This window comes from Ruditapes philippinarum, unplaced genomic scaffold (genome assembly GCF_026571515.1).
Source record: "Ruditapes philippinarum isolate M1 unplaced genomic scaffold, ASM2657151v2 ctg353_1_1_1_1, whole genome shotgun sequence".
Lineage (NCBI taxonomy): Eukaryota > Metazoa > Mollusca > Bivalvia > Venerida > Veneridae > Ruditapes > Ruditapes philippinarum.
In genome coordinates, this window is record NW_026856948.1 from 1 (window position 1) to 285,102 (window position 285,102).

Here is a 285,102-nt window from a genome sequence, read left to right on the forward strand (position 1 = left end):
CTTTAAACTGCCTACAACTGCTTTAACAATAGTATAATATGCATAGAAGCAATTATTAAGGATATATCAGAGAAGATAACGGCTTGTGATTGACGAGATAAGATAGAAAACATCAATACAGACTTTGAACAATTGATAACAATTCATTTATGCAAAGAAATACAATCTAGTTGATCCTTACTGATACCGAATTTACAACCACATGTAAATATTTGAAGTTAAAAGTAAAAAAAACAATAGTCAAATGGATGACTAATAACGTTAAAAGGAAACTTTTCTTCTTCTTTTTGTTTTGTCAATAATGCCTCTAGAGAAATCAGAGTGTACAAAATTTTAAAAAAATGTACAAAAGAACTGCTTGAGATATTATTGCAATAAATTGTCACTTGTTACCATTAGTAACTTATAACAGACATGTTCTAGGAGCTGCTTGATTTTAACTATTTTAGGGGAACTTAGTATGATTCAATAATACAAATAAATCCTTCCCTTAAACATGCGTAAATATTTCAAGAAATGAAAAAAAAAGAAAAAATAGAAACCAAATGACAATTAACAAATGTCTGTGTCAACTTAAAAAGTTGCTGTTATTTCATAATATAAGTTTAACAATGAATCATTTAGCATTGCAACTTTCGTTGAGTGTCAGTATCTTTATACTGCTTCTATCCGCAGATCATGAAAACCGGTGAGCAGTACCTGAACATACAGTTTATCTTATCACTATTATCATTATAGCGCTGTTTTCATGAACTACTGAACCATCAAAATTGCTTTCAATAATACTTAGTTGGTAGTAAACACAAATCGTTCTCAGATATTAAAGAAACAGAACATATTATCATAGTGCTTGAATTATTTTCAATAAAGTAAATTACTGTTATAGTTCTGAAGATGTAACGTGATCAAAATAGTGTTTTATGAACAGACTTTATAAAACAACCAATGCCGCAGGTTATCCTAAACTGACGAAAAGAGGCCTCCAAATCGTCGGTACATTTGACCAAAAGTTTTAAAAACTGGTCATCATATTTGGAAGTCTTTCACACATGTCACCTAACATCCAGACATCTTATAATCACCCATTTGATTTTGAATGAATTAAAAGCCACGGTCAGTTGTCTGAATTAGAGTGATCAAATTAAAATTGAACACATAAATGTATATTTTGTCGGTTAAGATATAGCATTATTCACTTAAAATGGCAGGTTTATGTTATTATACAATATCATACACTATATGTAAAGATAGAAGAAAGGACACCATAAAAGAGCCATGAAAAACAATACATGTATAAATAAAAGTAGACTAGTTGAACAAAACCAAAGCAAACCAATTTTAAATTTATCTTGGTGAGAAAAGTATGAACTTAAAAATCAGCAAGACAAATGAATTACCATATCAAATTTTACAAAATTCTAGACGCGTTATTATCAATATTTGTAATATTCTGTTTCTGTGAAAAGTAGACAGATACAGCAATATATGCAATCATTTATATTACAAGCATGGAATTGCAATAAGTTTTCCTGAATTATCTACAATCAATGTAGATGAGATACATATGCCACCGTGATAGAAATTAGATTTGAAGGATAATGAAGGCATGTCAACATCGCAATCTAATTGAATTATCTTTGCAAAAACAATGTTTAATAATATGATAAAATACTTTTTCATTACAGACGTACTTTTATCATTGATAAAAACACGTTATCTATATGGAAACTCATTCATTATCTGGGCTGTAAAATATTCACATTGTACCTCCCAGATAGAGGTAAGATGCAACATAAAATATGAATAACAAGATAAACCAGGAAGGGAATGGAATCATTCAATGAACGCATCACCAACACACCCATCAACACAGGACTATCGATAAGGAACCTAACAGGACACCAAACCAAAACAGGACACGGCACAAGTCAAAGCATGTACGGTGTGTTAATCTAAAAGACAGATATGTGTTGCAAAATGATAATGTAATTAAAGTTTTCGCTGCACAAGTCTCCATTATATAGTAAGCCCAGATACCAATTCCAAAATCATCCAAATGAACACTAAATTTGACATTAACTTCATTTTATATGGCCTAAGTTTGGCTTACATGTTATATTAAATGTGAGGGGCAGTGAATACTTAACCACAAACAATATTGCTTAATAGTTACTTATTTCGTACTGTCTAAATGATAAAATGAAAGATAAAAGAAGCTGTTTATACACAAAAGTCACAAGAGTCATATAACAGAAGAGAATATATTAAGAATTGAGGTCACAAAACAAGAGACAATCTATAAAAAATCATTTACCCGTTTATCTGTTGATTTTTTTAAATCATCCAAAAACAGTATAGAGTCTGGTCAAAATGCATGGATGTGCAGCTGACTTGGCTCTATACTGGTGACAAAGGCTTATCTCTTTTGTTCTTGCAGCATAACATTGTGTATGACTTATTATACAGTATTCATCATCATATATCTTCTGCGAGGCTAACGCAGTAAGAGCTAGTTTTCCATGTTCTGGTATATTTCTTTACTTTTCCATGTTCTGATATATTTTTGATATTTTTTGTAAATTTTAATAGCCACTTGCAAGGTTTAATTAATATACTAACTTTGTTCACCTGACAATATTTTACTTTTAAATTTATCTAAAAAACGTTCATGAAATTTAGCATGTCTCTTATGCATGGTAGGATTTAAATTTTTACTTTAAGAAAAAAATGGTGTTTCACATCAAAAAGAAAATATTTCATTACAAATATATCAAAATATTAATAAACATATCTTAAAATATAAATGTGTAATTGTTTGAATGATTTATTAGATCTACATACAGTCCACTCCGGTTATAACGAACTCAATAGGATATTAAAATATCGTTCGTTATATCCAAAGTTCGCTAAAAGCGAAGTAGCAGCAACTTGCTGACTTGTTTGGATTGGAAAATTTGCCGTGAAAAAGCCATACTCTTCACTGGTTACCGATGTATACCCGGTATTTTACTTCAGCGGTTATTTAATGCGGGGCATTTTATTGAGCAATATATCATGTACATGGTACAAATATTTATTCATGTATTAATTGTCTATAAAGTTCTTACCCTTTGTTTTCTTTGTTTATTATCGTTTGGTTAATATTGCAAACAAACAAAAATCGATTATTTGGCAATTATCGGGTATTTATAGCAATCAACTGAGGGTGTGAAATACAAATTTTCCGTAACAAGTAGGAAATTATATTGTGAGAACATCTTATCAAAATCTTTATTCCTTGAAACCATAACTAACTTGTGCAATCATTCGATTGTTTAATTATCGGATAGCGTTATTCATGTACTGATCCTAATCGAGCGCATCCCGATATTTCAAGTATAACAGTTTGTTATAACCGAGGAAATTTAAATGTTTTCCGTCATTTGGGGCTTGAAAAAATGGTTCGTTATAGCCGAAAATTCGTTATAAGCGAGTACGTATTAAGCGATGTGATTTAATATAAAATAAAGAAGGAATCGGCCGGGGATGTCAGATTTAGTTCGCTATTAACGATAATTCGTTATAAACGAGTTCGTTATAAGTGGAGTCGACTGTATATCGACCTTTAATCCTTGAAATAAGCCTGATGTGAAATTAAAACTTTTTTCCCAAAATTTTTCGTAAAAACTAAAATCAGTAATGTATTCATATATATATCATAAGTCTCTGTAAAATAAACTGTCATCTTTGATAACCATACTTGTAACTAATCATCTATCTATTCATTACAAATATCAAATATACGAGATAACACAAATATTAAATATTGTATAAAATATGATAAACAAGATCAACAAGGAAATGCGGCGTTCAATTAACGAAACCCCCACACGACCTAGCAACAAGATCCTGTGAGAAGACTGGACATGGAGGGAGACACCAACACTGAAAGCCAAACAACCCAAGTCAAGCAGACAATTATCTGGATAATTTTAATCATGTATTATATAAATTGTTTAGTTTCTACGAAATTGTTTTAGTTTGAGTGGCTTGCAAGCCATATATAAGCTTATTGAAACACTCTCCAATCCGTTCCTGGAACCACTCAGTACTAAGCAATGAATGTAAAAAATGTGCTATAGGAAAACAACGGCTTGATCCTGACGAGGTTTAATACCACGCGGCCAGCAATCCTTAGATCACTAGCTATATTGTTTGAGCATTTTACTTTTACGTTACAGACAGAAAATGTTTATTTTGTAGGAATCAAAATCCATACACTTATCAAACTTAATGCACCATAGTAAAATTATAGGAATCTGTTTTTCTTTTTCAGTGCAGTTGTTCCGATTCATAATTAGAATCATAGATAGGATAAGTAGATGACTGTTTAGTTATATATTTAAGGTTTATCAACACTGAATACTATGCTTTTGTAAATTGAGCATATTATAAAGCTTATAAAGCTTAATTAATTTTCGTCATAACAATAAATAGAGTGATTTTAATAAGACACCCAAAAGTAATTTGCTTTATTAACAGTCTTAAACATAAACTTTTTCGTTATGAAATTACCACGATTAACTATATATGATTTATATGTATCTAAAAGGTTTCAATTACTTACTAACAATATTGTTTTTATGCCTATGGAATACCTACTTCATATCAAATAAAGGCAATTTAGAACGAAATTGGCTATAATTTTCATATAAATCAAGTCCTTTCATTTCCTTGTACGGTGGCTATGCAATTAAGGTTTTGAATTATAAACAGGGAAATATGATTTTACCATAAATTGCAAAAGAAAAAACAAAACAAAAAATGATTATCTCTACCTGTTATCAAGATATAATTTGTTTTGCTTCTGAAATAGGCTTTATGGTAATGTTGTTTTAATTATCTGCTTGAAAAAGATGCGTTAAAATCCAAGTGTACAGTCCTTTAAACCCTTATTCTCATTGTTAATAAAATGTGGCTAAGAGAGTTAGGGGGTACATGTACATACATTAAACAGAATAGAATAAATCAGTTTTATTGACAATAAGAAAACTTAAATATGACATAATGCTCATTTTTTTAAATCAAATTCAGCAGAATTAATGGTACTTTTCAAAAGATTGACTTTGATTGTGGTGATCGCGCTTTAATCTATAATGAGAAATGTTTAGGATTATAGGATAATTGTCATAGTTTATCAGTTTTTTATAGTTCATCAGTTTATTATAGTTTCTGTTCTTATCATTTTCAGATCTTGATTATTGTGTAATACAGTTGAATAAAGATACTTACAAATAGATAGAACTCTTATTTATGGTCAAGATACAGTGACGCAAGAACAATGCCTGTAGTACATGTTTCTCATTTTTTGTCAAATCCCTTAAAGATCAAGGTATTTTTTATTTGATCGAGGAATGCCTAGATCAAAACGAATTCAAATATATCATTTAATATGACCTTAATTGATGTTTTCATGAACTTTAGGATTTTTATTCTTAAAATAATTCATATTTTGATCTATTAAATATTTGATTACCATTAATGTTTCCAAAGCATTAGGCAAAAAAGGAGTTTTTCAAACATGTCAAAGAAAATATCAATCTTGAGGCTATTGTGAATGTTTGTGATAGTGCAGCGTGTTCAGATCGGAGAGCAGAAATTAAAAAATAATTAAAAATCTAAAAGGACTTTAGTATGCATAGATAAAAACGCTTCTTTATTTCTTAAGTATTAAATGTGTTAAAATTCTCATTGTTTTTGCCCACTTGAGGAACTATGCATTTGCAAAACATTGCAAAGTAAAACATATGAAGGTTTGGTTTTTTTGTGCCTTCAACATTTGGAACAGAAGATGTTTGAATTGAACATCAATTTGTAACACGAAAGTTATCTAAACTGATAAGAAATAAAATGGCTTTTAGGCAGACCATTCATTCAGGGGTCCCGTTTCACCACGTTATATTTTAATTTACTTTTGCATTTAAACAGGTAACTATGTCATAAAAACAGATTGAATGCAAAATACATGTGTCAGTTAATTGGTCATTATAGAGTCGCCATTTTGTAAATCATGGCAAAAATGTTTTTTTTTTTGTTTATCAATTGTACAAAAACTAGATGCAAAATCATTTATTAGTTAAGAGTATTCTGTATAAACAGACATTTTAAAATTTTAAATTACAAAATGTAACTAATGCTTTCAGCATTTTGGTCTTATATTCGATGAAACACTACAATCATTAAAAACGCATGTATTTAATTTACAGCGCACAAAGTTAAGAATAATAAAGATTTAGATTTAATAATGTATATTGTAGATTATACAGAATGATCCATATTAAATGAATCATTCACATTAATAAATTCATAACTATATGTTTCATCTGAAATCACATTATGGTAAATCAAGAAAAGAAATTCATAGAATATTGATATTGTTTTTTTTTATTTAAACCTTATAGGATGAAATCAAGGGACTTTGAACCACGCGATGTTTTAATATAAATCATTATTGGGCCACCCAATCTTATCAATATATACTCGTTATCATTTCCAGAGTCAAAAGAATCCATATCAAATCTATATCCCACATCAAAATGCCGACTCGTCTTCATTAATAGACTCCAAAACATCTTTATTAAATACATATCATACTTCATCTAGCCTTGTTTTCATTTTTGAAATTCCAAAAGTCGATATCAAATCTTTATTGTAATTTAAGTAACAAAGATCTGTCAAAATGTCAAAAATTGATGGCAATCTAGCTCCTCGTCCAGTAAAGTTTTGACAACTGTGTACTCGTCCAGCAGAAGTTAATATTGTCCTCAACAATGTATAATGACCTCAAAATGTCGGTTTTAATGAAAGCCTTTTTGAGTATATAATGATGTTGCCAGGCATTGACTAATACTAATACTTCAAGGAGATCTTTAGTTCAATGATATGATGCATATTGAAATACATTCAAATGAATATAAATAATATTAACATAAATCTTGCTACACTTTACTAAATTGTATTGATATTACTAGTATACAATACTAGTCGAGTAATATATATTATTAGGAATTGTAAGTTGTGTTGTCTTGTGATATATCATAATGGTAAAAAGCTTTACAGAAAAACAATCTAGTTGATCCTTACTGATACCGAATGTCTTATCACATGTAAATATTTGAATTCAAAAGTAATAAAAACAATATTTAGCCGGACGACAAATTACGTTAAAAGGAAACTTTTCTTCTTCTTTTTGTTTTGTTAATAATGCCTCTAGAGAAATCAGAGTGTACAAATTTTAAATTTTTTTTACAATACAACCTGCTTGATTTATTGATGCAATAAACTGTCACTTGTGACAATTAGTTACATATACTTATAAAAGCCATGTTCTTGAAGCCGTTTGAATTTAACTGTTTTCACAGATTTTTGTTAGATTTAAAGACACAAATAAATCTTTCCTCTTACACGAGTCAATTATAGTATGCAAGAACAGGAATAAATGTATCAAGAAATTGAGAAAAATAAACCAAAATTTAAGGTAAAGAACCCAATTTGCTGTTTTTTAAATAAAGTTTTAAATGAAAATTTAGCTTTCCGTTTTGTAGTGTCAGTATTATATACTGTTTTTATGCAGATAGGAAACGGTTAGCAGTAATGAAAATCGGTTTATTTTTCTATTAATTATAGGCTGTTTTATAAATACCCACCAAAAAATTTCTTTCAATAAAATAAGTGACTGTAAAAACAAAACGTTTAGATAAAAGAAAACAAAACATATTTTAAGTGCACATTTTTTCAAAAAGAAATAATCTAAATCGTCCCGGGTAAAGTGTAAAATACTGCTTAAAAGGGCAGACTTTATAAAACAACCCTGTGCCCGATTATACTTACTGAGAAAAGAAGGGGCCCAAATCGTTGTCATGAATTTTTAGAACAGGCACAAATTTGGAAATTTTCCAAAAAAAAATAAAATTTTGACATTAGAATTTACCCATGCACATTTTGAATAAATGAAAAGTCACTGTTAATTGTTCGATACGTGTGATCAAATTGTGTTTGAACACACATATGCATATTTTGTCGGTTAAGCATTATTCACTTAAAATGGCACATTTGTTTATACAATGTCGTACTGTATGTAAAGATTGAAGAAAGTACAGCATTAAAGAGCAATAAAAAAACAATACATGTATTAAAAAAGTAGACTAGTTGTACGAAACCAAAAGCAAACCAATTTTAAATTTATCTTGGTGAGAAAAGTATCAACCTAAAAATCAGCAAGACAAGGGAATTACCATATCAAATTTTACAACATTCTAGACGCGTTATTATCAAAATTTGTAATATTCTGTTTCTGTGAAAAGTAGACAGATACAGCAATATTTGCAGGCATATATATTACAAGCATGGAAATGCAATAAGTTTTGATGAATTATCTACAATCAAATGAATGTAGATGTGATACGTGTGCCACCGTGATTGAAATTAGATTTGAAGGACGATGAAGGCATGTTAACATCGCAACCTAATTGCGTTATCTTTGCAAAAACAATGTTTACCAATATGTTAAATTGCTTTTTCATTACAGACTTATTTTTATCTTTGATAAAAACACATTATCTATATGAAAACTCATTCATTATCTGTGCTGTACAATATTCACATTGTACCTCCCAGATAGAGGAAAGGTGCAACACAAAATATGAATAACAAGATCAACAAAGAAGGAAATCATTTAATGAACCACACGACCCATCAACACAGGACTACCGACAAGGAGCCCAGCAGGACACCAAACCAAAACAGGACAGGGCACAGGTCAAAGCATGGACTGGGTGGTAATTTAAAAGACAGATTAGTGTTGCAAAATGATTATTGTAGTTTTCACTTCACAAGTATCCACTTTATAGTTAGCCCAAGTGCCAATTCCAAAATCATCCAAATGAACACTAAATTTGACATTAACTTCATTTTATATGACCTAAGTTTGGCTTACATGTTATATTAAATGTGAGTGGCAGTGAATACTTAACCACAAACAATATTACTTAATAGTTACTTATTTCGTACTGTCTAAATGATAAAATGAAAGATAAAAGAAGCTGTTTATACACAAGAGTCACAAGAGTCATATAACAGAAGAGAATATATTAAGAATTAAGGTCACATAACAAGAGACAATCTATAAAGAATCATTTACCCGTTTATCTGTTGAATTTTTTAAATCATCCAATAACAGTATAGAGTCTGGTCAAAATGCATGGATGTGCAGCTGACTTGGCTCTGTACTGGTGACAAAGGCTTATCTCTTTTGTTCTTGCAGCATAACATTGTGTATGACTTATTATACAGTATTCATCATCATATCTCTTCTGCGAGGCTAACGCAGTAAGGGCGACTTTTCCATGTTCTGGTATAGTTCTTTACTTTTCCATGTTCTGATATATTTTTGATATTTTTTGTAAATTTTAATAGCCACTTGGAAGGTTTAATTTACTCACTTTGTTCACCTGACAATATTTTACTTTTAAATTTATCTAAAAAAACGTTCATGAAATTTAGCATGTCTCTTATGCATGGTAGGATTTAAATTTTAACTTTAAGAAAAAAATTGGTGTTTCACATCAAAAAGAAAATATTTCATTACAAATATAATTATCAAAATATTATGAAACATATCTTACAATATCAATGTGAAATTGTTTGAATGATTTGTTACATCTACATATATCGACCGTTAATCCTCGAGACAAACCTGGTGTGAAATTAAAACTTTTTTCCCAAAAATATTCGTAAAACTAAAGTTAGTAATGTATTTACATAAATAAGTCTCTGTTAACGAAACTGTCATCTTTGATAACCAAACTTGTAACTAATCATCTATCTATTTATTACAAATATCAAATATACGAGATAACACACATATTAAATATTGTATAAAATATAATAAACGAGATCAACAAGGAAAGGCGGCGTTCAAACCCAACACGACCTAGCAACAAGAACCAGTGAGAAGATTGGATATGGATGGGGACATCAACACTGAACGCCGAACAATCCCAAGTCAAGCAGACAATTATCTGGATAATTTTCATCATGTATAATATAAATTGTTTAGTTTCTACGAAATTGTTTTAGTTCAATTGGGTTGCAAGCTATACACATGTATTAGCTTATTGAAACACTCTCCAATCCAATCCTGGAACTACTCAGTACTATGTAATGAATGTAAAATTTCTTGATAACGGAAAACAACGACTTGACCCTGACGAGGTTTAAAAACAACGCGGCCAGCAATCCTTAGATTACTAGTCCGAGGTTTAAACCATTCGGGCATGCCAACATTACATATATTGTTTGAGCATTTTTACTTTTGACATTTAAAAACGAAAATGCTTATTTTGTAGGAATCGAAATCTGTACGCTTATCAAACTTAAGGCACCACAATCAAATTGCTGGAATGTTGGTTTTTTTGTTTGTTTTTCAGTGCAGATGTTTCGATAGTTTACAAGGATCATATATAGATGGAATAAGTGGATGGCTATTAAGTTATACATTTAAGGTTTAACATCAATGAATACTATGCTTTTGTAAATTGTGCTTATTATAATGCTTATAAAGCTTATTTACTTTTCATAATATCAATAAATAGAGTGATTTTAATAAGGCGTCCAAAAGTAATTTGCTTTGGTAACAGTATTAAACATAAACATTTTCGTTATAAAATTAACAATTTGTATTCCCCATGATAAACTATATGTGATTTATATGTATCTAAAAGGTTTCAATTACTTACTTACAATATTGTTATAATGCCACTGGAATAACTACTTCATTTCAAATAAAGGCAATTTGGAACGAAATTGGCTATAGTTTTCATATAGCACAGGCCTTTTCATTTCCTTGTAAAACAACGATGGCTATGTAATTAAGATTTGAATTAGAAACAAGGAAAGATGTTTTTTACCATAAATTGCAAAAGAAAGAACTGAAAATTATTATGTTTACCTTTCATCAAGATATATATTGTTCATGATCATGGATTTAGATTTGTAAAGGATATTTTAAATCAAGATGGAGAATTTTTAGACTTAAGTTAAATAGAACAAATTACATGTAAACCAATTAATTTTATACAGTATCATAGTTTGAAATTGGCAATAAAAAGATACACACAAAACCTTAATATTTGTATTCAAAATGACTTACTGTATGTTCAGTATCCTATTATAAGTTGTTACATCAAACCTATTATAGTTGTCAATAGCAATCATAAATATGTTTATGAAACCATGGTAAAAAACTATAGAGGTACCAACATGCCAAGAAAAATGGATATCTTACTTTGGAGACATTTCCCTAAATTGGCAGTTTATATATGGTTATGTATTTAAATGTACCAAAGATTCATACCTACAATGGTTTCAGACAAGAATTATTCACAGAATATTGGCAACAAACTCTCTTTTATTTAAAATGAAAATAGTTAATTCTAAAATGTGCACTTTTTGTGTAGTCAAGAAGAAACACTGATACATCTATTTTGGGAATGCAAAAAGATTCAGCCAATATTTCAGTTTCTGAAAGAAAATATACATAATTTTGATACCTTTTTTAATTGTAAATCTTTTATTCTTGGCTGTGAAATAAATGACTATAGATATGATATTTTATTTTTAGAATTAAAAAGATATATATATATATTTGTCTAAGCGAAAAAAATTGTTACCTACTTGTACTGGTTTTAAAAATAGCTTGAAATTAGCTTGGAATATTTATAAAAATATAAATTTGACAACAGAAGAAATCAAAAGATGGGCAATTGTTAAATCTCTTATTGTGTAACTGAAATAACTACATCAAAATTTGGTTATTCCACTAATATAAAAGAAAACAACTTCAATGCAAACAAGATATTTCTTTCAGATGTTAATTTTGCTTTTTTTTTCTTTGTTTTATAAACTAAATAAATGATATAGATATTAATCTTATTAATTACATGTATATGTGTTAACTGTTTAATCATTATGCAATGTGATATAATGACATAATGTATATGATTTGTTTGATATATATGTTGAGATGTTTGTATAATTATATGACTTGATTGATATATACATTATGATTGAATTATATTTGCAATACATGTAAGGTATGATGGGGATGCCCTCGACCCCTTCAGACCTATTACGAGGAAAATAAACGAGGTTACCCAGTTGGGGCCTCAAAAAAAAAAAAAAAAAAGATATAAATTGTTTTGCTTCTTAAATAGTTTTTATGGTAATATTGTTTTAATCATCTGCTTGAAAAAGATACGTTAAATCCAAGTGTACAGTGCTCGATACCCTTATTCTCATTGTCAATAATATGTAGCTAAGAGAGTTAGGGTGCACATGTACATATATTAATCAGAACAGAATAAATTACATTTATCGACCATAAGAAAACTTTAAACTGAGATATTAAATAATATGCTCATTTATTTTTCACTATCAATTTCAGCTGAATTAGTAGTATATTTCAAAAGATTGACTTTTATTGTAGTGATTGATCAAAAATTGATGATGAGAAATGTTTAGGATAAAATATAAAAACTACCTAAATTATAAAAATGGCTGTCCCGACTCTTTTAATAAATTTAATGCTACCGATAATTTCCGTATGATTCTTATGAAAATGCCTGTGGGTCACGTTGATTATTAATTATTTTTGCATAGTTTATTACAGAATGGAACACAATTATGGCAAAATATAAAGTACTTTTGAGTTTTACCTGTACACTCACCATTTACACTTTGATGGGTATAATGTCACTTTAATATTAATGAAAAATGGAATTGAACTTCATGGACATTTGAAATATTTTACAAGATAAAAATTAAGATCTCTTTTTAGATAAATCATATAACATAATCTGATAAAACATGTACATATGGCATAGTATATTTCATATTGTGCTGGAAATAAAACATAACAAGTTAAGTAAATGAAATGAAAGTCTAACAAAATGTCGTACTAAATTATTTAAATATGTAATGTTGTTTTGTTGGCCGTAGATGGACTAAAGTTAAATACATCTTTAGATTTAAGTAAATATAAATTGATTTTTATAACATACCATCTTCTAAAGATTGTCCCATCGTCTTACATTTTCTCATTTATTCTCAATGTTATTTTTCACTAAACTGTTGAAACCACAAGATGTAAATAACAACTTAATAGCTGCAACTTTTTGTTTTATTATACCAGCAATATAGATTTTATATCTCACAGTAAAGGATTGAATTTGACATGCGATTCGAGAATATTCGGAAACTGTTGGAAGAAACCTCTGTACTGGTATAATAATGTTACTATTGCTTGTACCATTGGAATTTAAAACATATGAATGGATACATTAGAATGTCACATTTCAGCAAGACGTTCAAGGGAATCTATTCAGCATTTTAATTTACATTTCGGTTTATTTTGCAATTTTGTCAGGATAAACATTCCAAAATAAATGTTATATAGGTATATAAAAAATTAAATCAGTTTGTGAAAGTGGTAAAAGAATAACTTAAACTATAAAAAAATGTTGTACGAAATTGACATGACGAATCAGTCTTTTTATCATTTTATGCATACAGGAATTAAAGGTGTGCTAATTATATAAGAAACCACGCATACTCAACAAATTACATAAATCACATATACATGTATATAGTTTGATATTTACTTATATAATAATTTATAAGGCTATAATCTCACTAGCAAAATGAACTCTTAGTAAGAGGTTAAGAGTAATTCGTTAGATTTATTTATGTATGCATTGAATATGAGCGTTTTAATTATATTCCTTCCAAACAATGGCTATGTTAAATCTATGCATCTTTAGAAAAGAATGAAAATGAATAATGAACCAGCATTTACTCAATAGCTGCAAATATTACATTGTTGACAAATGATGTAAATGCAATAGAAAACTTTAATTCCCCAACCCACTTATTAAATTGTGTCTTATGAATCTTTACATTTCTGTATTAGATCTACGTTATAGAAATTAATCTAAAAACAGTAGTCATATTTAATTCCTTAGAAGACATATTTGAAGTCTGACTATTTTTTGTCCTTGAAATTTCAAATAATTATTATTCGTCGGAATTCATGACCTTAAAAGTAGTTTAGTCTACCGGATCCGAAGAATACTATCGTTCAAACTTATGTTGTGAAATAAAGGTAAAAAAATTAAAACAGCTTTTAAATAGCTAGAAAAAAGATATGACAAAATAGGATGATGAATGTATTTATCCTATATGTATGATGAAACATGCTTTAACTAACAGAGAATTGAGAAGTATGTATCTACATAATTATTATAAGCTTATTTACGTCTAACAACATGCGAGGATATCCTAATCGCATTGGCTCAGGAGCTTTGTAGCAAAAGACCAAGTTAATTTACGTTAAGATATTCTAATGGAAGACTGTAAGAGTCTCCTTGATAACAAATCCAAATATTACCTTCAAGGCAAGGATCATTTGTATTGTAATAAACTCGTAAGAGACACGTTCGATCATTCCCGTCACAAATATCTAATTGTATACATACGGTACATTTTGTATATATGACTATCTATTACTGCTTTAACACTCGTTAACAATTACAACTACGCGTTGAACTGTAATAATTAAGAAAGTATTTGTACTTGTATACAAATTTGTTACATATAAACAAACGTTAACAAGACTAATAGTGAAAAGGTTATCTTTGAGGAGTAAGAATAAATTAAAAAGTTCAAGTATCTCAGCAAATGTGTTTATGCCTGGGCTAGACTAGGCGATAAGTGATTGAGATTTGTAATCTCGACATTGTGGGTTCGGTTCCCGGGTAGGCCAACAAAAAATACAAAAACAGTTTTTTTTCTGATGAAACTTTAAATCGAGTTCCCATGTATGAGTGCCTAAACACTTTGCACATTAAAGAACCACGCAGAAGCTTCTGGAATTGGGACATCTTCCAGTATCTGTATCTTGCACCGTCCTCCAAAATCTAAAATTACTAACCAATGTACTCTCCAGAACGACTCATCCATATGGGCAACCGCTGGCGAGTATAGATACACATTTTTAAGGAGATAATATTCACACAGACACATGCAGTTATACACAGACATAAACGCATGCTCCAAGAGTAAGAGATGTATACGTGTAGAGAGCACAAGTACACATTTTTGCAATATGTTATATATGTTATGCCAGTTTTTACATTTAGGATCTATCCAAATAATAATATGTAAATGCATTACAAATAGCAGGCCCTTGGGTTGTGGGACTCAAAAAAGCCCTTAAAATTCAAATATGTTATTCATTTTCCAATCCAATGATATAAACTTACCATATATATAAATTATAAATATAAAACGAAATATACGCTGTTTGAAAAAAAAAATCATGTTTCAGCTTTGTGCTCATTAAAGTCGTGTGCTTATTAAATGTAAATGCATGCATATTCCGGACTAAGTCACATTTTTTCATTATTGTAAAATAATGAGATACAAAAATACCAAACATAGGAGGAAATGATTTAAGCTAATACCCTGTATAATATTATATAATATTTGTATACTTTGACAATTTGAAGATGCGATATTAAAGGGTAATTTAGCAGAGTGAAAGATAAGACTTTTTGCTGCCTACATTTAATACGGAAAATAACGGGGAGGAACTCCAGACTAAGTTAAAGTTCAAGATTTCAAGATTTATTCAACACTGTTATATGGTTCATAAGCATAAGAGCATGTGACATAAACTACACAATCGTGAACATGTAAACCAGATAACAGAAAAATATCAGAAAAACAGGAGAATGAGTGACAAGAAAATGAAAAAAAATATGACTCGGTTCTTAATAATAACCGAAATTTACCCTTCATTAACAAAATTTTCTAGGAGACTAATGATACAATATTAAACTTATTGTTTGCATGTTGTTATTATTTCTTTAAAAACAAAGCAAGGTATTTTAATTGTGATTTCTTTTTACTTTACATAAGATCTTAAAACTTCAATGTATTAGGATACCTATAATAATATGGCTTAAGAAATTTACGTATATAACAAAATGTGATCAATAAAAGAGATCTAGTGAAATTCGTCACTCAGTTGGTTTAACTCACATAAAATACATTTAAGTTTTTCTCTATATCTAGGAATCTACCTTTCTCAATTGGCAATTTAAGATTCTTTAAACACAACAAACACAAATCTAATTGTTAACAAAGCTGAAGGTAGTTGCCATGAAGTATGTTAAAATGATCATCGAAAACAAACTCTGATTTAAATAAACGGTCGTTTAAACATTTGCTTTAAGATCGGATCACTGTTCCAACTTTTGGATGAACTGATCTCGAAGTTTGAACCTAAATTAAGCGGACTAGGTACGACAAAGTCAGATTGACTAACCAATAATTCTGCAAATTATATTGTGCAAAGGTGTTTCGTATCCTTTTCGGTAGTTGATTTACTTTGGGTTATTGTACTTGATTCAAAATGGCTGCGCCCATGGGAAACGTGTGTGACTTGCTATTTAAAACGTTATTTCATGATTATTCATCAAAACAAATAACAAGTATTTCACTTAAAGATGTCCTTAATTTATTTGGGACGAATCAAATCATTTTTTCTGTGGAAAGTATAGCAAGAAATTATTATACTGGTCAATGTGTTAACCTGGTTTTAAAATTTTGCATAATTTACTCTCTTCAGGCTATAGTTTATTTATTTATACTTTGAATGATCGATACCTGAAAGAAATGGCATGCTATAACGTAAATGCTTGAAATACATGTAGGTCTGTTATGTTTACAATTCAAAGCCTGGTATCTCCAGGAAATTGTTCTTGATAATGATTCAGGGCTGAGTTAGTAGGTACAGGGCAGGGCCAGGGGTCTACACTTCAGGTGTCTGTGGATTCAATATTTTCCTAGCGCACAATTTTATTGGGGACCTCCTTTGCATTACTAAATAGAATGACAGCTCAAATTTATTTCATTCAAAAAGTTTCTAAATCATAATGCTGTCAAAAATTTGATTGTTTCTTTTGGAAATGTCAATTACGCTCACTTGTTGAAGAACTAACCTCGAACCTACATGAGACCTCTATAAGACGTAATTTGTGCAAATCGCAAGGATGGTGCATACATGTAAACTCTCCCGCTTTTAGCGGGATACTCCCACTTTCTGCAGCCATATTTTCAAAGATTTTTCTTAAAATAATTAAGGCGTATTTTCACAAATTTAAGAAATCTCCCTGTTTTTGATGTCAGAACTTCCTTCTTTGTTTATTGCAAATTCTAAAATCTCCCTCTTTTTGAAAAAAAATCTTCTACTAAGTAGCCTACTTGATCATCGAAAAAAGTTCACATGAATGATGGGGCAGTCTGGCACAAAAATAATATACTTGAATAATTTAATGCACTGAAAGTTTCTTGATAAGTCAGGTCATTAATGATTATTAAATAAGATGGTTATAACGTGATACTTGAACTCTGATGTGAAATAGTAAAAAAATATTACCATAATCTTAATCAGGATTTATAAGCTCTACAAACTGTGATAACAATATTAATGTATTAAACTGTGTGTTTTACTACAAAAATAGCTATTGTTCTTTTTAAACAGGAAGGAGGAGGCAATTTGCAGGAATTGGCAAGTTACATCAACAGTTGTCTTGGAAGCAGCAAAAAATAGGTATAAAGGAATGATGAATTAGTTGACCCAGTAATATTTCTTTTTTTGCAACGATTTTTAAGGCTGCCATGGTTGAAGATGTCAAGAACATATATTTCTTATCACAGTATCAGTATGTAGAAAAAAGACAGTCAGAATATGACATTTCTTTAGTTTCATAAAAGACTGTAACTGTGCAGTTCCCATGTAGTACTGAACACACTTATACATAAAGAGAATTACTCTTAAAAGTATATATGACACAAATGTATCCATGTTTTAAAATTAATTTGGTGAACGCTAGTATAATTCATTGGAGAAGACATTTTTGGTATGAGATAACCTTCAAAGTCCTGAATTATTGAGTAAAAGTGCTTAACTCTCTTGGATTTTGATAATATCTAAATTTCCTAAATGTCTCCACAGTTTGTTTTCCATATAACACATTTTCTACCTCTAATTCTAGGGTTGAAGGACTGTTGTTACTAAATGTTATAGTTAAGCAGTGCATCACTGATGTATTCCGGGCAGCAGAATACCAGTACATGGATCAAACTTCTTATACACACTCTACAGGTACATGGGAATGGGGTTGGGAAAGTCGAAGGGGACTGTTCCGTGGGCAAGTGATTAAAGTAGCTGGCTTTAAACCACATCAGAGACTTTGGATTACTTCATGTTTGGAAGCTGTACTGTTCGCTTACAGTGCTGAATGTTAGGGGGTCTACTCTGGATCCTGAAATAATGCTGAAAAGGACAACATATCAGTGTGGCTGGAAAGTTACTCTATGACCTTTTTAGCGTTGAGAAGATCATGTTTAAATGTAATAAATATTTCAGCCTAGATTCGCATGATAAGAGAGGTAGATTATGTTTGAGAATATCAGTATTTGCATAAAATATGTATGATAATTTGCAATCTACATAAAGGGTTTAAAAATTATGAGTTAAAATAAAAACAAAATAATAATTCACACTGCAGTGGCGTAGCTACCTATATGCCAATTACCACGTGCGAACAATTTATTTTGGGAGGTAAAAAAATAATAATTGACCTAGAGTCATGAAACCTTACAAGAATGTTGCTCAGCATGTGTAGTTGTGCAATTGGGTATTTTCGTGTGGATATTTCTTAGTATTTTTAGAGTTATTGCCCTTGACTTAGTAAAAATTTCCAATTTTCAACTTGTGTCGCACGTAACTCAAAAAATATTTGACCTAGAGTCATGAAACCTTACAGGAATGTTAATCAGCATGTGTAGTTGTGCACCTGGGTATTTTTTTGTGGATATATTTACTATTTTTAGAGTTATTGCCCTTGAATAAGTAAAAAAATTTCAATTTTTAACTTGTGTCGCACATAACTAAAAAAGTATTTGACCTAGTCATGAAACCTTACAGGAATGTTGCTCAGCATGTGTAGTTGTGCACCTGGGTATTTTTGTGTGGATATTTTTAGTATTTTTAGAGTTATTGCCATTGACTTAATAAATATTTACAAAATTTTATGACCTGTAGGCCTGAAAGTTTACAAGAATGTTGGTCAGCATGTGTACTTATGCACCTTGAGGTTTTCTTGTGGATTTATTCAGTATTTGTAGTATTGGCCTTTAACTTAATAAAATATTTTTAGTTTTCAATTTGGGCACATGTAATCTTTTATTAGTTTTCAAATTTGACACATGTAGCCAAAAAAAAATTGACGTAGAGACATAAGATTGACAAATCGGTGGAGTGTGGGGGCATCCGTGTCCTATGGACACATTTCTAGTTTATGTAGATATAGGTTCCTCTGTTTCGATTTTAAAATTGATCAACTTTTGTATTAAACTCGCCTGAATTGTAGCTTGAATGCGAGCTCTTTCCGTAAAATATTACGAAAAAATACATTAGCCCCCTTGACCTCCTGCGTGTACATTTGTGCGTATATTTAAAATTGCCCTAGCTACACCCCTGCACTGTAACTATTATTTCTGACATATTGTTAAAACCAAACTTGACTGAAAACAAATTGGACTGTTTAACTTGTAACACCTGAAAACAAATTAAGTATAAAAACAGTAAAATTGAGATTTCTGTAAAGAACAGGTAGGTTGTTGCAAGTTTCTACCACAATCATTTTGCTTTAAGATTTCATTTTGATAATTGATATTCACTTCTATGTTAATAATGGCTTTATATCATGTTGTATATTTTGTCATTAGCTCATCAGAAATGAGTACATTGCTTTCTACTTAAGAAAGGGCAAACATGTCAAAAATGGGTTTATATCATGTTGTATATTTTGTCGTTAAATAATCAGCAATGAGACCATTGTTTTCTTCTCTGGAAAGGGCAAACATGTCAAAAATGGGTTTAGATCATGTTGTATATTTTGTCGTTAGCTCATCAGCAATGAGTAATTTGTTTTCTTCTCTAGAAAGGGCAAACATGTCAAAAATGGGTTTAGATCATGTTGTATATTTTGTCGTTAGCTCATCAGCAATGAGTACATTGTTTCCTTCTTAAGAAAGGGCAAACATGCCAATAATGGGTTTAGAGCATGATATCGATTATCCCGACGATTGTTGTGTGTAATGATATGCCCCAGGTGAACTTACATACAGAGATGTTTATCACTTTCATTGTAGTAAATTACAAATTTAAATGCAGTAGAAGTAAAAGATGATTCAGCTGTGTGATAAATTAGTTATTTTTGGAATATAACAGGGCAGCAAAAAATAAAATGATTTAACGGAGTGAACGTTGTATCATTTTTGGGTTTCATGTGACTACTTTAAAAAAGTGATTTAATATCTCTTTGGCTGATGTTATTGTAATTCAAACTATATAAGTAATACATAATATTATATAAACATAGATTGGCATGGTCATCATTAGATATATTATTTATATTTATATTAGTAAAAGTAAACAAATTCTGTCAATTTTATAGGCTTTAAATAGAAATTCAAATGCAGTGGTACATATAAACTTGCTTGCTTTGTATTAGAAAAACAATCATATCATGTTTATTTTAGCTTGTTGTGTATTTTTTTAATCTTTGTATATATAATCCGTCTCTTCCACATCGGTCTTATAATAAATAAATACTGGGATCTTTTAATGTTGTCAGAAAATGACAGTGTAAAACATTTGCATAATCATAAACCAATCTTAGCATACATTTGTCCTAAAAGTCTTCAAGATTCCCTCACCCATTCAACTCTAAATAAACAGAATATGAACGGTAAAACTAATTAGTGTAATAGAAAAAGATGTACTCACTGTCAAAATATCGAAGAAAATAGTATATTCACAAGAACAAATACTGGAGAAACATTTGAAATGCATTGTGATGGAACTTGTTCTTCTAGTGACGTGATTTACTTAATTTCTTGTAAAATAAAAATGTAAAATACAATATTTCGGCCAGACCCACCAACAGGTATCAAAAACAATGAATAACCATAAATTTGATATAAGAAGTATTTGTCATCCCAATTTTTCTTCTAATGTTGCAAATCAGTTTATTTCCGAAGATCATTCATTCGATGACATTTCCTTTTTGCTGATTGATAAAGTTCATAATAATAAGGAGATACTTTTGGAGGAGACATGCTAGATCCCTAAGTTAGAAACATTTTGTCCGAAGGGTTTGAATGCAAAATTTTAAAGTGCTTTACAAATTATAAAATCGTTTTTCAAGTATATATACTTGCATCCTTTTACTAACTCATCAATATCTTTTTCAATACATATCGGCATAAAAGACTGTTCTATTTGAGTAGTCATTTACTGTATCTAGAAATGTTTATTGATTTATTTTAATCTATACAAATGCATTATTTATGTCAATGATATAAGTATTTAATTACCTCCCTTTATTCACGCATGTTTTTGATTTTTATAATTATATACTTCATTATTCATAATGTGTTCATTTGATTTTTTTCAAATGACATTAATTTATTTTGAGCATAATGCCATAATTTGAATAGATAATAGATATATAATTTTCATTTTATTTTATAAGCTTTATAAGATAGAATGTTGATAGCGATGTTTTTAAAGTATTATCTCCCTTTTTACAATTTCAACATGTGATTAAAGCAAGTTTTCTTTCGAAATAAATAAATGTTATTTTCAATCTTGTTGTAATTATTGACTAGCATAGTTTCTCTATGAAAATATATGTATCTTGTGATCCAGTTATTTTATATATTAATTATTTTCGAAAATTATATATGCAATGCAAAATGATAATGTTTAGACATACATATGCACATATTTTATTTATCTTATAGTAATATTATAACGTTTCATTTACGTGCCAAATGAAGCGTCCATTGACGTAGATGTCTGTTCTGTACGTTTACGTCATGTCCTTTATGTATCAACTGACGAATCTAATAAAGCGAAACATGTATTGATATCTAAATTTGTGTTGGTTTTGATCTATTTGTCCTATTTAATCTTTGTATGCAATTTCTTCTTTCAAAAACAATTTGATTTTTCTCAATTTTAGTGATTCAGGAGGATGTGTGTTTCAAATATTTAACTGTATCATTATGTACATATAATTTCATAATTTCATGATAATTAAATGGCATATAAGTTTTGAATAAGTTGAATAAGTTTTGAATAGAAACTAGCTATATAATTTACATGCATAATATTTTGTTGAGGTTATTTCAACCTTTATTGATTTCTTATTGATAATTAAAATGTCTACTTCAGTCGATTTCATTATGGAATGCAATCAATCATTTATTACATTTTTGTCAGTGAATTACAACAAACTCTACAATGGTCAATATCTATATAAAAGAATAAAAAAATGATATGAATATTTGTATAACGCTAAACATGTATATCAGAAGCGTGTAGTTCACAAAATTATTGTTTAAATTTTGAAAAAGAGTAATTGCAAACTACCTGCGTATTTGAAACCATGATAATAAATGTGATAAAACATAGTTTAAAGCTGCACGCCTCCAGATGAGCAAAAATATTTCGATAAAATCAAACCTGGAAAAAATGCAATAAGATCTTAGGAAAGGTACAAAGATTAAAGATTCTAGTAAAAATTTACATGTTACATGCGATTAATGACTGAATTTTTCAGTATGTATAACTATATTTCTATTGCGTTACTAACGCAGCAAAGGGCTATTTTTGCATATTTGACCTCCTCATAGTAATTTACCTAGGTTGTAAGTGCCATTAATAATGTGTAAATTGCATTCTTTTAGTTACTTTACAATAATATACTGTTGAATACCCGGTACATTTTCAAATTTTCAAGAAAATTAACATGAATCTGGAGGTGTGCTGCTTTAAATGACATACTATAGATTCAGGTTCTGCTCTAAATATGCAAAAGAACAAGCTTGTGATATGCTATATTCTTACCTCTAAGGTTATGAGTTTGTAGACTGTATAAGATTAATTTCAGGTTGAGAAAAAATAATTAACAATATTTACAAGAATTGAAATAAAACACGAATAAAAAAGAATGGCATTTTTATTGTATAGTACGTATATGACGACAAATTATCAAATTTATAAATTTGATGTTTTTGGAATGTTTTTACCACTCATAATTGACAGGGTGACCCAGGTTCGAAAGGAGACCAGACTTGATGTACACATATTTTTTTGCTTTAATCTCATTACCATTGGTGTAAACTAAACCCACACAAAGTATAAAACAAACGCAAGGCAAATGCATACAATTGTGTTCAACGGTCCAAATATAACGGCATATGAAATCGAATTGAGATCTCCCAAGCATATAGATAAAAAAAACTTAACCCGAGCAATAATGGGCAATAACGCAACACAAAACAGAAATTGCCAAGTACTAAGAACAAAAGCAAATGACGCACAACTCTAGTCTAAGCACGTGTAGATAGGAAAACAGTATGACACTCTTCCCAAATTAATTTCGAAGTGCTTAAGAAAATGTATTTATTGAAAAATAATAAGTTAAAAATAATAAGTTCATGTTAGCTGCTGCATAATGTATACTGAGCTCTAGTAATACCTGTAATAGAAAAGGAATAAACTTCTGTACTTATACATTGTATATTAATTCTTTGCAGTCGATGACTTGCTGGAAAGGTTTTATTCTGAATACAACAAATAAAATATAATGCCGTCTTTTATGTTATCCATACTTTTGTTTTTGTTTCGTTTAAAATAAAAAGTAATATATAAATCTGACCTTTTGGCTTGCCATTGCACTTTCTAGATTGTTGTCTCTGTCTAAAAAATGCATTAAATGGTATGAAGTAAATTTCAAACTGAATTAAAAGTGTCTCTTAATATGTGACTTTGGTACTTAGTAACTTATAAAAATTAAAGCAAAACAGAATGCTGCTGCATTGTAGTAATTGGAAATTAAGGTAATGAAGCACATTGATGCCAAAATGTATGATTAGTTTGCTATTGTTATCCTCTTGAGAGAAAGTGAAATTTTTGACAACATACATATTGCTCTATCACATTATGGAATCCGATTCCAAACATGTTATTGAAAACAAAAACCTAGCAGGTGTACACGCATAACGTTATCGCATAGTGCAATGGAAAATTCTAATGGTTTACATGTAACTATACTCAACATTTATCAGATCTGTTTTCTATATATTTTTGATATGTGATGGTAGAGATTTTATTTATAATAACAAAGACTAACTTTGAGTGTTAAGGTATACTTGATAATTGAGTTCAAAAACATGTTGAGAAATCCTTAATTTGTCCACATTTTACAAAAAATTAGGCCTTTGAACCTGAATAAACTGTAAATGGCTTTCTTATCTAACATGTTGTCATGTTAAGATGTCGTCTATTGTTGAAACTCAATGTTAAGTATATTTGATTTTTATATGTTGTGTTAAAAGTCACACCGAAACCGAATCTGTAATGGTATTATCACGACTTTCCGGTTTTACTAGTGAAGAAAAAGGTCACATGGTGCTCTGTGCTTTAATGATAACAGACACCTCACAAAAGGACCGTAAGCTAGTTTGATAGCTCCGCCATATGAAAGAATATTATCTTCAAAACCTCAAGAAGGATAAAAATTGTGTTAACCAAGCAACGTATGATAACATTTATGTATATCAATATCCAAACCAGCGAACCAACGCAGTTAATACATTTTAAACTGGTAACATCTATAAACGAAGCAATTTTCTTATTTACGGTGTTTTATGTGTTTTGCGGCGGTCCAGATTTAAAAATCGACGTGAGGAACGGATAAAATTTTCATAGGGTTGTACATGTGTTAGTTATTTACCGAATATAACAAGGGCCATTTTTAGCGGCGCAAACCAATAATTGATAGCAAACAGTGCAAGGTACTTTTCCGTACATCTTAAATTAGAAATATTGATATTGATGTAAAATCTTAATAAAAGGTTCTTCACTTTGATTTCAAAGAGCCTAATTTTATAATTTATAAGGTATTGAAAGCTAAATAATATTGTTATAAAGGGTTTTAAATATTATAAGCCTGTGATAATAATGTTTACAGAATGAAAACAATGCAATTAGTTGTAAGAGGAAAACAAGTATTGTAAATACATAACAACAATTTGATAACAGAAGTATCACAAATTTGAAGGCACACATTTTATATTGTAAATTGTATTGTATGAAATAATTGTACATTGTCTAGTCTTAAAAACGAAAAAAAAACAAAAACAACCCCAAAAAACCGGAACAAATATGATTAACTTTTTCTTATAAAGCTAATGGGACTACGAAAAAAAGATGTTGTTTCAATAAAAGTTATTTCATGCCCAATATCGTTAATTTATATCAGGAAATTGTCTTACGAATAAGTTTAAAGATCATAACATACTACAAGAGGGCCATGATGACCATTATATCGCTCACCTGAATTTAAAGGCTCAATCCTTTTTTTATCTTTAAAACAACCTTTCTTACCAATTTCCAGAGTTTCGTTCCCAGTTGACCCATATTTGAGATTGACCTATACATCTTTAAAATTTCCAATTTCCTGACCAATTTCCAGGATATTCAAACTGCAAGGTTTTCCATATACGGGTTATGTGACCTTGTTTCTGAACCCAAGTGATCCATATTCTAACTTGACCTTAAATCACCATACCAAACTTTCTTACCAATATCCAGGATATTTGGATAAGAAAGTAACATCTAGAGTGTAAATAAGGATTTTTCGATGTTAGGGCTATGTTACCTAGTTTTTTTTAACCCAAGTGACCCATATTCAAACTTTACCTAAAAATCATCATAACAATCTTTCTGACAAATTTCAAGGTTATTTGAACTGGAACACTAGCCCCTAGAATGTTAACAATGTTATTCCAAAATAAGGGCTGCGTCACCTAGTACACAAGTGACCTATATTCGAATTTGATCTACACATCACTATTACAACATTTTTTACCAATTTCCAGGATATTTTCTTAAAACAGTAACCTCTAGAGTGTTAACAAGGTTTTTCTATATGTGAGCTGTGTGATCTAGTTTTAATCCTAGATGACCCATATTTGAATTTGTCATTAAAATCCAGAGATTATTAGATCAAAACAGTATCCTCTAGTGTTATAAAGGTGTTTGACCCGTATTTTGGCTGAATAACCTAGATTTTTACCCTTGGTGACCAATATTTGAAATTGACATAGAAACTATCAAAACAAACTTTCAGAATAATTTCCAGGATATATGGTTCAATGCAGTAGCCACCAGAATGTTAACAAGATTTTTCTATTTTTAGCGCATGTGACCTCCTTTTTCAATCGAGATGACCCATTTTTTGAACTCATCCGAACAAGTGTTCTGTATAATTTTGTGTGTTCTTTAGGGAGTCTTTAATACTCTCTATTTTAGAATATTAAAAAACATCAAAGACGTTCATAAACTTTACTTTTAAAAGAACAGAAAAAACATTTTTAATTTTTTTGCATCTATGTGGTTATAGAAAACAAGTTTATACTTAATTGTACAGTATTACGATATACATGTAACATTAAAGGTTAATGTAAGTATAGAGCATTACTCTGATTAAATGGAAATTATGAACTACCGTCAAATGCATAACTTTTAATAATAGTGCAAGTTTATAATGTCGCTGGATAATCGTTACGTTTATTAAGAGGTTAATACTTGGTTGCTGCTCGCCATTATGCGATAATGGCCCAAAGATGTGCATAATGGCCAAAGGTCCATTATCGCATAATGGCGAGCAGCAACCAAGTATTAACGTCTTTAATACCTATGTTCGAAATACGGCGTTTAGACATCGCCGCTAATCTTGGTCTTTCTTAGAAACGGACAGTTGTCAATGTTAATTTAACAAATATCTGTCATACACTTTAACCTTCCGATTAACTTAGAAAACATGACAACACAAAATAAATATAAAAAATGTTGTTGTAATGGTGTTTTTTTACGATAAATAGAATACCCTACTCTTAACATTTTTGTGAGAATTGAATTTAGATCTTGTGCTAGTTTTTTTTATGATGTTTTGTGCTTTCAAGAACGGTTTCTAAGACTGATGTCTAGGTCTAAATGCCACCGATTTTATCTCTTTTCTACCGTCAATTTGAAATCATTTTTGGAATTTTTGTCTTGAGTTTACAAATCTTTAATGTTATAATTTGCTGATTGTGATAATGTCATTTTGAACTTTCAAATATTTTGTGTGAAAGTGACTACAGTTCATTCAACGTCACCAGCCATGTTGAAAGTCACTGAGAGTTTATTACGTCATTCTGAACGTGCGCTCATTCACTCGCTCATTATGGAAAAATAATGCCGAGAAGCAAGGCGGCCAAAATTGCATAATGACCTAGATCATGTTATAATGGCCCTGAAATAACCTAGATTTTGTTACTGTATATAGTATCATAGGTATTAAATAGTTTTATATACAAGGCTACTGTCGATATATGAAGAAATCACACTTTTTCTCTAAATAAATGTTTGGTGTATTATAATTTCTATTGCCGTATTAAAACGGTTGTTTGCATTATTTCTAATCAACCGTTTATATAGGATCATCTAACCTGTGAAAAGTCTTATGACTAATAACATAACCTGCAGCAATGGTCGTTTACTTTATAGTTTGATTTCTTTTCGGGATTAAGTTTTTCTACATTTTAGGATTTTCTCAGATTTTGTGACTTCCCAATGTTTTGAATTACATTAAAAACAGGAGCAATAAGTACAACTTAATTTAACTGATTAAAACATCACCGATCATTTATGTCAAGGACGGCATGCGCTTAAGTTTAAAACGTCCGCTTTTAGAAGTAAAATTTCGTCTGCTTACACAATCTTATAAAAACTGATTTGGCTAGGACCGCCTTATCAATCCATGACATACGTTATAACAGCTTATCAAAAGTCAAAACTAAGCGGTCGCTTGCATAAGAAAGATTGAAGCTCGCTTTCATTTTACCTACAACAAATAAGGTACCTATTATTTCTTTGGTAAATATTCAGATACATATAAATAAAGTAAAATGATTTGTATAATATCTTTGTGATCATAAAATATAAAAAGAATTTTATATGAATGTTACAACAGCTATATTATAACAAATTATGACGATGATCTTCACTCTAAATAATTTAATTGATGTCGCTTTCTATTTATATGAATAAATTGTAATATATACGTATATAAGAGATAGTTATAATCACATACTATTTTCTAATTTTCAGATACACGTAATTGTCTTTCAAAGGGGGTAAAGCTCGTGTTCTAAAATGAGAAATATTTTACTTGTGAGTAGACATTCACTTATTATAAAATAAACATTTCCTTTCAAATATGTCATTTTGTATTGTTGATAACTAATTATTGTATTCAACTCAATTGAAGCATTTTTCCTCTCAAGCCTGATTTCCGCAAACCCCCTTTCTAAATTTATAAGGATTCAATTTGTTTCTTATGCTAGCTACCAAAAAGGGTCACAGTTTATTGAAACGCAGACATATAGATTTATTTGTATAAGAATGCATATAATAACAACCTGTGGTTCAAATAAAAAATATTTAAAATATGATGACTGTAATACACCTTTATAAAGTAAAACATGATTTTAATTACATTCATTTGTATTTTGTAATATGAGTGATAGTGTTAAAATGTCTCAAAACGTGTTGGTGTTTTTTTTTTTCATTATAAGATATAAATAGTTCAATTATATAATATAAAAGTCATGTTGAATTAGAAAAACATTCGTGTTGGTTTTTGTCATTTAAATATGGAAGGGTATTTAAAGACAAATTCCATTCATGTAAATAATTTCTTATTTTTTCTTGTAAATTAAAATCCATTCATGTAAATTACTTATTCTTATATTGTAAAGTTTTAAAATTGCATCAATGGATTTAACTTGCAATTATAAGTAATTTATATGAACCGAATTTTTACTTAAATAGCCTTCAATATCTAATGGTCCTAGAATATCTAAATACATTGTAATTAAATAACTTTAATGAATTTCAGAATCAGATTTTATTGATTACTGCCTTCCTGGGGTTATCCTCGGCGTTTCTTATCGTTGACAGCTGTCCAGTGTCATCACCTTGCACGTGTTCTGTTAGTTCCGGAATCGACGGCAACATTAATTGTGGAAGTAAAAGTTTAACTAACATTCCTAATATTAAACAGTCTAGTTCTCATGTGAGCAATTTATATGTGTATTTTAATTCAAACAAAATAACCGTTATTCAAAATAATGCTTTTAGAAATCTGAACTCAATCAACGCTTCATATATAGATTTGCTATTGTATAGTAACATGATACACGCAATTGAAAGCAATGCTTTTAATGGAATCACTAATACCTACATAAGTCTTAACCTGGATGAAAATAATTTATCAGTTTTACCATCGGCAATCCTTAATCTGCATAATCTTAGAAATCTTGACATTCTGCAAAATCCTTTGCATTCACTTGATGCATCATTTATGTCTAATATAGGTAGACATCTGACTTCATTTAGTTTAGATTTAAAACTTTTTACGGAATGGCCAGGTGAACTTCATTACCTTCGAGTGTTGCAGACATTGACCGTAAAAAACATACAGTTTCCGCATTTAGACATAAATGCTTTCCATGGATTTGAAAATACGCTCACAAACCTTACTCTTGTTTCCTCTAAACTCGAGAAAGTGCCTTATGCTGTATGTCATCTCAGTCACCTTTCGTCATTGACATTTAGATATGATAATAACCTTCAGGAAAACAAGTCGTCTATTTTCGAGCCATGTGGTAAGAAATTGTCTTCTTTGACAAGCTTAAACTTAGATTCAAATAACCTCCATATGTTTCCAAATGTTTTCACCTTATTCCCATCAATAACATCATTATCTCTTTATAATAATAAGCTTCAATACATAGATATCACTAAAATTCCCTTTCACTCAAAACTTAATTACTATGAATTTACGGTCTAATCTTTTCGTAGGGATACCATACGCATTGAACAGGTTTAAATCCTTGCAATCACTGTATCTTCACAACAATAAGATATTGACAATTGAAACACCTGATCTAGCAGGATTGAGTTCTTTAGTTACCTTAAGTATTCAAAGTAATCCCATTACGTATATAGAACCAAACGCATTTAAGCATAATGTTAATTTAAATGATCTAAATCTAGATAATACGCATCTTGATCATGTACCTGTTGCAGTAACAAACTTGACAAAACTTTCGTTTTTTTATCTGAGTGGAAGGGAAATTGACTGCAGTTGTGACATGTCATATTTGAAATCCTGGAATGTATCAGCTATTTCGCTATTTTCAACAAAGTGTGCATCGTCATCTGAAACTATCAAACACTTTATCATGACTTCTCTACAAACATGTCCATAGACCCTAAATTTTATTCGGATTACTTCGAATTTCCATTTAAGTAACGTCAAGAAAGAGTTTTAATCTCTTGTCTGATTATATTTTTGCTAATAAAAATAAAACACCCTAAAAATGAAATAACAATAACATTAAAATCGCCGGTTTCAAATTTTCAAAGTGTATACAGGTATTATTAAACTTTTGTTTTAAATTCAGATTTGCTTTACAGCTTTGCAAATTACACTTATCCTAAGTAAGTGTTACGATGTAAACACTTGTTTTTTTTTTTTAATTCTTAATGATTCTTGAACGGATCTGTTTTATTGATTCATTATACATTATTAATTATCATAAAAATTAAAGTTAAGTGCACTTTGTGGAGGATTTTACTTTTAACATAATATTTATATATACATTGATAGATATTAACATTTGAACAGAATTGTTGTTATACATTATGTAACATTATCAGTTATTCAACTCCTAAACAAATTTTCTAATATTGTCAATTAAATATGCACCAGTAAAATATAAGTTCGATGATATGACATTTGAATATTGTTCAATCTAATGGTATTTGAATATATTTCGATATTATGGCATTATAAAGGGTTTTAAACAAATCTTAGGAAATGCGAATGAGGTAAAATATCACGATGTTTATGTTGATGATTAACACAGAATCTAAAATAGATACTGATACAAAACGAATCTATTTATGTGTATTAAAACGAATTTTAAGAGGGGCATTCCCATTCTAGATTGAGTTTGTTTTATGTGTATATGACATGGTAAGATTATCATATGGAAGCGTCTAATACACTGTTTAGCTGATCGTTTTTATATGAAATATTTACTGTAAATTGTAGTACGTAATAATTCAATAACTTTGAAATAAGCAACATCATGTGATTAATTTGTGTCCAGTATGTATACACATATCAAAAGTTTTCATGGTTAAATACATGTTGAAATATTTGCTATTGTCCTTGTTTTGAAAAACACACACTTATGTAGTGGTTTTGTTCAGTATTTATTTTAGAATTATTATAATTTTATGTATAAAATATTGTTTTCTGTTAAAGTGAATTGGTTTATTACTTATGTACTTAGTATGATATGTGACAATATACCATAAACAAATGATATATTAGTATTGTTGGAGAAAGTAAGATATATACTCGGATATTACATTGTTTATATAGCAGATAAGCAATTGTTCGAGAAAAAAAATATTTTTCATTATTTAACTGCTCATACGAAATTGTGATCTCTATTATATGGTGGCTGAGTTTTACCATGTCGTAATTTTGCTCCGTGGGGCCAGATGAAAAATGAAAATACGTTTGTTGTATTTTCATGTTTTCATCTTTAGCTACTTCGGGCGCCTGACGAAGGCAGAAAATATGACAAAATGACAAATTGACGCACTTTCGCGTTGCGGGGCCACATTCGAAAACACGAAAATCAGACAAAATTATAATTATAGACAAAAAGACTACAGAGCCCAAATCAGCCACCATATTTTTAACATTTTGTGCTTTTAAATATTTATAAAAATATCCTTATGATACATTTCTGTTTTCTTGCATATTAGACATAGTCATCTACCGTTTTACAATGATGCTAGAAAAAAATACGCCCCCATATGTAAGACAACCCGCGTAGTTCAAATGTCGTCATTCCCACGCGCCATGTTTAAATAAATTACATTCTTTGAATGAAATTATTTTGCCGTTATGAATGAAGTTGTAAATTCATACGCTTCTATAAGAAAAAAAGTGCTAAACAAAATATTAGTTTAAATTATATCTTTCTGAATAATGATTAATGTGTTATATGCAAGAAAAAAGCAAAGAACCAAACACTGGTTGTCGTCACAGACAAGAATCTCTAGCTCTTATGTTACTGCCAGCGGAAACTCGGATACCCTCGAGCTAGATGTTCCAGTCTATACCAGCAGCCGGTGTAAAAATTTTATATTTGTTATCAGTATTTGAAATTTATATGAAAAAATGTACCCATTTTATATCATCCAAATTTGGAAATTGTACCTAATTTACAAACTTTGTATATGCTATACATTGTTTCCTGTATTATAAACTTATCTTTGATAATTGTATCATTATGTTTAAAAAATATGATAAGAAAATAAATGAAAACTTACAATGATTATTACACGTGTCTGTTGTACTGAAGTATTAGCGTGTTTTCAAACTGCGTTAAGACAACTGATGTTTTTATAGTGTTGGCCTTTTGTCGAGCATAACTTACATAAAACAACGTTTGAAAGGAGAGCTACTACTTGGTATTCTTTATGAAAATTTAAGCCCTCAAAAAGATTTACAACTTCAACAAAAAACGTATCTATTATCACGATGGAAAAAAAACAAGCAATTAAAAGCTCAAGTACATCAAAGCATTTGATGAACATTTTATTCTTTTACAACATGGAAATTGGGAAATACGTTTTTAATGAAAATCGGAACTTAATAATAATTCATAATTTTAAGGAAAATTGACTTATTTATTCATACTGTGCTCGTTTTATGCTTTGAATGCCCATTAAAATTTGGGGCTTATTGAGAGCGGAGTGGGGAAGTTTAACGACACACCAACATTTTAAACGTCGTTGATTCTACTCAGATGTCCCTCCGGCAAGACATATCTATGGTGGAATTCTAACCCACAACGGTTGATAACAACAGACGCCCTCCAATGAAAGTTGTGATCTGAAAGTAATTCTCTGTGTGTGTGTGTGTGTGTGTGTGTGTGTGTGTGTGCATGTGCGTGTGCGTGTGTGTGTTGGTGCGTGTGCGTGTGTGTTATATCCGGAAGCTTTCAGCCCTTAAAAATCCGATTTCATTATTTCCGTACGAAAATCTTTAAACCACATTATAATTAGATATTGAACGAATTATAAAAATGTGATGAACATTCATTTCTTTTACACCGTTGGTTCTTTAATTAATAGTCCTTATGAATAGTTTATTACAAATCGTTTTATTTTTATCAAATAACTAATAGAAATAATTCATAATAAATTCTTTTTAAATAGTAGGCAATCTAACGATTAGATCCTTACAATATGATCTGCCAAATTCATAAAAAACTTTAAGTATAAAGCAATTGGTAAAAAAATAACGTTTTAAAACAGCGTATGCAATTTTGTTAATTATTATCTTGTAAAGTATATATACTCGTATATACATATAAATTGCTTAATACTGCAAACTAATTAATGTAAAAATTTTGAAATGCTATTTCAAAAAACACAGTCCATGAGTTCACTTATTTAATTATTTGCCAACCGGTTTCTCTTATGATCATCAGGGCAAATGTATATATATCTTATTTGACCGGGGGATACAAACCTTAATCAAAAATTAGGATGTACATTTTCAATGACATGTGTTTCAACAGAATAGTATCCAAAGAATTTTAACAAGAAAATTATTTATTCTGTGCAGACATTATAAGAGCGTTAGAAAAACTTTTAATGGACACTTTACTGCAAAAATATGATTAACTCTGACAAAGAGTGTCAATTAAATTGACCATTGGTATATTGCTTTTGTAATTTTTTTCGTAAGCTTTTTCCTTACAGAAACATATCTGTTTTAAATCTAAACTACCAGTAAACTCAATGTTCATTATGAGATATGAATATTGTCCGATTATGTCTTGTACTGACACACATTAACGTGTAACCTTATGAAAGATAGCAGACACTTAAAAGGATTTGACATTTGATATGAACAATCACCCTCTGTGAAAATTGGCATAAGGTTTCTGAATATTTGACGTATATTTAGCGTACTGCAATGACTTATTAAGGTTAAAATGTTCGTAAATGCGATAAGTAATCAATTTATATATGAGAATTGTCATATGTATGGAACAACAATTCAGATTCATTGAAAAACAATTTAATTTTCAAATGCCCTAGATTTGAAAGGTCAAACGGCACAACTAATCTTGTTATGGTTCCAAAGTAATGTTGCAGTTTTTGCTATGTAAATAAATATACGAAATAAAAATATTCTTTTCAGAAAACACCTTGTTTGATTAACGTTCTTTAAAATACACTAAAATCGCAAATACCTGGTTAACGAGAAGCTTTTTATTTTATTTTTTATGATTAAATGTTGTGTGTTATATATACTTGTGTCAAGGATCTTTGTTATCTATTCTTGAAACATATAACATCATTTTTATCAAATCACGCCAACGATATGGGTCATCATCCCAATCTGTATCTCTTTCACAAGCAGGAACAAGATCAAATGAATATGTAATGTTACACTGTAAACAAAAACTACAGAGTTTGAAATTCAATTTTTAAATAACCGCTAATGAATTATACTGGTCAGATAATTGTCTTTGATTAAGCTGTGGAAATGTTGGGCACAGAAGTAGGAGAAACAAAATGTATACATATACACTTGAATTAAAGCATACATACTAGTTTATCGTATTTACATGTGAAACAATACTATATATAGTTTTTACATTTACTTCGGAAATTTTTTTTTCAGTTATTATGTGTTCAAATCAGACGCTGTATTTAATTTCCTGGACCGCAGGACTTTCACTGAGCTTAATGAACTTTAGATTGTAACCTATGTCCTTTTGCCGCGTATATGATTGGAAGAAATATTATTTCAATACAAGCTTAATTTTCAGTCTGATTCATAATATTATGTTATTTTTACATTTTACCATCACAAATCGTGAGTACTGTTTTCTTTTAAGCCAAGCGCATGAACGGAGAAGTAGTACAATGCGTCTCGACAGCATCGAATATTGTAAGCTCGAAAATTATATTTATATTCTGTCAAACTGTGTACAAATGGATTTCGACAATGCACATGCATTCAATTGCGTTATTTCCAAGTATTTATTAATATAATATAACCAGAACACAATATACAGTTATGTTACATAGTATATTTTCTTTGCTACTCTGCACATTTCAACACATGCAAAACTGACATTGCCATATAGAACCGTTTTGTTAGACGCCAATATCTTTTATCAATCAAAACGGAGTTAAAAGACAACGACTGATTGGTATTCCGATTATTATACTCAATGTGGTTCTAAAGGAAAAATGAAAAAAGTAACTTATGCATAGCTTTGTCATTCCCTTTAAAAATAGACATAAACTAAAAAATTGCGTTTACTTAAGAAACTTGATGTAAAGGAGAAAGTGTTCTCATCATCTATTCTCCTAACCTGACATATACTTTTCCTAGTGTTTATGTTTGATTCAAATATTGAAGTACATACGAGTATGCACTAGCTTAAAAGATTGACCATGTATCAAACTACATATGATAGTTAAAGATATACTTTGCTCAAATTTGATATCAGAAATTATTGATAATAGCTGCTACACAGTCTCTTTATAAAAATGAAATAAACATGTTTGACTTCAGACATGTTTAAAAGTCTACACACTACAGGTGGTCACAATATATATATATTATCGAAAATACCATGATCTTTATTTGTCCTGTTATAGCTATGGAACGCGGCTAACAATACATAGTTTAATCATTTTTTTATTCAAATAAGTTATCTTCAGTAAGCATTTCATAGATCTGGATAAATTTCTATGATTAAAATATTTTTCTCAAGAATGAGCATAGTATATCTTTCAAGTGTAATCTGAAAACAGGAAAACGTGGTTTTAATTCATTTATATGAAATATATGTACATCAACGTCATGATAGATAAGTTTGAATTGAAATTAAGTCAAGCTTTAAGGAGGAAGTACTAATACCTTACTAGGACAATCCCTTATCAAAGAGTGTTAACTTAACACAACAACAACAACAGAACAGAGAACCTCTGATGAATTAATTAGGTCTTTCATTTCTTTATCTAAATAAACGTATTTTGAGATATTGAGATAATTTGGTTACACATTAACAATAACATGGTCATACATATGTCATTTTCCTCATCAAATCCTGAAGCCAAATGTTATTTTGCAAACGTCAATCACAACTTTTCATATTTATTTTTAAATCTGATGCTATTAAATGCAACTGAGTTCTGCTGACAAATATGGGCTGATGATGCCACTGACATGTGCTGTTAAATTCTGGAGGATGATTCTTGCGTCGTTATTTTAAGATACTTAAACACACGCACGCACACGGCATCCCTTAAGAACGCCCAAAACGACAGAATTGAAAAATATTGCTGGCTTGATGTTTCTGGACCGGTTCAAGGCGGATACCAAAAAGTGCAAGTTACCGTCCAATCCCCCTATCACTGGCTCATATAAACCTATACTGTATTCCTAGTAACATTCGTTTCGAAAATTTTGATTTTAAACAATATAAAGCAGTTTGAATTTAAATTAAAATAAACTTAATTGCTCATCCTGATGGTGATGAAAGTAATTGCAGTCTAGTCTAATGAAGTCTATGGCGGCGTGGCCGAGTGGTTAACACGTCGCAATCTAGACGTAATATTATTTATATTATTTCAAAAAGCTGTATTGATAATCATATTATAAAGAAAATTTACAAATAGTTTTAATGGCCTGATATGGCCAAATTTACTTTAGTTCATAGGTGGTTGTTCTTTGGGAAGACAGAATTTCCCAATGTATTGTAGTAAGAATTAGTATTAAAAGTTTAGATATCAATAATATATAAAGGCTAATTTTGATATTTTCATATCCTTAAAATATAAACTTGTTAATGCAATAATCACCAGCACATTTAGTGTGGGGCAGCTTATCTATTTAAAATGAGGTGTAATCGATTGAATCGATTCTTTAGATTCTTGTTAATTAAGAAAAGAAAAATATAACAAAGATTACCTCGTTCAGTCAAACCAAAAATTCACCATATGGCATTAATGCGGGCTTTATTATATAGGACAATAAAAACAAGCAAAAAGATCAACCAAAACAACAAAAAGTACAAAAAATATTAACAAAAACAATATTGAAGAGACAAACGGAATCCCACAAGAACGCACAAAAATGCAAAATTAAAAATGTTGCAATCTCGGTTTGATTGAGCCTATTCATAGACAGAAGTGGTGGTAATTGCAAAACACCAACTAACATTGCAATTGATGAACTCCAATATTTTTATTTTCTGACAGTTTATATTTGACAATAATTTAAGACTGAATGAAGAATAAATTGAATACAATACATCTTGGTAGGTATGGTTTTCTTTACTTTACAGTTGAATGCAAGTCATGTAACTGTGTATTCTCTTTGTTGATAAAATTCCAATGGTTGGATGAAAACATACAGACCCTTATATCGGTAAGAAAGTCTTAATGGGTCTTAAAAAATACTTAAACGTTGCCCCTTGCATTCTATCAAGAGGACGTTATATTTTCGATCCTTATACATCTTTTAGTACGACATTATATTTGTGTTTGTCGTATTTTAAGTCAATTCTAGTTGATCTTTTTCTAGTTATGTGTTTAAAGTATTCCTAAACGAGTATTGTATAATTAAGCTTAGGATATGTTTATATGTTTTTGTAACCGACTATAAATAAAGATTATCTTATATTATCTTATCTTTCGCATGCTTTTAAAAACTACCTTTTGACGTCTTATCTGTGATGCAGGCTCCATAACCCCTAACCCCCTTCAAAATTCCATCTTGTTTGTTTCTGCCAGTTATTTTCTTCTTTAGGGCACACTCATTCTTTTACTTGTGAGACTATACGCCACTTTTCATGGAATAGCACGAACGTGTCACATTGTACAAACACATCTGCGAAAGTTCTATTTCTTTGTTTTCTTTCTCAAAGTGAAAAATTCACCATTATATGTTTAAATGTTATATGTTTAAATGTTGATTAATGCTTAAGCTGGTGCTAAGGTGTGCTAAATCAAACCGAGCCTACAATTATTTTCAATTTTGCAGTTTTTGGACGTTCTTAAGGAGTTTAGTTTTTCTCTATTTTAGACAGGCAGGCACAAGTTCGTACATGCACGGAGTTAGCTCTCTTGACATGGTTTAGTATGATCCGAAAACCTTTTTGTTAACAAGTATATGATTTACACAGTAGATAAATAGTATCTTGAGCATTCCTCATGGAAAAGTCATATGATGAAAAACAAAATCGTATCATGTGACATAAATTATTACTTAATATACACCTTCTGCAACGGTTATTGCCATTTTGACCATATCCATCGATTTAGATTTCTCATTCCTAGTTGATTTGCCTTTTTTTAAATAACTGTACTAAAGTAAAAACGATTATATAATGTATGTAAAGATGTATATTTCCTTATAATTAGCAATGCTTTTCCATTCACCTAGTTAAGTATTATATGAAATATCAATCATTCATCTCAGTCCTACTTTTGCCAAGGACGTTGCAATTTTCATATATCGGTCATCAGACTGATAACCAACGTTACCTATTTAGAATTACACATTGACATTGTCAAATATCTGTCTTAGCTGGGATCGTCTTATCATCTAAACACAATATATATAACAGTTTAAATAAAGTTTGTCCAGAGCTTGGCAATCGCTTGCATTTTGAAGACTTTCCCTCTCTTTTGTTTCATCTATAATAGCTAATAAGGTAAGGTTCACTTCAAAAAATTATGATCGGATCATATGACATGTAGTTCCTTAACTGTTTAAATACTTTAAGAGAAATGTTATATGTTTCATATCTACATTTAAACATGTAACATTCTGTTTCAATTTACTACAAATGACTTTTTGTGTGTTTTTATTTTTGTGAAAAAATTGCTATATTTTAAATGCATGTCATCTTTTAATTCCAGGTGCTGGATACTAGAGGTAAACATATATGACCATAGGTGCAATCAAAATGAGGAAAACCATAATTGTAAGTAGGACCGAGACCTTCATATACGGTTATATTTATTATCTGATGCGTGGATTTGCATGTTGCCCAGATTCAATGCGGAAAAAACGTGAAAAACTATATACTGTGCTCTTATAAGCAATCTGACGCTGACGCAGCTCAGCAGATGATTATCAATTTCTGATTTTAGTCCTAATTGACACCTACGGTCATGTTAAAAAAGGTAAAAACTGTGAAAAAGTACCACAATGTTTTGTGATCGTTTGTACACAAGTATCTATGAAATATGTAAGAGGTAACAAAAAAACCCACGCAAAAAAAAACAAGAAAAAAACCCCAAAAAACAACAACAACAAAGATGTGAAGATGTGATAGTGATAGTTAACTGATCATGGAATGTTAACAATATTATATAGTAAATAATTTGTTATTATGAAAATTTAAGCTATAAGAAATTGACTGTGCCGATTATTTCAAAAGACAATTTGTGAATGCCTCTATAAGTAGATGGCTTGATATCAAAATTGAACTCTTCAGAGAGGTGATACTTTAATTAGGAGAAAATTTAACATAATTAACATACTAGTAATGTTATAATATATAAATATAATTAATGTAGTTATGACGTTGGAGCATGGGCCGCATTGCGTCGCGAGATAGTTTCATATTTTGTTCTGTGTAGTCAAATTTAAATACGTATAATGTGCTATAATATTATATGTTTACACCGCAATTGCAAAGCAAATATCGTAAAAGTTTTGTAGAAGCCCTTTAAGTATTTTGTATTCAAACGATATTGTCCATGACTTAATGGGACAACCGCCTTCGTGGTCGAGGGGTTAGAGTCGATGACTTCTAATCCAGTTACCTCTCTGGCGTGGGTTCGATCCCCAGGAGATGCTTTGGTAGTTTAGAGCGGAGGAAGGTAGTCTAGTACTGGTGTAACTCTCCAGGAACGATGGTTAGGAAACTACCCGCCTATATGACTGAAATACTGTTGGAAAAAGGCGTAAAAGGAAACAAACAAACTTAATGGGACAGCCATCGTAATGCTACAATTGTATAACACAAGAGTCCGATTAAAACGATGTATTTCCCGCCATTGACCTACGTAACAGGGCTAATGTGTAGGGATATATATATATATATATATATATATATATATATATATATATATATATATATATATATAGAGAGAGAGAGAGAGAGAGAGAGAGAGAGAGAGAGAGATACTATGTAATATCGAGTCTGAATGGTTAAATATTTTCATATGATGATGCTAATTAAAATATTTGTATAAGTTACATTTGGGTGCATTTCGCATCAATTTAAAAAATAATATTAATGTTAGTAGCAAAATAAGATGATAATTAAATGGTCATTATGCCCATCCAAAAGTTAGTAGTCAGTGATCATTTTAAAATCAAAGTAACGTGATATTTTGCCATAATTGTGTTCAAGGTTATATTTTACTTTAGAAACATAATTTATAATCCACATGACCAACGAAAATTTCTGGATATCATCAAGAAAATTTTAATTTCAGAGAGATTGGGGCAGTTTTTAAAGTTGTCTATTGTATCATAATGTATCATTAACATGATTCATCATAAATCATTGATCAATCGCTGTTATGGTCTTTTGAAATGTATTACTTAGTTAACTCAACTTAACAGCGAATAAAAAATATAACCTCACTTTCGATCAACATTGTCTTCCTTTGTACATGACAATAATTGTGATATTTTTCAGATTTCGATCATATTGCTTGCAGCATTTCTTGAGTCACCTTCAGCGTTTCTTCTCGTCGATAATTGTCCAGTGTCGTCACCTTGCACGTGTTCTGGAAGTTCTGGAAGCAGCTACATAAGGTGTGACAGTAAAAGTTTAACGAGCATCCCTGCTATTAAACAATCTAGTTATCATGTTAATAAGTTATATCTGTATTTTTATACAAATAAGTTGAGCATTATTTTCAATAATGCATTTAGAAATTTTAGTTCAGTCAACGCATCAGAAATAGATTTACGACTTGATGGTAATAAGATAAAGACAATTGAAACAAATGCATTTAGTGGGATTGAAAATACAACAAATCTTCAGCTGCAAAGCAACAATCTTACAACTTTACCTTTGGCAATAGGAAATCTTTTCAAACTAAGAAGTCTTAATATTCTTGATAACCCTTTGCATTCACTTGATGAATCAGTTATGTCAAATATAGGCAGAAGTTTAATTTCACTTAGCATTGACTTCAATCATTTTACAGAATGGCCACATGAACTTCATTTCCTTCGAGTGTTGCATTCATTGTCTGTAAATCACATACCCTTTTCGCATTTAGACATTCATGCCTTTCATGGCTTTGAGCAGACATTGACATACCTTTCCGTTAAGGAATCTAAACTTGGAAAGGTGCCCTTTGCAATATGTTATCTCAGTCATCTATCGTCGTTTGAGTTTAGTTATAATAGCAACCTACAGGAGAATAAATCCTCAATTTTAGAGCCGTGTAGTAGAAAACTGACTTCTGTAACTACCTTAAAATTAGATTCGAATAACCTCCATATATTTCCAGACATGTTTTCTTTGTTTCCATCACTAACGTCAGTATCTCTATATAATAATAAACTTCAATATATAGAAAACAGTAAAGTCCCAAGTGACTCAAAACTTACCTTCTTAAGTTTGCAACTTAACCATTTTGAAAGAATACCCTATGCATTGAACAAGTTAAAATCATTACGAACAATTTACATTTTGGAAAATCATATAACGACAATTGAAACACCAGATTTAGCAGGATTGACTTCTTTAATGATTTTAAATATTAACAGAAATCCTATCACATATATATCGCCTAATGCATTCAGGCATAATCCTTATCTTAGTTATATAGCTTTAGAACATACGCATCTTGACCATGTACCTGTTGCAGTGACAAACGTCACGTCATTGGCCTATTTTTATCTCAGCGGAGTGCCTATTGATTGTACTTGTGACGGTATGTCATATTTAAAACAATGGAATGTGTCGACTATTTCGACGTTTAAAGCAAATTGCGCATCTTCCTCTGAAACTATTAAAACATATATCATGAATGCTCTACAGGCATGTCCATAACACTCGTATCTTTCATCATGCAAATGCCATATATTTAGTATCTAACAAAAAAGAAAGTTATTGCATGTGAAATAATGTAATCATTAATTAAAATAATTATTATTAAAGTCTTGATATATTGATAAACATTTAAAAAACAATTTTAAAGGAGCTCCACTGAGATCAAAATGCCTAAAATTTGAAGTTCTTACATAAGTCAATTCATGTACCTTAAATGTAAACAATTAGCAAAGAATAATGTAGAAATGTATTTATAATTAAATAAATATGGATTTTCTTTGCGATTATTAGCCCGGTTAAGTGAAAAGCCTTGTATTACTTCTATTTTTTGTCACACAAAAAGATTAGTCTGAAAAAAGGATAACGGAATGACCTCAAAATTTGCACACAAGTGATTGGTCAAGAACTACAACAAATTGTTCACAAATCTTGGGGCAGGGGGTTCCAGTCCCGTCATGTAAAAGCTTCAGTGGAGTCTCTAAAAAGGTCATTATATAAGAAGTAAGGTAGTTCATCTAGTTAATATTTTCGTATTTTCTGTAACGTGGTAACCTTTATTAACATAAAACCCGTTTTATTAATAATATGTGTCATTTTACACACAACACAATCGAAGGTATAGAAACGAAACTATTCTTATCAGCGTATAAGAAATCAACTCACTGGAGTCTATATTAAGAAAAACAGAAGCTACGGCTTTTCTATTTGTCAACAGCTAGTCTTTGTTTATATTATACACTATAAATAAGATTGTAAATAAAGTCGATTAAGCAAACAAAAGTTTATTTCATGATAAGGTACATTTACATGTTCAAAGTTAAACAGGGTGGGGTCACATGTTTCGATTTTTTGTTAATACTGGTGTCAAAATGACATAATGGCTTTTTTCGGGATTTTGTGATAATTGCATTGCATTGTATAGTTATATTAACTACTTTACCATGTTAGATAGTCAAGAAAAAAAACAGTAGTATAATCGCATAATAGAATAAACACAAATAGAATATAGATAATTTACCTGAAAAATGCTTTTGATTTTATCAAAAGACAGCGTCAGTTATTTACATTTTTTTTGATGAATAATATTTTATTTATCTTTATATATAAAGACATTCAGGCCAATATATTGTTTTAAGATATTGAAAAAAGGTGTATTTGAAAAGACAGAGTAAGACTTGCGAAGTTAAGTTATCACTCAGTAAAGTGTCAAAAATAAGGGCCATTTGTTTAGCAGATAAAAACGTGTGAAATGAGATAGCAAAGCATATTTATATAGGGCATTGAATTTATAAGTATGTGTGTCATACCATATCCTAAATATTTGTTTGAACATAAAGAAACAAAGGGACACATTTATCCTTATCAAACCAAAGGGATATTTGATAATATATACTATAAGAATGTATAAAAATCAAATGTGATCATTTCATGATTCCAAGTACACCATCAGAAACATACATGCAGATGATATTATCAATTGAAACGAGAACATTTGCTATCTCAAATACGAACACTGGAATGATATATAACTTGAAAAAACATAAAATAAATGAGCATTGCGGAATCATTTTTCGTGCAATTTCACACAACTGAAGTGATTTCCTTGCTATAACTTAATGTCTTCAGTCTCTTAAATCATTTTACGTAATCCGTATTTCTTTAACATTCTAGTTTTTCATGCTTCACTGTTTCATATGCTTTTGCATATTGCCTGATTTCTATTGGCTTTAACTATGTGTGAGGTTTTATTTGTTAAATTATTAAAAAAAATGAATGTCAGTCTTTCTGGTACTTTACAAAAAAAGGATTGTTATCCAATCCAGTTTGCATACTTTTGATTACTTTTAAATTTCTGTATTTGAGCAAATCTCTTTTGTACAGATTGCACATGTATATTTAGTATGTATCTGTGATACAAGTATGTTCATATCGCCAATACTTTTAAACGTGTAGGGCGAGTATATTATTTGTTTACACATGAGCTCATTTCAATTGCAATCAAGTGGTAACGCTTTTTTAAGAGGTTACGAATATCATGTTCCTTACCAGACCTTCATTATTTATTTATAGACATATTATTACAGTTTTAATTCATAAGAATATTTCTTTTATTTCTTTGCTATATGAAGTAGATTTTGTTGACATTTGTATGAATAAAGAATGGTACATTAAGGTTTGAAATAGGAATACTGTCATCACATCAAGAATAAAGTGTTTTGAGAAAGATGATTGTTAAAATTTAGGTATTTATGGATTGGTATTTTTTGTCATAGTCAATGATTGTAAATATGTATTTACGGATTAATTGTTCTCTGATTATAAGCTATGTTATAAGTATGTATTAACAAAATTAGATTGGTCAGAGGCGCGAATACGTACTTATAAATGTTAACCAGCTTAGTATTTTAAATTATTTTTATAAACAGCCGATTTATTAGACTGATTAACAGTTTGCTGATTTACTAAAGTAAATGTGTTACGATTCTTTTGAAATACTGCGATCATATTGGACAAAAAATAATTTCAAACACTAAGTTTTCTTTTTACTTTGCACACATTTTTTTGTTATGCTTCCTTTAGATAATATTTTGTGTTTCACCGCAAACGTTATGGATATTCGTTGACTATGATAACATACTTGGCTTCAGAATTAGTTGTAATAAAAAAGTAAAATTACAATCATTTGTAGTTATTTAGTTTGTATGTATGTATTTTGCCATTAAAATAAATGACAATTATCTATTTAATCTTTCTTACTTAACAAGCATATGTCTCTGGAACATTTAGTTAAATAATTAAATATGTACCTCTGGATTCTAGTTAAATCATGTGAATCAAGTAAAATATAAGAAGAAATTGTATTGGTTAAAATATAATCTTTTCAGATATGTTTTTGTTGTTGTAACTATGGTTCTTTCTTGCAACTTAATGTGAAATTAAGATGAAATAAGAATTCTTCCTTAACAGATAAAACATAATTGATATATTTATACCTGACACAGATATCATCATTTATCAAAAACAATATAGTGATAAAAACATGATATAATGGTGTAGATAACATTTGTATCATTGTCATTAATACATCTATTCATATTAAATGGAAATGTTTTAAAAAGCCATCAATCATTCGGCAAACATGTTAATCAATTGTTAGCATAAAACATGTATTTTTTTGTGAATATTTTCTGGAGGCAATAAATAACAATTATTTACTGCGAAAAGTCTTAGTTTTTCTTTGTTTCTTTAAACCAAATTAAAGAAATTTACACGTGTAGCAACTTCAAAAATATTCCTTTCCAATCAAAATATTTACCACAGCCCAAATACTTATTAGAAGGAATTTAAACATGTTTGAATTTTCATATGACTTACTAAATTTGGGACAATGGATAAAATCTAAAAAAAATGCGCAGATTTCTCCCAAAAGATATATATTGATCTTTTCTTTTTATCTTGTAAATTGTATTTCTGTCTTGTCAATCAATGGTCCTTATCTTCTCTGATATATCTTTGTCAGTAATATCTAGGAATTTCCCATCAATTTATTGTTGTTTTTAGGTAGAGATTGCAAAGATTTAAATATATTTTTGTTGTTTTACACATTCTAGCTATAACTTAAATGTTATTCTCTTTATAAAAATGTGTTTGTATATGCTTTCTGTATATATTTATGTTGTATAAATTGAAATAAATTGTTTAAACTAACAAGTAGCTTGTATCACTTGGCCCTTAGAATGTAAGGTTTCAAATCACTATTTCATTTCTTTCTGCTTTAAAATCACATACACATTCAAATACACGCCAGCAACATAGATATCGGCATCTCAAAAACAATAGTGGGTTTTAAGTTAGACTGTTTCCTAAATAATCCTCGGGAAAATGATGGAGTAGATTTTAATGTAAGAAGTATCACCGTCTTTAAATGCATTGCCCTGACTGTGAACGGTAATCTTACAATCGAAATTTCCTTAAGATATTGAAACGGAGATATTTCTAACCTGCATGAGTGATCTCAATAATAATCATTTATTATTAAAGTGTTTGCTTGCGATTAAAATTTTTAAAAAGTACATTAGCTCTGTATGTACCTACCCTAAACACGCACTTTTTTATTTTGAATTTCAAGTTAAATGTTCAATTACAAAAATTATATGCTATAAATGATACAGATAATGTTTTCCTTGGTGGATACAATCAACTTAAAATGTTGAAAAAAATATCCGCAGTGCTTTAAAGATAAAGTACTTTTGGTTTCATCTTATCTTTGATCTTTCAAAGGAATGAAAGTTAAATATTAAAATACACTTTTGAATGTTTATTTACAGATCATCTTTAACTAAATGAAAAATGCATATTTTGGGGAAAAGTGCTTCAAAATACATAGTGTATATCCCAAAGTTTGTCTATATATATATTTAATTAAGTATAATGTAAAGAACACACAGTTCAATAGATTAAATTCTGTTTGATGTAAAACATCAATGTTAGTTCTGACTGATAAATCTAATATCGTACAATGAATTAACTTCTTCAAAATAATTCATAATCAACGGAAAATGAATATCAGATATAAGTTTAATGTATTTGATTCTAATTACTTGCACACAGAATGATTTTACAAAATCTCTAGAAAAACATAGATGTAGTGAATACTGTAAACGCAGAACAAATTAATGTATGTGATGTTGACGACACTGGCAATATTTTACTTTATATATAAATAAAGAAATCATGTAACTGTGTAGTCACTAAGGTCTCCTGACATTTCTTCTAAGAACTATATTACATAATTGCTGTAACATTGATAATTGAGAGTTTCTATGTACCCGAGACACTCTTTTAAATTATATACACTTTCGTAGTAACAGACAAGTATTCGAAATTATAAATAAAGTAATTACTTCTAATTACTTCCATTTTGCTACAGATTTCTAAGGATAATGGATATGGCATAATGATATTTTTTTTGTATTATGTTTAACCCTGATTATTACTGAGTTTTATTTTATGCTTTTCAGTGGATTACTGATTTATCCGTGAAAATTATATTTGATAATTTCACAGTGAAAATTATCAAAATATAATTTCACTTTTTTCAATGACGAAACTACTTTTTTAAGATTTTCCCCATGTGGTACCTCAATTTTATTTTTACTGACAATTCTGACAATATCAGGCTGTTAAAAAACTAGCAAAGCTGAAATAGATAAATAACTTAAATGTCAAAAGTAATAAAGAGAGAAAACTTACTTCTATTCCTTCAAATTCCAATCACTAAATTTCGTCTCTTAATTTTTTTGTTTCGTTTTTACAGTCTGAAAAACACATTCCTTCCCCATGCTAAACTGCTCTTGATGACATTTGGGCATATTAAAGTATCCTACGAGCAATAACTGCCGTATGCTTTATGAAAAATTGAAAAGCATTGACAGCCATCACTCGTAAAATAAGTAAATCAACCCAGCGTTCCTTACAAAGCCTTAGCAAGCTTCCAAGTTTTCCATTTTCCTAGCTCCTTTTCTGAATGTTTTCACTTCTGTCAACACTTATTTTTTGTCTGTTACAATCCTCAAATAAGTTTTCTTTCTTTTAAAAAGGTGTATGACTAACAAATCCAAATTATACCCTTCTGAATCTTACACAATTATTTTCCTCCCATGAAATACACAACTTTAAAAAATGGCTGCCGCTTACATTTTACAAAGCCAGGTCTAATATAAATTCGCAGTAAGTAACAGAAATATGGATGGATGGTTGGACTTTTTCTCCTAAAAGAATTGTTTGTTTTTATTATTAAAACAAGCAATAATTCATATTTTTTTAATAAAATGAATAAATATCACCGTCATTCAACCTTGATTAGCGGACTTATTTTTCAGCTCAAGACTTCTTGTTTTTAATGAGAAATTCCCTCTAAATGGGGCTCTCAATGGGGAAAACAGATTTTAATATTAACGTTAAAATTATGGAAATTTCGTTTTAACTTGTTTTAAAGCATAAAATAAAAAGAAAATTTGTCTGTTTGTTGTGTAAGATGTAATTTTATTTCATCTCGTGAGCTTTAAAAACAGTATTCTCACTCGTGGCTACGCCACTCGTGAGAATACTGTTTTTAAAGCCCACTCGATGAAATAAAATTTCATCTTACACACAAACAAACAAATATCCTCTATGTAATTATAATGCATTGTATAGCATTGATAAACATTCTTTAATAATAATATTGTATACATAAATAACTATTTTACATTAGGATGTTTAGTACATATTAACTTATAAATAAATCCTTTAAATCTAATTTCAATCCTCATTGCCGGTGACAAAATATATCAAAATTCTAACTATCTTGAATTTAAACCTACTGCAGCCCATGCTCCTTTATTAAATGCTTATAAATTGTTGCATCTGTTTCACTGATAAACGTATTGATAAACGTTTTGATAAACGTATTGCAAAACCTGATAATAGCACAAGTATCTAAAACTATTTAAGATGATATTAAACGAAAATATATAGGATATTGAAGATCTTTTAAAATTTCATATGACAAGGGCATTATGTTTCTGATGTTTTAAGTTGAAATTCCCACAAAGATTCTAAATGTTTTACTCTTACATTGATTGCTATATCTTTACATCTTCAAAAAGATGAAACTATATTTTAAAGAACATTAGCATTATAATCTAAGCGTACATTAATATGTTATATTTATTTTAAATCTGAGAAAGTTTTGTGTTTATATCTCACAAAGTCTTCTGATAAGTAATTTTGGAAGTGAAGTTAAGTACGAACAGACGGTTAATATATAATAAAGTTATCAAATAGTATAAGGTGGATATTTGATGATAAGGTACAAAAAGAGGAAAGATACACAAGGATCAACCCGCCTCCTATTCTTGTACTGATTATGAGTTGATGTATTTACAGACAGAATATGATATAAGTAATTCAATTTCAATGCTGTATCTTGAAGAAGAGCATCATTTTATGTAGAAGCAGCCACTTTTCAATTACAATATGCTTTCATTTTTCATTTTTAATGTGTTTATTTATCTAATTACATAATAATATTTGAGTTATGTTAGCTGTTTTGATCCAGTAATAGTATCAAATTTAAAAGTGATAATTGAATAAGACGGTTTTTATTACAACTCTCAGGTTAGTGGCCAATTGAGACGAATAACAATTCATTGGATGGAACATATGAAGTCGGTTTGTAACTGTGTAAATATGCCATTCTCTGTCTATTTATGGTAAATACAACCTGTATTTCTTCAGTAATTTCCTTTTTGTACAGATAAAGTCACATCAAATACAATTTATAATCATCCGCTGGTAATTAGCACTTATCACTGCTTATTTGAAAAAAAATTGTATTTGATAGAAAATTTGGAAAAGATAGAATCAGATAAATTGCATAGCTTTGCATTAATGAATTGTTCTGAATTCTCGTAAGTCAGTATTGATATTTTCCTGTTATCTTGTAAATTGTATTTTATATCATCAATCACAGGCCGTATCTTTTCTGATATATCCTTGATAATAGTTTCTATGCATTTTTATAGTACATTAAAAGCAAAATCAGAACGAAAGAAACACAACAATATGTGTTTGTTTTCCTCTCTATCAGGCATGCTATTACTTGATACACATTTTTCATTATGCATTTAATTTAATGGATAAAAGTTTATGATAGAACCATCATAATGGTACAAATTAAAAGCAACGAGTACTCCGTAAAAATTTTCTGTCTTAAATTACAAGATTGCATTGAGACTGAGTATAACACATCTATTCTGTTGAAACTACAAATTAATTTATTCGCAATGAAAAAGGTTTTTAACTTCACAATCTGTTAATAAGCCACTAGTGTGAATTATAAGGTTAAAGCAGTGTTTAGTTGTGCTAAGAAGCGTCTATGCTAACATACACAAACTATCTTATCATCACTGTCTTATGTGTTCCTTCCGTTCCTCCATGTTTTCTCTCAATTATCGAAATCACAAGATCCCATAATAATCAAATGGAGTGTGTTGTTTTTTTTCTAATTATACCAGTCAAATAGGGATTTATATCTGACCGCAAAGGATTGAGGTTGAATTTGTTAGGAAGTGCCTCTTTCAATGGCATGGAAAAGCAAGACTAACACATTCTTGTTAGGTGCTTTCTGGATGCATTTAATTTGATATTTAGCTCGTTTTATTGTAACTACTAATTTCTATCATTTCGCGGCAGCCAGACTTTGAAAATGAGTTTCTCACCTTCGATTAGTATTTGTGCAGATACCAAGTATAGACCGGGGCCATGTACATGTATGTTCTTATAAGATAAATGGCATAGAATATCTTATATTTACAGTGATCAATGGCTTTAACTGTATACCATTAGAACTACCATGCCAAATATCTGTACAAACTAGAAATCTTATATAAATCAAAGATTATTCTGCAGCCACAAAGGCCCCGTTTGTAAGCAAACGTCAATTTCACTGAGAACTGCTTAAGCTAAATGGCTGTATTTATGATAATTGAAAGCGTTTATATGATTATGTATCTTAGACGTTCTTTTTTAAGTTATGTCAGTTATAAACATTCGTAGAATTAAACCCGTAATTAAATATGATTAAAGCTTATTTTGGCTTACTTTTTGGCAAGAAATTAATATATAGAATATTTATCCGATCAAGTAATTTATTTACTGAATATAATTTGATATAAATCATTTTAAAAATATCAAATTTATAAAGATATAAATGTGGAACTGAATTAAAGAATTAATTATACTAATAAATTTAATTAACTGTTTTGTTTTGATTTGGGTATTACGTCCGAATAACACTGTATAGGTCAAATGGTGACTTCCCAGCTTTACAGGCGGAGGAAGACCTGGCGGGATTCCAACAGACATTGGTGAGGGGCAAGTAGTTTGAAGTCAACGATCTTAACCACTCGGCCACGGACGCCCCTTACATCAACATGATTAGCCTGTTCATTAGCAACAGTACAAAAATACAATAGATATCAAAGGAATTCAAACTATATGAAATTATTTCGTCTGATAGATTTAAATGTTATACAACATTTATTTGAAATGTTTGAGTAAGTATTGACAACATTCAAAAAGATGTTTTAAAGTGGTTCATTAGTCCACAGCAAGGATTTGGTATCTTTATTTACCACAAACATGAAAATTCACAGGAATTTAGAAAAAGTAATAATATACATACTTTTGGAAGTAAAATCCAATTATATTCATCCGTGTGCCGGTAAACGTTTACATGCTAAAATAAGTATATAGATTTGTCTACACTCAAAATTCCACAAAACAAAGGCGAACGAGTGTTTCATTTGGATTTTATATCTATAGACCCTTTGTATATTTCTTGACAGCTTATGTCCTCTAAACTATATGGATGTATTCTTTGCTTATTTAAAATATAATTTCATTCAATTATTTGGACATTAACACGAAGCTAAGTATCATTTATTTTATTTAAAGGCACATTATGCCTCAAAAATTCATATTTATTATATTCTTTAGAAAAACCTAACATGTGTTAAATAATGTTTTAATAATAGATTTAGAGTATGTTAGATGTTTATCAGTTGAATGTGCAATAATGTGTCGTAAAGGTAGCAACATGTAAACAAAGTAGTATTTTCACTTCCATATAAATACTTATTCACTATAATTATACCAATTGCCAACATAGCAAAAGAAGCAAAGATAGATTATCCATATGGCAAATGAGTATTGTTTTGGAACCAAAAAAAAAATAGAATGTTTTTGAGAAATGAAAATGATATCATTTCTGAGACATAATGGACCTTTAACATTCTTTCATATTAAACGTTATAAAAATAGGGGTAGATCTAAAGCTGTCAATATCACATTTGAATTATATTTTATTGTTTTGAATGATTGATTTAATGTCCAGATTGCCATGACTGTCTATTCCTGCAGTCAAAAATACATTTATAACTACCATTTTGCAGCCAATATCTTACAATTTGTTGTTATCAGGTAAGCAACAACATAAATACATTACGTATTTTTATCATTTAAAGTATTTACTTTACCGAAGATAGAAGTGTTATGCAGTTTTTTCTTTCATAATTTAATTTTAATCAAATGACATGAAGATTTTTAATACCTTTCTCTACTGATCAATTTTATTTCGATTTTATAAGTAACATTTGGTTAAATTAATGTTACGCAAAAATATGGAAACTATTCATCAGCAAGGCAGCTGACATGTTTATTGTAATTAATTTGTCTGACACTTTTATTATGATCAGATAAAGCCAGACGACGTTTACGTAAACTTCGTATCTATGTGCGTCAAATTATATTTGAAGTTTATTATATTTATTTGAAGGTTATTTATTAGATTAACTGTGTAACTTTCATAATCCCGCAGCTTTCTGGGTAAATTGAATTATTCTGATTGGTTACTAATGATGACACTTTTATCCACGTGATTCATTTGTTAAAGTTGGTCAACTTACTCGGATATAAGCATGCATTGCCTATTTTCTATTGATACATTAGCAAAAATAAGTATAATCAAATCATTAATAAAACATTAACGTTCAAGTTTACAGCAGTTGTGTTGCAGTTTTTTGATGTACATTTGTATTTATACATATGTAGATAAACATGTTACATGCATAAGTTCTTCAAAACTATTTGTTAGAACTGCCATTTTGTAACAAAAAGAAATATAAATTATTCAGACAAAAAGATTTTGTGCATTTACGTTATATGTTATTAAATAAGTAAATACAGAATAGAAATCTTGCATTAATGATAATTATAATGTGAGCTGCAACATTTTTTACAATAAAGATACAACACAGAATGATTAGACAGAAAAATACACATATCCTTATTTCTTTTGTTAAACAAATAAGTATCGTCCTCATTTGGTCAAAATCATTCAAATGTTCGAACAAGTAAATTGTTAATGTTACTTTAACACTATTAGATCATGTGATATCTTAGTAGTCTTTGGCTTTGTGAAAAACTAGAAAGCGGGAAGAAATATTTCAACGATTTGAAGCTCTCTAAAGTGATAAGCTGACACGCTGGTTGCATTAAGTGTCATATGTTACATCTTCCAAAAATAAATAAATAGATATATGTATAAAAAGGTAAACATATTTTAAAAATCATTTTTAAATTATCATTTAACTTAGTGTGGGATTAATATGTCTTGTTTCTTTTATATCTGAGAATGTCTCGTATCTGTAACATTTAAATTATTCATTATTCTGTATAATAATTTATATGGAATGTTCGGTAGAGTATGTAAAGAATGTCATAATGAAAATATTTGATAAATTATGAACTATCAGAAAAAAGGTAGAAAAAACAAAGGCCAACCTTCCCTCCTAGTATCTATTATTGGTTTGATTTAAACATTTTATATAAGAAAGGAAATTTGGAAATTAACAGAGTCAGATTCAGATCAATTGCATAGCTTTGCATTTATGAATTGTTCTGAATTCTCGTAAGTCAGTATTGATATTTTCCTGTTATCTTGTAAATTGTATTTTATATCCTCAATCACAAGCCGTATCTTTTCTGATATATCCTCGATAATAGTTTCAATGCATTTTCTTAGTACATTAAAAGCAAAGTCAGGAAAAAAACGTTTACAACATAATGTTCTGTTTTTATTTCTATTCATCAGCCATGTTCTTGTCTGATGCTCATTTCCAAACTTTAAAGACATGATTGCAAGAAATCATTGTGATTAAAAAAACAACAACAAAAAAAACCTTTAAAACATGCATATTCATTGCTTCTAACTTTAAACAATTTTAAATTTAAATTTTTTATAAAAGAGTTACAATAAAGTCATAATAATTGTACAAATGAAAAGAAAATATTTATCAACGAGGACTCCGTGATGACAATTTAAATTTACTACATGTAATATTCCATTTCTTGATTCCATTTCGTTTCTTGAAAAAGATTAGCAGTAACAAAATTTTGTAATTTCCGTTTAAATAGGTATTCATATTATTATTTAATGTCCATATAAACAAAAATATCTCATCATTGAGTAATGATGTAAATACGAGGGGTTATCCAAAAATTCGTGGACTTTTTAAATATCTCTTGAATGTCAACGTGTATTGTAATGATATTTTGTCAGCATACATTGCAGAATATTATCAACACATTTTGAAAGGAACAGTTAATTGTGCCAATAAATAATGATTTTACATTGCTTTTAAATAAGCACATACATGACATCCGGCGCACGGTAGAAAAGTGCAGTTATTCATCGTATATTTTTTGCTATAAAACTAATAATTAACGTAGAAAACCCGCAGAACATAACATGTTTCTTCTATGATGTCATTTAAGTAATTCTTTAAAATTGTGGACGTCACTTCCGTTAACTTTTGTTGAAATCGCTAGAAACGCTAGACGCCAATATTGTTTACAACGGGAAAATGACGGACATGCAGAAAATAGAAAATTGCGCGATCATTAAATTTTGTGGGAATTTGGGAATGACACCTGCAAAAACATTTTAAAAAATCATCATACGGACAAAGAAAATAAAATATTACGATCATGAGTGTTTAAGTGGCATAAACAAATTAGTGATGGTCGTAACTTTGAGAAGCAGTAACGGTCATTGACTGCGTAACGTTGAAGCACAAATTGTATACGTTATTATGACGTTGACGTTAATAAATTTTTAGAGTGTGCTGCTGTAGCCGACACGTGTTTATGTAAAATTAAATATTGTTGTAATATAAGAAGCTACTGACATGAATTTTTCTGTGTTTATTTATTATGTCTTATTCTAAGCATTGTAAGAATTTCAAATCAATATCTCAAGTATATTTTACACAACAAAGAAAGTCCACGAATTTTTGGATAACCTCTCGTATTTTTGTGAAAAATAAACAACAAAATAAAACAAAAACTAAATAATGTAATATTCCCTACTAATTGTAAAAATGTCATTTCAAAAGAAAAAATAAGTGCAGCAATAGTTTGTCAACGGTTAAAACTTAGGTGTACAAAATGTTTATCTATTGGCTATTGTTTATCTATTTTCTATTTTATTTGTTTTTTTGTTATATCATATTTCATCAAAATGATTTTTATCAATAGACTGGTAATAGTGTTATAAGAAATTTACTCAAAACATTTTCAATTTTTTACATAACTTCAGTAATGCTGAATTCATTACGACGTTGGGTACATGCCATTTGTAACGAACAAAAGGTTAAAAAAGATGACTACATTAGCTTAAGTTTTGAACTATCCCCGAAAAATATGTCTTTTAAGTTATAAAAAAGAAATATCTGTAAAAAGATACTTTGCCGAAGCAAACCTGGTTAACTTGAATATGTTATTTCTAAATTTTCGATACATATATTTATTTATTTGACAGAATAAGGATTATTTATCTCTCGAAAAATGGAAGACTGTGAGATGTATGTGTTCCTAAATAAATATGTCGCGTTTCAGTAAGTAAACTCAGTTTCTAACACCAACATCTATGTAGAATTGTTTTGTGGGAGGAAGTATGTTAAAACAAAACTTAAATATTTCAGGAATTTAGCTAGAAAGTTAAAGAACTATACCCTACATTTAATTTTAGAACTATCCTTCACATTTAATTTCATATGATATTGACAAGTACTATCCTTTATATTTTATTTCAGAATGACAAGAGCTATCTTTTACATTTTATTTACAAAATGGCCAATGGAATTCTCAGAATTCAGTTGTAGTTTTGAAATGACCAATGAAAATTATTCTTATATTCAGTACTTCCCTGTTAATTTTACAGGAATTCAAACTCATTTTAGATGGCCTTCGGGCAAATAAAAAAAATACCAATTAGACATCATCCTATCATTTTGTGTAGTTTATAAACAAGAAAACATTCATTTTTTCTGTTATAAATTTCAAAAGGGCGATGCGACATTCAGTCTAATTATCAGACGCACATTCTTTTCTCTTTACTCAGTTGTGTTTTTTGTGATTAAGTTTTCTGTTTTAATTAAAAGGACATTTAGTCACGAAGTAGTGAAACAGGGACCTCAAAAAAAAATTGAGCTTGTGTGAAACACTGAAAGGTCATTTGAGTAAGAATTAAGTTTACAATTAATACAATTTCTTTTCAAAATGTATTTTGATACCATGAACAGTAACCTATAATTCACTTATTTACTTATTTGTTCATACTTTAAAAGGTTTAAACTACATTGTTTATCGAGTAATGACTACATTTTGAACTTTAAGACGTGTATAAATTGGCCAAGCTTGACCAAATTACCACGAGCCAAATTTCAAAGATAACGCAATGTATATTCTAATATACAAAAAAGGAAACGCCTTAAACTAAAATATCAAAACTGATGCATGCTTGGTTTGATAATCCTGTTCGTGGAAAGTTAATAAATCTACCAACCATCCCCTCTCCCCAATAAAACCCATCTTAGCAGAATTCAACATGTTAACATGAACGAGGTATTTACAAATCCATAGATCTGTTAAACACGAGTTTTTCTATCATTCATACCATTCCCTGTTTCCTCTTAATTATAAAAATACGAGATCTCATAATAATCAAACGGCTTATGTATGTTTTTTTCTAATTATATGAGTCAAATAGGGATTTATATCTTGCAGCAAAGGATTGGTTTTAAAATGAGAATAAACGTTTTTCTGGATTTTTTTCAGGCCAATTTATATTCAATGTCACTCTAGAAACCATGTATCATTGAAATGAAGAACAACCTAATGTTAATGATATCGACCAACCATAATTTGGTTACAAATGTGAATAGAATTGCATTCTTTGATAGTATACGTATCGTTTTTGTTCTGTTCATAAATGAGCTAATAATATAAAGCATGTTGCTTTATCTGTGCAAAGGCTTTGCATTTAGCATTGTTTTGATATATGGATCACAATCTAAAACTATAAACCTGATAATTATATTATTTTGTATACAGTGTTTCTCATTTTTTGTCAAATCCCTTAAAGATTTATGGATTCATCAAGGTATTTTTTATTTGATCGAGGAATGCCTAGATCAAAAAGAATTCAAATATATCATTTAATATGACCTAAATTGATGTTTTCATGAACTTTATGATTTTTATTCTTAAAATAATTTATATTTTGATCTATTAATTATTTGATTACCATTAATGTTTCCAAAGCATTAGGCAAAAAAGGAGTTTTTCAAACATGTCAAAGAAAATATCAATCTTGAGGCTATTGTGAATGTTTGTGATAGTGCAGCGTGTTCAGATCGGAGAGCAGAAATTAAAAAATAATTAAAAATCTAAAAGGACTTTAGTATGCATAGATAGAAACGCTTCTTTATTTCTTAAGTATTAAATGTGTTAAAATTCTCATTGTATTGCCCACTTGAGGAACTATGCATTTGCAAAACATTGCAAAGTAAACATATGAAGGTTTGGTTATTTTTGTGCCTTCAACATTTGGAACAGAAGATGTTTGAATTGAACATCAATTTGTAACACGAAAGTTATCTAAACTGATAAGAAATAAAATGGCTTTTAGGCAGACCATTCATTCAGGGGCCCCGTTTCACCACGTTATAATTTAATTTACTTTTGCATTTTAACAGGTAACTATATCATAAAAACAGATATGAATGCAAAATACATGTGTCAGTTAATTGGTCATTATAGAGTCGCCATTTTGTAAATCATGGCAAAAATGTTTTTTTTTTTGTTTATCAATTGTACAAAAACTAGATGCAAAATCATTAATTAGTTAAGAGTATTCTGTATAAACAGACATTTTAAAATTAAATTACAAAATGTAACTAATGCTTTCAGCATTTTGGTCTTATATTCGATGAACACTACAATCATTAAAAACGCATGTATTTAATTTACAGCGCACAAAGTTAAGAATAATAAAGATTTAGATTTAATAATGTATATTGTAGATTATACAGAATGATCCATATTAAATGAATCATTCACATTAATAAATTCATAACTATATGTTTCATCTGAAATCACATTATGGTAAATCAAGAAAAGAAATTCATAGAATATTGATATTGTTTTTTTTATTCAAACCTTATAGGATGTAATCAAGGCACTTTGAACCACGCGATGTTTTAATATAAATCATTATTGGGCCACCCAATCTTATCAATTTAGACTCGTTATCATTTCCAGAGTCAAAAGAATCCATATCAAATCTATATCCCACACCAAAATGCCGACTCGTCTTCATTAATAGACTCCAAAATATCTTTATTAAATACATATCATACTTCATCTAGCCTTGTTTTCATTTTTGAAATTCCAAAAGTCGATATCAAATCTTTATTGTAATTTAAGTAACAAAGATCTGTCAAAATGTCAAAAATTGATGGCAATCTAGCTCCTCGTCCAGTAAAGTTTTGACAACTGTGTACTTGTCCAGCAGAAGTTAATATTGTACTCAACAGTGTATAATGACCTCATAATGTCAGTTTTAATGAAGGCCTTATTGAGTATATAATGAGGTTGCCAGGCAATGACTTATACTAATACTTCAAGGAGATCTTTAGTTCTATGTTATGATGCATATTGAAATACAAATGAATATAAAAATATTAACATAAATCTTGCTACACTGTACTAAATTGTATTGATATTACTAGTATACAATACTGGTCGAGTAATATATATTATTAGGCATTGTAAGTTGTGTTGTCTTGTGATATATCTTAAAGGGTAAAAAGCTACATCTGATGAAATATTTAAAAAAAAATTAAAAACAGTGAAGCTATGTAGTTGTTTTATGTTATTTAACAGACATGGATATTGTAACAAAAGAGAATAAATTGTTCTTGAACAAAATAATATGCTGCTATTTCAAGCAAGGTTTTTACCGTTTAGCAATGGATTTGTGCACGCGCCATTCTCTTTAAGGAAATATACTAATATAATTCTTTCATACATGCATTTTGAAAGTATTCTTTTTCAAAAATCAAACAATAATTTTGTTTCAGCAGATATATAACTTGATATCATTTCACATTTTTGTTTAATATCCCAACATGTTTTGTCCAAAACTTAACATATAACAATTACAACAACTAACGAACTGATAAGATATTATGTTAGTTATCACATTTCCAGAAAACATTACATTTGAAAGGTATATGGAAAAAAACGTGGTATCAATTAAAATGTCATAACGGAATCTTTGTTAATCATGACTTTCAATTTATACAGTTTAGATAACTTTATTTTATAACACTTTTGTTTGAGTCTATTCGTGTTTGAATTTGATTGAATAAATTATAATGATATCATTAAATTATGAACCACCCTTAAACACATGATGACGTACGTTTTACATAGATCCTTCATAGCATCAGATGACTATGAGAAGCAGTACGGATTTTAAGAAGACAAATCACACACAATATACCGGTATCGTTAAGGTTTTTATGCCTTAAACTGCCTACAACTGCTTTAACAATAGTATAATATGCATAGAAGCAATTATTAAGGATATATCAGAGAAGATAACGGCTTGTGATTGACGAGATAAGATAGAAAACATCAATACAGACTTTGAACAATTGATAACAATTCATTTATGCAAAGAAATACAATCTAGTTGATCCTTACTGATACCGAATTTACAACCACATGTAAATATTTGAAGTTAAAAGTAAAAAAAAAAACAATAGTTAAAAGGAAACTTTTCTTCTTATTTTTGTTTTGTCAATAATGCCTCTAGAGAAATCAGAGTGTACAAAATTTTAAAAAAATTTACAAAAGAATTGCTTGAGTTATAATTGCAATAAATTGTCACTTGTTACCATTAGTTACTTATAACAGACATGTTATAGGAGCTGCTTGATTTTAACTATTTTAGGGGAAATAAGTTCGATTCAATAATATTAATAAATCTTTCCCTTAAACATGCGTAAATATTTCAAGAAATGAAAAAAAAAAATAAAAACCAAATGACAATTAACAAATGTCTGTGTCAACTTAAAAGGTTGCTGTTATTTCATAATATAAGTTTAACAATGAACCATTTAGCATTGCCACTTTCGTTGAGTGTCAGTATCTATAGGGGGCAATACACAGTTTTCAAGGCTTCTCGGCAAACAACTGACTGCGCCACAATCAAAACCTCACACACAAGTCTGTAATCACACACCTGAAATAAATGCATTTTATATTTAACATATACAATGTATATATGTATCTCACAGCAAACAATTAAAAATACATGGTCCACCTTTTCTAAAAAAGTTTTTTCTGGCACACAGCCCTGTGTTTTTTCATTGTTTTGGTCGCGAAAATCAACGACAAAATAAGCGGATTATCCTATTCGCAAAATACAACAATATATTAACGTCAAAAACTTAAATCACAAGCTATAGTGTTTCTTCCTTCTTAAAACATGCACAATCTGAAAATAACATCCAAACGGGTGCCATCCACCTACTTTTTTTCACTATTCTAAGTCTTCAGCATACCCTCTAAATTGAAGAGCTGATTCACCGCCCGCTAGCTCCAGAAACCACACGTTCGCATCCGACAGGTACTCTCTCATAAAAACAAGGGTCAACGCCACTAAATTCAATTTTACTAAATAACTGAAACACAATACTAGTCATTGAAACTTGAAATATAGTAACTATAAACATTTAGAACCTCAAATATCCACTTCAATTTCAAAACTGTCTCTTATTTGTAAATTTCACCCTGGCCAATTCGAAACTAAACAGCCGAAACTGTGTACTGCCTCCATATACTGCTTCTATCCGCAGATCATGAAAACCGGTTAGCAGTACCTGAACATACAGTTTATCTTATCACTATTATCATTATAGCGCTGTTTTCATAAACTACTGAACCATCAAAATTGCTTTCAATAATACTTAGTTAGCAGTAAACACAAATCGTTCTCAGATATTAAAGAAACAGAACATATTATCATAGTGCTTGAATTATTTTCAATAAAGTAAATTACTGTTATAGTTCTGAAGATGTAACGTGATCAAAATAGTGTTTTATGAACAGACTTTATAAAACAACCAATGCCGCAGGTTATCCTAAACTGACGAAAAGAGGCCTCCAAATCGTCGGTACATTGGACCAAAAGTTTTAAAAACTGGTCATCATATTTGGAAGTCTTTCACACATGTCACCTAACATCCAGACATCTAATAATCACCCATTTGATTTTGAATGAATTAAAAGCCACGGTCAGTTGTCTGAATTAGAGTGATCAAATTAAAATTGAACACATAAATGTATATTTTGTCGGTTAAGATATAGCATTATTCACTTAAAATGGCAGGTTTATGTTATTATACAATGTCATACACTGTATGTAAAGATAGAAGAAAGGACACCATAAAAGAGCCATGAAAAACAATACATGTATAAATAAAAGTAGACTAGTTGAACAAAACCAAAAGCAAACCAATTTTAAATTTATCTTGGTGAGAAAAGTATGAACTTAAAAATCAGCAAGACAAATTAATTACCATATCAAATTTTACAAAATTCTAGACGCGTTATTATCAATATTTGTAATATTCTGTTTCTGTGAAAAGTAGACAGATACAGCAATATATGCAATCATTTATATTACAAGCATGGAAATGCAATAAGTTTTCCTGAATTATTAAATAAAGTGATGGATAAATCCCACCGTGTGAAATTAGTTTTGAAGGTAATGAAGGATGTAAAACATCGCAATCTAATTTAAATTTCTATGCAAAAACAAGTTTTAAAATATAAAAAATATTTTTTTTATTACGGACTATTTTCATTGATAAAAACACGTATCTAATGGAAACCATTCATTACTGGGCTGTAAAATTTTAGATTGTACCCCCAAATAAGAAAATGCAACATAAAATATAAAATAACAAAAAAACCCGGGGGGGGAAAGGAATCACAATGAACGCCCACCAACCCCCGACACAGGATATCAAAAGGGAACTTAACAGGCACCAAACCAAAAAGGAAAAGCACAAGTAAAGCAGTACGGGTTTTAAAATTTAAAAAAAAAAATTAGTGTTGCAAAAATGATTATTGTAGTTTTCACTTCACAAGTATCCACTTTATAGTTAGCCCAGGTAGCAATTCCAAAATCATCCAAATGAACACTAAATTTGACATTAACTTCATTTTATATGACCTAAGTTTGGCTTACATGTTATATTAAATGTGAGTGGCAGTGAATACTTAACCACAAACAATATTACTTAATAGTTACTTATTTCGTACTGTCTAAATGATAAAATGAAAGATTAAAGAAACTGTTTATACACAAGAGTCACAAAGAGTCATATAACAGAAGAGAATATATTAAGAATTGAGGTCGCATTACAAGAGACAATCTATAAAGAATCATTTACCCTTTTATCTGTTGAATTTTTAAATCATCCAATAACAGTATAGAGTCTGGTCAAAATGCATGGATGTGCAGCTGACTTGGCTCTGTACTGGTGACAAAGGCTTATCTCTTTTGTTCTTGCAGCATAACATTGTGTATGACTTATTATACAGTATTCATCATCATATCTCTCTTGCAAGCCATATATAAGCTTATTGAAACACTCTCCAATCCGTTCCTGGAACCACTCAGTACTAAGCAATGAATGCAAAAAATTGCTATAGGAAAACAACGGCTTGATCCTGACGAGGTTTGATACCACGCGGCCAGCAATCCTTAGATTACTAGGTACATTGTTTGAGCATTTTACTTTTACATTACAGACAGAAAATGTTTATTTTATTTTGTAGGAATCAAAATCCATACACTTAAATCCGTCAAACTTAATGCACCATAGTTAAATTATAGGAATCTGTTTTTCTTTTTCAGTGCAGTTGTTTCGATTCATAATTAGAATCATAGATGGGATAAGTGGATGACTGTTTAGTTATATATTTAAGGTTTATCAACACTGAATACTATGCCTTTGTAAATTGAGCATATTGTAAAGCTTATAAAGCTTATTTACATTTCATCATAACAATAAATAGAGTGATTTTAATAAGACATCCAAAAGTAATTTGCTTTATTAACAGACTTAAACATAAACTTTTTCGTTATGAAATTACCACGATTAACTATGTATGATTTATATGTATCTAAAAGGTTTCAATTACTTACTAACAATATTGTTTTTATGCCTATGGAATACCTACTTCATATCAAATAAAGGCAATTTGGAACAAAATTGGCTAAAGTTTTCATATAAATCAAGTCCTTTCATTTCCTTGTACAACAACGGTGGCTATGCAATTAAGGTTTGAATTATAAACAGGGAAATATATTTTTACCATAAATTGCAAAAGAAAAAACAAAACAAAAAATGATTATCTCTACCTGTTATCAAGATATAATTTGTTTTGCTTCTGAAATAGGCTTTATGGTAATGTTGTTTTAATTATCTTCTTGAAAAAGATGCGTTAAAATCCAAGTGTACAGTCCTTTAAACCCTTATTCTCATTGTTAATAAAATGTGGCTAAGAGAGTTAGGGGGTACATGTACATACATTAAACAGAATAGAATAAATCAGTTTTATTGACAATAAGAAAACTTAAAAATGACATAATGCTCATTTTTTGAAATCAAATTCAGCTGAATTAATAGTACTTTTCAAAAGATTGACTTTGATTGTGGTGATCGCGCTTTAATCTATAATGAGAAATGTTTAGGATTATAGGATAAGTGTCATAGTTTATCAGTTTATTATAGTTCATCGGTTTATTATAGTTTCTGTTCTTATCATTTTCAGATCTTGAACATTGTGTAATACAGTTGAATAAAGATACTTACAAATAGATAGAACTCTTATTTATGGTCAAGATACAGTGACGCAAGAACAATGCCTGCAGTACAGTGTCCGTTTCCCGACTGTGACTAAAGCACCGCTGACCTAGATGCAGCGATTGTCGCGGCCCTCATCACAGCCCACAGTGCCGTACACACAACTGCACCTGTTCTGACTGGAAAAGTGGAGAAAGTCAAGCGACCTACCGTGACCGCCGCTGGAACCAGCGAGGACTGGGCCTACTTTCTATCACGCTGGACAGACTATGTGGCCGCAACCAAACTGAATGGCAAGGACAAAGTCATTCAGTTGCTTGAGTGTTGTGACGAACCCCTACGCAGAGACCTGACTCGAACAACAGGTGGCAAATTACCTGAAAAGGCAGTAGACGATGTATTAGCCGCCATTCGAAAACTTGCTGTTCGTGAAGAGAACACAATGGTAGCTCGTGTGACATTACATAACATGAGACAAGACCATGATGAGTCAGTCAGAAACTTTGGTGCACGTCTCAGAGGGCAAGCTGACATTTGCAAATTCGTGATTGACTGCCCTGACTGTAGTGCCAAAATCAACTACACAGATGCCATCATGCGCGACGTCCTCACACGAAGTGTTGTTGACCCTGACATTCAGGAAAACGTTCAGCTTCAAGGCTTTTAGATTCTCATTCGGTTGAGGCAACCAGCTCCTACAAAAGGTCCAAGCAAGCCCTCAGCAAGGACAGTCAAGACCTGTGTTCTTATTGTGGGAAACGTGGTCATGGGAAGAAAAGTGTGGCACAACTGCGTAAGACTCAGTGTCCTGCATATGGCCACAGGTGTGAACTTTGTCATCGAGATCACCATTTCGAGAATATCTGCCGCAGCAAGGACATCCCAAAACGCCAAACACAGTCTAGCCAATACAATCTTTACAAAGAAAGTGCTGTGTTTAACACCTTGTGTACACTGAATTCCCTTCAATCACAGCATGACAATCTAAACACTATTCAAACCGGACAACGGCCAAGTATTTCACTAGATCATCACATCTACGACAGCATGACAGACTCGTGGTTTCGCAGAAACTCAAAGCCTCAGCCATTTATGAACAATACTGTGCGATCTCTTCCTGAAGATTACTCAGCCTTTGGAGTCGACCTGCCAACACCGTCAGCGCCCACCATTATTCCTGCTATGGCTGACACCGGTTGTCAGAGCTGCCCTGCCGGTCTTAAAGTTATTCATCGCATAGGACTATCTAAATCTGACCTTATCCCGGTGACAATGCGCATGCACACAGCTAACAATGACGGTATCAAGATTCTCGGAGCCTCTTTACTACGGTTCTCAAGCAAAGACAGTAGTGGTAGACTTGTTGAAACGAGGCAGATGACATATGTTACAGACTCTTCAGACAAAGACAAACTGTTTCTGAGCAGAGAGGCATGTGTACAGCTAGGTATCATCAGCAATAGGTTTCCAGAGATACAGCCCTTACAAACCGGTACCGCAGCTGTCCATGGAGAGAACACTGTGCCATGTTGATGTCCTGAGCGCCAATCTCCACCTCCACTGCCAGTGTTCTGTCATTTTCACCTACAAAAGAAAACCGCTCAAAACTACAAGAGTATCTTCTTGATTACTACAGGTCCAGCACATTCAACACATGTAAACACCAGCCTCTGCCTCTAATGGATGTCCCACCTATGAAGCTTATGGTGGATCCAAACGCTGAACCAGTGGCCTATCACACACCGGTACCCGTTCCAATACACTGGCGAGCTGCAGTAAAAGAAGGCATTGATCAAGAATGTACGGTTGGGCGTGCTGGAACCAGTCCCCATCGGAGAACCTGTCACATGGTGCCATCGGAAATGGTCATATGTGCTAAGAAAAATGGACAGCTCAGACGAACAGTTTGACTTCCGGGCTCTCAATGTGTTTGATGCCTGGAACGGCTATCATAGCTGTTCCCACTATATGAAGAACACCGACATCTTACAACATTCATCACGCCATGGGGACGATACCGATACAAAACCGCCCCACAAGGCTACATTGTCTCAGGTGATGGTTACACAAGACGCTATGATGAGGTAGTTACAGACATTCCAAACAAAACCAAGTGTATTGATGACGCCTTACTCTGGGCAAATGACCTAGAAGAAAGTTTCTTCCAGGCAGTGCGTTGGCTTGACGTCTGTGGAAGGAACGGTATAACACTCAACCCAGAAAAGTTCGGAGCAGATGAGGTCGAGTTTGCCGGCTTTGAAATCACTCGTGATGAAGTCAGACCCTGTCAGAGATACCTGCAAGCTATCATGGACTTTCCAACACCAAAAGACATCACAGACGTGCGTTCATGGTTTGGCCTTGTAAATCAGGTGTCATATGTTTTCAGTATGGCAGAGCGCATGTTACTATTTCGGGATCTCTTGAAGCAAGGCACTGTTTTCCAGTGGAATGAACATCTTAAGACATTATTTGAGGAGTCAAAGGCACAGATTGTAAAAGAAATAAAAGAAGGCGTTCGCATCTTTGACCCTGACAGACCCAAAATTTTTTGAAAACCCTGACTGGCCCTTAAATCAGGAAATCTTTTTCGGGGCTTTTTTCCAAAAAACCACTGAAAAATGTGATAAGACAAAAATTTTTTTGGGTTTGTCCATCTGGAGGGAAAAAGATACACTTTTTTTGGCTTTAGATTCACTCTTTCAGCAGCTCTCGCTATGCCCCTTTCGAGGGTGAGGCATTTAAGGTTGCAGTTTCCCCCTGGAAAAGGGCCCAGAAACTTTGTTTTAGGTTTTCCCACCATTGCGTTTGCCAATAAACCACCCCCCTTAAAAAGATTTTTCAGTGACCGATTTTTTTGGGGAAAACTTTTCCCCAAAAATTTCGCCCTTGAAAAATTTGAAAGGGGGGAAACCCACTAAGAAAACCCAAATTCTTTAATGGTCCACACCCCTTTGCCTTTCAAAACATCGGTGCTGCAGACTGCCCTTTCAGGGCCATCCTATTAGTGATGCAGAAAAACTTATCTTACCTGATGATGTTGCGCAAGTGACCAATCACAGAACTCCAAAAGAGCTTCCATCTGGAAAATTCAAATACTCAATACATTCAAAGAAGTAGCAGAGACGGAAACATGATTTCAACTGCTGTTGTATCATCGAACACCATTGGCCTGAAGTCGGTGACCTGGGATAGAGTTCGTATAGCTACAGCTAGTGACCAGGATATGCTTCTACTGAGTGAGATCATAGAAGGTGGAATGCCACAGCACCGTCATGAAGTACCAGAATCTCTACGACAGTATTTCCAGTACCGTGAAGGCTTGTCGACCACTGATGGGGTTACTCTGTACAAGGACCGCAATCACTCAGGAAGGAAGTTCTAGATGCCTTACATTCAGCTCACCAAGGTGTAACATCCATGATAGCTCGAGCTGAGACATCCGTGTTTTGGCCAGGAATCACGCCTGACATAAACATTCTTCGTGCAAGATACCAACAATGCAACCGTAATGCACCGTCCAACCCGAGTGCTCCACCAGTTCCACCAATGAGCCCTGAGTATCCTTTCCAGTGCATCTGTGCTGATTACTTTACTTACAAAGGTACCCATTACTTGGTGGTTGTGGACCACTACTCAAACTGGCCCATCGTAGAGCAGTCAGCCGTTGGAGCTCAAGGATGAAGCTCTCCCCAGCCATATGCATATTTGGTCGACCAATCAGAGATTTCATCCCAATTCCACCTGGAAAATACATGCCTCACCCAACATGGCAAAACACATCCCTTGCCCGTGAAAAGGCATTGCGCAACAGACATATGCAATGTGCAGAAAGACTGTTGGAACATACACAAAGACTTCCACCTCTTTCTGTTGGAGACCACGTTCGGATGCAGAACCAAATTGGCTCATTCCCTCGCAAGTGGGATAAGACAGGAGTAGTCATTGAGGTGCGCCAGTTTGACCAGTACGTTGTGCGCATTGATGGTTCTAGATGTGTCACTCTGCGGAACAGGAAATTTCTTCGCAAATATGTTTCAGTTCAGTTGCCGCCAAAGCGGCTTACTATAGACACTGACACTACGCTACATCAATCATCGTTTTCTTTGCTGAAGCCTGTCACTTCCCCTACTGTAACTACGGACACAACAGTGAAGCCTGGATTAACAACTCCGATGAAAACAGTTACCGTGCCGGAACAGTTACCCGGGCCTGCATGCCTGCCTGCCATGGAAGCCTCACACGAGACACCTACTTGCACCCAGGTACAAAGCCCATGTCGTCAGCTCACATACTCTGACTCAAGATGCCATCTCACCGCCAGATGTTGCCACAGGCCCACCTTGTGCTAAAGCAACGGTTGTTCCATCGCCAACGGTTGAGTCTACCTCCACCCCGCCACGACGGTCCAGCCGTATTAGGCATGCCCCAGAATGGCAAAAAGACTTTGTTTGCGAATAAATGCACACACCATGAACACAATCAGTGTATAAAGTGAATAAATGAAGACTTTCAACAGTCAATATTCTATAAGACAATGATTAATCATTAGCTTTTAATATTATCATGTGTTTCTTTACTGTCAAGTTAAATATCTTTTTCATTCAGTTCATTATGTTCATACACTAAATAGATACTGCCTGCCAAAAGACTTGGGGGGAGATTTAGGATAATTGTCATAGTTTATCAATTTATTATAATTCATCAGTTTATTATAGTTTCTGTTCTTATCATTTTCAGATCTTGATCATTGTGTAATACAGTTGAATAAAGATACTTACAAATAGATAGAACTCTTATTTAAGGATAAAGTATAAAAACTACCTAAATTATAAAAATGGCAGCCCAGACTCTTTTAATAAATTGAAGCTACCGATAATTTTCGAATGATTCTTATGAAAATGCCTGTGGGTTACGTTGATTATGGGTTATTTTACATAGATTAATATTGAATGGAAAACAAGTTTAACCATGGCAAAATGTAAAGTAACTTTTTACATGCCTCATATCGACAAAATTTTTACTTGAAATCATAATATCAATAAAAAGGGCATTGAACTTCGTGGACATTTGAAATATTTTAAAAGATAAATATTTCCATGCATCTCTTTTTTTGTTAAAACATCATTTAATAATTTTACAAATGGCATAGTATATTATATTGTATAGCAAAACATACTCTTTTAACTCTAATGAATTCTAACAGATCGTCAAATAAAATCATTAAACTATACATGTATATGTTGTATTGTTGGCCGCAGAAATACAAGTTTATATTGATTGTATATAGTAATTGTTCAAAGTTGATTTTGATAACAATACCATTTTCTATAGGCTGTCCCATCGTCTTACATTTCCCCATTTATTTTCCATGTTATTTTTCACTAAACTGTTGAAATCACGAGATGTAAAATAAAAATGTAATAGCTTCTTCAGTTTTAGTGTATATCTCACAGTAAAGGATTGAATTTGACATGCGATTCAAGAATATTCGGAAACTGTTTGAACAAACCTCTGTACTGGTATAAGAACGTTAGCTATTGCTTGTACAATTGGAATTTAAACATTTCAACAAGACGTTCAAGGGAATCTATTCAGCATTTTAGTTTACATTTCGGTTTATTTTGCAATTTTGTCAGGGTAAACACTCAGTTTGTGAAAATGGCAAAACACATTTACAAAGAATAACTTAAACAATAAAAAACGTTACACGAAATTGATGAGTCATTCTTTTTATCATTTTATGCATAAAGAACTAAAGATGTGCTAAGAAAACATGCATTCTTCACAAATTACATGAAACATATATACAAAATGTACATGTATATAGTTTATTTATTTATATAATAACTTATAAGGCTATAATCTCTTTAGCAAATGAACTCTCAGTATTTAATTGTCGTAAATTCGTTAGATTTATTTCTATATGTATTGAATATGAGCGTTTTAATTATATTCCTTCCAAACAATGGCTATGTTAAATCTATGCATCTTTAGAAAAGAATGAAAATGAATAATGAACCAGCATTTACTCACTAGCTGCAAATATTACATTGTTGCGAAATGATGTAAATGCAATAGAAAACTTTAATTCCCCAACCCACTTATTGAATTGTGTCTTATGAATCTTTACATTTCTGTATTAGATCTACGTTATAGAAATTAATCTAAAAACAGTAGTCATATTTAATTCCTTAGAAGGCATATTTGAAGTCTGACTATTTTTTGTCCTCGAAATTTCAAATAATTATTATTCGTCGGAATTCGTGACCTTAAAAGTTGTTTAGTCTACCGGATCCGAAGAATACTATAGTTCAAACTTCTGTTGTGAAATAAAGGTAAAAAAAATTAAAACAGCTTTTAAATAGCTAGAAAAAAGAGATGACAAAATAGAATGATGAATGTATTTATCCTATATGTATGATGAAACATGCTTTAACTAACGAGAATTGAGAAGTATGTATCTACATAATTATTATAAGGTTATTTACGTCTAACAACATGCGAGGATATCCTAATCGCATTGGCTCAGGAGCTTTGTAGCAAAAGGCCAAGTTAATTTACGTTAAGATATTCTAATGGAAGACTGTAAGCTAGAGTCTCCTTGATAACAAATCCAAATATTACTGTCAAGGCATGGATCATTTGTATTGTAATAAACTCGTAAGAGACACGTTCAATCATTCGCGTCACAAATATCTAAATGTACATGTATACATTTGTATATATGACTATCTATTACTGCTTTAACACTCGTTAACAACTACAACTACGCGTTGGCAATGAACTGTGATAAGAAAGTATTTGTACTTGTATACAAATTTATTACATATAAACAAACGTTAACAAGACTAATAGTGAAAAGATAATCTATGAGGATTAAGAATAAATTAAAAAGATCAAGTATCTCAGCCAATGTGTTTATGCTTGGGCTTGACTGGGCTAGAATGAGTGAGATTTTTAACTTCGACATTGTGGGTTCGGTTTCCGGGTAGGCCAGCAAAAATTACTAAAACATTTTTTTTTTCTGATAAGACTCTAAATCGAGGTCCCGTGAATGAGTGTCTAAACACTTTGCACATTAAAGAACCATGCAGAAGCTTCTGGAATAGTGACATCTTCCAGTATCTATATCTTGCACCGTCCTCCAAAATCTAAAACTACTAACCACGCAATGTACTCTCCAAAACGAATCGTCCATATGGGCAACCGCTGGCGAGTATAGATACACGTTGTTAAGGATATAATATTCACACAGACACATGCAGTTATACACAGACAAAAACACATGCTCAAAGAGTAAGAGATGTAAACGTGTAGAGAGCACAAGTACACATTTTTTACAATATGTTATATGTTATGCCAGTTTTAACATTTAGGATCTATCCAAATAATAATATGTAAATGCATTACAAATAGCAGGCCATTGGGTTGTGGGACTCAAAAAAAGCCCTTAAAATTCAAATATGTTATTCATTTTCCAATCCAATGATATAAACTTACCATATATATAAATTATAAGTATAAAACGAAATATACGCTGTTTAAAAAATATCATGTTCCAGCTTTTTGCTCATCAAAGTCGTGTGCTTATTAAATGTTAATGCATGCATATTTCGGACTTAGTCTCATATTTACATTATTGTAAAATAATGAGATACAAAACACCAAACATAAGAGGAAATAATTTTAGCTAATACCCTGTATAATATTATATAATAGTTGTATACTTTGACAATGTGAAGATGCGATATTAAAGGGTGGTTTAGCAGAGTGAAAGAAAAGACTGGTTCGCTGCTTACCTTTGATACGGAAAGTAAGGGGGAGGAACTCCAGACTGTGTTAAAGTTCAAGATTTCAAGATTTATTCAACGCTGTCATGGTTCATAAGCATAAGAACATGTGACATAAAATACAAAATTGTGAACATGTAACAACCAGAACGCAGAAAAATATACATAAAAACAGGAGAATGAGTGACAAGTAAAATGAAATAAAGATATGTCTAGGTCTTAATAATAACTGAAATTTACCCTTCATTAACAAAATTTTCTAGGAGACTAATGATACAATATAAAACTTATTGTTTGCATGTTGTAATTATTTCTTTGAAAACAAAGCAATGTATTTTAATTGTGATTTCATTTTACTTTACACAAGACCTTCAAATTTCAATGTATTAGGATACCTATAATAATATGGCTTAAGAAATTTACGTCTATAACAAATGTGATCAATAAATAAGATAGTGAAATTCGTCACTCAGTTGCTTTAACTCACATAACATACATATAAGTTTTTCTCTATATCTAGAAATCCACAGACGCTTGGGGTCAGATCCTGCCCCCCAACGTGATACGCCCCTATAAACACTCTATCAAAACTATTTTAATATTTAAACACGAATGGGACATCTATTACAACGATAAAAATGGTTTTCAAACAATTTTAACATATATGAAAAAATACCGTATACCATCAAGTCTCAATAAAGTATTAAGAGTGTTTATAGGGGCGTATCACGTTGGGGGCAGGATCTGACCCCCAAGCGTCTGTGTAGAAATCTACCTTTCTCAATTGGCAATTTATGATTCATAAAACACAACAAACACTAATCTAAATTTTAACAAAGCTGAAGGTAGTTGCCAGGAAGTTAAAACACGGATTTATGTACGTGGTTAAAATAATCATCGAAAACGGTTAAAATAATCATCGAAAACAAACTCTGATTTAAATAAACGGTCGTTTAAACATTTGCTTAAAGATTGTATCACTGTTTCAACTTTTGAAGTTTGAACTTAAATTAAGCGGACTAGGTACAGATAAAGTCAGATTGACTAACCAATACAATAAAAAAAATAATAATAATAATAAACCTTGATATAAGAAAAAACATACTACATGTATATGTATACCGGCTCAATAATGACAAAGTTATATATTGTACAAAACTTTTGCATTCATACCATTAGGAGATAATGTGTTAAGCTTATGAATCCAGTATGATTCTTGTAATAAGCGTTCCATATCATCGGTGACAATCTCTATAGGCATAAATCCTTAATTAATACAATGATTGGTTTTATTAAAGTGTGTAGCGACATTGGTCGGAAATAACGGATCGGAAAAATTGTTGATATCAAACCTATGGCTATTCATGCGTTTAGACACTTGTTGCTTCGTTTGACCAACATATTGCTCTTTACATTTATCACAAGTGACAAGATATATAACATTTTTCGTAGAACAATCAGTATTGTTATTTACATGATAATTCTTACCAGGAATATTAGTACTACTAAATATAGTGCTTTCAATAATGGAGCTGCAATGTGTACATCTACTTCTATTACATTTGGATGAACTTTTTGCATTTTTGTTATTGGACCTAATATTAGAATTAACGAGAATGTCTTATAGATTTTTAGGTCTTTTAAATGCAACCAAAGGTTTACTTTCATGAAGCTTTTGCACAGAACATTTACTTGAAAGTTTAAGTAAATCCCAATACTTTTTAATTATATTACTAATATTAGGTAAAGTTGGGTTATACTCAACAACAAAGGGAATAACACTGCCATCACTTTTTTGTTGTTAGTAAACGTCGAAAGCTTAAGAAAAGCGTTTGTTTTTATTGAACTGATTATATAACCAATACAATGTAATTCTGCAAATTATATTGTGCAAAGGTTTTTCGTGTCCTTTTCGGTAGTTGATTTACTTTGGGTTATTGTACTTGATTCAAAATGGCTGCGCCCATGGAAAACGCCGAAAACGTGTGTGACTTGCTATTTAAAACGTTATTTCATGATTATTCATCAAAACAAATAACAAGTATTTCACTTAAAGATGTCCTCAATTTATTTGGGACGAATCAAATCATTTCTTCCGTGGTAAGTTTAGCAAGAATTATACCAAATTATGTGTTAACCCACAGGGGGAAGACGCTGTGATCTGACATTATCCCGGGCCCCCTCCCCCCTAAGGCCCTGCTACAACCCATAAAAAATATCAATGCAAGTTGATTTGCACAATAAACATTCATAAAAACAATATTCTGACACGTTTCGACGATTTTCATTATACTTGTTTTAACTTTTAATTTGCAAAATTATAGGCCTAGATCTACATGTATTCTCCAGGCTATCCTATAGTTTATTTATTTATAAGAATAATTACCTGATTACTTTGAATGATTGACACCAGGAAGAAATTGCATGCTATAACATAAATGCTTGAAATACATGTAGGTCAGTTATGTTTACAATTCAAAGTCTGGTATCTCCAGGAAATTGTTCTTGATTCAGGGCTGAGTAGGTACAGGTCTACACTTCAGGTGTCTGTGGATTCAATATTTTCCTAGCGCACAATTTTATTGGGGACCTCCTTTGCATTACTAAATAGAATGACAGCTCAAATTTAATTTATTCACAAAGTTACTAAATAATAATGCTGTCAAAAATTTGATTGTTTCTTTTGGAAATGTCAATTTATTACGCTCACTTGTTGGAAGAACTATCCTCGAACCTACATGAGACCTCTATTATCTATAAGACATAATTTGTGCAAGTCGCAAGGATGGTGCATACATGTAAACAGGTAAACTCTCTTGCTTTTAGCAGGATAATCCAACTTTCTGCAGCCATATTTTCAAAGATTTTTCTTAAAAATAAGGCGTATTTTCACAAATTAAAGAAATCTCCCTATTTTTGATGTCAGAACTTCCTTCTTTGTTTATTGCAAATTCTAAAATCTCCCTCTTTTTGAAGAAAAATCCCCTACTTGATCATCGAAAAAAGTTCACATGAATAATGCTGCAGTCTTGCACAAAAAGAACAAGAATAATTTAATTTTAATGCACTGGGAGAAAATTTGCTGCAGTTTCTTGATAAGTCAGGTCCTTAATGATTATTAAATTAGATGGTAACATGATACTTAACATGATACTCTGATGGGAAAAAGTAAAAAAAATACTATCATAATCTTACTCAGGATTTATAAGTTCTACAAACTGTGAATGGTTTATATGCTAACAATATTAATGCATAAAGCTGTGTTTGTTTTACTACATTACAAAACTAGCCATTGTTCTATTTAAACAGGAAGGAGGAGGCAATTTGCAGGAAATGGCAAGTTACATCAACAGTTGTCTTGGAAGCAGCAAAAATAGGTATAAAGGAATGATGCTCAGGAGGGAAGATTTAGTTAATAATATTTCTTTTTTGCAAAGATCTTAAAGGCTCCCATGGTTAAAGATGTTACAGTCACTTACATATATTCAGTGTCTATTCTAGGACGCGCGATTGCGCGATTCACGCTAGTATTTCACAGATCGCGCACAATTCAAAATCATGTGCGTGAAAATCGCGCATCTATAAAAAAAGTTAATAAAATCGTAAAACTTCCATCCCGCATTATATTTGGTTGTTTTGTTTACATTTACATCGGAAACCGAAGGGAGTTAACTGTTAGCTAATTATAGTAATTTAGTACCGTATGGTACTGGTTATGTGAGTTGACGGAAATTAACAGAATGTTCCGTACCAACCGGAACTAGTGTGCTCGGTCTGACAGTTGGGCGCCATTTTAGTGTAGTAAATAATCAAGAAAAACGAGGCAATTCCTAGCTTGGCTACGATCTAGACGTGAAAGATAGGTCGATTGTTTGTATTGTCAATCCCTTTATAATCAATCGCGGCAGTTCTGTAATAATCTGTTTTCGTTTAAAAATTAAGGGGGGACAACTTCTGATGCCTTAAATAAATAACGCCTCAGTGTAAACTTAATGCAGACGATTTAACATTGGCAGTTTATTTTGGCACCCCTTGATTTTGAAAATCGCCCTCTTTTTTGAAATAGAGGGGGGAAAATCACCCCTATTTTTCAATTCCTAGAATAAACACTGTATATTTGAATTTCTTATCACAGTATCGGCAGTGTCTATTCTAGGACGCGCGATTGCGCGATTCACGCTAGTATTTCACAGATCGCGCACAATTCAAAATCATGTGCGTGAAAATCGCGCATCTATAAAAAAAGTTAATAAAATTGTAAAACTTCCATCCCGCATTATATTTGGTTGTTTTGTTTACATTTACATCGGAAACCGAAGGGAGTTAACTGTAAGCTAATTATAGTAATTTAGTACCGTATGGTACTGGTTACGTGAGTTGACGGAAATTAACAGAATGTTCCGTACCAACCGGAACTAGTGTGCTCGGTCTGACAGTTGGGCGCCATTTTAGTGTAGTAAATAATCAAGAAAAACGAGGCAATTCCTAGCTTGGCTACGATCTAGACGTGAAAGATAGGTCGATTGTTTGTATTGTCAATCCCTTTATAATCAATCGCGGCAGTTCTGTAATAATCTGTTTTCGTTTAAAAATTAAGGGGGGACAACTTCTGATGCCTTAAATAAATAACGCCTCAGTGTAAACTTAATGCAGACGATTTAACATTGGCAGTTTATTTTGGCACCCCTTGATTTTGAAAATCGCCCTCTTTTTTGAAATAGAGGGGGGAAAATCACCCCTATTTTTCAATTCCTAGAATAAACACTGTATCGGTATGTAGAAAGAAGACATTTAAGCTTCATGAAAGACTGTAACTTTGCAGTTTCCATGTAGTACTGTACACACTGTAATGTAAGATCTAAATTTCATAAATGTCTCCCAGGTTTGTTTTTCTTATAACACATTTCTACTTCTAATTCTAGGGTTGAAGGGCTGTTGTTACTGAATGTTATAGTTAAGCAGTGCACCACTGATGTATTTCAGCAGAATGCCAGTACATGGATCAAACTTCTTATACAGACTCTACAGGTACATGGGATGGGAATGGGAAAGTCGAAGGGGACTGCTCAGTGGGCAAGGGATTAAAATAGCTGGCTTCAAATCACATTAAAGACTTGTGATTATTTCATGTTTGGAAGCTGTACTGCTCGCTTACAGTACTGAATGCTAGTGGTTCTAGTCAGGATCCTGAAATAATGCTCAAAAGGACAACATACCAGTGTAGCTGGAAAGTTACTGACCATTTTAGTGTTGGGAAGATTATGTTTAAATGCAATTAACATTTCAGTCTGGTTTTTAATATTCATAAATCTAGATTTTGTGTGAATATCAGTATTTGCATAAAATATGTATGAAAATTTGCAATTTACAAAATGGGTTAAGATATGTACAAAATATTAATTCTCTCTGTAAGATTATTATTTCTTGCATATTGTTAACCAAACTTGGCCGAAAACCAATTATTGGCCTGTTTAACTTGTAACACCTGAAAATAAATTATGTATAAACAGTAAAAAGGAGATAACTGTAAAGAACAGGTAGGTTGTTGCAAGTTTCTACCACAATCATTTTTCTAACTAGTCCTTAAAATTTCAAATAGATATTCACTACTCTTTATGGCAAACAGAGGAAGTTACGTAGATTCCAACCAAATATTTGTCTTGAGCTGGTAGAGTTGCATTAGGCCCAAGTATGCTTTATAAGAGTACAGATATCTAATTAACAAAACCACACCACCGTTATACTTGATTTATTTTTATACTCTAGATTGATAAAACAAATACAACAAAGTTACTTGTTTGATTGAAATGGTAAAAAATACATGATGTACTACATTGTTTTCATACCTCTTGAATAGTATCTACATTAGGTGACCTGTTTCATTTTCATTATCAAATTATGATATTTGTTTTGTAGGGTCATTGTGCAGCATCTGTTTATAGTGCCACATGCCATGTTTTAAAGGAGATCATACAATATTCAAAATCATTTTCTGATATGTCAAGGGAGATAACTACAACAGTCATACCCCAACTGTTGCCAATACTGATTACTTCCCCTGAAGAGGTAGGTTGACAGTTAATACAAATATTTGCCTATCATGGCCATGAAAGATAATTATCAAGTTATTTTCTGCCAATTTTTTTTTTTGAAAAATTAAAAGTTTTTTTAATACAAATGTCCCTTTGTTCTGTAATGGAGTCAGTTTTAATATGTTTGACACAACACAAAATTGGAAGGAAAATTCAAATTCAAGTTTTCAAAGTTTTACGTATCCTTTTCGGTAGTTGATTTACATGACTGTATGCTGCAAACATGCTTTTCATTAGGAACAGGCTGTAGTCTCAAACGCATTTAACAGGCCTCAAAGCTTAGAAAATACTCTTTTATTGTATGATGTGTAACAAATTTATAACAAACCATCTTAGAATAAACTTAATGACAACCCTGTACAAACATTTTGTGTTATCGGTTTTAATGAGAATAATGTAAAGTGTAACTGTAGAAATGTCTATATTTCAGGTGACAGAGTCTGCTGTTTCATGCATTAATGCATGCATCAAGAATTATCCAGGACCTGTAGGCCCATTCAAGAATAAACTGGACAGTTTTATACTTCAAAATCTAGACAGTAATACAAACTGTAAGGTAAGGACCTTTTTGTTTTTATATTGGCTTAATTAGTGTTTCAAACGAAAGGGCCCAAATAGACTTAAATGCTATCTTCTGATGTAAGGCTAATTGTTTCAAACAAAGAGGCCCATATCGTCTAAACGCTATCCTTGTATATATTAGATTTAAAACCATTGAAAATTACACTCTGCCAAGAAGGATGCAGTGAGACTACAATCATGTTTACTATAGTCACAAACTTTCAACCAATGAAAATCAAGTTTAAACGGCTCATGACATAATGAAGTGCATTAAGAGTACATAATTATAGTTAGAGTTTATCACAGTCAATTAAATTTGGTTTCTAAGAGTTGGAATGTTTGCATAGAAATTTCAATTTGGTCTGAAAGATAGGGTTATTTAGTACAGAATAGATTTAATATATGGTCTAAAACTTCTAGACATATCAAGAGTGGCATATTTGGACAGCAATTTGAATATCGTCTCTTAGAGTTTGAAGTTTAAGCACAGTAAATTTGAAAATGAGTTAGCTGCTAGATTAATACATATTTCTCAGTAACTTAACTTGTTTATCAAGTTATAAATAGATGTTTGAATTATTTTTTCAGGCAGTATACAGATGCTATGCCTTACTGTCCCAATGTGGACCAGGTGGTACTGCCGGTATCAAACATACAGAGGCTTGGGCTTATCAGTGCCAGAGATTAATGGGCAGTTTACATTCAACTGTGGCAGAATTATATGATGGCTTAGAACCTGGTATTTTTCAATTGTTAAATAATTAAGCTAAATTTACAGGTTTACCTAAACAAAGTTATTGCACATGAAATTTAGTTTTGAAATTCCAAGAAAAAATTTATTTTAATGGAATTTGGTTATGTTTCTTGTTAATTCTAGGGATTTTTTAGATATTACACTGCAGAACAAAAAAATGACTGCTATTTATTTTGAAGTTGGGCATCTTTTGGAGATGTAATTAATAATCAAAATTTAACATAGTTTGAAAATTTGTAAAGCTTGAAAATATTCCTGGGATATTGTTAGACAGAAGTGTCTGGTTATTATGAATATATGCCAGTGAATTTTATATGTTTATCTTTAGAATTCATGCAGAAAGGAATAGAAAATTCTGGTTTAGACCTGTCACCTATAGGCCTCGACCAGATAGACAGAGTTACTGCCCTTGTTCATAGATGGCATACCTTGACAAGTTGCATGGGGTACATGTTAAAGTAGGTGTTATAATGAATTTTGTTTATTTATCAAATAGATATGGTTAGATAATTATGAAACTTGACATATGCGCTAAAACAAATGATTGGGATAACACATGTTGTTATAACCCTTATATAAGTGAAAATGTTTTAAGTCTATTTTTATTGATCATGATGTTTTTTATGCATTCATTTATAACTACAGGTAGTATTAAAAAATCTGATAGGAACTTTTCTCTCCCAGTATACCTTTATATAATAACATGAATTTTCACATTTCATTTTGTACATTCCATATGACTTCTTCCTTAAAAAAACAACATTAGTTGTGATTCTTAAATGTCCAACTTGTGGCTATAATATTTTATGGACTGACAGTTATGGATTTGCAATGTAGTATCATTATGACCTCAAACTCTAAAACTAAAAAAAAAACAACAAACAAACAAAAAAACAAAAAACAATTACAATATGTAAATATGTATGATATATGTAGTTCTGTACAGGAAAAAGTGTTACTGAAAGAGAAACATATTATTCTTCTCAAATTTGGTGTTATTTTCCTTTTTTTCTCTCAACAATTTTTTTTTAAATAATAACTTGTCATGTTATTTGCTTTATATTATGTTAAAATTTTATAATTTGGATAATGATACTGATATACTGTATGTGTATTTAAATTCGCGGAAGCAAATTTTCGCGGAAAGGTCCATTTTGGGGGTATATACAAATATTCGCGCTATTTTGAATTCGCGGAGGTGACTGCCGAAAATCATAAATTCGCGTACACCCATCAGGTTAAAAAATAAGGGAAATTACTCTCACACGATTAGGCAATGGTTTTCGCAAGCAGCCTTTTTTCATTTTACATACTTAATCATTTAAGGATTTCACAGTTATTTGCCACACCTGGTGTCAAACAATACGCTATTGTACAGAACAAAGACATTCAATTCTAGCGGACAGATTATGGCAAACAAAAGAATGTCCGTTAACGTGCGTGATTTTTCACAGTTTTAAACAGCACTGAATGAGACCATAATCTTTTCACCGATTTTGTTAAAATGCTGACTGAGTAATTGTGTTTTGTTTTCCACGTTTTCATCAGTTAAAATCGTAAGTGTTTGTGTTGTTTCTATTGTTTTGTTTAGAAAAACAAAATATAATCTGATCAGATGTCAAGACGTTTATGACTCAAACAATAATCCACTAGCAAACTAATTTATATACAGAGCTGAATGTTACATGTACAGTTTATACGACAGTAAAATCACTCTTTGAAAGCGCCACGTATACAAGACTTATAGCAGCCATGAACACACTGACATACATTCTCCTACAGATGCGCGAAAATATGACAATTAAGAAATTATTGGTGTAGAAATATTCGCGCTGAACATGAATTCGCGGATCGAATGTCACCGTGAAGATCGCGAAAATTTGAAGCCCGCGAATATTTCTACACATACAGTATTTTGTGTATATTTTCAGTGAAGAGATGTTATCTGTAGTGAAAGTTCCAGCAGATGGTATTCTACAGTTGATCTTCAGATGTCTCTCTATAAATGCAACCATTCTGGTATTTTATTTACATAAATTTCAAAATGAGATTTACATTAACTTCAACTTTATAATGTATCGATATATTACTCATTACTGTGTATTAGGATTATGTTGCTAAATAAGTAAATTATGGAATATCAATGGTTCTACCCCGTATTGTGCCTAAGATAATGCAATTGTAATTAAGGACACTTGTGACTGCAGAAGGTGTTGAGACCTTAGACCCCAACATGAGCATTATAACAGGGTTTCAGTGTATCAACAAAAATCAAGATTCGGTGTACTTTATATAAATATTCAAAATTGCTCAATGGAGAAATTGTTTCACAAGTACAAAAAAAAATCAACCTGTTTGCTACTTAATACTATGCCCCATAAAGTATATAAACCTTTTTTTATTTCATACAGTTGCAAAGACCAACACAGGAAAGATGTTTACTGGCTGGTTTTATACCAGACATACATATAGATGCACTTGGTATACTCCATCATTTGATTCTCTTGTAAGTTATATTACATTATTTATATACTCTTTTCGTGACTCTATTTCTATTGTGTCAGATTTGCACAAGGGAGCATCAATTTATGACATTGAATGTGATCAAGCCAATTGTGTGATAGTGAAAATCATGGTGCATAATATACTGTGGCTGATTATCTTGTAATGTAACTACGCATGTACTATACTGATGAGAATTATGGAGTTAGTCTAATAATTTCTACATGTGAATAAATTTCTGAGTTGGACACTTATGGGGGGAGTCTGTGGCCCAGTGGTTGAGGTCATTGACTTCAAGCCACTTGCCCCCCACCGCTGTTGGTTCGAATCCCGACAGGGACTTTGGATTCTTTCATGTGATAATGCTATTCAACTAACTTATGGAACATTGGTGGTTCTACTTGGATTTCCGATCGTGCCTGAAATAATGCACTGAAGGGCATTTGAGGTCTTACTACACCAATAAAGCTTGAAAGTGCCCATATGACCTATACTGTGTAGGTGTAACGTAAATCCCGATCAAACAAACAACACTTATGAGGTATCGGCATCTCATATAACAGGGATCCTCACTTATAGAGATTACGAATTCCGACACGATTCCTAATGTCAGAATTAAAACATATAATTTTGTGTTTTAACAGTCAAATATTCAATTTAAAAGGAATAATTTTATTTCAAAGAGATCCCTGAATATGAGGAAAGGTCTGCAGAATATTAGGGGAAAAAACGAGTCCAACAGAACCCTGAAATTGATATTAAACCTGAATGTAGTAGTAGAAGGGTTTATTTTACCATCCTTTCTCTTTTTAGATGTAGAAGGAATCTAGTACCACATTGTATGAATATTGTCAGTGTATTATGCCAAGAACTTGTATGGACACAGACTGGGAACAATGGTTACAGTAAACAATATGGGTATGTGTAAATGTTCATTATTTATTATTCTAACACGACTCACATTTTTCCCTATTGAACATAGAAGGACCGAAAGTGTGTGTTATTATGTCTTAAAAGCTGTATGCACCAATTTATTTCTTTCCTTCTTATTTACTATAAGATAAATTGACCCGTCGACTTACCTATTTACTCATTTCGATGACACAATAGCACAATTTAGTGTAACTTTTGCTTACATACAATTCCAGTGTTGTTTTCTTATCCCTTCATTATGGGATATACATGATGGATCAAGAATAAAAACATATTGTTTATACTAGTAAGCAACATGCTTTCTCTACAATCAATTTCAGATAAATATTGTTTAAACTAAACTATTTTTAGCTCACCTGTCACAAAGTGATATTGGGCTTTTTAAAAGAAGCACAAAGTGACAGGGTGAGCTTTTGTGATCGCTTTTCCTCCGGCCGTCTGTCGTCCGTCCGTAAACTTTTACTTTAAATGACATCTCCTCATAAATTGGCCCCGCCCCGGGGGGTCATTGATTTTCCCTATATGCATATAGTAAAAACTTAAAAAATCTTCTTTTAAAGAACTCAAAGAGCTATGGCTAAGATATTTAGCAAGAAACATGTTCTAATAAGTGTGTACCAAGTTTGTTCAAATAAAAGCCCTGGGGTCAAAATTGGCCCCGCCCCGGGGGGTCATTAATTTTCCCTATATGCATATAGTAAAAACTTAAAAAATCTTCTTTTAAAGAACTCAAAGAGCTATGGCTAAGATATTAAGCATGAAACATGTTCTAATAGGTGTCTACCAAGTTTGTTCAAATAAAAGCCCTGGGGTCAAAATTGGCACCGCCCCGGGGGTCATTGATTTTCCTTATATGTGTATAGCAAAAACTTAAAAAGTCTTCTTTGAAAAAACCCAAATAGCTAGAGTTAAGATATCAAGCATGAAACATCTTTTAGTGAGTGTCTACAAAGTTTGTTCAAATAAAAGACCAGGGGTCAAAATTGGCCCCGCCCCGGGGGTCATTGATTTTCTTTATGTGTATAGCAAAAACTTAAAATCTTCTTTGGAAAAACCCAAATAGCTAGAGTTTAGATATTAAGCATGAAACATCTTCTAGTAAGTGTCTACAAAGTTTGTTCAAATAAAAGCCCTGGGGTCAAAACTGGCCCGGCCCCAGGGGTGTCATTGTTTTTAACTATATGTGTATAGTAAAAACTTTAAAAAAATCTTCTTTTAAAAAGCCCAATGAGCTAGAGCTTAGATGTTTAGCATGAAACATCTTCTTATGGGTGTCTACCAAGTTTGTGCAAATAAAAGCCCTTGGGTTAAATTGGCCCTGCAACGTTTGGGGTTGGGGGGGGGGGGGGGGGGGCTATATACAGGTGAGCGACCTCAGGGCCATCATGGCCCTCTTGTTTGATATGCAAACCTATTTTGCAGTGATTTAAGGTTATTATCTTACAGAGTCTTGAGACAGAAAGTGTATGAAGTATTTAGTACCTGGTTGAAAGCTCTTGATGGTTGTTCTGGTATCCTGTTAGAGGAAACAACTCTCGTTAAACATTTACTTCAGGATTGTGCCCCATTTACAGACACACTCCAGGTAAAGATTAATTTGTTATGGATATAAAAGTAACAAATTTCCCTTTAATAAAGTTAGTGTTATATATATCACTTAGCAGTACATATGCCTGCTTAGCTTAGATTTATAATCTAGGGGTTTCTGGTATGATCCATGGGCTAAATTTCCTCGTGGCAATTTATCTCGGTCATTGAGTCTTGTAGTCAGCTATGTCCAAAATGATGTAGTCTGGCACTTGCAAAAACTCATTAAATATTCAGCCAGCTTAAGTTGATTAGGTGGAGCAAATGCTGAGGTATGAGTTAAAATGTGTTAAAATCAGTGAATAAAAAAAACCCAAGACAAACAAACAAACCTAGCTATTAAATGTATTTTTTCTTTTTGACAGATGACATCTGAGAAGGGTACTGTGGGAGATGGTCCTTCAAAGAAGAAGAAGAGAAAAGGTTACCAGGAGATAAGTCAGGGTATTAGTACACAGAGAAAAGTTCACCCATTAGCCAACAGTGACCTGGTTACAGCAGCACTAGATAGTAAGGATTTACATTAAATTCATTTGAGCCGAGCCATGACAAAACCAACATAATGCATTTGCGATCAGCATGGATCCAGACCAGCCTGCGCAAACGTGGATACTCTATAACAAGTAGCGAAACTGATAGCGTAGAGCATGGATCCTGATCAGTCTGCGAATGTGCAGGCTGGTCTGGATTCATGCTGGTCGCAAACGCACTATGTTGGTTTTGTCATGGGGCTGCTCAATTTTCTTCTTTTCAAAATGTTAACTTTTTTTAATTCAGAAGCCACAGTGACTTACCTGTCAAAAGTTAGTGCCTTGACATTTGTTAAAGCTGCATGCCACCAGACCAGCCAAACGATTTCACGATTTATCAAATTTTAGAAAAGTAAAAAAGATTCAAGATTCAGGTGATAAATTACATGTTATGTGTAATTATTGACTGATTCTGTAGTTTTTTTTTTTTCACCATGTAAACTTGTGGAAAGTACATGTAACTGATCTTACTTTGATACCTGTATGTGCCCAAATCCAGGACAGTTTTGAATAACTGCTTGACAAAAAACACTGTAAAAATTCATAGAGCTAACAGTGTCAAAAGTTGATTAAATACAAGTAATTCTTATAAGTTGATCATATATCAAAAGAGAAAGGGTGAAAATACCTTTGGTGTGAAGTTTGTATGTTTCGAATGTATTCATTAATTAATTACCTCCTGAGCCATTGTGTAATTGGCAACATAACCTTTTTTAGCTCGACTATTCGATAAGAATAAGTAGAGCTATTGCAGTCACCCGAGCGTCGGCGTCAGCGTAACCACTTATGTTAAAGTTTTTGTAATAGTTCAAATATTTTCAAAGTCCATAGACATATGGCTTTGAAACTTTGCACACTTGTTCACCATCATGACCCCAACCTGTAGACAGGAGGAGGCAACTCTATCAAGCATTTTGACAGAATTATGCCCCTTTTTCAACTTAGAATTTACGTTAAAGTTTTTGTAATAGTTCAAATATTTTCAAAGTCCATTGACATATGGCTTTGAAACTTTACACACTTGTTCACCATCATGACCCCAACCTGGAAACAGGAGGAGGTAACCCTATCAAGCATTTTGACAGAATTATGCCCCTTTTTCGACTTAGAATTTACGTTAAAGTTTTTGTAATAGTTCAAATATTTTCAAAGTCCATTGACATATGGCTTTGAAACTTTGCACACTTGTTCACCATCATGACCCCAACCTGTAAACAGGAGGAGGTAAGTCTATCAAGCTTTTTTTTTACTATCAAGCACTAAGAATAGTCGAGCGTTGCTGTCCTACCGACAGCTCTTGTTGTTTAGGTTATAAACTTCAATACTAACAATGCTATCGCAATTAAACAGGCTTACATGTGGATATACCTAAATTAACAGATTGTGTTTTTATTGTTTTTTATTTGTTTTTCCAAAGTATATCCATGACAACCAGTTGAAAATTAAAGTTTATATTGTTTTCAGCATTATACTGGTTCATTACCACATCAGGAAGTGAGATGACAGGCAAAAAATTGCAAGAGATTGTGGAGTTTGTAATTCATACTTTGTTCTTGGTTCAGCAGAGTCGGGATTCCCCTATCCCGTACACTAGTATCTATTGCAGGAAGGGTCTATACTCTGTCCTGCAGGCTTTAGTTTTAGCACCAAACCCAAAGGTCCCTTCCCCGGTACAGTGTGCGTTACAGCTGTTCAACACTGGTTTACTGGATAAATGCTTGGAGGTAAGATTTTTTTTAAACATTCTAACACGACCCGCATTTTTCTGTATTGAACATAGAAGAACTGAAAGTGTGTGTTATGCAATAAAATCACTGTTGACATTCTATATTTAGACATGTGACTTAATCATTATATACATGTGAATAGCCGCTAAAAATGTGACGAGCTGAAATAAGTATGGAAACAAATCCGGGCAATTTAGCTTAATATCAGGTATGGCAGCATTAATTTGTTAATGTTGTGTTAGAATCAAAATAATATATTGAAATCGGTGTTTTTATCGCTTGATAAAATCACTGTTTTTCTTTCGGATGCTCATCATTATATAATTCCAGGCTTTCGAACGACAAACGTTGATTTTATTGAGCAATGAAATCACAGTGTTGGATATATTATTTCTTAATAAGATCATTCATTTACCATGACATGCAAGAATAAAATACAATAGAACTTTGGTAAGTCAAAGTTGAAGGGACTTATGTAAAAACTTTGACACATCGGGACTTCGACTTGTGAATCGGTCTCAATTTAATGACAAAATGTCAAGCATTTGATGTGTACAAGCGAGTTACAATAAAATTTTGACTCATGTATAGGCTTTTATCAAGAATATATAGGAGAAATATTCTGGACTTTTGTTTTACTTCGACACATCAAGAAAATCGACTTATCGAAGTTTGACTCATAAAAGTTCTATTGTTAAAAGCGGTGTATAGTACATTCTTTTATCTCATATAATGACTAAATAAGTAGATAAATCAGGAGCTTGCCAGTCTTTTTGACCTGTATATTTGGCTGTCTTTATGTCACATTTTGTCTATCCTGGGACAATATTAACTTTGGCCAAAACATCCAAAACTATTAGCACAACTCTCATACTTGGAAAAAACAAAGCTCAGAACAAAACATTGATTATGACATATCAAAAAATAACCTTGACCCTTTTATATGACCTTGACTTACATGGTAAATATTTCAAACTTTCACTAGAGATAACCTTTTTTATGTTAGATGCATAATTATGTAACCTGTAAATATATGATTAGTTTCTGATGATCATTTATTTTTGATACACTCAGAATTGATAAACCAATTTCTGTTGAACCATCCTATTGAACAACATCCTTCAGTGACTATACTTTGTTATTATAACTACAACAAAAACAATATATTGTAGTTACAGTTTTTTTTTCTGATGAAGAGTTAGAAATATTGCTCATAAATCATGATGCAACTGAAACAGATTTGAAATTTGTCCTATCTAATTCCAGGTATCGTCTTACTGTGTAGAAGCAATGAGAGTTTGTGAGAGTTTAATACATGCCAGAGTTCCATGTTTGAATGGTCCAATTGTGTGTGATAACCTTATACATATTGGAGGAGATTTTTCACACTCTGCCAAAGGTATTCTTATGATAATAGTATTTTGGCGTCAACGGCGGAATTGTTAATGTCATTGACTTGAAACCACATGCCCCATACTGCTGTATGATTGAATCCTACCAGGGGCTTTGGATTATTGATTTTGACGAAGCTATTTAGCTAGCTTAAGGAATGTTGGTGGTTGTACTGGGATTCACTCATGCCTGAAATCATGCACAGAGGAGCAACACAGAAAGAGCTGGAAAGTGCAATAACCTCTACCCTGTGACGTAAAGCCCAATAAAAAAAATAAGTCAATGATGGCTATTGGCAAGGGCCTTTATAATTGTTGGGTTATTAAATATGAAAAAGCTGTCCTGCTTAAATTTTGTGGTTCTGCATGAAGTCTTTCATGGATAACTTTATTATTGTGATAATCTGATGAGACCTTATTTAACAATGAAGACTGATTGAAGAAAACTTGTTGCATAAATTGCCAATTACTTTCCATAAAATAGGTTTTTTGCAGACTTATAGTTATTTGCACCATTTAATGAAGGCTAATAAGCAAAATTTCAGATAATTTACTCACTCAGATCTTCCAAAACAATCTTTTTTATTGTACCAAATGACCATAAAAGTGAAAAGCCTTCAAACACCTTTATTTCAAATTTGACTAAGAATCACATAAAAAAAATGATTTCCAATGTAAATCTCAGTATATTCCTTTACTATCTTTCTTTTCAAATTTTTGCCAGTTCTTTTGATCTAAATTTGATCTAGGCATTTGGACCTAAATGGAGTTGCTTTAAGGACCTGCAGTTTGCCTAAATCTGATAGTAATGCTATTTTAACACCATGTGACCTTTGTGTCTTTGATATTTAAAACCTTTTAAATATGCTACTTTTTCAGGACAATTTAATCAAACTGACACAGCTCAAACAAATGGACATGACGAGAACGTAGGTAAAAATACTTCAGAAAATAAAGTTAATAATACTTTAGAAAATATGGACACACTTGAAAATATAAGTGTAGATAGAACATTAAAAAGAAGTAGACAGGCAGCAGATTTGGAGAATGAGGCAAGTGAAAATATTGACTCTAACAAGCTATTAAAAACTGGGACTGTTGCAAGTAAAACCAGAGTTACTGAAGGAAGAAATAGCAATATAGATGATAACATTAAAGAAGTAGAGGTTATAGACTCTGACTCTGAGAGTAATACTGATGAAGATAATGATAACAGTGGAGATGATGATGTTGAAATGGTTGAAAATAAGGATAAAAATAGTGGAAAATGGAAGGGAAGTGGTAAATCTAAAGACAGTGAAGTAGAATTTACTGGGGAGAGTGGGGACAAGGTGGATGATACAAGTAAAGAAACAGTACAGAATAGGATAGATGCAGCTGAAACTAATGATACAGTTGAAGATAAAAAGAAAAAATTAAATGACAACAAGGAAAATGATGATGAAGGTGATATTGTTAATGACAATAAGGATATACCAAAGGGTCAGGATGTCAAGGTGAGACTGAATTTTTTTCTATTAAAGAAGCTTAAATTGGTTCATTCGTAGATTTTAAGATTTCCACTATCATATAGAAGACATACAATGAAAAGATGGTTTTTATGTCAGCTTTTACTCTGTCCATGCTAAACGTGTAAGGGCATCTGTGGCAGAGTGGTTAAATCACTTGCCCCTAACTGCTTAGTGTTTTTTTTTTATGGGAGAAAGCTATCTAACAAACTTTGTTCTTCTAGCTTGCCAGATTTTGCCTGAAATAATGCACAACTGGTATCTGAAGTCTTCCTTCACCAATAAAGCTGGAAAGTCACCACACAACCTCTACTGTGTTGATGTGACATAAAACCCAGTTTTTGCCTGAAATAATGCACATCTTCCTCCACCAATAAAGCTAGAAAGTCACCATACAACCTCTACTGTGTTGATGTGACATAAAACCCAGTTTTGCCTGAAATAATGCACATCTTCCTTCACCAATAAAGCTAGAAAGTCACCACACAACCTCTACTGTGTTGATGTGACATAAAACCCAGTTTTTGCCTGAAATAATGCACATCTTCCTCCACCAATAAAGCTAAAAAGTCACCACACAACCTCTACTGTGTTGATGTGACATAAAACCCAGTTTTTGCCTGAAATAATGCACATCTTCCTCCACCAATAAAGCTAGAAAGTCACCACAGATTCACAACCTCTACTGTGTGTAGATCTAACATACTTTGTTCTACTAGCTTGCCAGTTTTTGCCTGAAATAGTGCACAACTGGCATCTGAAGTCTTCCTCCACCAATAAAGCTAGAAAGTCACCACACAACCTCTACTGTGTTGATGTGACATAAAACCCAATGAAAGTGTAAGCTAAATTTATAAAATGACCTTGTCCTACATTGTGTTTGAAAGTTTCCATAATTCATTTGTAAGGGATTTTGTTATCTAAATGCTAGTTCTAAACAAGTAGCTACAGTATTGAATTATATAAAATCTGGTCAGATTGAAATAATGTCCATGCAAATCTGGCATTAGACTAGAGATAAAATTGTTAATTCTCTATTTCAGGAACCAGACAGTGATGTCATCAACATGATGTCAGCTTTCATTGATGCGGGTCCAGACTCTGACTGATATTAAATCACTATGTTATAACTATGAAATGGTCATTTGAAATAAACAAACTGAACCACTTTTATCTAGCCATTTGTTTCTCCTCAGAATGTATCTTTTTGTCATGTTTTTAATGTCAGTTTTAACACTTTTTTAGTCATATCGGTAGTTGGTCAATATAACTGGATATCAGTACTCTTGGCAAGTAGTAGATTAATTTCCCATATAATTTTTGAATCAGCTATGAGAGAAATGTTGAAAAGAACCTTGCACTGGCTCTGGGCACTGACCAAAAATTCTAGCTGAAAAATAATTGGTTATGGCAGTAACAAGACTGCAGTTACCAAAGAGCTTGATATTTCCATCTGTGACTACACCTGATGTTTGATTCTTTTTCCCACGTATACCGGTATAACATATAAAACAAACTTTGTGAAAAGTAATATCTTTATTCGGCACTATTATTGTAGTATTTAATCAAGAGTATATATGAATTTACAAGTTCATTCATAGCGGCAAATTGATGTTATCCTATTAACGCAATTCATTCATAAAAGGTGCTTGGGAATTTTCATAAACATGTGACATGTTTTACACTTTTACACTGGAGTGTAAGACAGGATTTTCTAGCACTAGTGTAAAAAGTAGATAATCCTGTCTGATAATGCAATCTAAGATGATGATCTAGATCAATTTTCGCTGAATATTTTTGATGTGCCTATAATAACCAAACTACAACCAGTTGGGATTTAACTCGCACCAACACCATAAAAGTCATACAATGTTCTTACAGCTTTACTGGAGGAGGAAGACCTAGTGTCTCTTGGTGCATAAGCTGGCACCATTTGATTGAGACAAGGATTATACTGATTCAAAACTTACCTCTTATAAAACGAGTCCTAGGACTAAAGAGTCATGGAACAAGTTACACTTTGCATACAAATATTAGTCATGAACTACAAGAACTGTTTAACTTCAAATCAATATGTAATCAATCTCGACATGGGTGTCCTGATGCCAAAGCAGGATGAAGTTACTGTATAAATCAAGCAGGAGGGTTACCTTCCAATATCAAGTACTATTTCGTCATACTGTGAACATTCATTTTATATTGAGATCTTACTTGTCACTAAAAGAAATTGTCTAAAGCCTTAACCTGCTAAATTTCTTAAATGGGCTTGTCCTGCAAACATTTTTACAACTGTCCAATTTTCAATTTGTGGGACATCAAGATGAAGACTAAGACCTGCTGCAAACATTTTTCTATCTGTCCATTATCAATTTGTTGGACATTGAGATGAAAACTTAAAGGTTAGCAAAACCAATAGTATACGGCTGACCTGGCTCTATACTGGTGGCAAAGTCCAGTCACATTTGATTCCAGCAGGGATTAGGGAAACTTTTCTTAAATTTTCTGGATACCAACTGAGAATGCAACTAATATCAGCAGTTGTACATATATGAGCCGGGTCACGACAAAACCAACATAATGCGTTTGCGACCAGCATGAATCCAGTCCAGCCTGCGCATCCGTGCAGTCTGATCAGGATCCATGCTGTTCGCTTACAAACCATATTACAAGTAGAGAAACTGATAGCAAACAGCATGGATCCTGATCAGACTGCGCGGATGCGCAGGCTGGTCTGGATCCATGCTGATCGCAAACCCATTATGTTGGTTTTGTCATGACGCAGCTCAGTTATGAAGATAAAAGGGAGTGTTGATGTCCTGAAGGAACAATTCCACAGATTACATATAGCTAGTAAGCCCTCATTATCCCTCGTGTACAGACTCAAACCGAGTCTGCAATTTCCATGTAATTTTGTTCTGAGGAGCACTGTTTCCAGATTTGGATACTACCTTAAAGCTGTACTTAAAGGCACAATATGCCTCAGAAACAAATAATTTTTTACTTCTTTAGCAAGTGCAGACATGAATAATTATTTTATAATGTTTAAATAATGGTTTTAGAGAAGATAGATGCTCATTACTTAAAAAAAGTAGCGGTAAGTAATAGAAAGAGCACCGAAACACGAGGCTATCTGATTTGTACGAGGGGGCGTAGCCCCCGAGTATAAATCAGATTGCCGAGTGTTTTGGTGTTCTTTCTCTTTTGTATCATAGTCAAACATGACAGCACGTTCCCTGTTGTCATAATATGAAACCCCAGAAAAAATGAACCAATTAACGAGCATTTGAATAATGATATTTCTGCCCCTTTCCCTTTCTCTGCCGTCACAATAAGTAAACCCCAGCAAAAATGAACCAATCAACGGGCATTATCTGGAGTGCGGGTAAATGATACCCGCACTCCAGTTACCGCACTGTGCATGTATATATATACGATTTAACTCGGACACTTTTTCAACAGAAAGGTCCCCAAACTATGATACAAGTAATAGAAAGAGCACCGAAACACGAGGTTATCTGATTTGTACGAGGGGGCGTAGCCCCCCGAGTTATAATCAGATTACCGAGTGTTTTGGTGTTCTTTCTCTTTTGTATCATAGTCAAACATAAACACACGTTCCCTGTTGTCACAATATGAAACCCCGGCAAAAATGAACCAATGAACGAACATCTGAATATGATATTTCTGTCGCTTTACCTTTCTCTGCCGTCACAATATGTAAACCCCAGCAAAAATGAGCCAATCAATGGGCATGCTCTGGAGTGCGGGTAACTAATACCCGCACTCCAGTTAACGCACTGTGCATGTTTATGTATACGATTTAACCCTGACACATTTTCAACAGAAAGGTCTCCAAACTATGATACAAGTGTTTAATAATTTGTCATAGTAAAAGGAAAATATAGGTAAAGTAGTATTTTGGCTTCAATACAAAATATTTAGTATTTTGGCTTCAATACAAAATATTAGCTCGCTTTAACTGTACTTATTGCGATAAAAAAGATGGTTCTGGTAATTGGCCAATGAGTAACTTTTTGAATACAATAATGTACACCAAAAATAAAAAGCTAGCTTTTGCGAAATAAAAATGAAGTATTTCTGAGGCATAATGGGCCTCTAATAAGATGACATTATGCAGCTTTCCTTCAACAGACTATGGAACATATCTTACTCTGCAAGAAAAAATAGGAAAACCTTCATTTTTCTAGTTTATTCTATGCAATATATACAGACGATTATAAAAATCTATTTACATACATTGTTACAATATAATTATATTCTACAAGTACCCGGTATGTATAATTCATAAATCTGTAATAAGAGTCAAACTCCATACAGCAACTGTACAATTTCTTTCCTTGTAAGATGATTATCCTATGTTAAATACGGTATAAAAATATCTTTGCTTAAAGATGGACTGGTAACCTTAACATGCCATAATTACCGTAAAATTCCTATTAAATGCCCCAGGGGTTAAACATTTTTGAAAGGGGCTGCATTATTTTAAAACACAGTTTTTCCTAAATCAAAAAATCATTGTAAATTATATGCTTGGTGTTAAACAAGTTTTCATAATAACATTAAAGTTTTAAAGTTTATAGGATACATTTTTTTGGTTCCTATAAAAATTATTGATTTACTCTTTGAGTTCATCACTGATGAGTAGATTAAAAAAAACTTAGGTGTTGGGCCTTTATTAGGGAAGGGGCGTTTAAATAGGAATTTTACGGTATTTCTTTAAATAAGCACAGAAACTTTATCAATAATTGCAGTGAAGTTTGATTTACTATAAAAATATCCTATCCCAATATATGTGAACACATTATATATCGGAATGGGGTATTGTTTTTACAGGAAACATGACTTAACTGATTTTTTTTAGTTCCTGTGAAATAACTAACATTTCTTTCTACAATGCATTCTAATGCAGTAATACATTTTCTTTTGACTAGAGTTTTCTTAGTACAAGTATTTTGATAAGGAAACTACCTAAAATTTTAAAATCTAATGGTGCGAAAAAAGAGAAGAAATTAAGTTATTAATCAGTTGACTTGGCAAAGACAACTTTCTATAGACCATTTGAGACAAAATACACATCAATAAAATTAAATATTTGCAAATATATTATTATAGAATATGCAAGAATTTCACATACTATATAGACTTTACCTAAAGGGCCAATTGTTTCCTGACAGTTGAAAGAAATTTTCAATAAGCAAACTTGAGAAATATAATTTTATAAATAATTTATATTCCCAAACTAGATATTTCACAGAATTATGAGTATGGCAGAATTTATTAACTTTATCACTAAAAGTCTACCTTATTTAACAAATGGAGCATGACAATTTTTTGCATATTTTGACGTGAATAAATTTTCTTTTTTTTCATAATTCAGGTGAAACTAGAAATGTTTAAAATTTGACAGACTTACTGTTTCTATAGTTAAAATTCTACCCCAATGAAAGAATCTTTTTAATTTTACCCAAATGAAAAATGTTTTTTGCATATTTTGACACGCTAATTCTATGGACAGCAAGTAAGGTAGTGTAGGTTAAATAACTTGGCAACATTATTTATTAAACCTATCATTTAATGCTTTCGCAGAAATAAACAAAAATCTGAAGTGGGCATGCTGCTTTAATAAAAAGCCTAGAAAATTGTTATCAGACATTACCTTTACGTATCTTACTAACATTTCTTACAGAAGTGTCATTACATTCATTTTACATCTACCTCATAATTATGGCAACACATACATACAAACTATATTTTTTCGACAACAAAATATAAAAATACCAAAAAAAAATAATAAAACATAAAAAAGAATCATCAGGTGATGTCATTAATGATGCAACTCATTGTCTTTATTATGATGATATCATGACATAAGTATCACAAATGATTACCCTAAGTTTATAATTATAATACATTAAAAACATGCTGTGGTTAAACCCTTACTTCCCTTGAGAGTTGAGACATTATTTTACTTATTGAACTCACTGTGGTATAAATGTCCATATTACAGCATTACAACTTTAAATGTCCATCTCAAACACACTGTTTTTACTCTAAAATACATGTATATTAGATATAGAATCCTCTTTACTCGAGAAAGAAAAACAAGAGGGCCATGATGGCCCTGAATGCGCTCATCTGTATATAGGCCCCTGGACTGGGGCCAGTTTAAACCCCAGGGCTTTTATTTGAACAAACTTGGTAGACACCCATTAGAAGATGTTTCATGCTAAACATCTAAGGTCTAGCTCGTTGGGTTTTTTAAAAGAAGATTTTTTCAAGTTTTTTCTTTACACATATAGATAAAAACAATGACACACCTGGGGCAGGGCCAGTTTTGACCCCAGGGCTTTTATTTGAACAATCTTTGTAGACACTTACTAGAAAATGTTTCATGCTTAATATCTAAACTCTAGCTATTCAGGTTTTTTCAAAGAAGATTTTTAAGTTTTTGCTATACACATATAAGGAAAATCAATGTCCCCGGGGATTGGGCCAATTTTGACCTCAGGGCTTTTATTTGAACAAACTTTGCAGACACTCACTAGAAGATGCTTTGTGCTTAATATCTTAACTCTAGCTATTTGAGTTTGGTTTTTTTCAAAAAAGATTTTTTAAGTTTTTGCTATACACATATAAGGAAAATCAATGACCCCGGGGCGGGGCCAATTTTGACCCCAGGGCTCATATTTGAACAAACTTGGTAGACATCCATTAGAACATGTTTCATGCTAAATATCTTAGCTCTAGCTCTTTTGGTTCTTTAAAAGAAGATTTTAAAGTTTTTACTATATGCATATAGGGAAAATCAATGGCCCCCTAGGGCCGGGCCAATTTTGACCCCAGGGCTTTTATTTGAACAAACTTGGTAGACACCCATTAGAAGATGTTTCATGCTAAATATTTAAGCTCTAGCTCTTTGGGTTCTTTAAAAGAAGATTTTTTAAGTTTTTACTATATGCATATAGGGAAAATCAATGACCCCCTGGGGCGGGCCAATTTTGACCCGAGGGCTTTTATTTGAACAAACTTGGTAGACACTCACTAGAAGATGTTTCATGCCAAATATCTAAGCTCTAGCTCTTTTGGTTTCTTAGAAGAAGATATTTAAAGTTTTTTCTTTTGGTTGCCATGGCAACCAGAGTTCTGCATGGAATTAAATTCTTTGAACAATTTTCAAAGGTGACCACCAAAGGAACATTCCTGTGAAGTTTGGATGAAATTGGCTTCGTGGTTTATGAGGAGATGTCATTTAAAGTAAAAGTTTACGGACGACGGAAAGACGACAGACGAAAAGTGATCACAAAAGCTCACCCTGTCACTTTGTGACAGGTGAGCTAAAAATGCAAAATTTTGTTTATAATTTCATCGAAGTCCTTTTTCTTAATGTAATAAAAATTTGCTTCTGGTCAAGAGTTTTAACTTAACAAAATTTAGGATCAATAAAACAAATCATTTATACAAGCATATAGTTTGGTCTATAGCAATAGACCAGTTGTCATAAAGCATATAAGCTAAACCTGTAGTAATTTGACCCATCATGCAATTCCAGAAAATTCAGCACTATTTTCATTATTTAGTTAGGTATGGTCTTCATTATTGGTATGTACTTATCGTTAACAAATCATGAAGAATTGTACTTTAAATTTACACCTTATGAACAGCATAAAGAATCATTTCTCTCGAAATCAGTCTAAATAGATGTTGTCTGCAACTTGGCATATCTGGACTTTTCAAAACTAAACCCATGATACAAACAAACTTTTACCGTCATAATAGGTAAATCCATATGTTGTACTTATTTTTTGTAAGTAACATATAACTGTAATTTTGAGTTTGTATACACACACGTACCCTGGGATTAGCTTGGAAAACCCGAAATATTCTGAATTTCAGAGTAAGTCAATTATATATAGTCTGCTCAACTACTGCTAAAGAGTATTTTTCATTGACACACATCTTTGACTTGATGCACCATACTTCAACTGAGGTAACTTCAATAAACACATATATACACTGAAGCCATAGTCTTTTGCACTTGCTTATTCATAAAGTCTACCTATTATCAAGATACTGCATTTCACGCACATAACGAAATCAGGTCAGCAAATACTTTTTTCATTGATCAATGTGTTATTTCCAGTACACGGGTGATTCAGACTTGCCGAGCAAATTCCACCATCTTGGTAACACACAATGCTTTCACACTCGTTGCAGGAAAACACATTCTTCAAATCGATCTGAGACTTTCCGAACAATGACACGCTTCCGTCATCACCTTCAACCACCGTGTACCTAAGAGATTCGTTATTTGACCCTGCCTTGTTAGCTTCTTCTTCTATCTCCCTATTCCTTTCCGTGGTCAGTCGTGACTGCATACATATGAAGAAGTCTTCAGCATTGCAGTATTCATTTTTGCAACTGATGCAAACAAATTTCCTTGAATTGTTAAAAGGAACTGTGCTATTCTCTTCTATGCCACATTCCCCTTCATGTTTCAAATCAAACACACCTTTTCTTGAAAAGCACTTAGATCCACTTGATTTATACTTCTCTGACAAGAATTTTAAATCCCGCAAGTACTTTGAAAGTCCCAAGATATACAAAAATGAGTTAAAGCAGACATGGCAACCTAGTAATTTCTTTTTCGTGTGGAAATCTTCGTCCGAAAACCCCTTAACAGCACATTCCCGTCTGTGTTCCAATAAAGTGCTCTGATGAAAAAAATATTCCATACAATCAACGCACTGTGCCAATATTTCCGTGTGTTGATTTATGAGGTGAAACTTTAATTGTTCGCAACTATGGAAACGCTTGTCACAATACTGGCACGAGAAATGGTCACCAAGGTGTTCCTGAACACTCTCAACAGTGGTGGCCACTGTATCTAGTAATTCTTTACAATCTTCTACGTAATACTGAAGCATGTACTCCTTCATACTCTTCACGGAAGGTTGGCCTGCATCTACCATCGAGCACGATACATCTGCAATATCCTTTCCTTTTGATAGGCTTTTGCATACATGGACATCATACTCGTAAATACTGTTAAATTTCATTATGCAATCAGGGTTTTTACACGCTAACAACAGCTCATCATTATGAGAAATGTTTATATGTGAACGCAGATCATTAATATGAAAAAATCTTTTCCCACAAAATTCACAAACTATACTCTTTCTCGCACTACGCTTACGGTAGTTTTGTATATATGTCCCTCCAGAGTTATATATAAATCTTTTTATTACTGGTCTTGTACTGGCATGGCTAATAACTTCATGCTGCTTTAAGTCAAATGATGTTTTAAAACAAACATCACACAATTTACATGAAAACACAGATGATTCAGAAACTTTACCACCTTTGTGATTTCCACAGTTATCTGTCAATATAGTTTCAGATTCAACTTTGCCATCTTCAGATATTCTCTCATTTTGGAGAACATTGTCCGTCTCCTTTTCAATGCTGTCTGGCAATTTCACATTGTCATCATTTTTCACTACATGATTGTATTTGTCAAGCAGGCGCTGGTGCAATGTTTCAGCACGAATATGATCTGATGAAGACAAATGATGCGAATGAACAGACTTATATGGGAAAATAACACAGCAGATGTGACAGAAACACACCTGTTTATCATCAGAGATTGGAAAATGGTTCGACATATGATTCACAATATCTTCTATAGTACAAATAGCCTCTCTGCAGACGCAGCATCTAAATGTGACTCCTTGATAGAATTTGCGTTTGAAATGTAACTTAAGACATTCGTTACTTGTGAAATTTATTGAACAGCATTGGCACTGTTGGCAATTAATGCGCTTTTCCAAATAGGATATCGGACATCCACTTGACAGAGCTGATCTGCAATGTCTATAGAAAGCAGTTTTATTTGCAAATCGTGTTCTGCATTTCAAACATGAAAAATATGTCAATGTTCTGTTCTTGTAATGCTGTACAATATGTGCCTGAAATTCTACATATGTGCGATATCTTTGAAGACAAAATCGGCACTCATGCTGGTGTTTCAATGCATAATGCTTATCACAACCTTGCACATCAAAGAATATTTGTGCACAATTATCTGCTGGGCATAAGTAGTCAGTCATTGTGGGATGAGCTGTTGTATAATGTTGAGAGAGAGTAGTTTCATGATCATAGGTTATGAAACAGAAGCAACACATGTAGATATCACTTTTCCTTGAACTCTCAGTGGGTTTGCTGATTCTTCTCATAGCCAATTCTCCAGGAGGGCAGTTTTCCTCTCCCGCCATTAAAGGTAGGTTATCATCCTGGTAGGTTACTTCCGCCATGCTTGAATCCATTATATGTTTTTTAGCATGCTTACGGAAATTCTCCAATGTGAATGTCTTCTTACAAATCACACATGGGTACAGTGTAATTACTTGTTCTACTTTAGGTGTTGTTTTCCCTGTCAAAGTCTGACTAAAATAAGATCCCTTTTGTATATCAACCTCAGGAAGGTTCCCCTCTGCATCGATTTCATCTTCATCCTTGCCACAAACATTCAAATCATCTTCACTTGGCATGTTTACTTCAATTTCACTTTCCAGTTCAGAATCTTTTGCAACAGCTTTGACCAAGTCAACAGCTTCAGTTGAACTAGCCAGTGATTTAGACTTTATGAAAGATTCATTTGCAGCATCTATACATGGTTTTGGTACATTTTCAACAAATGTTGTAACTGCAGACTTTTGAGTAGGCAAGTTAGTTGTTGTTGTTGTTGTGGAAACAGGTGTCTCACTTACAGTTGTGGATGGCAAGGTAGATAGTTTAACTGGTAATTGTGACAAAGGTGTGGTCACTTTTCCTTCTTTCAAAACTGAGATACTGTTTACAGCCTTTGATTCTAAAGTAGTACCAGCTTCTGTTGATTCTGTAACAGTCTCTAACTTCTTTTCTTTAGAAGGTGGCATTACTTTTTTTAGAGATGTATTTTCAAAAGAGAGTTTACAAATATGGGTGGAAATCTGTTCTATGTTACTCAGTGACTGCTTACAAATAGCACATGCTAAGCACAGCCCACTTTCTGACATGCCAGCTAAAATCTGAATTGCCGATTTGTTTGACAAAACTTTTACATCATCTGGACTTTGTAATGTCGAGTTAGATGAAACCTGTAAAGCCAATGGACTTTTCTCCTTTGAAGAAAAAGTTGCCGAACAGGAGGTTGGTGTTACAGATGGTGGGGAAAAAACCTTTCCCGATTGTTGGGTTGTACTACAGTGACTGGCTCTGGTCTGGTTAAATGCTGGGGAACTCTTGGCTCTCAACTTAGCTCCCAAAACAGTGTTTTCCAAACAGAGACTTTGCTCAAATTGACGCTTAGGTGCAGCTTCTGTTACACTGGCTGAAGGCTTCATTTGAACTGGGGGAGCTTGCTGACCAACTGGTAACCACATCAATTGGTATGATTGGGGCTTTGTAGTACTGACTGCTTTTGCCGTGTCTACTGTCTGGATTTCACTGCTAGTTTGTGGAGCATATATTATATTTGAAAAGGGAAACTTTGCTGAACTAGGTGCTGACTGCTGCAAACCTCCCTGTGTAATCAAAACTGGTGAAATTGCTGGTTTGTTAACTATAGATGGTTGATTTACTCTGCCAATCACTGTCTTCAGCATATTGAGTTGTTGTTGCTGCTGCTGTTGTAAAGTCATACTTGTTAAAATGTTTGATGGCGCTGTATTGATTGAAGTGACACCTGTCATTGTTTGTTTGGAATTGCATGCCATTACAGGAACACCTGGGGTAACTCTAGTTAGAATAAGAGACTGGTTCTGCAAAGATCCAACTAACGAAACTGGTAGAGAAGTAGATGACAAACTGACAGAGGACGAAACTGCAGCAGTACTAGCTCCAGTAGTGTGCATTTTCAAAACTCGGCTGGCCAAAGCTGATACTGGAAGGTTGATGCCAGTTGTTTGTGGAAAGGCAACAGGAATTGGGGAAACAGTGCTGACAGGTATTGCAGATGATAAACTCAGAATATAGGCCTGTGGAGAAGCAGTGGATACCACTGTATTGTTCAATGACTTTGTGCTCAATGATAATGGAGTCTGTGAAAGAGCTGATTGAACATTTGGTTCTTGTTTATGAGATTCATTTCCAACATGAACAGACGGAGTTGGTATACTTTGATTTTTTACTAATCCTTTTATTGTTTGTGTCTTGCCTGCTGAAGCACATGGTATCATTGATGATTTATTTATTGCCAAGACTGTTGGTTTTGTGACTCCACTGATCGCTTGTCTGGTCAATGGTCTACTTTGAGTAACCAAGTCCGAGTGACTGGATACAACTGTAACTGTTAAAGGACTTAACACTGGTGTTGCTACTTTGACACCTCCTTCCTTAACAAGCAATATCTTCTGCTGGAGTCTGTACAAGGTAGCAGCCTTTGCATTCATTCCAGCCTTGCTTTTATCAATTAATTCCGCTGATGAGGCTGGTGAAATTACATTCACTGATCCTGTAGGCTCTGTTTTGACAAACTGTTGTTGCTGAATGTTTTTACTTTGATTATTAACTCCAAAACTTTCAACAGAACTTTCCTTCTTACCATCATCATCAGGTTTATTGACCAGTTTTTTTCCATAAGAATCATTTAGTTCTGAGAGATTTTCATTTGTGGATTTGTGTTTTTTCGTGGAGACAGTTTCTAGCTGTACTTTATTTTTTCTTTTCAAATCTTTCTGTTTGTCCTTATCCTCTTCTCTCACAACCATTTCACCATTATTTAGTACTACAACAGACCCTTTTTCAAGTTGAACTATCTGTGCTATTGATGAATCACCTTTCTGTCTGGCCTGAGATGAATGCTTGATATGTTTTGCATCCTGACCTTCTGTTAAAGTGCTTAGGCTATATTTTGGTCCACTTTTTAAGGCAGCAGTTATTGTAGGAGATGCTTTTACTTTAATATCTTTTTGATCTTCATTCTTCACCTTTACATCTTGTTTGCCTTTCACTTTCAAGACCTTAGAACTTAGTTTATATCTCCTTCCTTTTGGTCGCTTCCCTGTGATTCTCTTCTCATCCGTGTCTTTTCTTTTCTTTCCTCTTGCTTTTTTATTAACAACTTCTTTCTTGATTGAATCTGTTTTTTCATTTTTAATCTCTGTCTTTGAGTCTTCAACACAAATTCTTGGACCAAGGTGTGTTTTCACATGCAGCTTTAGATCTGCAAAAGTTGCAAACTTATAACTGCATAAATTACAAATAAATGGCATTTTACCTTTACCCATGCCAACTCTGGTTGATACTAATCTTTGAGTAAGCATTACATTTTGTGATTTTGAAAGGTCATAAACAGAATGCGACTTCAAATGAGTGTCCAGTCTATTCGCTGGAAGAGTTTCTTTGCAAATGACACACGTACATTTATCATCATCAATTTCTTCACAGCATGGTTTACCAGGCTTAGAGGCTTTGTGAGTTTGTAGATGAGATTCTACATCATTTATATTAAGTTTTAAGTCACATATTCCGCAATGGAAGATATTCTTCCCAATTTTATCCTCAATGGTTTCTTTATGAGATTGCATATGTTTAATCATGTCTTCTTCACATTTGAATGTTTCTTGGCATTGACTACATTTCTGTTCCTTCTGAAGCATTCCCTTGGCTAATTTCTCTTCAGTTGTGGATGTTTCAACAAAATCATTTTCAGCAACTTTAAGCTTTTCTTTCTTCACTTCTTTAATTTCAGTAAAATTAATAACATCGCTACTTGTCTTTGTTACTTTTTCTGCCAATGACACTGGTTTTAAAACATTTTTGTCTATCTCTTCAACAATTTTATTTTCTTTAGGGAATACCTGAACCTCTGTTTTCATATTTTCTAACATTTTTTCACTGTTTTCACCATCAACAACATCATTTTTGACATCTTTTGGTCTTACTTCTTCACAGTTGTCTTCTAAACAGTCCATGGGTAGTTCAAATGATTCTTGTGATAAACATTTTCTCGATGAAGTGTCTTGCTTGTCTAAGTAAACATTATTTTTATCTGCAATAACTGTGCTGATAATGCCCGTAAGGTTTTCTGAACCAGCGACCGGGGTTATCACTGGTTCACCTTTCAAGTTTTTTTGACCGGTGTTATGAATTTTTTCTTTTAAATCATCCTGTCTTTCAATATCAGAAATGCTTTTAGCCACATCACCTGCCTCTGCAGCACCTTTTTCATTTACAGATTTACCAACTTTTGTTACTACCGGTTTAGTTTTACTTATATCATTAAGGACAACTTTTAGTTCTAACTTAGAACCTTTACTTGCAACTTCTTTCACTTTACCCTTTGCTTGAAGACATATTTCACAATTAACACATTCTTTCACTGTTTGGTAGTTTTTCCCACAGTTTCCACACTTGTATAACTTAGTGCCAGACTCATGACTTTTATTGTGTTTCTGCAGTTCTTCAACAGTTGAAAAATGAACATTACAAACATCACATATGTGACCATGTTTTCCAGCAGGGAGATGAGACTCAATATGGCTGAGGTAAACATCTTTATCTGTCATTACATTCATACAGACTGAACACTTATATTCGGTTTTGTGAACTGAAACATGAGTTAACAATTCTTTTGGATCCTCAAATCTCTGGGGACATAAAGCACATTTGTATGGCTTTCCTGAACTATTATCCTGCTCACTCTGTTTAACAATGTGATCTTCTGATTTATCTACGCTTTCATGTAATACAGTGACACCATTCTTGTTTTTGGCTTCATCTTCATCACTTTTTTCTGGGTCTGAAAGTGGTATCTCTACTTGCTTTGAAATAGCTACTTTGCTTCCATCATTAAGCTCCATGTAAAACACATTTTCCATAGAAATAACTTCCTCCTCAACTTCTTCTGTCTCATCATCAAGTTTCTCTTCTTCCTCCACTGCTTCAGTTTTTATACCATCTTGTTCACCCATCTCCTTTAACCCACCTTCAGTCTGTTCTATTTCTGAAGTTAGAGATTTCTTATCCTCTTTCCCATCCTTTTCATCACCATTTTCAAGTTCCATACTTTCAGTCTCATTTTCATCTTTTGATCCACTTTTAAGGGAAATAAGTATTTCAGCATGAACAAGATCTTCCATTGAATGCTGTGCTTCGGCATGTTTTCTTGCCTTTTCTTCTTCCTCTTCCTTACGTTTAAGTAACAATGACAACTGGCGTTTTGTACGTGGTTCACCTGCCAGGCCATAATTTCCAAATTTGTTTGAGTAATCTCCATCTGTGGCATTTGATCGCCTACGTTTTTGTACCATTTTCGAAACAGTACTTTTCTGGCCTGTCTTCTGTTTAGATGTACTCATTGACAAGTCAAGGGCAACTTCTGGTATCTGGGATTGAGGGTGTTTGGCAAGAGCACCAGCCACAGAGAGGTCCAAGACTTGATCCTCTATATAAACTTCTGAACTTGTCATTGAATTATTTGAGGATAAATCAACCACTTGGCCATCTTCTATTACCTCCTCCGACTCATTCTGTAACAGAAAAACAAAGAAAATTTGAAAATAAACTGTGATTTTATGCTTAACAGGGTTCAAACAAAAATCTGTCAACTAAATTTAAGATCTTTTCAAAGACTTTTTTTGCCAATTTTGTATTTTCAAGAAGTCCCGCAATAAATTTTGTGCTTACAATCAGTGTCCAACAAAAATTTTAAGATTTCTGTCTAAAAGCAAATTGTACACTTTAGACAACATATCAAAGTGATTATCCTGCGTTTTCCTGGTGGCTGTTTCTTTACTTCTCTATGCACTGTCACTTTCTCCCATACCGTCAATTTCACTTATCTTCGCCATACTCGCCAGCACTCAGCAAGGGGCATTTCAAACATCAATTTTTTTTATTACAAATCAATAATCTGAAGCAACTTTATTTGGAATTTACATTTTTACATTCTAAATACATTTTTAAACCAAAGTTTTCAAGGTTTACTTTTGTTTATACTCATGAAAACCAGTAATGTAAAGGTGATGAAGTTTTACATATGTATACCAATATCGAGGACGTAGAACACATTTTCTGTTTATTTTGTACTCATTTACATTCCTAACATATTTTCGGCAAAGTTCTACTTTTCATTTTTAACATAAATGATTTTTATTTCTTATTTCATTGATAATGACTGTTATTTCTACAAAAAATAGAGATTTTCAAGGATGTATTTTCAAATCAAGCCGTTTTTAAGGGCATTTTTTCTGGAGTTTTCATATAGACATATAGGCAGAATTAAAACTGTTCAATGGAATTAAACTTTAAACTTGGCATGTTTTTAAGCACTTTTCAGGACCTGTGTGAACTTGTTATATATAAAAATATTTGCTTCAATCAATAATCCTGGATCACATTAATTTTACATGCGGCTCAATTTTTTCATACATAAATCAATCCTAGTAAAAAGGGAGTTTCCACTTAAGAGAAGGGTTATCTTTATATATAAACATTACAAATGTCACAAAATTAAACATTTAATGCTGAAAGAAGTATATAAGTTTTATTCCCTTTTGAGCTAAAATAAATGCGCTTTTAAAACTATTTCTTAAAATTTTTAACTGTACTTAGTTGATATAATATTTCATAGTAAACCAGTATCATCTGTGTTTTCAATTCCTGAAGTTTTCACATATTTTAAAATCAATATGAATTTAAAGTAATAAGCCTTATAAGGCCAATGATGACAATAAACAAATGCAAAATATAACGTTTCAAATTCCAGCTTTGTCACTTTAGCTTCCTTCCAACTTTAACTTATTAATTAAATTTAATAATTTAAGCACAAATGACAATCTGTGAAATTTTGGACACCCAATTTTGTTCTGTTCAGCTGAATACATATAAGGCTTTCTATACTCTTAATACCTGATAACTATCCTGTGTAAAGCCCAGGACTTTTTTCTCAAGGTCCTCAATTTCTTGCTGTAGTTTTTCTGTTGGCTGGGTGTGTTTCCGAGCACCATATTCTTCCCCTGACAACAACTTGTCCTGGTGTATGATGAGAAAATGCTGGAACAAGTCCACCTTTGTAGGAAACACTTTCTCGCACCAATTACACAGAAACACATCTGTTAAAAGAATACAGTTTTGTTAAAAAACATCCTTTCGTCACTTTGAATAACATGCATTTAAAAGTTTACAATGTACTGAAATAGCCTTAAAGTTTATCTTATTTCAAATCACTTCTGGAAACAAGTTTTGGACATGATATATAATATTCTAGTTAGAGCTGCTCTGTTTTTAAAAGAGATCAACCTATTCAGTGACAGTACCTGTGTTTACAGTATAAAAGCCATACACATTTTGAACAGGAGAATGTTTATGCTATGGACAGGTATATTTTGTTACATGCCAAATAAAATAACTGCAATCATATAACAATTGACCTTACTGGTCTGCAACCAAAGAAATACCCAAGTAGCCTTTGTAGCTTAGTGGATAATGGATAATGTTGCTGACTAAGTGGTTGCCAAGGGTTTAAATCCTGCCAAGAGATTAAATTTCATCATGTAAGAAAGTTATGCAGCTAGTTTATGTACAGTCAGTGGTTTTTACGTTAGACACCTGCCCCTGTCTGTAATAATTCAGAGTTATTATTAAGACTTAACAAAAAGCACACAAAGCATGTTCAGACTACTCACTGAGAATTCCAGAAACTTCCTTCTTTCTTCGTTTTCGATCACTCTGCCTAATATCGAGCTTCATCTTTGACACCTCACCAAGACGACTAAGCTGCTCAATAGAGATCTTCTCCAAGGCAACAGCATCCCCACCAGCTTTAACAAACAACGTAAAATGGCACTTCTTAGTATATTATATACAGGTTATATATCTCAAAATTACCTTGTGACATTTAATGAAACTTTTGATTATTTCAATATAGAATATATCTTCTTTAAATAAGACAGCAGTTTAATTTTTCAAACAAAATCTTTAGAGAAAGCAACCACAGCACTGATCAATCACTTAAGTTTAAATAAAAATGTAAGCCTATTATATGAACTGAAGACAAAGGGTGCTGTGGCCTTGTGGTTAAGGTGTCTGCCTCTCAACCCAGAGATCATGGGTTCGAGTCATACTCCGGTCACAACCATGTTTCTTCGTATGACACCTGTACTGGTCGGTTCCATGAAGCAGACGGAAAGTGATTAATATAAGTTGCAAGAACTTGTTTTGCAATCAAGCTTAAATAAATTTGTTTAAACCAACTGAAGACTTAGCTCATAGCAGTGTTAAATATTCCAAACTAAAAGTACATACATACAACCATTCAGCATTTGGCCAATAGTAAACTCATAGAATGACTCCTTGAACAACAAAATTGTACTGTTCAGGCAGCACACCTCCAGTTTTTATTTGATTTGTATGGAAAGTTGAAACATATTCTAATAAATATAGCTTTTGTCAAGTCAACTATTCAAGCAATTTGGCATAATTTACCTAGCATAATGCCTTCCAAAGAATATACCTATTATTAAGAAAAATAAAATTATAATTGCTTATTGTAATAATTCTTTCGTATTTATATAGATTTATATAGAGATAAAACAGGACCGCAGATCTACTGCAGATAATGCCGGGTATTCGAATAAAGGGTTGTCAAATAACCAAGGTCGGACTGTTCATTCAAATTTTCACCTGAACTAAAAAATAGATATTTTATATATAAATATATACCAGCTAGTGATGCAGTAGCAGCAGCCAGTATTTCCTGTAAGTTGTCCATACCGCCAACAATGGGCTGTACATTATCCTTGCTGTCTGCTTCAAGAAGCATATCAACGCCTGAGGGAACCAGCTGATGTAAGTTAGGAATACTGGAACCAGACGCTCCACTTCCTTCATAAGATGTTCCTACATTCAAAAAACAACCATTGTGCAATATAACATTGTGCTGTTTGAATGTTAAAATGCTATTTTTTTTTAATTGAAAACATGACACTGCAGAGCTAGATTTTGTAAATTATCGTAAGATGTCAATACAATTTTTGTATCTACCTAAATTTTTTCAAAGTTTTTGTTGGTTGCATTTATTATTTAAATAACGTTGGTTGCATCTATTATTCAAATAATGTCAAAAATGTCCTTTTCTTCATCACAACTGGAACCCTACATTGAAATACACTGGAACCCTACATTGAAATACACTGGAAACCCTAATCATCAACCTTTCTGGGTAAAAAGTTCAGATTATAAAGATTTACAATGTTACCTAATAACATTTATTTCCTTGGTGGTTTACATATATTAAATTACATTATATGATAACTATCTTTGTTCACTTTTCCCAAAATTGCATGTAACTGAATGAAATAAAAATTTAGTATTCTCATACCTTCTCCAGAGTCATATGACATCACAAACCCTTCCTGCAAAAAGACAGAACATAAAATTATTACAACAAGGTGTATTCTATTAGTTATAAACACTTCCGACAGGTTATATGGCCCTATATAAACAGCTATTTGTATATAGCTACATGGGTTATATTGCAACCATTTATATACGGCCATATAACCTGTCATGAATCTTTATGAACAATTAACATGACAGCAGCTGTGTATATAAAACTATATATATATAAACATCTTGATCATCCAATGAAAAGCGATGTTACAAACATGCAGTATTATAGTGTATAATATACCATACACTGTTAATGACAATGTCTCTGTATACAAATAGTCATAATGAATTTCCAATCAACCATTATAGAGCATTTTTGTTTGGGGTTTAAGTGACATTCACTCCAGAAAGGACATATGTCGACTGAACTTGACTAGATTACCTAAAACCAGAGGTTACAGCACTCACTGTGCATAACTTCAGACATGAACAGGCACTCAAGAACAAGCAATGACCTTCTATAAACTTGTTGGATAGCTTCCTCAAAAGAATTCAAAAGTTCATGGTGGGATTCGTAACTAACTGCAATCAGTATATACTGCTAGGTCAGTGTGTTCAACCATGTTGCTCATAATGCTGACATTTTAATATGGATACAATAAACAGTCCTCATCTCACAGCATAGTATATGTAGTAAACTTGTAATTTTCATGATTGTATATGAAGGTGGAGTTGTTAATCAGTGGATCAAGGCATATTTATAAAAACAGCAAAGTTTATTTTTCAATATACATGTAATTGTCTGTTTGTCTGTCTATCTGGTATTTATGCTGATCTCAGCAGTCAGGCCACCTAACCTGTTTTCCTGGATTACTATCAACCAATCACTACCAATTTCTTCACAAGTGAACGACTATTATTCCCATATAATTTCTGAATCCTTGAAAATAATAAAAGACCATTAAAAATTCAAAATCCATGTCCAAGATCAACTTCTGCTTACCCAAGGATCAAAAAGCCAATTTTGGATTACTAATCAAATATTTTCTCTACTGAGTAAAGTTTGTTTGATTGGGTTTTATGTTACATCGACACATTATAGGTCATTTGACGACGTTCGAGCTTTACTGGTGGAGGAAGAGCTTGTTTGCCCTTCTGTTCATTATTTCAGGCATGAACGGGCATCTGAGAAGAACCACCGACGTTCCCTAAGCTAGCTGGACTGAGTTAAGTAAGTGCCCTATTGTCCTATATAACTTAATTAAAACTCACCTTAAATTTCACAAGTTGACTGTCATCTTTGTATTCTAAAGGTTCTGAAATGGCAAAGAAACACATTAACAAAGGAAATATACTAGTATTAACTGCTTGTGAAAGAGAAATGTAATGCATGGAATGAAAACACAACACCAGTAAATGTCAGTGAAAAACCAAAGGAATAAGTACACAAGGTATCAGATCAAATAAAAACCTAGTCCACTGGAGTTCAGCGAAATAGAAATTAAGCTCATAAATTGTCAGTGAAATAAAAAGCAAGTACGTGAGATATCAGTGAAAATAGAATTTAAGTAAATGGAAAATCAATGAAATAGAAAGCAAGCATGTGGGATATCAGTGAAAAAGAAGGCAAGCATGTGCAATATCAGTGAAACAAAATTTAAGTAAATGGGAAATTAATGAAATAGAAAGCAAATACATAAGAATTCAGTGAAAAAGAAGGCAAGCATGTGCAATATCAGTAAAACAAAAATTAAGTAAATGGGAAATCAATGAAATAGAAAGCAAATACATAAGAATTCAGTGAAAAAGAAGGCAAGCATGTGCGAGATCAGTGAAACAGAATTTAAGTAAATGGAAAATCAATGAAATAGAAAGCAAGCATGTGGGATATCAGTGAAAAAGAAGGCAAGCATGTGCAATATCAGTGAAACAAAATTTAAGTAAATGGGACATCAATGAAATAGAAAGCAAATACATAAGATTTCAGTGAAAAAGAAGGCAAGCATGTGAGATATCAGCGAAATAGAAAGCAAGTAAATGAGATAAAAAGCAAGTACATAAAATGACAGTGAACTAGAAAGGAAACATATGAAACATTAACTCAGTGAAGTAAATGAAGAATGTGAAATACCACTTGAATAACATCCATATAACAGTAAAATTATGAAATAGCAAAACTGTGTACTTTTTGTCAAAACATTTTCTTGCTCATTGAATGCTAAATTGACCTTGATTATGTACCTGGTATATTTCTGACAGCTTGATATAAAATTTATTTCCAACCTATTGCCGACTTATGTGTTACATTAAAGAATGAGAAAGTATGTCAGAGCTCCAGATAGCGTGCGTATAAGCGTAAAATACGCATAGAAAATCTAAAATACGCATCACTTTCAAAATTCGTGCGTCAAAGTTACGCACAACAAAATGAAAATACGCTTGTATGTCAAAATTTAAGCGTAAAAGAATAGAAGTGTAAACATTTGATATTCAGATAGAGGATGTTTTGAGCAAAAAAATACAATATATTTCCATTTTATTGCATTGAAAACTATAAGTTCTGTTGTCAACAACGCATGTTAAAAACGAAAGTAGCAGGAAGTACAGAAGGGAGGTAACTCCCGTAGATCAACCGATATAAACTTTTGCCAGATAATTATCGTAGGAGTTAACATAGTATTTAGTTTGTTTAGGCATCTATTGACATGCTTATGTCTCAATATAAACAAAAATATATTTTAATTTCTTTCACTTTTGTTGTTGGAACAAAATAACATTAAATTTTCTTTTTCACCTGCAGTTTTGTACTCAATATTTTCGTACCCAGTCTACAGTTACAGACAATTTTCTCTCAGACCAATACTTTTTTTTTAAGGAAAGATAAAAAAATCTTGTTTATTTTTCATTAATTCTAATTTCAACTATAATTGTTCAAACTGGCGCACATGATAAGCTACATGCCAACAGAAATAAAGAAAGAAAAATATTGACTCCTAGAAAATATATTAATTTCAGGGCTTCCACTAGTGGAAGTTTTGGAGTCATTTACTCCTCCATTTTGGCATGTGACTTTCGAAAATCTAATACTTTTCCTTCTTTACCAATATAATGTGACTTCCAATATCAGAGATTTTGAAGTCTTTGACTTCCAAATTTTGAAAATGGAAGCCCTGATAATTTTGCTGTGTATCCTAAGCTTGAGTTCCAGTATACTCTGGAAGTCTGACTTTACAGGGCACGTTTTGTATTGCTTCACATTAAATCAGTATTTTATTTTTAAAGGTTTTTCTAAAAAAAGAAAATAAACAAACAACAAAAACAATAAGTTTAATTTGCTTATAAAAAATGCAAATGCTTTTTTGACAGATTTTACCCCTTAAGTTTTTCAGATTTTACATTTTACCCCTCACTCTAAATTTTGAGGGGTAAAAACCCCTTGGCCAAAAAAATTATCTGGAGCTCTGTATGTTACCATTCACCATTGTCTTTTATTTCCAGGAAACAGTAGACAGAGTATTTAATAAAATATGAAGTTCTTAACATTTTTTTTCGCAACAATATACAATGTATAGTACACATCCTGAATTAATATGTCCCGTTTTTCTAACAAGCGTCTAAAAAGTCATAGTGTAACAAAATATTGATTAAAACAAGAGGGCCATGATGGCCCTGAATCGCTCACCAGAAACAAATGTTTCAGTTCTGGTGAGCTAAAAAGATTGTGTACCTTTCTTTTTCCGAGGTTTTCCATCTTTACTCAATTTAGCCTCTTTTTCATCCAAAAATCTGTAAACCTTAAATGCATTGTTACCCTTCTTCACACCTTGCTCTTTCATTTCGGTGACATCTGGCAAGCTGTTTAAAGCACAACGGAAGTTTGCCTTCCATCTCTTATGGTCAGAATCTTGATGACGTCCTAAAATTGTAACAAATGTTGAAAAACTTGAGCAGAACCTTGTACATGTTGTATAATATACATGTACTTCATTAAAAACACAATAATACTTTAATTGAAGGATTTTTTAGTGAACCAATGTTAACTATAACATGAGAATCAATCTAATACTAGGATTTATGCATACATGCCATAATTTTTGGACAGCTTTCCGGGACACTTTTCACCGCGGCAATAATGGATACATGTGTAGGCAGTTGTGGAAAAGGGGGGGGGGGGGGGGGGGGGGGGGGGGGGGGGGGGGGGGGGGGGGGGGGGGTGTCAATCGTATAACGTTATTAAATTAGGACGACTTTCTCCTGAATTTTAATAATAAACAGTTAACTTACTAGTTATAGAAGTAGTCTTTTAGGTCGACATATTTATCATTTTATAGTATTTCTTTATTTCATTTTTATTCCCTAAAAGGCTATAAACCCGGTGAATGGGCGCAGCCATGTTGTTCACCCGTTATATCTTAAAGTCGTGATAATTACTACATGTCACGTAATGCAATTCTTCCAGTCATAAAAACACCTTTAATTTTTTATTTGATAGATATATTTACATTGTTTGTAATAATTAGACTTTCGGCAAGTTAGCGATTGACTTAAAAATTAATGATTATCGGGGATTAACGATAATTGTTAAGGGCCGTAAACCAATAATTAACCCGACCATTAAACGCTGCCGAATTCAACAGAGAACGTTAATTGCAGATGCATGAAGAAAGCTATTGCCGAGGGGAATCGACAGTCGATAATTGGGGGGCTGTATATTGTAAACTTGTAAGTGTCAACGTTCCTGTGTATTATGTGAACCAGGTCAGAATATGTTTTACGATCGAGAGGTGAAATGTGCGAGATTTGATTTAAGAAAATTTATGAAAATTTTGCAAAATATCCTGATTTTTTTTCCGGGATCAAATCAATGCCCGGGACATCTCCGGGACAGACATCCGATTTCCGGGACAATCCCGGGCACCCGGGACGTTATGGCATGTATGATTTATGTAAAAAAAATTTGAAAAGTAACAAGGTCTGACCTAAAGACAGCATGCTCCATTTTCTCAGTGCTTTGCAGTAAGAAAATGGCATAACTTTTTATTACCATGTTTGTCACTGTGTGCACAGAACAGCCCCTCTAGACCCAACCTACATTATTTATTCTACCCTGAAATACTTGATATCTCTTTTGAATAAACAGTGATGTTGACTTACCAGTGTGTATGGCCCATCTTTCAAACAGGTTAGTATCTTTCTGCATATTAAAACATTGGTTGGCAGCATGTTTCCAGGAAATACGGAATATCATTTCAGTTCTCTCTTGCCAGACTAGACCTAAAATATCATGGGAATATTCAATCAAAAATCTACTTTAATAAAACAGTGATATAATAAATAATTATCATTTCTTCATTTCATAAAACACTGATAAGTATATTCAGGTTTTTTTTTCCAGGATTCTGGAAACATGACCCATACCCATGGAATTGGGAATTTAAGCACTATTTTGTTAATTGGGAAAATATTCATGACTTAAATTTTGCAGTGATTAATAAATGAATGCAAAGAATCACTGTCTTGGATGGCATCTTCAAACATTTGAACACCATAACAGTGAAGAAATCCTTATTTTCAAAGATTTGTTTGTTATTCAATATTTTTATTCTGTAATTTTCAACTGGGAATTTTTTCCTGAGGATTGGGAAAATTATATAATATTTTCAATTGGGAATATGACCGAATATCAGCTATAAAATAATAAAAAAAAAAAAAAATCAAAATCCCTGAATATTATAAGTGCAAATTTGTTAATCAGTTCACAATAAAAGAGGTCTTCCTCCAATAGTAAAGCTGGAATGTCGCCATATGACCTATACTGTGTCGGCATGATGTAAAATCCAATCAAACAAACAAACAAATAATTATAGACAAAGAATCATGTTACATCTTGTACTTTATACTTTTGTATTAATTCTCTTGTCTGTTAAATAACTACTGGTACTAAAATTACAACAATTAGGCATTGGCACTTTTTATACCCAAATTTTATGAGTTTCACAATTAAAAGAAAATAATCCAAATTAAGAATGTCCCGGTTCCATTTCCAAAAAGGGGAAATAAGTACTGCACTATATAATACTTTTAAATAAATACTATAAAAAGTTAACAAATTAGCAAAGGTTGCAGTGGCACAGTGGTTAAGGTGTCTACCTATCTACCGAGGGATTATGGGTTCACACCCAAGTTGGGCCAACCAAAGGATTATGTGTTCACGCCCTAGTTGGGCCATGGCCATGTTCCTGGACCAACATCAGAGCAAGTTATTCTGAAGACATTAACTTAAATTTTTTAAGTAGTTGCAACAACTTGTTTCACTATTTCAGCTTTAAATAAATGATAATGTTTAAACTAAATTAGTAACAGACCAGGTATATCATTCTGATCCAGGTGATCAATTAGCCATGGTCTCATCCGCTGCCTCTCTACAGGCCGTATAAACCTGGTCTTGTCAGTGCGAACCCCACCCTGGGCACGGTTAGTTATCCTTGGTTCAATGCCCACGTTCATCCCCTCATGCTCTATATCCGCCGCCTGATAATCGTCATCCATATCGGTGTCCTATAACATATAAAACAAGGTAATTTTTCATGCAGATTGGCATTGCCTTTAGATTTATTTAAAATTTAACAGTTACATTATATAACATAAATTAAACTTTAAGACATTTTATTATGCATAAAGGCTTTCAGACACCAAATATATTATTAATTAATATTTACATTTTAATAACATAAATTCAAAAATCTTTTTTATATTATTAACCACTTATATTCAATTTTTCATGGAAAAAGTAGGAAATTATTGATTCAGCCATATAATCACAGTCAACCTAACCATTTTGGATGTTTCAGTCAATCTTTGGATCAGACCCTTTAAAGATAAGACCCTTGAACACAATAATTTAGTATGAATACACAGAAAGAATATAGAATTTCAGACGAGCCTATGCTAAAACATATATCACATGTAAACAAAAAGTAAGTTAATGTTGCAATTCTTACTGAAGAAAAAGTCCACCTAAATATGTTTTTAGAACCAGAAAGAGCAAATGTTTACCTGTTCACAGTATTTTGAATTTGGTTAATCAATTAATCAAATTTGTGTTTTACCTATAATTTGACAGCTGTATGATCTTAAATAATATTTAAGGACTGAAGGTAAATTTACTAAGACTAACAATAAATTAATAACAAAATAAAAATTTGTCATGTTGTTCCACTTTACAAAAGCCTGCAATTGAAGGTCTTCAACGGTCTCGAATGAATGTGGAAAAGAGACTGCCGTTAAATTTACTTTGTAATGATATCTTACATTATTATAAGCAATTGATTTGGGTCAAATTTAAATTCTTTCATTTTTTTTTTACATATGTGTATGTGTATTTAACCTTTTTGAAAGGTAATATTTCCCTACGAAACACTGATATTCAGCAGTCTCCAATTTGAAGGGAACAAATTATAATTAGATATCATATCACCTTTGATGTATATATTGCAGAACACTATAGTGATTTTGCAAAATCCTAAAAAAAGTCTTACAAGTTATTTTTTTGGGAAGCAAATTGACTGCTTTACATTACTAACGTTTTAGAACTTCAGAAAGGCTCTTAACCCTGTTCTTGGGCAAACTCATGCCCTGCCCCCAGAGCGAGTCTGCCACTACTTTCACTTTCAGTTTGAAAGCCATAAATGTGAAAGTAACTTTTAATTTTGTTATTTTTCCAAAGGAATCATATTAAAAGTTGTTAAAAAGCTACTGCCTATTGAATTAAAGAGGAAATATCAAAATCACCATTTTTATAATTTTTGGCTACTTTTCTTTTGATGGGAAATTATGTTGCCTCGTTTTAGCGTTAAAAACCACGTGACCCCGCATCGCGAAGCCACCATTCAAGTTTCATTATGAAACTATCTAAAAACTAGACTTGTTTATCGATGCAATACCCTGTTAGTTACAGAAATGTTATAATGAAAAAACGAATAATAAACCGTCATCTACACTTAGCTATAAAATGAAACGCGCTAATGTTGATCTCGTGTTTTTTCGAGTTGTCGAAATTGAATATGAAAGTTGACCTATTTTTCTTTCAGATATCACAATATTTTGGAATGATCGCACATACAATGAAAATATAAAGTTGACATAAAGAACAATAACTACATCACTCACCATATGACACAGATAATATGTGCATTCAAGCACCTATCGGCGCTAGAACACACAAAATCCCGTTGCAATAACATCCGCCATGAAAACCGAAAGAGAGTTTTCCCAAGGATATGAAGGATGCAAATATTTTTGTAGTTTCGAAATTAAAATGAAACTTTTAAAATATTGCAGCACATAAATAAAATTTCTTTATTTATTTAATCATTCACCAAAATTATGTTAGAAGTAAAATGCCATTTTAAAGTTTTACAAATATTACCAACTATAATGTCAAATAGAAATTGCGCATAATATTTGCTGCTCCTATGACGCGAATATATCACGTGATCAAATAACGAAAGTAGTCTGCTAAAATACTTGGGTTTTTGCTAAGTAAAGATTAGTCAAATGATAGACCTATGTGTTAGTCAATTTGATTTCCTTAAATTATATAATTTTATGTATATATGTTTTGTTAATCACTTTTGAATAACTGTTCATTATATTGTTGATATAGATCTATCATAACCTTATGCACATTATATGCCTTGGTTTTTAATAAAATCTTGAAATATTGAAATCTAAGTTTACGCTCGACGAATTAAAACCATTTAAGTTTTTATAAAACGCAGAATAAGAAATGTTGATGATTTTTTGATTGATCATCAGATGACCGCGAATGATTTCACCTAGATTTCACTTTAAAAATATCTAATTTGTGTTCTTTTCAATGAAAAATTATAGATCTAGAGATCTAATGGTAGTTTTGTTAAAATAAGACAAGCTTAGTGCTGGCACAAAATATGATTTTAGGTTCCAGCTTAGTAGAACAAGGAGGAAAAAGCCTTGTTATCAGTGCTTCAAGAGAATCTCGCAGGGTCTGCATTGATTCCATGCACGATAGAACCAATTCTGCATGATCAACGGACGAAGGATAACCCGGTCCTATACTGGCGAAACCCGGCTGACTACAGCTTAAATTAGTGACGACCATTGAATAAAAGAATGGCGACATGCACTACACGTTTCAGAATTTTCTTGAGTTGTTCTATTAAATAGGCATTTCTTCTTCTGTCGTTCGCTCTGCACAATTACGCCAGTATCTGCGATGAAGGTTGTTGTTTTGCTCCGGTCTTCTAGGTCCCCATACAACTTCTGTTGGAGAGTAGTGTCTTGAGGCCACATCGCAGTTCGCTCCTGATGGTGTCGCGTACATCTTTTGGAGGACATGGTCAACAGTTTGATCTCCCTCTCCGCAAGCACAGATGTGGGTGAACCTTTTTGTACTTCTTGTACATGTGGTAGATCAGTCTGTTATGTCCTACACCATGTACACGGTCAAATAGGCATTTTAGAATGAAAAAAAAATATCCATGGATGAAAAAACATAATTTTGAACAGTTATATACATATATATTAATCATATTTTGATTACGGTCAATATACATGTCAATTAAATGCTAATTAATATCATTTTTGTACACAAATTTCCATTATCATGTAAACATTATCTGATTATTTGTTGATCAACGCGGACTTTTGTCATATGTACATTAAGCCTTGTTTATTTTATTGCGATAAAAATTCAAGATATGAAACTACAATAATGATTACGATGTTGTCATTGATTGTAGATGTGCTTGTGCTGTAACATATATAATTAACAGACTATTTCTGGATTTACAGTTATTTAAATGTAATTGCGGACGGTTTGCTGACGTTGTTATGATCCGAGCAGCATTTGTGATACTCGGGGGAGTTTTAGTGCATTTATGTCTGGGAAGCTTTTATGTGTTTGGTATGTTAAATTTATTAAATATTATATGTGATCTTGTGAAATCTTGAGGTATTAAACACCACATAAATTTGACTTATAATCAGTATTAAGTTCAAACTTTGACAAAAAAAAAACAAACAAAAAAAACAGCCGAATATCTAGATATTTGGCAACTTTGCTATAACAGAACAGAATAGAACATTTACATACATAGACTCATACATACATATATACAACATTGTCAAATATATTGCACGCTGTGGTAGTTTGGTTTTGGAAATGATAAGATCTAAGACTTAAGCATTATTGAAAGTACACACAAAAGTGTTGGACCAAAAGTTATACCAAAATTATTTACAGTTTTCCCCTGATGTTCGTATAAGTTCTTTAGATCATATTCTTTCAAGATTCAAAAGATAAACAAAACAATCTTAGCTTGTATTCAAGAAGGCATTATATTTACTGTATTTGTTATATCAGTCGTCTTCTTATATGTAAACACTGAACATTGATATAAGAACACTTTTACATGTAAATACATGTAATGTTAGTATACAAATGTACTATTTTAAATGCTTTACAAAGCATCATATTTATATATAGGAAATCTCACTCCTTACGTCATATCATATCTACGTAACCGTACAGATGAACACACGCTCCGGAATGTGGACAATCTATGGATAATGAACGCAGCTAATCTTGTCTCACCATTTGGAATGGTGTTTGGCGGTGTCTTAGACCGGCGGTTAGGTGTCAGGGCGGCAACCGCTATAGGATGTTGTATATTTTGGTAAGTATATGAAGTAAACTATCATTCTTTCGATGCCAAGTTATTACTAGTTTGCAAATTCAATGAATATACTTACTAACTATTTTCATTTTTACGGTCATTTCCCGTTTGTGCTTCAGTTTATAGGCCTTAACTTGACATATATATCAAACTCCTACACATAGACGTAGCAGATCAAATTACTGTAAAGAGTCTGACAAAAATGCCTTGACAGTATTAAAAACAACTTTATTTCAGTGTTAGTTACCTTTGTATAAGCAATGGCAATAGAACATATGCTTGAAAATTATTATGTTTTAGCCTTGCAATGAAATGTAAATGTAACATAATTATGCCTTTGCCTGCCACACATAAAAGTTTACACAGTTTCAGCCTGGTGCAATGCTGAATAATCACTTGTCCAAAACTGCCAAATGTGTTTTATAAAGTTTCCGTTTTAAAATATGCTTTATAAGATATTTTGAAATTACAGTTCTGGCTGGGCCCTGACATATTTCACCGTGCAGAAGTCTTTGGTGCTAGTGTCGTTGTCATATGGGGCGCTGACACAATTTGGCCTGTCAACAGCGTATGGTCCGCCGGTTCAAAACGCCTCAAAGGTACTTCTTATCCAGTTAAATGTGTTTTATATTAGGATTATGTCAAACATTATGTACAGTTTTGTTTATACATGTATACATTTATGTATATTCATACGCAATAACTAAGTTATTTCCAATATGGTTTCTTAGTGATTGTTCACGTTAATTTGTACCAAAACAATTAAAATACATGACAAGTCAAGATCATCTAGGGAAACCATGTCCATGGAAAGTTTTTTCCAGAACAAAATTCAGACACATATTATGACAGCTGGTAGAGAGGCATGCTCTTTTTGTACATTAATTTGTTTTCAAAATGAATAAATTAATTCAGCTAACGGCTGTGTGTAGTGCATGTACACTACAAAATTCTGCACATCATCAAAAAGACTTTGGTTACTGCATAGCAAATAGGTTAAATTTATCGTGACGTATTAGTATGAGAAGGGATTAATACAATTGTTGTAAAAAGGATATTGCTGTACTGAGGGTCACTCTTTAGAGGGTGCACTGTACAAACTGGATAGCATATCCAAACGTGTGTTAATCCTTTTTGAAAGAACTATATGATTCTAGTGGTTACCAAAGAGACCGGCTTTGGCTGTTGGACTAATTGTATGTGGAGTTGGGGGAGGAGCCATGGTGTTCAATCAAGTTATCACAGCATATCTAAATCCAGACAATCTATCACCAGATTTCGAATCTTCAGACGGACAAAAGTAGGCTTTCATTTATTTTTTTTCCAGATCATTTTGCTACAAATTTCAGCATTTTAGTATAATAAAAATGATTGTATTATAATTTGTACACAATAGAAAAGAAATAGCACTCACTAAACATTACATAAACAATGCATAACAAAATATGTATGAAAATTTGAATATTTTATAACTTTATGATAATGTGCCTCACCTATAAAGTATAAACCAATGTATTGTATAACAGGTAACTATGTATATTAACTCTTGTCCTCCTGGCAGACCAATCGTCGGATATCCATGGCCGAACCATTAACATTTATTAGTTATGTTACATATTAATCAACCGTGGGTATCCGAAGATGTTGCCAGACATTCATTACTGATATTGGTACTGCAGTACGTAGTGCACTCATTTTGCAAATACGGTACTGATATTGAATTACTATTGCACAATTTTGCTGCTACTGGCACTGTCCAAAAATGTTAACAATGCTACAGCTGTACGTGGCAGTAATTTGATTTTCATGAAATATTGAAAGAGACAACACTTATCTCAGATTCTGTTTTGTTTATTTACGGAAGATCAAAGTTTAAAAACTTGTATCGTACTTGAGAAAAACATGTTATGGAAATTTACATGAAAAGTTGTACTAAATGAAAATGTAACTTTAGAGAACACATGATGTGCATTAAAGTTACAAATTGTTTGTGTATCTGACTTGTTTTTATAATGAAGTTGTGAAATATCAAATTAAGTGATTAGCCTGTCCGTGTTCTGCCATGTACCCTCTCCTGTTTTTGTATTGCGTCCTCCTGGGCTCCTTGCCATTGGTTCTTGTTGCTGAGTCGTGTGGGGGTTGCGTTCACTGAACGCCACTTTTCTTTCCTTGTTGACCTTGTTCATCATATTTAGTGAAGGAAAGAATAATAATAGGATTTATTATTGTAAATGAATGTGTGAAGGAGAACAAAAGGCCGTTCTAATTAATGGTAAATTTTATATGAAAGGTAATTGTTGACTCAATCTTCAACTTCAGGATCATTCGTGCAGTCTGACCAGGCTCTATAACTTTTTAAATTTTCATCTCGATATCCCCATAATTGATAATTGACAGTTTCAAAAATGGTAGCTGGATTAAGAAATCAATTGGTATTAACATTTTTTATTGTAGGTATTTTACGGATAAAGGATTACTGGATCGTTTACCGACTTTGTTTTTAATCTTAGCCGGTATCTATGCGGTTTGCCAAATTATAGGCATTGCGGCGCTTTCAAAACCACCCGAAGACGAGGTAGAAGCAAAACGACTACTCAACGATAGCAGAAGTTCTGATGGACAAATACATGGGTATTATTAACATTATTAAAACCATTTACTGTTTAAGGCCAGTGGCACATATTCAACACAATGCAAAAATACATCTATATCTAAACAAGTGATATATATTTCTAATAGATAAATTGTACATCCATACAAAACATAGTATTTACTTGAATCTTAAATTGTCCGAATGTTGAATCTTCTTTTCTCATTGGGAATCGATGAAATGATTCCAGCATTTCTATTATGTAATTATGTTATCTATATACTAGATACGAACAATCTATTACCATCCATTTTACCATCATGACGCATTTCTGACATCGTAAAAATATTATCAATATGCAGGTCAAGTTTTCTTTACATTTTGTGTGCTATATTTTGCAGTAATTAATCATTTGTAAATACAAGCAGGGTGCGTGCATTACATTAGTTCGACCATTCAAACTGCCTTCTATTCCGCATTTCAGATTACGACTATCTGTGAAAGACGTACTGTTGCAAATGATAAAGAGTAAAAATTCAAATATAGTTTTGGCGTTCACATTTCTTATTCAGGGAGGTATGGTATTTGCGATTAGTTTGTATAAGGTACATGTATATAACAACATAGCTTCTATTACCGTAGAACGTGGCATTTAATGTAAAAATATTTTCTACAAAGGGTTGTGATGGTCTGAAACTAAAGATGTCTACTTCTCAATCCAATTATAGTTGGTTCAAAACCATACCGAAATCCTTTCAGACACCAGTACTGGTAAGTGCCAGGAAGCCAACCAGAAAAAGAATTCACATATTAAGTTGCATGCGTTTCATGGCTGATGCTTCAACATGAAAAAAAGTTAATATTTTATGTATTTATTTTCGATAAATGTCATTTTATCAAATTTGTAGACGTTTTTCTTTTGACATCGGTAACACTTTGACAAACAATACTTTATTTGCTTTTATGTTTTACAGTGCTGATACTTGACATTTCATTGATACTTAACCCAAGAACATTTTTTTTTCTAACTTGATTCAAGAGTAATGCTTTCATTTGATACTTTGCTCAAAAACATTGTTTCCAGTTGATACTTGACTCAAAAACATTTGATAGCCAGGAAAAAACTACATATAATAATTTATATTAAAGTTTGCTAAAGTTATATTTATGCCATGTTGGAAAGGAAGAAAATCTTATTAACATAGTATTAGAGAAACGAAATGAACTGTCACCCTATGCAAGGCGTATTTTCTTATTACAGGCTTACGGACAAACGTTTATCAACGATGATCATTTTTTGGCGACAGTAGGGTCAATATCGTCTGTATTTAACTCAATTTGTCGTCCATTGTGGGGAACAATATATGACAAATTCGGATTTCAAGTAAGTTTGCTTAATTTGGTCACTACACATGATTGTAGAAGGTTCTTTGTTTGTTAAAGCATGTAGATACATACGTGTTTAAGGTTTTTAACACTCTTTTCCCGCTACTTTGTGCCGATGTGTATGTTATACTCTCCACAGGTTGCCCGTGTGGGCGAGCCCTCCACAAAAGTACAAGTCATTTAAGATTTTTGATAGTACAGATAGATACCGATAGATACCCCAATTTCAGAAGCTTTTTCTAGTTTTTTTTCGTGCCAAGTGTTTAAGCAATCATACCCGGGACCTCGAATGACAAGTCTGACGCTCTTTAACCGGTTGAGCTATGTAGGCTGGCATCTTAATGCGGATCCGGAGCACAGATAAAACAGAGACCGAAATGAACAGGCTTTGCCATCAGTAAAGCAGTCGGACCTGGTTAACCACAACTTAACATTTAATCATGATATCTTCAAAGTTTATAATAGACGGTTCAAAAGACAAGTCAAGTTTTGAAATTATCTAAGTAAGCTTAGGACAAAAGATTTTTTTTATCTGCTACGAGTATGCTGTGTAAAGAATTGCTTTTGTCTCGTTTTTGTTTTATTTCAGATTGCCGTTAAATTTGTGTGCACTTTATTTACATGTCTATCATGTACTATCATGTTTACAGAGACCATGGGAAAATATCCATTTATGCTGTGGATTTGTGGATTATACGCTAGTTTCTGTGGTAATACGTTTTCGATAAAAACAACGATTTTCTAATAAATGAAAATAGACATCATATTCATATAACTGTAAATTAGCATCTAATTACGACGTTAATGAAAGAATGTAAGGCAAAAGTGAAAGACTTGTTTACATGTATCTTAATTTGCTCTTCTGATACAATTTGCGATAAATGCCTCAGATATCCATTAAAGTAACATTATGCTCCATTTTTCATTGTCAAGTTATGCTGAATTGACAATGTATTTGAAGAAGTAAGTATAGTGAAAGGCATTAATTAAAACAAGCTTGTCATTTAAATAGCTCGTTTTCAACATAAAGAAATAACGCTAACATATTTCATGTTTTTTTATTATTCTATTCAGCTTATTTGTATATGTAAAGCTGCACCAAAAAGCTATATAGAACTCCATATAAGTAATCTCTTTGTCGTTATTTCAAGAACAAACAATTTAACAAACGATAGATCAGCTTTTACATAGAAAAAAATAATAAAGGGGTTAACATTCAGCACTGTTTCGTATCCTCTCTTTTCAGGCATATTTTCTATATGTCCAACAACTCTCGGAAAACTGTTTGGTGTTGATAATATGGTGATTACAATGGGTTTATTCTTCAGCGCTCTTGTAAGTAGAGACTTGCATCCTTAATGTTATCTAAATTTTCAAGCTGTTTGCTTGTTCAGGTCCTTGGTAGACTGGTAGTTAAACACAAAATATGACAAAAATAAAATATGAAAACGATTGTATTTACAACCAGCAATCACAGAACAATTTTTGCATTTATTTTGATCGACTTCTAAGCTTTTCACTTTTGTGATAGTTAAAGAGTCAGCAACTTGTGCAATTGTTTCCTTCCAATACTTTATATCGTCTGTGTTCTCGACTTGAATTTTCCTGGATACATATTTGTCATTAGTTTAAACATATTTTATTTATCAAATTTACAAGCAAGTATCATTTTACATCACAATATATATATGGATTGGAAAACAAGCATACAACTTATATTTATTCCTTATTTATTCATTAAATATTCATAATTATAAAATTATATAAGCAAATAAACTAGTATTGAAAATTGCAATGGTCTGTGTTAAGCTCGACTATTCGAAGAATAGGGAGAGCTTTCGGACTTAACCAGGCTTCGGCGTCGGCGTCACACTTTGGTTAAGGTTTTGCGTGCTAGTTGGTACCTCCGAAACTACTGAATGGAATGGATTGAAACTTCACTCCCTTATTTGACACCATTGTCACTGTCCGACGATGCCCACAACTCTATCATGGGTTTTGACAGCCCTTGTTCTTAAATCACCCCAGAATCGATCAAATGGAAATACTCGATAAGTACATATGGATATACTGTGCTGGTGTGAAGTAAAACCCAAACAAACAAACAAACAAACAAACAAACAAACAAACAAACGAATATTTTACTTCCAGTCAGTTTCAAGTTTATGTGCTGGCTTTATTGGGCTGAATTTGCAATCAGTACTGGGATGGCATGGACTCTTTGTGTTTGGTGGTTCCCTTGGAGCTATAGGTACGGATTTAGTTTTTTTAAACTACATCTTTATCATTTAAGGAAATTTAGGTAAATTTTCTCACTGTTCTGCCAGCTCAATTCTGTTAGAAAACGATATTATAGAAATTGCACTAACAAATGAGCAAACTGTTACAAGTAAAAATCATTGAAATAACAGAAAGAATCAGTATTTAAAAATAAAAATGCTGCACTGTACTTCTAATAAGGCTAATAATTCTTTATTACTATCTATTTTCTTCGAACTTGACATAAATAAAAAAAATCACAATTTTTGTTTTCCAGTCTTCAAAATTTTATTTTGCAAAAATATTTCCTCATTTTCCTTCTTTTCAGCTTTCTTTGTAACATTTTTCTTTGATGGGAAGGATCAAAATGGGAAGCCAATTTGAATTATTTAGACACATGGTTTACGAAAGCTGTTCAAATTTGTCAAGTTTAAGATAAATTAAAACTCAGATCTGGTACCTGTTTAGATGAAACATTGGCAACAATATGACAACGAAGAATACTTGATCACGTGATGCTGACACAGTTCTGACGGGATGATTTCATTAAACATTATGGCATCTTATTTATCTTATTTATATATTTTCTCTCACATCTCTTATATAACGCACGAATCAAAGTGAAATTATGTGATAATAAGCGTTGCTTTTGGTGTCATACGTGGTGTAATGCATTTCGTATCTTGTTCTGATATATATATTTGACAAATCTATTAAATAAACTTATTTCTACTGAACTATTGTCTATTGTATTGTGTTGAATTGTAATTTATTAAAATAAAGGATATAAAATATAATTGTTGTAGTTCCTTTTTGTTTTCAATAATAATAATAATAATAATAATAATAATAATAATAATAATAATAATAATAATAATAATAATAATTAAGAAAGAATAAGGTTTACGATTCTTCTCGAAAACATTAATTTACGAGCGGTGTACAACCGCAACTCAGGCCGTGTTAATTTTTAATAATCACATTTGTTGATAATTTCCTCAAGAAACACTCAATATTGTTTAAATATTTTGAAAAAAATTTAAGTCTGTATTAAGGACAGATCTTATACCTATATACATAGGTGTTTATCGTATCTTAGCAAAAAGTATAAACTTGCAACTGGAAACACCTTTAAACATAGCGATATCAATCAATATGCACTTAATATTATATCACAACAATTCGTAACAAAACAGTTACAGTCCGACAAACATATCCACCATGGATGCACAATGAAACAAGAAAATACATAGGAAAGAATAAAGAAGCATACGATTAAGCTAAAAAGTCAAACAATGTACATCACTTGGCTATTTATTAGCAGTTAGGAAATAAAACAACACACCGTATTTGAAATACACGCACCAATCACGCCAGCAAACTTGCTGAAAGGTTCAACCTGACGTCATCCAATTTGTTGAAAATATTGAAACAATTTATCAAATCAAATACACAAAATAGCAACATACCAACTATCACTGATAATTACGAAACATACACATCAAACACAGACAATTCCAATGCCTTTAATATTTTCAATCACAAACTGAACTTGCTGATAACAACAAACAACTTCCAGAAACAACGCGAACTGTTCACAATCACTTAGATATATTCATTAAGCATCTTAAGAAGTCGCATCAATGCTAAAATCATAAACGGAAGGGAAAGCGGTAGGTCCAGACTTTATAAATGATAAAATCATAAAAGAACTCTCAAAAGAAATTGCTGAACCACTCTGTCGTCGTTTAAATCATTCTGTACAGTCTGGAAAAGTTCCTTCACAAAGGAGATTAGCCCAAATATGAGCTGTGTATCAAAAGAAAGATCGTCAAAATATTTCTAATTATAGACCAATCTCACTTCTTAGCACTCTTAATAAAGTGATAAAAAATCACAAACATCTCAAATTCTTTCTTGATAACAGCCCTTTCTCTAAACTCTTAAGTTGATTTATTTGCACAACAATCTGAAACTTCAGTAAATTATCCCGCTTCTTCATAAAACTATTACAGACACCTTGCTCTGCACATCTGACCTATCACCCCCTTCAAAGCCAATGGCCACATCTCGTTCTATCTTAATAACTATCTTACTATCTAAATTACTTCCTTATTTGATATCACCATGTGCAATTATAAAATCAAGCATTAATTAGCATAATATATATTTGTTGAAATTTAACACCGCACAACAAAATACGTTCTCCGAACCTTCTCCATTTATAAATATTGAAATTTAATATGATTGCACATTAGATGTTATTTTCACTTGTTTTATTTTATTGCACTATTTTTTTTGCTCATTTCACTCTTTATAAGTGTAAATATTTCATGTTAGTAACTAGTGTGCGACTCTACATTATGCTTTACTTTTACTATTCACAGGAAATAATTGAAATACGTCTTTTGACTTTCTTTTCAATCCTGTACTATACCATGTTGTTGTACATACACGTAATTATATATGTTTGAACTACAAATGTATATAAACTAAATACAGTTAGAACCAAGTACAGATCTAAACCACGTTATATTGGACAGTCTTAAATGTTGACAATCTTAATGTCATTATCCTTAGATAGAGAGTTCTTTACAATCCAACCCTATATAATTCATCACACATACTTTAACAATTGCAAAAATGGTACATTTACGCTCGAGAGTGTGTAAAGTGAGCTCGACTGGATGTAATATTGTGAGGATACAGTATGTGTTCAACACTTAAATCATAAATAATGATATCAAAGTACAGTACGTATGTGTCATTCAATAATGATATTGTACAAACTTAATAACGCGACTGCGCATTCAAGGCGTTGATCGGAATAATACCGGTCACACAGGAACGCGCATGGTTATAGCTCTGATGGTAGAGAACTTGACATGCCTCATATTTGTGAGTGTTTGTGTCGGTATGATCTAAATAGTTTATTAGAAGTACTAACGTTACTGACACAGTATAAGTTGTAGAACTGTGATGAGTTTGGTATGCGTCAAGGGTGAATGAACTGAATTATATTGAACTTAGATACGTGAATATTTCATTAATAATGACATGAATAGTCACTGTATTTATTCCTGTTCACTAGTTTATGGTTATAGTTTATAATAAAGATTTTATATGTTCAACACAAGGAAGGAAGTTAAGGAAGGGTATTGAAATAATTTAATTCGGGAAGGATATTTAGATTCAAATCAAATTAAAGTAAGTTACTGACATGTCATATATATTATTAATCATTTAAATTTGCCGTAAATTGGTTGTTATTTAAGTTCTTTAAAACAGTCTCATATATGAAAATACTTATTTTATGATATTGCTTAATAACTTCTAAAATAATACGAATATGTGGTCTTGCGTATTGAAAAGTTCTTTTGTCTTTTAACTCGGCAAGAGAAGCCATTCATAGATTATAGAGTTAAAACGAAGTATTGTGAATTCTAACCCTAGGGGGCACAATTAAGAAATAAACGAGTGCTGAAATGAAATTATCAATCTAAATGATTAATCCAAGGTAAAAAGAAGAAAAACATTCTCATTTGGTATAATTGAACAATAATCTTTAAACGCTCCTACTGCATAGCACTTTGTGACACGGTAGCTTGCAGCTAGTTTGAACTAGTTTACACGTAGACAGTAAGTTTATGTATTTGTAGCATCTCTGAATTTACTTTGGTTATGGTTCACTTAAAAGCATATATTTATTTTGTCGATGATTGTTTCTCTAACCGTTTCTTTGCTTGTTAATGTATTAAACTTATGGCATAACATAAAAACATAGGTAAGCTATATTATTAAGAAAAACCCATTTGATTATTATTATGATCGAGTTTTTTTTGCTTTGAAAAGCAACATTAGATTGAATTATACGAAGGAAAAGGGTATATTTTTCTATATTTTATGTTAATGATTTTATAGGTACTGTGTATATTTGTTTTTATCCACCATTGGTTAGTAAAATAACAATCAATTTATTTACAATTTTGGAGTTGAACGTTTTCTTTAAAGATATATTATATTATATTTGTAAATACTGATTATTGCTGTTCAATCTTTTTAAAAAGATCTTTTGAGTACACAAAGAGAAGATATGTTTTAAACTCAACACACTATAGATAAACACATTATGAATTCTTAGTGTCATAAAAAATGGCAACTTCTTAAAGAAAGAGCCAACTTAACCTGTAATAGGGAATACAGCTTCCGAAACATAATTTATATGCATCCTCATATTCAAATTGATCACATTCAGTAAGACTTTTATAGATTTTAATGAATTTTCTGCAATACGAGTATTTTACATAACGATGAGCATAGTGCATCTTTAACATATCTCATCCATTTAAATAAATAAATAAATAAATAAATATATAATAAATAAAAAAAATAATAAATAAATAAATAAACAACAATTAACTTATGTTGTTGAGTTTGATATAGTATAAACTAACGTATAATTATAATAATAATAATAATAATAATAATAATAATAATAATAATAATGATGATGATGATGATGATGATGATGATGATGATGCTTTAATATATGCATTTACAGTATAAAGGTCACATAATGCTTGTAAAGCGGAACTTTTGCAGGGTTTGAATAGTTCAACAAACTAGCAATGTACATTGTATATATTTATTACAATATATATTATTACAATATATATATATATATATATATATATATATATATATATATATATATATATATATATATATATATATATATATATATATATATATATATATATATATATATATAAATTCAACCACATGTTTTATTATCAAAATATGTCATACCGTATTTATGTTTAAACTGCAAAAATGCCCTTATTTAAACTAATCAACTTTAGTGTTTAAATACCACGACATTTGCGTACTTGATATTAATATCTAACCGGATAGAAAATTGAAGGTCATGATGATATTGTAGAACGAACGCGATCGTATAATGTCGACGAACATGTTCAATCTTATGCTACCATCTTCACGCCTCACTTAATTATAACGATTAAAATTGCATTAAAACTACGTATAACGAAGATAAAAGTACATCACTATAATTATGAATATCAAATTTTCTTGCTCGATGGTTCATTTATTTTCTTAAGATACGATTCTTTGGGGGTTATCTTTGAAAGAATGCAGATAAAATATAGAGAATTGAAAAATTCAAATCATTCGGTTGTAATAATTTGAATAAACTATTAAGTAATAATTTGAATAAACTATTAATTGATGAGACAGCGTATCAACGGTATTAAAAACAAAGTATTCGCGCATTTGTTTGACAGTGAAAAAAATATTCATGCATTTAATTAATATCAAGAAAGATTAATGGACTTTATGCTAATGACCACCCTATTTATTTAATATACTCCTATCTAGCTTGACAGTCAACCTTATGACCCTGAAATCAAAGTAACCCTGAAAACTAAAGAAACAGTAATGACGCTAATGCATAATTAATTGTATCCAAAACGAAGCAGTATAACCAATTTTGAAAAGTTTGAAGAGCCGATTTGTCATTATACATTTTAATTATTCGTAACATAAAATTTGAAAAATATCCGTAGTTTTGATATTTCCTTCTTCTTGTTAATTTCCTTGATTTTATTAGATTGAAAACTGCATATCATTTACAAAGTATTGCAATTTTTACTATTTGATACTGATAAGATTTTTTTCACCATGCGTTAATGGCGTACAATGTAATGAGTTCACAAGGAAATGAACGATTAGTCATAAAAAGGCCTTTTGTTATTTAGTGAACCTTTTTTTGCAGTGTGCCCATGAATTATATTAAATGTTACTCAGTTTTTAATATAATGGAAATGAATGTTCTGATGTATACATTTAGCAGGACAAGGGCCATCAATCTCGTAAAACTCATATCCTTACTATCGCTCCACTTCCCCTCGCTAGGTAGAGTACCGTGAAAACGATGATCTATTTTTAAATGAAATTGCAGGGAATATACAATGTATATGAAATAGAAATTTGAATACCTGCACTCCAGTTAATGCATTTATAGGTAGGTATACGATTACAATCTGACACATTATCAACATACAGGTCTCCAAACTATGATGCAATTCAAGTTATAACAGCCACATGTTTATAGATTAATAGACTTTCAGTATCAGGCACATGGGTAGATACGACAGTACGCTATACGAAAAGTTGAACAAAAATATAAAATTACAAAAGTAAACATATTTTACAATGCAATACCATATCAACTTTATATACCCTTTTGATTTATAACTTTGCCCTTTTTAGGCTGTTACATCTTTGCAAAAACTTAATCGATTTGATCCTACAAAATACACCGATATATCTCTTCTATTAATCAGACATGGTCCAGTACTCACGGTATCAATACTGCCTGACAGTGATCGAAAAATAAAACCCAGCTCGCGTCAACAAAGAACCATTACACAATGAAATATTAATTTGCTGAATATTTAATGACAACTCACTAAATATATTACCTGCGATCACTAACTAACAACAACCCCCCCCCCCCCAAAAAAAAAAAGAAGCTAAGCAAATAAGTAATAATGATAAATCATATAGATATAAGAATGCACCATAAAGAACAAAATAAAAACTATTTATTTCTTAATTGTGGCCTATTCACGCTTCCGTAGGAACGATATAATCAATACTCCTTTCAAATGAACGTTTATGCAGGCCTAACAGTGTATATATAATTAAGGTGACTGACTGTGGGTACACAAATCTTGGAATAAACTTACAATTAATAGGTAGGTGTGTTCACATTAAGTTTGGTTCATTTAGACAACACAACATTTTCTATTCATAAAGTTTATTGATATTCATAACCAACAGAAGTAAATAAACATACACAGGAAATTAATTAGCGGTGATATTATGTTATGTAGAATGTAAAGTATTGCTAATGTATTAGGAGAAATGCGATACACTGATGGATATGAATCTTTGTTTAATATTTCAATAACTAGTTATTATATGTGAAATTAAATTAATATATGTATTACTTTATTATTGATTTGTTACATGTTGAAATGTAAGTATATTAAGTTTGAAGCAGAACATTTGATAGACTTGTTTCTATTGCTTTTGTTATTTGTGACTGCATATATGATTATTTACATCTTACTTAATCAGATTACAATCAAGCATATGCATATTGTAGAAAAACAAACAATATTGTAAATGCAATGGTCGCGTTAAAGTTTACAACATTTTGGTATGTTGTTCATTTTTTACAATGTGCATATCATATATGCTTGAATTTAATTCGATAAAGTAAGATACATAATATTTTGTGATGGGTTAAATAAAATATGTGTATACACCTATTTTATTTAACCAGTCACAAAATGTTTATAAATATTTTTTTTATAAAAATGTTTATTTATCTTTATATACATAAATTAATGGCTTGTTCGCTGCACAAAGTTCATATGTTTAAACCTAAACCAGACTAGTGTAAATTTCATTCTTTTCTTTATTACTTACAAATTTAAGAGAAATCATTGTAAAGGAAACATTTACATGTAATCCTTTTAAAAAGTTATCTTCATAGTTCATGCTTATAAATAACGTATACAAATTGTAAATGTTAAAATTAATGACTGTGACGTATGTTATGTTAAACCGATGCATGGTGTGTTGCGATGGATTATGTTACATTTCATTTTTCATTCACATATTAGGGGGTATAAACTAAACCAGAACTACCTTCAGTTTACTACCTTCATTTTACTGCCATTTCGTATGCAAGTGCTTCATACTAAATATGAAATCACATGAAACACCTGCATGATGACGACTGACATTCTTAATGTTTACCAATCCCAATAGTCATTGAAAAACAGAACACAAACTTGTAAGTTCTAGATCCGTACGTAGAGCTGCTGAAATACTTAGAGGAGGGCAGATGAAACAGATTGTTATAATATAAGGATATTCTATTTATTCCAATAGGACGGATGAAATGATACAAGTGCCAGTATACATTTTTGAATTCATTTTCATTTCTTTTAACTACTACATAATGCAATTTTAATGCAAATATTTATGCTTGTTTTCAGGCACGGATTTATATTACGTGATTCAGGTAATTAACACAAAGTACGAATACAAGTCAATTTATTTGTATTTATAATTATTTATGAATTTATAGTTTATATGTAGTATGCGTGTTTTAGATAACAATTAAAGTATATTTCGAGCACATAATTATATTTCCTTGCAGATACAAGTATCGAGGGAACTTCAAACAAACTAACGTTAACTGATTCGTTAGATAAATAGCGGAACATTCATGCTTTATTTTTCAACATTGTCTCCATGATCATTTTGCTAAACCATGTTTGCAATTTGCAATTCCTTCTTGTAACACGGTTGCATCTTGCATTTACTCTGCTCATATAAGGCCATCTAAACGTTAAGCTAATGAATATGTATTTTATGTCGAGGAAAGAATTCGGACTGCAAAATCCAGTGCATATTTGGCATAGGGTAACATTACAAAGTCACAACTTTCCGCTTCTGCAACTGTCCATTTTGGTATAAACTTGGACATTATTACTACAACAGCACGATGCCAGAACCGGAAGTTTTCTTGTCTTTTAACACTAATTGCTATTCTGAAGTCTTTTAGGGTGGAATAATGGTTTGACTGTTTTGTTTAAAGTCGATCGCAAGCACTTTATCACAGCATTCTGCAACTAAAATATATATAAAAACATTATATAATCAAGAGATACAACTTACATGAATTCATTATGGCGTGAACACCCAATGTGTTTTCCATTGCTTGTGTTAAGACTTGGAATCAAGATAAAAAGTGGACTCGGGTCTCATTCTATATACCGTTGAAATATTTGCCCAGGCAAGCCAAAAGACGACCTAAAGTACAGAATGGTAGCCTTAAAATTTACAGGCTTCCTTATCTTGTTTAGGTTTATACGTTCTGGAAACTTATCATGCAATTGAATTTTTCATCAAAGGATATTTTATTCTTTCTTAAGTTTCTTGATCAAACGAAGTATCGTTTACATAACGAAGCCCTGTTACAGATATTATATTAAAAGTAACCCTCAATCATTCAGCAAGCAACATGCAGTAAATTGCCTTAATCTGTAGGTACGTGTTTTCATGTAAATTGGACAAACATTTTTCGAAGTATGCGCTCTATAAATGTATCACTTTTTAGTACTAAGACAACAATTTTACTTACCTTTGCTATCCTGTATCTTTCAGATTCAATTTAACATCGACTCACCATGAGTAAATCAGCTCTGACAAAACGAGACATAGACCGAGGTTGGGCATGGGTTGTTATGACGTCATCGTATTTAGGGATGGTTATTTATTGCGTTCCTCTATACATGAGTGGAGTTCTGTATATCGCATTGCTTGACAAGTTTAAGGAAGGGGAAGCTAAAACCTCACTCGTAGGCGCTGTCAATGCTGGTCTTCTTTGTTTTGCAGGTACAATATTAATGTATAACGTATAACAATATAATATCGATTGAACCCTTGTATTTTTTCGAAGTGGAAGAATCTTTAAGATAGGCCCATTTTTAGAAACCACCTCAGTCAAGATGGCAAGTTCATTTGCTGTATTTCCCCTGGATAAAATAATGTACTGTACGAGTAGGAATAAAACTTTAAATTAATTCTTATCCTGATGTTCTTTCATTTCTGTTTTATTTCATTTTAGCACCTTTAGGCGGCGTAATAAATAACAGGTTTAGCTGCCGTGTGTCTATAGTACTCGGAGGGGCACTGACGTCCATTGGATTTGCTACGAGTGCGTTTGCGCCAAGTCTTGACTGGATGATAGTGACTGCTGGTATCTTGGTTGGTAAGGTAGATTACCTTTTCTATAAGTTTATTAACTTTAGGTAATATCTGGAACAAAGTGATCCATCGGACCGAAATTACATGAAAACGACTCGGTAAGCCTCTTAATTATGTTAAAAAATATATATATATATTTACAAGTTTGTACAATGGACATTTCATCTGACTTCCCAAAAACTTTAAACTTTGCTTAGGCATAAATGCAAATGATTAAAATATTTATAGATGCTTAATAAAATGTCATTCAGAAATAAATTATAATTTGATCAAATGATTACTTGGTTATTAAATTACAGATTGCAGTTACCATGTAATCACATTAAAGATACTCATTTTGGTTTTCCTTTGCTAAATATTGATGCATGCATGCACCACATATTTAACCTGTAGACCAAAGTGATAAAAAATATTTATTCTATATAACAGGTATAGGATTTGCAATATCTTCTTCTGGGCTTATCTGTGTTGTTGGTTTTTATTTTGAAAAATGGCGAGAAATTGTGATCTCTTGTGCCTTTCTCACAGTTGGACTTGCAATGTTTCTCTCAGCACCGTTTGGAATATACATGATTTCAGAGCACGGGCTTACTGCAACATTGTTAATATTGGCTTGTATCCAGGCACAACTGTGTGTTTGTGGAATGTTAAGTAAGCCTTCAGTAATTGAAAATGAAGTTAAAGCTGAAAAGAAGAGAGACAGAAAGATTGGTGGATCGAAATCAAAAACATATTTAGATGTAACTCTAATGAAAAATGTTTCCTACACTTGTTACTTATTAACTGTATCAACATGGAACTTTGGCCTGTGTGTCGCAATAATGCATCTACCGAACTACGTGTCAGTTCTTGGCGGGACAAATCGTGATATAGGATTACTTATGACCTCATTTTCGGTGGCCAATGCAATTGGTCGTCTGCTTGGATCGTTAACAATATCAAAACTTAATGACAAAAGTCTTTACGTGTATGCTGGTGTTCTTGGAACAACTGGAGTGGCCACGACACTGTTTGCTGTGTACGCGGATTTGGCAGGAGGTACATACATGTTTTCAATACAATTAGGTTTATTTACCGGATGGCCAAATGCAATGATGACACCGCTGTCTCTCCGATTTGTAGGTGTTCACAAACTATCAGAGGCCTATGGTTTAGCTTATGTTTTCTGTGGGCTAGGTGTTTCTACAGGACCAGTCCTTATTGGTAAGATTTGTTTTCCAATTTCGCAGATATAACATGGCTATTTTATTATTTATGTTACACCATTTATTGAATAAGAATTTATTTATTATGTATTTTTAACCAAAGGCTTATTCTAAAAATAGATACATGTACATGATTTAAGTAAGTACACTGTGTGTGTTTGGGTCATTGGCCACTAGTATTTAATAAATTGTACCCTTTTTCCATCCAGGATATTTGTACATCATCACAGGATCATATAAATACAGTTTCGTCGTAGCAGGTAAGGGGATTCGGTTGCTTTGTTTTCATTCTGAAATAGTGGTAATTTGAAGGCAAAGAAATAAAATTTTCACAAATAAACTAAATATCATTAATTACTGCAAACGCATCGTTCATGTAAATTGGGTAAAGTTAGATTAAATTTAAGTTGAAATAATTTGAAAATTTACATGCTACCTTCTACGAAAGATAACGCTACCACGCCGCTCAGCTTCTTATATAGGTGCTAAAAATAACACCATTTTCGGACCAATCAATAGGCCCTTTATAAAATCTGTTTTTGGATGGAATAAAGAGTTCAAACTTTAGCGATTTAACTGTTTATTGTAGATATGTCATAAGGATTGAATATCGCTAGTACCGGTATTTTGTCGACAAAAATTTAAAACATTATGTTAATGATATAATCAGTATCACCTCGTCTCGTTGATAAAACGTAAAATCTACCCATTACTCACTTCTGTTTCAGGCGCAGTTCTATGCATGGGTTGTTTATTTAGTGTGTGTTCAATTTGCTGTAAAAGTGAATCAATAGCTGATAAAAGAAAAACAGAATTGATAGTTATCTCTCAGGATGAAACAGTGGACCAAAATGGTTGTTTAACTAGAGGTAAGAGTGTGGAACACATACTACCAGAGTCGGAAACATTACTAGACAACACAACAGAACTTACAGTGACAGTTATAAGAACAGCTAGAAAAGTTAATGCACAATGACATTATTATAAAGAGGAATCTGAATTTGGGGAAATATATGATTAACGTGACAGCAGTTTAGGTTATGCAAATGAAGATATGTCTCAAGACAAAGCGAGCCCATATAGAGGATATTTTATGAGTGTAAGTTTAATACTAAATTTATTGAATGAAATCATAATATGCGAGCCTCTGTCCAGCATAATATTGTTTTATTCAACGAGATGAAAGATGAAGTATAGTACTTAAAAGTAAACTTATACAGGAAAATACATACAGATATACAGAACGATATAGATTGCAGAGATCAGAAAATACCACAGAGCTTGCAGCCCTTTGATTATTAAATGGCTTTATTACACTCCGGCGCCGCGGCTTATGTTATAAATAAAGAATATTTGTTTAGTTCGGTGTAAGATCGGAATATATATCACCGAGTGAGTACCAAAAGTTATATTAATTTCACGAGTGGCGAAGCTTTTGGTGTTCAGGAGGTTACGCTGAACTAAACAAATTTTCTTTTTATTATATGCAAAGAAACGTTTAAAAAAACATTTTAACCTAAAAATATATGAAAAACGTGCCAAATAATGATACACTGTTACGTCATTTACGACGTGACGCCATTAAGTTGGTTTCCAGTACTGTGCACGCTGGTATTCAAAGTAACGGGTCCAACTTGAAATTTTTCTGTTTTAAACAGTGAAAATATCTGTTTTATATTTTACTAATAGATTTCTATAAACCACCGAAAAACATGTACTAAATAACTTTTTTTCAACTTTTTATTAGTACATTGTATATAAACAATTGTGGTCGACAATACAATCCGGTTTCAATATATTTATAATTTTACATGTGTGAATTGTCTGTGTATAATTTCCCGATAAATAAAAATACAAAAATATACCTCACAACATACTTGTTTCTTTTATTGTTGCCTTCAAGTCATTACATATGGACAAACGTGTTCTGATTTCCATCTCTACACCCATGCCGTTCTGGAACTAGTATACAAGAGAAAATTCAAAATCAAACATTAAAATGATGTGTGAAGATAGGGTTTATTTCGACTATATATCGTCACGATTTTCCAATGAAAAGCGACGTTACAAAATGCAGTATTATAATAATGCGTTAGTATCTATTTTACAGAACTACCGTAATAGATTAATTCACATTAATTTAATTCACAATGATTTAATATAAATGTAGCAAAATGTAAACATTGTACTTTCATTGACTTCCATACAAAATATTCCCTATAACTTCACTTATTGGCAACATGAAACCGATGAAAAAGATGATTTAGTTGATATTATTTCACATTACATGTCCCACTCCTAACACCCTAATGTCCGCTCCAGGTTCTTTTGAGTGTGTCCGGGCCCGCGTCCTGTGAACATTGCCTTTGCCTTGTTGATCTTTATTCTTGTTTTTTTTTAGGTAATTGGTCAATGAGTAACTTTTTAGTACTATAAAAGTACACCAAAAATTAATACGACTTTGAGAAATAAAAATAAATGCATGTCTCAGTTATAATAGGCCTTTTAAACGCACGCCAACATTCGTTCAACTAAATTGATAAATGAGTATTATAGAGAATATGTCGTCGGCTTACTCTTAAAATGTCCTAACTGCCAAAATGCTATTTTGAGAAAAACGACTTTAAACATTTTGCATCTTAATATTTTTTTCCACGTGACCCCACTGAATTGAAATTTTTCACACATCTATATTTAGGATTTTAATGCGCAAAAAAGGCGTTTATTTTTCTTTCTGGAGAAAGACTGAGAGTAAATATGAAAAAAACAAATTTGAGATAGAGCAAAAGGTCAAAATATTTCTAAAAAAGTCACTCTAAAAGTGCGTCATTGGAGATAAAGCAAAGTAATACCAAAATTAAATGAAGGAGCTGGAGATACGATACTTTAATGGTAGAAATTATTACATACACAGGCTGTTTTAACCTTTAAAATGCACTTATTATGCTTGTCCGTTGTGCAATTAGATTTTATTGTAAATCATTACAAGCCGTCGCAATAATTTTTCAACGCAAATGAGCGACTGGATGTTTCTTTGTATAATAGTATAAAACTTGCTAGATAAGTTAAGGGAAAATATGTTCAGAACACCGACCTCAACGTAACGTAATGCATCAAGCCTAATTAAAGTGTTAAGACTTTATGATATTGGTCCCCAGATATTTAGTCACAACAAGTTAAACAATTTATAACTGTTTATCATAACTTTTGTAGTATTAATAAATATGACTTCTTGTCATGACAAATAGAAATTGATATCTTAAACATAAATACTGATCGTAAGTTGCGTAACAAAGAAACATATCTCTATTATAGACAAATATAGATATACATCATATAAAAGGTATAAAATTGTCTTTATATTTGCATATACAGCATATTACTTTACAAAATCTCAATCTGTATGTATTAATATAATTATACAACTGACATTAATGCAAAATGTCTGTATTAAACAAAAACATAAAACAGCGTCTCGTCATACCGTGAAAAAAAATCTTGAACAATTTGAATTTTCTATTATCTAACATTTTTTCAATGGACTAAGGTCAACATTATTAAAATGTTATTTACTTTCTTTAACAATGTAAGAAAACCTGTTGCCAAGGTACTTCATCAAATCTGCCATGTAGTAGTCATTAATATTAAACGTAAATCAGCTGTTCATGTGACTTGCAGTTTTCAACATAAATGCAACAATAACATGATGCTAAAGTACAACATCAATAAAGAAAATATATTCCAATGTCTCATCATAACATTGAATGTAGTAAATTTCTCAAACATAATATTAATCACCTGTAGATGTAGATGAGTATTTGATAAATTGTGTTATTGAATAATACCATGATCAAATTCCTATTATGTCTGTTTGCACAATACTATAGCACTTGCACTTATAAAGATTTATATTTTATACATGCGATCCTCTGTCGGCATAAATCGTAGCATGGTTTCTATATATTTTTTCTTGTCATCAGACAAACCCTTTTCACATTTTAGAATTTTAAGCAAAGGAAGTAAGTCTACTTTATAAGATAAACTTGTTGTCCTTAGATTTGTCGCCTCTGTGTACTGGACATCAAATGACTCTTTAAAAAGCACTTGAACCGGCAATCCGTTCACATATTTCAATGCTTTTACTCTTGTAAATGGGACAGAGTTAAATGTGAATTTCTCTGCAACCACTCGATAGTCAAAAATCACATCTTTTTTAGTTGTATGATTACGGTTTCATCCGGACGGACTTGCTTACGTTTTCTAATTAGACACAGAGGACTGTAAATTTCTGAAACTTTCAGCTTTTTCTCTGTATGTGAGTGAATGTTATCAATTTCCTGAATACTGGAATGTCCAGGAGTACAAAATTTCTGAACAATTTCAACCACTTCAGGATAAGTTTGTTGAAATAGTTATAAAGCTGTTGCGGTTTTGTGGTACACAACTATCATACCACAACGTTATTTTCTTAACATGAGGATGAGCCTTCAAAGTGTTTTCTAAGATAACAGTTACAGCACAACCTAGTTCATTAGATCCTCGTCCAGCGACTTGCTCATTCCATATAACATTATATCCAACTTCGTGCAGAGAGCAGTGACACAATAGGATAATCAATCTCAAAATCACACCAAAGTCTTGACAATTGCTTATCAAGTCGTTAAATTTTCTGCAAACTTTGTTCACTTTTGTCAACAGATCTTGAATGCAGATATAGCTCAAAATGTGTATGAGGACGCCGTCGGGCAACAACACGAGGTTTAACCTATAATGATATTTAAATTTAAGTAGTTTATAATATCAGTGATTTTAGCATAGGTCACGATAAAAATGAAATGGTTAACTTTAATTTACTTATTTATGTATCCGAAATATTGTTTATCCGAAATATATTTACTAGGTTTTGCAAAACTTCTTGAAATTCTGAGATTACAGTGCATTCAACATTAAAAAAGCAAATTGCAGTTACACGTACAGATATTTTAGTTTAATATACTCACATATTATTACTTTATCTTGCTTGGAAACACAATCAATGGCATTACAAAAAATATTGGCAAAAAATATTCTCTACCGGAAGTTTTGACTTAGCGCACTATCATTGCGAAAACGACCAAGGTCACATGACCATCAGTTCGTGTTTTGATTGGCTTATTTCAGGTTTCACTATAAAATTGTCCTAAGTAACGTACATACCCTACTATAAGGATAAAACAATCTTGCGAAATGTGGACATAGTGCAAAGTTCATACTCGGTAACTCCGTTTCTAGGTCATCATAACCTTGAACCCAAAGCTTAAAAGATAGAGCAATGTAAGGTAAAAAGAATGGTTCATTTATCTCAAATTTTGCAAAAATGGACATAGGACACTTTTAGAGTTAGGCGACGATGTGTTTGTTTGTTTTGTGTAAGTTGAAAATTTATTTCATCTAGTGAACTTTAAAAACAGTATTTTCACGAATGGCGTAGCATAACAAACAACACATTTTGTTTTATGCTCAAATACAAGTTTAAATGAAATTTTCTCAATATAAACTTGAATATCAAAATCTTTTTTCCCCACTGATTTTTAAGACGAATTTCTCATTACAACATGAAGTCTAGGAAAAATTGGTAAATTCAGAAATTAACGTTTAAAGCGATGATATTATATTGGTAAACAAAAATGAATGATCGTTTGTTTTAATAATTAAACCAAACAATGCTTGAAGATGAGAAAGTTACACAATACCGACCTTTGGCGGATGTAGATATTAGACTTTTTTTTAATTAAGTCCTGTAAGCGACCGCCAGTTTTTCTTAGTTGTGTATTTCACGCGAGGAATGAATAATATGTGTTTGATTCGGAGAGACTTCCTTTGGACTTGATAATTTTACACCAATCGATGACTGTTACAGACAATAAATGATTGTTGACATATCTGTATACATTCAAGAAGCGACTATGAATTTGAAATACGTGGAATTTTTTTAAAGACTGTCTAGTGTCTTACGAACCCCGGGTCATTTACTTAGCTTTCTGGCTAGTCACTGTCATTGCATTTGCTTTTTCACATTGCATTACAGTTATTGTTTGTAGGATACTTAAATATGCCCAAAACTCATCAAAAGCAGTTTTGCATGTTGAACCACATCCGACCACTTACACATTACATTATCCGTATGTTTCAAAATTTCCATTTTAATAAGTATCTTAAGGTTTAATAAAATTTATTTCTTTTTTCAGCTAGTTAACTATGACAGTGAACATTTAATAAGATTATCAGCTGACCTAACTCACAGGTTATTCATTAGAGCATTATTTATCTGCAGTATCAATACGTATCTTAAAACCACTTATCAAACACATAATTAAAGGAGCCGTCTCGGGTATTTAATAAAAACATTTTTATTTACACAGTTTCAGTGATATGATACACAGGATATAACATGTATACCGAAAGTAATCATGTCACTGTCATATTCGGACATGACATATTCCATATATAATAGTTACGTGATATTATTTTTTGTTGTATTTTACACTGATGTTCACTTATCCGCATTTTAAATGAATTTAGTGGAGTATTGTTGTATCAATAATTATTTATCAGTCAAGCTTCTTTAATCGTCATAATAATGATCAGTAAATAAATAAGATATTGCGGATTTATTATGAAAATATTTAAACATTAGATTACATTGAGCTATGTAATACACTATTGTAACGTTCTGACCTGCAGTTTCTTTGAGGATGGACGTAGAAGGTACTAAACGTTCCACCTCATACAATGTTAAAACAGTATGCGTTATAATAGGTGGAATACTTGTTCATCTGTGTTTGGGAAGTTTCTATATATTTGGTGAGTATTTAATGTTGAAAACATAAATGAACGTTAAATCAGTAGTGTAATTATATAAAGATGTAAATATACAGTTAATTTTATCCTTTAAACTGAAATATATACCCGATCCTACCTATATTTCACTATGGAAAGGTGTTATCTACAAATTGTCTAGGACGACATAAGTTTGTTTTCCACTAGGCATCCATACAAGATTATTACTTTCGAATTCATAGCTTTTTCATTGATGAAAGAATCTCCAAATATAAATGTATGCATTATTTAAATTTAAGCATCGACCACTCTGTAACATACTTTTTAAATTCAATCAAACTAAACAACGAAAATAACATTGACACGACAAGTTACCACTTACTAGCAAGAGTACCACATAGGCGTGGCAATTTACGCCCTAATGCAAATTTGTTTTAAGAAATTGAAATTTAAAGTAATCAAAAATAGTTTTTAAACAGGGAGAATACCCATGTATAACATTTGTCCGCAACTTGTTTTATTTCAATTATAATTAATAAGATCTATATTAATATTCGCCGAAGAGCTATGCTCTTGTCACATGAATACTTAGTGAAACTAATATATGCCACAGATTACGACCCCAGACATGTCACCAGTCATGCTCTTAAAAAGCTAATTTCAAAGCATAGTATGGTGATTATTTACCCCATGCAATTATATATACTGACTGAGAAAAACATGCTAAAAATCTTTGCTCTGCATGTTCAATACTCAATTAAACCGAGTCTGCAATTCTCTTGTAATTTTATTGTGATTAATGCTTCCGAGGAATCACTTTGTTTCGAGAATTTTAAAACATGTATACAACATAAATCGGTATACATGTGAACTGTGCGAAACCTGCCAAACCTCAACAACACACTGGGCACAATCATATGCTAGTATCAGTGAAATGATTTTTGAAACAATTGCAGGATTCTTGTATGAAATGATACATACTTGCATTTGTAACTTTAAATAAGAACATAATTTTTCTATCTATGTGACCGCTGGGGCAGGGCCATTATTTACCCCTTTAGCATGATTTATATACTTTTTGTAGATGTCAACAAGACATGCTTTATGCAAAATATCTAAGCTTAACATAAATATAATATTTTCGGGCATATGAAAATGTGTTATTATTACGTACATACCTTGATTTACAGTTTTTAAGGGTAACAAACCTAAATTGATATTCTTACCGGACAGGGTATACATTTCGCGTTTCTGTAGCCTACGTTTCAGTATACCTCAGATACCAAAGTCCATGGGAGCTGCATCTGGACTTTTTAGCATCCATTCTGCAGGTGTTCACTTTGAATTCACTTTGCGTTTGCTGAGAAAGTGAATGATCATTTTAGCGGTATGACTATAGTGGCCGAGTCTTGATTGAATAACATACCATTCTGTTTTCTAGGAGAAAGTTGCAGAACATTTTTTTAGGAATGGTTTTAAAACTTTGTCTTTGTAATATTTTATTTTGACTTTAACCCCTTTATTGATAAAAAAATTTAGATGCCTTGACGTAGTAACTAACTAAGCCAGGCCCAAACCATAAACCCAGGTGCGAATGCGTCTCTTTTTACAAACTTCATTTTGTTAAGGTCTGTTTCATTAGTTCCCAACGTAGCAAACACGACGTCGACGGTAACAACCGCCCATGTAAAACGTCTCGTATGTGGTGACAACGTGTTTTCATAGACGCCATTATCGAGCACGTCATTTCAAAATCTTGGCCTCGCAGTATTTTTCACTATAATTTCTCTTTGTATGGGAAGATTCACCAACGTAATCATAATACGGGTTTTACGTACGACGTCAGCAGTAGCTGCTGTGCTATGTTTGGTAAAACAATCACTTTTACATGTTTTGCGTATGTTATTTCGAATTCGATGCACAGTAGCAGAAGAAATACTATGTCCCATCTGTTTCACTTGTTTGACAATGTTTCTGTAGGAGATGTTTTGCTTTGAAAGTCCTAAAATAATACCCTCAACTTAGCAATTTATTTTTGGTCTAATCATATTGTACTTTCAATTTAAATGAGATAGGTATATGTATGATACACTACTTTACATGAATTGTAATCCCCTTGCACAATTTTTTGTAAGCTATAAGATCTTAAAACGCATTTTGGTTGTGTTTCATATTAAATTGAATACCTCTCGTATAGGTAAGAATTGTTTGTTACTTGTAGGATTTAAAAATTCAACTATAATTAAATATCATCGTGTGCTCCTTGTAAAGTTAAACCACATACTTATTCTAGTCATTCATCTTGTAGGAAACATAAGTCCGTATATGATATCATATCTTCGTAACAGAACAAGTGAAATCTCATTACGTAACACGGATAACCTTTGGATCTCAAATGCCGCATCTTTGGCCGGACCGTTCTCTTTGACAATAGGTGGATTGTTGGACAGATATTTAGGTGTACGAATAGCGACCGCAGTTGGATGTACCTTATATTGGTAAATAGAATATTGTAACTACACTTTTATTTCAATTCTAAAATGTTGCCTGCAAAAAAAAATGTTACAGCAAATTTGGTAAATGACTTACGAAACGGTAATTTCTATCTTAAATTCGTCGTATAAAATGATAATCCTAGTTTGCAGAGAAATCATGATATTAGAATCGAATAAAATGCTTTAAAGAATAGAAGGCAAAAATTGTTTTTATTTAAATTTACACAATTACAAAATTAATACGCACGTCCTCAAAAAGTACAGAAAGCTTTTCACTCAAAGTAAGTGATATAAAACCAAGTAATTGTTTAGTTGGTAAGCGTTTTAAATTATAATAGATTTTTGCATTTGAAATGCAGTCATGTAAGAACAACAAACTAACTAGAGATATGCAATAATTATATCAAATGATACATGAAACAACGGCTTTCTTGTAGGCTGGTTTTTATCAATTATACTATTTTATTACAGAAATGTAATGATTAATATTACCAAAAAAAACATACATACGATTCAATGCATTAGACTACGTTTAAGGCTATGAATATATATATATGATATATTTAAAATCATTCTACAACAAAATCGTCACTATACATTCACATTCATATACTGGATTCCTATCAGTTTCCGGTCCCAAATCACTTTTTGTACCAAATAAAAAAAACCTGTCTACGGAAGAGTATTTAACTTTGACAGAACAAAGATACGTACCCGTCCAGCATAACCATGTTTTCCATGTTGGTCTTTTACTGGACTTTTTAATTAGAATATAGGTCTGAATGTTACACCTTTTCTCCGTTTATTCAAAATTTCATAGCAGTTTTGAGACCTGTTTTATTTTGAATATAATTCAGTACCAGTAAGAAATGTTAAGATAATTTTATCAAAGAAATAGAACTTCCAGACATCTTACGTGTCGTGTTTAAAACTATTGATTTACCTGGAATGGGGTCTCAGGTATTGCACATGGCCATTCATATCCAGGTGTTGCTAATTGTTAATTGTCGCAAGTCCTTTAAGGTAACTTTATATAAAGGAAAATCTTCAAAAATATAAATCACTGTACTATTTTAACTGCTGTATTGCAAAGAAAACAAATGTCTCCCTATTTTGATGAAGTAACAGAGCTGTCCTATTGGTAAAAAAAGACTGTACTGGACGAAAATGATAAAGGGACGGAAAACTGTTCGGGCCGGAAACTGCTAGGAAACAAATAACATGCTTAAATCAAAACATTGTTGAATATATGTTTTAGCGCTGGTGTTGGACTTACATATTTTTCTATAAAGAAATCACTACTTTTTGTCGCTTTGTCCTATGGTCTTCTAGCAAATTTTGGATCATTTATTGCATATGGACCACCGGCTCAGACAGCGATCAAGGTATTTGCATAATATAGAGTTAGTTTTATTTATAATTTTATCATATCAAATCAACATGTGGGACACATATTTCTGTACAAAAAACATACATGTTTTATTTAAATTTCTATCGATGAAACAAGTAAAATTAATCTTACAGATAATATATTTTTTATTGACAGAAACGTGTTTAAAGTTTACATTTATTTAATGTAAGCACTTTTTTATATACAGTATTTTGTAAAAACTTTAAGTGGTTACCGGAAAGACCAACATTTGCTGTTGGGATGATAGTGTGTGGATTTGGAGGAGGTGCACTGATTTTCAATCAAGTTGTGACAGCTTATATCAATCCGGATAATCTCTCACCCGATCTGGAAACAGCAGATGGTGAAAAGTATAATAGTAAAAGTATTTGATAAATGTTCATATAAAAAGTTTGTCTTTTTTTTCTAAATGTATAATAGTACAAGATTTATGATTTAGAGAAAATTTCGTATTGTGAAGGAAGTAAAAGTACTATTTTGTGTACATTTTGCCACAAATTTCTGACAAAATTATTTCATGTTCAGTGCTACTTTCTTCGGATGATACAGATCTACAATGCTCTTAAACTTTTATTGTAACGTTATAAAACCCATGTTTGCCTAAAATAAAAAAATAAATAAATAAATAAAAAACAAAAAACAACAAACAATTGGTCCGCTGCTTTAGCATAATGTGCCTTGCACACAAATGTAGACATTCATTCAATTATTAATGTGCAAACAATGTGTCATATGGTGATGCGAACATTTTAACGACATTGGGAAGTTGTTCTAAAATAATTAATTTGTAAATGCAAAAATTATATCTATATATTTACAGATATTTTACTAATAAAGAAGTACTAGACAGAATACCCAAGGTGTTTGTTCTTCTAGCAGGAATTTATGTCATTGCCCAGTTTCTTGGGATTATTCTTATATTTACACATCCGAGCGATAAAAAGGTGCAGAAAACAGGAAATAAAATAGTATGTTATGAATTTATATGTAAAGGATTATAAATTGGATTCATTATTGTGTAAATGAGTTCGTCACAATTTGTCACACAATAAAGTAAGTTACAGAAAATCCAGTCTGTTTTTACACGAAGTAGTGAATGATTCGATTATTATGCAGGTATCTTGAGACCCCGTTACAGGTTACCCCATTTATTCTTTATATATACATGCATGTACAGTATGAATATATAAATATATAACTTATGAACATATATAGAATCATACAGTGATGCAGTTGCAACTGTATAAAAACTATAAATAGAATTCATTGAAGAAAAAAAAACACCACATTAAGAAAAAACATTCCTGATATATAGACTTATTCTTCTGTACTCTCTTACTGTAGTTTGCCTTATCAGCCATAAAGGTATCTTTTAATTTGGACGAGCGGTAACGTAAGACGATGAAGTTTTGTACCATTTTTGAATACATAGTTAGATATAACATTTCTCCATCCAGTTTGTCTTCAGGCTAAATTAGACTTTAGGGCACACGTCATTGCGGATTGAATTGTTTCAGCCTTATCTATAACATATCGTATAATAATATTTCGGACTTTTTCTTAAATATTCTTCATTTCTAGGACACAAAACTAATACACGATACAGAAGAAAAATCTAAATATGGTGCCATAGCTAAAGACGAAGAAGACCTGAGTGTTAATGGAGAAAATAGCCAGGATGAAGACCAGACGTAATAATTTCTTTCACTTCCTTAATGTCATTAACAAGGACCAGTGTTTTTAATTTTTATATTAGTTATTATTTTAAAGCAAACAGTTTTATTAAGTGAATAGTTGTACAAAATGGCACGTAGATCCGATGAAGCCACTTAGCAACTGCAAATTATCACAAATGGTATTTTCTGTTTGAAAGCAACCTGAATACATAATGATTGTAAAAGTTTTTATAATATATTTTTATTACCCTTCCAGTTTTTTCCGCCTTTTTGATTGGATAATGATCACCCGAAAGAAATTGATATAATCGAGCCAGACGGGTAATATACACACTAAATTTCCCCGTTGGGTACCCAACGTTGTAAACAACATGCGCTAATGTGATGCGCGTACGGTTCGATTTTACGCGGTGTAAATTCCGATTTACAAGCACTTTTTAACTGTCAAATGACAAATATTTACCAAAGTAGAGTAATGATACATATTACCATCAGTATCGAAAATAAATATGACCTTGTGAAAGCTTGATATTAATTACAAAATAGTGCGTTCAATAGACTACGCCTTTTCTCTTGTTTAACTTCGTTAGGTACGGGAAAAATACGTCATGCATTTATGTGACGTCATGTTGTGACGAAGAGGTACCCTTAAGGGAATCTTATTTCGACGTTTCATTTAAAACAGCAATGATTTTTTAAAATATCGTCTAAACTCGGCAGTGGAAGGGTAATAAAATTATTATTTTGGTTTTGGAGTGATATATGTGGATATATTACCTGCCAAGATAAAATATCACCCTCGCCTAACGGCTCGGGTGATATAAAATCTTAACAGGTAATATATCCACATATATCACTCCAAAACAAAAATAACATATATTATAAATTTTATGTCTCAATAAACTTAAATCATGATGTGGTGATAGAAAGTACGGCATCGTATATTGAAGTGCAGACTATTTGTCTATGTTGGCTACAAATCTTATAAGCGTAGCATTTGGAAACGGGAACTGCTACTACTGATGACGTAGCCTCTTTTGCAAAAATAATTATGAATTTATCCGTCATTCATAAAATTTGTTTTACAGCTATATATTTGTATGTTAAACAACAAAAAGAAGTTATTTAAACTGAAACTCTTTTTGTCTTAAAACCTACAGGTATATATTTAAAGGATAGGTATTATGTAGTAGTTTTCTGAGGCTTTTATTTTGCTACTCGCTGCATGAGAAAATTGATATATCGATCGACTTTCTGTCTCGCAAGATTTCAGAAAACTACTACATAATATTTATTTGGTAAAAAGATGGCGTATGAACACGTCATTGGATGTTTCTAAATTAAAATAAATTCACCTTTTTCTGGTTAGATTTTGGCTTAAGCCGGTTGGGGGGGGGGGGGGGTGCCGATATCTAGCACTTACTAGTACTGCAAATGAATAGGAACAAACTCAATCAAACTAAGTCTGCGACATTTTTATTTTTAGGTGTTCTTTACGGATGTTGATTTAAATGCATTTCATAAGTTATAAACATATTACAGTATCTTTGTTTCCTATTATTTATTTCAGACTTACAGAACACCCTTGTTTACATTCACTGTTGCTAATATTTACTACTTAACTTTCCTCCTTCACGCCTTTCTCTGTACTCGCCATCCACTCACTCTTCCTCTTGTATTATTTGCCTTGTTTTTGTTCTGTGCCTCAATAGATACATTTCAATTGCTACGTCTAGATATTGTCGGGGAGCTGCGTATTATGAATGCTGTCTCCATATATTCTTGATACTGTGACACCATTAAAATAGCATACAATGATTTCTAACATATACTTTCAGGTCTGTTACAAAAGAATCTGTGAAATCCGTCTTATGGAAAGTTGTCAGGAATAAAAATGCTTGGTGCTGGTTGTTTATACTGTTCCTAATTTACGGTGGAATGACTTTCTTTAACAGTTTATATAAGGTACCTACTTATTATGAATTCGATAAATAATACATAAATGATAATAAATGAATAATGTTATGATAATACACCAGGAAAGTTATAACAGTATAGGTATAACGTCAATTATTACAGGTATATAAATTAAATGCTCAAGTTATATACATTGTATTTGAAAATACTGATAATTGCTGTACAGTCTATCTTTGAATGAAAAACAACATCCTTTGAGAACACACAGAGAAGATATGTTTGGTTTTAAACTCCACTACGGTATAAATACATTGTGTCATAACAAAAACTGGCAGTTATTTTTTAATGAAAGAACCGCAAAATACGGGCTTGTAATGGGCTTGCAACGTTGTTACCATAGTTTGTAAATTATCTAATTTAAATCAGACAAATTTAGTTAGAATTTCCTAGATTTCAATGAATTTCTGCGATGAAGTATTTTACCCAAAGATGAGCCTAGTATATCTTTAAAATATCTTTGGATTGAATCAAAACGCGTTGTTCTTTACACTGTTGTCTTTTTAATGCAACCGGTTTTGGATTAGGTGTTTGTTCAAACTAAAAAGGAATAAAATGACATATTTTATGCATGACAGACATGTATATGTAGTTACTATAATTGTTTACTGTAAACATGTAAATCCTTACCTTTGTTATGAAGCAGTGCAGGCATGACATGGAATTTAAACTGATTTCGATTACGTTTGTTTTGGCCCAAATGGCCTTAGCCTCTTGCTCTCATGATATTTTCATTGTGATGATTCTATGGGATATATGGTATCTAAGTATAGCTGGTGTTCACGAATGAAATATATTTCAATCTTATATGTTAAACAAATGAACTTTTTTATTTTTATGTTATGTCTTTGTAAGTGATTTTGATTATTTTTTTACCGATTTTGCCTCGTAACGTCACGCATTCTCGTTTATGACGTTATCACATCATAGCGTCATATCATTAATTTTGAAAAATAATTCTGTTAAATTTGTATCATTTTGTTACATTTTTGAAATGATTTATAATGACATCGACTTTTTTTTCCTAATGAAGCAAAATTTACGTATAACGGCATTTATATTTGGATGCTTTTCCATTTAGTTTTAAAATTCTTTTCATCCATATAGTCTACAGTGAAAATTATATTTTTTTAATTTTCACTTGTGGTTTGTCAAAATATAATCATCTGATATCTTTCAGTAAAACACTGGAAAGCATGAAAATAGTGGTTGTCATCTAAGTATTATTATTATTTTATTAATATTATTATTATCATCATCATCATCATCAAATTCGTGCATCCTTCTGTAGATATACTGCATTAACTCGTTCTTTACAGGCGTATGGTCAAACCTTTATATCTGACGACCATTTTCTGGCATCTGTTGGCTCAATATCTTCAATTTTCAACTGTATATTTCGTCCTATTTGGGGGATAATAATGGACAAATATGGGTTCCAGGTAAGTGTCTTAAAATAAATAGTTCTTAAACGCTTATGACTTGTATTGGCATATTTTAGAAATCTCGGAATTTACTATAATTCAATTTTAATTGAGCCAGTCATATTTGTTATATATGAAATATAAGATGATTTGTTATGTTAAACTTCACGCATATTCTGTGCTAAATGAGTACGAAATATTCATAAGAAAAAGGATTTATACATTGTATCAAAAACTACAAGAAGAGCACAAACACTCATACACAATAAATGCATACTCTCATATCTCTTAAAATTAGCATTATTATTGTTAAAGTTGTGAGGCAAATCTACACAGAAGAAGAATGCAAAAAATGATACAAAAGTAATATTTTTATTTCTTTTTAATTAAGTAAAATATATATAAACTTGATATATTATTATTATTATATTTGAGCCGCGTCACCACAAAACCAACATAACGGGTTTGCGACCAGCATGGATCCAGACCAGCCTGCGCATCCGTGCAGTCTGATCAGGATCCATCCTGTTCGCTATCAGTTTCTCTACTTGCAATAGGGTTTGTAAGCGAACAGTATGGATCCTGATCAGACTGCGCGGATGCGCAGGCTGGTCTGGATCCATGCTGGACGCAAACGCATTACGTTGGTTTTGTCATGGCGGGGCTCATTTCATTTCTGTTTCAGATGGCGGTTAAGTGTGCATCCGCCTTATTTGTGTGTTTTGCGTGTACAATTTTACACACAGAATCTCTCGGTAAAGCAGCATTTCTTGTGTGGATTTGTGGACTTTATGCCAGCTCAGCTTGTAAGTTTATTATGAAATGCGTCATATTCCTGAAACATAGGCTTCACACTTGTGAGATGAAGGACATAAATCAAGACAAATATTTCATTTCAGCATTGTTTAACCCATTACTTCATGAGCATTTTGTGAAAAATGGCTGTTTTCATTGAAAAGTCTCCCGTTACAAGTTCAAATTGCTGTAATACTATAAAAACTGCTTCAACACTAATCAAACTTGGCACAAATGTTGACTGGACCATTGTCCTTGCAACAACAGGCTCAGGCTTAAATTTTCTGTTACCATGGCAACGAGGGGACATCTCAAAATTGCCAAAAATCACTATTTTGCGTTGATTTTTTCCATCAAAATTTATTTCAAAGTGCTGCAACTTCTCAATGGATTGAGATAGAGTCAAGTGCTTATCAGCGTTGGTTACACGTTACCTTATGATCAATCTGGGGTCATTTACAGCCTCTCACAAGTCCAAAATTTTCTTGGCGATGAGGGGCACTCCGCCCCCCTTCAAACCCCCCCAAACAGAAGGGGGCACATCCCCCTTCTGGCAACCCCCTGATGTATCTTTTGGTTGGGGGGCCGCGCCGAAAAAAGGGTCACTTTTTTTAACAACATTTCTCAAACAAAAACAAGTGTTTGGGGCCTAAATAAGGCATTTTTTCATCATTTGAGACAACAAAGGGGGGGGGGGGGGGAAAAAGGCGTTAAAAGGCGTGTATATGAAGTAATGGGTTAACAGAAAATGATGAAAATACTTGAAATTACCCTAAATCGCGTTTTTTCATGTTTAAACATGGCCTGTCATATAAATTTGAAGAAAAATTGTTGTTTTGTAGATTTTTTTATTTTTTTCATTAACCCATTACTTCATGAGCATTTTGTGAAAAATGGCTGTTTTCATTGAAAAGTCTCCCGTTACAAGTTCAAATTGCTATAATACTATAAAAACTGCTTCAACACTAATCAAACTTGGCACAAATGTTGACTGGACCATTGTCCTTGCAACAACAGGCTCAGGCTTAAATTTTCTGTTACCATGGCAACGAGGGGACATCTCAAAATTGCCAAAAATCACTATTTTGCGTTGATTTTTTCCATCAAAATTTATTTCAAAGTGCTGCAACTTCTCAATGGATTGAGATAGAGTCAAATGCTTTTCAGCGTTGGTTACACGTTACCTTATGATCAATCTGGGGTCATTTACAGCCTCTCACAAGTCCAAATTTTCTTGGCGATGAGGGGCACTCCGCCCCCCTTCAAACCCCCCCAAACAGAAGGGGGCACATCCCCCTTCTGGCAACCCCCTGATGTATCTTTTGGTTGGGGGGCCGCGCCGAAAAAAGGGTCACTTTTTTAACAACATTTCTCAAACAAAAACAAGTGTTGGGCATTTTTTCATCATTTGAGACAACAAAAGGGGGGGGGGGGTGAAAAAGGCGTTAAAAGGCGTGTATATGAAGTAATGGGTTAACAGAAAATGATGAAAATACTTGAAATTACCCTAAATCGCGTTTTTTCATGTTTAAACATGGCCTGTCATATAAATTTGAAGAAAAATTGTTGTTTTGTAGATTTTTTTATTTTTTTCATTAACCCATTACTTCATGAGCATTTTGTGAAAAATGGCTGTTTTCATTGAAAAGTCTCCCGTTACAAGTTCAAATTGCTATAATACTATAAAAACTGCTTCAACACTAATCAAACTTGGCACAAATGTTGACTGTACCATTGTCCTTGCAACAATAGGCTCAGGCTTAAATTTTCTGTTACCATGGCAACGAGGGGACATCTCAAAATTGCCAAAAATCACTATTTTGCGTTGATTTTTTCCATCAAAATTTATTTCAAAGTGCTGCAACTTCTCAATGGATTGAGATAGAGTCAAATGCTTTTCAGCGTTGGTTACACGTTACCTTATGATCAATCTGGGGTCATTTACAGCCTCTCACAAGTCCAAAATTTTCTTGGCGATGAGGGGCACTCCGCCCCCCCTTCAAACCCCCCCAAACAGAAGGGGGCACATCCCCCTTCTGGCAACCCCCTGATGTATCTTTTGGTTGGGGGGCCGCGCCGAAAAAAGGGTCACTTTTTTTAACAACATTTCTCAAACAAAAACAAGTGTTTGGGGCCTAAATAAGGCATTTTTTCATCATTTGAGACAACAAAAGGGGGGGGGGGGTGAAAAAGGCGTTAAAAGGCGTGTATATGAAGTAATGGGTTAACAGAAAATGATGAAAATACTTGAAATTACCCTAAATCGCGTTTTTTCATGTTTAAACATGGCCTGTCATATAAATTTGAAGAAAAATTGTTGTTTTGTAGATTTTTTTATTTTTTTCATTAACCCATTACTTCATGAGCATTTTGTGAAAAATGGCTGTTTTCATTGAAAAGTCTCCCGTTACAAGTTCAAATTGCTATAATACTATAAAAACTGCTTCAACACTAATCAAACTTGGCACAAATGTTGACTGGACCATTGTCCTTGCAACAACAGGCTCAGGCTTAAATTTTCTGTTACCATGGCAACGAGGGGACATCTCAAAATTGCCAAAAATCACTATTTTGCGTTGATTTTTTCCATCAAAATTTATTTCAAAGTGCTGCAACTTCTCAATGGATTGAGATAGAGTCAAATGCTTTTCAGCGTTGGTTACACGTTACCTTATGATCAATCTGGGGTCATTTACAGCCTCTCACAAGTCCAAAATTTTCTTGGCGATGAGGGGCACTCCGCCCCCTTCAAACCCCCCCAAACAGAAGGGGGCACATCCCCCTTCTGGCAACCCCCTGATGTATCTTTTGGTTGGGGGGCCGCGCCGAAAAAAGGGTCACTTTTTTTAACAACATTTCTCAAACAAAAACAAGTGTTTGGGGCCTAAATAAGGCATTTTTTCATCATTTGAGACAACAAAAGGGGGGGGGGTGAAAAAGGCGTTAAAAGGCGTGTATATGAAGTAATGGGTTAAGCCATATGTTATGTATAAAACAAAATTGATAAGCCTAGGACAAATCAAATCAACCGATATCAAATAAGAAAATAAAACAATTTCTGTGCATATATTTTAAATAGTAATAAATAGCTTTGATATTAAGGCAATTTAAAACTTCTCTTTGAAGAAATGTTAATTTGAATTAATTTTTTGCCTGCAAACGTGCAAGGCTTTATAATTTAAGACCTAACATTTTTACCATAAGACGGAACAAGATAATTCATACCGAATACAATGAAGGAAAATATTTTACAGTATTTAATATGTTATTTCACTCTATCTGTCATTGTGCATGTATTTTACATATTTTGCTACACATTTTGTTATTCGTTTTTAATCTGAAGAAAGCTTTATGATGTTTTATATATATATTGAAGGTGTTTGGTCGATTGGTCCAGCTACTTTTGCAAAATTATTCGGAGTGGAGCATATGGCTATCAATATGGGGTTTATATTTTTAGCAGTTGTAAGTTTAAAACTTTCATTCATTGTTGCACACTACGATAAACGACGTTTAGGACTCTGTTTGCCTTTGTATTGAGTCATAAATCGAATAACTATCAAAGCTATATAAGTTATAAAATATCGTTGTTGAGATTGTTTGTCTATTTCAAATATCCGTTTCAAAAATATTTTTAGATTTGTAACAGTCGGCTGCAAATATTTAACAATGTAAACAATTGTTATAGTATAATTTACAGAACAAAATAGAATACTTTTGCAACATTTTCATTCATTCTTATCATATTTGGCGAATACGTTAAAATAACCTAGAAATATGTGTATAATTGTTATTTGATATTTACTAATGCATATTTGGAATTCATGTTGTCATTCGCATTGTTGGCAATATTAACTTGATTTAGGAAATGAACAGAAAATGAACCAGCATACATTTTTGCTTTTACAACAGTGTGTCAAAAATCAGTTTATTAAAGTAATATTCCCTACCTGAATACTATTCAAATATAAAATGAGACATTCAATGGCTGAAATAAAAACTACTATATTCTACCGACGCCAATCCATTTACCAAAAATGTGACCATAACATTTAATAAATCATCAGAAAAATGTTTTGTTTTTCATACTTTATATTCTGAGCTGTTTTTTTTTCTAGACTGCAGCGGCTATTACCGGTGGGTTTGTAGGTTTGAATCTTCAAAGTCAGTTAGGATGGCATGGTCTGTTTCTTCTGGCAGGAAGTATGGGAGCTACAGGTAGAGAAAGTTAAAATAGTTATAACGTATGATTGTAACGTTTGACGCATATGATGATGTCAGATGTTCAAAGTATTTACGCGAAAGCTGCTCAAATACAAGTACATGTTTATATACGACATAATTAACAAGTACTCAATTTAAATTCTCGACATTTATTTGCTTTGGTATAACATTTGATATATAAAGCAAGCTAATAAGGATAACTTGACATATTGGCAATTGAAATGCGGTTAAAATGGTCAATTCTCCTTTACACCTGCAAACTTAGAAATTTGTCCTTGATATAAACATTTCAAAATTTCGATGTATTCGTTCCCCGTAAACTATCACTTTAAATTATGTTCAGTCCGGGTGACTTGTAGGAGGTAAGTTAAAGAGACAAGCAAAGAACTGATTCGTTTGTTTCTTTTCAGCTTTCGCAATAACATTCCTTTTCAATGGTAAGGATACAAAAGGCAAAACTATATAAATGACAAGAAGAGAATGAAGAACTGAAAGCAAGTGGTTCATTTACAACAGTCACTACGCAGACATGAGAAGACATTTCAAGAAATCTCCTGTGTTTCAGGATTATAACAGATGTTAGAACATTTGCATAAAAATTCAAAAATTATAAACATTATCATACTTACCAATCTTCTTATAAGTCTCCTTAGGCACAGTGAATGTTAAGATGCAATATGCTCTTCATCTATGTTTTGAAGGTACATCCGTGACCGAGCGTGTTTATAGTTTTGGTTATACTGCGAACAATTTCTTTTAGACAAAATTTAGAATTTCTATTGTAATATGTTTTAGTTTTGAATAAATATTGTCATCTTCGAGTATTGAGCTTTGAGTATCGAGTATTAAAACAATATATCTATGAATAAACAATACATAATGTAATTAAAAATTTCATCAATTTTCTCTCTCCCCTCCCCCATCAAAGCATTCTTGGGACAAATTATGATTATTTTAATTGTTTTCTCATGTTGACATATTGAAAATAAGCTTTTCAGACATACTACCCATAAGTGTCTTCAAGCGAAAATTTGACACCGTGTGATTCAAATACAGGCTATTATAATACTGCACGTTTGTAACGTCACTTTTTGTTGGGTAATCGTGACGTTCATATAGTTTTATATACACGACTGCTGTCGATTTATGAAGAAATCTTACATTTTCTCTTAAAAAATGATGCTTGCTGTAATATAAATTCGTTATTAATATTTCTGGCAGGTTATATGACCGTATATAAACGGTTATTTACAATATAACCCTCGCCTAGCAGCTCGGGTCATGTTTCCAAACAACCGTTAATATAGGGCCATACAACATGTCAAAAATCTTTTAAACTAATATTAATCAGACAAGTAAACAATTACTCCCTTTTCCCACAAAAATGTAGCCCCTGATAAAAATATCACAATATTTGTCCTAGTATGTGTTCGAGTAATACGATATATTATATATCTCTACAATAAGAAACGACAAAGATTAATCCACCTTTAATTCAATTTATCAAATATCAAATGACGTATATTTTACATAATATATATAATAACTTATCATCAAGTTGCAATGTAAATTTAAGATTAGATATACATCTGTAGTAAGGAATCTGTATTCTGTTTTATTTCATGACTGAGGGATGAATTGCAGGTTCCAATAGTATTAAGCAAATAAAGAAGTTCTACGAAAAAGGCGTTAGATCATGATTCTTGTTGAAACTCCTAATGCTAATGTTGTTGTTTTGATGACGATGTTGATGGTATTGATGATAATAATTATGATAATGAAAAGAAAACATCCAGCGCTTCAATTTGATGTTCTTGCTGTTCTCGCAATAAATGTAAATTCTTCAAGAAAAAAAAAATCACAACACAATGAATGTACTTACAGTTCTTAAACAATAAGATAAATACGTATTTAAAGACATATTTTATTTGGTATAGAACTAAAACTTTAATTTGTTCCCAATCCTGTCATTAGCTCGCCCCGTTCCTATGCGGTGCCCACCTGGTGTCTCTCCAAAAAGAACCTGTAGCATGATAATGAGGGAGATATTACCATGAACGCTGCTCTCCATCTTTACGTTTAGTTTCATTTGCCATATGACCGGCCAGAAATTAATTAGGTGATATATTCGTTATCAACTTTGTTTTGTCAAATGTTATCAGTATTTATCATAAATCCAGTTATCTGACAAGTTAAAGCAGCTTTAATGAATATAAAACATTAAAATATATATTTTTTTCTTATTTAATAAAGTATTAAAACGGAAAATAATAAAGGTTGATCAATTGTATAACTCGGTATTATTAAGCCTGGTAATGGTTAACGCCTGCTATCGTCCATACATAATTCAGCTATTGAAAATAGCTAAAGGGAATTCGATATAATTATGAATTAAGGATCACCAAGAGTTGTGTTGGTTTCACAGAAGTGATCAAAGAATATTCCCCAAAGCGTACAGCCATTGGTTTTTTTGCAGGGCCGATTTATGTTATTCGTTCTTTCATCATTTTACTGCACTATGACAGTACATATTTGAACTCTGGTCGATCAATGGTATCAAATATACATATATGAACCCAAAACTATGAATAAGATGGCCCCCCTTTTGGTATCCTGTTACTTTAAAAACAATTATTCAATTAATTATCATGGCAATTAATTCTTCTGGTTCAATCGCTTGCCATGAAGTGAAAAGGAAAATCTTTTTTACAATTCGAAGAATAATTGATAATGTCAAGCTTCTTTAATCTTGAAGATAACGTGTTTCATATCAAACAAACAACATGATAAAACAACGAAAGTTGACGTGTTAGATTTAAATGATAATGTTTTGAAACATTGTAACAATTTAATAAAACATAACTTTAGGGATGAACTCGGAGTGCTCTATGCGGTCCACTTCATACAAGGTTAAAACTGTTTGCGTAATAACAGGTGGAATTCTCGTTCATCTATGTCTAGGGAATTTCTATATATTTGGTAAGTGTTTATAAACTATTATTTCTCTCTGCACAATTATTTGAACTATTTTGCATTTGCACTACCAACTTACAAGCGTACGTTGTTAAATTAGATTCTGAAAACTGAGATAACGTGTCAGCAATCGCTAAGTGTGCAGGACAATCGTGTATTCTTTTTATACGTCTAGTTCATATTAACATCAACCAATCTGATTTTAGTCTGCACTGTTCGCTGTACAGTCAGTACATGTTTTATAACTTTCCAGAAACGATATTGGTTATGTCCAGACTGAAAAATGGGCAAGTCTATATAAGATTTAAGCATGGTACGATCTAACATAAATTGTGGTCTTGATTAAATAGGCGTGAGTTTTCTTCTCATTGTATCTATTATGAAAAGAAAAATGGATAGAAACGATTTGGTTTGCTGAAAAAATCAATTATGGTATATTTCATTTTAGGCAATGTAAGCCCGTATATGATATCATATTTACGCAACAGAACAAGTGAAACATCATTGAGTAACACGGACGTTCTTTGGATTTCAAACGCCGCTTCTATAGCCACACCATTTGCTGTGACGCTAGGTGGATTGTTGGACAGATATCTAGGTGTACGGACGGCGACCGGAATAGGATGTGTTTTATGCTGGTAATACTACAACAACAATAACAACCTTTACAACAACAATTGTTATATTAATATCAATTATAACAAAACTAAAAGAAACAAAATTAACTTATTAATATGAGATCTAAATATATTTTACACTGGCTGTTTGTACAGACTGGACTATCTAGCTGGGGGGATTAACTATTTACCACAGTAACAGGCTCTGTCGAATTTCCGCGAAACAGTTACCAAAGAATTAGCTATATCCCTCTTTGACACTTTAATCATATTTCAGAAAGAAATAACCAAAACTATTACTTCTATTTCGCACTTTTGTCTTACCGCAACGTATGAATTTACAACTTTAGTCATAATGACGAAATGTCTTCATCCTAAGAAAACAATTCATATAATTCATTCATACTAGGCGATCTGGACTAAGATGGGAGTTCTCAGCGCCAGTGTAAACAGTAGAAAATCTGGTCTGATATGCAAGAAATAAAATCTGCATTGTATGGAAAAACAGTAATAAGAAAAAATGCTATTGCCCAAACTTAATTAATATGATGAATTGAGTATTATTCAAGAAGCAAATACGATTCACAAACTTATACTTAAAGGTACTACAATTCCATAATCCCATTACTGTTTTTATTCTTTTAATATGTTACAGCACTGGCATAGGTTTGACATATTTGTCAATAAAGAAATCGCTACTTTTTGTCGCATTGTCATATGGTATTTTTGCAAATTTTGGAACATTTATGGCATATGGACCCCCAGCAAAGACAGCTGTTAAGGTATGAAATACCGACACATCAATAATATATTCGGCTACAACAATATATACATAGTTATAGTCTGTATTTTCATTAAAATCTTTTATCTTAATATGTCAGCGATGAATATACTAACACGAGGACATTAATATGTATGAATACTTTAACATACCATTTTGATTGTCTGAATTATTTTATTGACAATAGGTGTATACATGTGTGTATAAGATGTATACATGTGTGTATATTTCACTTATCAATTTATACATATATATGCTTGTGTATTTTTGGTTGCATTACAAAATAAAATCGGGAAAAGTAATTTCCGTCGAATTCAATGAAACAAAAATGAAAAAAGTGAAAACTGAAACATGATGTGAACGAGCATGTTGAGAGACCTTGGAAGGTTCAAAGTCGTAAAACCGGCTTCAAAATAATAAGAAATTAAATGGATGTCATTTATTGCTTGAAAACTTTTACTGGCATTACTATATCAGTTAACAAAATAAGCTATAAGTTCCAAATCGAAGTTTTAATATACACGTACGAATGTATCACATTCTGTATAATTTTCTATTTATTTTTTGAATGTTTATTATAAGACACTAATGAATCTACTTTCAGTGGTTACCGGAAAGGTCATCATTCGCGGTGGGAATGATAGTGAGTGGGTCTGGGGGCGGTGCCCTGATATTCAACCAGGTCGTTACAACTTATATTAATCCGGATAATCTCCCGCCGGATTTAGAAACGGCAGATGGTGAAAAGTATGTGTAAACAAATTACTTTTATATTCATTGAACAAAATCATATAATCATGTTTTTGCACATTCTGCAATTACATACAAATGTTTATAGTATATTTAATCATACATACATTCATTTATTGTTTATTCATACATTTATATGAATTTCCCATATAGCATGTTGGTATAATAATTATAAAAAATGAAAATAAGAATACCTTTCAGCGTTATAATATATGAGGGACTTTGATGCTAAAATTGTTTACTACCTTCTGTTTACAACTTTGGTTTCTTTAGTACTGTTTTAAATTATATGTTTTGTATTGCAAAGAAAATTGAATAGACCCAATTCTAATTTAACTTAATTTCTGAGCTGCATTTGTAAATTTAAAACTGCATTTGCAATTTTCAGATATTTTACAAATAAAGAGGTTTTGGACAGAATACCTACGTTTTTTCTTTTACTAGCAGGGATTTATGCGATTACCCAATTCCTCGGAATTTTGCTTATATTTACACACCCTAGTGATAGACAGGTAGGCATTGTTTTTATGAAATATGATGGTAGATTATGAAGGTGTACCATTAAATGAAAGCAGTTATAATATTGATTTTGACAGAATTATAGATCCAGTGAATTAAAAGATTGAGTTAGTGAATAAAGTAAAATGAATACGATATGGATGTATAATATGTTCTTCATTCATATTCCGGCCATAACCATGGACATGCTTTTTATTAATATACATACATTTGCATAAATTGGTAGCACAAATGCCCTAGACAAAAGTTGCAAATAAATATCTTGTATGCTTTGTAAGAAATAAAGTGATGTGCGTATGTCTCTAGCTGTTTTAAATCGTTTCACAGAGTTTATATCTTAAATTCTTATACATGTAAATAATCTTAACAAAACCTGTATTAACTTTTAGGAAGCTAAACGGTTAAGTTATTCAGAAGACAACGCTAATTATGGTACAGTATCGACGGTTAGAGAAGATTTGACCACCAATAATGAATACAGACAGATTAAACAGCAAAAGTACAGCTTTCAATTATTATATACTACTCAACATTTGCTTAGGACCATAAGTTAATTTTTTATATTATCACAAGTATAAAACAGATTTCTTTCTAAGTTTTGAAAATTCTGATTCAGCAATGCTTTGAGATAATCCCCTGAAATAAATCCGTGTTGACTTTTCCGGTAGCATTGAAATCATGCACCCCAATATTTACATGTTTTGATGGGATGTACAATCACATGTCTTTTGTTATACGGCGACATTACCGACCTATTGTCATTTAGTGGCTTTTATTTAGTTTGGCCCATTGTTTTCTCGTTCAGGGCACACGCATTCTTTTACTTGAGGACAAAAAACCGCTTTTCATGGAATGGCACCACAGTGTCACGTTGAAGGTTCCATGATAACCGCCATATGAACACTTCTGCTGATGTTTCTAACTTTAAAATTTTGCCATTTCATGTTTATATGTTGAATTCTGCTTAAGCCGGTCCTAGGGGGATGTGGACGATAGTTTGCACTTGATAGTACCGTCTGTGAACAGGCTCAATCAATCCAAGCCTGCAACATTTTCAATTTTGCCGTTTTGGACCTTCTATAGCGATTCTTATATTCTCCATCTTACATATCTTACATCTGTCACTTCGATATGGCGAATGCTAACAGTAGGCGGCATATTAGAAAAGCAGAATAATTAATTGCTGTAGGGATGGTGCAACAGGGGGGGGGGCACCTTCCGCCAGGTTGATGCGGCCGTTGGTGTACTCCATATCGTCATCACAAGAGCCTGAGAGAGATACTGGCTACATGGTACATCCGCCAGGAGGCATGATTGAGGTTTGCAAACGGTCACAACACCAGCTCAGGCACGTCGTACATGGTTTTCGACTGCAACTTCTCTTCAAAGTGACCTTGCTAATGCTGCGGGGTCCGTGTTTCCACGCAGACGGTACGTAGATGGCTGAATGAAGGCTATTTGCGGTCGAGAAGATCTTGTATACGTATCCCCTTGACTCGTCGACATCGCCAGGCCCGTTTGGAAAGGACCATGAAGCTTACACGATGGTCCATGCAACACTGGAGACACGTTTTGTTCACTGATGAGTCCAGATTCTGCATAGGCTTCACAGATAGGCGTGCTGGAGTCTGGAGAAGACGAGGTAAACGGTTGCAGCCTGCAAATATTGCTGAGCATGACCGCTACGGAGGTCGGTCAGTTTTTGTGTGGGGAGGCATCAGCTGGGATTGACGAACCAACCTGGTTGTGCTAAATAGAGGCACGATACATATGCGACATCTTAGACAACAAGGTTGTTAGGATGTATGCTTAAGAAATGGGCGATCAGTTCATTCTAATGGACAATAATACTCGCCCCTTTATGACCAGAGTGGTCTAGGACTACATAAAAAGGGAGTCAATTGAGCGCATGGGCTGGTCAGCTCGCTCACTTGACTTTAATCCAATAGAACACATGTGGAATGAGCGGCTGCAGGTTAGAATGTCGGCTCGTCAGCTGCAACCCAGAGCCATTCAGAAGCTTCGAGCCATGTTGGTCCAAGAATTTTCAGCCATACCCTTTAGAACGATCAGAAACCTAATAGGGAGTATGAGAATGCGCTGACAAGCTTTCATTCATAGTCACGGGTCATACACACGGTACTTAGTCTAAAAATGTAAGCAAAAAATCCAATTTAACAAATTTGGAAAACACACTGCATGTTCTGAATTCTTCAAAGATGGGGATCATTCTCTTCTATAGCACAAAATTAGTGTAAAACTCATTTATATGGTTAAAATAGTCCTTCAGCTGAATTTATAAAACAGTAAATCTACATTTAAAACCTTTCGCACGGCGTTAATAAAATTATTCCAAAGAAAATTCACACCCAAACATATAGTGCTAAGCAAAAGTTGAGTAGTATAGTTCATAAAAGTACTTTAGACTAAATATAATCTAGTTTTAAATAACGATTATGAAAATTAAAAAACGGAATATTTCTTGTCTATAAGGAGCATGTGTATTTCTTCCGTGATATAAATAATGTACAACCACAAAACCTATTCATTATTGAATTGAACAAATTTTTCAAATATAATATAAGTTAATTCATTAAACTGTTTCTGCCAATCTGTCCTATTTTGTGTTTTTTTGTCTATCAGGAATACTTGACGTCATTTTATATTTATACAAGAGGCTTTCAAAACATTTTATGCGATATTGTTATTATAAGTATATTGTTGTTGCCTTTTACAGCTGAATCCTTCTATTTTGGTACTGAAAATCACCCTTACTATATTAACAAATGTTTCTTTTTATCAGATCAGTTTCAAAAGAGTCTGTAAAGACAGTGTTGTGTAAGGTTGTCACGAGTAAAAATGCATGGTGCTGGTGGGTTATACTGTTTCTAATTTATGGTGGTATGACATACTTTAACAATCTATATAAGGTATGTACAGTTCTATCCCTGTTTGGTGACCTTTTCTTTAATTCTTTCGGAAACAGATATCTTTGATAGTCTTTATAGAATAGTCATGTAAAACTAAAGTTCCACGAACCGAGATACAAATACATTTATTTAACCAATAATTGCATATTTCGATCGAGACTTTGAAATCGAATAGGTGATGGTTTAGTCTGCATATCATTACTCATTATGAAGTTAAAAATATGCATTTCGGAAGTCATTGAAACCATCCGTTTGCATAAAAAGATACCTCTATAATTTTCAGGCATATGGTCAAACATTCATAACTGATGATCATTTCCTTGCAACGGTTGGTTCCATATCAGCAATATTTAACTGTATATTTCGTCCTATTTGGGGCATGATAATGGACAAATACGGGTTTCAAGTAAGTGCCTCTTGTACAATGTCTGGACAACCTCCCGTTCTTTTAACTTGGACAAACGCCAGTTATTTTTTAATTGCAATAACTTTAGTAAATCAAATACATATATTATTGCGCAATTCTTGTAAGTTAAATTCTATTTATGACGATGAACAAAATACGTCAAAATAAAAAAGAAAATATTTGACAGCTGTGAATTAAAAAAAAAAAAAAAAACCAACACATTCGGCCATGCTTTTATAAATATCCTCATATTTCCTTACAAAAACAAATATGTCATTGTTGTGACAAAGTGGCATTCAAGGGAGGTGTTAATGACCTCTTCAAAATTTGAAATTGTTAACATAATATGTGCATTTCTTACAGATAGCAGTTAAACTGGCATCGGCATTGTTTGTATGTTTTGCATGTACTATTGTACTCACGGAATCTCTCGGCAAAATTGCATTTCTCGTGTGGATCTGTGGACTTTATGCAAGTTCTGCATGTAAGTTAATATTTCATTTAATACTCTTATGCTATATTTAAAACAACCTCTAAGCTAATACCCTAATCTACAAATTTATAACAATGCCCTAAGCATCACGTTCGTATATGACCATGCCATATGCTTTAAGTATAGGAAAATGCATAATGCTACATACTTTCAAACCTTCAAATTTAAGATCCAGATGACTATTAAAAATAAAATAAAATTAAGTTATTCATAAGGTAAAAGATGGCATGACCATTTACTAGCACTAGGTCTTACGAGTACTTACATATTCTATATGAAACAATTTTTTTTAAAATATCTCCTTGCACTCGATTATCAATACAAGGTTAACTATTTATAAAAGGTAGTTTATAAAAGTTGCTATAAGGGCGTCTTTATCCTTGTTGGACCATACTGAATCATTCAATATTGAATGCTTATAGTAAAATTAATTTAATACAATTTTCTAATATAACTTATATGAATTAATTGTAATCTATAGTTTAATGATTGAATTGCAAATACATGTAGATATTTTTTATACGTGTTTTATATTGAAGCCGTTATGTCCATTGGTCCAGCAACCTTAGGAAAACTATTTGGAGTTGAACATATGGCTATCAATATGGGTTTTACATTCACTGGAATTGTAAGTTAACAATAATCTATTACTTACCTCAGTCACACCTTCTTAAAGCATGCCAAATGGATCTGTCATATTGAGACACTATTATTATACTTGTTCTCAGTATGATCAAAGTGCTCATTGTAAAATGTATTGTTTTAAATGTTATACTGTATTTAAAGCTTTCAAGCAAAATAGATGTGGGATAAGAAGATAAAAGTAAACCGAAGCTATGTAAACATGAAGTAGTAATACAGATAAAAGGTTTGCTCATTTATCAATTGGGTTTATATTCATAGTAGGTTTTCCTTTTAACATATTGTTGATAAATATATCTAAAGTGTAATTTTGTTTCATGAATTCAGTTTTTAATAAAAATACCACATAAATATCTATACCTTTATTTTAGACTACAGCAGCAATTACCGATGGTTTTATAGGTTTGTATCTTCAAAGCATATTAGGATGGCATGGTTTATTCCTTCTCGCTGGAAGTATGGGAGTAACAGGTTGAACAGATTTTTATTATTTTAAATTCATTCTTTTGACGAAAAATGAAATTAATCAATAAATGATTTACAAAAAACAACCCGAAATTTGATGTCATTGTATGGTAATTCAAAATTATGCTGTTCCTTGATTTTGTTGCATTTAATTTTGTTAAAGGAGATAACATAAATATTCATTTTATACACGAATATACATAAATTGAAAGTAAGCGTTATTAACAATTATATACTTATAAATTTACAAAGAGGTATTTATTATATAAGGTGCATTTATAATGTTAAGTCGCCCATTATTTTTTAAATTACTACATGTATATACTCAAAATATTGATGCTTTAATCGGTACATCAATTCCACAGTACTGTAGCCTTAATAATATATTTATATTTATACGTTTCATTACGTTCGTTACAATGTTTCACCTTTAAAAGAATAATAATGTTTTATTGAAAGAACTTAATGTAATGATGCATTCACAGATAACATTGTAAGAATGAATATTACAGACATTTTCATTCATCTTATTTTACTTCAGCGTTCCTGATAACATTTTTCTTCGATTGCAAAGATACGAACGGCACAAAAATATAAATCAGTTTTATAAAGAGAAACAGCATATATATTCTTTAATGTGAATAAGATTAAAGGCATGCATGCGACAGGGATTCAAAGAAATAATCATTTCAACGTGTGCTTCAAAATAAAGAACGTTGACTTCGTCAATGTGTACTAATAAATTTGGAAGTTAACAAATTAAACGGTATTTACGTGCATCTTTGCAAACCTGGGCAACCTACTGATAATAAAATATATTTCTTTAAACATAAACAAGAGTCAACATAATTTCAATTATATTTAAACAATTTGGAACAGAATTAACAACAAAATTATATGAAGATTGCTGTCTCCGTTTAATTGAATCTGTTGGTGAGAGATAAAGTGCAACCTCCTTTACGTCCCTTGTACCGGCCTAGGCTGTATTTCTGAATTTACTCTTTAGCACTTGTGTTGGAATCAATGATCTCAAAGAACCAGTAAATATAACAACTAAAGCTGAACTAATGTTCGGAGCAGCTTTACAGCTGATAGACGTTTAATTTACTGGACTAATCTTGAAATACATTCAATGTTAATATACTACTCAACTTTTATAAGCAACAGAAGTTTCATACTAAAGTATAAAAATTATCAGTTAATAATTTTGCATAGACTGAATCAACAGCTAACGTAAATGCAGTATCGTTCACGCGTCAGTAGGCATAGTTTAGGCAGACAAAAGGTGACAACAGCAAACAAGACCGACTCTTGTTAATCCAGGCCTATTGAGCACGGTATGCAACAGCAACGCATCTACGCAATGACCTTCTTAATGCTTCTATGGTTAATTTATGTACTCTGACGGTGCGTTGAATATTTTACAAGGATAATCTGCAACCAATAAGACCCTGTAAAAGAATTCCATTGACTTGTCGTTATTACCAACCCCGTTCGGAATGTGCGAATGAGCATGTATGGTGGTACGGATGAATCTAGGTTAACTTAGATTTTACAGACAAACAAGACGTGCGAGTATCTGAAGAAGACATTGGGAACTGTTTCAATCCGGGAATTTTGCTAAACATGACCGCACAGGGTGAGTCAATCATCGTGTGGAGAGGCATCAACGGTGACGGACATACTGACCTCGTTGTGCTTAAGATACATACATGGACTGGTCTGCGGTACATAGATGAGACGTAAACTACCACGGTTAGGCTGTTTGCGATGACAATACGCATCCTACGAGACATAGGTGGTAAAGGACTATCGGGCGAAAGAGTGTTGGGCGCGTTGACCGGCAAGCCCGATTACCCGACTTCAGTACAACAGAGCACGTGTATAATGAATTGCAGGAATGGATATCAGCTTAGTAGATGCAAACTAGAGGCAGGGCATGTTGGTGTAAGAATAAGCCGTCGTTTCCGTCAGGACTGTCGGAAACCTCATAGGGAGCGTGAGAAAGCGTTGCCGTGCAATCGTCGTTAGACAATTAATTACACAACGCAACTGAGACTAAAATTGTAACATAAATAAGGTTGTGAACATTTGGAAAAACAAGTTGCTTTTCCAAAAACCTTAGATATAGTTAAGGTTGGGGTGATTCTTCTCCTATTCTTAAAGATCCTGTAACACAATTTTTTATGGTTTTATTTCATACATATGATGCTCAAAGTAAGATTTGTCAATATTATAAGTTCCAATAAGCATTATTTGTAAAGATTTTACCGAATTTACCATTTCATGTAAATAAGGGAGGAAATTAGAAATTTATTTTCTATAAATTCAAAGTCAAATTTTCCAATAAGAAATGAATGCATATAATTTATTGATTACTTATTATGTGCACAAAGATTGCAGTACATATTTTACATATTCTTCGATGTTTGAAACTTGTTTTATTTGCATAATCATATACATATATTATTCTTGTTTTATTTCTAAGAGTGGTATACACACAAGTACAATATCAATTACAAAACATACAGGGGTATACACACAGGTACAATATCAATTACAAAACATACAGGATCTTTAAAACACATAACAAATACAAAATCAGCAAAAACAGGTTAAAGATAACCATTAACTATATTTGGTGCTTAACAAAGGTTGAGTAGTATAAATTGAAATCAAGATTGGGAAAGGTCTACAATTAAACTATTTCGGTTTTATTTCTAAAAACAAAAAAATAATATTTCTTGCAATTAATTATCACTGTATTGCAAGCACATTGGCAAGTTTTATTAGAATGTCACCATTACTGTTGTTCGTGATTTTATCCAGTTATGCATGTACATTCAATACTCGATTCTCAAAACCCACTTATAAAAATGAAATGAATTTGTTAATTTATGTTTGTAAAAAAAACGTGGTAAATGCTTCTGTCATTTAATATATTATTACAAATTACAAAAAATATATTTGTGTTGCTTTTTCTGTACTAAATTCTACAACAGATACTGTATTTGAAACTTTCATCTGTTACTTTGCTATAATCTTGTCTTGCAACTATCTCTAATATAATAAGCTACTCTTTGAAATGCCATTAAGTCATATCACATTTGTTAATGCATGTTATTGTAGCCTAGTACTGACTGACCTAAGAACAGAAACCCCTCAAAGAAAGTTTGCACATAATTGTTTTTAGTTTGATTGTAAATGAAGATATACAGTTCCAAACAAACTCGAATCCGTTTCTACAAACTACCAGAATTGAGCAATTAGTGTTGAGACATTTTTCAAGGAAATATTGCCTGGTTTATTTTTATTAATACTTATCAAATAATTACCAATCCTTCTTTGCATGATACATATAAAATTTCACTAAGATTGTGGTTATTTATGCGTTTTTCAGCTTACGGATATGACATACAATGTATAAGTTTTATCAAATATCACAAATAATGTATGGCATACTAGAATGAAATATTTCGTTCGCTACTTCGTTTGTAACATCCAAGTTAAAGCTCACAATAAATTTATCTATGAATAACTAACACAAATGTGATTCCTTCAAAGAGCTCCACCGAAGTCATATAGCCTAAAAACATAAAATTTGAAGTTCTTACATAGATCAAATGACAAACTTTCACTAATACTAAGATAATAAGAATTAAATTAAAATATAGATTTTTGTGCGATTCTTAGCCCGTTTTCGGTGAAAACCGACGAGCTTGTATTAATTTTTTGCATAGCGTTCACGTAGCCGTTATCCTTTGTACATGTGTACTTTCCTGTGCTATAATTAATACAGCCGAAAATTGCTATTATTAAACAGAGGATATTTATTGAGCTCTAAACGACAGGCGTAATGTTTTTAAAATCCACTTGATAAAATAAAATTTCATAAATACGTCACACGTGTCTGATACGGTTTTTTAAGTACACTCGATAACATAAAATTTGATATTAAGCAACCAAGAAACAAATTTTCTTTTTATTTTATGCTTAAATACCATCTTGAATATGAAAGTTCCTCAATATTTAGTGGAATATCAAAGTTTGTTGTCCCTACTTGTAGCCTACAATTTCATACGAATTTCTCATAAATACACGAAGAGCTAAAAAAAAGTTTAAGAATCAACGTGATGGTACTATTTATTGTTTTGAAAAAATATGAAATTAATTAAAACAAGCAATTCTAGAGGCAGAAAAAGTTACACTACATCGTTATTTTTGGCGGAAGATAATATTAATTATATTAGACTAAGTGTAATGTAAGCGGCCGTCATTTTTTAAAATTGTGAATTTCAAAGGAGGAAAAAATGGATGCATATCTTAAGCCCACGGACATTTAGACTTGCAATTTCCTGTTTATCTGGTGGCGTAGGTTCATAACACGTTCCAATGTCACAAGTCAGAGATGGCCAGAGTGGGTAGTTCTATCACCAAAATAACTACTTTACAAAAAGACCTTTTACATATATATATATATATATATATACAAATTTATTTGCACAATAACATTTAATACATGTACTTTAATTCAATAAATTCATCAAATAGAGTATTACTTACTTAATAGTTATGAAATTTAAGTCCACTAAAGTAGTTGCAGTAAAGTAGTTGCAACTACTAAAGTAGTTGCAGTATTGTCACGAAAAAATGATTCTTAGAAAAATAAATCAAAACCACATACAATGTCTCTATCTTTCTTCCCACTTAACAGTTTATTTTGCTGTCTAAAACACTATGTATAAAGTCACAATAGATTATCAACTTCTACGACCTTGAAAAGGGCAATATTCAATCTATCTTTGAATTTCTTCACCTCGACCATTTAAGGTCATAATAATAAAAATATCACCTCCGACATACAAGGTCAATGTCTGAATAAGAAAATGTCCCCTCCGACAAACAAAGGTCAATGTACAAACATTATAATTCTCTGTAGATTCTCTAGCAAACGTTGACCAACTCTCCGGAAAGTGCAAAATACTTCATAATATTCAGTTCCTGGTACTGCACGCTTTTATTAACCATAGCACCATGCACACTCTTGACATTTACACGTCCTTGAACACCATGTCCTATTAATGAATACATATTTATTTCTACATATTTCAAACACATTAAGTTTGAGTAAAACAAATGTATGAAAGGAAAGTATAGGAAAATAACATATACTTACAATTTAACTTATTCAATATAATAACTTTACGTTTATCAAATAATGTTCCATGTACAAAGGAATTTAATGAAAAACATGTACAATTTGCAAATAATTAAATATTTCACTTACCCTGATATCTAGGTAGACAGTCATTGTTAAGCAAAGCTTCTTTAAATTTTAATTATGAATTCATCCAAGCTCAACCTCTAACATCCTTATTCTTCAAAAACTGAAAAAAACTGAATGAGTGTAACCCTATAAGAACTAAAAGATAACAGTAATTTATATAACACTTTTGCCAGCTAATTAATACAGATAAGTGATCATTCAGGTATGAAGACAACAATTACACTGGTCAATATTATAACTGTCTATCCCAAGAAACAGGTTTATATGAGATCATGTTAAAATAGATTATAGATATTCATGCAAGTCTTTCAAACCGAGTCTGCAACATTTTCAATTTTGCCGTGTTGGGCTTTCTTTAGGGATTCTTATTTATCTCTATTTTATCGCCACATCAGCGTTGTTTGTGCCGTGTGGAGGCCGTAAAAAGTCGCCCCGTACATTCAACAGGGATGTTATATTTCCGATCCTTAAAGATCGTTCAGCACGACATAATTGTTGTGCTTGTAGTATTTTAGTTCTTTCTATTCGGCATCTTTCTTGTTGGGTGGTTCCAGTATTCCTCACTTGAATACTGTTGAATCACCCTTAGGATATGTGGCCTGCTTCTTAAACTTGTCTTTTGACGTCGTATCTGTGATATGCAGGCTTCATAACCTCAGATCCCCTTTCAAAATTCCATTTTATTTAGTTCCGCCCATTGTTTTCTCGTTTAGGGCACATGCATTTCTTTACTTGGGGACCATATGCCGCTTTTCATGGAATGGCACGTCTAATGTGTCACGTTGAAGGCCTATGATAACCGCCATATGAATACATCTGCGGATGTTCCAAAATTCTAAATTTTACCAGTTCATGTTAAATGTTGAATTCTGCTTAAGCCGGTGCTAGGGGGTGTGGACGGTAGTTTGCACTTTACAGTACCGTCCATGAACAGGCTCAATCAAACCGAGCCTGCAACATTTTCAATTTTGCCGTGTTGGACTTTCTTTAGGGATTCTTATTTATCTCTATTTCGTTATCACTACATAGATAATTCGATGTGTGAATTATTACCAGTTTCATTTATGAAAGAAATTGTTTTTTCGTTTACCTAGTTTTATTTAATACAATAGGTACAGACAAGATAGAAATAAAGAACACAATATTAAGCTACTAATTGCATTTATGTGAAGTAAAAGTATAAAACACATGTTATCTTTGGACATCTATAAACTATCAACTTCGTTAGTATCAGTTACATCTTCAATAATGCTACTTGTGTCCTTGATATATAAGTTATGAGATCTGGAACAAGACAGCAGATCTGTTATACTGCCACTGTGTATGGATCCTAATGAAGCACCCAGTTTAACATCAATATTGTCACAGCTATGTCTATTCTTTATGTCTACTATAGTCAACTCATTCGATACAAGTTCAGAATCGGTTGATTCACTACTTTTACACAAGAATGATCCAGCTGCAGACACGCCACCAAGAAATAATATTACACCTGCAAAACAAATATAGACTAAGAGTTTTCATTTATAGTTCGTCAGGTACGAACACATGACGTATAATGGAAGATACGGATATCATAATAACTTACACATATCTATTTATACATGTTATACACGGATTTATATTACAAGGATCGGACACTATCTTTTATATCAATAAAATTATTTACAATTTAATAAAGATATCTATAGTGAAAAAAATTTAAACAAACATCTTATAACACAGTTAAATAACACGGCAGGTACCGTACAGTAATGATTCAATTGAAGGGTGAAGAAGGACAGGGTAAAATGTAGGGTATTCATGCAAGTTTTGTACTTGACAAACTTTATCGATATCTTCCACGTTCCACAGTTTAAAAATTTGTCAAGTTTTTTTTTACATATAATGAGTTTCACTCGAAAAACACTCGTATCTTTCGAATCCCTTTTTTCAATATACTTAAAATGACATTTATGAATGTCAAAATGATACAATTATGTCCATAAAGTCCTCATGTTCTTTGGATTTTGTATCTTTATAATGCTCTGTGGAAGCATCAGGCATTATCGACGCATACCTGCAACAATAAAGCTGTTCTCATATGAATCCGACACACCATAAATAAAACCTGAAAGATTAAAAATATACACTTATTAATTTCATTTATTTTTATTTTTATGAAAAAGAAGAAATTTAAATTTGATTGAAGTTCCTATTGTAGATTTGTTTTTGACAAAAAAACCGAATGTTGTTTTTTTATGCAACTTTTTGTGGAATATTGTGAAAATTGCCCTCTCCCCCGAAAAAAAATAAAGTACCAATTAACTACTGAGTACATTTTCATATTAGCAGCTTCATAGATTTCTTTTTTAAGAGCACCGGTTCACTACAAGAACAAGGTACACATATTTTTTTATATGATATTTCAATAGTTACTTCAGTACACATATTCTTTATATGATATTGCAATAGTTAATACTAGTTAAGTTTAAGATGATTTAATCTGTTAAGTTTAAAGAACCCTTTAAACTTACCTATACATACTGGGCCGGTGAAAATGCCTAAACCACAGAATAAGAAATAATATCCATACGCCTCTGACATTTTCGATATACCAACATAATCAAGAGATATCGGAATCATCATAGTGGTAGGCCATCCAGTAAAAAATCCAAGCTGGATCGTGAATATATAAGGTCCACCCCATCTTTTTGAATATAAGGTGAACAAAGCCGTAATTATGCCAGAAATTGCAAGTTCTGTTGCATACACTTTGGCAATGTGTCTTTGTAATTTTGAAACTGTAAGTGATCCAAGAAAACGACCGGCAAGATTTGAAAGGGAAAACAATAGCATCGTAAGGCTAATATCTGAATTACTTCCGCCTCGAACTAAAACATAATTTGGAAGGTGCATAAATCCGGCAGAAAGGCAAAAGTTCCAGGTTGATATGCTAAACAGGATACACAAATATGACCGGTTCTTTAACAGCGTTACATCAATGTAAGTAGTTGATACCATTTTTAAATTTTGTTTGCGTTCTATTTGTTTGTGCTTCTGGACCTGTCTCTCTATAACAGACGGTCTACTTAAGACACCAAATATGCACATGTGTGCCTGAATGCTTGCTAGTATCAAATACGTTGCTGTAAGGCCATGTTCTTCGAGCAGATATAACCCGAAAGGAGCGGAAATAAATATTGATAAACCAGCAGTTAAGAACACAACAGACAGAACGAAATCACGATATTTCTTGAAGTAGAATCCAACGACGCAAACCAGACCAGACATAGCGTTGGCGGCTCCAACACCTGAAAAAAGAAGAAAATAGAAGGTTTAAAGTTATTGTTATAAAAGGTTTTAAGTTTGGTTCAGATGTGTTTTATGTTACACATTTAAAATGTAGCTTATATGCTAAAGTTAAGGATACATATATTCAATTAAAGTTCGACATTAATGCAGGGTACTTCTAATTGTCTTTTTTATATAAAATTATGTTCCTTTAGCGTATATCAAAGCGTTATGTTTTTCTTCGCCAGACTATATGAATTCCAATGCTTAAATACAATACTGTTATTTTCTAATATGATCTTTAGAAACATACAAAGACGGAAAAGACCCAAATTATAAGCATTCAGGAAAAACGACATATTCGATTAAGTAAAAAATAAATATAAAATGGCGAGATGGTATTTTGTTACCTAAATAAAATTAGACACTATCACGTGCTTAGTTTGTGTAGACCTTATCAAAATTGTACCAGGACATAAAGCGTTAATGAAGGCAAGTTTCATAGGCTGGTTTGTTACCTATAAAAATTCCGTTGAAGACGATTATCATGTTTAAACTATTAACGAATGCACAGATAAGGAAACCAATCGTTGTTATGGCGCCCCCTAGGATCATTGAGAACCGACAGCTTATCTTGTTATTCAAGGCTCCAACAAGAGGTGCTAAAATGGAACGATATAAAGAAAATAATATGACCTTTTACAGTTTATTTAATGAACATAATGAACAAAGCTATTGGCGAAAACCTGTAAGTGTATTGCTTTAAAAATGATAAAAGGACGGAAAAATCTTAATTATCATTCTATAAACATTATCGCCGTTATCTTAGACATTATGATTATATAAGAAATATTGAATTTCAAATTTTAGTTGCTCAAACTTAAGTGGAAGTCGTAATACATAAATATATCCTAATGATCGTTAATCTTACACTTTATATTTCATTTGTATAAAGATGCAAACCTACATACCTAGGCTACATAGGAGTCCACTACAGAGGGCGCCTACTAGAGATGTTTTGGCCTCACCTTCGCCGTATTTGTTCAGAAGCTCAACATAAATCACTCCATTCATGTACAAAGCTGTGGAAAGAATTATCATTCCCAAATTCGAAGTTACCATGACAACCCACGCCCATCCTCTATCTATGTTCGTTTTTTTCACACTATTTTCGTCAGCCATATTAATCTATTCGCCTATTCCTTCAAAGTATCTAGTTGCATGCAAAAGCACTTAGTTTACATACATCATAAGCGTGATGAGAACACAAAAACTTTATTCAACTATTAAGAAGATGTATGTCACGATAACACGAATGCCTGACAAAATTGCAGTTTAAGCTAATTTATCATAACCTAGTTTTATACATATATTACACTTAAAACATAAAAGATAAAAGTGATGTTTAACTTGCTTCTTATCTCATTTGTCACAAAGATTGTTTGATAAACTGTCAAAATTTGGATTTATCTTTATACTACAACCTTGCAAATAATGATCAAGAGCTGAATTTCTCATTTAATACTAGGTATTATCATTCCTTTTGGAATTAAAAGAATTTTATCATCGTCATGAAGATAAAAACACTTTCTTACATAGGTGATTGCAAACCTATTTATCTGTTTTACCGATATACTATATCTTAAAAAGAGGAGAAGTGTTAAGCATCTACAGACTACGCTGCTAAGAATTATAGTTAATGTCACAAAGAAGAACATACCGCAAGAGTAAAGTAAAGATTAAATAGTAATTCTTGACATAAACACGTTTTTAGTCGAACTGCATGTTTGTTCATATTGTGATAATAAGTCATTGTTATTGGTTTACTTTTAACATTTATGTTTACCACGTCAAGACGACATCATGTTGTGATTAAGACCCACTGAGAAAGGTTCAAAAACACAAGTTAACTTTAAATAACTTTATTAATATTATCGATTTGAAAATGAACGTTATCAGATAAAAGTTAAAGGCGAGGCGTTACAAGACTGCAATAAAGAGTTACATTGATTTCAAATATAGACACAAAAAAGAAGTACAAAAGGTTTTTAGTTTGTTAACAATTCTTTTGGGGTTTGATTTTAAGTTATTTGATAACTTAACATTTATATGTTCAGAAGTTCTATTTACAATGAATTTTGAGACTGTTTTTGCCATGACATATATATTTTCAAACAATATTTTCTGTCTTTAATGTCTATAAGCAAATCATGTTTGTCATGCAAGCTTGATTTAAGTTTAAAATTTATGTTATATTTACTTATTTTTCAGACTTAAAAAAACTGGTTGGAATCGTTTACGGACTGTAAAATTATTAATCTTTTATGGATTCGGCAGTAAGGAAATTACAACTATTTCAGTTCGTTGGCTTTAAGTAAATCAAAGCACAGAATGCGCTGAATCTGTTTGGGTATCAGAATGTCTGAAAGGTAAAGGTTGTGAGATTTTAAACCATTTTGTTTTTGTATAGTGCCACCAATGCTGTTATTACTGTAGAAAATTGGCTATAAGACTAATTGAAACACTGATATCCAATTCAATGTTTTTTTCGCTTAAATAATTTAAAAAAGAAATTTTAAAAATAAAAAAATAAATGTGTTGCCTTACTTGCGATTTGAACTCCAGACCTCTCGCTTCCTAAACGACCTTGTAAACTCGACCACGGGGAAGGTATAAGATAACCATATTATTCTAAATTAGGGTTTGTAACCATTATTAATTTCGTGATATTTTGTTCACGGTAAACCTGTTGTTTAACACTGATGTAAATAATCATGTAGCCAATATAAGCATGTATATCTGTAAAGAATTACACTATATTAGAAATCTTCGACCAATCGGGAACTATTTTTCTTTCACGAGAAGGCTTGAAAATTAATGCGCCTGTCATTTGAAAATCTTTACGCAGTGTTCTCCTATAACATGTTCGGCGATAGTGTACTTATAAAGGGAAGTAACCGCTTCGAGGAGTTCGGACTACTTTCGGGTTTTGCAAATAAGCATATCAGGGTCTGAAATTTTGCTACCATTATTTGTTTGGTCTGACGACCAAAACACATAAAAGTAAGACGCTCCGTTTCCGCAATAGATGTTGTATAAAAAGAGACCATTACAGTAACTGTTAATTGTTAGTTCTGTACTGTAATTTTTTACATTAAATGACTGTGTGACTTACAGTTGGAGGCAATTTCATTTTATAATTTTTAAGATAAAAAGTCCTGATCGGGACTCGAACAACATTAACTCTGAAAACAGGTTTTTAGCGCTTGAGATACACGATTGAACTTTCAATACGGTTTGGTAAGCTATATAGGCAGCGCTTAAGGCTGGGAATCGAATGACCATAACATTTTCGGCGATAATGTACTTATAAAGGGAAGTAACCTCTTCGATGAGTTCGGACTACTTTCGGGTTTTTTTGCAAATAAGCATATCAGGGTCTGAAATTTCGCTACCATTACTTGTTTTGTCTGACGACCCAAACACATAAAAAGTAAAACGCTCCGTTTCCACAATAGATGTTGTATAAAAAGAGACCATTACTGTTAATTGTTAGTTCTATACTGTAACTTTTTACATTATTATTAAAGCTGGATGCTTCACCACAATGGTAATCATTTAGTCATTTTTCAGTTTTGCTTGAACTACTTTATGCTCTTGATAAATATTCCTTAACTTTAAAAATCACATTTGTTTCTGTTACTTTAAACCATTCACTTTTAGTTCAAACCATTCATTTTCCATAACGCAAACTTTGTAAATCAGAAGGGATCATAAAGTGTTACGCAACAAAAAGTACAAATACAAATACAAATGAGACAATAATAAATCTACTGAAACATAAAATAATTAAACGTATGAATTTTAAACTGATATGCCTCATTTACGCTTGGCAAACAATTCATTAATTTGACAGAAATAGGTTGGAGAAATAAGATGAATGAAACTGTTAAAATCGAAAATAAAAGAGAGAAAAGATTCAAAATGGCCGACACTGGAATATACAAGTGTATCATAATGGATAAAATTTCCATCGCTATTGTATCTTAATATTTGAAAAATGGTAGCGCATTTTTATCGAATATTAATCAGTTTACAAAATGTTTGCTGTAGAAACGACATGTATATTATGTGAAACAGTGTCTCAATGTAATTCTTTGGTGGTTTTAAAATACATGCATCTAGAGTAACGGTCTAACATGAAAACATATCAGTAAGCATTAAGTGATTGTCTGACTTACAGTCTGAGACTTTGTTTTGTTTTGTTTTGTTTTGGGTTTTACGTCACATCGACACAGTATAGGTCATATCGCGACGTTCCAGCTTTACTGGTGACAATTTCATTTTACAATTTTAAAGATATAAAAAATCCTGATCGGGACTCGAACAGCATTTACTCGGAATACAGGTATTTTGCGGTTGAGTTACACGATAGAATTTTCAATACGGTTTGGTAAGCACTTGAGACTGTGAATCGAGTGACAAGGGTTTGATCACTGGACGGCACAGGTTACTGTTGTTGTCACTGATAATGGAATGCTTTCTACGTTCACTTGCAATGTACCTCTTCTAAGGCATGTAGAGAAGTTATCAGTTTTTTGTGGTAGTGAAGGCAAACTACTTTACATCCTGATCCCAGCAACGAAGGGGCGGCTGAACTGTGCTCCTATGAATGTTGCATTAATTTGTTTAATTTTTTTTAATTGAATTATAGATAATAAAAAAAATTATTAAAACAAATCGATAAAAATATCAATGATTTAACATCGAACGCCTTATCGATAACTTCATTTAAGTTTAAAAATAAATTACAGTGAATAAATTAAGAATCACTATTTAGTTTTTTTTATATATACATGTATATATGTATTAAACTAAAGGTATCTGGTTAAAGCAGCTGACCTCCAGAAGATAGCAGAAAACTACCTCAAAATTTCCCCTCAAAAACATTATATAGTTTAAAGAAATCGAAAGGACACTTCAAAATGTTCATATTTTAACATTATTGCTCTGAAAACAAACAGTTCGCTTTTCCACCAACGGAAATACCTTCTTTTATTATACCACGGAATTCTTTCATCCGGGTTTTTTTTCTAGTATCACGTGATCGTACAGGACAATATCGCGACCTGTGCTCCAGAACGCACGGAATCCGGGATTTTACCAAATATATAGGGATAGGAATAACGGCTTTTGTTTATTATATTTATAGTAATACGTGACACTAAAAATTATAATTGTTTAATTATTTCATTTATATGATGACCAATTTATCGATTTATCCTTAAGCTTGAAATGTGATAGGGGCCTACTTAATGACGAAAATGGATAAACGATCCCGGGCATACCGAATACCGGGACTTTTCCGGATCACTGTTGTCACACGTGACAGCATTAGATGAATTATCTTCTCCTATTTATATTGGCTACTGCGTAAGTAACGTAGTAGATTATGGAAAAGATAAGCCGATATATTAACACTTTTGTCAAAATTCTTTCTTGAATTAAGGTGTCAGTAATGATGGATATACAATAAACCTAGTAACTAGATCATTATTTACCATTTACTTGAAATTTATTTCATTTTTTCATTTTCCCATCTGGAGGTCAGTGGCTTTAAAGATCTTGAATTATGCCGTACTTGAATATCATATATAGATCAAAACAAAGTCAATACAGTAAGAACCAGGTGTTTTAAACAAAGCAGTTCATTTTAATTTTAAACAAAACTTTCGATGTAAGCCTTACGCCATTATGGTAATTACATAATTATGTTTCTTGACGTGGTATGTTAAACAATGTTAGAGCACAATTCTGACAGATATGAAGAGATAAAACACAGACGTACGTTATTATATGGTTTCAAAATGATTTAGAATGAACCGTCGATTATATATATTCCTTTGCGAGAAATTACTGGTTCCCCGCGTTACATCGTATAGAGGAGAACCATTGTCTTACTGTAACGGATTACATAAAACGGTTTTGAAGGCTTGAATGTAATTCAAGCATACATGTGTATTTCCTACACGGATATATATACCCGCGGCAGAGTATGAAAATCAGTTCTGGCGATATTTCTTTTACGAGATCACCAGAATTCAAATTCAATATTTATAATGTAACATAATTCAGCAAACTGTTTAATAAGGGAAAAATTACAATGTTAGTGACACATTTATTGAATGTATAGGTTTATTTCAAGTTTGTTTATGTGGAACAGAACATGTATTTTGATTAAGGAAAATATATTGATATGTATATATTCGATATGTACGTTAGCATGTCTGAGCACGGTCCGTTGTTTAATATTTCGAGGAATAGTCTGAGGAGAATCACTTTTGTGTTTCCTCCGTGCATGCCCACAGATTCTACGGTTCCTCTTACATTTAAAAAAGATAAAAAGGGGTTTTACGCAGGCGGCCAGTATTCCAGTGACGAATATACGATCGAACCTGTTAGGTTTTGTTTAATTTACATTTTATCATGAAATGTCTTGGACATAGTACAACAGTTTCGATCGTGATATGCTTTATACAGATGTATGTGTTATTTCTCATTGTGATATTTCCTCTTGTTATAACGATCTCGTAATAAAATAACCTCGCTACAATGCACAGCATAGTTGTTTGTTTATTGTAAGTTAGAGTAAGACTATAATATGATACAACTTCGCATGATGAACTGTCACTATCAACCTAAATTTTCAGGAACTTAAGTTTCTCATTAAAAAAAAACGTTGGATTGCTATATTTCAGTTTACTTTTTTTATTTATTAAAAAAACTATTAAAAAACTATCTGTCTAAATAAACTCATTATGCTTTATCACTTACGCTTAAGATATCATGGGGTTTATTTATTTTATACTAGTATAATTATCTAGAGATAGAATGATAAAAGTTAAGAATATTTAAATCTCATATTAAATTTTTGATTCAGATAGGGCCTTTAAACGTGTTTTTTCATCACAATTCTAACTAGTCTTAGTAGTAACTTTGAAATGAAACGTAATGACGTCCCGTTTAGAGACGCTACGGTTATACGATGATAAAGTTACTTCTTTTTGTTGTTCTTGTTTTTTTTGTGTCAAGTCTTTATCTTTGCTTTGTATATTTTTATTAGCTAAACACATAAAGATAGCGGCTTATTTAAACTATATATGTACTAGTATGTATGTATACCGTAACTAAACGGATATCCACAATACATGTAACTTGGACTCAAAATAAAAACTAGCTGTTTATATAGCATTTAAAAATGGGAAAAACCCATATGAACTTATAATCATACAAACGTTAAAGTGACATTTCCTTTGCTCATTTTATCATTGCCCAGTTGATCTGAATTAATTAATATACATTTTTAATGATTTACTGTTGTAAACATGATTGACGTAATAGTTGATAATGGAAAATTATTGAAAGTATGTTTTTCTTTTAAAATGGTAAAATTGATGACACAGTTTAATTTTTGCTATCCCGATAGATGATTTAGGAGGTTTGACGATAATTTGTACCCTATTTTCAGATACGATAAGCGATGGATTATGCTTGCCCCTACATGTATACATTTATATGCTACGTACACCTTCATTTTAATGCAACTATCCCACACATTGTAGTTTGGGCGTTTTTTAAATAAGATGTCATCAAAAAATAAAATTGAACCACAGACTCTAATATTTATATGGAACGATATAGTTAATACATGTTTTGCCATTAAAAACTATTTATAAGTATATAAGTTAAGTTTTTGCAATGTTTAGGATGCTGTAATTTCAAACCGTTCTGCGATAAAAAAAAGAACATTGATCGTAACTCATTTTAAAACTGACATTTATATAGTAAGTTCGGTATCTCTCAAGTAATGTTACATAATTTTATTAATATTATATAAGGTGCAGACAAAAAAGCAAAAAAAAGCACAACATTTTTGTTGCACAATGCATTTATCATATGCAAAAGTATAAAGCATGTGTTATCTTTGATCATTCAACAAACCATTTACTTCTTTAATTTTAGTTACATCTTCAATAATGTTATCTGTGACTTTGATATATAAGTCCTGAGATCTGGAGAAAGATAGGAGGTCTGTTACACTGCCACTGTGTATGGATCCTAATGAAGCACATAGTTTAGCATCAATATTGTTACAGCTATGTATATTCTTTATGTCTGTTAAAGTCAACTCATTCGATACAAGTTCAGAATCGGTTGATTCTCTACTTTTACACAAGAATGATCCAGCTGCAGACACGCCACCAAGAAATATTATTACACCTACAAAACAAATATAGACTGTGAGTTTTTATTTATACTTCAATCATTATTAAACGAACATCTCATAACACAGTTACACAACCCAGCAAGTACCGTACAGTAATGAGCCAATGGAAGGATGAAGAAGCTAAGGGTCAAATGTAGCGGTATTAATAGACCACTTCTTTTCCAAAGCATTGATGCTACTTTAATCTCATTTAAGTATGCATTAAAACGAATTCATATCAAAAAATAGGATAGGGAATGATTTGGCATTATAGACACAAACCTGCAACAATAAAGCTGTTCTCATAAGAATCCGAAACTCCATAAATAAAACCTGAAAAATTAAAAGACACGTTTATTGAATTCGTTGTTATTTTTATCGGAAAATCATCAATTCACATTTGAAACATAATTCCTATTTAAATTTCTTGAAGGGGCTCAACTCAGGTTTTTTTTACATGGATTGATTGAGGTATATTTTCAAGAGTTGTATATATTAACTCTATGTGGGTCTGCACCAATATTTCATGTGCCGAATGTCAGATCATTTGCTCAATTCGCTTCCAAGAGAATGTCAACTGTATTGCGCAAATTGACACTACATCGACCCAAAAACACGAACAATAAACGGTTATCAAATTTAGTATCTAGTAAAATTGCATACTTTTCCATTTGAAATGGTAAATTTCAAATGTTTTGATTTTAGGCTATAAAACCCGAGTGGAGTTCCTTTTATGTTAATAAACAAATTCCTAACACACGTAAAGCTGATTTAATTTGACTTTTTATTGCAAATTCTATAAACAATTGATTTCATTTAACACAACTACGAATTATACATTCAAGATAAATTGATATCATTTTTAAATTGACATTATAAGTACAATATTTTTGTACTTGTAACATATATGTTTTATTTGATTTTTGATTGGTAAATACTTGCCAAGTTTTAACTAATCTAATCTGATGACTATAAAGAACAATGTTGACATACCTATACAAACCGGTCCGGTGAACAATCCTATTCCACTAAAAAGATAATTATATCCATACGCCTCTGACATTTTCGATATTCCAACATAATCAAGAGACATTGGCATCATCATAGTGTTAGGCCATCCAGTAAATAATCCAAGCTGGATCGTGAATATATAAAGTCCGCCCCATATTTTTGAATATAAGGGGAACAAAGCCGTAATTATGCCAGAAATTGCAAGTTCTGTGGCATACACTTTAGTAATGTTTCTATGAAATTTTGAAACTGTAAGCGATCCAAGAAAACGACCGGCAAGATTTGAAAGGGAAAACAATAGCATGATTACGCTTATGTCTGAATTACTTCCATCTAGTACTGAAACATAATTTGGAAGGTGAACAAATCCGGCCAACATACAAAAGTTCCACGTTGATATACTAAATAGGAAACACAAATATGACCGGTTCTTTAAAAGCGTTACATCAAAATAAGAAGTTGATCTCAGTTTTAAATTTTGTTTGAGATCCATTTGTTTTTGCTTCTGGACCTGTCTCTCAATTACAGACGGTCTACTTAAGGCACCAAATATGCACATGTGTGCCTGAATGCTTGCTTGTATCAAATACGTTGCTGTAAGGCCATGAACATCGAGCAGATATAACCCGAAAGGAGCAGAAATAAACATTGATATACCAACAGTTAAGAACACAACGGAAAGAACGATATCACGATATTTCTCGAAGTAGAATCCAACGACGCAAATCAAACCAGACAGAGAGTGGGCGAACCCAATACCTGAAAAACAGAAACATGAAAATTAAAGATTATTTTTATAACACACTTAAGCTAAAGATACATATATTCAATTAAGGTTGGCTTATAATGCAGGGTACTTCAACTGTTTTATAATTTATGTTCCCATACACCGTAGCTGTTATTTCCTGTTGCAGCTATGTCATTTCAAGCATGTGATTACCGTTACTTGATAATACAAATGTAGCGTTTATAGCTTAATCAAGAACTACATTTTATTCTACTCACATGTGATTTGCGCTTTGACTTGGTTTTTATATGTACTTCAAAGCGCTTGGTAAAATTTCGAACTGGCGATTCATTGGCCAGACTATATCATTTTAATGTCAATGCTTTAATACAATATTGTAACGGTTTAACTGACGATAACTTCTGTTTCAAATTTGAAACTTCCGAAACGAACAGTGAACAACGACCTAATTTTTCATATGATTTCTAGAATATGGAATAAAAACATGCATTATACCGTGTCCTATTTCGCTGGTCATAGGCAATTATTACCGCCTCAAAGGAGCGAAATTTAGTACTCAATTTCGCATGTCTAAAATTTCGCTAGTCTCTCGAGCGTCTTTTCATGAAAACAGTGAAACATATACAAGCGAAAAAAAAAAGTTCGCCTCGATGATTATCGTCTTAATTTTCGTATGTTGTGTGTTCTTCACGCGATAAACATCACGTTGAAGGGCGCTAACTATCGCACAAGAGAGTAGCGAAATTTGAATAAGCGATATTTATCGCCTCTTTAGGGCAATGTCTAAGCTAAATTTCGCATGTATCAAATTTCGCTATTCTAACATGCGATAATAAGCGCCCTCCAACGCGATAATTATCGCGTGAGGAATACACAATTTTCGAAAAATAAGACGCTAAATATCGAGTTGAAATTGTTAAATTTTGCTAGTATAACTGTCCCTTGTCTATAGAAAAGGCGATAATTATCGCTTGAGAGACTAGCATTCTGAAAAAATGGCGAGCTCGATTATGTCAAAATCATAATTTGGTTATAAAAAATGCAAGTGATATTGTCACGGGCTCACTATGTGTAGACATTAACACAAGTGTACCTAGATATGAAAAGAACGGCAAATTCCATACTCTGGGTTGTTACCTTTGAATCGTACCTACAAAAATTCCATTTATACCTTTGAATCGTACCTACAAAAATTCCATTGAAGATGATTATCATGTTTAAACTATCCACGAATGCACAGATAGCGAAGCCAATCGTTGTAACTGCGCCACCTATGATCATTGAGAACCGGCAGCTGATCTTGTTATTCAAGGCGCCCACGAGAGGTGCTAAAATTGAACGATACATAAAGAAAATGATATAACCTTTCTTTGTTTCTTTAATAACATAATGAACATGTCAGTGTATTGTGTACAGAATGATTAAACAGTGGGAATATTTTTTACTTTTGTTCACATACATTATTATCGCCATAATCTAAGACATTTTAAAATATATGGCACATTGAATTTAATTTAAAACAAGAGCCATGGACATCCTCCGCCAAATGTTGTTGCTCACTGGAAGAATGTATATGTAGAGGAGCAGAATAATTCAATTGAAAAAGGTCTTTTGGTAATGAAAACTGAACGCTGAAGTGATTACAAATTTGAGACCTATGTGAATACTGATGGCTGAAATAAAACAAAGAGCAATAACTGAAAAATAATGCAGGGCAGAGTTATCATTCTTGTGAGCTGCACTCCTCCACAATGATATCTATCCACAAATGACGTTTCCAGTTGATACCTCTAACACTTTTTGAGATAAGCTCCGGACTAAAAGTATGAAAAATAACAAAGTGCAAGAACTAAAAGATGAAGGATAGAGTTATCATTCTTGTACATAACATTCCTCCTCAAAAAGATAAATCCACCTATGAAGTTTCATGTTGACAGCTCAAAGACTTTTTAAGTTATGCTCCACTCAGGTGAAAAATTAAATATGAAAAATAACAAAGGGCATTAACTCAAAAAATATGAAGGGTAAAGTTATCATTCTTATGCACTGCATACCTCCTGAGTGAGATATATTCACCTATGAAGTTTCATGTTGATATCTCAAAAGCTTATTGAGTTTTGCTCTGGGCAAAAATTAAGTTTGAAAAATAACAAAGGACAATAACTGAAAAATTATGCAAAATAGAGTTATCATTTTTGTGCACTCTTCCTTTCTATGATCTATCCACCTATGAAGTTTCAAGTTGATACCTCAAATACTTTTTGAGATATGTTCCTGAAAAAAATGTGGGACGGAAGTACGATGGACGTGCGACGGACGGATGGATGGATGGACGGAACGAAGGGCGGATGGTGACTATTTCTATATCCCCCGCCGCCTTTTCGGCGGGGGATAATTATAGATACTTCAACGTACAGTGAATGATGTCTTTTAAATATATCCTGAAGATCGTTAATATCACGCTTTTTTCCATTGTATACATTATACAAATATACATACCTAGGCAAGATAGAAGTCCACCACAGAGGGCGCCTACTAGAGATGTTTTGGCCTCACCTTCGCCGTATTTGTTCAAAAGCTCCACATAAATCACTCCATTCATGTACAAAGCTGTGGAAAGAATTATTATTCCCAAATACGAAGTGATCATGACAACCCACGCCCATCCTCTATCTATGTTCGATTTCTTCACACTGTTTTCGTCAGCCATATTAATCTATTTGCATATTCCTCCAGAGTATCCAGTTGCATGGAAAGCACTTAGTTTACACACACCATAAGCGTGATGAGAATACAAATACAACCATTAAGAAAATGCATGCACGATAACACGAATGACTGGCATAATTGCAGTTTAAGATAGTTTATCACAACCTAGTTGTGTACAGATATTATACTTACACAGGAGAGGAAGTGTTACACGAGGGGTTGAGTTCTTATGATAACTTGTTAAGGAGTTCTTGTGATAACTGTCACGGGGTTCGTCGGAAAACTAGTGTATATACTGCAAACAAACTCGTCAGAAATGGTTATTTTCATCATTAAAAAGTGACTTTTAGGTGCTAAATTAAACTTTAATGATTAAGCTTGCCAGACATACTGTATTATGTGTCAAAAACTTATTTATAGTCCATTTTTCATCGCGTCTTGCTTAAAATCTGTTTTTTTTTGTGTAAAATTTTCAATTTATTTGCCAATTCGCAAGTATTGACCTGTTTATTTCAATTCTTCATCCTTGCCATACATAATTACTAATTATAATGCTAAATTGCAAACATAAAGCCCCGGCTAACGTAAAAGATAAATGTGAAGTTTAACTTGCCTCTTATCTCATTTGTTACAAATATGGTTTGATAAAATGTCAAAATTTAATTTATCTTATACTACAACCTTGCAAATGATGATCAAATCTTATACTACAACCTTGCAAATGATAATCAAAAGCTGCATTTCTCAATTGATACTAGGTATTATCATTCCATTTGGAATGAAATAGAGGATATTTGTTTATTAGTGTGTAAGATGAAATTTTATTTCATCGAGTGGGCTTTAAAAACAGTAGAATACTGTTTTTAAAGTTAACGAGATGAAATAGAATTATATCTTACATAACAAACAAACAAATTTTCTTTTTATTTTAATAAATATGCTTAAAACAATGTATAAACAAGTTAAAACGAAATTTCCATAATATTAATGTTAATAATAAAATCTGTTTTTCCCATTGAGAGCCCCATTTAGTCGGAATTGCTCATTAAATACAAGAAGTCTTGAACTGAAAAATTAGTTCGACAATCAACGTTAAATGACGGTTATATTATTCATTTTATTAAAAAATATGAATGATCGTTTGTTTTAATAATAAAAACAAACAATTCTTGTAGGAGAAAAAGTCCAACCATCCATCCATATTGCGTTACTTACTGCGAATTTATATTAGACCTGGCTTTGTTAAATGTAAGCAGCAGCCATTTTTTAAAGTTGTGTATTTCACGGAGGAAAATAATTGTGTTTGATTCAGAGGGACATCATTTAGATTTGTTAGTCATACAGCTTTTTAAAAGAAAAAAAAACTTATTCGAGGATTGTAACAGACAAAAAATAAGTGTTGACAGATGTGAAAACATTCAGAAAAAGAGCTAGGAAAATGGAAAACTTGGAAGCTTGCTAAGGACATGAAGGAACGCTGGGTTGTTTTACTTATTTTACGAGTGATGGCTGTCAATGCTTTTCAATTTTTCATAAAGCATACGGCAGTTATTGCTCGTAGGATACTTTAATATGCCCAAATGTCATCAAGAGCAGTTTTGCATGTGGAAGGAATGTATTTTTCAGACTGCAAAAACAAACAAAAAAAATTAGAGACGAAATTTGGTAATTGGAATTTAAAGGAATAGAAGTAAGTTTTCTCTCTTCATTACTTTTGACATTTAAACTATTAATCAATTTCAGTTTTGCTTTTCTTTAAACAGCCTGACAATGACAGAATTGTCAGTAAAAATAAAATTGAGGAACCACATTGGGAAAATTTTAAAAAAGTGGTTTCGTCATTGAAAAAAGTGAAATTTTATTTTGATAATTTTCACTGTGAAATTATCAATTATAATTTTCACGGATAAATCAGTAATCCACTGAAAAGCATATAATAAAAGGATCTTATCATCGTCATGAAAATAAAAACACCTTCTTACATAGGCAATTTCAAATCAAAGGGGAAAACCTATTTATCTGTTTTACCAATATAATATATCTTTAAAAGAGGAGAATGTGTTAAGCATCTACATACTACGCTGCTAAGGGTTATAGTTAATTTCACAATGAAGAACATATCACAAAATTTTAGATTAAATAGTCATTGTTTCAAATGTAAGTTAAAATAAAAATTATGATCTATATCTATCTAGGTAGCGTGTTTCTGATTACTTATTCTTAGGTAGTGGTTTACCTGCCCGTACTCTGCCTTATGCCCTTCCCTGTTTTTGTTTGGGGTCCTCCTGGGCTCCTTGCCACTGGCTCTTGTTTCTGGGTCGGATGGGGGCTGCGTTCATTGAACTCCGCCTTTCCTTGATGATCTTGTTTAATAATATCTTATTTTTTGAACCTATACGTTTGATAGAAGCAGTCAATATCCCAACTATATCACCGTGGCAAGTACGAAACAGATGGTATAAGATTACTCTTTAAAATTAAAACTCTACCCTTATCTCTCACATTGACTGATAAGCCCATTTAATTGTTGACATAAACACGTTTTTAGTCGAACTGCATGTTTTTTTATATTGTGATAATAAGTTATTGTTATTGGTTTACTCGTAATATCAATGTCTACCACTTCAAGACGACATCATGTCGTGACTAAGACCCACTGAGAAAGGTTCAAAAACGCAAGTTAACTTTAAATAACTTGATTAATATTATCGGCTATCAGATAAAAGTTAAAGGCGAGGCGTTACAATACTGCAAAAAAGAGTTACATTGATTTCTAATATAGACACAAAAGGTTTTTATTTTGCTAACATTTCTTTTGAGATTTGATTTTAAGTAATTTGATAACTGAACATTTATATGTTCAAAAGTTCTATTTGCAATGATTTTTGAGACTGTTTTGGCAAAGACATATATTTTCAAACAATATTTTCTGTCTTTAATGTCTATAAGCAAATCATTTTTGTCATAAAAGCTTGATTTAAGTTTAAAATTTATGTTATATTTACCTATTTTTCACACTTAAAAACCTGGTTGGAATCGTTTACGGACTGTCAAATTATTAATTTTTTATGGATTCGGCAGTAAGGAAATTACAACTATTTCAGTTCGTTAGCTTTAAGTAAATCAAAGCACAGAAGGCGCTGAATTTGTTTGGGTATCAGAATGTCAGAAAGGTGAAGGTTGAGAGATTGTAAACCATTTTGTTTTTGTTTAGTGTCACCAATGCTGTTATAACTGTAGAAAATTGGCTATAAGGCTAATTGAAACACTGATATCCAATTCAATGTTTTTTAGCTTAAACAATTTAAAAAAAAATTAAAAAATTGAAAAACTAAAAAAAATATATGAGTTGCCTTGATTGCGATTTGAACTCCAGACCTCTCGCTTCCTAAACGAGCTTGTAACCCCTCGACCACGGGGAAGGTATAAGATAACCATATTATTCTAAATTAGGGTTTGTAACCATTATTAATTTCGTGATATTTTGTTCATGGTAAACCTGTTGTTTAACACTGATGCGAATAATCAAGGAGCCAATATAAGCATGTATATCTGTAAAGAATTAAACTATATTAGAAATCTTCGACCAATCGGAAACTATTTTTCTTTCCCGAGAAGGCTTGAAAATTAATGCGCCTGTCATTTGACAATCTTTACGAAGTGTTCTCCCATAACATTTTCGGCGGTAGTGTACTTATAAAGGAAAGTTACCGCTTCGAGGAGTTTGGACTACTTTCGGGTTTTGCAAATAAGCATATCAGGGTCTGAACTTTCGCTACTATGTTAATTGTTAGTTCTGTAGTGTAACTTTTTACATTATTATTAAAGCTGGATGCTTCACCACAATGATTAACATTTATTCATTTTTCAGTTTTGCTTGAACTACTTTATGCTCTTGATAAATATTCCTTAACTTTAAAAATCACATTTGTTTCTGTTATTTTAAACCTTTCACTTTTACTTCAAACCATTCAATTTCCATAACGCAAACTTTGCATGTCTGAATGGATCATAAAGTGTTACGCAACAAAAAGTACAAATACAAATGAGACAATAATAAATCTACTGAAACATAAAATAATTAAACGTATGAATTTCAAACTGATATGCCTCATTTACGCTTGGCAAACATATCATTAATTTGACAGAAAAAGGTTGGAAAAATAAGATGCATGAAACTGTTTAAATCGAAAATTAAAGGAGAGAAAATACTCAAAACGGCCGACACGGGAATATACAAGTGTATCATAATGGATAAAATTTCCATCGTTATTGTATCTTAATATTTGAAAAATGGTAGCGCATTTTTATTGAAAATTAATCAGTTAACAAAATATTATCTGCATTTATGTTAAAACAAAACAAGGTTTGCTGTAGAAACGACAAATAACCATTTATATGTATATTATGTGAAACAGTGTCTCAATGTAATTCTAGAGTAACGTTCTTACATGAAAACATATCAGTAAGCATTAAGTGGCTGTCTGACTTACAGTTGGAGACAATTTCATTTTACTATTTTAAAGATAAAAAGAATCTTGATCGGGACTCGAACAGCATTTTAGCGGTTGAGTTACACGATTGAATTTTCAGTATGGTTTGGTAAGCTATATAGACAGCGCTTGAGGCTGTGAATCGAGTGACCAGGGTTCGATCACTGGACGGCGCAGGTTACTTTTGGTGTGAATGATCATGAAATGCTTTCTGCATTCACTTGCTAAGTGCCTCTCCTACGGCATGTAGAGAAGTTATCAGTTTCTTGCTGTAGTGAAGGCAAACTACTTTAAATACTGCGCCCAGCAACGAAGCGTCGGCTGAAATGTGCTCTGGTGAATTCAAAGTGCCTTACTGCCGTGACATGACAATAAACTAGCAATACCACCAACACTTCTATCGTATTTCACTGGAAATGCTTTTTCAAAGAGAATAATTCAATTGCGACTACGGTGAAGTCGTCGTCTCATATGAAATGCTTTTTTGTGGCACCTGGTAGAAGCTGTTATTATTAACAGATTATGTCATGTTGTGTTAATTAGTTTTATTTTTTTTCTTACAATTCAATAATAGATAAGTTATGAAAAAAAAAATCATTAAAAATATCAATGATTTAACATCGAACGCCTTACCGATAACTTTATTTGAGTAAACACATTACAGTGAATAAATTAAGAATCACTATTTTTTTTTCTTTAAAATGCAGCTTAAAGATTAAATATTTATATATTGAAATAAAGGTATCTGGTTACAGATCTTAAATTATGCCGTACTTGAATATGATATATAACAAGATCAGTACAGATAGAACCATGTTTTGAACTGCGAGTTGTTAAATACAGTTCAGTTGTTCATTACAAAATATCATTTCGACGTATGCGTGCAGCAATTATGGTTATTGCATATGTTTCTTGACGTGGTAAGTTAAACAATGTTAGAGCACGATTTTGACAGCTTACATAATTAAGATTTATTTCCATAACTTACACGCACTTCGCTTTACAAATGAAGAAATAAAACACGGACGTTCATTATTATATGACAGAGGGTTAAGTGTCGGTAACCTACATTTTTTTTTGCGAAAAATATTATTATTCTATTATTATTTCATCATAACATAGTTGACTTGAATTGACTATATATTCTACATGATTTATGACATAATAGTTGATCATGATTATGTATTCATTCTTTTAAAATGGTAAAAAATGGTGACAAATTTTATTTTGTGTTATATAATTAAATGATTTAAAAGTTTTTACGAAAGTCTGAACCGTAGTTTCAGATACGATTAGCGATGAATTATCCTTGCCCCTACATGTATAAATTTATATGTTACATTCTCATTTTTAAGCAACTATCCAACATATTTTAGTTTAGGCGTTTTAAATTATATGTCATCAAAAGATAATATTGAACCACAGACTCGTACATTTATATGGAACTAGATGATTAATACATGTCTAGTCCGTATAAAACATTTCATTTCAAATGGTTTAAAGTCAACGTCCGTAGCTTGTCGGCCATGTACGTCCCTTAAATTTACTATAGAATGTTAAAGCATGTGGCAATAGCTTTTGTACAGATTATATGATATTTAATGTCTTTACAAGGGAGCACATTCATAGACGGTGTTAATGTATTGTTGGTTACTGTTCATGCCATCAAGCACCAGGTGAACCATACCCTCTACGCCGGCTGTTGTACACTGTAGCACCGGCTAAAGTATAATGCATCATTTAGGTGTAGAAAAAGTAAATTTAAGGTTAAGTAAGATAACGTTAGTCAGTGATATAGAATTAGATTAGCCCGAATGCAGAATATAACACATGATTTACGTGCTGTAACTGACTACAATGTGTGTTGTGTTAAATGCAAAGGCAAGACATGTTTTGGACACTGTCCCAAAGGTGAAAATACTCTGAAACTAGCGGGCAATTCGTTGAATACATCAGTAAAAGCAATATATTGGCTACTAAGTGCCAGTTTAAGTTCTCCAACATATCGTAAAGTTCATCCCATGCTGAAGATAAGGTTGTTAATATTAAGTGTTTAGCAGTTTCTTCTGATCCTCTTATACTAGAGAAGAATCAAACAGTTAAATTCATGATAGCAGAAGAATGGCATCTTGATGTGCCGCATGGCTCGTAAGCTGTCGGGTCTCCTGTATTGAAAATAGCTTGTTACGTTTCTTTGAGGTCTCTATAATTATCTAGTGTTTCTCAATTATCAATGATACGTACGTAGCTCTTGTTGTGCAAGTCCGGGTTGTATGTTCACATTTACAGTATTTTGAAACACAGGAGTGGTGATTGTTTTTTTTATTTCATCAAACATCAATCGAAATAAACATGAAATCTAGTTTGGAACAAACAATAGGCTCTCGATATCTCCCAAGTAATATAACATAGTTTTATTAACACTTATATACGGTGCAAGACAAGGAAGAAAGAAACAAAACGTTTTGCATTTATAAGAAGCAATAGTATAAAACAAGTGTTATCTTTGATCATTCAACAAACCATTTACTTCTTTAATATCAGTAACATTTTCAATAATGCTACTTGTGTCTTTGATATATAAGTTCTGAGATCTGGAGCAAGACAGGAGATCTGTTACACTGCCGCTGTGTATGGAACCTAATGAAGCACCTAGTTTAGCATCAATATTGTTACAGCTATGTATATTCTTTATGTCTATTATAGTCAACTCATTCGATACATATTCAGAGTTTGTTGATTCTCTACTTTTACACAAGAATGATCCAGCTGCGGACACGCCACCAAGAAATAATATTACACCTGCAAAACAAATATAGACTGTGAGTTTTTATTTATACTTCACATGACGTATAATAAAAGATATATAGTCATATCTTAAATATATCTATATCTATATACACCAACCCAGTTATTTACAATTAAATGAAAATAGCAATAGCGAAAATCGTTTTTTTTTAAACAAACATCTAATGACACTGTTTCACAACCCAGCAGGTAACGTTCAGTAATAAGCCAATGGAAGGGTGAAGAAGGACAGGGTCAAATGTAGGGCATTCATATAAGAAGCATGTTTCTTACTTCACAAACTTAATATTATAAAGATATTTCTATACATAAAAACATTCTTTAGTCGAAAAACATTCGTATATTAAGAATGTAATCCTTATTTGAACATACTTTAGAAATAACCAAAAGCATAACATAAAATGATATCTTATTGTCAACATATTTAAAGGACGTTCTCTTGCTTGATACTGCTGCGACTATTATTAAATCTTCAAGCAATTGATATCTGACGGGAACAATTACTAGTAACTAACGAATTTGCTTGCTTTCGTTTCATTCGGTATTAATTGACATATTCCTTTCCAGAATACTGCTGCTACTTAGATATCATTTAAGTATATTTTAAAACAAATTTATATTAATATTTTAGATAGGATATGATTTGGCATTTCATTTATCTACACAAACCTGCCACAATAAAGCTGTTCTCATAAGAATCCGACACACCATAAATAAAACCTGAAACATTAAAAAGACACATTTTTATGATTTCGATGTTACTTTTTATGGACAATCATAAATTTAATTTTGATTAAAATTCCTATTTAAATTTCTTGAAAGGACTCCACTGAGGTTTTATACATGGATTGATTGAAGTATGTTTTCAAGATTTGCATATATTAACTGTATGTAGGTCTGTACCAATGATTCATGTGCAATATTTCAGATCATTCGCTAAATCCCCTTCATTGAGAATATCAATTGTATTGTGCAAATTGACTCCACACCGGCCAAAAATAAATAAATAAATTAATAAAAAACGGTTATCAATTTAGAACCTAGAATATTTACGTATTATATATTGCATAGTTTTCCATTTTAATGATGATATGATTCTAGGCTATAGGACCTGAGTAGAGTTCATTTAATGTTAGTAAACAAATTCTAAACACACGTAAAGCTGATTTCATTTAACAATTGATTTCATTTAACACTACTACATTAATACATTCAAGAAAATTTGGTATCATTTTCAAATTGTTATTAAAAATACGTTATTTTTGTACTAGGTACATAAAGGTTTTATTTGATATCTTTTTTGAAAAGTTTTAACTGATTTAATCTGTTATTTCTAAAGAATACTATCAACATACCTATACAAACCGGTCCGGTGAAAAATCCTATACCACAAAATAAGAAATAATATCCGTATGCCTCTGAAAGTTTCGATATTCCAACATAATCTAGAGATATTGGCATCATCATAGTGTTAGGCCAGCCAGTAAATATTCCAAGCTGTATTGTGAATATATAAAGTCCACCCCATATTTTTGAATATAAGGGGAACAAAGCCGTAATTATTCCAGAAATTGCAAGTTCTGTGGCATACACTTTAGCAATGTTCCTATGCAATTTTGAAACTGTTAGCGATCCAAGAAAACGACCGGCAAGATTTGATAGCGAAAACAATAGCATGATTAGGCTTATGTCTGAATTACTTCCATCTTGTACTGAAACATAATTTGGAAGGTGAATAAATCCGGCCGAAAGGCAAAAGTTCCATGTTGATATACTAAATAGGATACACAAATATGACCGGTTCTTTAACAGCGTTATATCAATGTAAGAAGTTGATCTCATTTTTAAATTTTGTTTGCGTTCCATTTGTTTTTGCTTCTGGACTTGTCTCTCTATTACAGACGGTCTACTTAAGACACCAAATATGCACATATGTGCCTGAATGCTTGCTTGTATCAAATACGTTGCTGTAAGGCCATGAACGTCGAGCAAATATAACCCGAAAGGAGCAGAAATAAACATAGATATACCAACAGTTAAGAACACAACGGAAAGAACGATGTCACGATATTTCTCAAAGTAGAATCCAACGACGCAAATCAAACCAGACATAGAGTGGGCGAACCCAATACCTGAAAAACAAAGGATTAAAGAGTATTTTTATTACGTACATATGCTAAAGATACATATATTCAATTAAGGTTGGATTGTAATGCAGGACACTTCCACTGTTTTATAATTTATGTTCCCATACACCGTAGCTTTATTTAAAAAGTTTGGTTATTTCTTGTTGCAGCTATATTATTTCAAGCCTATGATTACCGTTACTTGATTATAAACATGTAGCGTTTATAGTTAAATCAAGAACTACATTATATTCTACTAACAGGTGATTTGCGCTTCGACTTGGTTTTTATATGTATATTAAAGCGTCATGTAAAATTTTGAACTGGCGCTTCCTTGGCCAGACTATATCATTTTAATGTCAATGACAACATAATACAATTATATTGTAATGGTTTAACTGACGATATCTTCTGTTTCAATTTTTGAAAATTACGAAACGAAGTGTGCAACAACGACATACGTTAATTTTTATATGATTTCTAGAATAATACAAATATGGAATAAAAATCTGTATTAAGCATTCAGAAAATATAACGAGCTGATTAAGTCAAAATCATAATTTGGTAATCTAAAATGCAAGTGATATTGTCACGGGCTCACTATGTGTAGACATTAACACAAGTATACCTAGATATGAAAAGAACGGCAATTCCATACCAGAGTTGTTACCTTTGAATCGTACCTACAAAAATTCCATTGAAGATGATTATCATGTTTAAACTATCCACGAAGGCACAGATAGCAAAGCCAATCGTTGTAACTGCACCACCTATGATCATTGAGAACCGGCAGCTGATCTTGTTATTTAAGGCTCCCACGAGAGGTGCTAAAATTGAACGATACATTAAGAAAATGATGTAACCTTTTTCAGTTTCTTTAATAACATAATGAACATGTCAGTGTATTGTGCACAGAATGATTAAACAGCGGAAACATTAATTCTTATTCTTCACATACATTATTATCGCCGTAATCTTATACATTATTAAAAATTATTACATTGAATTTAATTTCAAATTATAGTTGTTTATTAATTATAGTTGCTTATACCTACAGTGAATGATGTCTTTTAAAATATATCCTGAAGATCGCTAATTTTGCACTTTTCATTTCCATTGTATAAATTATGCAAATTTACATACCTAGGCAACATAGGAGTCCACTACAGAGGGCGCCTACTAGAGATGTTTTAGCCTCACCTTCGCCGTATTTGTTTAACAGCTCCACATAAATCACTCCATTCATGTACAAAGCTGTGCAAAGAATTACCATTCCAAGGTACGAAGTGATCATGACAACCCACGCCCATCCTCTATCTATGTTCGTTTTCCTCTCACTCTTGTCGTCAGACATATTAATCTATTCGCATATACCGACAAAGAATTCTGTTGCATGGAAAAACACATTCATACTTCATTAGTGTGATACATTTGTATTACAAATACACTAATTACACAATGGTGTCACGACAACGCGTACGCCTGAGAAATTTGCAGTTTAAGCTTATTTTGCGTACTATATTTAAAACATAAACGATAAATGTGATTATGTACCTGTTACTTTCATTTGCAACAAAGATTGTTTGATAAACTGTCAAAATTTGATTTATGTTTACACCTCAACCTTGCAAAGAATAATGATCATTATTTGGATTATTTAGAACATAGAGTCCTCATTTGAAACTAAATATCATCATTCCTTTTGGAATTATAATATTTTTTATTATCAACAACTTTCTTTCCTGTGCAATTCGAAATTGAAGAGAAAGAACTATCTAAAAGTTTTACTGATATACTATATCTTTAAAAACGGAGAATTTGCATAATTAAAATCAAAGTGAATAGTGGTGCAAAGGTAAGCTCCTCGCCTTGTATACATTTATGTTTCGAGACTAAGTTGCATATAGTTTTTAAATATATTTTAGCATGTTAAGTTATATAGTAAATAAAGTGACGGAAGAAAAATGAAATGTGTATCCTATAAAATTTGAAGGCCGTGAAAAAGTGCTTAAGTCAGGATCAAATCTGAAAAAACAGGGCAGTTAGTATCCCGCCACACTTCCAGAAAGGAATTGCGAACAAACATAAGGCCTTAGGTGGGGCCTTTGAAAACCAATGATGGTACGAGGAAGGCATATTTTACGTTAAACAAGCTGTTTATCGACAAGGTAGAGAACGTACCATAGCCTCAAGTCAAGGGTTTAACCGAAAATGGCAATAAGGTTATATCCTAGAATGTGGAAATATTAACCCAAACGAAACGGTCTTGCGAGGATTTCACTACTTTTAACTCAGAATATGATGTAATATGTCTGTCTGAAACTTTCACCAATAGAAACACGAACATTTCGTTAAATGGGTATAGCATCCATTTTAACACAATTATTTAGAAGCTTTAAACACAGGCGAACTAAATGAGCAAGCGGTGGTGTAATTGTCCATATAAAGGACAGTATCAGAACGGGTGTTTAACTGTCACGGAATGATATTGATTGTATTGTTTGGATAAAACTAGATAAATACTGTTTTCAAATTTACAATGATTTAGTATATAGCGGCGACAAATATACCGCCTGAGACTTGCGGCATATAACGTATACAATATTGACTTGTTTAACAAACGCGTGGATAAAATAGTTTCTTCTTACAATTAGGTCGTACGTTATGGATAGGTGACCTTAACTGTTGAGTATTTCAAAAACTTGATTACATGTATATTGAATACTTAGTACTTAAATACGAATGACAGACATTTAACTTTCCTTCACTTTAAACATAAAAATCGGCCGATTTCAACGGATATGCAGTGTACTGTTGAGCTCTTCAAACCAATTTAAGGCGTATTGTACAGTAAAATAACTAACAATTAACGTTGATAAAAAACAATTAAAGGCATAGTATTGGGCGATCTATTAACAAGAAATCAGGCTTGGGCATATAGCGACCAGAGCATCGACATTGTTAAAAATTTTACTTGCCTAGGCTTTGAAAAGTGCAGTGGCGGTTCATTTCTAAAACGCAAAGATGCATTAGCAGAAAAAGCTTCAATACCACTGCATATTAACTTTTACCTTTTTGATGTATACATGTATGTAACATCTGTAATGCCATATTCAGAATTTTTCGCATTCACGATTATATGCTAAATTTATTTATTTTTCAGACTGTACGTATACAACTTGTTTGTATCATACACGGCTGTTTTAAATGTAAGTTTAAATTTTATAAAAAAACTTACAAATACCTTTCCTGAAAATTTGATTTATTAAAAAAACTCAGGGGTCAGATGTCTGCATACCCAAAAATTACAAGTAAAAAAGTACAAATACACACGAGGCAATATAAAATTGTAATTTAATCAATCACGGGAACTAAATTAAAAATTTAGAATTTAAAAGGAACTCATTTCCGGGGCAAATATCAAAAATTTTTACAAATATAAAAATTTGAGAAACAAAATGGTGGGACTTTTAAATCGAAACAAAAGGGAGAACAAATTTTAAAAAGTCGACATGGTTTCTCAAGTTATAATGATGGTAAATTTCCCTTTACTTTGGAAAGGGTAGCACATTTTATCGAGTAGAGTCAGAAAAAACAAACTACCGTCCTTAGTAGCTTAATAGCAGGCGTGAATATTGAATAGGGCAACCAAGTTCGTTCCCGATGCCGCAAGTCATGTCGAATGTTTTGTCATGAAATACTTTTCTACTTCATTCGCTTTTGATTTCTGCTCCGGTTGAAGTGAAGTCATCATTTTTTTCCGATAGTAAAGGCACACTGTTTGCAGCCGCCGGGAACGATGGAGGCCCTAAAACCTTGCCGGGGTGAATTCAAATGGTAAACGGGCGTCACCCCAGTGGATAAGTACTAACACATCTCCACCATCGCATTTCACTTAAAGTGCTCTTTTAGTTTCAACTTCAATTTTCAAACCTTAATTCTTATGTTTTGAACATCGCCGATATTTCATTGTCGTTTTATAAACATTTATATTTTAAATATCATGAATCCATGAACTCGATAAAATTCGATCACAAAAATATAACAAGATGAACGCCGTATCGATTTTCCTTTTTTGGTAAATAGTACATTGTATAGATTAAGAATCACTATTCGTCACCGTACTTAAGAAAGCTTAAAGAATATAAATGAATATAATATATGTATTAAAAAGTAAACATACCTAGTTAAATATATTGATCAATACAGTATAAACCATGTAGTCAAACACATGCGGCTGTTTACATAGATAACAACATGACATGAGCCGTGTCATGACAATACCAACATAATGGGTTTGCGACCAGCATGGCTCCAGACCAGCCTGCGCATCCGCGCAGTCTGATCTGGATCCATGCTGTTCGCTATCAGTTTCTCTACTTGTAATAGGGTTGGTAAGCGAACAGCATGGATCCTGATCAGACTGATGTTGTCATGACACGGCTCACATGTCTATTTAAATCACAGCGTATATTAAATTCGTACTACAATTATATATTATTACATTATTTTGATTTTCGTGACAAGTTTTATGACATGGTTTTGGTTTTTTAAATAATGTAAGAGCACGATTTTGAAGGCAACATAATTACGATTTTATTTCCATAACATACGTGCACTTCGCTTTACTAATAAATAGATAAAACACAGACGTAGTTTTTCGTTTTGGGTTAAAAAAAAGATGACCTTCACTATTACGTCATTTTTTAAGAACAAAATTTAAAAATTAAAAAAATGTTTTCGTGTATTTTTATATTTCCCACCCCCATTATGCCTAAAAAAGATTTTTTTAAACTTTTACCTGAGTAAATAGCACTGAATTGGTTTCTTCCCGATAAAAAATTGCAAAATGTAAACAAAGTTTATTTGACTTCCTACAAAAATACCAAACACTATTAAACTTATTAATTTTAAGACGACAGGGAAAAACCCTAATGGTTTGCGTTTTTTAAAGGTTATTTTTTAAATTTTTAACTGCCTTTTAATTTCATTTAAAAATAGCTAGACTAAACTTTTAGCTGCTTTACTTGTTAGTCAACATATACATGTACATGCTTGTAGACTATAAATAAATGTAAATTCATAATACATATGTAGGTAGCTTGGACATAATATAAACAAGTTGTTTATTTAGCATTTCAAGTAGGTTTCCGGTCATCTCATAAAATTCATATGTTACCAAAATATTCAGCAATTTAGTATGAAAATGTTTATACGGTACTGATAAAACTCCTAGTAACTTATTATAATAGAAAGGTGTACGATTAAAGTTAAAAATATAAAGAGCGGTTCGTTAATAATAATAATAATAATAATAATAATAATAATAATACCACCACCATCACCACTGCTGCTACTACCTACTGCTGCTGCTGCTGTTACTGCTACTGCTACTGCTAATGCTTCTGCTACTGCTACTGCTACTGCTACTGCTACTGCTACTGCTACTCCTACTACTACTACTACTACTACTACTAATAATAATAATAATAATAATAGTGATGATGATGATGATGAGGATGGTGATGACGATGATGATGATGATGATGATGATAAATAAAAGTAATAGTTATGATGATGATGGTGATGATGATGATGATGATTATGATGAAGAAATGTACGTATTACGTGTATTAAAAAAGAAACAAAAATACTTTGCAAAAGGTGTGCAGATTTCCATGGTTTTAGCACATAAAGTGACGTTCGTTATGTTGAAAATTTGACCATAGTTTATATAAACTATGGTCATTCAGTCACGACCGGGAGTTGACTATGAACTTTTATGAAACTTTACCGGGATCAGAAAATGTGCAGTATCCAACAGTGTTGGGAGATGCAAACAATATCGGTATAATACACTATCTTACGCTATCTACAACAAAAAATGACAAATGTGCAATGTTCTTACCTTCTGACTAAAGTTATAAAAACTGCTATTAGATAATTGAACAAGACAGATAAAGAAATATTCTGAATTGCCGTGTGCTACGCCATACGCTCTACAATTACTTGATCAATAGTATAATAATGCAGTAGAATTGCTTGTACCATGTTTTATGTTTTCATGTAAACTAATAATTAGTATCAATAATATTTTGCATCTTGCATGATGCCTGAAATGAATTGCGTTGCAGCGAATGTTTATCAAACTATGAATAACTATTTATTTCATGCAATTTGGTTATAGTTAGAATAAGGCAACTTTGCTTACAGATTAATAAGTTAATATAAACAATATGTTGAAACTTTAAACGTTTAGAATGCATCAAAACTATTTTAACTATTCTGCAGTAGTATATCGGGCTTGTTTTGAAATTTAAGCAGCTGCTTTCGATTATATAATTCAAATTTACATCTGTTGAACATCAAACAGCACTCAAATTCAAGGCCAGCTTAAACGTTTAGGTTCAAAGTGTACAAAAGTTGAATGTAAGGCTACAATTCAATTTTGAGAAAGTTCGAAGGTTGAATATTTCTTCTCCAAAAAAATTTGAATTTCGAGCTACAACCGAATCCGAGCCATCTTAAAGCTCGAAGCTAAACCCCCCCCCCCCCCAATGGTAACATTACATGCTATAAATGAATCTGTATCAAAAAGAAAGACACAGAAGAAACATTTTCAATTAATGAACTTTTACATTTCACACGGGCTCAATGGCTGAACATCAATGTTTGAAAGCTAACTTTTGAAATCAAATTTTGAGCTACATTTAAATTTTGTGCCTCTGATCAACTCGAATGTGTAAGCAAAACTATTAATTTTCCATCTACACACGTGCACTTAGATTAAATCTTAGTCAAAATCACTAGGGATTTGAACTACACGTCCGATATTTTTTTGCGCCAATGTCCCGAGTGGCATTCTGCCTTTGTTAAGTTGATCAGAACGAGCTATGTATATTTAAAAAACATTTGACTAGTACATGTATAATTAACCAATAAATTGACTGTTACAAACGTTGAGGAAAAAATATTTTAAGTGCATAGTACGGATGGGCTGGGTTTTTTTTGTTGATAATTTATGTTTCACTCATCGCATGATGTTAGTAAAGTAAATATGTCTGTTTTCAAACAATACTTTCAGTTTCATGAAAGTTTTACTCGTCATTTAACATTTAGATGAGAATCAATGAGCGGAAAATATTACGAATTTAGCATGCATTCGACCATTAAACTGACCGATGTTATCATTTCATAAAAATATCCCGTTCGAATGTAGAATATTCTATATTTTTTTTAAGAAAGGCTACAATAAACCTAAAATAATTTCCTCAGTCACTTTCGCAAAAAGGACATACAAAGTATGTTAATGACTATGATACTACTAATATTTGGATTTGGTCTGACTTTCAAAAGCATTCATTTATTGAAGTATCATTAAGTCCATTTTTTATTGATTGTCAAGTTGAGCTTCATTGACTATAATATTTTAAAAGGTTTACTTGACTTACAATTGATATCGGAAAAGGTACATGTATATACAAAACGACTGTCCCACTCTTTTTCATAAACCAAACGTTACAGGTGAATTGCGATGAATAAATTACAAAAATTCATTGATCCACTGAGTTATTTATCGTTCATGCGAAGTTACATGTAATTATAAAATTGAAAGATGTCAAAATGTTATCTTATTTTGACATTCACTTTTTCACACAGTTTTAACACATGCCTCCACCATTATGAAAGCAAGTCTAAAATACCATATACATCTTAACTACTAGGAATTACGTGTCAGGTTAGAACAAAAGTGCAGTTAGGCCTGGATTCGAACCTGAAGCTCTCAAATACCTACCTCTACACAATATTACATAACAAGATTTCCCGTAACAATAACGTGATACCTTATTAGCAATAAAATATAAAATAATATCATCAAAGAAGGGTGGCGTTCAATGAACGCAACCCCCCCCCCCCCCCACACACACACACACACACGACCCAGCAACACATGACCACCGGCAAGACGTTCAGTAGGACACCAAACAAAAGCAGGACAGGGAACAACGCAAAGAACGGACGGGGTGATTACTTTATATAATCTATACCGTTTGTATATAATTACTATTGTATAAAACCGTTTAATTTAACAACTTTGTTTTTACACATTAAACCTTAAAATTATTGTTTTAGTACTAACAAATACCCACTTACAACATAATTAGTCCATTTATTTAGTAAAATGCATCGTTTGATTGAATTATAAACTAAGAAAGATATATCAAATACCTGACACGAAAAATAAATATTTAATCCACCAGAGAAGTGGAGCTATTATCGACAATGCAGCGATTAATATTTTGTAAGTAGTACTTCTAAATACCAATATTGAATATACAGGATATGTATGTAAAAATGTACCTTGATTGAAGATCAATTAAACCTCCAAATGTCAGACTTACAACTGATATATAAATTTAAAAATCCATGTTGTGTAATCCAACACATGTGATAGAACATATTGATTACGACAGGAGTTCCGTTTACAGTTCTTATCGATTATAAAGCAAGCGCGTCTAAATACTGTGCAGCGTCTATTTCTGTATTATGTTCCGTATACTTTTATAGTGTGATACAATTTACAACGTTATTATTATATTTTACATCCGTGAGATAGCTGACTTAACTACAAGATTTATTTCAATTAATATTTGCACGTTTATATGCTTACTTGATAAGAGAGAGGAGACACACGTGACGGTCGTTTATTTATAACTTTAGTCTACGGCTTAAGGTATTAAAATCTGGAAATAAAGTGATCCATCGTAAGCATTAATCACACCAACATTACAAGAGAATTGCATACTCGGTTTCATTGAGTGTGTACATGAGGGATAATGAATACGTCAACATTCTTCACGCCCCTAGCACCGGCTTGAGCGGTACTCAATTATTCTTGCTGCCTATCTTCACTTCACACAAACACAATAATGAAAATAGAAATGTCAAAGAAGATATTCCTCCTTGGTCTTACTAATCTCCAAAATTTGATATACTGTACCTTTTTCTATTCACTTCAAATAAGGTCATTGTTAAAGTAACCTCTTGTCTAGGAAAAGCTGATTGATTCGTCAAGTTAAAGGATGATCCACATGAACAATGTGTTTCTGTTCATCATATGAGTATTTATATTTTATCAGATCGTTGAATTTTGTAATTCTAAGTATGTTATTTAAGACAGAACCAAATATGAACCTGCCAAACATCCCAATCTCGACATAAATTTTTATAAGCAGTTTAAGTGTATCATCTCCAGATCAAGACTCGCGCAATTATTCTCTATAGGTTTTAGACCATTGTCATATTATTTTTCTGCCTGCTTGCAGCTTTAAATAATTCATCAGGATTAAATGTAGTTTCTTGGATGATTGAACTGATTCTACATTGTATTTCAGGTTGTAATGGCTAAAAACCTACCATTAAGTCAATAGGATTATCTACCTCACTACCTTCCATTAACAGATAGGTAAATAGCCAGTACTGCATGCTGTGTTGAGTGGCAAGATAAGCTATCATTACATAACACAAATGGGCAAAGATTAACAATGTAGCTGATAATTGAGCTAATCTTATCAGGCACTGCTTATTATTATTAGACGTGCAATGCAGTACTTTGTATATTATTTGCTTCGATATGCAAATACATTTGTACAAGAATTATGAATTCTCACCTTGAGTTGATGTTGTTATTGCTTTTCTCTGAAAGGTTTAACAATAGGACTGTCCTTACACTGCTAATCAAGTATTATTTATTCTAAATTTTACCAGTTCACGTTAAATGTTGAATTCTGCTTAAGCCGGTGCTAAGGGGCGTGGATAGTAGTTTGCACTTGACAGTACCGTCCACGAACAGGCTCAATCAAACCAAGTTTGCAGCATTTTCAATTTAGCCGCGTTGGGCTTTCCTTAGGGATTCTTATTTCACTCTATTCTATAAACTTATATTATATTATTACTTATTATCATATTATTATATTATTACATATATTATTATTACTTATATTATTAACCAGTTTTGTTTTCAATGTCATGTTGGTTTTTACCATCTAATTGTTAAAACTAAAATGATTTATACAGGTATAATAAGAATTTTCATTGTTATTTTCATTACTTTAAAACTATTTTTAGACATGTATATTTATTCATATTTTGTTATGTGTATTGAAGATTTGAAAAATATTTTTTGAACTATTTGAAACTGATGTTTTAATTTGAATTCTTCATTCAATGTCACATCATGTATTTAGCAAAGTAATCAGTAAACACTTTCTTGCAACATAGAACAACCCGTGATTTTTCATGGCCTTTTGAAACAAACGAGTGATGCTGTCAGTATTTGACTGTATACTGTATTTCAAATTCGTTCCAATTGAAGCGCCTATAATCGTCAAACCTGTAAATCGTCTAACAGGTTCTTTAAACGTTAGTAAGTAATTTAAGCTTTTTCATATGGCACAAACAGAATAATTATTTAAGTCCATTTTGTACTTTATAAGTTTATCCGATACACTAAGATAAACTGCCTTCGATTTTTTTTCAGGAGACCCTGATGCTCTTGTATTTACAAAACACATAGAATTGCCTTTAATAGCACTTAAATTACGTGTTTTCATGTTTCTTTTTTCGGATAACTAAGAATAATTCTGATTGCTTTAGATTCGGACCGGCAACACGCAATATAAATCATTTACTCTCTTGTTCATCGGTCGAATGGTTTACTATTGTTCACTTTCTTGAAGTCACTGAGGTGCGAAGGGAGCGTATAAATAATTGAGAGGTTAGTTCAATAAGAAGATTTGCATATATATAATTCATCAATGTGTTAGATCAATTTTCGAAACAATTTATAAATTTTATTTATACAAAAAGGACTTAAACAAATACGAAAAGCAACAATGGTCGATTTAATGTTTCTTGACATGTCCTAATTGTGTGTCGTAATTACAATTGCTCATTTCACTTGGTTGTTTTTCTGGCAAACGAAAAAGCATTCTGTCTTGCATGAATCAAGTAGCCATTCTCCTTTATCGTCAGTGTTAACACATGGTTTGGCTTTATCGCCGAAAGGTTGACCTGGTTTGAAGAATGTCAACATTGGCGGGGCAGCCATAGGAAGTTGAAAAGCAACCTGCTTCGAAGTCATCCATTGGTATATAAAATTATTCTCAACATTCGTTAGACCGATCCAGTACTTTCCTATGATAAAAAAACGATTTTGTTATTGCAGTGATTTTAAATTTAAACACGTGTAGGAAAAACACAAAACTTCGTCATTGTTCCGTTATAATACCAAGGGACAACCAGATCTCGCCATTTTCAGTTTCTATACAGGGTATTTTAATTTTTATAAAGTATAAACAATAGCAATTGATATACAAGTCTGATTTTATCAAGATTTTCATTGATTAGCGATAAATATTAAGTTATTATAATTCTTTCATCAGTTTACTTAAAGATCATTTATTATATATAACTAATTAATTTATGAAAGCCTATATTGTAGGCTGATTAAGGATTGCTAGTACCATTTGAAAATGAGACATGGTGGTGACTCAACAAGGGCTCGGAATCCAAGCGTTGGGAAAAAGACATGGCACATTGCCTCTTGCAAATGGTTTTTACGAGATATATCTCCAAATTACTGTGTAGCTCTCGACAGTTGTCATTCCAGTGCACTTTAAGAAAGGGTTATCATAAGATATGTGGCTAGGCTTTTTCATGAACATAGTAGATATAATCATGATATAATATATAAACACATGTTTACCTGGCTGTTTATATCGTATCATATTAGCAAGTTGACTGTTGAAGTTCTGTGATTTATATTCTACAAGATGTCCACCCAGAACTTGGCACCAACTCTGCAATTGAGTCAAGCATACAAAATCATCATATCCTCATGCGAACTTTATGTGACAAGATATGCTATTTACACAAAATATCTGAGCTGACAGAAATCTGCAAGTGACAAAATATTCACACAAAACAATCTAAGGTTACAGTACTCAGCAAATTACTCATAAAGCGGGCTTAAGGTATTAGCACCCTAATGCATTACCTCCGCGTTGAAGAGTATTCAAATAGGCTAGAACTACTGTTAACTACATTGAAAATGAGGGCCATGGGTTCAATCCCCAGAAGGGTCAACTTTTTTTTCTTTCTTTTTTTTCTTTTAACATTATTTATGTATCTCTCATGTCCCATTTGGAAAGAAAAAAGTGTTTATTTTTGATTTTTTAATTTATATAGGTATTTATTGGCTAAATTATGCTAAATCTAGTAATAAATATGATACCTGATATTTTCAAAGTGTAATATAATCAAAACTAGACAGTAAAAGTATTTCATATTTTACAAGATCAACCAATATACTTTTTTAAAAATTTAGGGAAACTTTGAAAACAGGCACTCATTTGGGTAAATTTTAAGAATTTTTTAAATTAGGCTCCCTATGTAGAAAAATGGTCAGACACGTGGTAAAATGGGTGGGGTAGGGTAACATTTTTTTACCGATTTCATAAATTTTATGTAGAAACCATAATTTTGCGTATGTGGATTGTTAGCTGAATGGTACTATTTGTTTCTTACCAAAAATTAATGGGAAAACATTTTTCATTAGAAAGTTATTGTAGATTATTTAAAGGTTCCTCATTTCTAAAAAAGGGCCCTCATAACATCCTAGCTTGAGTTCAGAAAAGTGGCCATAACTTGATTTCCGCACGGTAAACTTTGTTTAAATTTTGCATACAGGTGTACTCTAACCCTTTCCCCCATCAGCATATTGTGAAAAATGGCCGTTTTCACTGAAAAGCCTCCTGTTACAAGTTTAAACTGCTATGAAACTATGAAAAATGCTTCAATACTAATCAAACTTGGCACAAATGTTGACTGGACCATTGCCTTTGTAAAGACATGCTCAGTCTTCAATTTCCTCTTACCATGGCAACTAGGGGACATCTCAAAATTGCCAAAAAAATCACTATTTTGCCTCGATTTTTCCATCAAAATTTATTTCAAAGTGCTGCAACTGCTCAAGGGATTGAGATAGAGTCAAAGGATTTTCAGCGTTGGTTAAACGTTACATTATGATCGACCTGGGGTCATTTTAGCCTCTCACAAGTCCAAAATTTTCTTGGCGATGAGGGGGACTCCGCCCCCCTTCAAACCACCCTAACAGAAGGGGGCACGTCCCCCTTCTGGCAACCCCCTGATGTATCTTTTGGATGGGGGCGGCGTCGAAAAAGTGCTCATTAGCAACATTTCTCAAACGAAAACTTATGTTTGGGGCCCAAATAGGACATTTTTTCACTATTTGAGGCCTAAAAAATGGGGGGGGGGGGGGGGGTCGAAAGTGCGTTGTTTCGCGTATATATGTGGTAAAGGGTTAAGGTATACATCTGACCTATGATGTCAATTTTTCAGTTCCTTATAGTGCCCATTAGGGTCCTAATACCTTCAATTTGTTACAATGGTAGCAAAATTTAAGAAAACAAAGTAAATTGCAGTGGCTTGTTCAGAAGCATGATTCACCGTCCTGCACTACATGCAGTTAGATAATCATATCAAATGAAATATGTCCGTTTTATAGACAATGCATCATTAATATTTACACAAGCTACACAGACGTCGAGGGGTTATGGTAAGTATGGGAAAGGATTCCTTTTCAATGTTTCAAAACTATAAAAACTTTTCAGTGGCACTTTTGATTTTATTTCAAAAACTACAAAAGGTAACCCCCAAGAACAATATGGGGACATATGGAATAGGACTGAACACACGATAATTGGACTGATTCCAACGAATGATATTCCATCATAACGTGTCGAGGAGAAGAAGGGAGTATTACATATACCTTGTACATGATAATTACGTATAATATACATTGTCAGGTTTGAAAATATCTAGTAAAAATACAAACCATTGCATTTATCCATGAAGCTTTATTAGTGCTTAACCATACGCAAGTACTTCCGGTTTGACCAACGATCATTTGCCATCCAGTCGGACAAGTTGGAGCATTCGGCTGGTTTTCTGAAAATATTTTGCAATGACAATTTCCTCATTAAAAATGTAAGTTAACATTATATTACCAAACTGAAGGACAATAATTGCACTATTAAACTCGTTCTTAGAACTTTCACGGATGATATGGCCGAGTGTTGACGGCTGTATGATATAAAACCTTAACCTAGCGGCCCGAGAGGTATAAAACCATTTTTTTTATCAAAATTTAATAACGCCCTTGTTCTTAATGCAATATAACCGTAATAATTACTTTACTAACGGCAACTTTCCGGACCTTTCCGATAATCTCCGGACAAGGGCCTCGAACACAGTGGTCAAAATACACTTTTACGGAAATTTTTTTATATAATAGTCTAACATACGCTGCAAAATTAAACATGTATATAAAAAAGTTATAAAATATTGTGATTTGTTGACATGGTTTGATTTTCCATATCGTGTAGAAGTCTTTTTATATAAAGAAAATTTATGCATTTATATAAAAGAATAAAGTGAATTATTTATATACCAATTGCTATTTTTAGAAACCGAGTGTACTAATTGTGTACCTACTCACGATATTTTAGACATTGTTATAATTGTAGGAAGATGAGCATTCGTTAATCAATTCTTATTAACCTATAAACTTCAAATGATAAATAGCGTACAAAAGTGTAAGGAAAATATCTCTACACATTTAATTATTATTTATTTCAATGCGTATATTCATGTGAAAAAAATCTCATTCATTTTTATGTCAAGGGGGTTAATCCATGCGCGCGCATCCTTAAAGTTCTGATACCGCGAACACTTCATCGGCCGGTATTTCGAAGAAAAATGAGTGGTGTGAAGAAATCAGAAAAGGTATGACTTTAATTTGTTTTGCAAAGAAGATGTCCTAACTTCTAGTTTTTATTATACAAAATGTCTTAAAGTAAGTCTTTCCTGTTTTGTCTGTATTTCGCGTTGAATGCGATTTTGATTCTGGATAGTGCGTACACCCGGCGTTGAAATGTTACAGAAAATGAGCAAATATCGATTAAACTGGCCGTTTTAAACGGCTGGAAGTTATTCTGTTGTAAAATCCTTTTCAAAAATATATTTTCAACCTGCGTTCCAATTCATTTGTACTAAAAAGTATTTAAACGCACTATTTACAGAAAACAGAGATTATGATATTGCGTACACTTTTAAAAAAAAATCCAGATACTGCGTACACATAACTATGCAATTGATAGAAAGTACATTTTATTCGAAACAGTTTAAGGTTTATAAAATGATAAAACGGATTCAAAACATTCAGGTATAAATGCAATCTTTACAGACACTTCATAGGCAAAAACATGGTAAATTAAATTGCACAAGAAAATAGCATATATTTGTAACTTGAACTAAAAACGCTTGCAGCAAGTTATTTCCTTGGAATGCGTTCATGTTACACGAACTTTTAACTGTGTTTCCTTTTCATGTGTTCCTTAAGAGTTTTGGTGTGACTGAATAGGTTTTTACAAATACTGCACTTGAGAGGATCTTTACATGCATATGAGAGTTGGGACGAAATGGCTGCTTTGCTTGGAAATTTGTTCCCACAATGTTTACATGTAAATTCATTCCCTTCGTGCATTCTGTTTAGATTGCATTTATACCTGAATGATTGCCCATATTTGCCACATTTATGACGTTTTTGATTCTCGTGCTTATCTTTGTGATCACTAAGATCTTCATTACTAGAGAAGTCCAAGCCACATTTATCACATTTGAATTCCTTTTGTTTGGCTCTTTCATTGTTCATGGCGTTTTAAATCAAATCATGAGATGTCTTGAACTATTTGCCGCATTTACATTCGTACTTGCGTTCAGAGGAATGGCGCTGCATGTGTGTTTTGTAATGGTACTCCGAAAAAGCCACATGACTACATATATCAAATTTGTAGGGGCCATCTTGCCGATGTCGTGCCCAATGCTGTCTGAGAGAAGATTCAATGGCAAAGAATTCACCACAAAATCGACACACATTCATTGTCTGAATTAAGATATAAATTTGACTGTAAGAAGTAATTTATTTTGAAATGTAGAGTATAAGAACATTATCAAGATAGACAATTATTCACCAGGTTTTACATAAATACCTAAACAAATTGCATAAATAAATGTTAATTCTAAACATTTTCTAGGATGTGGATTTTAAATAATTCTTCAAATGGGACACCCGTGCAATCCGCTTTATCATTTTATAACCTTAGACTGCTTCGGATAAAATGTACTTTCTATCAATTGCATAGTTATGTGTACGCAGTATCTGGATTTTTTTAGAGTGTTCGCAGTATCATAATCTCTGTTTTCTGTAAATAGTGCGTTTAAATACTTTTTTAGTACAAATGAATTGGAACGTAGGTTGAAAATATATTTTTGAAAAGGATTCTATAACAGAATAACTTCCAGCCGTTTAAAACGGCCAGTTTAATCGATATTTGCTCATTTTCTGTAACATTCAACGCCGGGTGTACGCACTATCCAGAATCAAAATCGCATTCAACGCGAAATACTGACAAAACAGGAAAGAGTTACTTCAAGACATTTTGTATATAAAAACTAGAAGTTAGGACATCTTCTTTGCAAAACAAATTAAATTCAAACCTTTATCTGGTTATTTCACACCACTCATTTTTCTTCGAAATACCGGCCGATGAAGTGTTCGCGGTATCAGAACTTTAAGGATGCGCGCGCATGGATTAACCCCCTTGTATGTAATATACTCTTTTCTTGAACGCGGACAGGAACAGAAGATGTTTAAACAATTTTTTTGAACCTGTTTGTGTATTAAATTATATGACTAACATACCCTCGTACGATTTTCCGAGACGCGATCAAATGAGTGTTAAAACGTGACATTGTACAAAATAAGTCATAAAGCGTTAGCCAACGTTACCTATGTAAAATAAACGCCCTCTATAAATAACATATTACTGTAGCCTCGTTTCAAATCTTCAATGATGATTATGCCTTACATTCTCATAAGCATTTATACGCGTTATAAAATTATGCAAAACGCGAAAACAGAAGCTTCACTCTCTTCAAACGTGTCTTTCAAGTATTCATTTTTTAAGTACTAAGTTTTGTTATGTCCAGTTTTAGATGTGACGAAGAAATGTAACTGTAACTGACAAGCGAAAAGAAAACAAAGTTGTCGTCTAGATTAATAAGTCACCAAAATAAACCATGAATTTGTGAATTTATTATGAATATAAATCTTCTTTTATTTCACGAATATCATTTCACAGAGTTTTCATTGTTTTATCCGTCTTGCTTTAATTGTAGATAGAAATTTATAGCAACTAAAGAAATTAATTAAAATATTATGATACAATTTAGCAGGCAAATTAAAAAAAAATGTTGTTTATACAATGTGTAATTTTCATAATTCAATCATAGGCTAAATAAATAGGGCGGTAAATTAGAATTCAAATAAGACATGCATGCACACGTTATTGGTTATTGTAAAATACTACTTGGTTTTGAACTTTTATTTAACTCAATGGCCTAGCAAGGATGTCATTGAGCATTTTCTTATTGGTTACAGAAAGTGCTGTGTGCGAACTGTTTTAGTAAAACCCATGGCTTCCAAAGCATTAATTATATTGAACCATAACGAAATTTCATGATGTCAGAAATGCCATTCTGGATCACTCTCGTTTACAGCTGTCAGTTCGTATTGTGCATATTATGCACGTATTTTATACATTAATTTAATCCACATAGAAACAAACGAACTATTGTAACACGTTTTTCCACGGAATGACCCTATCACATTTACACGTAAACTGTATTGAAAATATACTACATGTTTATCATATTAAAGCTGTATGCCTCCACATGAGCGAAAATTTATTTACTGGACAAAATTTTACTTTAAAAAATGCCATCAATCTGCATGCTGCTTTAATTTCATATCGCATTTGATAGAGTTAGATTAATGTAAGCAATTTTGTTATCATCATGGTACTTATCAAGTTCCGTCCTTACAAGAAACACACATCTAGATTCATGCCATTTCTTAGAAAAATGATTCAAATTAAACATCAAATTCAAGTGTACAAATAAATACGAGTACATAAAGATATGAAAGCCTTAAGCGTATACAATCCACATAAATCCACTTCTTGAAATGCATGAAAAGACAAAAATTGCTCCAGAAGTATCGGAGTGACAATAAAGTATCCTTATAAAGATATATCATTCAAACTTAATCAGTATTAAACATGTTACGCTATACAAAGAAAAGTTACATTAGTCAATTTCCCTCTTTTTAATCTTTATTCCAATTTTCAAGTTTATACATCCCTCTTTTTTAAAGTAGTTTTCACAATTTTGATTTATTTTTTACGCTGAATTTAGTTATCTGGAATCGCAAAGTGTTAAGAAGTTAAAAAGGAAGTAAGATTTTACTTACGAGACGCGACTTGGTGTATGCATAGTAAGCAACTCGAAATGAAAACCTGCACAAGTACCATTAATAAGCGTCTACACTCCATGATCGCAATTGTCAAATCTAGCAGTTATGAGTCGGATTAATTTCTTTTATACGGTCCGTTTATTATGATGACAGACACAACTGTCTTTTGTTTGCCAGTTTTCGTGTAGATATGACACGATGTCGCATAAAAGTTTCATTTAAACATAACTGTGATGAATTTTAATATTATTTTCTCAGTAGTGTGTGTCATTTATTTCGTGAAATTTGCATGTTGATCGTGAATCTAAATGCGCATTCTAAGATTTCCTTCATAATGTATCTAAATATATAATAATGATAACGAATAGAAATATATCTTAATGACTTATGATTCATTAAGAAATGTCAGACAGTCATGCAGAAAATCAAACAAACAAATTGAACAATATCACCGAGTTGCTACATTCTGGACATGCTTTTTAATATAAATTGTCATTTAATACACGGGAAATCGAGCTTTTATAAAATATTTCGGACAATATCAGGTTAGTGTAACATTGACATTGACAAAATGAAAAGCAGAAAGAATGAGTAAAATACTTAAAAAAAAAAAAAAAAAAAAAAAAACGATAAAAATTTATAAAGTAAAATATGTTGTCAATTGTTTTAAATTGGAATTAGCCTATAGCAATTTAATGTACATGTACGAGTACATACAAGATGCAACATAGTGTTATCTCTGCTTCGATTCGCAAAAATATATGATGAATATTTAAAAAGGCAAGAAAGGAAGGACTATTAATTTTACTGTTAATAATTTCTTCTTAATGAATCTTGCTATGGTGAAGAAGACTACATACTGATTTAAAATGCAGAGGTTATAGAACAATATATTAATGGTTAGATATTGTATATTTTGATCGGAATATTTCTACATTTTCTTATTACTTGCTTAGTATGTTTAATTTAGAATTTATGAACTTCTGAGTGACACAGAGATGACCGGGACTGGATGAATTTGCGTTACCGTTCATCAAAGTTTTGTCTGTCGTCCGGCACTAGTCGTCTATGGTTAAAATCATTGATAATTTCTTAATTGTAACATAAAAAAAGAAAATACCCCTTACATCAAGAAATTTGTGTAGTTTGTCATCCATCAAAAAGAATATCATGTTTAATGAAAGTATTAATGTTGGGGTGAAATTATAACTTTACAAGTTTGCATGAAAAATATTCTGCCTATTACTTACTGTAAGTATTATATTTTAATTGTTTCATAAAATTGTTAGGTTAAGAATGACATAAATAATTAAAATGCAAACAGACGCAAAAAAACAACAAGGAAATGAAAGTAAGTTTTACAGATAAAGTATTTGCCCCTGATGTCCCTTATCAAAAATATTTGGTTGCAGTAAATAGCTTGGCTCATTCCATATTGATAAAACTGTTTCTAGAAATAATGAAAACGCTCCGATGTAAGTAAAACTATTTTGGTCGAATATTGAAAAACACATTTATTCACTTATATTGAATGACGCTGATTAGAATAGAAAGGTCGTTCTACAAATAGGTAGAAACTAAATAAAGTACAACGTTTAAGAATCATCTTGCAGTAGCCTAAACCTAAATCAATTGTATAATAAAAGGACGCGTGCAAAGTGATCAATCTAGAATGTTGCCGGTGAAAGCCATTTTGCATCTCTGGTAAATACGAGTCACTGTTGTACAGCGTCCACCGGATATAGCCCCTAAAAACACCAAAAACGAAAGTAGAAAGCTGCACAACGAGTACACAGTTTTAGAGCAATATTTGCTTTTGTCTGCACATTGACTACTTTTTGTTAACTTTGCGAAAAAGTGTAGCGTATTTGTTGACAGGTGCGAACGATGTTGATATTTACCACTAAATCAAACCCAAAACGCATTTGCTGTATCAAAATTCGCCGTTTAACACAAATTATAGTCATCCCTCTACTTATATTTGAGTTTACACCCTTCAACTCGAGCTGCTTTTAACAAAATTCGCAAAAATCTGCCTTGCCTTGTGTACAGAGTCTAGCAAAGAAAACAAAAAGTGAACGGAGTGTAGTAGTTTAATATACAGGGTCTAGTAGATGTGAACGGTGTCTAGCAGTCACATATTTATAAAGTATAGTCTTTCTTTTTATTTTAATTGGAAATAATCTCATATCAGACTAAACATGGATAGGTTAGAGGACGATACAGAGGTATTTGGTAAATAATTTATGTTTTTAGTGTTTTTGAGCCTAACAGTATAGCTGCGTTTAATTCTTTTATTGTCATACCATCACAACCATCAGCTGATAGTGTCTGTCGGTATTTATAAGACATGTTGAGGAGTCTTCTAAACCAACTCGCTGAATGGAGATGGTCCGAATGGGGATATATTTATATATACATGTATAACTAACCTACACATAAGGTAGGAGGTCGAAAATTGATTAAAAGATTATGCAGGACTGTCATTTTCTACAAAACGGCATTGGCACTGTCTTCTATAAAACAGTTTTAGCCGCCTTATATAAGCTATTAGTCGGCTTAGAAGATGCCGAATAGACTCTTTAAATTTTCATATCTCTCTGCACACTCTGTACATTGGTATAGCAATGTTGAAATGAAAACATAAAATACCATCATTATCATCATCGTCATCATCATCATTGAAGAGTCATCATAATCTTTTTCAGAAAAAAAAACAGCAGCATATAAGCGGCAGCATTGTATTTATTAAACAGAATATCGAAATCACAAGTGAGGTCACCCGAGTTTGACTGCAAAAAAATATGAAGGACTTTATAGCCAGTAATGTAGTATTTCCACAAAGATAAATCTAATGATTAAGCGGATATTTTACCAAAGCTAATTAACAAATGTTTGTTTTTCAATGAAGTCTTAAGACCGGTGACATAATAAACAAATATAACATGTTTAGATCAAGTTTAGTTCACAATGCATAACACGAACATGGTTTGAAATTGTTTAAGACAAATTATAGAATTTTCTTCATAATGTTCTACTAAATATGGAATGAAATTGTGGTCTTTTGAGTTTTACATTTACCCTATTAACTTATAGTCACGCATAAAAAGTGGTATAGCAGGACGGAAACTGTTTACTGCAATTAATATACATGTTGAGTAACATGTTGACAATTTAATTAAACATTTTTATCCTTAATAAAATTAAAATCATTCACTTCACAATCCCTGATCCCGACATAAATCGTTTTCTTCATCAGTGCACGTGTATATGCTCTGGTATTGAATATATTTTGCAGAAAATGACATTCGTTTACCTACTACACCCCGTACAATCGCTATCAGTTTTCCATCTACACCCCGTACACATCCGTGCTAGACTCTGTACACAAGGCAATGCAGTTTTTCGCAAATTTTGTTAAAAGCAGCTCGAGTTGAAGGGTGAAAACTCAAATATAAGTAGAGGGATGACTATAGTTTGTATTAACGGCGGAATTTGATACAGCAAATGCGTTTTGTGCTTGATTTAGTGGTAAATATCAACATCGTTCGCAAATGTCGACAAATACGCTACATTTTATCACCAATTTAACAAAAAGTATTTGATTTGCAGGCAAAAGCAAACACTGCTCTAAAACTAGACATATTTAGCTTCACGATATTGTTTAGTTTGGAAAAATCGATGAAGTTATGATGAAGAAAGAAGTTAAAACATAACCTTGGGTGTACTCGTTGTGCAGCTTTCTACTTTCGTTTTCGGTGTTTTTAGGGGCTATATCCGGTGGAAGCTGTACAACAGTGATTTTGTCAAAATATCATGTTTAATCGAAATCTCATTTTGTGTTTAAAAAGAAAGTTATTATTATTATTTTCCTTACATTACGGGCGAAATTGAGGGGTAACCCCATTTATCTATCTCGTCAATAGCGTGATAGTGGTCGATTAGCAGCCGCTTGATACTTAGATGCTTTTGTTGTTTTTGTAAGTCAGTACAAACATTGTTAACATGATAGAATATATTTGGAGAAGTTAAAAAAACATGTAGAAATAATCATATACAGATTTCTACGTTTTAATGATCTTTAGCTGAGATACATTTACTTGACTGTCAGTGAAAGGTGACAAGGTTGAAAAGCGATTTTACTTAAATAAGTAAATACGGAAATCTGAATTGGATTATGTCCATTCTTTTAGACTACAAATAGTGCTACAAATTACATTTTTTTTTTTGAAATTCTTTTACAGTACTTTCTCCCCTTTTAGTCATTGACTGATGGATGTTATTGATGCTATAGCGTTGATCATTTTGTTTATAATCAATTAGTATTTTTTTCTCAAATTATTCAACGGAGCCAAAACGTGCATCAAACTTAAACTGAGAAACAATGAAAATAAAATCAGGATCACTTGATCCTGATCCTGATCTATTCTAAGTGAACACAGGGCGTATTTCTTGCAAAATCACATTCTGTTATACTAACATATCGGACAGAAACTAGGGTTTAGTTGTACAATGTTCGAACAAAAAACATTTTATTCATACCGAAATTTCTACTTTCTTTTTTGTATGAATAACGGGTTTCCCGCAAAAAAATTCTTGCAGGGGATCCCTTAAACCCCACTCATTTTATTACGGGAAATTTTTAGTTGAATGTTGGAATTACCAATTAAAGAAGGACAAGGGGACCGGGATACAAGGGGACTTTTAAAATTCTATTTCAATAAAAAAACCTGGCACATTAAAGTTTGGTCTCAGGGGAAATATTAATTTTCTTCCGATAATGAGGGAATAAACTATCCTTAAAAAAGAAATTAGTTATAATATCACGGTTGAGAAAAATGTACATCGGGCCGGCCCCTTCAACCCGGGACCTCAAAAAACCCAACATGTCCTTACCGTTTTGCAAAATCGGGCCGCTAACGCTATTCCCCTAAATAACGTTCAATACCGTACAAATTTTTTTCAGAGAAATTTATTTCAAAATTTTGGAATGAGTTTTTTCAACCCCTTTTTTAACCCCATTTACACTATGTTTAAGTTTGCCTTTTTGATCGGGGGGTCTATTCATGTATAAAAAAAATTAAATTGAACAACTCTCCTGTAGACGAGTTGATGAATTCAAAAAAATAGAATATTCCACTTTAAAATTTTTTTTGGTAACCAAATTTTTAATTGTTTTGTAAAAACCTACCTTTCCTGGGGCCTTAGTCAATTTAGAAAACATTTAATTGCAAATGCAGGTCTTTTTTCTATAGTCATGGTCTTTTAAAGCATCTACATATACATGAAGTGTAGGTGTGCTTGATTTTAAAAGAAAATCTGTACTTATAAAATTAAAAATATAGGGACCCTTTGCAGTTGGAAAGTCGCCATATGACCAAAAGGAAAGAATAAATTGTTCCGATAGCATCCGAGTTTTAAAAGCGCTCTAACATTTAGTTAATAAATCTATACTGAAACACAGGCAGGAAGTCAGACGTTATTGTTTATTGAAAGAACAGTACTTAATAATAATACCGAACAAGAATGTATTAAAACCCCAAATGATCAAAATTAAAATTTTAATTATGGGTTAAAACCGGTTTTATTTCATCAACTTTTTTAACTTATACAATGTAATAAATAATTATGTTTTTGAAATGTCGATTTTTTCAGATCCTTAATCATCAAAGCCATTGGTCTTCCGATTCGATTTGTTTTTTAATCGTCTGCTGCATTGCAGATTTCTTGCTTCCGTCTCAATCTCTCCCCTTAACAGTAAAGTCTGCTAAGGGAGGTAATCAAATGTTTCAAAATGTCTGATCTGGTGCTTGAGTTGCCGTTCGCTGCTTACACGTTTCCTTTTCTTTTAATAAGATGTTCTTATTATAAAACTAAAATTATCTTTGATGATGATTTGGTGCAGACGTAACTTCATACAATTATGTTGGCTTATTTGTGCCATGCTGCAATTTTGCTCCACCAGGCGCCAGACAAAACAACAACAAAATAAAACAAAAAAAAACAAAAACAACAACAACAAAAAAAAACAACATGAAAATGAATATGAAAATACGAGACAGTGTCCACTCGAGGCGCCAGGCGTAATTGCGTGCTTTCGCCCCTTGCTTCGTGGGACGCCAGATGAAATCATGAAAAATACGACAAATTAGAGTGATTACTTTATCGTATTTTCGCCTTTTCGTTTTCGTAATTGTTTTTGTCTCTCCGTCCCGGCAGAGCGAAAATACGATATGACGCAAATCAACCACAATGCATAAACGTATTCAAACATTTCGTAACAATATGCAGGTTATTTGACGTGCCTTTAATAATGAGAATTTAAAGATATTGGAGAAGATGTTTGGAATCTGACTTGATATGATATAAGATAAAATGTAGATTATATATGAGATATTTTATGTACTGACGTTAAAAAGGAAGTGTCTAAAAAATTCGTAACGGACTTTTTGGACAACCCTCGTGTCATTATATATATTTCTGTATCTGTCTATTATGCTATGCATATTTTTGTTTAAATCTTATATTGAAACAATTGCAATAAGTATGCTTATTAAACTATAGACGGGAATTAGTGTGTGTCCGTATACAATACAAGGACTGCCGCTTGTAGGTTTAGACTGCTTTGTTGTGTCTATCCAACTGTTAACGATTCTCTCTAGCACACTCATAGGCATCCCTCCATTTGCCAGTATTTGGTAATGAAATTCTTTAAGGTCGAATTTGTCTCCTGGAATCGTAAGACAAAATTCAAAATCATGATAAAAAGGCGACATTTAAATTCATTTAAAAAGAATGCGTCCATTTGATATTGAAGTAAAATCATTTGAGAAAAAAAATGCTTGAATGTTTCATTTCTAAACATTACTGCGTAAGACTTACCTAATTCTTTTTCAGCTTTCTGTCTAAGCTCTTTTATTTTTATCTCACCGAGTTTGTAAGCACACGCTTGACCTGGCCATGTTATGTAACGATCAATTTCATTGGCTGCACTCCCATCAGCCAATGCGGTATGATTTTGAAGATATAGAATAGCTTCTTCTCGAGACCATCTATAATAAAAATCAATAATAATAAAATTTTCTAATATTTCAATAAAAACGAAAGCAAGATAAACGGATTAAGAATAAGTATGTAAGAACTACAACTATTAGTTTAGAAGAAAAATAAACAATTCAATTAAAGCAAACAATTCAAAAATGGTTCAAAACAAAAGACCATAGTACAGCTGGGTGAGGCTAGTTGTATGCGTTAAGTATGAAGAATGTATAAATACCTGTGCTCCATATATATCACAAGCAAAGAAATCAAAATTCTGACAGAATATCATTGCCAAACGTGCTTCAAGAATGAGTGTGATAATTTAACGGGAGATAAACATTATGTAGAAGAAATAAAAACTTCAATGACAAACCTCAATAAGCGCCTTTCAACAACGGGCGAGAACCGCAAATTTTAAAATAACGACCACCAAAAAAAACTTTTTTATTAATAATTTTTAAGCATTTTGATTTTTTTCCATTTAAAAACTGACCTAAAATACAATCCGAAATTTATGCATAGTTTATTTTTTTATAATGATGTATTTTAATTTTAAAAATTTTTAAGATCGAATAAGACAGCTGTTTAAATCTAAAATTAGCTTATTTTTTTAAAATAATTTTTGCACATCGATTCAAAAAATCTGAATTTTCATTAACACAGATTGAAAATTTAATTTTTTAAAACAATCCCATTTTTTTCCAACGAACCGTTTGCTAAAAGTAAATTTTTCTTAAATTTGAATTTTTATCTTATCTACTTAAATAAATAAAGATGGTCATAAAATACTAATACTTCAGGTAATGCTGCTCTTGTGTAAATACAGTAAAACTTTCACCTATTTGTATCTTATTGATGGCAACATCGAAAGATACTGGTAGATGTATATCAGTTACTTGTGTCTTTTTCAGTTGAGTTTTCAGTCGCAATATATGTCATATGGCGACATTCCAGCTTTACTTGTGGAGCAAGACCTCAGATGCTCTTCCGTGTATTATTTAAGGCACGAAACTGAGTAGAACCTTCGACATTCCGTAAGGTCGTGCCCCTTTACAGATTGCATAATTGTACAAATAATACAATATTAAAAAGTTTACATTTCGTATCCGTCTTTGTACATTCCCATCTCTTCACCAAGATACTCTGAATAAAGTCCCCATCCCTGAAATGTACGATAGTCATTATGTTATTATGGACCAATGCCTGTGGTTCGCAGAAATCTGGTGAAGTTGTTATTTGCCTTATTCATAGTCTTAGTTTGAACTACGTATTTAGATATTTCAGTGTAAATCGACAGTCTTAGATGAGTTATCTAACATGAGATGGCTTACCTAGGAAAATATAACAGATTGAAGCGCCTTTTATTTTAAAAATTCATATGCCACATTGCTCCTAACAATTATTTAGTTTTCATCTATTTGACAAAAAGTGCATAGAAATCACAGGTCCGTAGATGTTTTAATTGATAATTATCGATCGCGATATAAAAGTTGTTTACAAGTGCAACTAACATTTTCAATGTTAAGAACTCCACTGTAAATTTTACAAATAAACGTGACACGCAAAGTTTCTTTCAGATTTTTACGCTCCATATACGCGGAGTAGATCGGGAACCAGTTTGGAAGTCTGACGAAGACAAAATAGGACTTTTTTTCTAAAATCTGGAAGATTGCTCTCAAGGGAAAAACTGTTCTGAAAGGCATTCATTTACATGTTAATTTATTTTAGTAATGTACATCATATTCGATATTTAATAATTATGGAATCGTTGATATTTCTTTATTCAAACACTAAATTCCACTTTTAAACGATTAATGTTTATAAAACTAGTACAACTGTTTATTTAAAAAAAATATTTCAATGAAAAGATTGTTAATACAATCAGCGTTATCAAATATATTATGAGGATGATATTTTACAACGCCACAAACAATTTTTGGATAAGTGTTCAATGATCAATATCAGTACTAAAATTTATGAAAGTGCCTAAGATATACGTTTATATAACAGACACAGTTAGATAAAAAATTAGTTAAATATATTTTATGTTGATTTCTTTTGTTAATAAGGTCATGTTAAGATTAAATTCACACGAGGGGTATGATGGTACGCTACCTGTAAGTGATGCCCAGGATTTGCTTCGTGCAAAGACAATACCATTGTTTCAAACAAAGGTCTTACATGCAAAATAAAGCAAAACAAAATAAAATAATGGAAATAAACGACAATTGGTTCGGTAAATAAAAGAACAAATTAATGAATAATGAATTTCAAAGATTATCGAGTTCTAATAATCTAATGTCATTTTGTGAGAAAGAAGACATTTATTTGATTGAAAGAAAATTCAGTATTTAAAATAATATTTTTAGAACAAAAATTTTATTATTTTTGGACTGTTTTAATATGGTAAAAATTGGGAAAATGTCTTACCGAGATTTCATGCATCAAAAAAAGCGATCAAATTTTTTATAAAGTACGAAAAGCTTCAAATCATCGATTTTGCATTGCTTTTTTCTATTTTATTTTTAATTTATTTTTTATCCCACCCCCCACCTTCAGTTTTTAACTGGGATCTTTTTTCATTTTTTTTTGTAAGGAAGAAACTCATTTCGTTGGAAATACATTCTGTGTTATTACCCTTCACTTTTTTCGTAATGCTAATTTCCCATAGGCCTCTGGGAGTTTTTTTTCTGTTAAATGCAAATGTACCACGTGGCTAAGAATTTTGTACTGTTACATAGGTAACAGTATTTTTTAACAGTGTAAAATCTAGTCACGTGGTCTATTTTCTAAATAAAATGAAATAAAATGGCCGCCATTTTTTCTCGATTCATTCTTATTTTCAAAGTTAAACCCCGATAAGACACCAATTTCTTCTCTGGAGTCACTATGACACTCATAAAATTTAGTTGTTTGCAACCTGGTGTGCTTTTCGCGTATAAAATATCTTTTTGTTGAATAGTCATAAAGTGAACATCCGTTTTCAACGGACGTAATTGCAATGTAAATAATTATGTGTCAAACTGGAACATGCAGACGATTTAAGCATGCATCAAAGGATTATTTTACAATTTTAATCAGTGAAACGTTACAGATATGGTGGACAGACATAGGATATCATCGTTATTTTGTCAAAAACCATTCTAAGAATATTCTGGAAACAGAAGGATCAGATTTCACAGATCATAACCGTGTAAATGGGTTAGTGTTTTGTTTCCTAAATAAAACCTAGCTTATTGTATGTTTATGATTTGTAGATATCATCACTTGCTTAAAGAATAAAAGAAAAAGAAAACTTCTAAAGTAGTCCTTAAGTACACTTAAAACTTAAAAGGTAAGGACAGTTTAGTTATTGTTACTCTTGGTTTATTTTTGTTACAGTTAGATTTAGTTGACAATTTCACATCATCACAGTATTTTTGTTCGGGGTAATAAAATAAATAACACATGGGTTTGTGAGTAACAGTAAAAAAACTCTCGTAAAAATACTGTTACCCTCGGCTACGCCTCGGGTAACAGTATTTTACTCGGGATGATATTTTTACTGTTATCCACAAACCCATGTGTATATTTATATAATATGTTTAACAAGTGATGCTTTCATTCAAGTATGGAGTGAGAAGAGGCAAAGTTCATTTCATGATTTATGTTTGAATTTATTCCTGTAATTTTCAATATGATAAAAGCAATGCCATTGGCCAATCCTAATTAAGTCTCGTTGTTAATTATGCTTAATAGCTTTTAAAGAGAATAAATAATTTATTGTCGTTTGAGCAAGCGAATTAGATAATAAGTGATAAAATGTTCATGATAATTAATACAGTCTAACAGTATCAGTGATATACTTACACTTCCAGAGGTCTAAACAAGTTGATATGAAATACTCCAGGAGAAGTTTCTGATGCTAACGAATAACCACCACCCAGTCCATCATACGACGCTGCTTTTATGCTAAAATTTAACAGACTCCATTAACAGTTCAGTTCAAACCTACAATTATATTAACGTTATGCTTAAATACGCGTAGTCCTGACATTTTTGAGACTTTTACAAATTTTCATCCCTCCCTAAAGGGGTAAATCATTCTTTATCAATACACTTATTTACCAGTTAAAATATCATTAACAAACTATCTCATGATGAAATTTGTATTTAAATCGGTATGGAAAAAAAACTCGTACTTTAAAGGAATATCTGGAATATCTCTAAAATAGTTTTCTAGAGCCGGATTTATTCTTTTGAACACATTATCATTGTATGCTTTCAAGATTTTGGCCTGAAATAAGAGATAAAAATCGCACAAATATTATAGAAAACATGCCTGGCAATGATAAGGAAAGAAACATGTCATATCTATTGTTTTTTTACTTTTTGCCAAGCAAATCGCATTTAGTTAGTTTAATATACTTAAAATATAATGACATATCTCGTCGTACGCAATAACTCTAAAATAAAATTCCAAATATTATATTTATTAAGGTAAAGCACTTAGCCATAGCCCTAAAATCACAAATTACTTTGTTCATCATAAGCCTATATTTGTATACAATATATTTGAAGAATAACATACTAGCAGCATGATGCAGATATACATTTTTTATTGTATGTCAGTTCATTCTCTTAGATATTCATTAGTGTAGGGCGTTATAATCAGTTATATAAACCTACATTCTTTAAAGTTAACCATTATTCACCCATTCCAATGAATGACAATGTGTTAGGCATATATGAAGAATGGACTTTTAATGATTGATTACCTAACGGTTCGGATATAATAAATATATAAAATCAATTGATGTGGTGTTTTTTTCCCAAGCTTATATGCCGATAAAAACAAACTTTTACTGTTATAGTGTCACTGTGCCCTACCGGTCACAATAGATTAGCCAACCCGTTACTCTTATTTTCGTTGCTGTAGTTGTAAGAGTTGTTTCAACCCCGGATTAGCCAGGACAACACATATATTCAAAACTTCGGAGTAAATCTATTGTAAGAATAAAATCATACCGTGTCGTTTGTGTAAAACCTTGAATCATCTTCCAAACTCGCAAAGAAAGCTGCGACAGTTCCTTCAAAGCCAAGACTACTCATAATCTTAATAAAATGAGTAATTATATTAATCTTGAGAACTTAAATCTTTTATATTTGTTTCGGAATAATAACTGTTTTTTTTGTATCATATACGTACTGAAATATGAAATCGTGCATTTGCTTTATAAAGAACCTTCTTTTCGATATATAATTTTTTTCCGATTTAGACAATATTTATTAGCCTTTTGCTAACTGAGGTTGTCATCACAATATCTTGAATTATTTTATCTGGCTCAGATTTCCATTGATTTCAATGTTTTTATTGTTAAGAATTATGAATATAATAATGTAAAGAAATCAATTTTCATACATACGATATCAATTCAAATCAGTGAATTTCTGTCTTGGGATTTTCAAGGCTCTCTAGTAATGTTCCTATTAAAATAAGACATTGCTTCAAAGCCGATACAATATCAAAAGCTCTATCAAAATTTCATTCATTACCTTCTGCATTTCCTTTGTTATACGATCCACTTCCTGCAGACCAACATCATGGACATCTGCTGGTGTCATGTCAAAAGATAGATGCCATTTTAAACAAGCTTTGTAGTATTCGTTTGAAGGATCCCATGCATAAACACCGTATTCCTTTCGGGTATTTGGCATGTATTCCTGTAAGAAAACAATAATTTTGTATAATGTTTATAGATCTATTGTCTTTAAAGTAAAAGATGAACATATAAATGTCATTTGTTTATTGATTTCCAGGAATTGCTATCGGGATATCATATCATTATATTCCTCTATATAATTGTCTATGATAATATATACTGCACAAAGTCGACCCGAAAAAAATCCGTATTATAAACGAATGTAGTCCGGACTGACATCCCTGAAGAGTAATAAGTTTACGTTATGGTTAAGTATATAGATATTGTGGTACGAGATTTATAAATATTAAAATATTCTTATCACAAGTATTCTTGATTTTCAACTTGCGTTTGTCTCTCATTTAATTTACAGTAACCGTTCACGCTTTTCAATTAAGCCGCTCGAAGTATTGAACCTTATCAGAATTTTTCAAATGAGGCCTCTTAACGGGGGGTTTCAACATTTTGTGTCAAAGATGTAATTACATTGACAATGAAGTGCTTGAGATCTCTAAAGGCATTCATATAAGCTAACACTGCCTCCTTTCCTCTGTTCCTTATATATGCTCTGAAATTATTAAACATAATAGTAACACTATACGGTTAATACATACGATAAGGTAATTTATCTGAAAATTGTTGGCAGTTATACATGAAGCAAGGCAAAACAAGTATTTTGTAACATCGGCCGTTTTCTTTCTTAATATGTTAAATTTATTACTTAATCTCTGACAAAACTGAACAAAACGGAAAAAGTTGATTTAAAGGCGATCTTTACTAAAACGTTTATCCATGTTCCATTGCACGACGACCTTTTAAAGAAAAGAATAATATCATTATAATGTGTTGTTTTTTTGTAAAAAGAAAAACGTTCTACCGATCAGAGTCATTTGTAATGTGTGAATTGTCTAGAAAGTCTCCAAATGGACTATAATAGGATGAACTTTCAGGTCGGTCGAAAATCTTTTGGTCAATTTGCTCTGGAACTTTAGTCTGAAATGAAGTAAGATGGTGTACTTACTTGCAACATGCAACAAATAATGTTTCTGTATAACTATTTTGTATACATACTGACAGAGGCAAGTTTAGATCAGACCAAAACTAAATATGAGGCTCGTACAGAGTTACGTAACATTGACAAACATTTAAACATGTATATAATGTTAAAAATTATGTGCTTTCACAATGACATTGTTATTGGACAGAATACTGACATATTAACATGAGAGGCAGATTCATCATCGCCGAGCTGGAGAGCCAATCAAAATTCTCCAATCTCATAATAGCCGAGTTTTCTCATAAAGGCCGTACTTTTGCATAATGGCATTGATTAATGTTCATAATGTCGTAGTGAACTTCACATTAGTCTTACATTTGAAGTGAAAACGTGTCTAATATTGAAAAGTAGATTAATAATATCATAAATTATAAAAATTAAGCCATAGTAATACATAAGGTATGCTTCTTCATTACAAATATCAGTCATTGATGAATCTATATTCATAAGAAAAAAGACGATGATTGTATAACCGTGTGATGATATTATAAAAGGTAAAAGAAGAAAATGAATCTAGGAAAATTCAAACATAATTCAGTAAGCTTGTTAACAATGAAAAAAAAATGTAATTAATAGGAGGACCAATGTATATTTGAAATGATTACCATCGACACCTGGTGCAATGTTCTGTTCAATGAAATTGCGCGACGACCAAGACTTTTAATTCCATCAACCTGTGGACAAAAAGTACAAAAAATCGAGTTTAAGACCCAATCAAGGTCTGTTATGATTGTTTTCAAACTATGTACTAATTCATTTCAAATATTTGGTGGGAATAATTAAAAATAAAGAATAAAGACAAACTAAGACCAATGAATATAAAATGATTATAATGTCATCAATTGAGTATTTCTCTGACATCGGCAATGATTATATCCACGAGTACATACAAGGCTACGGTCGGCAGCCATGACTAAAATATTAACTTTCGGTGTTCACGAGGTGAAATATATTCAGATATTACACTAAACTAATTATCTTTTTTTTTTCTTTGCAAAGAAACGTTTATCAAGACATTTTAATCTAAATAAAATACTAAATGAAAAGTGCGCCAAATAAAAATACAACATGACGCCATTCACAACGTTACGCCATTTAGTTGGTTTCCAGTTCTTTGAACGCTGGTATTTCACTGAAACAACGTAACGAGCTTAAATGCTCAACAGTGAAATATCAGGTTTTATATATTTTTTACTGAATATTTTTTATTATTCACCGAAAATACATGTAATAAATCTGGGTCATTATCCTACAAGAATCGATGCTATAATAATACCTGCTTTTGTACAGCATATAGTCTCGCGATGTAGTTTTCAAAGTCCCCACGTGTTGCACTAGGGGCGAAAGTAGGTCCACGGAAAATTTGAATGCCAGAAATAAAGCTTATAGGACTTAAGGCACCATATCTGTAGCCATCATTGAAATATATTATAAACAAACTAAAACACATAATAACATTAAGCATTTTAGTAAGAATTACCAGTCTTATCCAGATTACTGACAAAAATACTCATTTTCAAATGAATTGCGAAAAGGAATATGGTTGATAATGTTTTCATATTTTCGTTCTTTTTAAATACTCTGAAATACATAATTATGGTCTTTTAAGACTTTAAATCTGGCTACTTAAAAAGATCGATCGCTTTTCTTTAAGTGCATACTTTGTGGTGCAATAAATCAATTTATTTTTGTCGGTGAAATAAAACAATGATACTTGAATATTTTGTTAAAAATGACAATGCTGTGTATGCAGTGTAATACAATTTAGAACCGTCATTTGACTTTATTTAAAGGAGTAAGTCGATATGTACAAATTAATCAGGCCTTAACAATATGGTATCCGTGCCCGTTGAATTGAAACCACAGTCCTGATTTCCCATCATCGATGTATTTGTGATTTGTGAATTTCTAGAGGGACTCCGGATTCGTTAATGCGAGGAAGCCTTCAAAGTAGCTTACGAAACGTAGAAAATGTTGTCGAATGTTGGTTTGATTTTAAATTTAAAAAAAAGACTTAGAAAACTGTGTTTTCCAGACGACCCGACCTAACAAAGTGTAATCCTGCTGCCATACAAGTGTATTGCGAAATGTTCTACCATTATGATGACTTTATTTCCTAGTATATAAATGATTCAATTCCATTAAAGTGGATTGGTCTGCAAGGAGTACATTTACATAAGGATTTCAAAATATTGATAAAAACAATAGAACTATGTCATATGGATACTCTTAATCTTAAATATGTGCAGAATATCTTGATAGAGCTCTAAGTGATAAAGTATGAACAATTACATGCATTTTATATTTACCAATTTACCAAAACATGCATATATATAATCATTTCTTGATTTGTTGTAACTGTCACGTTTGTTACATAATACTTAAAACCTGATTATTTATGGCATCAAAGATCTTCACTTATGGACCAATTCCCTTTAAAGGCCTGTTATGTCCGAGGAACGTGTTATTTTTATTTATCAAAAGCTTTCTATTTTGGTATTCTTCAATAGTTTCAAGAAAGTAGCTTATTGGCCAGTTACCTGAAGCATCTTTGGCGTCTGTTGCTTTTTAGAAATAACAATAGTTAATAACAATAGTTATAGTGATTAAGCGTTTTGCATGGCAGTCAAAACTCAATTTTGTTTACATTTTTCTACTTTTATGACAATTATTTTCATATTTATCGCTATTTCTTCATGTTACAAGCATATAAGGTGTTCTAAAACAATTATTTATACGATATAATTATAGAATTCAGGTTAATAAGTAAAAATATATCGTTTCTGAGGCATGATGTGCCTTTAACTATCATAATTATGGGAAGCGTCGACAAATTTTTTATCAAACAGTCTGTAAGTAATAAATAAGCTCATTTTACTCCACTTACTCTGCCCATAAATTTCCTTCGATGAAAGTCTCGAGTGTGTCCTTTAAAATGTCAAAGTTGACCTTTTCATGGATGTCAAGGTCGTCTTGTTCAATTTCATATAGTCGGGCGAGAAAGTCTAGTGTCTTATTCTGAAAGAAATTAAGATGTCACTTTATAATGTTAAAAAATTAAAATATGAGACAGTACGAATGTTTGTTTTATCTACAGTAGATATTTTATCCGATCACATCTTAACCAAACATATTGCGTTTTCCATACTTTATACAGAATTTATTTTACTTCGATTGTGTAGGCAGCTATAAGCTTATAAACACAATTTTGGACCAATCAGTATTTAGTGATAAGTGTAAAGTTTCTTGCTCAAGAAAGCAACGGTTTGTCCCTGACAGGCTTTGAACCCATGTAGCTAGCAATCAGTAGAATAAAAGTTCAACATGTTAACAAATCGGCCATGCCGCCATGTTCATACTTTTGAATGAGACTCAGGTATGGCAGTTTTGTGTTTTATTTGTTTTAATAAACCGCATATCAACGAACCCTTTTTGTGTGGAATTCTTCTAGACTGTATTCCTCCATCAGATTATTATATTTGTACATGCCATCATGGGTCGAAGATGTGGGGTTAATTCTCATCCGCCAGTCCCAGAAATCATTCTGGAGGGATAACAAAGACTCGCCGGCATCAGCTAGAAGTAAGAAATTATTTTCTATAAATTGATTCATATCATATTTGGTCATGTAAATAGAATCGGTATTCTTAATTCCGACAGTGTTTTTGTAATGTTTGTCATATATTATAGAGTTTATAGTATATAAAGCCATATATCTTCTGTTTATTTATTGATTCAACAATTTGTCAGAGATTATTTTGAATTCCGTCTTATGACATTTATTTATTTAGCAGGAATGTGAAGTTCTATCGAGGTTCTCCTAAATACCTGATATAAAGCACGAAGGGGTGGACTTGGACTTTTATACATATGCCACACAAAATTATTTAATCAGTTTTTAGTGAATGGTATCGGAAATATATTGTTTAGGAATAGTTTTAAGAATGCATCAAACATATCGAACTCAATCACACGTCAGCGTCACATTGATTCAATTAAGTTAAACATCATGTCATTTGTAAATGAATAATTTTTCAAATATTTCAAGAAGAAAGAACTGAAAAGTTATTGTTTTTTCACTTTGACAACAATGGTTATTTCCTCTCTAATACCGTGTAGTTTTGTTCGTCTTTGTTGAAAACGTCAACAGACAGCACGAAAAATAGTTAATAAATCAAAATTGTATCGTATAAAAGAGAATAAGAATACATAACATATAATAAATTATTAATACCGTTTTAAATCTAAATGCAATAATTTCTTTGATGTTCTGATTTTATATAATATCAGGTATGAGTAAACATATATAGAGTTAAACATTTGCTACTTAAAAAGGCTTTTGGTTTTAAAAAAAGAACCAGATGAACCAAATTAACAACTCTACGATTCATAAGAAACGTCTTTTTTTGTATGCGTTCTGATGGATTCTGCTTCGCAAACCCGTCACACTTTTGGTTTGCGTCACAAAGTCTTTATCAAATGAGAACAAAGGTCAACAAGGCAAAGGCGACGTTCACAGAACGCAGCCCCGATACAACCTAGCCACAACAGCAGGGTACCCAGAGGACACCGAACCAAAAACGAAGAGAGCACAAGTTTTTGTTATTGTATTTTTTGTTTGTTTATACACTTGAATACTAGTAAGACTTATCAAACATTGTAGGGCTTAAAGTGTTTGAAGCTATATATCTTCTGCAAAAGTCATTGTTATGATTTGAAAAAAGAAGACTTCCAAAAATTTTGTATAAAACAAGTATGGTAGTTAACTGCCTTAAAAGAGAATGGCGTACGCACGAAATAATTGTTCAACGGGTAAGACTCTGCATAAAATAGTAGAATGATGTAACAAACATATTATACGCACCTGTAACTTCAATTTCTGCCATAGAAATAGTCAGACAGAAAACCATTAAAATCACATTATTCCGTATTATATCATCCACACCCATGTTTCACTTATTCTTCTCTTTATGTAGGCTCACAACATCTAATTAAAATCGCAGTTGCCTTTATCTTGTCTATCCACTGTTTTTGTTTTTGTTTTTTTACTTATGCGAGTACTTGCATGCTAAAAATTGAATCAATATATCGCATAATAAAACCAGAAACAGAAAACGATTTCAGATTATTACTTAACATAAATAACAAATTATTCACACAATTTTGTACTTATGCGAGTACTTGCATGCTAAATATTTAATCAATATATCGCATAATAAAACTAGAAACAGAAAACGATTTCAGGTTATTACATATCATTAATCAGTAATTGGTCTCACAAATTATGAAGTTCAATTATTTACACATTGTTAAACTTGCAATTGTTAACCGCGACACAGAACAACACAACTTTCACTTAGATTGCATGCTTTTTTCTGAAATATATGTATAAAACTCTGATGTTACCATATTTCTTGAAAAAATGTACTAGTTAGTCATACAGTATATAAGTTCATATTTTTAAAACTGTACATCACAAGACATTTTATAAACGTTTATTATTTCCATATAAAAAACGTTTATCATTTCCATTATGAGGTTAGGAATGATGTAAAGTAAAACGATATGTTACATATGTAATATGGATATCTCATGAGGCAACATTAAACTCCATCAATGAAAAGGATAAAGTTAAAAAAACAGACGTGTACGTTCGCGATATTTTAACGTTACTCACTCACTCACTCTATGTCTGCTTCACAAACATTGCTAGGAGAAATGACTGCCTTTTTCTCGAAATTTGTAATTTCGATATAAAAACAACTGATAGATATAAATATAGAGGCTTTGTTCACAATAGAGCCTTTTAATTACATGGGAACAATAGCAAAGAATTAATAGTTTATGTGTTTGTATCAATTGTGAAGAAAATATTAGTAATAGAACGAAAATCGAAACACGAGGCTATCTGCATTTTACGATGGGGTGTAGCCCAACAGTATAAATCAGATTGCCGAGTGTGTTGATGCAATTTGTCTTTTATATCATAGACAAAATTAAAAACCACGTTCCCTGTCGTCACAATAGGAAATCCGAGAAAAAGTATCAAATGTATATGACTTTTCTATTTATATGCATTTCCCTGTCGCCCCAAAAACATGATCCAATCAACGAGCATGCTCTATTTAAATTTCCTACATACGATGTGGTAACTGGGGTGTGGGTAACATATACCTTCACTCAAGTTTACGCACTGTGCATGTATTCGTATACGACTTAACTCTGACACATTTTCAAGGGAAATGACTCCAAACTATGGTACAATTATTTTATATCCTCCATTATGTTTTGTTATCCGACACCGTTGAAGTAAAATGTTGTCTGATGATGGAAGAATACCCAATTTGCCTTGGCAGTGTAGTCCTAAATAACTTAATACAGTTCATTAAAGTAGACACAAGGATGGAATTTGAAGATGTTGTTAGTGATATCTCTAAACTGTAAATCTATAACACAAGATTAAAGACACAAAATCCAAACAACGCAATTATGCTCACTCCACGTAGTTAGTGTATAGGTACGAAATACCAATGATGACTTAGTTAAACATATAAAATGTATAAAGCTCTGTACTTGTCCTCAGATGAACTACACATTTCAACACTGCAGTTTATATTAAATGACATATATTAGCATAGGCTATTGAGAAACTTCCAGGATGTGCTTTTTTGTTGCCGATCTCGATCCTTATAGTTTCCTTCTTTGAAAGCACTGAAAATGGTTGGAATATCGTCCCTACTACAATGAATTATTAGAACAAACTCCTATAATGTTTAAATAATCTTTTGCCCTAAAGTTTATTTCTGATCACCATTATCCGGATACGTAAGGCCTCAACAGACGGCAGGATTTAGTTGTACAACAATAATTAGAGATATGATGTAAAATTTTCAAAGCAAAACAACACTTGCATTCAGACCGTAATTCTACATTGTAATATCATCAGGTTTCCCTAAAAAACAGTACCCTCCTAATTGACCCCTCACATACTTTATTCACTAAAGACAACATTTTTATCCATGAGTAATGATTGAAATATCTCCATTTAAAAAAAAGTCTATAATTGTCACAATGCGAGAATAATGTGCAGTCTGACTCGAACCTTGGATCCTCGGAATAGCATACTATAGGTTTTTACTTTTACTGCTCAAACGATCACAGAGTTTAAATTAAATATAGATTAATATATAAATTTTTATTGAAAATGTTTAAATTATACAGTTTAATAATTATGTAAGTGTCACATCGACGTTGTTTGTACCTTTCGGAGGCCAATACATGCAATAAGAGACGTTATATTTTCGATCTTTGAAGATTGTTTAGTTGTGATTTGATTTTGTTGTTGTTTTTTGTTATTTTTCTTATTTTGTGTGTGTGTGTGTGTTTTTTTTTTTTTGGGGGGGGGGGATATTGCATCGGGGGTATTTTAAGTGCTTCCAGTATTGAATTAGCCTTACAACATATTGCCTGTTTATTTAATTGTCTGTTGACGCTTTGTCTATGATTTGCATGCAACATAACATCTGATGCCCTTAAAACATCTATCTTAATAGGTTCGTTTTATAATTTAGAGTACCGCATTGTTTTACTTTGATACCATGGCATGGTCCTAACGTGTCATATTGAATGGGGTTTGTTTACATTAACCGTATGCAGATGTTTATAGGCGATGGCGGCTAACACGAATGTCTTTGAGATATCGAATTATATAAAATAGATTCTTTTAGCGATTTTACGCCTAATTTGTGTTTAAAGCATTTAATCGCTTTTCGTTTTTGGATCAGTTTGTACAATAGAGGTGATTACTCTGGAAGTGCGAAAAATCTGAAATTAAGAACACGAGTTAATTGCGACTACAAAATAAATAATATGAATTATACAGTGTCATTAATTTTAACGAAAAAGTAGTCTGCAAGGCAATTTTTCTATGTATATAATAATGCACGTTTATGACGTTGCTTTTCATCGTTCATATAAACTTTATACATGGCTGCTGTCAATTTATGAGGAAATTTAATAAGCATCGCCCAAAACGACTCGAGTTATGTATATGCAAACAACCGTTTAAATAAGGTCGATTAGCCTGTCCAAAAATATTTACAACTAATAATATATAACTTTTTTACAATTCCTAAAAAAATATGTTGAACGCATTCATCGGGTTTATGGTTCCTCCCAAATTTCAAGACTTGCGTTATAGTTAGTGTATAGTAAGAGCAGATAACTCGACTGTCAGCGTGCATTGCGGCCCCTTAAAAAATCTGTTAATATGTAAATTTTTCTTAAGCGATAATCGTGTCATTCCTTTGTAGTGAAACGCTCTTACTATGAGGTTCAAAATTCAAGTGCAAACGAACTACTTGTATATATTGAAAAAAAAATCATTAAAAATGTATGCATTAATCTATATTTTATTTAAACGCTGTGATCGTTTGTGCATTAAAGGTAAAAACCTACGGGTCTCACAAACTCTCGGGCAAAATATTATTTTTAACGTTATGGATGTTTTTTCTACTAATTCATTGTCGTAGGAAGCATATTCCCATTGTGACCTTTTCAGTGCTTTCAAAGAATAATAATATAAGGATCGAAATCGACAACAAAAAAGCACATCCTGGAAGTTTCTCAATAGCCTATGCTCATATATGTAATTTATATTTTAAGATTGTAGTTCATCTGCGGACCAGTACAACGCTTATGTATATTTATATATGTTTAACTTAGCCATCATTGGTATTTCGTACCTATACACTAACTAAGTGGAGTGAGCATTTTTGCGTTGTTGGGTATTGTGAAATAGTTTTACAGTTAAGACATAACACTAACAATATCTTAAATTGCCATCCTTGCGTCTACTTTAATGAATGGTTTTAAGATTTTTTAGGTTAACCGAGGCAAATTGGCTATTCTTCCAACATCAGTCAATATTTACTTCAACAATGTCGGGTAGCAAAACACAATGGAGGATATAAAGTTTGGAGTCCTTTCTATTGAAAATGTGTCAGAGTTAAAACATACACAGTGCGTGAAAAGGATTGCACGTATATGTTACTCACACCCCAGTTTCTGCACCGTATGTAGGGAACAAAGTAGAGTATCCTCGTTGATTGGATCATGTTTTCTGGGGTTTACTTATTGTGACGACAGGGAAATGCATATACATTTGTAAATAGAAGAGTCATATACATTGGATACTTTTTATTCTTGGGTTTCACATTTTGACAACAGGGAATATTTATCTATTTTTGACTATGATACAAAAGAGAAATAACATATAAACACTCGGCAATCACATTAATACTCGGAGGTTACGACACCCTGCCCCCTCATACAAATCAAATAGCCTCGTGTTTCGTTATAATATCACGACGAATTAACGTACACGTCTGTGTTTTTTTTTAACTTGATCCTTTTGATTGAATGGTGGTGAATTTTGCTTTATAATATATCCATATGTAACATAGTTTTACTTCACATCATTCCGAAGCCTATTTGTTAACAGTTAAATGGTAATGATAAACGTTTATTAAATGTCTTTCGATGTACCATCTTGATTTAAAGAATTGAACTTAAATACTGTTGATTTAACAAATTCATAATTTGTGAGACCAATTACTGATTTATGATATGTAATAATCTGAAATCGCTCTATATCTAGTTTTATTATGCGATATATTGGTTTAATGTTAAGCATGCAAGTACTCGCATAAGCTAAACAAAAAACAGTGGATAGACAAGATTAAGGCAACTGCGATTTTAATTAGATGTTGTGAGCCTGCATAAAGAGAAGAATAAGTGAAACATGGGTGTGGATGATATAACAAGGAATAATGTGATTTTAATGGTTTTCTGTCTGACTATTTCTATTGTAGAAATAGAAGTTTCAGGTGCGTATAATAGTTTTGTTATTGTAAAAAATAACATATACCAATCCGATCCACGGCAAGAGAAAAAAAACAAAGCAACTGATGTAAATTATTTGTTATTTATTAGATTTATGTTAAACTGACGCGTTTCAAAATTCAAAATTTTGCCAATAACATGTTGACATATTGAGAACTACTTATGCCTTTGCTGTTTAATTAATTTGTAAACGATGACATGCGTTGACCACTACAGTTCACGAACCGGGCTTACAGAATATTCAATTTTGTAGTTTAGGGCGTTCTTTATGGATTCCGCGTTTATATAAGTTACATACAAACATATTTATAATTGTATACTTGTTTCCTAACATTAAACGTTACAGTATATATTTATAATATCATTAATTTGTTAAAAAATGATTTAGGATAGAAATTTTACCAATCTTTGTTGATTTGTTTGCGTTTTTTTTTTATTTATTTTGTCTGGTTTGTGCTTCGATTTAAATGTAATGTCATCATATTTCGGAGGGCAGGTTTCATAACCGGCTTCCTTGGATAACTTACTGGTAATTATTCATCCTCAACAAGTTACCAACCCATTTTCCTGCTTGATTTTCGAATCAGCGGTGAGACCATTTGACTCATTGTCCGATAACGATTTTAACATGGAAGTTTTGCGTTGCCCCCGGATCATCTATCCCTGAATTACAAGTCCGATTCTCACATCATCGGGCTAAGTACTAAACATATCAATCACTGTGAATTTTGTATTCTGTTTAAAATGATGCACTTCTTAACGAATTTATTTGTTAGAATATTGATCTCAGACTAGTAATAGTTTGATACAATGGAATCATGTTTATTTATTTTTTCATTGCAGTGCCGATATTGTTAATAATAGGATGATTACACTGGTTTAATTCGCATATTCACTATAATAATACTTAATCCCCTCAGTCTCTGTTTTGATATTTTTATTAAGCATATAGATACTTTAGGAAATAAACAAGGCTTACAGAATTGAATAAGTTATGTATTATCAAACGTATTATATTTATCTTTATGTATATCTTAGCCGTTTAATGTCGATATGTCAGTAAATCTTAAACAATTTATAATACAAAAATAATGGAGCTATTCTTTACACTTTAAATAATGAATCAAGCTAGGAAACCTTTTTCTTCCGTTTTGTTTGTCGAGAATTTTTTTCCCGGAAATTTAAGCTTTCATACAATGACTGGAACGACGCCAAATCTGATTTCATGTAAATGGCAAGCAAAGTATAATTTATGTATAATACAATAAATAAATGCTTATTATTAATATGTTAAATGAATCTTACATGAATCATAATATGAAATATATTTGATACTGTTAGTCATTTGCTTCTTACTTTTTGTAAAGAATGAATGGTACCTGCATATAACTACATATAAAAGCAAAATGATGTTCTGCCTTGCGCCCTGTCCTATTTTTGTTTTGGGTCCTCCTTGAGCTCCTTACCACTAAGTTATTGTTGCCGGGTCGTGTACGGGTTGTGTTTATTGAACGCCGCCTTTCCTTGTTGATCTTGTTTATCATATTTTACTATCGTGTAGTGTAATGAGGCAAGTCGACCAAATCCCGTTTACATATTCTACAACAGAAAGCAGCAGAATTTGTTTACACGCTTGTAAATTATACTTACGTATTGCTGCGTAAATCAATTCAACTGATAATGACTAGTTTAATACATTTGTAAAACTTGTTTAAAAAACTGCGAGGTATAAAGAACTTGTAATGTTAATGGTATTTCAAATTAAAATACATTTGTACTTAGCAATATAGCAATATAAAGACTATAAAAGCTTTCTGTAATAGAATATATTTTTTTTTATAAATTTTAGGATATTGGTTCCATAATATTACGCTCTATTCTCAAAAAAGTTGTCACATGGAACGTCTCTGTTATCTAATACAGGAATAAACCGAATCCCTAAGGAACACATAAACACACATGACTATTGTACGAAAACAGGAATAAAATATCATTCTGCTATTGTATACACAGTTTTAGTCGTTTAACAACGATTTCGGGCTTGTGTCATTCTCTTTTAAGACAATTTACTACCATATTTGTGTCATACAAATTTTTGGAAGTGTTCTTTATCTAAAATTAAAACAATGATTTTTTGCAGAACATATATAGTTTTAGACACTTTAAATCCTACAATATATGATAAACCTTACAAGTAGTCAAGTGTAAAACAACAAAAAACACAATAAAAAACCCTTGATTCCTCTTCGGTTTTGGTTCGGTGCTCTCTGGGTACCCTGCTGTTGTGGCTAGGTTGTATCGGGGGCTGCGTTCTTTTATACGATACAATTTTGATTTATTAACTATTTTACATGCTACATGTTGACGTTAGCCACATTACCACACGGAATTAGAGAGCAAATAACTATTGTTCTCAAAGTGAAATATTTGGTAAATTATTTAGTTACAAATGACATGATGTTTAATTTTATTAAATCAATGTGGCGTTGACTTGCATCTGAGTCCGACATGTGTGATGCATTCTGAAAACTTCCAAACAATAAATGTCGGATACCATTTACTAAAAACTGATGCAATTATTTGTGTGACATATGTATGGAAGTCCAAGTCCACCCCATTGTGCTTTATACCAGGTATTTAGGAGAACCTCGATAAAACTTCACAAATAAATGTCATAAGACGGAATTCAAAATAATCTCTGGCAAGTGGTTGAATCAATAAATAAACAGAAGATATATGGCTTTATACTATTTTAACTCTTAACATATAATATATGACAAAATAGATAAAAACACAATCCCTAAAGAAAGCCCAACACGGCAAAACTGAAAATGTTGCAGGCTCGGTTTGATTGAGCCTGTTCATGGACGGTACTGGAAAGTGCAAGTTACCGTCCACGCCCCTAGCATCGGCTTAAGCAGAATTCAACATTTAAACAAGAAATAGTAAAATTTTTAATTTAGAAACATCCGCAGATGTGTTCATACGGCGGTTATCATGGAACCTTCAATGTGACACAGTAGTGCCATTCCATGAAAAGCGGCGTATGGTCCCCAAGTAATAAAAAGCGTGTGCCCTAAACGAGAAAACAATGGGCGGAACTAAAAAAATGGAATTTTGAAAGGGGATCAGAGGTTATGAAGCCTGCGTATCACAGAAAAGACATCAGAAGACAAATTTAAAAAGCAAGCAACATACCCCTTAGGGTGATTCAACATTATTCAAGTAGGAATATTGGAACCACCCAACTAGAAAATTTCGAAAAGTTGAAACAAAAAACCTGTCCGAATATAGAATACAGATTCTAATTACATGACCAAATGTGATAGGAATCAATTTAAAGAAAATGATTTCTTACTTCTAGCTGATGCCAGCGAGTCTTTGGTATCCCTCCAGAGTGATTTCTGGGACTGGCGGATGAGAAATAATCCAACATCTTCGACCTATGATGGCATGTACAAATACAACGATCTGATGGAGGAATACAGTCTTGAAGAATTCCAAACAAAAAGGGTTCGTTGATTGGCGTTTTAAATAAATTAATTAAAACACATACTGTCATACCTGAGTGTTATTCAAAAGAATGAACATGGCGGCATGGCCGAGTTGTTCACGCGTCGGACTAGTACTCTACTGATTACTAGCCGCATTAGTTAAAACCCTGCCAGGGGCAAGCCGTTGTTTCCTTGAGCAAGAAACTTTTCACTCATCGCTCAATAATGGTTGCAAAATTGTGTCTATAAGCTTATAGCTACCTACACAATCGAACTAAAATAAACTCTGTATAAACCAAGTATGGAAAACGCAATATGTTTGGTTAAGGTGTAATCGGGTATATTAGCTACTGTTGATAAAAACAAACATTCGCACTGTATCATATTTTAATTGTTTGACTGTTGTATAAATTGCTAACTTAATTTTCTTTCAGAATAAGACACTAGACTTTCTCGCCCGACTATATGAAATTGAACAAGACGACCTTGACATCCATGAAAAGGTCAACTTTGACATTTTAAAGGACACACTCGAGACTTTCACCGAAGGAAATTTATGGGCAGAGTAAGTGGAATGAGCTTATTTACTACCTACTTACTGTTTGATTAAGATTGTATCAACGCTGTACATAAGTCTAATAGTTAAAGGCACATTATGCCTCAGAAACGAATAAATTTTACTTACCTGAATTTTATAACGTATAAATAATGGTTTTAAGCCGGTGCTAGGGAGCGTGGGGGATGTTGCACGTATTCATTATCCCTCATGTACAGAATCAATCAAACAGAGTCTGCAATTCTCTTATAATTTTGTTGTGATTAATGCTTCCGAGGGATCACTTTGTTTCCAGAACTTTAGAGCATGTTATATACTTGTTACCTGAAGAAATAGCAATAAATATGAAATAATTTGTCATAAAAGTAGGAAAAATGTAAACAAAGTTAAATCTTGACTTCTATGCAAAATACTAAATCCCTATAACTATAATAATTTCCAAAGAACAACAGAAGGCAAGGATGCTTCAGGTAACTGGCCAATGAGTAACTTTCTTGAAACTTAAGAAGTACACCAAAACTAAAAAGCTTTTGAGAAATAAGTATAAAACATTTCGGAGGTATAACGGGCATTTAAAGCGAATTGATCTATAAGTGAATGTCATTGATACCAGAAATAATCAGGTTTTAAGTATTAAGTATCATACGTGATAGTGACAGTGACAACCAATCACGAAATAATTATAATTATATGAATATTAAATACCTGTATCAAGATAGTCTGCACATATTTTATAAGCGTACCCAGATGATACAGTTCAATTGTTTTATCAATGTTTTGAAACACTTATGTAAATGTACACCTTGTAGACCAATCCACTTTAATAGGATTGAACCATTTATGTACTAGCATACTAAGCCTGGTAAGCCATCATAATGGCAGAACATTTCGCATTACACTAAGTCTTGATACTGTAGTTTGGCGGGATTACGCTTTATAAGGTCGTATCGTCTGGAAGACACATGTTTCTAAGTCCTTTTTAAAAAATCTAAATCAAACCGACATTCGGCAACATTTCCTACGTTTCCTAGGCTACAATGAAGGCTTCCTCACATTAACGAATCCGAAGTCCCTTACGAAATTCACAAATACATCGATGAGGGGACGGGCACGGTGTCCGTTTGTTAAGGCCTAATGAATAAGTAGATATCGACTTATTTCTTTGAATGACGGTTCTTTATATTATTACAATGCATACACAGCATTGTCAATTTGAGCAAGATATTTGAATATCATTGTTTTATTTCACCGACAAAATTAGTATGATTTTATTGCTGCACAATTGCTGCACTTCAAAGACCAGCGATCAATCTTTGTAAGTAACCAGGTAATGACAAAAGAAGCTTTAAAGTCTTAAAAATCCCCTCATCATGTATTTCAGAGTTCTAGTATTTAGAAATAACGAAAATATGTTAACATTATCCACCATGATATTCTCTGCTGTATTTCATTTGAAAATGAGCATTTCTATCAGTAATCTGGATGAAGCTGGTAATTCTAACTAAAATACTTATTGTTGTTATATGTTTTATATGTTTATGCTATATATTAATGATGTCTACAGGTATGGTGCCTTAAGTCCTATAAGCTTTATAACTGGTATTCAACTTTTCGGCGGACCTTCTTTCGCCCCGAGTGCAACACGTGGGGACTTTGAAAACTACATCGCGAGACTATATGCTGTACAAAAGCAGGTAATATTATGGCATCGATTATTGCGGGATAATGATCCAGTTGTCAATGAACAGAACAATATGTGAATGCACTGACTTAAGAAATGTTCAAAATTAAACGGTGATTATAATTTCGGAACTCGCACCGACTGTAGATTATTATGTGTCGTAGATATAATCATTGCCGATGTCAGATAAATGCTCAATTGATGGCATTATAATTATATAGTCATTTGTCTTTCATTCTTTTATACTATTCTGTCCAAATATTTGAAAGAAATTAGTACAAAGTTTAATCAATCATAACAGGCCTTGATTGGACCTTAACCTCTATTTGTTTGTACTTTTTCTCCCTAGGTTGATGGAATTAAAAGTCTTGGTCGTCGCGCAATTTCATTGAACAGAACATTGCACAATGTGTCGATGGTAATAATTTTAAGTATATCTGTTTTATGTCTTTGGTCCTTCTATTAATTACATTCTTTCATTGTTAATAAGCTTACTGGATTACGTTTCTAATTTCCTATATTTTGTTTTAGATTTAACGTTTACAATATCATCACACGGTTATGCAATCATCGTCTCGTCTCGTTAAGTTTAAACATATTTTATTTCTTAGAATATATATACATATTACAATTTACAATATACATACAGCATTTCAAATATTCTCAAAAATCAGACCAAGTGTCATATGAAATTATTCTTCTCGTTAAGGTTACAAATAAACAGTCTTTATTTCTTTTAAGAATATTGATTCATCCATGTCTGATATTTGTAATGGATCAGCATATCTTATACATATATCATGACATAGGCTTCATTTTTATATGATATACATGTTTAAATGTTTGTCTAGGCTAGGTAACTCTGTACGAACCTCCAATCGGTTTTGGTCTGATCTAAACGTGCCTATGTCAGTATGTATACAAAATATGTATAGAGAAACATTATTTGTTGCACGGCAGGTAATAATACCATCTTACTTCATTTCAGACTAAAGTTCCAGAGCAAATTGATGAAAAGATTTTCGACCGACCTGAAAATTCATCATACTATAGCCCATTTGGAGATTTTCTAGACAATTCACACGTTACAAATGACTCGGATAGGTAGAACGTTTTTGTTTTTTACAAAGAAACATTGTAATGACACTATTCATTTATTCCATAGGCCGTCGGGCAATGGAACATGGATAAACGTTTTAGTAAAGATCGCCTTTAAATCAACTCTTCCCATTTGTTTAGTTTTGTTTGGGATTCAGTAATAAATTAAACATATTAAGAAAGAAAACGACCGACTCTCGGATACAGCGTTACCAAATAATTGTTTTGTTTCTCTATTGTCTGCTTTGTACCAAACTCCTCACAGTCATTTGATTGGTTTATGCTCTGTGTAGCGACGCGAAGGGAGACAACTGCGTAAGAGTTTGGCATTATACATGTATACTGGCAAATAACTGCCAACATAAAAACACTGGATAACAATGCTATTTTTGTAGTTTTCGAAATGATATACATGATTCATACATAACATACGAGTGTAAGCTGATAAAGCTTCAGATAAATAACTTTGTTGCAGTGTCTTGGGGGGGGGGGGGGATGCCGCCTTTCCTTGTTGATCTTGTCTATCATATTTTTGTCATGTATTTACCGTATATGTTACTATAATGTTTTATAATTTCAGAACATATATAAGGAACAGAGGAAAGGAGGCAGTGTTAGCTTATATGAATGCCTTTAGAGATCTCAAGAACTTCATTGTCAATGTAATTACATTTATGACACAAAATGCTGAAGCCCCTTATTTAGAGGTCCCATTTAAAAGTTTCTGATAAGGTGAAATACTTCGAGCGTCATATTTGAAAAGCATCAACGGTTATTGTACATTTAATGAAAGACCAACGCAGGCTATAGGTCAAGATACTCATAATAGGAAAATTTTAATATCTTTTATTCTTCTCGCACAAAATCTATGTACTCAACCATAACCTAAACTTATTACTCTTCAGAGATGTCAGTCCGGATTACATTTGTTTATTAAACGGATTCTATATTCTTATGTCGACTTTTTACAGTATATTTATCATAGAAAATTATATAGAAATAGATAAGAATATGATGTCTCGGAAGCAATTTTTGGAAATTAATTACCAAATGGCATTTATATGTATTCACCTTTATAGACAAAGTAAATGTTTTCTTACAGGAATACATGCCAAATACCAGAAAGGAATACGGTGTCTATGCATGGGATCCTTCAAACGAATACTACAAAGCTTGTTTAAAATGGCATCTATCTTTTGACATGACACCAGCAGATGTCCATGATGTTGGTTTGAAGGAAGTTGATCGTATAACAAAGGAAATGCATAAGGTAATGAATGAACTTTTGAAAGTTCTTTTGAAATAGATTCCGCAATGGATGCGATATTCTTGAATAGGGACATTACTAGAGAGCAATGGAAATCCCAAGACGGAAGTTCACTGATTTGAATTGATATAGTATGTTTGTGATCATAGAAATTTTATTTCTTTACACCATATTATTAATAACACTTATCAATAAATGCATTGAAATTAGAGACAAGTCAGAAAATTTAAGATCAAATGACGACAACCTCAGTCAGCGAAAGGCAAAAGGCTAATTAATAATGACTAAATCTGAAAAATAAATATTGAATATAAAAAGAAGGTTCTTTATAATCAATTTACGTTTTGATATTTCAGTACGTCTATGATACAAATGATTATATAACAGTTCCGAAACAAATCTAAAAGATTTAAGTTCTTCTCAAGATTGATATAATTACTCTTTTATCAGATTATGAGCAGTCTTGGCTTTGAAGGAACTGTCGCAGCTTTCTTTGCGAGTTTGGAAGATGATTCAAGGTTTTACACAAACGACACGGTATGATTTTATTCTTATAATAGACTTACTCCGAATTTAGGGATATTTTGGTTTTCCTGGCTAATCCGGGGTTCAAACAAACTTTTACAGCTACAACATCGAAAATAGGAATAACGTGTTAACTGAATCCATTGTGACCGGTAGTGCTCCGTGAATCTCTAACGGTAAACGTTTGATTGTACCGGAATATTAGCTTGAAAACCCTAACATTTACCGAGTTCCAGTATGATAACATTGTATTTCCTCCAACAACAATCAATAGGATTATCATATCATCACCGTTAGGTAGTCAATCATTAACATTTCTTGCAGCATATTACACTTACAATTGTCTTCCTTTTGAAATGATCATTTAGTGGTAAAGAACGTAGAATTTATATACAGTAAAAACCCGCTTTACGACCACCCCGTTTTCAAGACCAACCCGCTAATACGAACGATTTTTTAAAGACCCGATTTTTTTATTCTTTATTTTAATGGTCGCTAACCCCGATTTTGAGACCACCCCGTTATTCCGTAATACGACCAGTAAATTCAGTCCCATTTCGTAAATTCTGTACATTTGGAAACCCATAAATACGACCGCAGGCACTTTCTCACCTTGATATTGACAGGCATGTATATTGCTGAAATCTTTTTGACACGTGATGTAAACAACAGTTGTCCTAGTTTTACGACATTTAACGACATCCAATTTACGGCAGAGGTCAAGGTTACTTTGTATCCAACCGGTAAATGATCAATAATATTGTCGATAATTTTAATTTTTCACACCTTTAATGTCATAACTGGAGGATTAAAACAACAAAATATTGAACAGAAAACTTTCAATAAGTTTTTTTAGAGGTGTTACTGCATGCTGCTATCATTATCTCTTTCGTTCCATAATTTTAAACAAACATAAACATGATACGATTAGGTTTTTGAAGTTGTTATCGGCAATGAAAACTGTGAAAATAATTAAAGGTTAATTGTTCGGTGTGCTTTGTAGTAAAATGGTGATTTAATTGAGTAAGTCATGTCATTCTTTTAACAAGAATGTAAAAATATGTTTGTGTTTAAAGACATTCATAATACATTTTGTACCTCTAAAGAGGTTTAAAAATTTTATTATGTTAAAAAGTAAAAGAAAATAAATGAAAATAAAAAAATAATAGTGTATGCTTTATATCTTCTCATTTGAAATAGGTTAGCCCAGAATTAAACATGTGTACAGTACATGGTATCCCTTAATATATTGCCTGGTTTTCTGTTTGACCAAACTCATTAATGAGACCAACCCGCTATTAAGACCAGATTTGTAAAGTCCCTTCATTGGTCTCATTAGCGGGTTTTTACTGTAAATGATTGTGCCGTCCAATCTAGCTGATTTAATAACGCTCCGCTTTTAGATCCGACAGTGACCAAATACGAAGTCATATCTTGTGACCTTTCACACAGCCAATCATTGGCCAGCTTTCATAATTTTTAAAGCGATGTGGTGTCTAATTCTTACCCTGGAAAATACTGAGTAGATAATTTTCGCGATTTCGAGAACAAACATGGCGTTGTCCATATAGCCGACAGGTAAATTGGCAAAATAATCTTGCTCATTTAAAAATTGACTTCATTATTTCAAGATAATTTGTAAGAAAATTACTACAAACCCTTTTTTCTTCTTACAAAAATCAGCAATTTGTTAGACTTCCACGGATAACAGTATTTTGATACTTCTTTTAATGCATATGATTGCATGGCTAAAATAGCTTTTTGTGAAATCCCAATTATAAAGAAGGCGAAACATATACGGTCGTCATCAGATCTAAATAAATGAACTTTTGTTGTGTCGTCCTAAGTTCCCTACGCATATTCATGTTTAAAGTGACATTATGCTCATATTTTCATGGTCAAATTGAGCTGAATTGACTTTTTATTTGAAAAGATTGACTGTCAAAATGGTGTTTGACCAAAAGTTGATATTGGAAAATGTTTAGGGTAAAATTATAAATCTGTCTAAAATTTTAAAAAGACTGCCCCACTCTTTTTATAAACTAAGCGTTACAGGTAAATCCTGATGGATATTAACTGAAATTTTGTTTGGATCTGTGAGTTATTTATTGTTTATGCGAACTTAATTATTGAATTAAAAGGAATTATGGCAAAATGAAAACTTGTTTTGACTTTCACCGGTTCACTCACTATATACCCTTGGATGGGCATAATGTCACTTTAAGAGAATGAATTAAAGTTGTAAATACATTGTTATAAACTGCAATATACTAGTCAGTTTTATGTATTTACAAATTAGAGATAACATCACTGATCAGATATACCAGCCACCTCTTTTTACATACAATAAATGTTATCTGCATCATACATGTATGTTGCTACTTATGTTTTTCTTCAAATATATTGTATGCAAATAAAGGCTTATGAAGAACAAAGTGATTCGTGACTTTTAAAATTTGGAATTTTATTTTACTGCATAGTTACTGCATACGACGAGATATGTTATAACAATATAAGTGAATTAAACTAAGTGCGAAGTGCTTACCAAAAAGTTAAAAAATATGATTGCCAGGCATGTTCTGAAACATTTGTGCGATTTTTATCTCTTATTTTAGGTCAAGATCTTGAAGGCGTACAATGACACTGTGTTCAAAAGAATAAATCCGGTTCTAGAAAACTATTTCAGAGACATTCCAGATATTCCCTTAAAGTAAAATTTATATGATAATTCTTCAGATATGTGATATTTAGTATTTCCACATAAACATATAATGCATTTCACTGCCGAAAAATATAGTTTGGAAACCTTTAAAAGTAGGGTTGTTTTATTTTCATATCGATTTAAATACTGTTGTTTTTCATCATGAGGTAGTTTGTTAATGTTATATTCACTGGTAAATAAGTTCATCGACAAAGGATAACCCACACAGGGGAAGGATAAAAATTTGTAATAGCCTCAAAAATGTTAGAACTACGTGCTGTTAAGCATAACGTTAATATTGTAGCTTTGCATAATCATCTGAACTGAACTGTTGAATGGAATTTGTTAAATTTTAGCATAGAAGCAGCGTCGTATGATGGACTTGGTGGTGGTTATTCATCAGCGTCAGAAACTTCTCCTGGAGTATTTTCTATCAACTTGTTTAGACCTCTGGAAGTGTAAGTATATCACTGATACTGTTAGACTGTATTATCATAAACATTTTATCAATTTTCTATATATTGATAGGTATATGTAAATACTAAATTTCATTTCAATTAAATACATGTAAATGTCTTTTTTATTACAAAGTGACATTAGATTATTGGAATTTGATAATCTTTGAAATCAATCATTCATTCATTTAATCCAAATGTATTTATTATCATAATCATTTGATCACTTTTGTTTATGTAAATTACTAATTTCATAATCTTTGAACATTTAATCCAATTGTCGTTCATTTTCATTATTATAGTTTTATTTAATAATATTTAAGTTTTTGTTTTGCATGTAAGGCCTTTGTTTGAGACAATGGTACTGTCTTTGCACGAGGCAAATCCTGGGCATCACTTACAGGTAGCGTAAACAAAAAATAATAATAAACACAACAAACAACTAGTTTATAGATTGTTGTCTTTGATTCATTTTACTTTTATTTCTGTAATATAACAGATATCTTACTAGGCACTTTCAAAAACTTTATTACTGATATTTATCATTGAACACTTATCCAAAAAAATTAAAAAATGTTTGTTGCAATGTAAATATCACCCTCATAATGTATTTGATAATGTTGATTTTATCACAATCTATTCATTGAAACATTTTTTTTATTACCAGGTGCACTAGTATGATATGTAACTGAATATGTTTAGAGTATGTTTAGAGTTTAGAACATCCACCGGGACGTTTAAGCGCTGTTAGCTAAGTACGAGATTTTTAAGTTTGAAATAAGAAATATCAGCAATACCATATTTATTAAATATCCGATTATGATGTACTAGTATTTAAATTAACAAAATTAACATGTAAATAAATGCCGTTTCAGAACAGTTTTTCCTTGAGAGCAGATCTTCCAGATTTTAGAAAAAATCCTATTTTGTCTTTCGCAGACGTTCCAAACTGGTTCCCGATCTACTCCGCGTATATGGAGGTAAAATCTGAAGAAACTTTGCGTGTTCACGTGTTATTTGTAAATATTTACAGTGTAGTTCTTAACATTGAAAATGTAGTATGACTTGTAAACAACTTTATATCGCGATCGTAATTATCAATAAAACATCTACTGGACCTGTGATACTATGCACTTTGTCAAATAGATGAAAACTAGAATAATTGTTAGGATTGCAATGTGCATATTGAATTTTTAAGATAATAAAGGCGCTTCAATCTGTTATATTTTCCTAGTAAGCCATCTCATGTTAGATAACTCATCTAACACTCTGTCGAATTACATTGTAATATCTTAATACGTAGTTCAAACTAAGACTATGAATAAGGCAAATAACAACATATTACATAATAACATATTTCTGCGAACGATATGATTGTATGAGAGCGAAGAAAATGATTCATTGTCTTGTTTTAGTTTGCCACAGGCATTGGTCCATAATAACATAATGACTATCGTACATTTCATTTCAGGGATGGGGACTTTATTCAGAGTATCTTGGTGAAGAGATGGGAATGTACAAAGACGGATACGAAATGTAAACTTTTTACTCTTGTATTATTTGTACAGTTATGCAATTTGTATGTAACATTAGAAATTGGTTACCTAAAGGAAACAAACTTACGGAACGTCGAAGGCTTTATTCAGGTTCGTGCCTGAAAACCATCGGAAGAGTATCGGAGATGTCGCTCAACAAATAAAGCTGGAAAGTCGCTATATGACATATACAGTGTTGGTGGGACTTAAAAGCCAACATAAAAAGACAAAAGTTATTGATACACATGTATCTTTTGATTTTGTCATCAATAAGATATAAATAGTTAAAAGTTTTACTATACTGAGGTATTAGTCATATTTTGACCAATATAGTAGACTAAAAATATGTAATATATAATAAATGAACATCAAATTTCGGTACAGATCTAGCTCTTTATGTAAAAAGGTTCGATTAGGAAAATCTTTGATGTGGTTCTTTAAAATGTAATTCATTATTTTCTGTAGTTAAATGTAATATAAGTATTCATTGAATCGGCTCATGCGTAAATGTGTCATATAATATTAGATAAAATAAGATAACGTTAAGAGAAAGAACAGCTCGTCTTATATCCGATCCTATAAATGATAAAGAGTTATAAATATATTTCGGATTGATATGTTAGGAGTTAGTATCCTAAATAGCCCATACACATCAGGATGTCATTTTAATAATAATAATAATAATAATAATAATAATAATAATAATAATAATAATAATACATGTACATGTAATTATAAATCTGTTTTAGGATGGGTCGTTATAGTTACGAAATTCTGCGAGCCTCTCGCCTCGTTGTTGACACAGGACTGCATTATATGAGGTTTGTCATTTAAGTTTTTATTTCTTTTACACAATATCTATCTCCCCTGAAATCACAATACTCATTCTTTAAGCACGTTTTGACAATGGTATTCTGTCAGAATTAAATTTTGATTGCTTTGCTTGTGCTATAATATATGGAGCACATATGTCGATATATTCTACATTCGTAACGCATACATCATAGCCTCATCTAAATATACTATGGGAATGTAATGGTCTTTTGATTTGGACCATTTTATTGAATGTTTGTTGTTGTTGTTGTTGTTAGGTGCATGGTTATCCATCGACAGTTTTACACGATATTCATTATCCTCATGATATAAAAAGAGAAGAAAAACACTATGATAAATGATACTTTAATCGTATTGTTGATTGTCTTCAAAACTAATAGTTCTAGTTCTTACATATGTATCTCTCATTTATCTTGGTTTCGTTTGTATTGAAATGTTAGAAAATTTTTAATATTATTGATTTTTATTATAGATGGACTCGAGAAGAAGCTATTCTATATCTTCAAAATCATACCGCATTGGCTGGTGGGAGTGCAGCCAATGAAATTGATCGTTACATAACATGGCCAGGTCAAGCTTGTGCTTACAAACTCGGTGAAATAAAAATAAAAGAGCTTAGACAAAGGGCTGAAAGAGAATTAGGTAAGTCTAACACAATATTTTTTTAGAAATGAAACATTCAAGCATTTTTTTCTCAAATGATTTTACTTCAACATCAAATGGATACAACTGTACGCATTCTTTTTAAATGAATTTAAATGTCGCATTTTTATCATGATTTTAAATTTTGTCTTACCATTCCAGGAGACAAGTTTGACCTTAAAGAATTTCATTACCAAATACTGGCAAATGGAGGGATGCCTATGAGTGTGCTAGAGAGAATCGTTAACAGTTGGATAGACACAACCAAGCAGTCTAAACCTACCAGCGGCAGTCCTTGTCTAGTATTCGGACATACACTAGTTTCCGTCTATTGTTTTATAAGCATACTTTTTTCAATTATTTCAATATAATATTTGAACAGAATTTGCATCGCATAAATAAACAGATACAGAAAAATATATAATGGGCTGTCCTAAAAGCCCGTGACAAATTTTATAGACAGTTCCCTTGTAACGCCAATACATAAAAATGTTTATATATATTCTTACGTCATATCAAGTCAGATTCAAAATATGTACTCCATTATCTTTTAATTTTCATTATTAAAGACATGTGTAATAACCTTCATTTTTGTTATGAAAATGTTTGAATAAGTTACATATATTTCAATTATGTATGGTGGCTGATTTGTGTCATGTCGTAATTTCGCTCCACCTGGGGAGGAGAGACAAAAAAACGAATATGAAAAGGCAAAAATACGATAAGGTAATCACTGTATCGCATTTTTCGTGATTTCATCTGGCGTCCCACGGAGCAAACCGCGAAAGCACGCAATTACGTCTGGTTCATCGAATGTACACTCTCTCGTATTTTCGTGCGTTTTTTTTTTTTTTTCTGTTTTGTTTTTGTTTCTTTTTGCGCCCCGCCGGCCAAAATTACAACATGGCAAAAAGAAGCCACCAAAATTGTTTGTTAACGACGCCCTCGTTGAAATGGTAAACTTATTCAAATATTTGGGTATCACTTTGCTAAAATACATTTTGTTAAACGACAAAACATTAACTGGTTTTCTGAGAGTAGGAATATAAAGTGTTTATCACAACATGCGGAATACTCATTGTTCGTGTACAGGCCGATAAAACAGAAGTTACTTTCTTAGCTTTACATTGTCAAACCATCATGATTCGGATCAGCATTATCCACCGTGGGTATGCAACTTTGATCACCGTGACCACAAAAGTCATCGCAACAGGACAAAAAGCGCGGCTGACGTATTTTTTTTAGTTATTTTTTCGATCGTGGCGATTTAAACTATGCTACATAGCCTACCGACCGCGGCATTTCCGATGCTTTCTAATAATGCATTTGGTGTCGTCTAACGTTTTGTATTTTCTGAGAACATTCAAACAATATTTACAAAGTCGATGACAACGTACACACTCTTGTGTAAAAGTGTTGATAACTTAATTATACTATACACATTTCAGTTCTAAGTAAAATTTCACGTTTTGAAATATATAATAGAATGTTTTAATGAAAAAGGAACGGGTTTCCTACTCTCAGTTTTTTTGTATTGATTTAAAAATGGCCCGACTTACAGAAATATCAACGTACACGTACAGTCTAGAATATGTCAACGCACACACTCCCAATTTAGTTTGATAGTGGTCTGAACATGAGTCTGGTTTTTACAGAGGAAATAGAACAACCCAGTTAGGGAGACTGGGTTTAGTATCTCGAAGCTATCGTTATATTTGTGTTTACGAACGTGCTAACGATTGACGGAAGGTTGGTGAACGAGAGACTAGCGCGAGTATCTCGAAAGTGATATTTAAGCAAGTTAAGTTAGTTATTAAATATGGAATTAAGTAATCATTTGAATACCGTGAACAGTGTGTTAAAGCGGGAAGAAATGGCCATATAACACAACGTAAACAAAGGCAGAAATTTCCTATGAAACTGACGTGATTACTATTGAAAGGGAAAAACTTAAAATAGAAACTGCAAGACTAGTAACTGAGGAAAAACGACTGTATATAGAACAGCAGAGACTGATGTGCAGTAAAGGTTGCAAGTGGAAATAGATATTTTAAACACTTTACTCAGTCAAAGCTAATATTCCGACAGAGGTTCTTCTCAATACCCTCCCTCATTTTTCAGGCTACAGCAATGTGTTGTTTCAGGGTGAAAGTATACCCTCAATATTCAAACTTGGAAATGTTACTTTCATGGACGAAATATTGAAATTGCAAAATAATATTTAAATGAATGTAAACACTCGTCATGGTATCTATTTTGAATACTAGTAGTATGTTTATTTAAACACATATAACGACAATAAATTAAGATTCAAGTTAGTCCATAACTTTGCTTAGTATACAATGTCAACGCTTAATAAATGGATTATGTACTCGCACATGTATATGCAAATGGTCTCACCATAAATAATCTAGAATTCTTTTTTTTTCTAATGTAAGTTAAAAGAAAACGATCGTGATATACATGTACCAGTGACAATGATTACATGTATTACTATCATGATACTGATGATGATATGACGACGACAGCGACGATGGGTTTAGTTATAAAGAAATATTAAGAAAATGTTTCTCGATTGAGTGAAATATGGACTATTTTCACGAAACATGATCAAATTCGATATATTTTCACGAGCTGGAAATCTTACTTATACTCTTTAAAAAGGAAGTTCAAAGCTTTATAAATTCGTTATAAATAATCCTGACAGGACAATTGGCCGTATATAAACGGTTGTTTGCAATATAACCTCGCCTGGCGGCTCGGGTAATATTTACAAACAACCGTTTAAATAAGGTCATTCAACATGTCTTATATTAATCAAGAAGTATCTTTTAAAAAGATACTCGGCCGAAGTAAAACTGGTTACAAAAAGAAATACTTGCATAACAATGACATAACAGTTATTTCTTGTAACTAAAGGAAATACCCATTTTGTAAGCATTGAAATGAAATTATAGCATATTTAAATTGATGATTTTTCAAAGTAGGACAATTCTATTTTAGGTGTCCGTTTAACTTGTTTTATGCTAGACTTTATGAATTTTGAAATCATTGACAAATCAACCAAAACGTTAAGAACTATCCTTATTCCTGTACATTTTATTTTAGAACTATCCTTTACATTTTATTTTATAGTGGCAAAACTATCTCTTACATTTTATTTTAGAGCTATCCTTAAAATTTATTTTAGAATGGTTACAACTATCCTTTACGTTTTACTTTATGATGGTTAGAACTATCCTTTACATTTCAATTAAGAATGACCAATGAGATTTACCGATTTCAGCATGAAGCGAGCTCGAAGAGCCTGCTAGCAAAGCGAGCTCTACGGTAACGCGAGTAACTGCTAGATAGTGATGGTTTTGAAAACTTTCGTCCGAAGTACTGAATTGACACATCGCAATTTTTCGAATAACAAGAGAACGATAAAAACCGAGGTATTCTGATTAAAAACGGAAGCGTAGACTGGTGTCCTGCGCACTCATATAGCCACCATAATAGGACAGGGGACCAGAATAAACGGAAGCAATGTATAAAATACTGAATCACAATTTTAAAACGGAAAATGTGAAATTGTATCTAAATAGTATCGTTTATTTTGAACGATACTATTAAAATACTATTTCATGGTAAAAGTAAATCGAGCTCGCTTTGAGGCTATGCCTTTTTCATATAAATTCTAAAATGATCAATGAAATTCTTTTCATATTCAGTCCTTCCCGGTTTATTTTACAGGAAGTCACACAGACAGACGGATTTCGTCCGAAAAAAACTGCCAGTTTTTTTTAATGGCACTATGATTAATTTTGTGACCATCTATAGTGTATAGAACTTTAAACAGGACATATCTACTGTGTATCAATTTAAAACAAAAGTTGATTAGAGTGACCTCCCCTGAAAACATTGCAAATGGCGTATGGGTTTAAAAGGGACGATACTGTTGAGCTGAAAAAAGAGTCAGTTAGAATGACCCCCCCCCCTGAAAGCTTTGCAAATGGCGTAAGGGTTCAAAGGGAGGTTACTTTTGGGCTACAAAAAAGAGTCGCTTAGAGTGACCTCCCCTTAAAACATTGCAAATGGCGTAAGGGTTCAAAGGGAGGTAACTGTTGCGCTAAAAAAAGAGTCCGTTAGACTGACCTCCCCTGAGAACATTGCAAATGTCGTTAAGGTTCTAAAGGAAGGTAAGTGTTGCACTAAAAAATGTTGATTACAGTGATCTCCCCTGAAAACATTGCAAATGACGTTACTGTTCTAAAGGGAGGTAACTGTTGCACTAAAGAAATGTTAATTAGAGTGACCTCCCCTGAAAACATTACAAAGGGCGTAAGGATTCAAAGGGAGGTAATTGTTGCGCTAACAAAATGTTGATTTGAGTAACCTCCCCTGATAACATTTCAAATGACGTTAAGGTTCTAAAGGGAGGTAACTGTTGCATTAAAGAAATGTTGATTAGAGTGACATCCCCTAAAAACATTGCAAATGGCGTAAGGATTCAAAGGGAGGTAATTGTTGCGCTAACAAAATGTTGATTAGAGTAACCTCCCCTGATAACATTGCAAATGGCGTAAGAGTTTAAAGGGAGGTAACTGTAGGGCTGAATAAAGAGTCAGTAAGAATGACTTCCCCTGAAAACATTGCAAATGACGTAAGGGTTCAAAGGCAGGTAACTGATGCGCCTATAAAAAGGTTAATTAGAGTGACCTCCCTGATAACATTGCAAATGGCGTAAGGGTTTGAAAAGGAGGTAACTATTGCGCTCCAAAAGAGGAGTCGATTAATGTAACCTTCCCTGGAACCATTGCAAATGGCGTAAACGATAATTTTTTAGTACTCCTCATTCTGATTTTAAAATCTTGAATAAGAGATTTTCGACCATGCGACCACATACATTCATCGAGGACATGTTTGTAGGAAAGTGACCGTGCGACCACATACACGTATCACAAGATTCCCCTTCTCTTACGAGAAAGGGACAAAGAGTTGTCCGCCCTTTTATTAAATGGCAGACTTTGTAAATGCCTTTGCCTTATGTTATTGATAAGGAGGCTAATTTTCACAGATATGTCTTGAATTGGTTTATATACGACATTAGTAACGCAAACCAAGCGGGTTATCAGTTTTTACACACCTCCTCTATTGTTTGTGACAGGTCTATATTTTTTGGATAGACCTGTTTAAACAAAAGAAAGTCCGTTATGAGGTCTATCTTTTGCACGTGCACAGGTCTGTTCTAGTCAAACAGACTCGGTCATGAAAAACACGTGAAAATATAGACCTGCCTATGCGTAGACAAAGAAAACATGAAATGCAATCAAAAATTGAAAATGTAAATAAATGATTGTCAAAATATTCCTGTCTTACAAAATCTGGATACATTCTTTTAAACAAGATAATGTTTATTGCATGCACTTAGAAATTATTCCAACATCCCTTTATTAAATTTTTGAATAAAATAAATGTATAGCATATCAAAGTTAGGACACATTTAACAATTTTCCAATCGCGTCATTTTTTAAAGTAATAGTAATCTAAGCGCTTCTTCTGTCATTAAGTTCACATTATAACAAAAATGGATGCTTTAAGTTTTCTTACATTTCTATGAAACTAAAACAGTTATCATCGCATACTAATCACGATTCTAAATCACATCCATAAAAAAATCATAGTACATATAAATTGTACCAAACATTCATATCGAAAAAATATAACAAAAATATGCCCGTTTCATTTGTGATTCAAATAACGTCCATTTTTGATATACGCTCTGGGAAACCGCAGCTACCCACAGTTCATAACAAAGTCCCTGGTAACAGTCCCATCCTCGGGATCAATCAGATTGTTAAATCCCCGTCAACCTTTTAGTTAGGCTTTATCCTGCCTTTCTATTAAACCGCGAAAAATCAAAACTGATTTCTCCTGAAAACCTTCGAATCCAGGGCTTATGTTCAAAGAACGTTAAAGATATAATCCAAACCTTGCTTATAGTGACATGCAGATACAAGTACTCAAAGTGGATTGGTCTACAATGGACACATCTCCCATTAGTTATTTAAATATCGACAAAACCGATTAGGATATTATTAAAAGAATCTAGAAAAAGAAATGTTAATATAAAGTATAAGTGATTTAGTATAAACATTTATATGATGAGCGATCATTTTTATTCTAGAACACTTTATAATCTGTTATATAAAATATAATTTCGGATCATGTATCTTACACTTGTCATGCAACAATATACATATGTAAGTCTTTCGTGGTCTGCTGGGTATCCGGACATTTGCCCCTCAGACAGTTGCCCCCTCGGAGTTTTCTCCCTTTTTGCAGTGGCGGACATTTGCCCCCTCATATCTTTGGAAGGGTTGGACATTTGCCATCCCCCCATGTTTTAAAAATGTTAAAAAATATAATTTTTGAATTGTTTGTTATAAAAAATAAAATTCATCGCCTATTGTCGAAATTCGAATGCTTCAATAAACAAAAACTCTCGCGCAAATTTGTGAAAACAAATTAGCATCCATATTAAAAAAAATAAAGTACATAAAATATATATACGAGATGACCTCTGACAAGTTACAAGTCGCCACAGCAAAAAAGGGACAAACGTCCGAGAGGGAAACTGTTCGGGGGGTGTGGCAAATGTCCTAGATGCATTCTGTTACATAAATTCAATTACAGACCTATTCACTTTATTTTTATTATTGACAAATTGCACATTTAGCCTTTTTATTATTATTTTAAAGGAAAAAACAAAGTTAAATGCAAAATATATACTATATTTAAGCAGAACGTTGATAAAAGCTTACCTGTTTATGCGCTGTGTTAAAAAATAATCTTTGTGCATTACATCAAATGTTTCGGATCAGCCATTGCTCAAGCCAATAGTTTGACGGTGTGTAAGTTGGATATCGGCCTTGTACATCGATCTTTCTGTTTAGGAAAGACCTGGTCACGAATTTCATGAAACACCTCGAGCGCTACGCGCTCTCGGTGTCACATGAAATTCGTGGCCAGGTCTTTCCTAAACAGAAAGACCTCGTACTCGGTCGATATCCTATACACATATTTTTAAGTCCGCTATGAAATTTTAAAAAGATCATATATAACTTCTTGGAAAATTTTGTGTTTAAAGTTTTTTCTACTTCTCATTTTATGTATATAGCAGAATTATTATAATTTTGCAAAACATGAACGTTTCAAAAACGTTTTATATGCGTTAGATATTGGAGATATATTTCACTGTTTTCAAATATTAACCTGGGGGCATTTTTGCCGAAGTACTGTCCAATGACAATAACTTTAGACTATGTTATCATAAAAATTAAAAATAGGTAAAGCAGACTGAAGTCTAATAAATGAAACACAATGTAAAACGTCATATTTTCATGTGCCTTGATAGCGCAATAGACAGAGCGTCTTTGTCAGTGTTGTATGCTAGTATCATAGTTAGGTACCATAACATTTGAGTGTTTTATGTATCTTTTTCTTATTTGACAACATTTGTTTCAAATAGTTACAAATGCATGAGATAAAATAATTTTGTACACAGGTTGATATGCAGTTGTGTTAAGTTTGGGGAAAACGTCAAGCATCAGGAAAAAGCATTATCAGAAATGTAAGAAATATAATGAAATGAAGTGTTATATATTGATCCATATATTCACAATAATTTATATTTCGTAATCGTAGTGTTTTTAAAATTGATTGATTCTTAAAATGTTAAATACAATTTTAAAAAATCATTTGAAATGTAGTTAGTTTCTTAAGAGTGGACCAAATATGAGTATTCATAATCAGAATTGATTGTTAAGCAGTATGATGTAGATGATGTAGATGTAAAAATGAAACATAAAATAGAAATAGAAATGTATGAGAACTAAATACATGCATATTCAAATGATCATACAAAAGACAGACAAAGTGAAAAAGGGAGAAAAACAACACCAACAATAATAACAATATCATAGTAACATGACAGAACGAAGGGTTCAAACATATAAGTGCAAATCATAGGATAATTATTTAGTGACGCGGCAGTCAAGTCCACTATTACCGTGTAAAATTTGTATCATATTGTATTTATCATCTTTTTACGATATGAATTAAAATATCAACAAATTTGCCAACTGTCCGCGTAACGCAGAAGGTAAGACTGTCAGTTAAATTTCTAGTTGAATATCAATGCAAGATAGGTTCGGTTCGCAAAATTATTTCTGTATAAAGAATTTGTTTTTTTTTTACTTGTAAGGATTACGAGTGGTGTGTTATCTTTTTTATTTACTTCTCATTTCACTTTTTTTCTTTGCTTTCAATGTAGGCAACCTTATACTGCATACAAGTACACAAATTGTTTAAACTATAGTTCAGTTGGCACGAAATACTCGTGCACTGCACAAATACTATGACTACTTTCAAAATCTTGTATTATTATATTCGCTTCTTACCTATTCAGACAAAGATTGTAAACTTTTGTGCACACAATAATGCAACGTCACTCTCACATTATCATAGCGGCACAGTACCCTTTATTGAAATTGTCCAAGTACCGGTAAGACAAAATTATCATCACAGGACAATTAATATGGAGAATACACATTTAATTTCTATATTCAACTTATTCTACTTGAAAACGAAAAGGTAATGTGATGGGATGCAAGAAAAAAAAAGATGAAACTTGAGCAGCACGCAAATATGACACTGGTAAGACAAGATACATGTATTCATACTGGCCATAGCTTTCGCAGAAGCGGTGGGTCCATTGCAGCGGCGATGGAGAATTCGTCGCAGAAGCGGTGGATAAAATATGGCTGTTTGCTGTTGTCGGTAAGTATATGACTGAATTCTGTTTTATGTTTTAATGGTAACACTTAGTGAGACTGGATCCCACATATGTGCTCTTTCAACTTATTAAACGCACGGTGCAATTCATTGCCGTTTATGCAAACACTTCTGTACAGTTTGACGGGGGGACGCCACTTTTGCCTAATTTTGGTTAAAGCACGTACAATTGTGTGCAAAACGACCCCGTTATACAACAGCTTCATAACGTATGTATGATACTTTGACAAACTAACTACATTTTGGAAATTTGGAAAATCATTATTGCTTGTTTATAAACATAAGTGACAAAAAATGATTTCATCGCAGACGGCGGTGGATTTGATTGCAACGCAGTGCGGTGGGCCCGATATAATTTATGTATCTTTTAAGGGTTTAACTTGACGTAACACACTTTTCACTTGAGTACAAACCTTTCTTACTTTGGCATCTTAGAAACATGTTTATTTAATGTTGTACATGTATGTAAAAATCAGAAAATACAGTTATAAATAAACCAAAATCTTTATAACTAAATAAACGTCTCGATTATCCAATGAAAAATTATGTTATAAACATGCAGTATTATAAAGTTTATATACACGACTGCTATTTATTTAATAAGAAATTGCATTTTTATATTATTTTTCCAAACAATCGATTCTATACGGCCATATTGTATAGCCTGTCAAAATCTTTATAACTAATATGATACTGTCGAAACGCCATGAACATGTGTTAACTTTATGTTTGTATAACTCATACGCCGTAATGCAAAAATATATGCACGGACCTGCCATTCCGCTTTTAATTAGTCAGTGTGAAAGTATCATACATACGATGAGATGCCGTTGTCTTATGGGGTCGTGTTGCGCACATTTGTACGTGCTTTAACCAAAATAAGGCAAAAGTGGCGTACCCTCGTCAAACTGTACAGAAGTGTTTGCATAAACGGCAATGAATTACACAGTGTGCGTGTAATAAGTGGAAAGAGTACACATGTGGGCTCCAGTCTCACTAAGTGTTTCAAGTAAAACATTAAAACATAAAACAAAATTCAGTCATATTCTTACCGACAACAGCAAACAGCCATATTTTATCCACCGCTTCTGCGACGAATACTCCACCGATGGACCCACTGCTTCTGCGTAAACTATGGCCAGTGTGGTATTTGCAAGTCTTATCATACCTACTGAATTTGATCGTTACAAAAGTATGAAGTAGGCAGAAAAGTTTAGATCATGCAGTCACGCAGACCTTCATACGTGTGACGTCAATAAACGATCTTCTCGAGAAAATTCCCTATCAAAAGAGATACCTTATTTTCAGCTACATCTACCCTTCATACCGTAATCTAACGCAAAACATATACAATGCATACGTAGATACTTTCTTTTTCTTTCTTTTTTTCCTTTCTTTTTTTAATTCGTTTTTGTTTTTCTTCAGAAAATAGCTGAAGATATCCTGGTGATAAGATTTAATACAGTGCTACAAGACTATCTAGATCTAGTTCAACAACAGAGACCTAGGCTTTTACACCTAAATTGACATTACGTCGCCTGCTGGTCAAGTTGGTAGGGGTCTTACAGATTAGCAAATCAGCGATAGATGAGTTTCACATTGAGGTCACATTTAAAATGTGCAATTATTTTATTATTAATTTATAAATTAACAAATATCCAGAAGAGATCTTAAACTTATTGTAATGTTTCATTACCTAGTATGTAAATTGTAAGCATTATTGGATAAAGTAAGTTTTTACCAAATACGATAAGAGTTTATGACAGAGCTTTATCTATATTCTGTATTGTAGGTCTCCCTATTATCATACTTCCTACGCAGTGACCGCCTTGATCAGTAAAATCTGCCAAGGGAGGTAATCACTGTGAGGAGTTTGAAGTTATCTGGAATTTTATCGCTACAAAATATGTCTACTAAAACCTCTGCAGGAATATATAGGTTTGCAGACCTGTTGAGGTCTCTTAAAGTAGATAATGAAGAAGAAAAAAAGATAAAGACTTTACTCAATATACATGTAGATTCATTATAAGATTTAGTCATTTGTAAAACGGAAATATTTGGTTTGCTTCTACTATTTGTAAGTAGCTATGAGTGATTACAGTAATATATGGAATCTTGTTGTAAATGAAGCTAAGACTAAAATAGTGGTTTTTAGTAAGTCAAAACCTAAGGATGATTTTGATTTTAAGTACAATGCTAAAAAGCTTGATCTAGTAGATAACTTTACTTTCCTTGGAGTACTTTTTTCTTGTTGATAATGCTAGACGAGCAATGTTTTCTGTGATCCAAAAGCCCTGTAAATTATGTTTACCAATTTCTTTGCAACTACATTTATTTAACTCTATGGTTTAACCCATCCTTCTTTATGAAAGTGAAGTTTGGAGATTCGAACAAGTTCAAATTCTAGAGAAATTTTAGTTGCATTTTTGTAAATTTATTTTGAATTTAAAAGCTTCTACACCTAATTGTGTGGTTTATGGTGAGAAGGCATATTTCCATAAGTCTTACAAGTGAAAGCAAGTGTGTTTCTAAGATTAAAATCATTAATGCTAAGGAAAATAAGATATGTAAACTTCTTTATAAAACAATGTTGTCTTTGTCCTCAAGGAATATTGTTAATTAAAATTGGATAAATTAAGATTCTTTATAAAACAATGTTGTCTTTGTCCTCTAGGAACATTGTAATCCAGATAATTAAGTCATGCGCACGAAATACTATGTCGTGGCCACGACACGTATAGTATCTCGCTGTCACGACATAGCATCTTGTGCGAACGAGATAAATAAAAACACATAAATGTCACCTCAGTGCCACCGTATGAATCACATCTTATGACTCTATGCCTCTATGTTTTCTGCTCTGGTGAAAATTGGCTCCGCCTTTTAATCTTTGTCTATTTGCGTGAAATTGCCATATATGAAGGTGGCAAATCGTTGCATAATTATGTTAATCGCGTTAGAATGTAAAAGGAAAGTGTGGTGCAGTTACATTCTCAACGTCAAGATGCACGGCATAAAACGTGTTGTGTACGTTCTATCGTTTACATTTCCACATGTCTCAAATTTGAAGTTATGCATTTCTAAATAAAGTTTGTTATACATTTCTAACTACAGTTTGCAATTTATCTAAGTTGCATGTAACCAGCTTCCATTTTGTCAAATCGAGATAATCAAAACGCTTAATGTAACTCATGGATCAACAATTAGATTTTTACTTATGTTTAGTAGAACAAAAGTATGATTTGTCAAGTTTTAAACGCTAGATTTTTGGCAGCCGCCATACTAATGCACCAGATAGAACATTTTAGCGACGTATTTTGATTACCTCCCTTGGCAGACTATACTGATGAGGGGAGATCACTGCGTAGGAATACATAAGACGATTAAAACCCAAATCGAATTTGAAAACCAATGACTATCATTATTAAGGATCTGAAAAAAATCGACATTTCAAAAACATAATTTATTATTTATTTCATTGTTTAAGTTAAACAGCTGATGAAACAAAACCCGTTATAACCCATATACCTCGTATAACAATCATAATTTAATTCTTACTTAAAATCAGTTGGGGTTTTTAATACATTTTTTGGTATTATAATCAAATGTTGTTCCTTATATCCTGCAATAAACAATAACGACTTACTTACAGCATATACTTAAGTATAGAATTATTAACTAAATGCTTGAGCGCTCTTAAAACTCGGTGACAATTTACTTTTTTTTTTTGCTCATATGGCGAGTTTCCAGTTGCCAAGCGTCCCTATATTTACAATTTAATCAGTATAGATATTATTTTTATGATGTTAAATTATCCGCGAAACTGGATTGCCAAAGATCAAGCACACCTAGACTTATGTGTATATGTAAATACTTTGAAAGACCATGACTTTAAAAATAAGACCTGCAGTTTGCACTTAAAAGGTACTAACTGATTGACGAAAGACCTCAGCTGACGATAGAATTTTGAAGTAACACCAATTATCATCGGGAGAAAAGCGTTCTGCATCCTCTTCCCTCGCTTGAAATATATGAGCCGTGTCACGACAAAACCAACATAATGTGTTTGCGACCAGCATGGATCCAGACCGCTATCAGTTTCTCTACTTGTAATAGGGTTTGTAAGCGATAAGCATGGATCCTGATCAGACTGCGCGGATGCGCAGGCTGGTCTGGATCCATGCTGGTCGCAAACCCATTATGTTGGTTTTGTCATGACACGGCTCAATTATCACTGCCAAGTTGTGAAAACTATTTTAGAGATTGTGTAATACAATATTATATTGGGTTTTACTTTTATTGTAAAAATAATTCTAAAACACTTCCGGCTTAGAATGTCGTAAATTTTCAATACGTTTTATTCATATTATATCTTGTCAATTCATTACCATACATGTAATTATAAATGTATACATGTATACTTTCTTAATGTCAAACTATTCTTTATTATCATTAATAGGCACATCACTCAACGTTTGTGTATTGCCTGCTGAATCATCTCGTATAATTGATATAAAAAACTGTTCTGTTTTTATAAAAAATTTTATAGTAACGTCAATTTGACTAATTGGGTAATGGTATAAGTGTGGATCAAGAGATTATGTGACCTTATGACAGATTACCGTTATATAAAAATCTTAACTGATATTTGTGCCAATGTTGGAGATTAACCGGACAAATATCACTTTGAAATCTTTGTGTAACATTTTTAGAAACTAGTTTTTCAAGGAAAAGCCAGATGTTATTTTGATCGAATTCTCTTCAAAACTTAAGGTATAATATTTATTGCCCGTATTGTTTGATAAATGATAGACCTGAATTTCAAATACTTACATATTTCGGTATCATTTTTGTGTAAAAACAGTGGTCTTTGTTTGTAATATGAACTTGATATATATTTTTAATAGAAAAAGTATACCGTTTATTATGCCCCTTTGATGTGCTATTTATTTTATACCACATCTATAAATACAATACAATATACTACCTTATAATACAGTACAATAAAATACAGTACAATCATGAATTCATGAATTTCAACTGGTGTTAAGTAGTAGCTGATAAACACTGCTGAGACCGACAATACAAAACAATACAATACAATACGATACAATGCAGCGCAACGCAATGCAATACAATGCATCATGAATTCATGAATTTAAACTGATGTTAAACACTGAGCACTGAGACAGATAAGACAATATTCTACAATACATTGAATACATTGAATACAATACAATACAATACAATACAATACAATACAAAGTAACGAAATTTTAAACAATAACATATAGATGTTTTAAGTGTTGAAGGTTTATAATAATATAACTTTTTTCAATGTTGTTTTATTTTTATTTATTGAACATAATAACATTGCCCTAAATATTTCATTCTTTTAACATTTGCTAGTTATAACAAATAACTAATAAATTAATACGATGCGAAATTGTACAATTTTCTTATTTATTTTCAGATATGTAACTGATACCTGATTATATAAGTGACATAATTTTAAACTAGATGTGTTTAATCTACATAAAAGCCAGCAAGATTATCTAAGTTTATACATCGATCTTTTAATTTTTACAGATTTAATCAGTCTGTGATTAATATCGTAAAATGAACGATTACAAAAGATTAAAAACATTGCCAAATTGGCAATTCATTGTTTTTATTGCTTATATCATAAGTTTACTGAAAATGTTTACCTATTTCAGTAAAAGTCTACACAAGTTTCAGTCTAATATCGTTTTTTTCATTGGAACTTAACTTGTCTACAATGGAGTGTGGTTAGTTCATACAATGCAACATAAACATTACTATGTATTTTCAAAAAAAAAAAAAAAAAAAAAAAAAAAATAATAATAATAATGAATGTACGCCATATAACTTAAACGTCGGAACAGAGCCAAGTTCAGTTCCAACCTCTGTTATAACCCTTTCAATGCTAAATATCTTTAATATTAGATTTGTTCATTTTTATATCTGGACAACAGAAACATTTATCATTGGCGATTCATCATTATTGGAGAAAATTTCAAAATGAGTTATTACTAATAAGCGAGGTGTGGGGTCCATGACCAGTCGTCACGAATGTTCAGGCTTATCTTGGTCGTCACTGGTCGCACGGGTAAACAGTTGCCGCTAAAACAATGACATTTTTTATGTCCAAAATAAATGTTTCAAATATCTTGTCGGCATTTTTAGACTCTTCCTATCGACACATCTTTATTGTTTTACAGATATTGCCTTTGCATTTGCCTAACCATTGTACTTTCTTCATACCAATATTTGCAATGTCTAGATGCGGTTTTGTCTCATATAGCTACATCCAGTTACAATTTCATAGTGGAACAAACGATCAAATAACTACAAGTATTTAAACTACTTTACCGGACCATGAATGCATGTTGATTAATATGACCTCATCATTGATGTTAATATCAATTAGAAAGCTGTACTGTTTTTCAACCGGCCTGTCCAAGATTATTACAGTTCACCTGCAAATATAAAATACCGTTTGTTTTTATAATTTTTTTTAAAAAGGTGAACAAAAAAGTTTAACTTAGCAAAATGAAAATATAATTCAAATTATCTTTAAAAAAGACTTTAAACAGCCAGGACATTTACAGTTAAACTGTCAAATCTAATAAAACATTTGTATAATGGAGGTTATATGAAATAAAGACTTAATATTTAATTTTGTGAAATTGATCTTTAGTTGTACCTTTATTTGTGTGATTTAAAAGTTGTTGTACCTTAAATAGCTTCTAGACTATTGGAAAGTAACTATGCTAATCCATTTACATAACTGACACATTGTCCTTAAAACTGGTTTAGTTAAAAAACAAATCCGTTTCAATTCTATTCCAGCTACCGACCAAGGAGGGCACGAAGTTGCATATCTGCTGGTAATATATTTATTATTATATATAATTGACAAAAAAGAAATGTTGAAAATCAAAATCGTGATTAGACTTAAAATGATACAGTTTAATATAAATTAAAAGGATTATGATATTTATATTTATAATCAAGCATTGAATGCAGGATTTTAAGAGAATGACTGGCAATTTTGAATAAAATTCAAATGCGTTGGCTAAAAATATAAACAAAAATCGTTTCTGATCTCTTTTTTTCTATCAAATCAGTGTTAAGTTTTGTTATGTTCATTGTAGAAATTGTTTAAATGTATGATTTTCTTTTCTATGACGACAAGGTAGAAAATCAAAATTAGAAATTCATTGTATTAAATTATCTAATCTTACTCACGTGTTGAAGGTATATGAGCCGCGTCACGACAAAACCAACATCATGGGTTTGCGACCAGCATGGATCCAGACCAGCCTGCGCATCCGCGCAGTCTGATCAGGATCCATGCTGTTCGCTTACAGACCCGTATAATAAGTAAAGAAACTGATAGCGAACAGCATGAATCCTGATCAGACTGCGCAGGCTGGTCTGGATCAATTCTGGTCGCAAACCCATTATATTGGTTTTATCATGACGCGGCTCATATGTTTTGAAAAAAGCAGTGTTTACCGGAGAAATATTTTGGACAGCTTAATTAAGAAAGTTGATTCTTATTGCAGGCGTGTCAGTTTGACTCCGGCGCAATGATTTGTGTGAGTTTCCGGCTGACCCTGCTGATTCTCGGATTATGCCTGACACCGTGTGCAGGTACATATATTGATAAATACTTATATTTCATAAGTGATTATTCCTTTTAAAATGCAACATAGTTACTCATAAAAGTGACATCTTAGCTGAAACATACTTATAAAGAGACTTACTTTCATAAATGATTTCTTTAAGACATGTACACAATTTTCATACTTAGATTCATGAATTATTTCTTAAATTTCTGAAAAACATTTTCTTAATTCTTTTTTTTTATCTGTTCTGTTCTCATATAATTTCGACAATGTCAACAAATTGTAAAAGAAAATAAAGTTACGTTTTCTATAGTACGTTCTATTGCGGAACATCGGCGTGTTTCCATTCAGGTGCCCGGTCGTGACAACAAAATACAATGAGGTCACCAGAGTTGTGTTTTTGTTTTGCACCAGTAAAGCGGTAGAGAAGTGGTAGGACCTATAGTGTCGGGTGCGACTTAAAACCCAACCAAAAATAAATAAATAGAATAAATAAATAAATAAATGTTAATAAATAAATAAAGAAAGAAAGAAAGAAGTATGGAAAAATAGAAAAAAAATATTACCAGCATTTTTATAACAAAATCGTGCTGTGTCGTACAATTACATTTTTCTTTCGTAGGTGTGACGTACTACTGCCCAAATGCTTACGACTACAGTCGCCATGATCCGTATGCCGACGGAATCCGGATCAGCTCAGTTACATCCCTTACATTCCAGGTCAAAGGTGAGCCAGCATATTAAGCCGTTTTTGAGTGTACCCTTTACATATTCTGAAACATGACCTTGGAAATAAAATTGTATTATAATAAATGACAAATTGTCCGTATAATTCAATTAAGAAAATTCTAACACGGTGACGGCTTTTTTTTCTTCTTTTGGATAGTTTGTAAACCGCAATGACTAATATCTGCGCAAATTCATAATTGTATGTATATGTCTGTCAGTTTACTATTGTGCACGCATAAAAATAATTACTTTATTTTTTTCCTTTCCAAAACAAAGTGCGTGAAATACAGTTTATTTTAAAATGCACAACCGTAAACTGTTACATATTTAGTATAGGTGAGCCGTTAAGTAAATACTCATTAGTAAACACGAACCATATTAGTGTTTGCATTTATTTTATTATAAAGCTTTCGACTCAGTATTAACATTCACCAATATAGTATATTGTATACTTTTACATTATTTTGAACTGAACAAAGCTTAAAGTATATTCAAAGCAAAGAACTGTTATTAAAACACTACGGATTTATTTTTGCAGGTAGAAATGACGCGCACGTGTTGCTACAGAACGACCGTAACAATTACAGAACCAATGTTATTGAAATTGTTATTGGTGGGTGGGGTAACAGCCAATCTGTGATCAGAAATAGTCAGCAAGGAACTAACAGAGTGCGATATTCGGTAATTTTTTTATTATTTCATTTTACTACCGAAGACTTTTTGCGAATGTAAATTTGAAATTCAAATCAATCGAATTATATTAACATAATTGGAATGCTACTGGTATATATTGGTTAGGATAAAATATTTTGGACATTTCTTTCTGTTTTCCAGGGTTCAGTCCTAAGTTCAAGCACTTACCGCTGGTTTTGGATCTCCTGGGGTAGCGGATGTATACAGGTTTTTTATTGTTTTTATGGTCACGTGACTTTGTTTGCTGTACTGCGCATGCGTATGTCTAGAACAAACGCTATATAATCTGTTTGAATTTATAAATCCTTGGCTAGTTTGAAAATGCTATAAATTGAGGTTACAGCTATACGTAAGCAAAATAAGGACTAATTTTAACATTGGGTATTTTACACCTTTGTTAATTTCAAATTTGGAAACTAATATGAATTAAAATTTTCTTGCAGGTCGGGAAGGGCAATTCAGTTGGCTCAAGCAGAATCATGAATTGGTGCAGCTATTTTCCAAGTATGCATGGTGTACGATTCAGCTTCGGCTTTGGTAGCGACGGGTATTTCGTATTTACAAACCCTGGTATGACGTCATTTCGTTACTTTATATATTTAAATATATATTTACAAGACATATCAATAACAATGTGATAAATGGTCGCGACGCATGGCTGGTGTTGTTTTGCCATCCTTTGTTATTGAATATGCAACTGGTACATGAAATAATATAAAACAAAATAAATAAATTAATAAATAAATAAATATTTATTTAAAGATTTATCTACTTAAAATGTTTTATGAATTGTGTTTTTGTTCAAAACAATAGTGCCACCATGTCCAACACCTGGGTCCATTTCGTATGGTTCACGAAGTTATACTGGAACAACTGACGGAAGTAGAGTAACGTACAGTTGTAACGCAGGTTACACGTTCACCAGCGGAAGTGCGTCAAGGACATGTAGCAATGGCGCGTGGAGCGGAAGTCAACCAACATGTGGAGGTACGTTTTATTTCAGATATCTGAAGTCCAAGACATCTGCGGATGTTTCTAAACTAAAAGTGTCACCATTTTCGTGTTTAAATGTTGAATTCTGATTAAGCAGGAGCTAGGGGGTGGACGGTAATTTGTACTTACCATTACCGTCAATGAACGAGCTGATTCAATCCGAGCCTGCCATATTTTCAATTTATCGATGGCCTTCCAACAGGTATGTTTTATTTTACTATATTGTTTCAATACCCTGTTTCGTATTTCTGTTTTGTCATCACTTTTCAGTAAACCACTCAAAACTATTGTAGAGCGATACATTTCATAAAAAAGCTGTGATAACGGCATTTTAATTTATCTATATCTGTTTCAGACATCAATGAATGTTCAAGTAGCCCATGTAAGAATGGTGCCACGTGCAATAATCTTCAGAACCGTTATACGTGCACATGCACTGGCGGATGGCAAGGGACCAATTGTGACCAAGGTATGTATAACATAGGTTCCGTGAAGAGTTTGTGGTAGTTATAAAAAATAAAAAAAATTTCCTAGAATATAAATTATTAGTATTTAATTCTAGAAATGGTTAAAAATGTAATCTTATATGAACATAATAAGTAACCAGGTCATCGAAAATGTTATCGTATTTTGTCTATACTTCTTGCATAACTAATCAATTAAGAAGCATGTATCGATTTATATTTCAGATGTTAACGAGTGTGCGAGCAACCCATGTAAAAATGGCGCCTCGTGCGCAAACGGAAGGAATAGGTACACATGCACGTGCGCTGCTGGCTGGCAGGGAACTAACTGTGATCAAGGTAATGATTAAAGTTAAAATTATTCAAACTTTGTCTAAAGTTCAGACAATGAAAAAAAAAAAGAAAAAAAGGAACATTTTAAGACAAAAAGTGATATTCGATAATCACAGATCTTAATTGTCCTCCCTCCACGAATTCTTTTCTAAGATAAGTTTTTTCAAGGACTACTGTATAGGTTATTATTTGAATAACAAAAGGCGACTAAAACTATTTTAAATACCGAAAATTTAATACACATAAGAACAACAAACATCTTACTTCATAAATATTAGATTCGCTATTTACTTATTAAAAATCAACTGAATGACGCTATTCATTGCTTTCGTAGATATAAACGAATGCGCCAGTAATCCGTGCCAAAATGGAGCCACGTGTGCCAATCAACAGAACAGGTATACGTGCGAATGCGCCGGTGGTTGGACAGGAACACACTGTGAAAGAGGTGGGTCTCAAGGCTTTTCAACGAATCATTATTATTTCTAACATTTTTGTAAACGATTTAAGACTTGCCGTAAGCAATACTGAAAATAACTAAAACGCATTTATTAAATTATATACACACAGCTTTAAATTCAAATTAATAAACACTTTAGATGATAGCTTTTGGTTTTGAATTAAAAATATTTATGTACAATAACTGAAAACTTTAGGATTTATGATCCGTTTTTAGCTCGACTTTTCGATAAGAATAAGTAGAGCTATCCTAGTCACCGAGAGCGTCCGTGTCGGCGTCAGCATTGTTAAAGTTATATACTACCTCAAATATTTACAAAATACATTGACATATGACTTTAAAACTTTGCAATCTTGTTCAGCATCATGTCCGAAACCTGTAGACAGAGGGAGGTAACTCTATCAAGGTTTTTGACATAATTATGCCTCTTTTTCGGCTTATAATTTAAAATTTGCGTACAACCCTAAATATTTTCAAAGTCCATTGACATATGACTTCGAAAACTTTGCACGCTTTTGCTCACCATCATGTCCCAAACCTGTAGACAGGAGGAGGTAACTCTATCAAGCATTTTGACAGAATTATACCCATCTTTCGACTAAAAATTTACCACCTGAAATATTTTCATATTCCATTGGCATCTGGCTTATAACTTGTTGAAATTTAATACACTTCTTTGAAAGCATATTAGGACTCTCTCCAAGGCCTATAACCGTAGCATGGATTTGAAAAAAAAGCAATTGGCCCCTTAGTGTACCGACAGCTCTTGTATTTTACCTGGGGAATGTATGATTTAAAAAAGCCGCTATTCTCTAAGGACGGTATCAGAGGTGTTGAGAAGTCCGTTACTTATCGTATATATAGCAAGAGGATATATTTTATGATTTTGATAGAATAAATGAGTACGTACGTACAGTATAAGAAAACGTAAAATAATTGTTAGTCTCCAAAAACAGTCGACTACATTATTTTCCGTGTAGAGACACTAAATTCCCATGCTAAATCTTGAATAATTTTGAGTAAGAACTTTCTTTTGAATGATCTTGATGTATAATACTTTCAAAACGTGTCGAGTGGTTACGTATACAGCCTCGCAATCCAGGTATCGAGCTCTACTCTGATTACCACCAAATGTCCTAATATGACACCAGAAGTGGTAAGTTCCTGAAAATTAATTGGTAAATGATTGATCTAAGTTACAACGACTAGTTTATGAATGGAATATTTATCATTTGATAAATGCGACTTACAAAATATAACTTGATTTAGATATTGATGAATGTGCGAGCAGCCCGTGCAAGAATGGTGCACCGTGTACAAATGGCCAGAACCGTTTCACGTGCGCGTGTACTGCAGGATGGACGGGTGCTGATTGCAACACAGGTGATTTGTTTGCTCTTGGTTGATTTTAAATAACTTCAAAACACTTAAAATAATAGTATTTGACATCGCAATCATTTTTGAAGGAATTCTTTATAAATAATTTGCAGGAATGCGCATTTCTTTTTGTTTTCTTTTCACCAATAATAAACATATACATGTACCTGTTTCCTGATACGAAATAAACGTTGATAACACTAATATATATATTCAAAACTGATAAACACAAAAACTTTTTTTATAATTTTAAGAGTTTCTTTTCAGATGTAAATGAATGTGCGAGTAACCCGTGCAAGAATGGTGCCACTTGTCACAATGGACGGAATCAATACTCGTGCACGTGCGCTGGTGGTTGGCAAGGGTACAATTGTGATCAAGGTTTAATATGAATTTCCATTTGATTAATCAAATAAAATGACTCAAAACAGTATTTATCATGTTGAAAAATATAAATTATTTTTTTTATAATCATATATGCTTATTTGTAAATTCTTTTTGTTATTTGAAATCTACTTTTATTCCAATTTTGACAAAATATTTGAAATGCATCATTTATAAGCAAAGGAGAATGTAATATTTACTTTTTGAGTTTTCTTAAAGATATTTACAATGATACCTATACACTCATACACGTAATATAAAGTACATGTTTGATTTTAATCATAAAGCTTCTTCAGTCGATTTGCCTCTATTATACTACTCGATTCGTGTCATACGCCTGTTGTACGACTCGAGCAGTGCTACAAGTTCGTTATACGATTCAAATGGTGCTATAAGCCTTTTATACGACTCGATCAGGCCTGTTTTAGCCCAGCTAGGCGAACTACATGCATATGATACGATATTAACTCAATATGAAGAATAATCTACATGTTATATGTTTATTATAAAGATATATAACGAAACATTTTTAAGTAAAATGAAGCAGGGAGGTAACCTATCTGGCGCTTAAGATAATTATCTATTTGATGTCATACCTGACGTCATACGACGTTTTGAAACACGTTTTCTTACCGAAACATAAGTCGATATTTGATTCTAAAATAAGGGATCTATTATTTTATTAAATAGCAAAGTGTGTGGTTGAATATGCCCTACAATTTGACGTAGATAGTATTTTGAGAGAAACATTCGCACTGGGTATCTTTCGGGGCATAATTTTACATTTTTTATATGTATTTCAGATATCAATGAATGTTTGAGCGAGCCGTGTCAGAATGGAGCCACGTGTAACAACTTACAGAACAGTTACACGTGCACATGTACCGGAGGTTGGCAAGGGACAAATTGTGACATTGGTAAATTGTTTGACTTAATTTTTACACTATTTTGATCCAGGAACTTTGTATTTGACATATTAATTGAAGAAAACAGTTATAATGAATAGCCCTAGATAATGATATGAAATTGCAAAGTCGTTTCCACAGACCAGCCAATGATGTCAGTAAGTGATACGAACACATTGTATCTGAAATATTATAGAGACTTTTCATATTTTGTAGTATCTTAAATAACCAGGGATAGTGTTTTATGCATCAATATGTAAATTGTCAGTTTCTAATTTTAGACATAGACGAATGCGCGAGCAATCCATGCCAGAATGGAGCTACATGTCTAAATAACCAGAACAACTACGAGTGCGAATGTGTGCCTGGATGGCAAGGTGTTAACTGTGACACGGGTAAATTATTAAGCTATTAATTCCTGTTGAGTCAGTTTGTCTTCGTATTCCATGGTATCCTTGGTGTGATTCAGTTTATACATGTACATTTAACACTTACTTATAGTAGTATTTGTATTTGATGCTTGGCATATCGGTGTTTCATTGTTTCTTAGTTGATACAAAGCATTGCCAAGTTTAAAATGAAGTGATTTAATAGCTATAAGTTAAAGAAAGAGCAACGAAACACGAGAATATCTGATTTGTACGAGGGGGGCATAGACCCCGTGTTTTGATGTTCTTTCTCTTTTATATCATAGTAAAACATAAACATACGCTCCCCTGTTGTCACATTTGAAACATCAAGGGCATCTGAATATGATTTTCGTATCGCTTTCCCTTTTTTTCCGTTACAATATGTAAACCTCAATCAATGGGCATGCTCCGGAGTGCGGTTATTTAATAGTCCTGCACTCCAGTAAACGCACTGTGCATGTATATGTATGTATACGATTTAACTCTGACACATTTTCAACAGAATTGTCCCCCAAATTTTGATACAATGGTTGGTTATATCAACTGTTAATGTTATTTTAATTTTGCTTTTATTTGGTAATAAAAGGAACTAAATAATATATTGAATAATTAATTTAATTAACAGTTGCAATTATTTTTTTGTTGAACATAATCGACCCAGACCACATTAGTATATACAATATTGTACGCTTCAAGTAAATGAAATTTTGTTCTGGTTCTTCTTGCTGTAGATATTGACGAATGTGCGAGCAACCCATGTCATAATGGTGCCGCGTGCAACAATTTACTAAATGAGTACACGTGCGATTGTACTCCAGGCTGGCAAGGGTATGACTGTGATCAGGGGGTAAGGAGTTGAATGTACTTACAATGCGAGCTAACTTTGTTTTGGGAGCATAATGTGTACTTAGTGTTATATATCTTCTATAAAATATACGTAATAATATATCGCTAATTACATAAATATACAATATAATTAGTAAATGTATGTGTGGAAACCTAGTATTTTCATATTTTAATCCAACCTTCTATCCTGTTTGAAGCTTTTTTGTAGATTATAGAAGCTGTATGTTGTCTGTTTTTGGAAAATTGTTTCATCATAATAATATTTATTGACTTGCAATCGATATTTTCATTATTTGTTTGCAGATATTGACGAATGTCTCAGTAGCCCGTGCATCAATGGAACGTGTTTCTAATCTACAAAATGCATATAGATGCACGTGTTTCCCCCAATATACCGCCAGAAACTGTGACTACTGTAAGTTTAATCTGGCTAAATAATCTAATATTTCTTTTTATTTTACACATGCGTGTAGAAAACAATTTATATCAGGAATTAAAATTTAAATGCTTTGTTATTTGTGTTGTCAGCCGTAGCTCGAGCTTCCATACACACTCTTAAGAGAAGTTTGGACGTTTTTCGGCGACTTTTTTTGCTTGATTTTGCATAAAGTTGTATACTGATAGTTCTATACTGTTTATCTTTCATAATAAGTTATGTTACAGTTTCTAAACTTTATTTGTCACAAACATAAGATAAAAACAAATTGGAATACATTTACATGACGATCGTTATCTTATTAGTAACATTATATATTACAGTGATCGGCTCTCCTATGGACGGACAGTGGGGACAAGTGGGAGGCATGGCAGGGTTGTTCAGTTACGTTGTGGCACAGGAAGACAGCGCCGGTATCGAGCCTGCGATGTGACCCTCCACCAGATTATGGTGGCCAACCTTGTGTCGGGGACTCTTTTGATGAAAATGTTTCGGTTCAGGGGGCCGGTTTCATGTCCAGGTACATTAACGAATTAGAAATTTAAACAGTTTGACATATACATTTAAGCATGTCCATGTATTGATAATAAGGCATTCTTTTACACCACGTTTCCATTTGAACTTTTTAAAACGCATACCTCGACAAGAAAAACAAACTAGTGATAAAAAACGTTTTTTTTAAAATATATACACTTTCTTTTCACTTATTAAGAACATTGTTCGGTCTGGATTTTTGTAGGAGCGAAGGTAATTTGGTGTTAACATTTGATATTTTTCTCGCAAAAACAGTACCAGTTGATGGAAACTGGGGTGCATGGTCAGTTGCTGCCCCGTGCCAGTGTTACATGCGTGGAACTGGAAAATTCGGTCAGAACAAAGAAACTGTGACAAAAACCCTGCTCCAAGTAAATGGAGGAAGGGTATGCACTGGAGATGCATTGCTTGGTAGTTGAGCGTTGCACAGTGACTGCATGTCCGGCGTTCCGGGTCGTCAAAACGGAACAGGATCGTCAAGCCGGGAGCAAATTGTACGTTAACGTTAAGGTGTGTGGGTTTATTACACGAGAAAAACCATTTTCAGTAATTCGTATATTATTTAGATATTGTCTTACGCCTTGTTAAGCCGGATATGTAGATATTAAAACTTTTTCTTCAATTTACGTTGATCTATTATGGGACGATGTCAGCAGATGTAAAATGGCGACAAACTTTCAAAAGTTAGTATTTCTAGGTTTGTCCCGTCGGCTGGCTATTCGTTTGCCTCAGGTTCAGTCACAAAGTATAGGGCAAACCCTTTTTAAGTGCGACTTCGGGGTTTTCCCGATTGCGGGTGCAAATGGACGAAACGAACTTTTTGGGCTGGTTTTTCCCACCCGTATTTTTGTGCAAACTCTGTTCAGCAAACTCCAAGGTTAACGTTCATTTTTTTTTGGTCTAAATAAATTTTTTATACAAGCCCTTAAAATTTAATTTTTAAAGGAAATATACCCCTTTGAGAAATTTTTTTTACAACTTTAATTTTAATTTCTTTTTACCTTTCCTTTTTTATTTTTATGACTCTTTTAATTTAGGGGGGTTGGGTTTTGTTGGTTTTTTAGGGTGGTTAATAGGATTGGTTATTCTTGTTTACAGGGTTTTAAGGGGTTTTTTGAATTTAAGAATTGATTATGCCGTGATAAGGGAAAAAAAGGTTTATGCCCCTTTTTTAGGGGATTGGGTTTATGGGTGCAAAAAAGGTGAAAAATTTTTGCTGTGTTTATAGTGGATTTTCTTGTGGGTTTGGGGGTGAATATCCTTTTGGTTTTGGTGAATTTTGCTTTGATTAGACTGGTTATTTTATTTTTATAAATTAAGGGTTTAATTTTGGCTAGTTTTAAACTTTTTGAAAATTTGGGTCGTTATGTGTGAATTTATAGTGGAAATTTTTGCCCGTTATTAGGGTGAAAATTATCTGTTTTAGGCTGGGGATTGGGTGTTTTTTTGAACTGTTTTATTTTTGGGTTTTTTGATTAGGGTTGTTAATCTGTGTTGGGTGTTATGGCTGTGTTGGCTATTATGCTTTTTATATTAAGGCTTACGTTTATTCCCGCTTTATTGGGGTTTTGTTTTTCCCCCGTGATTAGGGGGTTTTTATTCTGTTATTGGGTTTATTGGGATGTTTTTTAGGCTAGGGTTTACTTGAAATTTGGGTTAGTTATTTCTGGTTGATTTAAAGGGTAAATTATTCTGTGATTTAGGGTTTTTTGCTCATTGGGTTAAGGGCTAGTTTTGCCTGGGGATTTTGGGTGTTATGCCCGTGATAAGGGTTTGGTTATAATTGAAATTTGGGGTTAAGGTCACTCTTGTCACTTAAATATTTTGTTTTATTTTTTTAGATTTTTAAAGAAAGGGAAGGTTTTTTTGAGTTTAGTGTTTTCCTGTGCGATAAAATCTTGTTTAAATTGTTGTAAAACCTGGGTTGTTTTTTAAAGTTAAAAAGTGCCATTGAAATAGCAGGGAAATTATTTGCCATTTTTTTCACATTAAAAAATTGTGTTAAAATACAAAACTTTTTGAGATGCCCAACCCCTTTGGATCCGGTCATTTTGATTTTTGAAACATAATATTATTGATTCCCTGGAAAAAATTTAATTTACAAACATTTTAAATGGGATTTTTTTAAATTTTAGATCCATAATATGAAGTTCATTAAATATAAGTTAGACTGAAATTTTGATGTGTGGTTCATGTTTTGTATATGTGACTGTTATTGTAATAAAATGTTGATATTGGCTGGCCAGTTTGGTCGTTCATTAATTCTTGAATTAAATAAGGTAATAAATAAATAATACGAAAAGGTGTTGCGTAAAAAATGTAGCGAACAATTTTAACTTTTTTTCAAGTAAGCAAGCCATTCAGTTTGAACAAAGAACGCTTTATTATCCGCTTCCTTCAGATATTTTGATTGTTTTGTAGTTATTCTTGATAAAACAATTTTACACCAAAAAGAAAAATGGTTATTTTTACAAAAAAAATAAACTTCTCTTATATACTTGTTCATCGGCAAGTTTATGCTTACTGTTTGTCCTTAATCGATGAACAAAGATGCTTAAATTTGCTTTGAATTCAAATTTGCAATGCATCAACAATGTGACAGGTTTTACTATACTCTGATATATATAAACGTAAGGGGTTTTAAAACGATACATTATACGTAAAAAGCATTGTATATTAGAATATGAAATGATTATACAAATATAAATAAAATACGAAAAAGATAATAAAGAGAAAAAACATATTTTAAAAAGGGCCTTAATTGAAACCAAAAAAAAAAAAAAAAAAACGATAAACGATGCCCTTTTGACAAGAATTTGATCAGTAGGGAACATTACGAGTATTAAAGGACAATCCAAACAAATTATTTTTATTCACCATAAAAGAAAATGAAAAACAATTGAATACTGAAAATCTTTTACTTTTTTGCAGTTTGCAGGACGGGTTTTATTTTTAAAAAATAATACTGATCTTTGTCATAATTTTCTGCAAAAAAAAGAAAAATTCATGTAAGTATAAAGACTTCGCTGGAATTTTCAAGCAAACACTGTTGTTGTTTTTTTTTAATCTTACTTTTTACCATAATCGAAAAGGAGAACACGAGAAAAGTTTTTATTAAAACAAACCCTTTTTTCGCGAAAGGGACGAAATGAAAGTGTAATGCAAAAGAAATATCAACGAACCCGCACTTACATTGGCAAACAATTTGAGGTAGATATTTCGATATGGGTGGAACCGGTCTTATAAGGGCTATAATTTCTTCTTTATATTAAACGTTGTTTGCCTTTGTTGTTTTCTGTAACAGTTTACAAGAAGGTTTGCAATTCGTTCGATTCGAGAGTGCTTGAGGAGAAATTGGTTTTACTCATCAATGTTAAAAACCGGGATCAGACTCTCTTTCACGAAACCGCGCTTTTCCTTTTTGATTGGCGTTAAGTATCTTTTGCTGTGGGAGCTCAATAAAATGGAACTTAACGTCTGCATCGGCGGTTGATGATATTTGCGAAAAGATCGATTGTTGTATTAAGGGAACTTTTCAACAAATTTTGGCGAGATTCTTACCGGAGCAAACTTTTGCTCTTTTTGTAAGGAGCATGGGTTCCACCCTCATTGTCCCCAATACATACGGCATATTTCATTAAAATGTCGTTTTCGCCCGTATATTCAAGATACAAGCGGTTCTAGGACGTAATTCGTATTTGGTCCAGTGAAAGGGACTTTTTCCAAGACCATTTTTTAGCTTAAGTATACACGAATAGATAGCGTTAATCGACGCTATTGTCAAAGCTAAAACTGAAGTGATTAAATAAACATAATGCCATTGCATTAGTTCAAAGAATACAACATTATATATCAAATTTCATTT

General features: G+C 32.2%; 15 protein-coding genes across 19 annotated transcripts; 9 read left to right on the top strand and 6 right to left on the bottom strand.

Annotated features, from left to right (window-relative positions):
- Positions 1-27,797: 27,797 nt before the first annotated feature.
- On the top strand, positions 27,798-31,524 carry LOC132748227 (leucine-rich repeat transmembrane neuronal protein 3-like). The gene is made up of 3 exons (XM_060737791.1): positions 27,798-28,144; positions 28,397-28,459; positions 29,187-31,524. Exons 2-3 carry the CDS (start codon positions 28,442-28,444, stop codon positions 30,138-30,140), a joined length of 972 nt encoding a protein of 323 aa, XP_060593774.1. The 5' UTR covers positions 27,798-28,144; positions 28,397-28,441; the 3' UTR covers positions 30,141-31,524.
- A 7,459-nt stretch (positions 31,525-38,983) lies between these two features.
- LOC132748231 (leucine-rich repeat-containing G-protein coupled receptor 5-like) lies at positions 38,984-45,728 on the top strand. The gene is made up of 3 exons (XM_060737795.1): positions 38,984-39,129; positions 39,338-39,402; positions 41,134-45,728. Exons 2-3 carry the CDS (start codon positions 39,364-39,366, stop codon positions 42,502-42,504), a joined length of 1,410 nt encoding a protein of 469 aa, XP_060593778.1. The 5' UTR covers positions 38,984-39,129; positions 39,338-39,363; the 3' UTR covers positions 42,505-45,728.
- Positions 45,729-74,114: 28,386 nt separating this feature from the next.
- Positions 74,115-90,891, top strand: LOC132748232 (proline-, glutamic acid- and leucine-rich protein 1-like). Its single transcript, XM_060737796.1, has 16 exons — positions 74,115-74,233; positions 75,443-75,510; positions 77,056-77,161; positions 78,050-78,199; positions 78,656-78,781; positions 79,375-79,525; positions 79,869-79,998; positions 81,472-81,559; positions 81,952-82,046; positions 82,856-82,960; positions 84,422-84,560; positions 84,928-85,072; positions 86,557-86,816; positions 88,086-88,218; positions 89,090-89,706; positions 90,762-90,891. The coding sequence occupies exons 2-16, from the start codon at positions 75,467-75,469 to the stop codon at positions 90,825-90,827; spliced, it is 2,355 nt and encodes a 784-aa protein (XP_060593779.1). The 5' UTR covers positions 74,115-74,233; positions 75,443-75,466; the 3' UTR covers positions 90,828-90,891.
- Positions 90,892-93,913: 3,022 nt separating this feature from the next.
- Positions 93,914-117,642, bottom strand: LOC132748234 (uncharacterized). Its single transcript, XM_060737797.1, has 10 exons — positions 117,280-117,642; positions 115,476-115,668; positions 114,265-114,384; positions 112,838-113,026; positions 110,383-110,426; positions 109,100-109,133; positions 108,442-108,618; positions 107,406-107,540; positions 106,630-106,832; positions 93,914-105,248 (listed from the first exon to the last, which is right to left on the bottom strand). Exons 1-10 carry the CDS (start codon positions 117,280-117,282, stop codon positions 97,839-97,841), a joined length of 8,508 nt encoding a protein of 2,835 aa, XP_060593780.1. The 5' UTR covers positions 117,283-117,642; the 3' UTR covers positions 93,914-97,838.
- A 147-nt stretch (positions 117,643-117,789) lies between these two features.
- On the top strand, positions 117,790-126,830 carry LOC132748237 (oxalate:formate antiporter-like). Its single transcript, XM_060737803.1, has 12 exons — positions 117,790-118,525; positions 118,945-119,056; positions 119,639-119,828; positions 120,301-120,427; positions 120,986-121,128; positions 122,283-122,459; positions 122,903-123,023; positions 123,680-123,802; positions 124,394-124,514; positions 125,051-125,139; positions 125,956-126,055; positions 126,392-126,830. The coding sequence occupies exons 1-12, from the start codon at positions 118,487-118,489 to the stop codon at positions 126,445-126,447; spliced, it is 1,398 nt and encodes a 465-aa protein (XP_060593786.1). The 5' UTR covers positions 117,790-118,486; the 3' UTR covers positions 126,448-126,830.
- A 1,886-nt stretch (positions 126,831-128,716) lies between these two features.
- On the top strand, positions 128,717-139,002 carry LOC132748236 (monocarboxylate transporter 13-like). Of its 3 annotated transcripts, none has more exons than XM_060737801.1 (6): positions 128,717-129,270; positions 135,331-135,561; positions 135,794-135,937; positions 136,363-137,136; positions 137,348-137,398; positions 137,867-139,002. In XM_060737801.1, exons 2-6 carry the CDS (start codon positions 135,354-135,356, stop codon positions 138,112-138,114), a joined length of 1,425 nt encoding a protein of 474 aa, XP_060593784.1. In that variant the 5' UTR covers positions 128,717-129,270; positions 135,331-135,353; the 3' UTR covers positions 138,115-139,002. The 3 variants fall into 3 exon arrangements, with proteins under 3 accessions (XP_060593784.1, XP_060593782.1, XP_060593785.1); XM_060737799.1 differs by lacking the exon at positions 128,717-129,270 and adding an exon at positions 132,716-132,842; XM_060737802.1 differs by lacking the exon at positions 128,717-129,270 and adding an exon at positions 133,551-134,182.
- Positions 139,003-143,689: 4,687 nt separating this feature from the next.
- On the top strand, positions 143,690-158,777 carry LOC132748235 (uncharacterized). Its single transcript, XM_060737798.1, has 12 exons — positions 143,690-143,981; positions 146,266-146,455; positions 147,711-147,837; positions 148,071-148,213; positions 148,684-148,831; positions 149,445-149,554; positions 151,378-151,504; positions 152,833-152,955; positions 153,623-153,743; positions 157,109-157,197; positions 157,851-157,950; positions 158,367-158,777. Exons 1-12 carry the CDS (start codon positions 143,873-143,875, stop codon positions 158,420-158,422), a joined length of 1,443 nt encoding a protein of 480 aa, XP_060593781.1. The 5' UTR covers positions 143,690-143,872; the 3' UTR covers positions 158,423-158,777.
- Positions 158,778-160,751: 1,974 nt separating this feature from the next.
- On the top strand, positions 160,752-171,487 carry LOC132748238 (uncharacterized). The gene is made up of 12 exons (XM_060737804.1): positions 160,752-160,935; positions 161,378-161,567; positions 162,202-162,328; positions 162,932-163,074; positions 163,466-163,589; positions 163,986-164,095; positions 166,400-166,526; positions 166,810-166,932; positions 167,296-167,416; positions 167,965-168,053; positions 168,439-168,538; positions 169,074-171,487. The coding sequence occupies exons 1-12, from the start codon at positions 160,827-160,829 to the stop codon at positions 169,127-169,129; spliced, it is 1,419 nt and encodes a 472-aa protein (XP_060593787.1). The 5' UTR covers positions 160,752-160,826; the 3' UTR covers positions 169,130-171,487.
- A 2,770-nt stretch (positions 171,488-174,257) lies between these two features.
- Positions 174,258-178,853, bottom strand: LOC132748240 (monocarboxylate transporter 9-like). The gene is made up of 5 exons (XM_060737807.1): positions 178,064-178,853; positions 177,611-177,754; positions 176,336-177,112; positions 175,879-175,929; positions 174,258-175,311 (listed from the first exon to the last, which is right to left on the bottom strand). Exons 1-5 carry the CDS (start codon positions 178,272-178,274, stop codon positions 175,025-175,027), a joined length of 1,470 nt encoding a protein of 489 aa, XP_060593790.1. The 5' UTR covers positions 178,275-178,853; the 3' UTR covers positions 174,258-175,024.
- A 6,104-nt stretch (positions 178,854-184,957) lies between these two features.
- Positions 184,958-190,011, bottom strand: LOC132748239 (monocarboxylate transporter 13-like). The gene is made up of 5 exons (XM_060737806.1): positions 189,617-190,011; positions 188,302-188,445; positions 186,352-187,128; positions 185,641-185,691; positions 184,958-185,372 (listed from the first exon to the last, which is right to left on the bottom strand). Exons 1-5 carry the CDS (start codon positions 189,825-189,827, stop codon positions 185,071-185,073), a joined length of 1,485 nt encoding a protein of 494 aa, XP_060593789.1. The 5' UTR covers positions 189,828-190,011; the 3' UTR covers positions 184,958-185,070.
- A 6,766-nt stretch (positions 190,012-196,777) lies between these two features.
- LOC132748241 (monocarboxylate transporter 12-like) lies at positions 196,778-208,127 on the bottom strand. Of its 3 annotated transcripts, none has more exons than XM_060737808.1 (6): positions 207,615-208,127; positions 200,397-200,639; positions 199,937-200,080; positions 198,483-199,259; positions 197,797-197,847; positions 196,778-197,121 (listed from the first exon to the last, which is right to left on the bottom strand). In XM_060737808.1, the coding sequence occupies exons 2-6, from the start codon at positions 200,605-200,607 to the stop codon at positions 196,820-196,822; spliced, it is 1,485 nt and encodes a 494-aa protein (XP_060593791.1). In that variant the 5' UTR covers positions 200,608-200,639; positions 207,615-208,127; the 3' UTR covers positions 196,778-196,819. The 3 variants fall into 3 exon arrangements, with proteins under 3 accessions (XP_060593791.1, XP_060593793.1, XP_060593792.1); XM_060737810.1 differs by lacking the exon at positions 207,615-208,127 and adding an exon at positions 203,437-203,803; XM_060737809.1 differs by lacking the exon at positions 207,615-208,127 and having other exon boundaries at positions 200,397-202,118.
- A 1,966-nt stretch (positions 208,128-210,093) lies between these two features.
- Positions 210,094-217,866, bottom strand: LOC132748228 (snaclec coagulation factor IX/factor X-binding protein subunit B-like). The gene is made up of 4 exons (XM_060737792.1): positions 217,708-217,866; positions 213,172-213,284; positions 211,021-211,114; positions 210,094-210,449 (listed from the first exon to the last, which is right to left on the bottom strand). Exons 1-4 carry the CDS (start codon positions 217,787-217,789, stop codon positions 210,205-210,207), a joined length of 534 nt encoding a protein of 177 aa, XP_060593775.1. The 5' UTR covers positions 217,790-217,866; the 3' UTR covers positions 210,094-210,204.
- Positions 217,867-223,998: 6,132 nt separating this feature from the next.
- On the bottom strand, positions 223,999-238,044 carry LOC132748229 (uncharacterized). Its single transcript, XM_060737793.1, has 16 exons — positions 237,664-238,044; positions 236,354-236,557; positions 234,917-235,065; positions 234,377-234,507; positions 232,766-232,895; positions 232,095-232,163; positions 231,310-231,425; positions 230,919-231,000; positions 230,287-230,454; positions 229,759-229,845; positions 228,933-229,027; positions 228,601-228,702; positions 226,867-226,927; positions 225,849-225,913; positions 224,593-224,768; positions 223,999-224,440 (listed from the first exon to the last, which is right to left on the bottom strand). Exons 2-16 carry the CDS (start codon positions 236,436-236,438, stop codon positions 224,232-224,234), a joined length of 1,725 nt encoding a protein of 574 aa, XP_060593776.1. The 5' UTR covers positions 236,439-236,557; positions 237,664-238,044; the 3' UTR covers positions 223,999-224,231.
- Positions 238,045-240,958: 2,914 nt separating this feature from the next.
- Positions 240,959-256,768, top strand: LOC132748243 (uncharacterized). Its single transcript, XM_060737811.1, has 17 exons — positions 240,959-241,376; positions 244,757-244,905; positions 245,321-245,451; positions 247,007-247,136; positions 247,473-247,541; positions 248,112-248,227; positions 248,802-248,883; positions 249,324-249,491; positions 249,939-250,025; positions 252,629-252,723; positions 253,071-253,172; positions 253,512-253,572; positions 254,045-254,149; positions 254,641-254,705; positions 255,454-255,525; positions 256,011-256,180; positions 256,343-256,768. The coding sequence occupies exons 1-17, from the start codon at positions 241,292-241,294 to the stop codon at positions 256,549-256,551; spliced, it is 1,896 nt and encodes a 631-aa protein (XP_060593794.1). The 5' UTR covers positions 240,959-241,291; the 3' UTR covers positions 256,552-256,768.
- Positions 256,769-260,795: 4,027 nt separating this feature from the next.
- Positions 260,796-281,623, top strand: LOC132748230 (fibropellin-1-like; the record flags this gene model as incomplete). The annotated part of the gene is made up of 15 exons (XM_060737794.1): positions 260,796-260,843; positions 272,611-272,698; positions 273,296-273,400; positions 273,941-274,083; positions 274,237-274,302; positions 274,539-274,665; positions 274,909-275,082; positions 277,615-277,728; positions 277,990-278,103; positions 278,910-279,023; positions 279,293-279,406; positions 280,153-280,268; positions 280,571-280,682; positions 281,027-281,116; positions 281,493-281,623. Coding segments are annotated over exons 1-15 (1,656 nt in total), but the record flags the coding sequence as incomplete, so codon positions are not given.
- Between the last annotated feature and the right edge of the window lie 3,479 nt (positions 281,624-285,102).

Coding starts and splice junctions, on each gene's coding strand:
- LOC132748231 (XM_060737795.1), top strand. CDS start 39,364: ATGACCATAGGTGCAATCAAAATGAGGAAAACCATAATT. Junction 39,403..41,133: donor AAATGAGGAAAACCATAATT/GTAAGTAGGACC, acceptor GATATTTTTCAG/ATTTCGATCATATTGCTTGC.
- LOC132748232 (XM_060737796.1), top strand. CDS start 75,467: ATGGCAAGTTACATCAACAGTTGTCTTGGAAGCAGCAAAAATAG. Junction 79,999..81,471: donor TGCATGGGGTACATGTTAAA/GTAGGTGTTATA, acceptor GTATATTTTCAG/TGAAGAGATGTTATCTGTAG. Junction 89,707..90,761: donor CAAAGGGTCAGGATGTCAAG/GTGAGACTGAAT, acceptor TCTCTATTTCAG/GAACCAGACAGTGATGTCAT.
- LOC132748234 (XM_060737797.1), bottom strand. Junction 113,027..114,264: donor AAGATGGGCCATACACACTG/GTAAGTCAACAT, acceptor TTACAATTTTAG/GACGTCATCAAGATTCTGAC. Junction 106,833..107,405: donor GGAAGTTTCTGGAATTCTCA/GTGAGTAGTCTG, acceptor TTCTTTTAACAG/ATGTGTTTCTGTGTAATTGG.
- LOC132748237 (XM_060737803.1), top strand. CDS start 118,487: ATGGTCAACAGTTTGATCTCCCTCTCCGCAAGCACAGAT. Junction 121,129..122,282: donor GAATCTTCAGACGGACAAAA/GTAGGCTTTCAT, acceptor TTTTTATTGTAG/GTATTTTACGGATAAAGGAT. Junction 124,515..125,050: donor ATTATACGCTAGTTTCTGTG/GTAATACGTTTT, acceptor CTCTCTTTTCAG/GCATATTTTCTATATGTCCA.
- LOC132748236 (XM_060737801.1), top strand. CDS start 135,354: ATGAGTAAATCAGCTCTGACAAAACGAGACATAGACCGAGGTTGGGCA. Junction 135,938..136,362: donor GACTGCTGGTATCTTGGTTG/GTAAGGTAGATT, acceptor TCTATATAACAG/GTATAGGATTTGCAATATCT. Junction 137,399..137,866: donor ATACAGTTTCGTCGTAGCAG/GTAAGGGGATTC, acceptor CTTCTGTTTCAG/GCGCAGTTCTATGCATGGGT.
- LOC132748235 (XM_060737798.1), top strand. CDS start 143,873: ATGGACGTAGAAGGTACTAAACGTTCCACCTCATACAATGTTAAAACA. Junction 152,956..153,622: donor TGGACAAATATGGGTTCCAG/GTAAGTGTCTTA, acceptor TTTCTGTTTCAG/ATGGCGGTTAAGTGTGCATC. Junction 157,951..158,366: donor AGGAAGTATGGGAGCTACAG/GTAGAGAAAGTT, acceptor GTTTCTTTTCAG/CTTTCGCAATAACATTCCTT.
- LOC132748238 (XM_060737804.1), top strand. CDS start 160,827: ATGAACTCGGAGTGCTCTATGCGGTCCACTTCATACAAGGTTAAAACT. Junction 166,933..167,295: donor TGGACAAATACGGGTTTCAA/GTAAGTGCCTCT, acceptor CATTTCTTACAG/ATAGCAGTTAAACTGGCATC. Junction 168,054..168,438: donor GTTTTACATTCACTGGAATT/GTAAGTTAACAA, acceptor CCTTTATTTTAG/ACTACAGCAGCAATTACCGA.
- LOC132748240 (XM_060737807.1), bottom strand. CDS start 178,274: ATGGCTGACGAAAATAGTGTGAAAAAAACGAACATAGATAGAGGATGG. Junction 175,930..176,335: donor CACCGGCCCAGTATGTATAG/GTAAGTTTAAAG, acceptor TTAATCTTTCAG/GTTTTATTTATGGTGTGTCG. Junction 175,312..175,878: donor GAACAGCTTTATTGTTGCAG/GTATGCGTCGAT, acceptor TTTGTTTTGCAG/GTGTAATATTATTTCTTGGT.
- LOC132748239 (XM_060737806.1), bottom strand. CDS start 189,827: ATGGCTGACGAAAACAGTGTGAAGAAATCGAACATAGATAGAGGATGG. Junction 188,446..189,616: donor TGGACTTCTATCTTGCCTAG/GTATGTATATTT, acceptor GTTCAATTTTAG/CACCTCTCGTGGGCGCCTTG. Junction 185,373..185,640: donor GAACAGCTTTATTGTTGCAG/GTTTGTGTCTAT, acceptor TTTGTTTTGTAG/GTGTAATAATATTTCTTGGT.
- LOC132748241 (XM_060737808.1), bottom strand. CDS start 200,607: ATGTCTGACGACAAGAGTGAGAGGAAAACGAACATAGATAGAGGATGG. Junction 200,081..200,396: donor TGGACTCCTATGTTGCCTAG/GTATGTAAATTT, acceptor GTTCAATTTTAG/CACCTCTCGTGGGAGCCTTA. Junction 199,260..199,936: donor CTTCAATGGAATTTTTGTAG/GTACGATTCAAA, acceptor TTTGTTTTTCAG/GTATTGGGTTCGCCCACTCT.
- LOC132748228 (XM_060737792.1), bottom strand. CDS start 217,789: ATGGAGTGTAGACGCTTATTAATGGTACTTGTGCAGGTTTTCATTTCG. Junction 213,285..217,707: donor CATACACCAAGTCGCGTCTC/GTAAGTAAAATC, acceptor AAATATTTTCAG/AAAACCAGCCGAATGCTCCA. Junction 210,450..211,020: donor GATACGATATAAACAGCCAG/GTAAACATGTGT, acceptor TTTTTATCATAG/GAAAGTACTGGATCGGTCTA.
- LOC132748229 (XM_060737793.1), bottom strand. CDS start 236,438: ATGGGTGTGGATGATATAATACGGAATAATGTGATTTTAATGGTTTTC. Junction 232,164..232,765: donor TATATGCTGTACAAAAGCAG/GTATTATTATAG, acceptor TTTTGTCCACAG/GTTGATGGAATTAAAAGTCT. Junction 225,914..226,866: donor ATCCTGGGCATCACTTACAG/GTAGCGTACCAT, acceptor CGTACATTTCAG/GGATGGGGACTTTATTCAGA.
- LOC132748243 (XM_060737811.1), top strand. CDS start 241,292: ATGGGTGTGGATGATATAACAAGGAATAATGTGATTTTAATGGTTTTC. Junction 247,542..248,111: donor CATTGCACAATGTGTCGATG/GTAATAATTTTA, acceptor ACTTCATTTCAG/ACTAAAGTTCCAGAGCAAAT. Junction 253,573..254,044: donor ATCCTGGGCATCACTTACAG/GTAGCGTAAACA, acceptor ATGCCGTTTCAG/AACAGTTTTTCCTTGAGAGC.